We start from the raw sequence: 274,656 nt of genomic DNA on the forward strand, positions 1-274,656 counted from the left end.
TTTTAAAAATGAAGTTATTTGTTAAAACAATAACAGTAGTTATCACTGAACGACAAGATTGTGAGTCTACCTTCTTAACATTTCCTACAATAAAGATATTTTTGAATCAAAAAAATGCCAAAAAATTTTAAGACATTTCCATTTTAAGTTATTACATATTGAATGCTAAGGAACTTGTGATTGTGAATTAGAACTGTTGAAGAATTTTAAGCACTGAACTGAAACGTAATGGACAAATCCTTGAAGAAAACCAGGGTACTATATCCTAGACTTCAAGGGCATTTGAAAATTGCTTCAAGCATATGACTGGATATCATAAACAAGCAATTACATACAAATTCTGCAATATTCTGGACAAGTTTAGATCTAATTGAGGATATAAGTAATCCAATTTTGAATTAAAATAAGACAACTAAAAATAAAAGGTCTATCAAATCATGAGCTCCTCCGTAATAGATGACTTAGCTATCAAGGGAAGTTTAGCAAAACAGAAGTTTGAATCAAAGGCAGTGTGGTACACGGGGATTGGGGTCATAAACCTGGAACTGATTCCCAGTTCTAACATTTAGTACCTGTCATTTACTCGAGCATGTCATTTAACCTCTGAAACCTAGCTTTCTCATCTACGAAACGAAAACACCTACTCTACAGAATTATTATAATGATTAACACTAATGCATAAGCCTAGCACATAGTAGATTCTCAAAACAGACTTTTGTTACTATTATAAACTCACTCCTACTCAAAGATCTAACAATTAGATGATTAAAAGCAATAACACGATTTAAACTAGTTTAGCAGAACAACGGAAACAAAAAGTATTACATCTAGAAAACTAGTCTTTCCTTATCTGTATACTGAGTGGTAACACGTAGCAAGATATCTCATTCATTCCCTGAAATCAAGATCAGCATTGAGCTCTACCCAGGCCAAGAAACAGATGAAGGGAGAGAACACAGGATTAGAACACAGAAGTTGGGAAGGCAAGACAGAATAGAGAAATTCTGGGCTCAAAATTGGAAATCGATACTGCTGCTTTTATCTAGATAAAGATATTTCAAAAAAAGAAGAAATATATCAGAAATATTAGGATTTTTATTTATAAGACTATCTTTTTTATTCATACAAGATAACCTTTTTATAAACAGGCTAAGTTGGATACTGGGATATTACTGTAAAAGTTCAGGATCATCAAACATCACTGTGTACTTTTGTTCCTGAATTAAGAGGTATATTTAATTCCATTATATGAGTCCAAAAAAGTATTATGAAATCAGAGATCTTGCCAGGAATATTCCATGCCCCTTCTAATCATTCGTACCTTTGAAGCATTTAAGGAAAAAAGAATCCACCCACTGACAACAAAGACAGCCACTCCATGCTTAAAGAAAAACAAGGAAAAAGCTAGTCAAGTATGAGGAACACGAGAATGCACCACCATTAAGGACAGGGACTTTTGCGTATATTGTTCTCTGTTGTCTCTACAGCATATACTGTTCTCTGTTGTCTCTACAGCATCTAGAACCATACCCAGCACAAAGTAGTTGCTCACTGAATACCTACCTACTGAATAAATGAATTGTTCTTAGAAGAAATAATTTTGGGCAACCAAAACAAAATTATTTTCACGTTGATGGTTTCCTAAAGGCGTGGAAGAGTTCTATTATTTTACATTTTTCTCAACTACTCTTATGGAGGAATAACTCAAAAGAAAAAGAGGAGACATTTTTTACATAAGACTATATTGTCCTACTTGAGCCAAAAACAAAGTCAAAAGTGGTTCCCTGGAAGAAACTTTCTATAAAACACTGTTCCAATATAATTTTATTAGCAGTTATTACGTCAAAATTCACATTTAGAGGATCCAAAGGACTGTCTTAGAAAATTCTAATGCATATGTAATTAGATTTTAACTGTAAGATAGAACATATTCTCATAGCACAGCCCTTAAAAAGTCAAGAATAATACTGAGAATTAAGTACAGTTCTATCAAAAACTAGAAGTGAAGTCTGCGTGCATAGTGCCACTTAAAGCAAAGTTCCATGAAAGTATACATACTTCTATGGATGTGAATTTCAGTGGCAAACATCATTGGCTTTCAAAAACCTGACTCTAAAGGAATTTCCAATCAAAACACAAGTGCAGTGTCTTTCATTAAATATAGAGCTATGATAATTCTGTAAAGAGACCCTGAATCCTTAAGTACTTGCAATATGATTTTATGCTGTGACACTAGTACAAAACACACCAACTCTAATGCATAGATTCTGACACATTATGACAATAGGATACTAAAGATAGCCTTTTTCTATCAGAAAATGCTGAGTTTTCCAGTGCAGTATAGGCTGGTCACTGCTGATCAAGTGAAATTCTACAACCTCCAGCTTGAGCAGTATTGTAGGATTCACAAATGTTACACTTCATGCCTAATATATGGAACTGGACTGTAGATCTTCTATTGCAATCATTGCAGAGAATCTGAAAAGTGAAGAGATGAATTCGAATTAAGTATATTAAACCTTACAGATATAAAGTGGCATTGTCTGCTCAAAATAATTCCTCAAAGATCATACTGAAGATATGAAAACACACATATATAAGTTTAAACACTTTCATAAGTAGAAATACCTTTCATTTGTCCACTGAAAACTCTAAGAAGTTATTAAAAGTAGCTCTGAATTCAGAAAATGAAAATGTGGATTACAGCCAAGAAGTCTATTTTAAAATAGTTCTCAAGTAGTATAAATAGTGCTAAAACAAAAATTAACATAGGCATTATCAGATCAATACCTATACAGGTCCTTGACTTACAATGACTTACAACGAATGGGGTTACATCCTGATAAACCCACCATAAGTCAATACTATAAGTCAAAAATGCATTTAATACACCTAACCTACCAGATATCAGTTTCGCTTAGGCTGTTTCTACTGAAAGTGTATCACTTTTGCACCATCATAAAGTCAAAAATTGTAAGTCAGATCGTCATAAGTCCAGTACCATCTGTACTTACAATTCAAAATAACATATATATTTCATTATTTTTACTGACACTTAGAAAAATGTTTCATAAAACAGATTTTTACATACTTATAATATTTTTGCTTATTCTTTAGATTTAATATACTAAGTTCCTAGTCTTCTAGGCCTCAGGAATGAATTAAAGTCCAAAAGTAGTACCTAAAATTGAACAAAGAGAAGTTTTTGGCTCATCTCTAAAATGACAGTAAGGTGCTACTAAGGAATTATCTTCCAGTACTAAAATCCTGAAAAATATAAAAAGTGTTAAGCTGAAAATCGATCAAAACTATGTGAGAAAAGCATTAGCTTTAGAATAGTCAAACTATAATAAGGAGAAAACTCCAAAATTTACTCTAATTTGAAAAATAATTCTCAAGAATATGATCTAAATGCAGAGAACAGATTAGTGGTTGCCGATAGCTAGTGAATTGGGGAATGACTGCTAATGGGTACAGTTTCAGTGATGAAAATATTCTAAAATTGATGGTGACCATGTTTGCACAACTCCAACAATACGCTAAAAAGCACTGAATTATATACTTTAAATGGATGAGTTGTGTGGCATGTGAAACATATCTGATTAAAGCTGTTATTTTAAAAAATGATCTACATGAAACGAAGCACGCTGCAGCCTCTAGTAAAACATCACATGATTATCAGTTATTATTGGTTATTATCAATATTCCAAAAGTGACCAATCATTAACCTTACTAACAATTCAGTTACCCTCATGAATTATGAAATGCTCCAGTGTGTATAAAACAAAAAATAATTTTTATTTGGCTTTGGTTAAGTGGTTATGATCTTTCTGTGTGTAAATATGAGCAAAACTGAAGATGTTTAAAAAATTCAGATGTCCAAAAATTATTAAAGCACCAGAAAGCTAACTTTAAGTTGCAAGTTAAGACCAAATAAAAAAGTCTTAAGATAGAATAAACAGGGTAATAAACATTAAAAACCAAAAGTAATCTTTAAAAATCAGCAAACATGTTTGATCGAGATAAATTTAAAATAATTAAAAATAAAACATAGTTAAAATAAAACATTTAATGAGTAATTCACCTCGACTCAGTTAACATTACTGACTGATTCTGGCAAGTAATGTATAAATAATTCAGAAGAAAGTTTTTGCCTGCCATCTAGTGTTGGAAAGAATTGCACGCAAAGTTATTCTTAGAACTTTTTCCCCTGGTCTTTTGAATTCAAAGTAACTAAAATTTAAAGATTATTTTGTCCTTCCCATTAATCATCACATTGGCATCTATGCCAAAGGAGTATTTTTAGACAGAGTTGATCAAAAGGGCAAAAACAAACAGGAATATCAACAAAGAACCTGAAAAGTTTTAAACACTGATTCTACTCACATCCACAGTCATGTTCTGATATTCTGATGGCATAGGAGTCTGTGCTACCTCATCATCCAATTGTCTCCAGTATCTACTCATATCTAAAGCAGAGTGCATACATAATGGACATCTGTAGCCTCTAGAAAAGATAGGAAAGTTATTTTCCAAACAATTAAACGGAGTATATCGACTCAAGTATACAAGAAGATGCATGCTAACTGATACATAAACCAGACAAGACAAAGCATTATTCTATATTTCAAGACAATCTGTTACAAATCTGAAAACTTTTACCCTACAAGTTTTCAATTAAATCCCATATCATACAGTATTTTTTGAAACTTACTTCTTTTTCCTCAATTCTCTAAAACGAAAAGTAATTAGTCCATGGTCTTTGTAGAATATACTATTTTTAGAAACCAATTAAGCTGCTTTTTAGCTCAACAACCTCAATTACTGAATATATTCAAGCAAAGAGACTGTATTCCTTAAAACTTATTCAGATATGATTTCCTTTCTAAAAATTCTGAAAGTTTCCTTTTATCTGGCTATTATAGTAAATTAAAATCTCTGGTCATCGATTTGCAAGACCAAAACACATTTTACAAGTCTCCTCTTTCCTAACTATTCTTACCTCAATTTAACATCCTTCTCCCACAATAAAGTCTCAGATTTAAATAATCTCGTTACCAGCTTTCTTTGTAGGTCATTATACTAGACCAATATAACTACTTAACAGAATTGTAACATGCTTCAGCATTTTCACAAAACTATGACTGCCTCTGGCTGAGACTGTGCCTCCTGGTAGATATAGCCAGAAAATCAGTAGTTCCTATCTGTTTGTAGGATGAGATAAGGCATAATAGAAACATGGGGACAAAAGTGTAGTTCTACATTCCCCAATATGCTTTGCACCCAGTTTAACACTACTCTTCTACCCTACCCATTTCAATAAAAATATGTCATGCCCAATATGGTATAAATAAGAGCAATGAAAAAAAAAAAAACCAGACATCTTACTATTATAATTTTTTAAAATCCCAAACACTCACTCTTTCAACATTTCTTCATAACACGTTCTGAAAGAAAACATGACATCATTTTAGTAAAGCAAAAACTATCTCCACTATTTTCAAACATTTTTGAGAAAAGAAACCAAAGTTATACTACCTATGTAAAAGATGTCCACACGGTAAGACGTGAGCAACAACACGAGATGTGTGAATGTCCTGCAAAAGAAAATAACTGTTAGTGCTTGCATGAAGACAATATAAACATATAAGTATTTTAAATTCACCAGGGGATAGTCCCAAAGCAAAAATTATTTTAAGCTTACCTCCAAACATATCGGACAATTCTGCCGAGAAACATTTTCAATACACTGTTTAAAAGAGAAACTCAAATTAACAAAAACTTAACTAGATGGAAATGACAGATATAACAATATCATTAATAATAAAAACTAATAAAGGAAATAATACCTATTTAGTAAAGGTAATAATTAACATTAATACATGTTTCTTATATGTCTGACAAAAACAGCTTAACTCTCACAACCATTTCAGCTCTTGCACTTTATCTGAAACAATGATATTGCTCAATATATCTTAATTATTCAAATTATCTTCATTTTACAGATAAGGAAACTCGGTGAGTTAAGACTTAATCAAAGATGCAGAGATAATGTTTGGAACCTTTCTATTTTATACGTATTTTACTCCAAAGCTAAACTATTTAATAGTATTGATAATAATAACAGTTCATATTATTGAGATTTTACTACATGCTGTATGCTAAGTTCATTACTTGTACTAGCTTAACTAATACTGCAATCTCTAAATGAAAAAAGTGTAATTATTACCCCACTTTACATATGAGGTACTTGAGGCCCAGAGAAGCTAAAACAACTTCCATAATTGCATGCTTATAAGAGGTGGAACTATATTTGAGCTCCAATAGGCTATCTCCAGGGCCTGAGTTCTTAACTTTGACAAGACAGTGTCTGATTAGATGTAAGAAGATAAGGGAAAGCACCAAGCAAGCCATGGATGATGCGCAGGTTTTTTAAGCGAGCACTTGAGTAGATGGGTAGGACCAGTTACTAATACAGACAATAAAAGATAACTGAGAAACAGAACAAAAATATAAGAGAAAATGTGCATGTAAGTTTTGAAAGACAGAATAGCTTATCTTGCTATCACCCCAGACTCAAGTCTATAAAACCAAACTCAATATTTTAGCTAGAACAAATTCACAATCTATTAAACAAGTACCATAAGCCAGGGCTAAAAACCATGAGGGCCATCTTTACATAGCCCTATTCTTTTTCCATTATACCTTGTCACTATATCCCATAAATCTATTATTCATCTCAATTTCTCTTACCACTTTATTATTTTAGGTCAGTTATTACCTATTTTTAAAAATCCACATTAGTCTCTCTATTCTCTAAATTCTTATATTAGATAGAATCAGTACTATAAATGATAACTTATTACATTTTTTCTAAATAATGGAAAATAATTTTAAGGGCTTAGGATCATGATATAATTGCTACACCTGGATTAAAAATTATTTCTTTAATTATGAAAAAAATATACATATATTTCTGAATTTTCTTGGAATGCTGTGCTAACAGATCACACTGTTCTGTACTTCTGTACTATGCATTGTGAAAGCTATTCTTGAAACTAGTACCAATAAATATCCACAAACCAATTTAAGAGTTGTCAACATTACACTAGCAACTGATATAAATATTCATATACACTATAAAGAGGTGGTATGGTGGATCAGATATTCTGAGGTGTATATTTTAAAAAAATCTATTCCTTCCTTAAGACTGCTTAAAAATAAAAAGCAACATGGTTGTACTTGATAATATCTGAAAATTATGCTTCAAAACATTAGGATTTAAGCTCATTTTCAAAAACATTGTAATACTTTTAAAAATTATTACAATTGATACCTTGTGGTTTCCTTGGAGATTCATAGCTAAACATAAGTTACATTTCGAACAGTGGAAAAAATCTTCCTTTGGACCAATCCTAAAATAAAATATGTGAAAGCCAAAAGATTAGATTTTACTACAGTTCATTATAAGTTTAGTTTTACTGTAAAGAAAGTTCAAACCACACTGAAGAACATGAGGTAAACCCCCACCTCTCACAAGCATTCCCCAAGTGTAAGCAGAACGGTATTTACCCTTTGAAGTCTTTTTTTCTATAAAACTGCAAGCACGTGCACACATGTGCACACCAATACGCTTTGGGTTTCATTGTTTACGTAAATGGATTCTTCCTATATCTCCTGTTCTGCAACTTTTTTTCACTTAGCAATATAGCACGAAGATTATTCTGTCTGTCTATATAGAACTACTTCATTCCTTTTCATAGTTACATACTATTACAGTATAGATATAATTTTTTAAAATATTCCCTATTGACATAATTTACTGTCTTTAGTTAATTCAATGATATAATAAATACCTTATACAGAAATCACTTAGCCTACATGTTGATGACTTTTTTTATAAGATCCCTAAAAGTGAAATTATGAGGTCAGAGGTCATTGTATCATTAGTTTTGATACTGCCAAACTGACTTCCAGAAGGAAAGAACCCACTTATACTCCCACCAATAGTACTTATACTCCTACCAATAGTAAGTGACAGCAACAATGTTCCCTACACCCCAGTCAACACTGGTTACCTATATGACAGACAAGATGTCATTTTAATTCGCACTTCTCAGCTTATGAGACAGAGAGTATATTTTAATGTTTATGAACCTTTTGGATTTCTTCTGTGGACTGTCCGTCCATGTGCTCTGTTCATTTTTCTACTACGGTATTTGCCATTTACTTAAAGGAACTCTTTATATATCCTGGATATTAATCTTTTTTCATTTGTATACATTACAAGTACTTTTCTGGTATGTCATCTATCTTTGCTTAAATCTTTTGTCATATAGCCATTGTAATATGTATGTAATTCCTATGTAATAAAAAGCTATTGTTTCCTTTATGGCTTATGCTTCTGCCTCTTGTTTAGGACTTTTGTAATCTATAGAGCAAACACATATTCTATACACATCTAATACTTACATCTTTTTTTATATTTTTCCTGTCATCCACTTGAAATGTATTCTGTATAGTAAAGGTGAGATAGCCAGTTGTCCCCAAATTTCTAATATTCTCTTCTTTCACAACAACAAAACATTTAGCTAGGCACAGGGCTGTCCTGAATAGAGCTATTCTCCAACTTCTCTGGAGGTTTTAAACAGAAGAGATCGATAAAAATTCTGTGTTGTTCCCTTAGGAGAAAAGGGTATACCTTTTCTTCATTTATTTAGTCTCTTTCCACTGAAAGAAGATGAGCTCTTTTAAACTGCGTAAACATGAAAATATCTTATGGATAGGAGGGCAAAAACATAAAAGAAGCCTGAATCCTGTTTAACTACGTAAATCAGACTTTTTCCATGAGAAATAAAAACTTCTACCTTTCCTGAGCCCCTGTTATTTTGAGTTTTGATCACAAGATGCTAAAACCATGTTCTAATGAATATACAGTTTTTATAATTTTTTGTTTTCTAAATGGGCAATCGATTATCCTAATGCCCTTTCCAGATTTGAAATACCACTTGTTATAAATTAATGTATAAATATGTCAATGTATACATATACAAACGCTGTTTCTCCATTTATCTATTTGTCCATTACCTGAACAAAGAGCACACCATTGAAATTTCTCTAGTTTCATGTTTTGCTATGTGGAAAGGCAAGCCCCTCTTTGTTGTTTTGAACACTTCCTGTTCAAAATCTGCTTTGCTACTGTGAATTTTCTCTTCCAGATGAACTTCAGAATTAGCCTGTCAAATTCCATAAATAAAACCCTATAGGTAGGTTTCCACTATTCCCCAAGATAGGATAACAGAAACTGGATCTACCCTCCTGCCTAAAACAACAAAAAAACAGACAAAATATAAAAAAACAACAGTTTCTCACTGAACGTCAGGCAGTGAAGGACAGTGATCTGTGAGAGACAGGAAATAAACTAAGAGAGCCCTACGACTGCCCCAGTTTATTGCCTAAAGAGTCTTCAGGTAGTAGGATGGGTTGGAGGAATTGAGGCAGAGCCAGGAAGACTTCTTGATTAAGAAGATGAGCTAAGAATCCTGGGAAACCAAGGAAGTTAGAGTTCATAGGACACAGTACCAGAGGAAGAACAGAAGCGTCCCTCAAGTATTTAGTAGAATACACCATCAACGCATCCATGTGAGGAAACTACCCAAGGTTCAAGAGAACTAGAAAGAACAGTGCTCGGCACTCACATGGCCAGGATCAGCACTGATTCCCATCAGCGAGACTAGAAAACCTTTTAATTCATGGGGTACAGTGCTCAGGAAGGTAGTGCCTCAGCAGTCTTAGAAAAAGCACACTTCTGCAGATCTACCCAGTAAATTATAAAAGCAAGTCCCAGAATACCAAACTGTTCCCAAGTAACTCAACGGCATCCTAAAATAAAGCTCAAAAAGATTTAATAGGAATACAAAATTATTCATCACACAGCAAGGTAAAAATCACAATGTCTGGTATCCAATCAACAATGACCAGGCATGCAAAGAGGCAGGAAATAACAAGCCAAAATGAGAATAATCAATCAAAATTGACCCCAAACTGACAATGTTAGAATTAGCAGAGAAGGACATTAAAACAGCTGTTATAACTATATACCATGTACTCAAAGAGTTAGCACGGAAACAGTATATATAAAAAACCCAACTCAAACTTCTAGAGATAAAAATTACAATGGCAGATTAGATATTGATAAAGAAAAGATTAGTCAACTTGAAGCCGCAGTAACTGAAACTATTAAAAAATAAATAGAAAAAAGAACTTTAAGAAATCTAATACACATGTAATTGTAGATCTCAAAGGTGGGGAGCAGGAGAAGGGGGAAGACAGAGAAAAGATGTGACCAAAATTTTTCTAAACTTGATGAAACAAACCCACAAGTTCAAGAAGATCAATAAACCCTAAGCACAAGCAACATAAATAAAAAAAAAACCCTGTATCATGGAACATATAATCAAACTGCTCAAAACCAGCGATTAAGAGAAAATCTTAAAAGCAGCCTGTGAAGACTGAAAATTAACATCTTCCTACAACCCACTCTTGTAACTGCTAGTATTTTCAACCCTTTCTGGCTTCTACGTCTTTATGCCATTTCTTTACAATATTTTTTGGCTTTTCTCCCACAGAATTTAACACAAGTCATTATAATGATATATCTTGTTTGCTGAATAAAAATTTTAAATTTTGGCACCTGGAAAAAAAAAGCCACCTGTGGAAAAAAGACAAGTACAGAAGGAACAAAGAATGACACCTGATTTCTCACTGGAAACAATGCATGTGAGAATGCAGTAGAGCAATATTTTTAAAGTACTGAAACAAAAATCGAGCTAGAATTCTACATTCAGCAAAATTATCTTACAAAAATGAAAGCAAAATAAAGATGTCTCAGACACACAAAAGCCAAAAGCATTCATTACTAAGAGAACCTGTTTAAACAAATAACAGTCAATGTGGTTTCAGTGCTGTAGCTATAATCAGAGCTGATCTGGCAGGCTCTGGAGCAGTGTCTCTCAAACAACCTCAAATAAGGTAAGAAATTTTTTTACATACTGACCCAGTTCTCTCTTCCTCCTCACACACACATACACAATACACGCAAAATGCTAACAAAAGTTCCATGAAACAGTGCTTATCTTACCATGTATTCATCTTTCACTGTCTTTTTTAAAATGGTGGTAGTGACTCATTAGATTCATTTCAGTTTAAAATATTCTATATATCTGTTTTACTCCCATCCTCAACCCCAGTCTCTACCTACACCCCACTGGCCTTCACTCCATTCTTTTACTGTATTCTCTAAGGCTTGGTTATTTACTTAGACCCCAGCCCACTTTGATCTATTCAGCCTTAGCCTAACACTATTAAAATTTTACTCACTTTCCTACAAATGACAGCTCCAATTTCCTAAAATCTGACAAATTCTGTAGTACTGATTGCTTATTAAACCCATTCTTCCACAAACAGAATATAAAGACAAGAATCATGCCTTCTAATCCATTAATGTTCTACACATAGCAAAGATTTGTCTGATGTTTATTTAATAACTTAAAGAAATGGGAAAATATGTATCCTTCTCTTGATTTAAAGTATCATTTTATTAGCATTTTATTTCCCCAATTCAGTTTAACTTTTAAACTTTAAAACAATACCTGTTCATTATTTAAAATGTGTAAAACCCAGAAGAACATGCACTAACAAACAAATGTATCAACCAAAACTTAAAATTACTCATGATCCCACCACCCATGGGTAACTACTGCTAACATTTTGATATGTGTGCTATCTTAATGCTTTTTTACCAATTATTTTTTTAATCCCAAATATTACTCAAGAACATTACCTTTAATAGGGGCTTGCAAATTTAACAATCTCCCAAACATAAAGGTTGCTTCTAATTTTTCATGATTATTTTTATTGCCACTATATATATACTGTACATAATTCTTGGTACATATTTCTATTTCCTTGGAACAACCTAAACATGGAATTACACAATCAAAGAGCTGGTACAATTTTTAAGAACAGAAATCAGAACATAGGAACTACATCTGCTATATCATATTATCATAAACAGTTTAAGTATATTCTGGTGCTTGTTTAACAACGAGAAATGATATTTCTCCATTAAAAAAAAAAAAAAGTTAATTCCAGTACATTTTGGTAAGGATAAGTACTCATTGTCAAAATATTTTAGATCAGATATCTGCTCCTGATTAACCTATTTCTCGTTTGCCCTGAGAATGCTGGTGGCTGCAGCATTTACCGAGATAACTCGCAGATTACAGTCCTAACCTTAAACCCTCAAAGTTGGCCACAAAATACCTCGTTTGTTATTATTTTCACATAGTTCTAGTGGATCGATAATCTTTGGAAACATTTTATTTATAGCACTCTGTTTTTATAAATTTTCCATTTGTAAAATATAATAATTCTCAATTGCTAAAAATGTCAAATCCTAGAAAACTTAGCATTCCTATGCATGATGTTAAACTAACAATGGGAGTAAGCTGCACTTTTTTTTCCTAAACAGGAAATGGGTTAAAGAAAAACTGAAACCCTATTTTTAGGGCCAATCACTCTTTAAGAAATACTGCCACAGTCAAAAGATTATCTATAACTATCAATAGCTATTTTAAAATGTAAAAGCAGGACTAACATATTAAACTCTGTAAGAAGCACTGATTTCATTGCAGTGACTACTACCTAAGGGGACGAACAATTTTTCGAGCCCACACCCTCAGCTCAGAGTCAAAGACAGCCTAGAAGTACTATAAGCACCAAGAGTAGGAGAAATCTGGATAGGAGAATTATGAGGAAGTCTTGCAGATTTGTTTAATGGACTAAAAGCAATAATTAAGTTTCATAATATATTTAAGACAAAAGTGTTTGTTTTAACATCCAAAAGAGAGCTCAATGTAAAGAAGGTACAGATATACAGCAAAAAGACTGTAACAAAAATATAAGAATTCATACGTCCAAATGACATAATTTTTTTAAATGTTATTGTGAGAAAATAGTTTCCAATGATGCTGCTACTACAATTTTTAACTCGTCTTTTGATATTTTTACTATTTTAAAAAATTGTCATTATTTGATGATCATATGTCATTCTGACTAAACATAGTATTTGCCATTCTTATTTTGATCACAGTATCTTTCAGTAATTAAAAAAAAAGTTCTGAAAATCCTCAGAAGTGTGAATTTTCAGTGTGCCATAGGCACTCATTGAAAGAACTGTACAATAAATGTTTCAAAAGTTTCTGAGCAATAACAACAGATATAAGGCCTCCTAAAATACCTACTTGAAGTGATCATTTTCAAAAACCTGACTCATATAACTTTGATACCTAATATAAAATATAAAACAACTTTCTTATTTGAAAATTTCTTAGTTATGTCATATATTATTAACTAGACACTTCCCAAATACATATTATACTCCCAGAAAGGATTCTAAAACCAAGTGTTAGAAACCCTACAACCTGAGATTTACACTGCACAATTAGCAAGTTAAAAGTTCTAAGAAATAAATTAAATGCAGCACTTAAAAAAGCTAAATGACTAAAAAAACCTTTTTCATACAATATCCATTTTATATCAGAATTTAGTTTCTTTTTTGATCGAATTTTTTAAAAGAATTGTTTTAAATATTAGAATTTTATTCTATCTCGGGTATCTTCCAAGAACAAAGAAAAAATCTACTTTTTTAATAGCATAAATTCATTCTATTTTGCAATTACCACATGGGTCTATTGTACCCTTTTATAAATCTGATACATTATGCGATTTTAGTAATCTTATTTTTCCTATATCTTGAAACATTTTGCTATTTCAGCATCCTAGGAATTCTTTTACTTTAATCATCAGTTATTCCTAATTATCCTGACAAAAAAAGACTAAAATGCAAAGTATGGTATACAATGGAAGGTAGAAACACCTGAAAAGGTGACACAATATGAAAAAAATCACTACTTTTACATCATCTTTCAGTTTTCTTTTTGCATTGCTCAAAGTGTTACATCATCTCTTAAGAAGGTTTTAAAAAAAGTTTGGATACATCTTCCTTGTAAGTTTTTTTAGTTTTCCTTGAATATACTTGAGAATTCAGAATTTTTCATTTTTCACCCATAAGGGCAAATAGGAAAAAAAAAATTGAAAGAGCAAAACTTTAGATAAAGCAGAAGATAAATGCACAGAGACACCACTCTAGACTGGGGCTTCTCCACCTATGCACTATTGACATTTGGGGCCAGATAACTCTTTGTGGTGTGAGACTGTCTTGTGCACTGGGGGATGTTTAGCAGCATACCTGGCCTATACCCAGTAGATGCCAGGAGCAGCCTACCTCCTCCAACCCATTCCCCACCTAACTCAGCTTTAACAACCAAAAAGGTCTCCAGACATTGCTAAATAATCTCTGGGGGCAAAATCGTCCCTGGTTGAAAATCACTGTTGTAGACTCTAATGATGTTGGCAAATTATCATATAAGCAATTTATCATATAAATCATATCATAGTTTATCGTCAAATGATATCCTCTTAGATGAATGGTCTCATTCAAGAAAATGAATGAACAATACATCTCTAAGGACAAAAAGAAAATATGGTATCCTCACTAGTAGTCATTCAATAGGAAGGACTTCAATTCAAAATATTTTGTGTCAAGAACCTGGACCATCCCATTCTGCTAAAAGATGTAGGACCGCAATTTTCCATCTTTTATATTTGTACACCAAATACGGCTCAGAAGTGGACAAATGAAGGAAAGTGTGTGTATAAAAGCACTTGGAAGGAAACAGATGATGTAAAAACTGAAAAAATTCATAGGACTGATCATCCTGATAAGTGTTTGTAAATCTTAAAATAAAAAATGTTTTGCTATATAGAGATAAGAAGACATCCACCTTTCGACAAAATAATGAGCTTTTAAAAGTTACAAAAGCATTAAATTTGGCAATGCATACACAGAAGTAATGATAAACCAGAATCTATTTGTAATGTATTTGAGATCTGGAGTCAGTATTATACTCTGATGACACAAGTGCAAGAAGAACAAGAGTAATTGTAATCTATTAGAATAGTATTTAAAACCAGGAATCAGTTATTCACAAGATGGACATGTGCCAGATTCATACATGACAAATGATCAGTAAATATTTATCTTCAAAGGATATTGCCAATTTAGCACATATATCTTCAAAACTAGAAAAATATGAAATGAAAATTTAGATTTGCAATGTTTAAATTCTTATTAAAATTTTCAGTGAAGTTACTTTCACTACCTTTAAAAGGACTTAAAAATATTAAAAAATTAAAAAACATCAATTAGACTTAGATGGCAAATTCTGATGACAAATTTTCCTCATATACAGAAAAATCATACCAAAACATTTTGCAAAAGGTACACTGCCTACACATTATTGAGCATCTACTGTATACAAAGCACTCCCCAGTATCAGAATTTAAACTCTGAAAATACCTTATCTAATGAAACTTAATATTTACCAGGTATAGAAATTTAAATTTTGAAAATATTGATCTCATGAAGCTTAATATATACTAGGTAGGAGGAGATGTGTACTTTGCAGTCTCAACAACTTGAAAGTCAATCAATAAACTATAAAATGTGATTTCTCGGCTGTGATAGTGGTAATTAAATACTACATGCAGATCTGACATACAAAATAACACTGCACAGTAATGAAAATGAACTGAAGCTCATGAATCAAATAGGATGAATCTTAGAGACAAGGCTCAATTGTTTTTAAAAAGCCACAGAAAAATGTACACAGTATAATTTTTAAAATAAGCAAAACTAAATATAGATAACTCCTACTCCATGATGATAAAGTAGCCTGTACAAAACCAAAGCTCCTACTGAAAACTAAAAAGCTTGGATTTAAAGATAAAAAACTGAAAGCAGCGACGAGCAACTGAGGGCTTAAAGAGTCAACAGCCCAGAGAAAAGGGAAATATACTGAGACACAGCCAATTCTCGGCTTCCTCCTCGAGGGATATGCAGACCCCAGAGTATGCTGTGACAAGGTAACAACCTAAGCAGCAGGTAAGAGGCTAAGAAACCAAGTACTGTAAAGCCTCTGATTCTTTGTGCTAGGGAGGCAAAAACTAGAGTTAAGGTCCCACCACAAAATAAATGTCCTGGTAAACACCCCAGGTTTTACAGTCAAGACTCATGAAGGACTATGTCCTAAGAGCTTGAGTATAAGGGAAAACAAAATAGAAAAGGACTTATAACTGAAACATATAGCCTTTAATTATCTCAATCTTTAATTGGATTAAGGTGATCTATGTCTTTATTAGCTGCCTACCAAAAGAAAATTATCTGCACAAAAATAGCACCCAGACTTACATAATTTTTTACATATTATGTCCAGTAACTAAATATACACTTTTTATTTTTATTTTTTAATTTATTATTATTAGCTATCCATCAAGCATACTAAAAAGCAGAACCAAAGAACCAAACACCAAGAGGGGTAAAAACAGAACAGGCTCTCAAGCAAGATATTAAGTTATCAGGCATAGCCTTTAAATTATCTGATTAATACGTTCAAGAAAAAAAGTGAAGAATTTCATGTAAGAACTGGAAACTCTGGGGGCAGTGATTAGTATTAATTCTATAATTTAAAGAAAACCTTAAATGAAAAACTCAGTAGGTTTAACAGCAGGTTCAACACAGTAGAACAGAGACCTGGAAGAAACATCAGTAGAAACTATCCAATTTCAGCACAAAGGGAAAAAATATATAGGAAAAAAAATGTAAGAGGGATATGGGCATAGTGAAAAAGTCTGTACCTAGAGTCCTAAGAGAGGCAAGAGAACAGGGCAGAAATATTACCTGAAGATAATTATCTGGCAAAAAATATTTCAAAAACCATTAACCAACCAAGAACATTTCAAAACTGACATAAGACATCAAGCCACAGATACGAGAAATTCTACAAATTGCAAGACAGATAAATATCGTATCTGATCGCACCATGGAAAAACTACTAAAAATTAATGACTTAAAAACATTAAAAGGAGCATAACAGACAGATTACTTCAAAGAGGCAATAATAATCCTGTAGCATGACCTTTACACATAAAACAATGCCACAGAACATCTTTAAAGTGCTGAAACTGTCAACTTAGAATTCTACACCCAGCAAAGATAAAATTTACAAATGAAGGCAAAATAAAGGCATTTTCAAAGAGAAAAAAAAAAAATCAATAGAGCCTCATTAAAAGTAATGCTAAAGAGAATTCTTTAAGCAGAAGCAAAATAATGCCAAAGATAAAGGAGCTGCAGAAAGAAGAGCAACAGAAATGGTAAATACGTAAGTAAATATAAGAGAATACTGACTATTCAAAACAATGTCTTACAGAGTTTAAATTATACATAGATTAAAATACATGACAACAATAGTATGTAAATCCTCTTAGTGTTTAAGGTTCTTGCATCGTCCAAGAAATGATAAACATATTATACTAGATATACATATTATGTATTATATACTACATATAATACATTGTATATTATAAGATATTTATTATAATTTCCAATATAAACACTAATATATAAATAAAAGAATGTATAACTAATAAGCTTACAGAGAATAGAAACAGAATAGAAAAAATGCTGATTAATCCAAAAGGCAAGAAAGAGAAAAAAAAGACAATAGATAATTAAGGCAACAGAAAATATTAAAAATGTAAATAAAAATATATAATTATATTAATAAATGAACTAACTACTTTAGCAAAAAACTAGTCTATTAAACTCAATAAAAACATAAAACTCAACTCTAATCTGCTTACAATATACATGCCTTAAATATAAGTACACGAAATGTTTGAAAATAAATGATAAAGGATATACATGCAAAAACTAATCAAAAGAAAACTGATACAGATTTTAAGACAAGAAACTAAGCAAAAGAAAACTGATATAAATACGGTAGGTCTTAAGGCAGGAAACAGCACTAAAGATAAAAGGACACATTATATAATGATAAATGAGTCAATCATAAAGGAAAATATAACAATTCTATGTAAGCACCTAATAATATTGCCTTAAAATATACAAAACAAAACAAAAAAGAGGATGTACTACACGATTTCATTTATGAAAAGTACAAAAAGTCAGAAGAGTGGTTACCTTTGGGGAAGTGTTTTGATTTGGCAGGGGCATAAGAAATGCTACTAAGGTATTATGAATATTCTTTTTTTTTGATCTGGGTGATGATTAAAAGGGTGTGTTCATAAGCAAATTCATAGGGTTATTTGCTTATGATTACTGCATCTTTTGGTATGTCTGTTATTCTTCCTGAAAAACAAACTATAAAATAAAAGCAAGAAAGTGATTTAAAATGTTCAAAACAGTGGTTATCTCCAATGGAACCAGAAGAAAGGACTGATATAGAACACCTAGAGCACCAATGATATTAGTTAACATTCTATTTCTTAAACGAAGTGGTTTGTTGCATTATTATACTTTAAAACCTATATGTTACATATATGCTTCTGTATATATTTAATACTTCAGGAATTTTTAGAAAGAAAAAAATTTTTATATACCAACACGTTAGTAGTAGCTTGTCATTGGGTGGTTGGACTATAGGCTATTTTATTTTACTTATTTCTATTTTTCTGTATTTTTTGATTTTATCAAAATTTTTGATAATCTTTTTAAAAACTAGTTTTTAAAAAGGAAAAATCCACCCTAATTATCTACCTTAGTTGCCTACAAAACACTTTATATACAAGCATATTTTATTTCCCAAAGTTAAAATATTAAATAGCCTCACAATCATTTGTGGGCTAATTAAGTGATTATTGCAAAAGAAGCATAAAGAAACGTTTTAGAATAATGGAAATGTTTTTTTATATTGACTGTATTGATAGCAACATATATATATGTGTGTGTATATATATGTATGACATATATATGTGTGTGTATATATGTATTTATGTATAATTTTGACATATATATGTGTGTATATATATATGTATATGTATATATGTCAAAATTTACTGAATTGGACACAAAATAAATGCATTTTATTAAATGTAAATTATATTCCAATAAAGTTGATTTTTAAAAGCTATTATTGCCCAGATACTTAGAAATAATTAGAAAAGAACATTTTACATACAGTACCTACAAATTCCACAGTTTTCACAATGATACTGCTTCTTGTCTTTGTCAAACAGATGGCATATGCTGCAATAATATTCTCCAAACAATGTGCTACATTCTTCACAAAACTGTTGGGCCTAAAAAATACACATGTAATTAAATTTGCGATAAATTTACCAAAATAGTTTAAATTACTATTTGAATATCCATGTTAAAGTATATGCAGTTTTACTTTCACAAGTTTTTAAACATTTAAATCAAAGATATTGCTTACTTTGAAAGTTGTCTTTCTTGTAATTCTCTTAATTTTTTAAATCTTAATAAAAATTTAAAAAGAAAATAGAAATGATAAAATCTTACATGTTGAATTTTTTCACAGTTTATGCACTGTACTTCCTTTACTTTAAAGCGATCTAGCTGATGATCTTCCATGTTATCATGACACAACCGGCAAGTATAAAGCTTGTCACAGCAAGGTGCCTAACACCCATGGGAGAAAGAGAGTTATAATAAGACAAGTTTGCAATGCAAAATGAAAATTTCTTCCTCCTGCTCCTGGAACAATGTCAAAGATTACAACCAATAGATCAGTTGAGTAAACTGATCCTAAACGTAACATTTCACTGTTTCTTGGCACATTTTGACTATTCTCTTCAACATCTGTATGTCTGTATAAGTTGAACACAACCTTGTTCTTAAAGACAAAAGAAGCATGAAGGATGGAAATCCCTAGACTGAAAAACAAAGCCCAAAACACCCTAAACTCATTCTCAGCTAAATGGCAGACAGGCAACTTCTTCTTACAAACATTTCTAGATAAATTCATTTTCCTATTTCAATCCCTAAACATTAAATATTATAAAGATTATATTTTAGTTCATTAGTGTTTATTAATCGTCAACTATATGCCTGATATTTTAGAGGATGCAATAAATTTAAGAAATAGCCCTTGTTTTCAAGAGTGGCAAAAATGCCAGTTGTCTACCAGAATCTATGCTCTCCTTCTACCTGGGTACATGATCCCCCTTCTGTTAGTTGTGGCCAAATGACTAAGTTCCTACCAACAGAATATGAGAAAAAATCAGTGCCACTCTTGATCCTGAATATTAAGAAACTAGGCATGACTCCTTCATGTTCCCTTTTTCCTTCCCTTAAGATGAAACCTGGACATGACAGCAACCCAGCTGATAACTATATGCCCTAAAACATGGCAAAATAATACAAAACTAAAAATCTTGTCCCTGGAGTGATCATGTGGAACAGAGCCTCGTCACCAAACAGGATCTACTCATCTTGGAATTGCTAGGTGAAAAGAAGAAAACTCATTATTCTTTAACCCACCTTACCATTCAGTCTTTTTGTTACAGCAATTAAGCCTTACCTTAACTTGTACATCAAGAAGTTTCCAAGCCAGTAAGCCAAACCAACTTTCTAGTACACTGTGACCTTTCAGATCCACTCATTTCTTAAGACATCTTGTGCCATGACTTACCATAATATAGTTCATTCCTTAAAGATTTTAACACTCAACTGGCTGCTTTTCTCTCCAATACTACTCTTGTCCTAAATCTTAGTGATCTGCACATCCACAATGACAATACTTCCAATATCCCAAACTCTCAATTCCTTGACTGTCTTCACTTCCAATGGCCCTGTCCTCCAACCTTCCTCAGTCACATATTCTGCCATACCGGAGAACAGTGGTTCTCAAACGTTTTGGTCTTAGGACCCATTTACATTCGTAGAAATTACTGAGGATCCCAGAGAGCTCTTGTTTATGGTAATTATATCTATTGATACTTAACATATTATAAACTAAAACTGATAGGTTTTTAAATATTCATTACTTCTGTTTAAAAGAATAGTAACAAACCCATGACATCTTAACATAAATGTTAACATGTTTTAATGAAAAATACATTATATTTTCCCCCAAATCACTGGATTCTCAGTTCTGCTTCTGCATTCAATCAGTTTCAGTTGAAGTATGTTTAGAAATTTTGGCCTCACATACATATGTAGTTGGAAAAGGGAGAAGTACTTTAATAGCTTTTATAGAGAATTATGGATATTCTTCTGATACTACAGCAAAACTCAACAACTCTTATAAATGGTTAGTTGCAACATGGATTCAAATCACATCAGTAAACTTTTCTCCCTCTGTTACATTAAAATCCATTGATCTTGCACTTTGAATGGATCTTTTACCCATGCATTGGTCGTTTAGAAAGTATCAGTTCACTGAGTTATGTAGATCTTCCAAATGTTACATTTGACATGCAATATCAAAAATCACATTCATTAATATCACTATCCATCTCATTAGCAAAGTCTTTAGGGACTGAAAAGCTTTCAAGCTCACAGAGGCTAATTCAAGTTTTCTAAAATTCTAATCTTTAGATGAAAGCTTGAATTTTATCACTGTCAACCGTTTTCTTTGTAATGACAGTCTCAATTCCCTCCTTTCTGAGAAAATGTCCACCAAACATCCAATCCTGAATAACCATAGTTCAAGTAAAAAAATGTTGTTCCAGGAAAAATGCAACTGGGTTGTTAGCAATCTAACTGCACAAGAGCTTTTCCTCACAAAACCACCTAATTTCATTAGTGTTTGATGCAAATATCCCATTTCATCAAATATGTAAAAACACATATTCAAGGGATAAGATTTTATAAAATAATTTTACTGCTTTATCACTGACATTAAGTAAAACTAAAAAAAAAAAAAAAAACTATAGGTGTAGCACAGTTCAGTTCAGTGCCACTGCCTTATTCGTGCTAAGGTGCCAGCATTTTCAATTATTAGTTTTGCACAAACTAAAAAAGAAATGCTGCTTCAGTATTAGAAAGTAGTTTTGACCTTGAGGATCCCCTGAAAGGGCCTCAGGAAACCAAAGGTCGATTCACCACACTGTGAGAACCTCTGCTCTAGAACAAGAACTGAATCCAGTTTATATCGTAACTCCAAGCATAAAATTCTCTGAACACTACCTCCTCTTTCCGACTCCAATTCTTCCCTTGCACACACCCTAGTTCCTTCTCTCTTCCTCTACATACTCACTCTCCCAGAATCTCAACTGGTTAAATCCAATTCTTTTCTATTTAACCTGTATAGAACAGCTGAATATGGCCAAAAAAAAAAAGCACTCCAACACTGGCTCACTTTAAAGTCATAACCACTAATAAAAAGTGGGCTCTTATTGTCATGTTTCCCTAGTCGATCCCCACACTTTTTCAGACTAGGACCTAAAACCCAGATGATTATTTCAAATCTCTCTCTTTAAACCCTGAACACCTCTTCCTCCCCTCTTAACTCCACTGATGACTTTGCTTATTTCTACTATAAAAACAGGAGAAATGATTAAGAGAACATCCTCCCACCAATTCTATCAACTACTTGCAAATGTGCCTCACACTCTGCCTTCTTTTCTATTACAGAATCTATAGTCCATGTTTTTAAGGCTAACTCCTCCACTGACATACTGGATCCCATTTCTCTTTGGCTACTCGAGGGCAGTGCTCCCACAGTTTTCCCTCTCCGTCCTGCATTATAAAATGTTCTCACTTAACTGGGTCACTTCCAAGAATATAAAAACATGCTGCAATACCTCTCATCTTAAATGGAAAATAATCCCATGACCACATATCTCCCAGCAACTACAGATATTTCTGCTTTTACAGAAAAACTCCAAGAATTGTCTATAAAGGCTATTTCCAGTTCTCCCAATCTCTCTTGAATCCATCCAATATATCTACAGAAACTTCTCGAGGTCACCAGTTATCTCCTCCTTGTCAAATTTAAGTCAATTTTTAGTTCTTATTTTATTCAAACAGCAGCATGTGATTTTGTTGGGTACTTCCTTCTAAAAACTCTTCACTTGGCATCTGGTATTTAAGGAGAAGACAGAAGCGGAGGACAAAAAAACATTTAATATTCAGGGCCCAGTATCTTAGTGCTATGAAACACAATTATCTGTACGGTTACTTGGGAGTTGGGGGTAGGAAAAATATGCTGAATTAGGTTTTAGATCTCAAGTTTGAAAGTAACAGACCATCTAAATGAAATGGAATCCTAAGGATAGCATTCAATTTTTTACACACTTCGTGAATGACCAACTTTGAAAGAGCTTCATTGAGTGCAATGGAGGAATGCTCACCAAACAATGGCCTACAGAAATAACTTTAGGTTGTCCTTACAGGTCTCATACTATCCTATGAAACAGGAACTTCTATTACCCATATTTTACTTATGGGGCACTTGAAGAATAGTTTTCTAAAAAACACTGAGTTATTAAGGAACAGAACTAAAATTTGGGTGTAGGGCTGTGGGACTCCAAAGCTTTCTAAGCAAAATCTTTTAACTGCTTCTTGCATGAAAGAAAATCAGAAAACTTTAATTGGATGGGTGCCAATTTTAAAAATTCTAGATTGACTAGGAATTTTTCTCAAAATAAAGTAACAGCCAAAGTAACAATATATACATACTAGGCACAGTCTTATCCATAATTTCCTACTGAGTGGCAATTATATGACTGTATTCCTATTTCACACAAACATTTTCTTCTTGGCAGGTTTAGGAATACTCACTGACTCTAAAATGAAGCTGGCGAACTGTAAAACCACAGGAGCTAAAATAGTATTCCTAGTCTCCACTTGCTTATTCCTCTTCCATTATTTCATCACACACCTGAAAGGGATCCTGGAGAAAAGCCAGCACAGGCCCATGGCTGCCTCAGTCTACTTCCAGCAGTAAAAGACTAAGTAATAAACACACTGACAAAATGATCGACTGCAAGCCCAGACTCTTCCCAACCAAGGGCTCTGCTTGCAAATTACAAACCAGGAAGAAAGGTAGGGACTCTGGACGCCTTGCCAAAATCATTCTTTACAGCAGGAATCCAGTTCAAGGTGAAGAAGGTATTCTGAAAAACAACTTAGCCTCAAACTTAAGCCCAAACCTAACCACCTTCCCACCCCGCCCCCAGCCCGGCCCGGCGGAAGCTCGTAGAGGAAGAGCCCAATGAAGTCGTCACCTTCAGGAGACATCCTCTGTCATAGTGCTCGCAGCCCCGCCGCCCTTGCTCTCGGCCTCGGGCGCCATCTTCCCGCGCCAAGGCCGCCATCTCTTCCACCTCCCCTCACACTCCAAGACCCTTCTCCCAGGATGGAAACTACGCCCAGGGAAGCACCGCCGCTCTAGCACACCCCCTCCCGGCTGCAGCTGCCACCAAAGCCAATATGGCGGCTGAGCACGTGACACGGGGCAGCCGGATTTCCGGTTCCCGGGGCGACGGGGCGGAAGGGAAGGGAGACAAAATCTCTGTCGTCGACGTTAGTCGCTACCTTCGCTGCTAACGGTAATAACTCTTAGGTTGCCTCTTCTTTTCCCTCCCCCATAGCTACCCGCCCAAACCCTGGGCGTTGTTCGGGGCGAGGAGGACCGCAGAGGCGCAGAGACGCCCAGCAGCCCCGGGAAAGGGACCCTATCTGGCCGCCTCTGCACCTCTGACAGGGCGGCCCCTCCCTCTCTCCCTGAGGGGGCCGGGAGCCTCGAGAAAGGGGCGGAGCTCGGCCGGGCCTCTGGGCTCCGAGCGGATACCCGCGAGCGCTCTGCTACTGCTGGTCCCCCAGACATTCGCCAGCGCCTGAAACTGCTTCTTCCTTATTCCCTTTTACTTGCTCTTCCTTCAAAATATGTAGTAACATCTACTCTGTGCGAGTCACCAGCTAAGCCGTGGGGACAAAAGTGAGAAAAACACCCCACCATGCCATCATGGACTCAGACTGGTGACGAAGAAAGACTAATCAGAATCTCTGAAATAAATATGAGTACAGCTTTGAGAAGGACTAGGACTAGAGGGGATATGACTTAGTCTGGGTGTCGGGAAGGTTTCCCTGGGGAAGCAACATTTGAGCTGAAAGATGACGAGTTAGTATGCCAGGAAGAGTTAGTATACAAAAGTCAAGACAGAGGGAATGTGGTACCTGTAAGAAGCAGTGGAAGTGAAATGTACAAGTCTACGAAATTAAAATCAGACGTCTTAGAGTGCATAGCTAAATGTGACTTGCCTTATTAAAGATCAGTCCCTAGAAAATTTTATGAGCAAAGCTCAGGTGTTGGAAGAAAATATTTGCTTTTGGCTTTCTGAGTTCACATTACTTAAAACACGATGAGTAAGGTAAATATGTTCCCCTTAGCTTTGAAGTTACTAACTGACCATTTTAATTTTCTTTCAGTTCTGTTATGAGTTGCTAAAATCATGGTGAAATGTTGCTCGGCCATTGGATGTGCTTCTCGCTGTTTGCCAAATTCCAAGTTAAAAGGACTGACATTTCACGTGTAAGATTTTGCTGTAGTTGAGCCAAGTATTTTTGATTTTATAAAAAGCAAAAGGCAGTTCTATTTAAATCTTCAATTTTGAACTTTAGTTCCCAGGTTCTTTTTAAATAACCTTTTTAGTTAAATTTGAAGTGACAGTGATCCTTTTACACCATTTATAATTAATTTAGAAGTTTAAGATACCTGCCAAGATATCAGAGGCTGGTTAACAAAACATATCAAACATATTGGTTAATGTTACTTTGCATTTTAACGTACTTTCAAAGAAATTCAGTGTTGTTTACATGTAGTTTACAGTCTGAACGAAGGAAGGATCTTTGCCAATGTGTTCTGTCATTTTGTTTAGAAATAGGTCAAGCCTAGGTTGTAGAGAGAAAATATAAATTACAAGTTCAGACCAAGGGTTCTTTAGTTGTATTGCAGATAAATCAAAATGATCCTAGTTTAGTATTTTAGCTATGCCTCATCATGACAGCACAGGAAAGGAACAATAAGATTAAATAATTATTCATTTGCTAAACATTTATTTTGCTGCTTTTGTGTTAGGCACTGTGCTATGTGCTAGAGAAAGATCTGCTAACTACTTTGCTAGATATGAGGAAACCAAAAAAATGAGTATGTGTACCTTACCATATTCAGGAAAGGATTTGAATTAGCTTAGAAAATTGAAAAAGATATGGTTATTTGCCTCTAGATCTCAAAATAATTCTGATCTCTAGAACTCCAAACTCTGCAGGTGTTCTATGCATTCATTCACCAAGCAGTTATAGACCTATTGTGTATTAAATGCTATCCTAAGCAATTTTCTAATGCTGTTGGAAGAATGAAAGTATAAGGAGCTCTGTTGTTCATTTGGGATAAATTCTGGATATCATTTCACATAGGAAAAGGCCCAAGTGATATTCTTTATCATCTATGGACAAAGAAAAACCTTAAATTTTGGATCTTACATAAGGTGTAAATATCCTTTACAATTTTTTTTCTTTATGAGAAAAATTTAAATGAGGGCCATTTGTCTGCAGCATGATTGGTGGAAAAATTTTACTATTAAAACTGAAAGTTATGAAAGCATGAATCTTGATAGTTTCCTAAATATTCCATTAATAACAAACTAGTTAAGGAGTCAATTTAGTTACAGCTTTAATTCAACTATAATATCTATAGTGTTTAATTTAAAAATACTTTCTGTAATTTTTTTTCTAGATTCCCCACAGATGAAAATATCAAAAGAAAATGGGTATTAGCAATGAAAAGACTTGATGTGAATGCTGCAGGCATTTGGGAGCCTAAAAAAGGAGATGTGTTGTGTTCAAGGCACTTTAAGAAGACAGATTTTGACAGAAGTGCTCCAAATATTAAACTGAAACCTGGAGTCATACCGTCTATCTTTGATTCCCCATCTCACTTACAGGTTTGTTTATGAGATACTGCTTACCATCATTACTCACTCTTTATGGTACAGTTGCAGAAGCTTCACCACACTTGCTAACATTTTTATCATTTGTTTATTCATTTGAAGTCCTTTCTTTGTTTCTAAATTTGTAAACTACTTCAGCTTTCGTAATGAGTAGTAAGAGTATTTATTATACCAGTAGTCACTCAGAAATATTTATACATTACTAAGGCTTGATGAAGTGGACTGACCTTAAGAGTTGGCATATTTCAAGATTCATGTCTTAAAAATGGAGGAACATAAGAGGGTTAAAGTGAACTTCCAAGTTGGCAGTCCCCCTCACACTGGAACAAAAGTGAAGAACAGATCCTCTAACAGAACCAAAGTATGCTTTGAGAGCCACATTCAAGCTTAAAGCCTAGATGGAACTGAAAGGAAGAAAACCAAAAGATAAGAACAGGAGAAGGAAAGGAGAGAGGAAGTCAAAAAAAGAAAATAAAAAGATTGTATAAGTAAACTCTAGTTGAATTCTGTGTTTTTTCTCGGTTATATTAGTGCCATGGATTGGCTGCCTCACCCTCAATACCTCTCTTGACTTCATATACCTGGAAGTGTATTTGCTTCCAGAAACTATAGACTGACTGATTTCGATTTGGAAAAGTCAGGGAGAGCCTATGGGTTTCCACAATAGTAATGAACCTCCATCGAAAGGTTGCTCCTTCCTGAGAATTAGAAACGAGAGAGGTCATTGCAAAAGTGTGCCTGCTCCTATGTGGTCTTGGTCACTTTCTGCAGTTTTTCCTATTGCAGTATCTGAGTTATCTAGTAGAGACTCCCTTACTTTCTTCTGTATTAATAAATGAATAATATCTTGTGTAATTTGCTCTAAAGCAGTTTTTTTCCCCTATGGTAAGGTGTCATCTATTTTTTGAGGACCTTAAGAATGTGGGCCTAATAAATGAACCATGATTTACTATTCAAAAACTATGTACAAATAAAGAAATTTTTCATTATAGGAAATTAGTGGTAAAGAAAAAAGAATAGTATAATCCGGAGATAATAAATACTGTTAACACTCTGATAATGTATCTTTCCAGTCATTTGTATATAAATTCATCTGTATATAGTCTTACAAAAATAGAATTACACTGTATATATATCCCTTTTTTATTTGCTTCTATTTGTTTTAATGACATATAGTGCTTACTATGTGCCAGGTACTATTGTAAGCACGTTACATATATATTCACTCATTTAGTCCTCACAACCATCATATTTGATAAATACTATAATTATTCTCATTTTACCACCTGAAGAAACTGAGACCCAGAGAGCTGAAATACCTTCCCCAGGTCACACAGCTGTTAAATGGCAGAAGCTGGATTTGAACCCAGGTATTTTGGCTCCAGAATCCACTCTTAACTACTGTTTTCTATGCTGTTAAATATTTTTTCACAACAGTGGCTTTAAAACTTTAACCTATATAAGACTTATCCAGGGAGCCTGTTTAAATGCAGAATCCTGTGCCTTTCTTTCAGAGAATTTGATTCAGTAAGTTTGGGTTAGAGTCTAGGAATCTGCACTTTTTAGCAAGCACCCCACATGATTGTGTTGAAGACCTATGGATTACATTTTTAAGAAACTATTATATAGAACATCAGTTTTTTGAACTAAATTTTACATTGAGCTATAATATATATGGACATGTGCACACATCATAAGTGTATAATATAGACCAGTGAATTTTTGCAAAGTGAATACATTCATGTAATTCCCCTCAGACCAAGATATAGAATATTACCAGTGCCCTAGAAACCTTCCTCATGTTCTTTTCCAACCTTTACACTCCCAAAGGTAACTGCTGTCCTGACTTCTATCACTTATTTAAATAAGTTCCGGCTGCTTTAGCTCATTTTGTTTGTGTGATTCATCCACATTGAAGCATGTAATAGTTGTCCTTTTTTTTTTTTTCACTATAATATTCTATGGAATAAATAAACTATAATTTTCCATTTTTCTGTTGATGGACATTTGGGTCATTTTCACTTTGGGGCTATTATAAGTGGTACAACTACAAACATTTTTGTCCATTTCTTCCGATGCACTTATGTACACATTTCTGCAGAGTATATACACTTCTGTTAGAAGTGGAATTGCTGGGTCCTAGGAATGTGTATGTTCAGCTAGAATAGATATTGCCATAATTTTTCAAAGTGGTTTGCCAATTTATAGTCCCATCATCAGCATATAAAAGTTATTCTGGTTCCTAATCCTTGCTAGTACTTGGTGGTGTCAGCTTTATAGAACATTTTTAATGATATATAGCAGTTGATCCTATGTATGAACAATAATTTATGTAATTAGTCCTCACTATTGTATATAGATATCATCTTTCACTATTTTAAACAGCACCATAATGAACATTATTGTAGCTGAATCTTTGTACATATCCTTATTTCCTCAATCTAAATTCCTGGAAATAAAATTGTTGCATCAAAAATTATATACATTTTTAAGACTTTTGCACTTGATACAGATCTCCTGAAAGCCTACCACAAAGCTTATACCAATCTCCCCTACTAGCAATGCATACAAATGTCTGTCCACTCTAATCCTCAGTATTAGTTGTGTTTTTAACCTTTGCTAAAATTGATAGGCAATAATGGCATCATTCATTGTTTTAATTCATCTTTGAATAGTAGTGAGTTTCTACATTTTTTCATGTGTTTATTAGCCATTTGTATTTCTTTTTGTATATTTGTGAGTTACTTATTCAGGTCCTCTTTTATTTTCATCTTTTTCTAAGTTCTTGTAAAATACCATATTGAAGATATGAATCATTTAACTGCCATCTGTGTGTTGCAGTTACTTTGTGGTGGTCTTAGTTCTAATGGGGTTAATTTGTTTTGTTTTTTGAAACTCCTACTTTTTTGTTAAGTAATCAATTCTATATTTTCTCATGTGTTGTCTGACCTTAGTCTTCTCCACATTAAGATTACATAAATATTCCCTATATTTTTTTCTAGTTCTTCATGGTTTTCGTCTTTACATAAATTTTCAGTACTTAAAATGTCATTTTTATTATGTATAAAGGCTATAACTGTTTTTCTTAGATTATTTTTACATGACTTGTAGCCTTTCTCCACTTATTTAGAATGCCATTTTTTTATTCTAAAGGTTTTTATCTACTTGATCTATTTCTAGATTTTTCTGTCTCGGAGAGTAGCAAATTTTTTACTATTGTTACTGTGTAATAGTTGGAAGGGCATATCTTCCCTCATCATCACTGTACTTTTTTAGGAAAATTTGTGTTTCTAGTTGAACTTTAGAGTTATTTTGGGGAAGTTCCTTTAAAATAATCTCAGTGGAATTTAAATTTACTGACTTTTAAAAGTAGTTTCCATGAAAAGAAATGTATTAATTTTATTACACAAAGTTAAGAAGGAATAAAAATATAAGCCAGGACAGAAGTATGTACAATAATTTTTTATTAACTGTTCTTAACAGGGGAAAAGAGAAAAGCTTCATTGTAGGAAAAACTTCACCCTCAAAACCCTTCCGGTCACAAACCACAATCACCAACGTGTTGGTGCTTCCTCGTGTATTGAAGAATTCCAATCCCAGTTCATTTTTGTAAGTAAAATGACTTACTGAGCTAGGGTTGATATTTTTGAGATGAATTTGCCCTCTCAGTTAATACTAAACCTTTCAAAAATCTTATTGAAAAACTAGAGGTTTAGATGTTTTAGATTTTTAAAAATATATACTATCCAAAAGTAATATTGCTTCCTAGGGTCATTATAATACAATAACAATATAGAGATAGTTAATCCTTTGGTTACATATTTTGTTCAAAGAATGCTTTAACAGTAATATTTCAACCAAGACAATGCAATAATTAATTACTTCCTTTGGGTACTATATTTCCTAAAGGGAAATGTCTAATTTAAAAAAATAGTTATCTTTAGGTTTTCTTAAAGAACAGTCATACACATACAGAGTATTCAAACTACATTTATTATTCATCTCATTGCCTTTTCATGCTAGAACCAGGCCTGGAATCCAAATTCATTTTACTATCTTGATTACTATGGCTTTATAATAATTCTTGAAATGAGGTAGTGTTAGTCTTCAACTTTGTTTTTCAAAGTTGTTTAGGATATTCTAGGTCCTTTGCATTTTTATATGACTTTTAGAATCATTTTCTAACTTTTTACAAAGATGGCTGCTGGAATTTTGGCTGAGATTGTGTTGAATCTACAGATCCATTCGGGAAGAATTGACATCTTAATAAGACTATTTTAAGTCTTTCAACCCACAAACTAATTGTATCTCTTTATATATTTAGTTCTTTAACTTTGCATAGTGAAGTTTTGTAGTTTTCAGTGTACGGGTCTTTCACTTTGTTCGCTGGATTTATCCCTAAGTATTTTTATATGTTTGGATGCTATTATAAATGGTATTGTTTTATTTACTGCTAGTTTATAAAAATAAAGTTGATTTTTTTATTTTGATCTTGTATCTGTCAAACTTACTAAACTAACATAATCAAAGCTTTTTTATAGAGGCTATCAGATTTTCTACATAGATAATCATGTTGTCAGTCATTAAAAAGTTTTACTTCCTTTCAGATATGAATACCTTTCATTTCTTTTTCTTGTTTTATCGCACTGTCTTGAACCTCCAGGACTATGCCCAATAGAAATACTAAGAGCTAATCTCCATGGCTTGCTACTTATTTTAGGTAGGAAACATTCAGTCTTTCATTGTTAATGACATTAATATGATATTAAATATATTAACTGTTTTTCATAAATGCCCTTTATTAGGTTGAGGAAGTGCCCTTTTATTCCTAGTTTGCTGAGAGTTTGTATCAGAAAAGAGTGTTAGTTCTGTCAAATACTCTTTTGTATCTGTTAAGAGATCATATCCTTTTCTTTTTTTTAGCTCATAATATGATTAGTTACATCGATTGATTTTTTTTTTAACGTTAAACCAGCATTGCATTCCTGGAATAAACCCTACTTCTTAATGATGTATTACCCTTCTTGTATATTGTTGGATTAGATTTGTCAAAATTTGTGTAGAATCTTTCCTTGAATGCTCAAGAGTGATATTGGCCTGTAGTTTTCTTTCTTTTAAACTTTTTTGTCTGGTTTCAGTATCAGAATAATGCTGACCTCAAAGGATGAGTTAGAAAATATTGCCTCCTTTTTTGATTTTCTGGAAGAGTTTTAATAAAATTGAAATTATTTCTTCTATGAATATTTGGTAGAATTTCCCAGCAAAGCTATCTAGGCCTAGAGTTTTCTTTGTGGGAAAGTTTTTTGGTGGTTCGTATTTTCCAAGAATTTTATCCATTTCATCTCAGTTGCCATATTTATTAGCTTTATAACGTTTCCTTATTATCCTTTTATTATCTATAGAATCTATAGTGATATCATCTCTCTCATTTCTGATATTGGTCATTGTTTCTGTTCTCTTTTATTGCTGATCATTCTACCTAGAGATTTATCAATTTTATTGATTTTGTCAAAGAACTAGCTTTTGTTGACTTTCTCACTTTTCTGTTGTTGTTTTGTTTTCTACTTCACTGATTTCTACTCATCTTTATTATTTCCTTCTAATTATTTCACTAAAATTTGCTCATCTTTTTAGTGTCTTAAGTTAGAAACCGAAGTCATCGATTTGAGGCTTCTTCCTTTCTAATAGATTGATATTTACTGATATTGATTTCTCCCTAAGTATTGCTTTAGCAGCCTTCCACAAATTAAATACATTATATTTTCACTTTCATTTAATTTAGAATACTTTGAAATTCCATATTGATTTGTTCTTTGACCCATGGGTTATTTAGAAGTGTGCTATATAGCTTTCAAATATTGGGGAAGTTTCCAGATATTGTTCTGTTATTAATTTCTTACTTAATTCTATTGTGGTCAGAGAATATACATTGTATGGCTTGAATGCATTTAATTTTTTTTTCTTTTGAAACTTATAGCCTAGAATATGATCTATCTTGGCAAATGATCTCTGTGCATTTGCAAAGAATTTATGTCCTGATGATGTGAGCTAGAATGTTTTATAAATGTCAATGAGGTCAAATTATTCGATAACGTTGTTCAAGTCTTTATCATTACTAAATTTCTGTCTACTTGTTCTGTTATTGAACAGTGTTTAATCTTCCAGTAATGGCAGGTTTGTCTGATTCTTCTTGCAGTTGTCAGTTTTTACTTGTTATATTTTATAGCAGCACTGTTATTAGGTACTGAATATTTAGTATTTTTTATCTTGATAAATTAACCCCTTTATTATTAAGAAATGACCTTCTTTATCCATAGTAATATTATTTGCCCCGAAGCCTACTTTGTCTGATAGTAATATGCCCACTCTACCTCTCTTTTTATTAATGTCATTATAGTATATCTTTTTCCACTCTGTTATTTTCAACATATTTATGTCTTTTATCTTTGAAGTGCATTTTTTGTAAGCATCATATACTTTGGGGCCTTGAATTTTTTATCTGAGATTTTCTGCCTTTTAATTGAGTTATTTAGATCCTTAATACTTAGCGTAATTATTGATATGGTTTGGTTTAGTAATCTTACTTACAAGTAACCTGTAATTTTACTTGTTTCTATTTCTTCCATTTATTCTTTGTTCCCATTTTCTTCTTTTTCTGCCTTCTTTTGGATTAATTTAATTCTTTTATGATTACATTTTATCTCTTTTTTTTTTTGACTCATTTGCTATAATTCCATTTTAGTAGTTGCTTTTCGGTCTATAGCATCCATTTTTATCTTGTGATAAGTAATATTATTCCACTTAACATATAGTATAAGAATCTTACAATAGTATACTTTCATTTCTGCTCTTCGACCTTTGTGCTGTTGCTTGTCTTACATTTCACTTTCACACATGCTGTGAACCCCACACTACATTATTACCATTTTTGTTTAAACAGTAAATTATCTTTTAAAGAGCTTTAAATAATAAGAAAAAAATCTTATAGGTTACCTATGTAATTGCCATTGCCAAGGCCTTTCATTCCTTTCTGTAAGTCTATATTTCCATCTGGTATCATTCTGTCGGAAGGACCTATTTAACATTTCTTACAGCACAGTTATTATGCTGGTGATGAATTCTTTCGATTTTTATATGTCCTAAAAATTCATTATTTTTAGTTTTTTGAAAGATGTCTTCATGGGGTATCAAATTTTAGGTTGGTGGTTTGGGGCTTTGTTGATTTTAGTTCTTTAAAGATGTTGCTCCAGTGTATTCTCACAAGCATTGTTTCTAATGAAAAATCTACTGTTGTACTTATCTTTATCCTCTGTACCTAACATCTCTTTTTCTTTTAAGAATTTTTCTTTTCCAGTGGTTTTGAATAATTTGATTATGATGTGCCTCAATAATATTGAGAGAACTTAAATTATCTCTTTAAAAAGTTTAGTTTTCTTCATGTTTCTTGTGCTTGGGATTTGTTGATCTTCTTTATCTGTGGGCTTATAGTTTTTTCAGACTTGGAAAACTTTTGGCCATGATTTCTTCAAATATTTATTTCTACCTCAACTTTTCTTCCTTCTCCTTGGGGGATTCTAATTACATGTATATTAGGCTGTCTGAGGTTGTGCCACCACTCACTGATGCTATGTTCTTTTGTTTTTTTAGTATTCCGTTTTCTCTCTTAGTCCATTCTATACAGTTCCTATTGCTATATCTTCACCTTCAGTAATCTTTTCTTCTGAAATGTCTGTTTCTGCCATTAATTTCCTCCAGTGTATTTTTCACCTCACACACTGGTTTTTATCCCTAGATGTTCTTTTTCCTTTTTATGTCTTTCATTTCTCTACTTAAGTTTTTGAACGTACAGAATACAGTTTTAATAACTTCAATTCCTTTGTCTGCTAATTCTAACATTTGCATCAGTTCTGGGTTGGTTTCTGTTGGTTGGTTTATCTCTTATTGTGGCTCATATTTTCCTGTTTCTTTGCATGCTTGGTAAGTTTTGTGTGCCACACATTTACTTTGCTGGATACTGGATATTTTTGTATACTGTATTTGTGAGCTTTCTTCTGGGGTGCAATTAAGTTATTTGGAAACACTTTGGTACATTCAGGTTTTGCTTTGTTAGGCAGGACTAGAACAGTGCTCAGTTTAATAGGCATTTTGTTCTCTGCTACTGAGGCAAGACCCTTTTGTGTACTTTACTCAATGTCCTATGAATCTTGAAGCTTTCTAGTATGACTGGTGGAAGTAGCGGCTAAGCCTTATGAGCACAGGGCAGCCTTAATCTTTTCTGGTCGTTCTTTCCTTACCTGTGAGCAGTTTCCTCCACATATGCTCTGATCTCACTCGAAGGAATACTGTAGGGGAAGCCTCTGAGGACTTCCAGAGTTCTCTCTCTGTGCACATCTCTCCTCACTAGTACTTCATCCTGTGGCTGTAGCTACCTTAGTCTCCCTGGATGCTTTGCACTTATCTCCTCAACTCAGTCTACCAAACTCTACTTGGGTATCTCCCCCTTGCACTGAGACCTAGCAACTCTCTCCAGGCAGTAAGCCAGGGCAGTCATAGGGCTCAGCTTGTTTCCCACCTCTCCACAATTGCTCCTTCCTTGCTTGATGTTTATTATCTTCAGAACACTTTATGCCTTTGGCCATGTCTTAGTTTTTTTAGATAGGAATCAATCTAGTCTCTGTTATTTCATTTGACTATAAGCAAAAAGTTCTCCTCACTAATTTTAATATTAACAGCTTTTCAAAATTATTTTATAGTACTTTTATAAGATATGTCAGTGTTATTTTTCCTATTTTCAAATGAAAAAAAAAGTATCCCCAGCAAACGTAAGCATAACCGTAATAAATACTGAGAGAACTTAAATTATCTCTTTAAAATTCCAAGGCCAGAATCCTCTCTAAATCTATAACACCCAGCCAGAGCATCTGCTCCAATGCTCCTTTCTTGTCTTCCCTTATAAAGTTAAATATTTATCAAATTAAGTAACTCAGTTACAAATTGAACAATTTAAGTTTGTTTGATAGGTAAAATCTAAACTTAGCAGCCCCACACTCGTGGAACAAAAGTTTTGTAATTGTGAGCATCATGGCGTTCATAAGCAGACACTTACAAAGTGAGAAGTGCTTCCCATCCGTACAATTCTGCACTCATCATGTGTGCCTAGCCTTAGACAAAAGGAAGAGGTCCTAGGCACCTGGAATAGTGCTGCCACCCCCATCTGCTTCCTAGGTTTTTTAAACCTCTTAGTATCATCAAATTAAAGATCTTCTCTAAGCATAGTAAATGGAGAAACAGCTAAAGCCTACTTATAAGCTTTTAGCTAATTACTTGCCTGCCTGGTTTACTAACGTGGTGTTTATGTTTTTAGGAACATAGCTACAGTGTAATGGACAGTCCAAAGAAACTTAAGCATAAATTAGATCATGTGATCAGCGAGCTAGAGGATACCAAGAAAAGTCTGCGGAATGTTTTAGACCGAGAAAAACGTTTCCAAAAATCACTGAGGAAGACAATCAGAGAATTAAAGGATGAATGTCTCATCAGCCAAGAAACAGCAAATAGACTGGAAGCTTTCTGCTGGGAGTATTGTCAGGAGAGCATAGAACGAGGCTATATTTCATGAAATAATTTCATGTTGTATTCTACCTAAAATTGACATTGGTACAGATTTTTGGAAAATAATTCTTACTTACCATCATTAAATAATATCCCTCATTTAGAGTGCTTCTTTGGATCTTCTGCAGCATTATGCATTATAGTTATCCAAAGACTCTTTTTGAAGACATGCAGAAATTTGTGCTAGTTATCGTGTTTTTGTGTGACTTGTGAAAATTATGTGTTTTAGACCTAAACTAGTTCAGGTCACTATTGTAAGATGTTAAAAGATCAGGAAAATTCCACAAGACTAAGGAAATGATATCAAATGAGCCATGTTAAGTTGTAGTATTAGGAACTGGATGCTTCTTCAGTAGCATTAAATTTTGACTTCAAAGGAGTACTTTATTATTATTTACTTAGGTACACTTTATGGTAAATGTGTTGAATTGTACTTTAAATGTATCCTACTATTTAAGCAGAATTCATTATAACACATGTCCATCTTAGATCCAATCCAAGGTGCTTTTCTTATCAACAATACCAAAAGATCTTTTTACAAGACATCCCATAGTACCGACCCTGAGAACACATACGGTGCAGATCTTTTGGCTTTTAAAGTTGTCCAGAGCCAAGTTAAGGAGACCCCTGACAAGATCTCAGTTTTTCAGTACAGTACATTCTTCCTCCTCATTAGGAGCACTTTGATATAAACCTGCATAGCTTTGAAAAATTGTAGAAAGGGTCATAAATCTGATTTTTACATAGCTATTTACTCTGACAGTTCTTCTGAACATTTTGTTTCATGATTATTATTTCATCATAAAAGTACATCTTCAAAATCTGAATACCTGTACTAGATGAATACTTTGAACACTCCTTGGTATTTTACAGAAAGCAATATTGCTGTCATTTTTTGGAATACAAAATATAGAAGAAACCATTAAAAAATAATGATGTGGCTCTTCCAGTTGAAATAGGAATTGGAGAAAGGGTTACAATATTTTAATTAGAAGAGTAGATTCCCATCTAAGAGCTTTTATTTAGAGAAATAGGTAAATAAAACAGCTTTAGAATAGTTTCTTACTGAATATACAAATAATAACTCTTAGCTATTTTCTGATTGATCCAAGTGTCAGAAATTTTGGTTTGCTTCCAATTACTTAGTAAAAACAACTGAAATTAAGAGTCATAAATATTATGGATTAGAATAAAATTTATTAGCCCAAAGCCAAATTCTACTTTGAAGCTACAAGGCAAGCATAATACACACACACACACATTAATAATATTGACACACACATGAATCTCATTCATATGTCTATGCTATAGTTTTAGAATTTGAGTATCAGTTATTTCAATATATAAACTGGAAATGAACTGCATTTTGTGCTAAAATGTTTATTGTAATTTTATTTGTGTTATAGTAATATCAGTAAGGATATGGTCACTTGAATTTTTTATATTTAAGAATTTTCTGTTTTAATGCATGTTATATCTTTATGTAGGATTACAAACCTTCCTTCTAAATGGGATTTTACCCACATTTAAGAGATTGGCAATATTGCTAATAAATCACTGAGGTCATACCTTTTTACTACCTTAAAAAAAAAACCTCTTATTAGCTACCCATTATTTATTTTAGTTATTTAATTTTGAATTCATAATGGTCATTCTAATAGGAAGTTTGGTATGACCTTAGGTTTTATGAATATTCTGTGACAGAGGTAGAGACTTTTTCTCTCATCCTATTTTTTAGTATAAAAATTATAGTCACTGGGCAATGGAGGATAGTAAAAGGATAGATCCAAAGCACTGTATCTAAAGTCTAGCTCTCTAAAGGCTGCTTAGAATAAATCAAGCCCGGGAAAACATCCAAAAGTTGTCCTGATTTCTGCCACTTATCACAGTTGCCAGTCACTTTTACTACCTGTATTCACAGTGAACTCAGCCTTTGGGTTTGTTGTTGTTATGGTTGGTCTTACTATCACTGAAAGAGATAACTGTGGGCAAAATACTGGTATCATCAAGGACCTGGAGCAACCCATTTGCTCTTTATCAAATGGTTACTAATGGAAATATGATATAAGAAATAGAAACTTCCCTACCTGCCTCCCCAAATGCCTGAACACAGTATATACCTCAGTCCACTGTTCCCAGAGAACATTTCTTAGCCTGGGGAAGAGCCATTCTGTGCAGAGCAAAACCAATCATCCCCATCCAGAGGTTTCTCAAGCAACCAAGGCCAGCCCAAGGGTTTTACTTTGCTTTTAAGTTGGAGTGGCCTCTGCATCCTGGAACAAACCAATACACTAATTCAACCTCAGCACCAAATCAGGTATGAAGGACTTGATATGGCATTTTTATCCATATCAAGTTTAAATCTTTAGACTTTGGTTGCTAAAGATAATCACAATTATACCATAGTCTTTGAGAAAAAAAGGAAATGTATTAATAAATATTAACTTAATAAAAAATAAAATTATTACAGAAATAATTGAGGGGGGAAGAATCCATTATATATTTGAAAAATAAAGTATTTTCTCTAGTAATGTGCTCTATGTGGTTTTTATACATTTAGTTATTAAAACTGACAGAAAAATCAAGCATATACATACAGTGTTTTTGCCTTAATTTCTTCCAAATTTTTACCTACAGCAATAACTCTAATATCACAGAGTCTGCTAGGTTAGATGACCCAAGTGGCAGGCCTGCTCCCACCACAATATTGACCTGCAACAGACCCCTTTTCTGCTTTGGGACTCCCTCAAAACTGACAGCTTTTCATGTCACCTGGTGTAAAGCAGAGAGCAGTATTCTTAGGTATGAAATATGCTGCCTTCAGAACCCAAAGAGACCTATTAAGCTTTATGTTTCCATCTTCATTGTGAAAGATGTAAGTTGTACTAGTTTGTCTTTTACTTCAGAGAGAATGTCCTAGCCTGCCCCTGATCGCTAGATACTCTTCCCTGAAATTTCACTGACATAGGCCCCTGATGCCTTTCTCCTCACTGTGCACTGCTTTATTAGATGACTCACATACTCAATAGATTTCACAGTACAACATCTTAAAATTTATTTGAGTCTCATTAAGTCTCATTTATTTAATATTTATCTTAGGCACATACAGAAGTTTATAGACTAACATATTTAATATACTAACCAATTATGTGTAATGTTTTCAAAGCCTCATACACTACTGTAAAGGATACAAAGATGATAAGATGAAGATATTTATAACCTACAAGGACAAACAACTATATAACACAAATACAGAGAAGTGGACTATGTGGCAGGCAGACTGTGGCAATTAAAGAAGGCACCGAGACTACAAAACTGATGGAGCCTCAAAGTTCCAAAATGGAACATTAGTGTGTTGGTCGGTATGGGCACCATTTTTTTTTAGGAGTCAGTGTGAGCACTTCTAAAGTTCTGTCCCAAGACCTAGATTGGGATTAGGTCACCCTCTTCAGTTTTGAGAATAGGAGACCAAAACACCCAGGAAAGAATCAAACAGACCTAGGTTCCAACCCATATCTGCCACATTATATATATATATATATAATATATATAATATATATATTATATATATATATATATTATATATATATATATATATTCCTGATATTATGTGTATTATATACATGGGCCAAGTTCCTGAACCTCTTTGAGCATTTACAAAATGGACAATAATAACCTTCCTCACCTAGTTGTGGTGAGAATTGTATTTAATTGCATGCAAAACATCATACAATGAGCCTTCTATATATTGTTTTTCTTTCTTTAAATCCCATGCCAGAGATAACAAGAAGAAGGGCATTCCCTATCCTTTGATAGGGAATGACAGTGGTACAGGCAACAGAGTACAGAAGAGAAAAAAAGGTAGGCAGGGAGGGATGTCAAGTAAGTTATAATAACAGCATTTTATGAATTTAAATCAAAACCACTCATCTCTGAAAAACTAGGAGTTGTTTGTTATCATTACTCACATTATCTGCTTGAGACATTGGCTAAAGCAAGATCCAAGTCTTGAGTTACTACTATTTCCTGTGACTCCTGGATATTTCAAAGAACTCTCTTAAACCCTGCCAATAGTAACTCAAACAGTAACTCAATAGAAACTACTGAGATTTACAGAAACCAATATCTGGGTAGGTGTGGTTACAGATTTTAGTTAGATCACTTGTGACTGTCACCTATCAGAACCCTAAAAACACAAGCAAACAACAACAAAAAGCCTTCATCCCTGGTGAGAATCTTCTAAACCAGCTTTCCTACTGACTTAATATATCAGAAAACTAAAAAATATGGCTTCAAAGTACTGATATCTGAGAAGCGTTGTATACTCTCATAGAGCTTTTCACAATTACATAAATCCCATTTCTGCCTTTTCTTTGTTTTATATCAGATGTCCGGGTTCTAGAGAAAATGTTTTCTGAGGCAGAAAATTTTTAATTTTCATAAATAAAAGATAGCTAACATTTACAAGGTGCCAATCTCTACTCAAAGTGCTTAAATGTTATTAACTCATTTCACCTCATAACAACCCTATGAGGTAGGTACTATTATTATTCTCATTTTACAGATGAAGAAGTTAAACAGAAAAGTTAGATAACTTGCCCAAGGTCTCATAGCTGGTATAATGACAAATATTCTCATCCTCATCCAAGGAGACATGTTATTATCAACCCTGATCTACCACGCCAGACCCAGAGATTTCAATTCCTCAAACGTCAAATTGCTACTGAACATTCACAGTATAGGAAAATGAGATCTTAATCATTCCATTCAGAAGCTCCAATTGGGGCAGTTACAGGCTGCAGGATAAAAGATGAACTCATCCTGTGTCTGAAGCTGGGGAAAGCCCACAGTTACTCATTACCACACCCTGATCTGTCTGATTCTACCGCCAAGCATAAACATGGCTGCTAAGCACTCAGGGTGAAGTCACCTTACCACACACATAGGCAAGACTTTCAAGTATCCACAGTTTCACCTGCACAGGAGTCTGTCTAGTCATCTGGTTTCTCTCAACTCTAAGGAAGAATGCATGGAATGATAAAAAGATTGGTCCTAATCTCTGTTAACGCTTTACCCAACCACTGGAGCTGACATAATTTTCTACTCTGTCTACATCTATAGTAGTTTGTAGTCAAATATAAGAGTATAAAAGTTAACAGCTCTTCTTTCCACTTAGCAAGGAACACTAGGCTTAAAATAGAATATTCATTCCCTATGTGATTTGCTACTAGAAGACTGTGTTATATTTCAGAATCAGGTTTAGCAAAACACATATGGTATACCATGCATAGCTTCAGGTACACCTGGATTCACAGGTTCAAAGAATGTTATCAGAATCTGATATCTCTCCACTCCAATTTATCAGGTAGGCTCTCCTTTCATGTAAGTATGTCCCTTAACAACTTCAAGTACAAAGGCAAAATGTATGCCTTTTTTTCTAATTACTCATACAAAAGTCCCAGGAATTGCAACTGGGCTTGGTTGACTTGGCTTAAGTCAAATGCCTATCCCTAAACATATCACTGTGGCCATAGAAATGCTATGCTATGATTGGCATGTGTATGTTACAATCCTGGAAACCGGAGAGAAGAGAACTGATGGTTCCTCAGAGGGAACTCAGTGTTAGGTAATCAGAAGAATTGGGATGAATGCTAGGCTGGGCAAGCAAAAACAATGGCAATGGAGCTCGGCACAGAGTGTAGGCTCTGAGAGGTGTAGTGGTGGGAACATAGCTACAGAGTAAAGATTTTTGTGTTAGTAAATCTCTTCATGTACATTTGTATACTAGGATAAAGGGAGTCAGTGTAGGAGTATTTTGGTCCTTGTTATGATTGTGGTAGATATATGATTGTGGTAGATAAAACTGCCTTTAAATGCATAATTCAGTTAAATGTGAAACATACAGAATCATTTTATCATATTATTTGGCCTGGAGGTTAGGTTCTATTCCTGTTCTTGTGACCAAATGGTTCTCCAACTCACTGAAAACCGAATTCATTCACATTTGTTCATTCATATGCTCACATATTCATGCAGTCCAGAAGAATCTTCTAAGTATCTGCCATGTGGAAAGCACTGAGGATCACCCTTAAATAAGTGACATCCTTTGAAGGTGAATCCGCTAAGTAGTATCCTACCTACTCTCTCCCTATGGACTGTTGTTCTTCCCACTAGCTCCGTGAAGTAAGTCTATGATGCTTTTGACATTTATATGAGAATAAAACAAAAATTTATTTTGAAGCTTTTTATAATGGAATATTCCAAACAAAGGTGGAGAGTATAAACTGGAATGGACCCATCACCTAGCTTCAACAATTATTAGACATGGACAATCTTGTTCCATCTATACTCCCATCTCTTAATATTTTGAAGCAAATCCCAGACATCATATAATCTGTAAATGTTAGCAACTATCTCTAAAAAGTAAGGACTCTAATTTTTTTTGACAAAGTCATTTATCGTTATCACATAAAGTCAAATTTTGTAATTGGTTGGTATGTTTCTTTAATCTCTTTGAATCTATAGGTTCCCCTTCTACCTCTTTTTATTTATTTTGCCTTGAAAAAAATTTTTTTAACAAACCAAGTCTTTTGTCCTACACTACAAGGGTGAATTTTAAAGCTACTTTCACAGAAAGGAATGGAATCAAATATTTAAACTATTAGCCTTTAATAAGGTATCCAGCTAAGCTCTCCTTTAGATATGAAAGAGAAATTAAAACCTTTCCACACATACAAAAATTGAGAGAATTCTCCACTTTGAGGCCTGCACTACAGGAAATACTGAAAGGGGTAAGTTCACCTAAAACAAAATGACAAAAAATACATAAATAGTAGTAAAGTGACTATCAGGCAAATAGAAGCAGAGGAGTGTAAACCTTATAAGAACAAGGCATTATAAACTTAAATAATAAGAAGAGAATTGCTATAACAAGATAGTAATTAACGTTCAGCATACATAGGGACAAATTGAGATAACAATGACTGAAAAGGGAAGGATTCAAAGATCCGAATTCGCAAAGGGGAATGGAGCTAAGGCACATGCAGAAGAAAATAAACGACTATATATATATATATATATATATATATATATATATATATATATATATATATATATGTATATAAACTATCCTTTACATATTTGTAATGGTAAACACACACCAAAGATTCAGAACTGAAGTATATAACATAAAACAAGAAGAACCAGAGGCAAAACCCACAAAAGCCAACCAAAATAAAGAAAACAGAAACACAAGGACAAGGAAGCGATGGAAACACCGAGTTACCAGAAAGCAAAAGATAAAATGGCTATAAGAAGACCTCATATTTCAATAATCACCCTAAATGTAAATGGACTGAACTCATCAATAAAAAGACACAGAGTTGCAGAATGGATCAAAAAACAAAACCCAACCATATGCTGCCCCAGGAGACACATCTCAGTTCCAAAGACAAATATAGTCTCAAAGTGAAAGGGTAGAAAATGATATTTCAAGCAAAATGGCATTAAGAGAAAGGTGGGAGTAACGGTGCTAATATCAGATGAAATAAACTTCAAAATAAAAAAGGTAAAGAAAGATACTGAGGGACATGTCATAATGATAAAGGGAATCATACGCCAAGAAGACATAACAATTATTAATACCTATGCTCCCAATCAGGGAACTCCGAATATGTAAAGCAATTACTAACAAAACTAAATGGAGAAACAGACCAAAACATTATCATAGTAGGGGACCTAAATACCCCACTGTCAGATATGGACAGATCATCCAAACAGAAAACCAATAAGGAAGTAACATCCTAAAGGACACATTAGACCAACTGGACATAATTGACACCTACAGAGCCTTCCATCCCAAAACAGCTGCTTATACATTCTTCTCTAGTGCACATGGAACATTCTCAAGAATCGACCACATACCGGGCCACAGAGGTGGCCTCAACAAATATAAGAGGACTGAAATCATACCAACCATATTCTCTGATTATAATGCTTTGAAACTAGAGATCAACTGCAAAAAGAAATCAGGAAGAAACACAAATACATAGAGATTAAACGACATGCTACTGAAGAATAACTGGGTCAGAAAAGAGATAAAAAGAGAGATTGAGGGATACATAGAAACGGATGATAATGATAGTACAACATATCAAAACTTTTGGGACACAGCAAAAGCAGTCATAAGAGGAAAGTTCATATCATTACAGATCTACCTCCAAAAACAAGAACGAGCCCAAATAAACAACCTAACGCTTCGTCTTAAAAAACTAGAAAAGGAAAAACAAATTAAGCCTAAAGTCAGCAGAAGGAAAGAAATCATCAAAATTAGAGCAGAAATAAATGAAATTGAAAACAAAAGAATAATAGAAAAAATAAATGTAAAATGTAACAAAGAGCTGGTTCTTTGAGAAGTTTAATAAAATTGATAAACCCCTGGCTAGACTCACTAAAGATAAAAGAGAAAAGACCCAAATAAACAAAATTAGGGATGAAAGAGGGGAAATTACAACTGATATAGCAGAAATACAAAGGATCATACGAGAATACTATGAAAAAGTATATAACACCAAATTTAATAACCTGGAAGAAATGGACCAGTACTTAGAAAAATACAATCTTCCTAGACTAAATCAAGAAGATCTGGAAAATCTTCACCAGTGAATTCTGTCAAACATTCAAAGAAGATTTAATACTAATTATCCTCAAATTCTTCCAAAAAATCGAAGAGGGAGCAATACTTCCCAACTAATTTTATGAGGCCAATATTACTCTGATACCAAAACGTGGTAAAGATAACACACAAAAAAAGAAAACTACAAACTGATATCTCTCATGAACACAGATGCAAAATTCCTAAATAAGGTACTAGCAAAACCAAAGTGTCCTAGATGATTGCCTAAAGAAGCTGTGGGACATATATACAATGGAATATTACTCAGCCATAAGAAGAGATGAAATACTGCCATTTGCAACAACATGAATGAATAGACCTTGAAATAATCATACTAAACAAAATAAGCCAGACACACAAAGTTGAAAATCACATGATATCACTTATATGTGGGATATAAACCTAAAAGCAACAAATGAACAGGACAAGCAGAGACTTATGGACATGAACTATAGACTGGTAGGTACCAGAAGGTAGGGGGTGGGGGAGAAGGAGGGAGATAGATGGTAAAAGGGGATCAAATATAGGAGAGTAGGGGGAGGGTGAAGTGGGTGAAGGAGATCAAATATATGGTAGCTGAAGGAAACTGGACTTTGGGTGGCAAACACAATAGAATATACAAATGTCAAGTTATAATGTATACCTGAAAATTATATAATTGTGTTAACCAATGTTACCCCAATAAACTTAATTTAAAAAATGGCCTAGTGGATATACAATAATTAGGATAGTGATGCTTAGAATACAGTAAATGGTATACAGATCAGGAAATTGAGGGGCAATGAGGCTGACCAGTCCAAGGTCCCAAAGTTAATTGGTGGCAGGACAGGAACTAGAACAGCGATTTGTCCCACTGTTTTATTACTATTTCAAACACTGATAAGTGAAGGCTCTCATGTAGTGGGCATCACTCTAACCCTGACCAGGACATTATCGCCATTCTGTTGTTAAATCACTGCTATGACTTTGGGAATCGTTTCAGGCCTCAGTCTCCTGACCCAAAATGAGAGAGTTGGAGATGTATCTAAGGTGTCTGAAATCTCTTGTAGAGGAAATCCCAGAAAAGATGCCCCAGTAAGCCTTGCAGGGGAGTCATCTAGGCCACCACATTGCAGCATCTCCAAATCAGCACCAACCACAGAACCTTTAGATTCCCTAAAAGAGCATCTGCCCCTTCCTTCCAACAAAAAACCCTGAGCCACCCTCAGGCCCTGGGAGATAAGCCTCACAACATCAGCCGCTACTTCCTCAGCCTGACTCAGGGGCCAGACCTGGTACCCACCGCTCCCCATGCTACCTGACACATAATCCTGACTCACAAAGGCCCTAATGGCAGCGTCTCATATTACTCACCGTGGCCAGCCATGTGAGGGGAATGCCTCTCCCAGATAGGCAGTTTCTGCAGCAGGAGACCAGCCTTGCTGGACATAACTGTTGCTGGCCTTTGCTTCTCCAAGGCCTGCCAGCCAAATGGGGCCTTTATCCCACAGAGGCAAGCGAGGTACAGCTGATCCACTTCTCAGGCAGACATCCTGGCGAGGACTTGAGGATGTGAAAGGTGGTCTGCAGAGCAGCCTCAAAGCTGCAGAAGGACAGCTAGAGCAGTCCAGCCTTTCCAAACATTGCTTGTCATGAGCTTTTTTTGTTTTCTCAGGCTCCGTGCTTCCATTTCAATTAATACAAAAAGATGATTTATATCATCTCAATTTGAGCATCTAAAATAAATTACTTACTGAAAGAACATTTTCCTTGTATCCGTACCTAGTATCTTCAGAGTTTGAGCTCCCTGAAATTTTAAACACATTTTTAAACCACTCAGAAGGAGGGCAAGAGAGACTGAGAAAGGGAGCGAAGCAGGGAGGTCACCATGAGATTCTCCCCAAAATATAGGCATTCGGCCTCCAGTTAAAAAACAGGCTGTCCTGAGATTGGGCGGGGCTTCTGTCCTCATGGGCATCTTTTTGAAGTATATGTGTCAGGGGCAGTTCGACCCTCACAACCCGGAAATCTCTAAAGTCATCCTACACATTTCTGGTGAAGGAGCACTGGGCTATGCTCCGAATTACCCACAAACACCCAGGTTCTTATTTACAAGCATTGGATTTAATAAATTTCTTCATAGATGCTTGTCCCCTAAATCTTCAGAGCAGCATGTATATATGTGAAAGTGAGAGAGAGAATATTCATTGAGGTTCTCTGGAGAAACAGAACCCATAGGATGTGTCTATATATAGGGGAAAATTTATTTTAAGGAATTTGCTTGTGTAATTATGGATGCTGGTAAGTCCAAAATCTACAGTGTCCAAAAGGCCTGCTAATCTGGAGACCAAGGGAAGAGCCAACATTGCAGTTCAAGTCTGAAGGCCGTCAGCTACAGCACTCCGTGCTCTTGCTCAGAGGTCAATCTTTTGTTCTATTCAGGCCTTCAACTGATTAGATGAGGTCCACACACATTATACAGGAGCAATCTGCTTTACTCAGTTCACCAATTTAAATGTTAACCTCATCCAAAAGCATCCTCACAGAAACATCCAGAATATTTGACCCAATATCTGGGCACCATGTCCCAGCCAAGTTGACACATAAAAGTAACCATCACAGGATGCAAGTGGGAGGAGAAAGAAAGGAGATAGAGAACTGCTCTGATCTCAGATCCCAAAATCAGGGTGTGGTACAGAGCTAGAAACCCTGGGTAGAACTACCTTCCCGCCCTCATGTCCTCTCCTAACAGGAACTTGCCAGACAACATGCACAGATATCAACATGCACAGATAGAGACCCTTCTCCTTCCCTCTCCCTAGACATTCCTTTATCCATGTATTCTAGACTATTTTACTGAGTGCTGAGGCCATGCTGTAATTAAGACTCAGTTCTTCCGTACACTTAAAAATGGTTAAAAAGGTCATTTTTTTTTTATGCCTACACCATCTGGTATTCCTAGGTGGTCTCCCATCCAAGTACTAACCAGGCCTGATCCTGCTTAGCCTCCAAATTCAGATGAGATCGAGCATGGTCAGGGTGGCATGGCCATAGAGAAAGGTAATTTTTATGTTGCCTATTTTATCACAATTTAAAATTTTTAAAAAATTTTTTGAAGACTCAGTTCTTGCCAGCACAGGTCTCAAAGTCCAGAAATAGAGGACAACTACAAAGCACAACTTCAGTGTAGTGGCTCACCCAGGGTAAGACAAGGCAAGCCAGAGAACCCAGAGCCCACATGGGTCAAGAGAAACTATACCTCACTCACCTGTTCACCTGGCCTTTCTCTCCACTCTGAGCAAAGCTGCTCTGGACGGAAGAATCTCCTGGCACACTGCCAGTCAGGCTGCACGCCAGATCCTCCTTATTGCCCAAATGTGATAATCTCACTCTCTAGTCCTACAACTTCACAGTACCGCTCTGCAGACTGATAACTTGTCTTAAGTTGTAAAGTTTGTTAGTATTTATTCACTAAAAGTGCCGATGTATTTTTACTCTTCCAATTTTTATTGATGAAAAAAACAATATTATAGTAACATTTAAAAAATTCGACCTCAATCTCCCCACCTGATCATGCCCAACCACAGCCATCAAATCCTCAGACCAAACCTTGTCATTATCCGTGGCTCCCCTATATCTCCCACATCCTACTTCCAATTTGCCAGGAAATCCTGTCAATTCTACCTTCACATTATGCCCAGAATCTTCCAATTTCCCACACCTCCTCCACTGCAACCACCCCAATCTGCATCACCATCATGCCCCCGCATACTACTGCCACAGTCTATTAATACTGGGCTGCCTGCTTTCACCCTTGCCCTCCAATAATCCACTCTCCCCACGCAGTGGCCAGAGTTGTCTTTTAAAATGTTAGACCATGTCATGCCTCTGCAAAATCCTCCAATGGCTTCCCAACTCACTCACAGTAATGATCCATTACTTCTTGACCTCATATCCTGCTCCTGTCCCTCCTGACTCACTCTGCTCAGTTACAACAACCTCTTTGCTGTTGTATGGTACGTGCCAAGCCTGTCTCAGGACCTTTGCACTGGCTGTACACTCTTTCCCCCATACATCCACATGGACAATTTCCCCAGCTCCCTCAAGTCTTTGTTCAAATATTATCTTCTACTTAAAACTGTAATACCCGCCAACACTTTTGACTCTGATTTATCTTTTACTTTTCTATAGCACATATTACAGAATATTCTAACAGTCTAACATATTATATACTTTAATTCTTTGTTATATTTATTGTTTACTTGCTGTCTCCATATCACTAAAACGATAACTCCATTAGAACAAATTTTTTTATTAAGTTTATTGGGATAACATTGGTTAATACAATTATATAATTTTCAGGTGTACATTATAATTTGACATCTATATATTCTATTGTGTGATTACCACCCAGAGTCCCATTTCCTTCAGCTACCATATATTTCATCCCCTTTATCCACTTCACCTTCCCCCAACCCCCTATATTTGACCCCCTTTACTCTGTCTACCTCTTCTCTCCTCCCCCACCCCTTACCTCTGGTAACCACTAGTCCATTAGGACAAATATTTTTAACTATTTCTCTCATGATTGTGTCTCAAGCCCCTGCAATAATGTCTGGCATATAGTTAAATAAATAGTTGTTGAATGAATGATGAGAACAAAGTACTCATTCACAAAGCAACACTCTCCAGTCCCAAACACCCTACTTCTCTGGGCTCCAAATCTGGGAGAAGGACATGAGAGTCATTCCCATAAAAAGTTCGAAAGTCTTCTTAGACTACTGTTCCTTATGTGATCACACATGTCACTACAGTATATTGAAACTTTTGATCAGAGCAGCCTAGACACAGACACTGGACCGAATAAAACCAATGAATATGGTTGGTTGACATTTGGTTAGAACAAGTTCACATGCCAAGAGGTGGCAGAACCACATGTCCCTTCAGTCACCAACAACTATTTCCTGACATCTTCCCTGCAAAAAACATTATAAATGTTGCTGTATTTGTAGTAATCCTAGGTATTTAGTAATAAGAAAGGTGTTCTTTTTTATTTTTCAAAGGAACATGAATTGCCTTTGATGTTCCTATTAACAGGCACTCTGTGTAAGTGACACATAGTGGAGACTGGGAAAGACACATACTGGGGTGGGAGGGTCACATGACACCTAAAGTATAATAGATACAAATCAGGGCAGCTCCTGGGCTGACATCCCAGTGGCCAAGTCTCTGTTACCTGCACCTCTCCTCTTCTAATAACTAATCCCTCCATCCTTTCCCCAGCCACCAGCTCCAGGCTTGGTCAACCAAAGTTCTCCCCTCCATCATTTCTAAGTGGTGCTGGCATGAAGAACCTCTTTCCTCACAGACTGTTAAGCCAAAAGGGTTTAAAACAAAAGAGTCAATTAAAATAAGAATATAAATTCATTAATGAATCAGTGAGTAAATGAATGAACTGATTTTTAAAACCAAGTAAATATACCGAATTAGAAGAAAGAACATTAATTTTGGAGCCAGAAAAATCCCAATTCTGAATCTCAGCCCTATCACTTAATATCTTTCAGCTTCGAGAAAGAAACGTAGCTCCTCTTGAGTCCTACATCTCCTCCTAGAAAGTTATTGTTCGAAAAACACCTAACACCAACTGGCTATATGGGCCATTCCCCTTAACACAGTAGAATGACAACGGCGACCTAAAACCATTACAGCTTTCTTGACATTGGAAATATGGAAATTTAAATTCCATTGGTTGGCTTTCAACTAAATGATAGAGTTATGGCTTATGGATTTTTAAAGCATATGACCAAAAAGATATTTTTATCAAAGTTATTGTATTTGAAGTAAGCTTTCAGAAATATTTCCTTTTTTAAGGTAAATAAAGATTTTTGCAAACGAATCTGATAACTTCACAACAGCTTTGTAGATTTTATGTGCTGTTGAACACTGTTTCACTCTGTGTATAATATATAAGTAAATAAAATATGGTAAGACTTACTCTATACACCAACAGTAAAGAAATAAGTAGAAACTTTCTGTCAAGGAAGAATTTAACAAAATTTTTTTCAAATTTTGTTCCTTTTAAAGTTTTATTTATTTTATAAATTTCAGGACAACACATGCAAATGGGAAAAAATATGCCATTTGCTTTTATTTATTTTCACCAACATTTAAATTGAAGGCTCTTTAGAAATCCAATACAGAAAAAGAAAGATCAGAAGAAATAATACAAGTGTCCATCAGCTAAAATAGTTAAATAGTTTGGTTAAATAGTTTACAATAAATCCAAAAAATGGAACTCTGGGCAGTAAGTATAGAGATTACGTGGATCTCATTTTATTAGCATGGCAATGTGTTTCTAACGCAGGGGGCAAAGTAGCATATGTATAACACACTCATTAATGTAAAATTATTGATGTTTCTCTGCTTTGTAGCCTCCAGTACTTCCTCTCTTAACACTCAAAATCCTTTATTGTTATTCCTTAGTTAATATTTAATGTCCCTGCTAGCCTGTTAAATCCAGGAAAGCAGGAACCCCACCTTTAGCCCCAGCACCTAGATCAGTGCCTGGCACATGATACATGGTCAAAGCGAGTTGCTGAGTGAGTGAGCACCTTAATCTGAGGACATGGGCTTGTTCCGGATGACTCTTGCTTCCTTTCCAAACTGCTGACAAATCATCCATTTATCATCTGCTCTAGAATTTTGCTTAGGATTATCATCAAGCCTGTGGAATTTACCATTTTCTAGTTTATAGTGTTTGTGTTCTTATTCATTTTGGTTCTCAGTTTGCATAGTCTCCTTCATTAGATTGCCAGCTATTCAAGCTAGGGCCTATGTTATGTCTTGTTCATTCTGTAATGCCCAGGAAAATATTTTTCTCAAAGTGGAGGTTTTTTGAATGATTGAATGATTTGGCAAGTATCACCTCCTACCTAAGAGAATAACCAATTGGAGTCACTATAATTTAATAACAATCGCAACTCCCTTACACAGGCCAGGCACTGTGGTTGGAGATATACATCCATTACCTCTTTTATTCATCACAACAATCCTCTGAGGGAAATATTACAAGCCCCATTTTACAGATGAGGCACCTGTGGCTTCAGCAACTCTCATGGACTCACCCCTGGTCACGTAGCTAGTAAGAAAAAGAACCAAGATTGGAGCCAGTATTTTCTAACTCCAAGGTCTATGCTCTTAATTACTTGTGACCATCCACTCCCATTCTTCCAGCAGCTGACAGAGTCTCTCAGGCAAAAACTGGGCACGGATGTATCATGTCCATCTTATTGGCAATTTGGTGCATAAGAAGGAGCCCTGGAAGGAAACTCGCTAAATTAATCTCCCAAAGTTTTCTTGTTTGTGTAGACAGTGACCTTGATGGCTATCAGAAAAGATAATTTTCTGACTCTACTGTCCTTGGCTCCTGGACAGAAGCAGAGAAGAGAAGAAGCCATAAACTTTGATCAGAGGCCTATAAACAGCCTCTTTAAACTGCCACGGTCAGGAAGGCTTTGGAAAATGTCCTCCCCGTCCTGCTTGGCTTTTTAAACTAAGTAAGCTCCACAGAGGGAGGCATTGTTGAGTATTTCCTGACAGATTCTTTTGCAGAATGAGACCCCCACATACAAGTAAAGAGAAGGCAGTAACAGAGGAGAAGATTTGAGGGACTTAAAAGGATAGTGAGGGTGTGGTTGTCTACAGTTCTGCTCCAAGGACAGATGAATAAATATTTGGCTGTCATTACAAGAAGATTCTGGTTGATAAATACTGTCTGGAATTTGCTTGCTGATTTTTTACCCTCACACCGCAGGCCCTGACCACTGAGGTCCACTATACAAATGCAAATTACCTGCATCAGGCTGCTGGTGACTCACCAACTCCCCTTTAAAGCAACACTGGGTTCAAGGCAGTGACTACTCAGGGTAGAAGCCATGGCTCACAGAATCTGTTTCTCCTACTGGCTATCGATCTTCTGGTTGGTGGTAACTGTGGCAGAAGGTAAGGGTTTGGTTTTTATTCTACCATGGGCCCACTAATTAATAAGTTGTGTGAAAAGATAAAATTTGTCTCCATAATTATACATATTTACAAATTGGAAATATTTATGTCAGCTTCCATTAGCCAGTAAGGTTAAAGAGAAAGAGGCCGAATTGTATTATCTGAAGACTTTGGTCTTAGTCTCAGCTCTAGCTCTGTGACTTTAGACACATGTAACCTCTCTGACATGAGTCTCCTCATATGGGAAGTGACAGTATTAATAATCATTATTATGAGAGTCATGAGGACCAAATGAGTTATCATACAAGAAAGCTTAAAACACTATAGAAATGCTATTTATTATTCTAAAGCTAACAATTTTAACCCAGAATTACAACAATGTCTACCACTTTATATCCCCAGCAGCACAGTAATTTGCACACAGCGGGTGTTTAGTCTCTGTTAATTAATTACATCTGTTCAGCTGTGTCTTGGTGCTACTGGGGTGAGTATAGATTTTCTTTTTTAAGATTATATTAGATTCCATTTTTCTACTGTTCCTATTCTTTTTCCTTTTCCCCACTACAAAATTTCCAGAAGGCTTGGGCCTTAAAATTGGTTTATAACCCTCCAGGGAAATTTAAGAAAAGGATAGGGAAGGAGGAGCAAAGGGGAAAGAGAGAGGAAGGAGGTCCTGGGGGACCTGGGTCTGATGTTCTTTTCGCAGTTCCCCTTAGCTCCAGAACTAGATGCGCTTCAGGGAGTCAAACTGGGTCCTTTCGCTCCTTTCACATTTTCCTGGGGGCTTTGCAGGGGGCTAGAGGCTAGTCACCCTCAAGGCTGGTGGAGAGACCACCAGAGCTCACCCTGTCCAATCTCTGCATGACCTCTGGTGATCAGACTAAAGGGAGATAGAGATTACAAATAACCTCTGCCCCAGTACCCAAGAGAAGGCTCCCAAGCATCACCTGCTAAAAACGACATCTAAAAGAGGCACTGTAAAACAGAACTAGCTACCTGACACCTTCTTCCCAGAAAGTGAACCATGCACAGTTCAGGAAACGTTGTAAATGTGTAGCTAAATTAAGTTATAATGAGATTAGAGGTTTATTCGCACCTAAAAGAATGCCAATTAAAATGTGAGATTTTATTTCCAAACTTGGCTCACCCTTCCTCACTGTCCCTCAGACTGGAATCAAAGTCCTTCAGATGTAGCTTCACTCTGCCCAGGCAGCCCTGGTACCAGCTCAGTGCTCACTTACACATACCCTGGCTCTGTCAGACAGGGTCATGTGTGGGTATTCTAGCTCATCCTGTTCTCTCTCCTCTCCCCAGCAGGCTGTGGCTGCTCCCTCCTCCCATTTATTTTAATTCTGCTTCAAATTATGACATTTAAATGTCACTATAGTATTCACAAAGCCTTTCCTAAGACACATAATTTTAAAATTGCAATTTCTCTTTCTCTGACACCTTTGAATTCTTACAGCAATTTGTACATCACCCATGGCACTTAACCGCATTCTGCTCTATCTTACAGATCCATGTATTTGCAGGGTATCCATCCACATTTCTCAAGTGCAGGCCCTGTATCTTTATCATCTCTGCATTTGTCACAGCACCTAACACAGTAACCCGCATGCTGTTGAAACAACCAGACTTATAGCATAGAGTCGAATGAGGCCTGTGTGACACTTCCTGGGTTCCCAATTTTTTACCTGTAAAATTAAAAATTTGATCAAGATAGCCAGTCATTCTGTGAGTCTACAAAATGAATTGAGTGGCACTTAACTGAGTAAATTAAAATAAAATTGAATTGAGTTGTAAGTAAATTAATCACAGGAGTTATATCTCTTTCTGCTTCAACTCTAAAAGCACGTAAGAATTTTTCTAATAGTCCATGTACCATATAAAGGAAAAACTGCATATTTAAACATAAAGTATGAAGCTTACTTCTCTTAAAGTCAGTATAGTTCACTATAAACCAGGTACTGTCTGCCCAAAGAACCACAGCTACAGGTAATTATTTTTTAAAAAAAAAAAAAGGTCTTCTCATCCTCGCTTTTTTTTTTAAAGTACTAGTTGTTAGTATGCCATGATTTTTATGTCTAGACTATAATAAACCCATTTAAAATTGATTTCCAAACTCTAAGCAATATTTTGACTTAACTTTTTAGTACACTCTAATTTTAAATGTAAGTTTCTATTGTGAATTTTCTAGGACTGGAATTAAATACTCACTGAGCTTCACAAAAATCTACAGAGCGGAAAATTCAACATCTGCCTGATGATTCATTCCATTGATCAACCATGCCCTCTAATCCTGGGACTATTCTAGGTGCTGGGGACATAGCAGTGACCAACAGAGTCAATAGGCCCTGTCTTCACGAAGGTCCTATTCTAATAACATCCATACCCTTTAGTCCTATCAATAGGGTACAGATTTTATGTATAAAATGTAACCAGAAGGGCCAAAATGGGGCTCATGCTAAGAGAATCTTTCCATAACATTCAAGATTCATAACAGTAGCTAACACCTACTAAATGCATATCATGTGTCAGGTTTATTTTGAGCACTTTATGTATCTTATTTCACATAATACAACAAGCCAAGGAGATATGTAATATTGTTTTCTCCACTTTACAAATAAGGAAAAGGAGACTTAAAGAACTCGAGGACCCTGTCATTGGTCACATAGTTATTAATGGCAAAGTTCAGAGTGCCCGGATCTGGAGCCTGCGCTTTTAAACACTAGGCTGTTCTGCCCTTCAAAATGGTTTTGATCTGCATTTAAACATTTGAACTATTTTGTTCTGATTATGGTTGCCAAAGAGCTCTCATCTTTGTCAATCAGTGCCTTTGGTGGCATGTCAGATGTTATGTAATGAGAAATATTTGCTTATTAACGATCACGTTATCCCTGAGAGGTGGGAACATGGTAACTTTTGCAATTATAGAAACTGAGATTTCTCCCAATCCATTCAATTCCACTGTAGGCACTATGCTGGGGATGAGGGAATAGTGGTCTATAGGATGGCCAAATAAATATTATAACTCCTGAGTAGTAATCACATGACTGATGAGTATTGTGAAAGTGGACTCACAGGATGCTATGGAAGCATACTGCATGTTGCCTTAACACAGCTTCAGGGTTAAAGCCTCTCTAAGGAAATGAGACGTGAAATCTGCATAGAAGTAAGTCAGGCAAAGAGAGCAGGAAATAGTGTTCTAGGCACTTGGATTCAACTTTTAAAAGCCCATAACCATTGATGACTTTTGCCAAAGTAGCTTCTGTGGAGTAGAAGAGGCAGGGTCAGATTCCAATGGATTAAATAGATGGAGGGAAAAACAGAGTCAAAAGTGCACAGACCTCCCTTTGCAGTGAGAGAAGTAGGAACCAAATAATTCATGGCAGATCACCAGTTTTCTCTCTGAAATATGAAACTAAGTAATCTACTTAGTAAGGTAGAGAGAATTTTGAAGAGAATTCTTCAAATGAATGAAGAATCAGGATTTTGAAGAGGCTTTGAGGAAAGTATCAAAGGTTTGGAAGACAGTGGGAATGGAGCAGAACAACAATAAACAAAAGATTCGTGAGCAGTGTTAACTCAGCCAAAAGTGGAGACCCACCCATTAAGATGTGGGGCCTTAATCTTGTAAGAAGCCTGTGACAGTTTCCCAAATCAATCCCAATGGCTCCCGCATTTTAGAACACTTGTGCTAGCTAACCGGTTATCTAAAATAGTCATCATGTGTCTAGTCAGATGGAAGAATGTGGCTTTATGTGGTCCTGCTCACATTCTTATATTGGTTATCAGGACAAGCTTGAATCTTGATTCTGAGCCTTGGAAATTCCCAGAAGAGAATACTGAACACTATTAGACATCTCAGAGTCAGTTGGAGGATCTGGAGAGTAGCCTCAGGTTTTAATAAATGAGATGAGCACAAGGATTGGTTTGTTTGTAACAGCTGGAGTGCAGCTTACTGTGTAGCAGAGCTCAAGGCCTAGCTAAGCCTGATTTGATGGCAAAATGTCAAGATGGAGATTAAGAGTAAGGCTAGCTTATCCCCTAGCAACTGGATTCTCAGCAGAAAGTTTTCATGTTACAAAGGTTCAGAACTAATATAAATGCGTAAGAGGAAAGAATGAGTAATGTGAGATTTAATCGTCTTCTGTAGTTGGAAATGTCTTAAGCTAGTTTCACCATAGAATTTCAATATTCAGTAGCCTGGATGGGTATGGGAGAAAGGGTCACTATTTTGTTCAAGGAACAGACATCCATTCAAGCTAGCTTTGAAAACAAGTAGAGCTGGAGTGATTATTATAAGGTATCTCTAAGAACCTTAAGTACCACCGGCCCTCAGAGGGACCAGCCTGGAAAGTCAAGAACCACAGCTACTCTCACCATCACTCTGTTACATGGTCGTTGTGCTAACAGCTACCTTCCCTGTTGAAGAGACCTGCCCCATTTTATGGTTTCTATGGAAAGACTGGCTTCTCTGCTTAATCAACATTCAACTGGCCAAAACCTAACTCTCCAGCCCCTGTCCTACACTTCCCACTAACATTCCACACTAACTATGTGTCTCTGTTGAAACTCTCAAGTGAGAATCTGATTGGTCACTGACCAGTTAATGAATGAGTTGAGTGTCTATCAGCAGTCCAATCAGCCATAGCCAAAGGTGTGTAGGACTGACTTTTCCAAGGGTTGTGAGTGAAACAGAATCTCTAAAAGGGGCTATGAACACAGGCAGGCAATATGTATATCCAATATAACCAAGAAACCTGAATTCAGCTGTTCTAATGGTTAGGGGAATCTAGCTCTGTCTAAGTGCTTCAGTACTCTCAACTTCCTGTAGGGGTTTCATTTTTCCCATCCTCCACACTCAGCAGCCCCTTTCAGGCCTATATTGGTAAGTCTCTAAGGAAATAAAGAAATAATACTCTAAAGAAAAGTTTACTTTTTCATAGCTAACTAGATTAGATGATACAGCTAGAGGGAAGACCTTGGCACTTGAGCTTGATCCAAATTTCTTCTCAGAAACTAATTTCATCCTGGTCCTTAGTCCGTGTTCCCCTGCTACATATAGAAGCTCTCTTCCTTCTTGTTTGGGAAATGATTTCACTGCTGGGGCAAGTGAAGCAGACCTTCTGGATTAATGGCCTTTGGGAGCAGTTATTTTTATTTTCTTAACATTAAGTTCTTTTTTTCCACTAATTTAGTTACGATTTATACAAATGCACAAATCTTAAAGGTACACATTAGACACTTTACATATTCATAAATATATGTGTATAAATGTGTGTGTACATATATAAGTATAAATGTATATGTGTATGTGTGTTATGTAGGCATATATATATATATGCGTGTGTGTGTACATCCATATCTATGTTAACAACCACTCAGATCAAGATCTGGAGAGTTTCCTGTTACTTTTTCCATTAAATAACACCCACCCTAACTCTAAGCTATCTTTAACTTTTTTTAACCATAGATTAGTTTAGCTTGTTTTTGAACTTTATACAAATGGAATCTTTTGCTCAACATGACACCTCTGGGCTGCATCCATGTTGTTGTGTTAGTAATCCTTCCTTTTCCTTGCTAAGTAGTATTGTCATATGAATATACACAGTTCTCGGTTCTCCTATTGATGGATATTTGCATTGTTTCCAAGTGTAGGCTAATATGAATAAGGCTGCTATAAACATTCTTGAACTAGCCTTTTGTCGACATATGCACTCATTTCTCTTGAGAAAATTCCCCAGAGTGCAATTGTGGGGTCATAAGGTGTGTCCGTTTCATTTCATTGAGTTCTTCCAAATATGCTTTGAGACTTCTCTATTTCTCTCTTCTAATCTTTCTTCTCTACTACCACCTAAAGCTTCTCCCTTCTGCTTTTGTTATTAGGCCTGCTTCCCGACTGCCGTTTTTCTCCTCACAGGACAAGAAGAAGCAGTCACCCCTCCCAGAAGCTCGCAAGATAATGTAGACCCCACGGACTGCCAGATCTTTACACTCACCCCTCCACCTGTCACAAGAAGCCCTGTGACAAGGATCCAGCCCATCACAAGGAACCCAATGACAAGGATCCAACCTATCACAAGAACACCAAAGTGTCCTTTCCATTTTTTTCTACCACGAAGGCCCGGAGTCCACATTAGGTTTCCAAACAGAGCTTTCCTCCCTCTGAAGTGCAACCATCGTGTTCAGTTCTATCCATTTTTTTGGCCACACAGTCGCCTTACTCCTCATTATAACTATTTCGCCAGAAGAAGATTCTGGACAGGAAGCTCATCTGAGGAAAGCAGAAAGAAGAGATAAGCCCCAAACATGATGAAGCAAAAGAAGCCAATGTCTCACAAAAGACTATGAGATTTTTGTTTTCTTTTTCCAAATTAAAACTATTGGATTTAAAGATTAAGTATCTTAAACGCCACTGACTAGATATCATTCTCCTTGTCAACAGTGAAGATATTGGTTTATAGTTTATTCATGTTTACAAAATAGGAGCAGTAACATTATTCTTATTTCCAACTTTCTATGATCACAGGATATCTATGCATTTAAAATCCTAATTTGGATAATTCCAATAATTCCTATCCATTCTGAGATGACAGAAGAATCACTCTTTTAAATTAGGGTAAAAAACATTTAAAAAAATTGAGATTGTTTTAAACAAAATGAAGACATTAATGACACCCTTTTGTACTCACTGGAAACCTTACAGAGCAAGGTGCATTTACAAAGTGAACTTTAAAAAAGATTATAGAAAACAGAAAGCTTTATTTTAATCTCTGACAGGGATGTATATAGTGGTTATTTATTCATTGACTATTATGTATTAATTGAGATATAATTGACATAACATTATATTAGTTTCAGGTGTACAACTTAATGATTCAATATTTGTATTTACTGCAAAATGATCACCACAATGAGTCCAGTTAACAGCCATCCCCAAACATAGTTGCAAAAATTTTTTTCTTGAGATAATGTTCAAGATCCACTCAGTTTTCCAACAACAAGAAATTATAAAGATGAAAACAAAACAAAGTTATGAGGAGTCTGACTATAGATAATACTTTAAGGCTATCATAAACTAAATTACCTATTCCCTCTCAAAAAAAATGTTCTATCTGTAAAAAATAAATGTACTTTAATGTTAACTTTTTAAACAACCAGTGCAAATTAGCTTGATAAGTATCTCACTGTTTCATCATATAGATACTAACTTAAATGATGCACTTCCCCTAAAACTTTTACCATGGGTCTAGGCTCAAAAGTCTGATTAAGTTTACATGGATGTTCTCATAACTCTAGAATTCCACAGACATAAGTTCATACAACTATAGGAACCTTGTATTCCGAAAGTGCAATATAAATAACATGTCCCCCAGATTGCACTGATGGTTGTTTCTGTAGCCATTCTGTAAAAGACTGCTCTGTTTGTGCCGCTCATCTTGCCTGTAACATAGGAATTTTGGTTTTGCATATTTGGTCAGTGTCTTACATCTGTTCCTCCCAAGAACTATGTACAAAAGAGAGAGAGAGAAAGAGAGAGAGAGAACGAAGAAAGAAAGAAAGAAAGAAAAAGGAAGGAAGGAAAGAAGGAAGGAAAAGAAGGAAGAGAAGGGAAGAGGGAGGAGGGAGGGGGAGGGAGGGGAGGGGAGGGAAGGAAGATGTGAAAATGCTGGGAATGTTGCCTGGGAAATGGAGAGAGATTGCTGTCCATGCTAACTGTATTAAAAGATAAAAAGAAAAAAAGAAAAAACTATTTCCTTTACTCACTTGATAGCAAATTTTTGTATAAGAACAGATATTTGCTTCAAACTGGCAAGTGTAAATAAAACCTATATTTGGAAGCCTCATTAAGAAACTATATTTTGTAATAAACTTGCCCTCTTTTTAACTCTCTTTTTGGTTAGTGGGGCAAAAGCAGAAAGGGCCAACTTTGGGCAAACTTGAAGACAGAAAAAGGTTTGGATGCGACTCTCTCCTCCCTTTCAGGGCCCGTCCTCTATCATGGTGCGCTCACCGTGGCTCGCCACTCACTTGGGTACTCCGCTCACCGCTCACAAGGCCTCCAACTTCTCCAAACCAACCTGGCTTTGACTGGACTTTCTCTTTCCAAACATTAAAATTTTTGCAATCCAAAACTTAACTGACCTGAAATCTAATCCCTAAAGGCCTTGCTCCATGATGTTAAACCTCAGAAAAACTAAGAGAAACTGAAGACGGATTAACAGTTTCAATGAGTTAGTCATTGCATCTATTATTGAAAGCGAGCTAGTCCTGTAGTGTTTCATAGTGAGGGCCTTTTTCAAAATAATTCCAGATAAAACTGCATCATTCCTTACCTTTGAACATGTATAGAATTACCTGTATAAAAAATGCAGCCCACACCTGCAAGTAAAAGCATATGCTTCTGTAACTTTTCTAAAAAAATTACATTCTTATGGTTAATAAAATTTTCTCTTAAAATAGTGTAGTGATGCCTAGAAAGTTTATATACTTGGGGATAGTCTTCAGTCACTAATGCCTCAAAGTGAGTGAGTTTATCAAATGAGTTCCTCTTAGCATATAGGTGGAATTAGCTGTTTTTGAACCAATGGGAGTTTTTGGAAGAGTGTGATAAATTCATCTTTTGCTTTGCGGCAGAAATAGCCTATGCAAGTCTCAAGTTCTAATTATGCTAATCAGATTCAGGCATAACCTAAATCTAATCATCAGACAAACCCAAACTGAGGAACATTTACAAGACAACTGAGTAATTTTGAGGGTTTCGGCCCTGTAATCCTCAAAAATGTAAATGTCGTGGTAGACAAAGTTTAAAGAAGATTAAAGAGACATGATAGCTAGACGTAACATATAATCCCTGAGGTGGGAAGGAAAAGAAGATATTGCCGCAAAGAATATTATTGGGACGACTGGTAAATTTTTAATGTGGACCATGTTTTAGGTGATAGTATTTTATCAGTGTAAAATTTTGTGAATTTCATAATTAGGTAAGAGACAATCCTTATAATAAAACTCTGAAGTATTTTAGGGTAAAGTAGTATGATTTCTGCAACCAAATCTCAAATTATGGAAAAAGTGTGTGTGAGAGAAAGAGAGAGAAGGAAGGATGGAAAGGAGGGAGAGTAATAAAGTAAACACAGCAACATGTTTTTACAACTGATGAATTTCAATGAAGGATACATGGGAGTACAATTCTTTGTACAATTCTTGCAACTCTTCTGTAGTTTGAAATTATTTCAAAATGAAAGTAAAAGACATTGCTGAAAGCGACACAGAGGAGTTAGTTAACACTATGGGGTAATCATTCTGCAATTTATAAATGTATCAAATCAATACATTGTAAACCTTTAACTTACACATGTTATATGCCACTTATATCTCAAAAATCTGGGGGGAAAGTTGTAGTTCATTGAAATATCACCTTACAACAGCAAGCAGACTGAATATTTTTTGGTATGTATCAGTAAGTATTTGTATTTTCCAACTAGTGCAAATTTAAACCAAAATTTTTAAACAGCCTTAAATATAACTGTATACTTCATACAGGTGACTAGCCAAAAAAAAAAAAAAACCACACACAAAACGAGATAAACATACATTCCAAACAGAAAATATCTCTCACAATTTCAAAATTAGAAATTTATGATAAGCATGAATTGAACAGTAGCAGTTTAATGATTTGTTTATAAGGGACCGTAGCAAATAAACTATTACATCTCAAACATCTTGACACAGATGTACTGGTCCTTATAGGGGCTGCATGACCTGGCCTCCCTACCCCATTCCCAGCCTCTTCCTCTCTGACCCCGCCTCACACTCCTCTCTTCCTTTCTCTCTCTACTTCAAGCACACTACCCTCACTGTTCCTCAAACTAAGCACACTGGCTCCTCAGGGCTGGTGCCCCTGCTGTCCCTCTGTCTACAATGCCCTTGCCCCAGATGTCCACAGTATCCACATGGGTCCATCCCTCACTTCTTTCAGCACATTCATAAAATGCCACCTCTCAGGTCCCTGACCACCTTATCCAAATGTACAGGCACAGACCCACTTCCTTTCTATTCCCACCTTTATTTTTTTCCCTAGCATGAATCACATTCAATCATTCCATATGTATTCTTAGTTACCTTTATTATTTGTTTTTCATATAAGACACTAAGTTCCTTAAAGGCAGAGAATTGTGTTCACTGTGTTCACTCCTTTATCTCCAGGACTTAAAATCATGCCTGTATATAGTAGGGAGCCAAAAACTATTGGTTAAATAAATGAACTTTTAAACCACCTGATATTTAACCCTATTTGCTTTCAAATCAGTTCCCACATATCAGGGGAAGTCTCAGGATTTTTAAATCTTCTCCAGAAAAAAAGAACTTTTATTGAGGTGAGAAAGGTAAGGTACACATATCCCTCTCAAGTAAAACAATTACTGGCCACTGGAGCATGTGTTCAACCTTCTTTCAGAAAGTCTAACATGATTTTTTTCTCTGTTTTACTGCAGATAAAATTTCTTTTAGTACTTTGTTGGAGGATAGATCAGAATGATAACCAGAGATAGAGAATCCTTCAATTTAATTGGTTATTGAATTTTGTAATTTTTTCAGGCTTTATTATTAGAATCTATCATCCTTTTTTAAAAAACAAAACAAAACAAAAACTGAGTCTAATCCTTTTTGTAAAGTCCCTTCTCCAAGGCCAGGCCAAGACACATAGGTCTTTTGGGAAGGCTAACTATCTGAGATGCCTTTTCAAACTGTTATTCTTCAAACAGTGTTCAACAGGCAAGAAGAAACGGACTTTCTGAGGACAAAATTTATATACATCTTGGCTTATATTCTAAACAAGGCATTTCCTACATGTTCTGCACACAATGGACATTTTAACATCTTTGGAAATACCTTTCACGATTTTCCTTCACCTGGAGAGTTAGATGCTTACCCTCATCCAAGATAGCAGAAGATTTCATACAGAAATAAATTTGTATTCGAAATGTATTTTAAATTTCTTCTGTTTCCATACTGGCAAAGTATTTCTTCTTTTCTGTAATCTCTTTTTCAGTTCTCTTTGGTGATTTTTTTTTTCTCAAATCAACGCGTTAAGAGTTATAGTAAACGCTTAATTTTAGGCACAAAAGTGATTATTTTCCCTAACTGACGTGAACAACAGGCCCTGCACTTTTTCAAATTCAGAATTTCAGTGGACTGACTGCTAACTTGACACACGTACTAGCTGACTGACATCAAGGCCAGAAACATGTGTGGGCTGCACCATGCAAACTCCCTACGCTGCATTTCTATATAATCAAGAAAGCCAGGGCCAGTGTGGACTAATTTTCAAATTTCCAGTCATCATGAGCATCAACTCACTTTTTAGGCTTATACAGAAATCACACTTGATAAACATATTTCCAGTTAATTCCAAAGATCCTCAGAGCCCTTTTAGGACTGGCACTTGGGAAGTGGCCTGATTGGCCTTTCTACTGCCCTGATTTTGCCCACATTTCATCGTTGTGAGGCAAATTTACTTTGATAATTCTCCGACTTCTTTATTTTTCAGGACTTTCAGCAAAGTCCATAGCTCCTCCCCATTATCCTCATCCTCCCACCAGCCTAGTCCTCCTCCAACCTGGTTTGCCTTGCTGACCTGAGTCACCAGCTACCTGCTGACATTAGGGGAGCCCTGACACAAGACGGAGGCCATATGCATTTGGTTTCTTCTGTTCCCACTACGCTTCATACACTACTTTGAGACTAGACTATCAGAGTATTTAACTATCAATGTTCATTAGGGTGCACATCTCCACTGGTGGTACCATCTGATGGACCAGCTACGGTTTGAGGTACCAGCTTTTCTTTGCCACCTCTGTGATTCTAATAAATTAAGCACTCCTTGAACACTGGGCCCTTAAAAATGAAAAAGCAGGCCATGTATTGCATGGACAAAGGGAACAGGCGATACCTCTCAGGTAAAATTCATCACAGGATTTTAGCATTTTTCCCTTTGGGAAGGATATGGGTTACAGTGAATGTGACTTTACTGCCACCTACTGGATGACAGCTTGGTAGCACTGGGCTATCCTTGGCAGAGCCAAAGGATATAAGGCCAACTGTAGCACCCCTAAATTCATATGCTTCATCCCTCTCTCCACGGAGGGGGAAGTGCTTATCTCTCATTCACTTATTTCCTTCCAAGACCCAACAGAAGAAAAGGGACCTGACCACCTTACTTAAGAAGAAAAGTGTAATTAAAACTATAGTCTTCTGGTTAGGCTGCATTTCCCGGTAAAAAACAATTATTTTTTATCTCAATATATTTTGAACTAAACTATATTATCAGAATCTGGTATTTGTCTTTGTTTCCATCCAGCATGTAGGAAACACATTTACAGAGGAAAATCTCCAATAGTCAAGCTAAAAACTGCTTTTCAAATGATATTTAATGTCTATTCACAGATCCAGCCTTATATAGTAGCACAACTAAGATAAAGAAGCCAATAAGGAGAGAATCACACAAGAAAACACATCTTCCATGCCACCATTTCAACAGAGAGTCAGCTATTCTAACCAAACAAGAGATTCTCAATCAGGAGAACCAGGTTTTAAGCCTGAGTCTGTCACAGCGTTTACCAGGTAGTCTTTACAAGACATGTTACTTTATGACCAGGCTGCTTGTATCACTGACTGTACAAGAAAATTAACTTGCCATCTCTATAGCTAAAGTTTCCAAAAAAGAATTAACAGATTATTTCAAACATTTGTTAAATACCATACTGTGTTATATATATTGTTTATAGTCTCATAATCAAACAAATGCAAATAAAAACCATCTATGGAGCTCAATATCATATAATATTTATTAATTTTAAAACATACATACACACAGCAAGCCCACTTCCCCCTACCAGTATTACATACACATATTTATTGTTAGTATGTGGCTTAATCATAACCTTGTAAGGAGAGACTTAGCTACCTTAAATTGAAAAAAAAAAAGATTATTTTAGTTCAGTACCTATAGCCTCAATTTGCAAAATCTTTTTTCAAGTAGTTCTGCTGAGGTTCTAACCAGATGTGACCCTCAAGTCTCAACTTGGACTTATAATGAACAATTTTTAGTATCTTAATCTAAAATTCACAAAATGTTTTAAAAGATACCAAAAGCAAATATAGAAATGAGAAGGTAACCCATCCTAGACCCTCAGACATTAAGGTGATATTTTCACACTGATCTTTAAATAAAAATAACATTGAAGTACCTGGGCAGCCATTTGATTTCTAAGTATTGTCTGTTTTCTATGTTGTAGTGTCCATTGGCAACATTTTTCAAAGTAAAAATAAAATAATATTTTAATGTGAAGCCTATTAATGTCTATACACTAATTTTGTTCAGCACATTAGCCATATCAATCTAGTCCAACATCTGCTCAGAGGTTAAAGACAGAGCTTCAAAATCAAGATCAAATTTTAATTGAACCACCTTCTACATTGCAGCCCCTTATTTTGCTTCCTCCTGAACGTCCTACTCTTTTGAGGCCCAAGTATCTATGGTCAGAATTCCAATATTAAGCTCCACAGAGTAAGTAATAGAGAAAAGTGCTAGTTAAAGGCTCAGTCTAAGTTCTAGTCAATGCCTTTTTGGAAAAAAAAAAAATCATTAATTGGTTAATGCAAAAAAAAAAATTCTAGTCTCCTTAACAACCATTCTCTAAAATGATAACTGCAGAGCATGACTGAAAACCCAGAAACCAAACCACTAGAGCCAAATTGGTTTAACTCTCCCACCTAAAAGTTGTGGACCAGTACATTATAAAAGATGCGTGCAGTACAGGTAAATAATTTTGCAACTTGGTTAAAAGCTGTTGGGAAGGCTTAAGTATTTGAGGAAACAAGAAGACAGGAACATCTCTGGGTTCTGTCTAATATCTCTGGAATATTAGATAGATAATCTGTCTAACATCACCTTCAAACTATCAGTGGATAGGAGTGAAGTCTGTAACAGTGGACATTCCCTCCCAAAGTCTCCTCACCAGAGGAGTTCGATAGCAATTGGCTCAGAGAAGAGTAATCAGTCTTAGTCAGTTGGTAACACTGCTTCCCATCTCTTAATTTTGTATGTATACCTCTCTTGTCAATGAGAAGTGCAGTATCCAACTCCGGGGTATACCTAAGAAATTATCTTTTACCACCCTTGTTCCAATTGCATTCCTGTACACAGGAACATTAGCACCAGAATCTTATGATGCAGAGGACTGGCTATCGAGTGCCAGCTGTACTAAGTCATTAGAAATAAAAAGTTTCTTTCTGAAATTTGCATTAGTGTGGTTCTCAGAAGATCGGCACAGAGGCAGATTTTCATACACTGATCAAATACCTACAATAATCACAGAAACCAAAGAAATACGTCTATCCAGAGATAGCAGTTACATATCTCCTTAAAGCCTATAAACAAGCAAGAATTTTAAATGTGTTTTTATAGTTAGGTTAGGGGAAAGGAAACATTTTTCTCTTACTGATCCTAGTTTTTTCATTTTCTTCAACTGATCCTAGTTTTTAGCATCCACCTCCACCAAACACACTCCTAAATAAATGTACACATTTATACAGACAACACACAATGTTCAATACATAACATGACCTTTTATAATGTTTCTCTCTTCCTCTTTTTACTCACTTCTAATCTTAGGTAACTTTAAATGCACAATCTATTAGTAGTAAATATACACACATGTAACAAGAACCAAATCATTATTCTTTCATTGAGTATATCTTGAAATAGCATCAGTGGACTTGAAAGGTGATGGGATAACAGTTGGGAGGAGCATTTGTTCAATCTTCCTTTGAAATACTTGAAAGTCTTTGTCTTTCCTTCTGCTAGACCTTTCTCAGAAAATGCAGGCAGTTCAGAAGTAAATGATCAAAACAACGAATATCTCTTCTTAGGACATCAGCAGTTTTGTTGCAAGACGATGTCATCTCAAGCTAGAACAGCATCTGAAAGTACAGGGGGATATGTGCCACCAACTATTTTGCATAAAATCTTTCTAGAACTTGATTGCTATCTCACTTACTTTCTCACATTGCATATACAGATATATAATATATTTCCCATGAAAGGTTACACAGCTTTAAGTATGAGACATCAGACCTACCCAATTCAGAACCAAAATGATATTCAGTGCTGGTGTTCCATTCGAGGTAAGTCAGCCTCCGAATCATCTGACAAGGGAGATCCTGGTACCTATAAATAAATAAACGAGCATTATAAGTTCTTGATAATTATAAAAGTCCCACTTTCCAAAAATCTCAATTCTTGTTCAAATATCAGAAGTTTAAAATTAACTATTCATAGCTCAAGTTGCTTATACAGAAGAAGATGAAATAAGGGAATATTATTCTTTGACCTCTTTGTTTATACATATGTGAAAAGACACTTATGGTGTTCCAGGAGAGTCGAAACCACTACAACCGCTCTCTCCTACTCATTACCGAACAAACAAACAAAAACCTTTAGGGAAAAATACAAAAAAAAAAAGAACTGAGGATTAAGAAATGGAGTCAAAACTTGGAGACACAACCCTTTATATAGAGGTTATTTTTTCAATCCTGTAGGTTTGCCCAAAAGTCTATCCTAGTCTCAAAGTGGTGAGGAAGTACAGGAGGCTAAGAGTCTGAAAGAAAACCCATCTTTATAGCCAGAGAAACCAGGAAAAGGGGTCCCTGTAGGCCAAAAAGTATGGAGGGAATTCTGGAAGGAAGAGAACTAGAGAAGGGGATCCTCTAATTCTCTGTATAAACCCACAGAAGTCTCCGTCCACCTCCTGAGGTATGCATTCATGGATAGCTCCAAACCAGTATAGCAAAGGCTTAGCCAACTGCACTGAGATTTGAATCACTTGCACAAATCTCCAAGTAACTCCTGAACTACATAAGTGTAGGACAGACGCAAACTAGGTAACAAAGACTTAGAGAACTGAGATTTACATCACCTGTCACAAAAGCTAAGGCAGAATTTACAGTGTGAACCAAACTTGGGTGACTTCCTGCTAAAACAAAAATTTCAACATTCTCCAGAGTACTACAACAAGACCCAGAGGCTATACAATATAACATCACAATGTCCTAGATATAATCCAAAATTACCAGACATAAAAACATCCAGGAAAGTGTGATCAATTTTCAAAGGAAAAGGCAATCAACAGATATCAGTCCTGAGATGGCCCAGATGTTGGGACTTTATATACATAGTTACACACTTACACACACACACACACACAGTTTAAAGTAGCCATTATAACCATGTGACATGAGGTAAAGGAAAACATATTTGAAATGAAGGGACAGGAATTCTTAGTAGAGAAGTAGAAATTCTAAAAAAGAACCGAGTAGATATTTTTAAAAATACCGTATCTGCAATTTTAAAACCTCACTGGATGGGCTTAATAGCAGAATGGAATTGACAAAGTAAAGAGTCAAAAAAGTTTAAGACAGATCAATAGAAAAGTCCCAGTCTTGGGGTGGTTCCATAGTGTAGTGGAAGTCCTGGGTTTGCCCCCCGGGTGGAGCCACAGACCATACCCCAGGTGTACCAGATCTCCCAAGTGTGCCGGGAGCACCAGGTCCTGGGTGCACACTGTGAGCATGTAGGAGGAGATGCCCCACCTTCAGAGATCCAGTTCTTAAGGGGAGATGGCAACAACCGTAGGTCAGGGGTGGAAGTGGGGTGCAGGGGTAGAATTAAGAAGGGAGAATAAAAAAGAAAATACCCAATCTTAAGGATAGAGAGAAAAAAGATTGAAGAGCATGGACAAAGTCTCAAGAACTTGTGAGAAAATGCCAAAAGGTCTAACACATATGTCACTAGAATCTCAGAAGGAGAAAAGGTTGTGGCAGAAAAAAAGTTTGAAGAAATAATGACCAAAAAAACTTCCCCAATTTGGTAAAAGAGATAAATTTACAGATTCAAGAAGCTCAAGAAACACCCTCCCCTCAAAAGAAACTATGCCTAGAGACATATCATATTCAAACTACTGAACATAAAAGATAAAGATTAAATCTTGAAAACAGTTAGAGAAAAATGAAACATTACATTACATACAGGGGAATAACAATTCAAATACCTGAGAATTTCCCCCCAGAAATCATAGAGATCAGAAGACAGAGAAATAACATCTTTATAGTCCTGGGAGGAAAACTTTTTAAGAACAACCTACCAACTCAAATTTTATACCCAGTGACAATATATTTCAGGAATGAAGGCAAAATCAAGTCATTCTCAAATGAAGGAAAATTGAAAGAGTTTGTCACCGTCAGACCTGCTCTGCAAGAAATGCTAAAGGAAGTTTTTCAGGCTGAAGGAAAATAATGCCAGAAAATAAAACTGTAATCTTTAAGATAGAACAATAGAAATTGCCATAATATAGTGGCGTTTTCAATGTATGTAAATAAAATACATATGATAACTCTATAAGTTCAGGTTAGGGGAAAGGGAAGTATGTTTGCGAGGTTTCTATATTTTATAAGTGGCATAATATTTATCTAAGTAGACTGTGAAAGATTAGTTATATACACTGTAACCCTGAGAGTACTCACTTAAAGAATAATACAAAGAGATTTCTTTCAAAAGCCAACACTAAAAATATTTAAATACAAAAGAAGACTGGGAAGGGAAAACGGAGGAACAAATAATAAAAAGGCAGAGCTAGATCTAAACATATCAATAATCTTATTAAATATTCATGGCCTAAATATTTAGAAGAAGGCAGAATTCTAAAGATATTCCCCTAAGATTCTTAACCCTTGTTAGTCAACCAAACTAATTTAGCTACTGCTGTGAAGGACCTTTGCACATGGAATTAATGCTACTAATCAGCTAACCCTAAAATAGAGAGATTATCCTGGTGGGCCCAATGTCATCACATGCACCCTTAAAAGCAGAAGAATGAGACAGAGAGACGAGGCAGAAGGGGAGGTAAGAGAAAGTCAAAGGGTAAAAAGGATGTAGCCGCTGTTGCTGGCTTTGAAGATGCTGGAGCTAAGCTATAAGCCAAGGAGCACAAGTGGCCTCTAGAAGCTGAAAACAGTCCCTGCATGTCAGCCAGAAAGCAATCTGTGTCTCACGACCATACAGAACTATATTCTACCAACAACCTGAATGAGCCCGGAAACAGATTTTCCCCTAGAGCCTCCAGAAAGAAATGCAGCCCTGCTGAAATCTTGATTTTGGCCTGTGAGACTCTTAAGGAAAGAATCAGCTGTGTCCAGGCTCCTGACCCATGGAAACTGAAATCATGAATGGGTATTGTTTTTAAGTTGGTAGTAATTTGTCAGCAGCAATAGAAAACGAATACACATTCCAATTTGAATAATTGGAATAGACAGAATGAATGCAAAGAAAAGACCCTACTCACATTCACTTGGCAAAAGGAACACTTTAAATATAAAAACCAGATAGGTTGAAAGTAAATAAAAAATAAAAAGGTATACCATGAAAACAAATAAGTATAAGTAGGCTGGAGTGGCTATTTTAATCTTAAATGAAACAGACTTCAAGGCACAGAGCATTACAAAAGATAAAGACAAATTTCATAATGATAAAAAGAACATGTATCAGAAGACAAAACAATTATAAAGATGTACGTACCTAATAACAGAGATTTAAAATAAATGAAGCAAAAATAAACAGATGTAAGAGATAAACAGACAATTCCACAATCATAGTAAAAGATTTTGACAGCACTCTTTCAGTAACTTGATGGAACTAAATAAACAAAAAGTCATTAAGGACATAGAAGATCTGAACAACACTGACAACCGCCTTAATCTAATTTCACATTTACAGAACACTACATCCAACAACTAAAGAATATGCATTATTTTTAAGGGAACAAGGTTCATTCAGCAATATAGACCATATATACTGGGCCATAAAAAACATCTCAATGAATCTAAAAAAAAAAAAAAAAATACAGAGTATATTCTCTGACCACATGGAACTAAATTAGAAATCAATAATGATAAAGTATCTAGAGAAATCCCAACTATCTAACTATTAAACACATTTCCGAATAATACATGGGTTAAAGAAGAAATTAAAAGGGAAATAAAATGTTTGGACTGAATGATAATGAAACTACAACATATCAAAATTTGTAGACAAAAGCTAAAACAGTGTTTACAGGGAAAAATGTCTAGCTATGTGCATAAGGTCATAACGTGTGTAAGTGTGTAGAGGGCGGGGGAGTGAGACATGTATTATGTAACACTTAACTTACAAAAATCTCTCTTACAGGTTGTTCCAGAAGGTACATAGTAGACTTTTATAAATGTGAAAAATTTTGTGTTATATACAGAAAGAAAATGTAGTTCAACGTATCGATGAACAGCATAAAGTGAGTGCAAGGCAAGTCTTAGCTCCTGCCAGATCAATCCAATCTCCTGTAGCTTCTCTTTCCATTCAGATTGTCCACACACAAGCTCATGTTATATTGGTGTTAATTTATATTTTTGCTACACCTGCTTTCTCCTTTATTATATTTTAAATACAACTGAAAACTGAACAAGTAAATTGAAAGCAAATAATAAAACCAGTTATATTATAAAAAGATTAATTCAGAACAACAAATAAAAATATTGAAGAAGTGTGAAGGCAGCCAAAGCCTTTCTTCCATTGTATGGAACTAGATTTAATTATGTCAACTCTGAAAAGTGGTTTTGAACAATAGTGCACTCTCAAAGAGCAAATGAAAAATTCTGCACCTTTAAAATCCACATTAAGCTTAGAAGTATACAAGTAATTTATTGAGACCTGTAGTTCCTAAATGTAAAGTTTGTGACAATGATTAATCTTCACACAACAGGAATTTGTTTAGTTTTGATTATGTTGCTACAGAAATTATTGGCAAGAGATAAAGTAACAGCAGTCAACAAACCTTTTTCTCAGTGTCATTGGGTGACTGCCTCTGTAATTTGTTATCCTCGACAATATTACTCTCCTTGTTTGTAGAGCTCTACAAAATTATTTAAGAAGTAACAGTAGAAAAAAAGCATCCACATAGCTAAAAAGGCAACATGCAGTTGCTCTCTATGAAATGGAAATGAATGCTTAATGAGGATGGAGAATTCAATTCCAAAAAAAAGTTTCCAAGCATCAAGCAAAGGTGTGATAACTGAAGTAAATGGGAAGTACAATAATACATAGCTAAAGTTTGCAGCAAGTTACAGTTCGCCCAGGAGATTAAAAAGTTTGCCAATTTTCTTGGTGTAAATATGAGTGATATAACTGTTGTTGATATAAAAATAGCAGAAATGTAAATATTCTTAACAGTTATGAGAAATTACAGAAAAAGATGACTAGGGAATAACAAAACTTTAACATGGATGGAGTGGATTGTCTTGGGAGAAAGTGTCAAATAGGCAACATATTTTAAAAAAATAAAAACAATTTCAGTGTCTCACTCTTTGCAAAATGGGTTATAACTTTGGGGTTAATGCAGTGAAATACTACAAGCTACCCCAAACCTATAGTTATGTAAAAGCTACTAGACCACACACACACACACACATACACACACACACTTTTAATTATTAAAAAACTGGGAAATGTTGATATAAGTATATATGTAATAAAAGTACTAAGCGCAAAAAACCATAAACAAAATTTAGCAAGCAAAATTTAGCATGTCCATCCTTAAGAACAAATTCTCCCTAAGATACATTACTAGGAAGTATGAAGGAGACCTGAGTTCCACCCAACCTACAAAGTATTTCTGTACCTGATGTAACGCAACACTGGAGGCATGCAAGTCAATAGTGGCCAGAGAAGGAATTCGAGATTCTGAAAGATTTTTGTTCTCTTTCCTTATTAGCCTAGAATTTCGAGCTGCATAAAAATAACCATAAACACAGTGAACAAATTAGACATTTTTGTTAGTTGTTCACATTCTATATCTGTCCCTCTATATGTACTTATTATACATAGTTTTACATATCTATTTACATACTTAAAGGCGTAAAGTTACTATAGATTTTTAATATTCTGTTCATTTAACATGCATTTTAAATAATGTAAACAAAAGGGCTGAAAAGGTAAAAGCATTATAAACATACCTATGCCTTCCAAGGCTCTTAGTTCAGGGAGATGATTATAGTTTAGTTCGGGCAAATGGACATCTATCTTTGAGTATTCTCTTCTTTTCTTATTTGCCTGAAGTAGGCTCTTTTCACTAGTGACCTAATATCATCAAAATGGTTAACACAAATGAATTAGCTTTGAGGTAAGTTGGGCTTCCCCTTTTGTAACTACTATGTTCAGATCCTAAAATTCATGGAATTGAAGGGTAGACTACTACAAAATTTGAGAATATCAATAACATACAAAACAATTTCATCTATTTCAAATCTCTTCCTCAGTAAATTATTTTAAATTGTTAACAAGTGGATTATTTGGTTGCTATGAGTTTCTACGTCTCCCTCTCCCAACGGTGTAAGTCCTGGCAAGCAGCAGAAGGTTAAAAGATGGGCATCACTGTCCTGGTCCTTCTGGCCAGCAAGGTCAAGCTTTATGACACTTGCTGAGCTCTTCAGCATATAGCTATGCTGTATTATGAAGACCTATGAAGTGCTACTGTCCACCTTGATTTTGAATAGTTCATCTTGTCATGTATATCACATTTCTTTGCTTGTTTTTTTGCTTTCCTAATATAGTGATGTTACAAATTTTTAAAATATTTGTCCTGTCATGCTCCTCAGAGTTAATGCATGATACTATCTCTTAGGAACACAGTTTATCAAATAAAGAATTATAACTTTGATTATTTTCTAAATATTTCTTAGTATTATTACTTCATAGTTGGTAAACTCTGAAAAAAATAATAAAGTGAAGAATAGTATATCACTTGAATTCTGTACCTTTATTACTTTGACATTCTTCCAATCTGTTTCATTTGAGAATGACAGAAACTCTATATTCTATCCACATTTTCAAAACACATGATGCATAGAAAGATTGTATGATTTGTTCAAAGAAAAGCTGCATATGTAAAATGAAATCATGTATATGTATGTGTATATACATTATATATATACATATAATGTATATATATACATTATATATATATATATATATATATGAAATGAAATACACACAGAGACATATAATGACAGCATTAAGCCACTGAGGTTCCTTAATGGCTCAAGTTTAATATTCTGTGAATTATGCCACTCTGCCTTCCAGAAAGTCTTCAGAAGTCTTGAAGTGAGCTTTTGAATTTCTTTCTTTCTTTTTTTTTTTTTTTTTTTCTTTTGGATGTTTCCATTTATTCTTTTAATAGAATAAGTGCTAAGGCTCTAAGTTCAAATCAGCTACAAAATAAAATAATTAGTCCAAAAAAGCTATCTGCAAGTATAAAAAAATAATAAGATTATAAGTTCAAACGATTAGATTTACACATTCAAAGAATGATAAGTAAAATACATCAGAGATGTTAATAATGTATTTATTCACATCTCAAAATTAGGGCATGAAGCATGGGAGAAGAGTATTCCTTTTCAACTTAAAAGTTGAAGAAAGTTTAGCTTTAGCTCTGCCTCCATTAATTTTCATTAAGAAAAGATTCCAGTGGGTTTTCTCCCCACTAATCTTTACCTCCTTTCTTGATTGCCTGTTCCAAAGTAGGATAAACAGAAATAAGATCTAAAATCACCAGCCAGCGCTGTTTATGTAATGCCTGAAAGAAGGCTAATATCGATTCCAGCAAAACTGTATTGAGCCAGCTACTTTGAAAAGCCTTGCTGAGCAAAATAATCTTCCAAAGCAGACCAGGAATGTAAAACACAAAATATCCACAAAGAAATCAAAAGGTAAGGTATATTGAAAAGGAGAGCACTATGGGTACAGAAATTGTAGACTAAGAAAAATTAAAAGAAAAAACAAATATGATGTCCAAATCATGAGAGACATGAAAAGAAGGCTATTTTTTCCAGCTTCGAGGGTAATGAAAAAGGTAGAGAAGGGAAATTTGTGAGAAAAATGCTCTTCTGGGAATATATTCATACCTCCCTTCCCCTGGCAGAAGAATTCATTCACATTTTTTAAGCAACTTCAATGTGCTAGACGCTGCTCTAAGATGTGGGGCAGAGCAGTGAGGAGAAGCACAAATCCTCACCTTGGAAGCTTACGTTGTAGTGGAGGAGACAGACAATATATAAATAAGAGGATACAGAGGATGTCAGTAATATGTAATGGAAAAAAATTAAGCAAGGAGAAGGGACAGAGAGTAATGGGAGACAAAATGAGTTATAATACTAGGGAAGACCTCGTAATAAGATTTCATGTAAGCCGAGGAGGAGAAAAAGCAAATTTCTTGGATTACCTGGGGAAAGAATTTCTAAAGCAGAGGAAATAACAAGTGCAAAAGCCCAATTATGGGAACATGTCTGGCCCTATTCCAGGAATAACAAGGAAATCAGTGTGGTCGGAATAGATTGATCAAGAATGAGAGTAGCTGGAGGTGGGATAGAGAGAACGGGGAGTGAGTCATTTAGGGACTTAAAGACCCTGTGAGGACTTCACTCTTTACTCAGATATGAGAAGCCAATGGAGGGTTTTGATTAGAAGAGTGACAATGATTTAACTTAACTTTAAAAAGAAGCATTTTGACAGCTATGTTGAGCATAATAATGCTCCTCTGAACCTTCAGAAGACATGAACCTTGTACAGGCTTCAACCATTACAATCTGACACTATGTTTTAATTTGCTGATCTTCTATTAGACCATGAGCTAGAAGAGAAAGATTGATTTATTCATTTCCAGTATCTTATACCTAATAGATAATCAATAAATATTTCTTAAATGAAGAAACAGAGTACTTTCACCACAAATCTGGTGTTAGTGAGATAAGACAATCTTCTCCTCTAAAAGAACTGATCACCAAGCATAAGGTTAAAAAAATTTACTGTTACCTAAAGAAATAAAACAGATGCCATTTTAATAACATCTTATATTTAAACTTCTAGACTTATAATACTTTATAAAACTTATTTAAACTTTAAGACTTTCACTTTTATGGTTATGATAGGCTGGGAAGATATATTGCCATATATTGCTGGCAACATCATAAATGAAACCTTATGTTTCATTTATGATGTTGCCAAATAAAATTCTGTTCTTCACTATCATATGTAATGTGAATCAAAGTCTAGAAATGACTTATGCTTGGTCTTCTACCAGTGAGAACAGTTTACTTACTGATGTGGTTACATTAATATTATAAATGCCTGATGGAGAATGTTTATTTGGTTTAACAAATGGAATACAATACTTCTTGGTTTTCTCATCCACTCTGTAACAACAACAAGAAAAATTCAAGTTAGAACCAGCAGTAACTATTTCTCAAGCACAAAACTAAATGATAGCATCAAATGACATGCAGTTTAATCAGAATTTAATTCCTATCCTTAAATATACTACGCACATAGATCTGGTAAAACGTTGTCCTTTACCACTATACTCATGCCTTCCACCCAGTCCCCAACTCCAACCAAATAAATTACCTTCCTTTCAGCAAAATTCCCAAAAGAAGCTTCTTTGTACCACTAAATGCCCACAGCCATACCATGCAACAACAGACCTTCAAAACCAATGATCTCTTTTATGATGACAACCTCCTTTCATGTTATAGACTAAATAGCTGTAGATTCTCATCTTAAACAATACTACTCTACTTTCTTAGAACTCAGGCTAAATTTTTTGACCAAATGCTAACAATTTCTAACACATAGGCCAAAAAGCCTTTTGAAACAGCAACCTGACAAGAATGAATAGCATCCAGAAGCCTGAGAGTAACACAATAGGGCTAAATTGACAATCACTTAAAATTTGCAAATATACCTTTAAACAATGTTTTGTTCTTATCTTCCAAATTCATACCTGTAGCTCTGAACTCCTGGGATAGTCCCCATTCCAGAACTAATATTGGAAGCTACTGCAGAAAGATTGTGTGTAAGTGGGGGAATTGCCATGCCTGGATTTCTTGTATGGTCCATGCTGCCATTGCTGCAATCTCTGAGGCTGGATGAAGGCACTGTTTTGATGTGGCTTGTCCCGTTGTCATGGAGACAACTGGCATTTGAAGTTCGACTGATTTTTTCAATTTTTTCTCCATCGATTTTTGATCCTTTTATTTTAAATACTTTAGAATCCTTAATTTGGGGATCAGCATTGGTATCCTGACCATTAATAAAAATGTTATTAACATTAATGATCTGAGGAGAATGAATCGCCTCTTCCTATAAAGTAATTGTCAACTACAACAGAATTCCAGAGATATCTTTTTGTACCCCTGTTCTTTTTCATTCTACTATGGAATTAAAATTAAACCTGAGATTTTTAGTCAGATATTTCCTTTGAATGGAAATGCAATTCACATTAGCTCTGATATATATCAAATTTGTATGATTTATACATATATCGAATTTATACATATTGCAGTGGGAAGAAACATGGAAAAGGAATCAAGCATGCCCACTTTTGTTCTTATATATTTAGAGCCAGGAAACGCAAAATTGAGAAGTTGCCTCTTTTGGTTCACTTAAGAAAATGGGAATAGATTCTGAATAAATTAAATACACAAATCTCAATTTTAAAATGCTTTACTTTACATAAAATTCTAAAACTTATAGTTTTCTCTAGTATCATTTAAGGGAAAAAATGGTGTACACATGTGTCTGTGTCCATATATTGGTATGTGGGTATGCACATGCATGTCTAAATGTTCTTGAATGTATGTGATTTCCTGACAAGCTCTACTGTATAGTAGGCACTCAATATATGATATGTTAAGATTTTTAAAATAAGTAATATCTATAAAGAAGATACATTTTTACAACGAAGCTAAAAGTGAACTTGTTCACCACTCAGAAATTTTTTTAATCTTCGTTTTTTTCCTCCAAAAACTTATGGATATATTAAATTTAAATTTTAATACACTCATTAGAATATGGACATTTACCTGTACCACAAGTGTTTTTCTCTCCTCACTTAAGGAGTCATCTTTTTCTTTTTCCTTCTTTCTGTTCTGGGATTTTTTAGATAAAGAAATATTTCTGGCATCTTTCTGTACTTTTAACTGTAGTTCCTGAGAAAACCTATATAAAAATACATTTGTCAATAAAATAAAACTTTATGAGAAAGATAAATGTAGAAAAAAATTGGTTTTCAAGATTTTTAAAAATTGAGTGTTAAACTAGACTATGTTATTTAAAATCAGAAAAATTATGACCTAGATTAGCAGTTCTCAAAAGGCATTCTGCAGACCCCCGGGAATCCCTGAGAACCTTTCAGGAGGTTCGCAGGGTCAAAGCTATTCTTATCCTAATAAGATGACTTCTTTTTCATCGTGTTAGCATTTGCACTGATGATCTAAAAGCAATGATGGGTAAAACTGTAGGCATCTTACCAAGAACTGAAGCAGTGGCACCAAACTGTACTAGCAGCTATTTTATTCTTCATAGCCACACATTCTCAGGTAAAAAAAAAAATAGGGGGAGGAGTGGGGAATGGCAGTTTTGTTTAAGTATGTTCTCAATTGAAGCAGTAAAAAGTATTAATTTTATTAAATGTAAACCCTTGAACACGTCTTTTTTTTATATTCGACGTGACAAAATTGAAATATGCAAAAAGCACCTCTGATGCAAACCGAAGGGAAATGCTTGTCTTAAGAAAAGCACCTGATTGATTGAGATACAATCTTAAACTAGCTACTTTTTTCATGGAACATTTTTACTTGAAAGAAAGACTGACAGAAAAACTATGGTTATTCAGACTTAGGGTATTTGGCAGAAATTTTCTTTTTAAATAATGAACAAAAAGGTGCTTGTTACTTCAAGGAAAACGATTGATAATATTTGTGTGAATGCTTAAATTCAAATTTTTATGGCAAATCAGAATTCTGTTAAACTTGTATCCACTACTTAGAGCTTAGCAGATTCCCAAAACTTAAAGACTTTTTCAATGAGAGAGAATGTGGCTTTTTGATATTATATAATGAAATATGTCAATATTTTAAAGATCTGCATAACTTAGCAAAACAATTTTTGCCAAATGACTAATGTATGATGTCACAAAAGTATAAACTGGTAAAAGATCTATTCAAAGTGTGAGACAGAGAAATGGATTTTAATGTAAAAGGGTAAAAAAAGTTCATTGATATGGTCTCAGATTCTACAATGCAAATAACCTTTAAGAAACTACCAATGCCGAGTTTTAGCATAGTTTCAAAGTTTTGGGGATAGAATCAAAGAAGAATGCCCACAATTCCCTAAAAGGGCTATTAAAATACTCTTCCATTTTCCAACAACATATTTTTGTTAGGCCAGGGTTTCTTCATATATTTCAACCAAAACAACATAAAACCACTAATTGAATGCAGAGACAAATATGAGAATCCAGGTATCTTTTACTAAGCTAGATATTAAACAGATTTGCAAAAATATAAAGCAATGTCATTGCCTCTCATCTTTCTATCTTTTGTTTCATCAGCTGCCCTGATGCCAGCAGCTCAAACAGCACAAGAGAATATGCCAGCAGCTCTGGCACCCACTGGTTTGGCACATCAAAGTCTCCAACACATCAGCAGTGTCAGCAATGTCATAGGACTGTGTGTGTTGTGAGTTTGGCAACAACAGAAGATGGCACCTTTGCAAATTCATCAGTATCCAAGATGATGGTATCACACAGCTAGTAGAAACATAGAGATCAATGACCTGAGTGGTAGATGTCACCACAGGAAGACAGAAAGAAAGGCATGAAATGCCTGCTTCATGAAAACCAAGATCCCTGATTTAGTGAATGCAGGGGACCACTCCTGTGAATTCTGTTATTGGTAAATATTTGAGATCATGTAAAAGTAGCTAGGTAGAGAAATAAGAGAAATACTGTTTGTTACTGTTATAGAGGCCTTATTTTAACTCTAGTTTGGTGTGAAATGGAAAACATGAGTTAGTACTATACCTCTCAGCAAATCCATCCATATGAAAGAAATCATGGTGCAAGAGCTCAGCACAGAAGGGTCTTTTGTCTGGATCAATATGTAAGCATTTCTGAAAAACCAAAGAATACATACAACTTATATATTTTTTTAATTGTCTATATTTAAATTTCTAAATATAGAAAATACCTTTTCATAGTCTATGAATTTAAAACATCTATAATAAATGATAAAAAAAAATAAAGCATAAATCTAGACAATGACCACCAATGATTGCCAATATCACAAAAAGAAAGACCACCAGATAGATATTCAGTATCTCTAGACGGAAATATACAAACTCTTATGAAGTAGTACTGCCAAAAAAATCAACCTGATTCTGATCAAGCTCTAGCTCCACTATGAACTGGTAAGAAATACAGGACACAGAAGAACATATTAAACTATACTATGTGGGAAATTCTAAGGGATGAACAACTACTTTCTTCAACAAACAAATGGCATGGTTTAAACAAAAAAGAAAGAGATGAATAAGAGCTTATAAATTAATAATCTTAAAAGACATATCAACCAATTGCTTGACATGCAGACTTCATGTGAATCCTAATTCAAACTATGAAAAAGAAATTATGAGAAAATCAACGAAACTTTGAGCATTGGTGAGATGTTGTATGATATTAAGGAATTATTGTAAATTTTTAAAATTTAAAGCCCTTGCAGAATGGAAGAGAAAGAACCTGTGCTTATTATTGTGCTAGAATCTTTACATAGATGATGTTATTATAATGCAAGTCTTGTTCTGATTAATTGGAACCATTCAATGCCAGTAAAAAAAAGAGAGAGAGAGAGACTCAATAAGTAGCTTTAAATGAACAGAAAAAGTTCTACAGATAATTAAGGTCTTTATAAATGAAAAAATATAATATCTGTGATTCACTTCAAAATATTCCCCCCAAAAAGTTAAATAAGATGTAGATAGTTGAACGAAGATTGTCAAAAGGTTGTTCATTGTTGAAGCTAGATGACAAGTATGTGAGGGTTCGTTATACTGCTACTCTTTCTACCTTTTTTTCTATGTTAGAAATTTCTATAAGAAAATATTTTGAAAGTTATATGAGTCTACTATAAGGGACATAAGTTTGGCAATATTTTTATTATTATTCCCTTTAAATCTTTTATAGACAGATAATAAAGCTGGCCTCAATGAAAAATATTTGCATTTGTTAGATTATGTAGAAAAGTAGAAAAGTACTATTCTAAGAACTTATTATAATTAGTTATAAGATTACTAAACTTTTTTATTGATTTAAATAACTAAAAAAGCAAAAAAATACCTTGGATAAATGTTATGTGCTCCTGGTGTCTTAGAAATACCACTAATAAGAATTTTTTGAGCTAATATATAATTCCAATGTCTAATTTTAGAGATAATTTGATCCATTGAGAACCTCCCTAATATCTTCCTCAATCAAATACAAGGCAAAGGTGATGACTATTTGTAAATTATCTTCAGCAAATCCAGTGGCTAAGCAAAAGCCCCTCACTCCATAGGTCATGATCCTATGCTCTATGCTTTATTTCCCTACTTGTCTAACCTTTTTATTTTCTTATCCTACTTCTCTTTTCCACTTAAACAAGTCTTGCATTTTAAACATTAAAAACATATTATGAGAATGTTTTCACACTTAAAACATGCTCAATAACGCTAAATGGTTTCTTAAGTGAAAATTTCAGGGCTTTATCTCTGAAGTTCTCCCTCCCACACATACACGAAATCATTTAAACTCTTTCTTAATGTAGAAAAATTAAAATCATTAAAATAAAAATTAAAATTATTGACCTGAAAGATCAACTAAGAAAAAAAGAAGAGAAAGCCAAGTCTCTGTAATACAAATTCCCTGTCAGAAAGTGAAAGAAGTATGAATGATTACTTTTGTTAAATCTATCACAACTTCAGAGAGTTTGGGATAGCGTCTTTCAAGAGGTTCCATTTCCTTGATTTCGGGCAACCTTACTCCAGCAAATGCAGGATTTTTATAAAACAGTTCCTGATGCCTTGGAATTAGATTACCTGGACATAAGAAAAACACACATCTCTGTCATTATACATCATATTGATAGGTAATGTGGAGTAGAGCAAAGAGTGGGATACAGCTTACAGAGCTGGGGCTCTCTCAGCAGGCAAAATCCACCAAATATAGTACTCTTACTGTGGTGGCACCTGGCAGTCTTTATAGTGGTTTTGACAAAGGCAGCTCAAGAAATTAACGCTCTTATCTCAACATACTCATTTAGAAAAGTTCACACGCCAGTATACACAGAACTGAAGACACAAAGGAGTACAGGAAAAGGAGAGGTAAAGAACATTTTATGATTTTTTAAATATACGTACCGGCACTTCATTTCTAACAACAAAACATAAAAGTGCTGACCAAAACAATGAAAATAGTAATAGCCATGTGGTCAGAATCTAAGCAGATAAATCAGTTCTACCATTTAAGAATTTAATTTTTGGTCAACCTATGTCTAAGGTCTGATTTGAGCACTTTTAACTTTATTCTCAACCTTAATATTTAATGGAGTATAAAACTTGTAAGAAAATTCTGCTGTAAGAAACTTATATTTTTTATTGAATTTCTAACCTGGAAACTTAAAATCCAATAGTTAAATAACCCCCTAGTATCTTACCATTGTTTCCATTTTGCAAGCTCCATCTCCCAACATGAAGTTGGTATTTCAATAAATGTAAGAAGACTTTGATAGTCTAGCTTTGAAATTCTTCCATCCAAAGTACTAACAACGAAAGTCATGTCCGCAGCAAGGTTAAAACTACCTTGGAAGTCTCTGTCCCCCAGACTGAAGGTGAGCATGAGGGTATAGTCATATTACACCAAATGCTTGTTGACCTAAGGGTAATAAGTGATCATTTGCGTCCTCTCTACATGTTATTTATTAAATGCAAAAGTGCAGAGAAAAATGTGTAACCTTTGATCTTTTTTTTAGGGGGAAGTGGAGTGGTAGTGGGGTAAGGGCATAATTAAGACCACATGTCACATAGACCAAAGCCAGACTGAGAATGAATAAATATATATCTGAAGTTTTCCTATTTACTCCCTACTTTGTGAAATCAATACACATAAAAAACAAATGGGGAAAAAACTCTAAAATTTAAAATGCGGGTATATAATCTTACCTAAACACATCATAATATGATATAGCTGATCAATATCAGAATCTCCAGGAAAAAGGGGTTCCCCCATGAGCATTTCAGTTACCAGACAGCCGATGGCCCACACATCAACAGCCCTAAAAGAAATGTGGTGTAAAATCTGGCATGTAATACGTTTACCATGACTAAATCTGTTCTGTATATTACTATTTAGTATTCTAGGTATTGAGAATAGTAGTAATGAGCCTTAAATTATCCATAAAAATATATTCCTTTATAAACTTAAAGTACTAAATCCCAATTTTATGTAAGTCAGATTTCCAGAAATTCAATCATGTGACATAGAGGGAAAAGACTTCTAAAAAGTCAAAACATTTATTATATGTACTTTATTCTGAAAATAAACCTTTTGGGTTTCCATTCGGAGCCTATTCATCCTTTGTTTACACATAATTCTAACCAGGTTGATCAGTCTATTTAACTAGACACTGAAAACTGCAGAAGGAAGGTGTCACTGGGACAACACATACATAACAACAGGGAGAACTGAAAATTAACAGGGAAAAAATAGAAAACTATCTTAATAATAAGTCACAGATCTTAAGGAATATGCTGGCATCATTAGCATAGGGACAACTACCTTGAAATTGCTAAAGATCATAGCTGAATTATAAAATGTTACAAAAGTTACAGTACGGCAGTAAAATGAGAACTCCGAGTAATCAAGAAAATATTAAATGACGTGTACTCTGAAAACAGAGAATGTGCAGAAAATATTTTAGAAAGATTTCTATAAAAGCAGTAAAAGTTACAATCCCTTCTTATTTTAAGAATTCATTTAGGAAGACAATTTGTGTTTTAAAAATATTTTATTCAATTATTTCTACTCCCCTTGCCCTCTCCACTTCTCCTCATTCCAACAGTATCAGACTTATCAAATAAATGTTATCTCTCTTTATAAGTTAAAAATAGCATATCTACTTCCAACCCACTGTAAAAAAACAGACAACTTGCTCAGCTTGATTTCTCTACCTTTAAAATAAGTATACTCACCTCAACTTATTTCACAAGAATGATCAAAGGGGAAGCACCAAAAATTATGAATCATTTTGCAAAGTTCCCTAAACTCGAAATTCCCTTCCAGTGTTAGGAGAATCTTTTATATCAGAAACATATTAAATCCACCCTCCCCCCCACCCCCGCACACACTTTGTAATGACTTACTTGCCATACTTGACATCACCAACCAATAGTTCTGGAGCTCTGTACCACCGGGTTGCCACATAATCAGTATAAGCCTCCCCAGGAGCTGCCAGTGTCCGTGCAAATCCAAAATCACATAACTTCACAACGCCAGACTGGGATACTAATATATTTTCTGGCTTGATATCTCTGTGTATAATCTAAGACAAATAAAAAATAAAAAACAAAACAAAGTATGACATACACTGGCACTTCAAGTCAAGCAAATTAATTACTTTTTGAGCACCTGCCATATGCAAGGCTCTGTTTTTGTACTTTTAATGAATACAGATAAAAGCATATAAAATTATCCCTGGCTTTAAAGAACCTAAAATCTAGCCAGGAAAGAAATAACATTTATGCTTGAAATTTTACTTAAATAATCAAAGATACTGGATGATATATATATGAACTACCAAATCAATTATTCTGTTCGTAACTGCTCTCAGGACTAAGAGAGTAAAGCTATCATTGAAGATTGGGTAGTCAAGGAAAATTTTTATGAAAGAGGTAAGATTGCCTTCAATACTAAGTATGACCTGGATAAATATAGAAATGAAAGGGAAATCCAAGTGAAGGTAACAAGGAGAGCAAGAGTGAAGATGGGAATGGATCAGGAGACTCTGGGGAAATGTTATTTCTAGAGTAGAGGTTATGTACTAAGGAGGAAGGATGCCTCAACTGCCAGCCTGAGAAGTCTGAGCTTGTGTCAAGGCCATGGGAAACCATGGAAGTGGCATGACTAATAAGATATTTAAAGAAGATGTTGGCCATACATAAGCTAAATCAGAGAGAGGGACTAGAGGCAGGGAGAAGAGCAGTGGGACAACTATGAGATAATAACGGCCTAAATTAGGCTGATGCTCAAAGAAATGGAAAGGAAGAGATATATATAGTTCAGAAATATTTTAAATCAAGAAATCAACAGAATTTAGGAAGTAATCTCGGATATTTTATTTAAAGCTGGGAATCTATAAGAATGATGGTTTCATGACCAAAAATGGAAAAGTCTAGAAAAGTTAGTTCGATTGAATAATTAGTAGTTTAGTTTTAGGCAAAGGGGCTTTTAGGTAGATTGCTGAGTACTGAAGCAGAGGCATTATTCAAGCAATCAGGATTGTAAAGAGGGTAAAAATTCTAGAGCTAGGCAAAAAAATCATTATACCTAATTCTCTAACACAAGTAAACTGTATTTTGAAAAATTTTTAAGTATATATATTTTTAAACTGTTTCAGAGGACAGCATCCTAAATGGCAATCTGCTATTGCTAAAGGCTACCAATTTCTCCTACATCCTAGACATCCATGGCAAGGTCACAGGGCCAGCCCCACACCTACCATTAGCATATATTACTTTTATAATCACACACAAAAAAATATTTTATAAAAGTGGCAGAATCAATGTGTTGAGTTACTCATTTTATACATTGTGTCATTTTACCTAGTGGTGCTTTCATATGATACTCGAAGAATATAAAATTATTGTGATAGACAACGGGGTAAGAGTAGGGATTTTCATACTTCACAACAGGCAAGAGAATCTGAACTAACATATACATGGATTTTTGAGTGTATGCATTTCATCAAAACTCATCACTTAAAATTTCTGCATTTCATTCAGTAAATGTTACCTCCAAAAAATAGCAAACATATATTAAACTCTACTTGATACGCATAGCTGACGTGTTTAGAGTTGAAGTGTACTGATGTCTGCAATTTACCTTCAAATGTATAAATAAATAAGACATTAATAGATAGGTAAGTAGATGAATAGATGAATAAATATGTCATAAAACAAATATAGCAAAACGTTAAAAAGTACAGAATCCAGTGGTAGATATATGTATTCACTGTACACTCTTTCAACTCTTCAGGATGGCCTAAATTTTTCATAATAAAATGTTGGGGGAAAGAATACACGTATTATGGCACATGAAAACTGGCAATATCAAAGTAACAAAGTTCATTTCTATGACTTTATTAGTCCAAACTTTATACAAGTATCTCATTAAATTAAATGACTGATATCTGGAGAGTTAATCAAAATAATTATTAAAACTAAATACTTACATTGTGACTGTGACAAAATCCTATTCCATTAATAATCTGAAATAAATACTTTTGAACTAGTTGGTAGTCTAGTCCATTTGGAAAGAGTTCCAAGTCATCAAGAATTGTATGGTCAACAAACTCAAAGACTAGGTACCATCGTTTTTTTTTCTTACACACTTCCAACAGATTCACCAAATTTTCGTGCCTCAGTTGCTGTTATAAAAAATGCAAAATTAGTTTTTACAGGAGCAAATGATTAGCAATTAATAACAATCTAAAATATATCTTAGCACAAGAAAAATATATAAATAAAATACAGAAATGGTATAATTATAAAAGTATATTCTGGCTTTTAAATTATAGATAAAAACCATACTGCTCTGTTCCCCACTCAGAGAACACAATAAAGCCAATGGGGGGAAAAAAAGTAGCTCCATCTTTGATGAAACTAAGTAGGACCTATGACCCCCTACTCACAACAAATGAGGTAAAACTATCCAATGTAGTCAAGGTCAAACAGGAGTATAGGAAGATACCAAGAGATCATCTGTGGCCACAAAGCTGGCAGAGCGGAGCTCTCCAAAGTTGGTAACAAACCCTGAAAAGGAAAAACCAAAAAACAAAACAACCCAAACCTTCTTTGATATAATGGGAACAAGGTTCCAGAAAACAAAACTAACTTATGCTGATTGCAATCAGGATATTTGTGACCTGAGTAAAGGAGGAAGGCAGTAGTAGCTGGAGAAGGCATGGGTGGTGGTGGTGGGGTTTGGGGTTTCTGGTTTTTTTTTTTTACTGTTCTCTTTCTTGATTTAGATGGCAGTTACATAGTGATATTCTTATGATATATACACATTTCTAGATGTATATTATATGTCAATAAAAAGTTGAAAGGAAAAAATGAGATCCAGACATAAAAGAACAAACTTCTAAAGCAGCAATTGGCTGACAGCTGACTTCTCAAGAGCCACAATGAAAGCCAGAGGACAAAACAATGTTATTTTCATTTTATTGAAAGAAAATAATTGCCAACCTAAAATTCCATACACAGCAAAAATATCCTTCAGAAATGACAGCAAAATACATTTCCATGCAACTAAAATTGAAATGTTTTATCTAAAGTAGATCCTCACAAAAGCAAATCCTAAATAATGTACTTCAAAGAGATCACAGATAAATAGTCTGAGATACAGAAAAGAACAAAGAAAGATAAATGTAAACCTAAATGAACACTGAACAATAATTATGTCTGGTATTGTCTAAACATATGTAAGGGTTAATATATGGTGATATTAGCAGAAGATAAAAGGGAATAACTAGAAATAAGTGTTGTAAGAAGGATAAAAATATTGGATATTGTTAGACTTTAACAAATGTCTAGGGTCAACACAAAAAGATAGAAACACAATGTATAATTTTCAAATTATTAGAGAGAAATAAAAAAATAAATGTAATAATCCAAAGAAATAATTTAAAAGACCCAGTAAGACAAACAGCACATATTAAGATGGTAGATTTATACCAAAATATATCAGAAACTATATGACATGTAAATAGACTAAATGTTCCAATTAAAAGGCAAAGATTGTCAAACAAGATAAAAAGCAAAATATAACTATGTGTTCACAAGAGACACATCTAAACAAAGATTGAGAAAAACTGAAAGGAAAAAGATGGAAAAAGATATACTATTCAAGCACTAATCAAAATTAAACTAGCGTGGCCTTACTGGTTTTAGAGAAAACAGACTTTAAGATAAAACATTACTATAATAGAAAGAGTTATATCATAATGATAAAAGATTTGATTTAACCTGATGATATAATAATTCTAAGCATTATATACTAATAATATAGCCTTTCTGTTTATAAAGTTAAACCTTAACTGAATTACAATGAAAGTAGGCAAATCAATAACCATGGAGGAATATTTTAACATAGTTCTTCTCAGTACTGGATAGAACAAGCATACAAAAAAAAAAAAAAAAAAAAAAAAAACTTCAGAAGATTTAATCAATGCAATTAACAAAGCTGGCTTAATGGAATACTTTTCAAGTACATGAAGAATTTTTGTTTGTTTGTTTACTACATTCTGAACCAATAACCAAGTATCAAGAAATTCCAAAGAAATAAAATCTTACATTGTATATACCCAGGTCATAAGGCAATTGTGTCAAAAGTAAATAAACAGAAGAAGGAAATCTAGAAAATTACCACATGTTTGGAAATTGAGGGAAATGAGAAAAATATTTTGAACTGCTAATCAAAATTTCTGGGACAGATACCAAACCATTCTTAGAAGAAAATTTATAGCCTTAAATGCATATATGAGGGGGCAAAGCCTAAAACTAAAGATGTAAGCATCTATCTCAATAGGTTAGGAAAAAGATCTGCAAAATAAACCCACTCAAAATAAGTAGAAGGAATGAAATACTAACGAACAAAAATTAAAGAAATAGAAGAGAAATACAGAATAGAAAAGATCGACAAAGCCACACATTAGTTCTTTCTAAAGATAAATAAAATTGATAAACTTCTGGTAAGACAGGAGAGGGAAGAAGGAAGAGGGAAGATGTACCATAGCAGGCCTGATACTGCTATCCTTAGAAAGATATGCTTGCAAAGTGAGCCCTTAACTAGTACCTGGGAACTTGGATTTCACTTCGTTTCCAGAATTAATAAAATGGCTCACTGTGCAAACCACATTGTTTATGCCTAATATCTGCCTTCCTTCTGGGAATCTGGAATTTTGGTATGGGCCAGGCAGAGGGTGTCTATGTGGCCACCCCCAATAAAAACCATGGCATTGAGTCTCTAATGAATTTCCTTGGTAGAGAGTATTTCACGTGAAGTAAGTGCATCCTGTGCAACTCCACTGAAGAGAATTCTTGGAAACTTGTGACAGTTTTCCTCTGGAATTCACCTCATGTGCCTTTTACCTTTGCTAATTTTATATTCTTTCATTGTAATAAGTCATAGCCATGTATACAACTATTGCTGAGTGCTACGAGTCCTCCTAGTGAATCATCAAACCCAAGGATGGTTTTTGGAACCTCCAATACGGATGCTAGCCAGATAGATAGGTAGATAGCTACATGGCTAGGTAGACAGACAGATAGGCAGACAGTATATAGAGAAGCAACAAATACTTTAAAAGTCAGGTTTAAATTCATGAGAAAAAAATGAATATGCATGAAAGAATATGCATATGTAATCATTTTATTTACTTCCAAAAAAGAAAAAATTTATACTTTAAACTTTGTTGTGGAAATAAAACAAATATAAAAACAGCGTTTTCCCCTAAAAATGTAATTGTGATCAAGAAATAACTTTTTTTTTTAACAAAATATATGTCTTTACTCACCTTTAGTAACTTGATTTCTCGCATAGCAATTTTTTTAACCATTTTGTCATCATCACTTTCTAAGAACTTCTTGATGGCTACAATTCTTCCACTATCTTTATTCCTACACTTCATCACCATTCCATAGCTCCCTTCTCCAACCAATCCTAGATTCTCATATTTTTCCATTTTAATTCAAAATCAGTAGGAATTTTTCTTGCTATAGAAACCAAAATATAAAGTTAATAATGTTGAGTATATTAATTTCCTCCTCCCTCCCAGCAAATTAGTTCTTCCGCACTTATTTTCCATATTAGAGTAGTCACTGTGTCGATGGCTGTACTGTGCTGACTCACAATTTCTTATTGTTTTCGATTCTAAGCTATGGCTTCAAAATATTCATATACATTAAAAAATAGTGCAAATGTAATTGAAGCCACTAACTTTAAATTTAATTTACTAAATGCCATGTTAATGAAATTCAATATATTTTAATTCAGATAAAGCAATACTTGAATTATCATACAAAACAATCACAGCTCATTTTAGAAAAACACGATTCCTTTTAGTGAAGATCAAATTTTTTTTACATCAGGTTTAAAAGATCAAAGTTGAAAATCTTTATGCACTTTCTACTCAAATGGGAAAAATATCTGTTCACAAAATGGTCACTTACCAAGTTAACACTAAGAAACTTTGCTAAACTATTTTCCTTTACTTTTCTTGCTATAATAATCAAATTCCTATAAATCGAACTTACGAAATAACAGCAATGACATCACAGTATATATGCAGATTTTTAAATTAAATACTAGTAGTACCAAATACAGTATTTCAAAAATCCTTTTAATGATTACTCAGTATAAGAATGATCATTTGAATTTTGTGTTTACAATTCTTTTACATCCCATTATATAACATTTTCTGGAAAAGGCAATCCTAATAAATATTTCTTACTTCAATAATGATTGATGAAGGTCCAGCAATCAGTCCATTACATATTTTGGTACAGAATAAAACTTTTCAGTCCAAATACAGATAGATTTTAATTCATAAGTTTTGATTGCCATGAAATATAAAATCTAATAAATTATAACTTCAAAGTTAAATTTATTTTTAAAATCTGATTTTGAAATTAAATTCTAGAAGCAAAATATTTAAAGAATCATGCTCTTAATTGGTTCTAAAAGCTTTGGGAGGAAAAAAAATCCTTAGGTAACTAGATATTCAAATGATGACTTATAGTTAAGTTTTTTTAACCTGACATTATAAAAACACTCATTTATAAAACTTGAAGAGAAAAAATATTGTTTTGTGTACTTATGGCAATCTAAAACTAATTTACTCAGATTGTGAATTGCGATGTTTTACTTACACTGATGACAGAGACAAAGCAAATGTTCTCTTTGTCCTAGCTAACTATGAAAATCTGATGTATACTTTCGGCAGTTTACATATAATAATTTAGGGTTTTATTATAGATAAATATGGAAAATCAGAAGACTCATCTGACATAGGGAAGAGGGGGGTGAAAAAATAAATCCTAGCCAACACTAACTCCAATTATTTCATTATTTTACTACCAGCTTTGATAGTAGGTTTTACCATAAACTGTTTACACAGTGGTGTCCCCAACACCAACTTTCCATGCATTTGACATTTTAACTCTCATTTAATGTCTGTTAACTATTTCTAAATAAAATGCCTGTGCTTGAAAAAAAGTTCTCAATGTAATTCTATCTCTCCTTTCCTTAACTGTTTTTCCTTCCATGAACACAGCATGTTTTATCAAGGACTAGATTTTAGGTTTATCATGTCGAGGGCAAAAATAGCTGGAATCTGTTACCTGGATCATTTAAAAACATTTTGCAGTTGGTGTCCTCGATATTTGAAAATGTAAAGTGAACAAAATTAAAATTACCTTAAACATGTCTAAGATGTCCTGAGGCACATCAAAAGCTAACATTATGCAAGTTGACTACTGCAAATTTATTCTTGCAGCCAACTGTACATTTGGTCACAGTGCATTGAACACACCTGCTTTTTCAAGTGGCACTGTCTATAAATACCTTAAAAGTATCACAGCCTAAAAAGCCTCTTATTTCCTGAAACAGTTACTCATAAACTAACTTTTGATGCTTTCTACTCCTAAATGTAAGGGTAATACAAACGATGCCTGGCTAATTGGCAATGTGGTATTTCTGGACGTGCCATGTAAGCATATGGTTCTAATACCAACAATTTTGATAATAAAAATAATGCCATTTTTTATTCTGATAGAATGAAATCTATTATAGACAAAAGAGCAAGATAATAGAAGCATTTAAAAGAATTATACTTACTGTTTCTTTAAAATCCTTTCACGTGGAAAGACCCAAAGGTTTTCAACTTGGAAACAAATTTGAGGTGAAATTCATCTCGCTCGCAGGTCTAAAACATGCTGACTAACAAACTAGCAATTTCAGTGCTGTTGATTCCTTCTGCGGACACGGACACAGGTCCCAGGTGAAGCAGGCAAAGAGGCAGATTGGCCTCGGCCCACCGCAAGCTCACTCTCAGAAGGACCGCGGGCCGCATGCTGTCGTCGTCAAGGCAACGGCCTCACTCTGTCCCCAACCATAGGCACAGAGTCTCTAGAGAGAAATACGCCCCGGGTCAGAATGCGTCCGCGGCAGGCACCAACACCTGTTAAGGACAAGGCTTGTACAGAAATTAGCTGGGGTGGGAGGGCACTGCCAACCTGCTCGCAAGGTGCCCAGAACCCTTCACTCTGCGAACCTGCTCTGCTCCAGCTGGCCCTGGGCGAAGGCGTTGGCCACCGAGCTGCAAGGGGGCGGGTCCTCACTGCGCCAAGCATCCCGTACTCTGATTGGCTGGGCCCTGTCGTCAGGAGCTGTGATTGGCTTAGCGCCAGCCACCCTTCCCCTTCACCTGGGGCTCGGCCCAGGTTATTCACTGACGCGCGGACGCTGGCATCCCAACACACCTACATTCTCAAGTAAGGAGACACCTTCTGCCTTAGCTGGCAGACCTGTCGCCGCCATGAGGCGGTTCTGGGGCTCACGGGGAGGGTAAAAGTATTGGTTTTGTAGGATTGGGAGAAAATGAAAGAGACCATGCAAAGAAAGAGCGCGACGAAGCGTTCCTCATACTTTCCCCGCTGGGCCTGGTAAGGTTCGGTCTAGGCGGTGGGACCAGTCTGGGCTAGGTAGGGGACGAGGGTGTCAGTCTAGGAGGTGATCATTAGTAGACGAGGCAAGGTGAAAGTAGGTGACGGCAGAACTGACGTTAGGACGAACCGTGAGGTCAGCTTGGGCAGTGAAAGAGAGGGAAATACTTTGGAGATAACAGAGAGGTAAGAGAGGACATGAATGAAATAGAAAAAGGGCTGGGACGGTCGGGAAACGAGAAGAGATGCGCAATGCTAGCCTATGGCAGCCAAATAGGGTGCAGTTGGAAGGTGAGATCTGCACAGACCACCTCAATCAATGACTAGGCAAGACTGGTAGGTCAGAATCATGCACGTGCTGAAATCACACAAGAAACAGGGTTTTCCTCTTTTCAAGGAATTAGAGGTTTAGGCCATACACCAGCAGTGAGAAGGCCTTTAGCACTGTTTTCATGGTAAATCATGAAAACTAAATGTTTTATAATATTTGGTCTCCATAATACCTTAATCCAGTTGAGTGTGTCCTGGATAGCAGATATTTTATACCCATAGTCAAAATTAAGGTAGTAACTCCTTGTTGTATACTAAGAAATAAACATTCTGGTTTATATTTTGTGTATTTGGTTAGCATGTATTAATCTTCCAGTGCTTGATCACCTTGGTCAAACTGCTTACAATCTAGTTCCTGAACCTGTAATAATGAGGACCAGACCTGGGACCTGGGTATGGGAAAATATAATTCTTTGGTTAATCCAAGGTATAAGTGTTAATACAGCAATTTAGCTCTATCCTTAGCTGTGGCAAAGTTGGAAGAAGCCATGCCCAATTTTGTTACCTCTATAGGCTAAAACAGAATCTGATGAACTTCTTTTATGAGGGGCAGATCCCCTTTTTTAGAGTGGCAAATCCAGGCCTGAAGCTTGACAACAAAGCAAAAATATTGTTTTTGCAACTTTACAAAAATATTCAACAACATAAACATTTTAAAGTCCCCTCTAAGCAGGAGGCTCTGAAGCTTAAACAACTCGTTTATATTCCACAGAGAAAACCAAAAGGATAAAGACTAAAAATACTGGATTTAGTGAATAGGTAACACTTGAGAAAACAATTTCAAGAAGAATTGAGTTTGAAAGCCAACAGTAAAGGTGACAAGGTGTTCGAGAATTACACACCCTAGGTAAAGCCATCTGCAAGTCTGCTGAAGAGAAGGTAGCATTATGTAGATGCAGGATTGAGTTTTTCTTTATAAACTGGGGGATCTTTGCAGGAAAAAAAGAATGGAGAGAGGTTTTAAAGAGCTAAGAAGAAAGAATAATGAAAAACCAAGGACAGGTAGTAAAGAGAAAGTAATAAAGTATGAAAAGAACTTTGTCTTGAAGAGGTTTAGCAAAAAGGAAAAAACTGAGAAAACTGTTGGGCAGACAAATTAGCTAGCCTAGATCTTCTCAGTAAAAGAACTTCATTTTTGCAAAGATAAGAGTTAGATTAAGTCTTAAGGATTTGAGAGCAGAAATTCCCTGAAATCGGTAGTTATGATAGAAGTTATTTTGATATGAAAGGAATTCAAATAGTAAAATGTGCCCACTTAAGTTACCATGAATTTACAGTGAAACCAATGGACTCTGATAGGACTTGGCACCCCCAGGGACAAGAATGAAGAAAACAGATAGTATGTAAGCTACCTCTTGGAGAACTGGTGGTGCAAGGAGATTAAATAAAGGAGTTAAGAAATCAAGGATGAGGAGGAAAGCACCATTAAAATGACTTGCCATAGGTTCCAGTTAGATAGAAGACAAATTAGGACAGAAGTTAGTTAATAAACTGAAAATAGAGAGGCACTGAGGGTGTAGAGGTCATCATAGGCATGAAGAATAAGTCTAATGGGAGTGAAATAGAAAAAATTAGTCAAAGAATTTAATATCTTGGAAATGGCACAAGATGATCAGTTCTAAAGAGTGTAAGGTTTGGCTGTTCCTTTGAATAACTGTTTAGTGAAAAATGTCATTGGAATTGAGTTCAAAGAAATTTGAGGTAATGGTATGAAAAGTCATGAACTTGTCATGAAAAATTGTAACATGACCTACCTAAGTGGGGCAATAGGGGAAGAAGTTGAAAGGGACATTTTAATCACTAAGGAAAGTGAAGATGCTCTAAAAATCTAAAGAAAACAGCATGAGGGCAACATGAGATTGGCAACAAGAAAGCTTGAGAGATGGTAAGGAAATAAAGGTTAAGAGAGGCTAAGGATTACATGACCCAGGAATTCCACGCCTAGGTATACACAGAAGAAAAATGAAAACTTATGGTCACACAAACACTTATACAAGAATGTTCATAGCAGCACTGATATTCATAATAGCCAAAAAGTAAAACTGAAATGTCCATCAACTGATGAATGTATGAATGTGGTATATCCATACAATGGAATATTATTCAGCCATAAAAAGGAATGAAGTATTGACAGACACTGCGACATGGATGAATCTTGAAAACATTATGCTAACTGAAAGCCAGACATAAAATGCCACATGATTCCATTTATACAAAGTATCCAGCTTTGGCAATTCCATAAAAACAAAAAGTAGATTAATGGTTACCAGGGACTGAGTGGGAGGTGGGAATTCGAAGTGACTACTAACAGGTATGGGGTTTATTTTTAGGGTGATGAAAATGTTCTGGAATTAAGACTGTGATAATGATTACACAATCTTGTAAATATATAAATATACTAAAACCCACTGCATTATACACTTTAAAAGGGTGAATTTTATGTATGTGAACTCTATCTCAATTAAAAAAAAATAGAATACAGGTATATAAGAAATGTATAGTCTCCCCAGAAATCTTTTTCAACAAATTTACATATTTTCCCTTAGAGGAGCCTGATTCTCCTCCTCGCATTAGCAATCGTCTCTGTTAAATGAATCTTGACAACAATCATTCTCTATGTATTTGACATCCCCAAAGGTCAGTTTTATGGGGAAAAAAAAAAAACCAACTCCTCTTACTTCGGTCTCATCAGATACTGATAGGCCATGGGTTTTTTGGCATCACTTCACTTGAGTCACCAAGAGTGTAAAATTTTCAGACAATAAAAAGTAAGGTTATTTTCTGTATATTATATGGAGCATGCAGCTATAAATACATTCCACCATTCTATTAAGGAAATGAATGGATTCATTTTGAAGTTCTGGTTCTTTGATGGAAGGACACTTGCCATAGAAAAGGGAATTCTGTTCTCTGCATAGAAGTTGATTCAGTGACATCATTACTATATTTTAAAGTGATTAAGACAACTAGAATTTGGGGACCTGAAGTACAATATACCATTTATTTTTCCAACATACACTGTATTTTGATGTCAGTCACCAAATACATCTATACTGTATCACAGTGTGAACCTGGAAAAGCCATTCCTCAAATGTTAAAAATAGCATACGTTGTTTGCACCGGTAACATGCCTCTTATAAAACCTCTCTCTCTCTAGACTCTACCAGATTCCTCTGTTCATCTTCATAGCAAAACTACAGGAAAAAAAGTGTGTTCATTTCTAATCTCCAGTTCTCTATTGGGCTTTCATCCTTATCACTTCATTGAACTAGTTCTTCTCAAAAGTCACTATGACCTACATCCTGCCAAAGCTTCTGCGGCAGAGATTACTAGCTACTCAAAACAAGCTGGTTTCTTTTCCCTGTATGTATGGCTTGTGTATTTTGTGCAAACTCCATTGCAGTTAGGGGTGGCCATGTGACTGAATTCAAGCCAAAGGAATATGAGATGTGCACCATTCCCAGTCCTGGTCCATAAACATCAAGATGATCCTCCACATTTCTTTTCCCTTTTAGCTAGCTATAACAGAGATGACTCCAGTGTGATCTTGTGAAGTTGATAGAACCTTAATCCATGTATCCCTAAATAATTTAATTGGGGATGGCCATACTACTGGCCTCTTCATTACCACTCTTCTATTAAATGAGGGGTGGGGGTAAGCATTGTGTTTGAACCATCAGACATCTTGGGGTCTATTTATTATAGCAGTCACACCACCCTAATTTGTTAACTTATTTGACCTCTCAATAGCATTTGACAAAACTGCCTATTTCCTTCTGAAATAAACTCTTGCAACTTAGCTTTCCAGGACACCAATTTTGCCATTTTGTCTCCCTAGTTTTCTTCGCACATTTCTTTTGTACTAAACCCTAAATTTTGGGAGTATCTGGGGGGTCACTCTCAGCTTCTCTTCCGGACACTCTCTTCCTAGATCTCATTAATCCAATAGCTACAAAGACCTATACTGACTACTCATAGTACTGAGCTCTCAGAATTCCAAAAATCATACCAGCTGACATTTATTCTTGGGTGTCCAAATGGCAAATGAAATTTAACGTAGCTCAAAAGGAACTGTTTTCTGTCCACAATCCACTCCTCTTCCCTCTCTCTCAATAGAGTACTGCATTAAAATCTGCATTAAAATCTCAGGAATGCCTTGATTTTTTCCCTCACATTCAAAATCCAATCCATAAGTCTTGTAAATTCTATCTCCAAGGTATCATATTAGCTGACCATTTATCACCATCTTCACTGCTACAACTCTAACCCAAGCCATCACAATTACCTGACATCTCTTCCTGAGTCTCCTCACTAATTCACATCATTACTTCCCTGTTCAGATCCCTATACCAGCAGTATAAAATCCAAACTACAAGGCCACCCTCAAATTAGCCCTTACCCACATCTTGATATCACCTGCTTATTGTGGGGCCATACTGGCCTTATTACCCTTAAATGCAACAAACTTCAAACACAAGTTCTCTGCATTTGTTCTTCCTTCTATTTGGAATGTTCTTCCAGATCTCAAGGCTGCCTTCTTTCTCTTCACTTCAGATCTCAAATGTTACCTCTTTGGAGAGGCTTTTTATTACCACCCTCAGTAAAGATTAAACAACAGCCCCACCCCCAGTCACTAATACATTCTCTTCCTTAACTAGTTTTACCCATTAGCCAAGTGATCTTAGAAAAGTAGCTAACCCCACTGTACCTGTTAATCCTTCTATAAAATAAAGTCCTCCTCCTTAAAGGCTTACTGCTAGAACCTAATGAGTTGTGTGCGCCCAGGAGTAATCAGGACTGAAATTACTTATTTACATGTTTGTTGCCACCCTCCCTCCCTTAAAAAATACAAGTTTCCTGAGAGTAGACTTGGCTGTACCTGCTATATTGCCAGCCATCACCTAGGAAGGTTTCTGGCTCCTATTAGACGCTAATATTTACTGGCCACTACACACATTTGTCACTTCACATATAATTATTACTTAAGTGCCCACTTTTAAAGAACACTCTAAGTCATTTCTAATAAGTCACCATCCATTGAAATGTCTCTCACATGTTTTGTATTCCAAGTCACTATCCTCATCACATGTCAGGCAGAGTTTTGGTTTTACCTCTCCAAGCTTTAGTTCACCTAAGAACAAAAAATTTTAAAACTTAATAGCGTTATCGTGTTAAAAGATATGTAAAATGACAGGCCCTCAAAAATTATTTTCTCTTCTCAGAGACTTCCAGTACTCAGCAGCCATTTGATTTGTGCCAAGTATCTATCTGTCTCATTACTTAATGCTGTGCTTCCTGAATGCAGTTTCAGATTAAGGAATCCTTATATTTTAGGTGCACTAATGTTGGGGGCTGTGATTTTATAATTTTCTAAAATAAATCCAGAATAAAAAATGCATTATATGCAAATTTTAAATTTCTAGTATTCAAAACTCCTTTTCTAAAATTGAATAACTCATCCTCTAAAGCAAATTGACACTTTTGGCTAATAAGCAGGCATTTCAAACCATTTCTTACTAGTGTTGACTATAATATCCTTTCTGATCCTCAGTCTCCTCAGCTGTGAAATAGCTACACTTAGCTTGTCTAAATATTAAATCAAATATAAAGCTACCAGCAGTGATTCATAGTATATCCTCAAATATTGTAGAAAATTCATCTTAGACATAAAAACAAGTATAAAGATAACTATTGTATTGGTTACACTGAAGTGTCTGCTTTTCACTGATTTGTATATTTATGCTAACTACCCTTTAAAACAGACATCTCCTAAATTCGGCTGCCAAAAAATAAGCTAAATTTATTTCCCTCCTTCAGATGTAAATCTTCAGATTACAAGATCTAGTCCCTATCTCTCCTAGGCTACCTCCTACTATTTTGCCACTCCTTGACCCAACTGCACCTGTCACAGCCTCTTCGCATTTCCCTCCAAGCTTTTTTCAATTTTACAAGCTTTACATTAGCTGGTCCCTGACTGGAATGCTATGTCCCATGTCAACTCTAGAATGGGTAATTGTGAAATACCTATCTAAAATTGCCACTCAGTTTCTTTATATCATCTTAATATTTTGCATAGTATTTACAACCACTCTGTCCATTATCACGTAGATAATCTCAGGGAAACCAAGGGCTTGTCTTATTCATACATAAATCCTCAACATCAATGCCTGGCACTCAGTGGTGTCCAATAAACACTTGATAAACACTGTTAAATGGTTTGTCTTCATTAAAACAATATTTAATAGGTCAGAAAAATAAGAAATGCTCACTAGAGAGCCAGCTATGCAAGTCAGAGAACACATTGTTTTAGACTTCCAAATTTTGAATTTTGTAGGGCTTCAAAAGGAAATGTGGCAAAAAGGATTTTTTTTTTTTAAATGATTTGTTTGGAACACAGGATAGACACTAGAAATGCAACTAAATCAAAAACAGTAAGAGCTTACACTTGCTGAAGGCCACAACACTGTTTTAGATGCTTTATATGTTAACTCACTGAAACCTCCCAATCACCCTTCTGGTTTTACAATTGAGGAAACAAAAGAAAAAAAAAAGGCTAACCATTGAATGGAGTTGCCATTCAAGCCCAGGCATATCCAAAGCCCTCCTCTCAAGCACTATATGGAATCTACTGAATGGATGGTACACAGAAGCTAGGTTTAGCCTAGCCTAAATAAACCACCTGGAGAAAGTTTGTGGGGAAAGAAGAGATGGAGCACAGAAGGGGTTGGGAGCTGGGGGTCATTATGAGTTGATAAAACAGGAACAGTTAAAAGAACGTTATTATCACAAAAGTGAAAGCATCCCAAGTAGGCAGCCGGCTTTGTCAAAACTCTTCATAGATCAAGGACAAAGAGATCGGTTAATCTGGCAATTAACAGAAAGGTAGTAATCTTTCTGTAAATGTTTAATTCTAAACCTGTAGTTAAAGTATATTGCCCAGTATTTGTTAATGCTAATAAGACTTTCCGTCCTACTAATTCTGAAATATATTAAACACAGCTGTATATACAACTACATAAGCAGATTTCAGTCTGTCAAAACTACCCAGAAACTTAGAAATTAACTAAATGATGCAAATGATTCCAATTACTCTTAAATGACCCTGCAAAAATCATTCACAAACGGAATTTCTTTCATGGTAACAGATCATTCCCTTATCAAGTAATTTTAAATAATTTAGAACTGTGGCATCAAATAGAAAGTATTAACACAGAATGAAAAGAAAAACCAAGGGTCTTTATTCATCTATAGTTAAAATATAAATTGAGCAAAATGTCCTAATTTAAAGGAAAAATATGAACACCTATCCACTAAATTTTCATTTACTTGCTACAAACACTATATAAGCACAATTGAAACGAAGCATGTTATGTGGCTAAAATATTCAAATATTTTGTTTCACATAAATTTTTCGGATCAAATGATATTTTGCTCCTTCAAATTTAGTTTTCAGTATAGTATGACATACACATTTTATCCCTTCTAAAAAAATCTTTCCACAGCCATAAAGTTAGATAAGTCATTACATTATAATAAAAACTGAAAGTTTAATATACATTTATAAAAATCTTAAGTCTTTCTTCCTTAAAAGTATTTTAAATTAATGGTTATTTTGGTTTCTCTCCAGTACAAACTTGTGAAGTCTGATTTAAGGAATCTTCATAAACAGTTCAGAATATATCAGGAAAAATTCATTTATACCATCCTTTTTATGAAGTCTCCTTTTTTGAAATTACATATACTTTAGGACCTCATTTTTTATTTGAAGTATATATTCATAAATATGATCAAATGATTATTTCTCCTTTAACATTCTTTTAGAGCTTGACAAATTTGTTTCAAGTTCTGAATTGGGTTATGTCCATAACTTCATATAACCTCAATCTTCCCATCCCTTTCCCCCTTTCTTTCTGAGATGAGGTAGCAACTACCCTTTGGAAAACCCAAGATTTTATTTTTTAATAAATATTTAGTAGTTTGCTTTAGATCATTCTCACCTTCCTTACTATTCTAATATTCTTTAACTTGTAGACCAGATATCCAACTGAACTGGAATAGATCTCTTAACAATGTTCCAGTCTTAAGTGTTTTACTTTTGATACCTCAAATTTCACAAATAATAAACAGTTGCTTTTTAAACAATTCCTTATCTTTACTTAGGTTGTGTGAAATGCAATTGGGAGAAAATATTTTGGAACACAAACCTACAGATTAAATTAGGGACAGATAAATGCTGCAGACATCAGTAGTTTATTTAGTCCAAACACATTCAAAATGGAAACTGAAAGAATACTTTCCACCTGAAACAATTAAACTAGATTCTACTAGCATATAATGCTTAACACATTACAGCAATAAAGATGGTAATCCATTGTCTTCTATACCTACTAAAGCCAAGATGGTAAAGCCAATTTGGTTGCAATAGTGTCATAAGGATAGAATATTACCATCAAAAAAAAAAAAAAAAAAAAAAAAAATCAGCAAATAACAGTAATGGTAAATGAATTATTTTTACTCTGGTTCACTGAAAAGGGGACAAAATGTTAAAAGTCCACAGTACTGCAGGTGAACAATCACCATGTAAACTTCTCCAAGTGATGTTTTAATGTTTTATTCATGGTATGTAAAGACTGAAGCTGAATGGCTCTTTGATCTGATTTTCTATTACACTTAACATTTGCCATAACTTTTGGTGCCACAAGTTTTCATGAGTGGTAGGGCAATATCCTGGATTGGAAATTTTATATATGCATAAAATGGGAAGGAGAAAGAAAAGAGTTAAGGAAAAACTGCTGTAAAACAAAATAAAACACTGACAATAAACCACTTATTTAAAAATAATTTGAATAAAGGCTTCAAAACTCAAAATTAATTTTCTGGTAAGAACTTCAAGTACTACACATCAGAAAGTGTAAAAAGTGTATTAAACAGAAAAAAGAAAAATCCTTAAGTTCCCTCCCCCGCCCCAAATGGAAACTATGAGATATCTATGTCCCCAAAATATATGCAATAGTGCAAGACTTTTCCACAAACATGGAAGACCTCATTCAAGGGAGAAAAAAAAGGGACAAATTTAATTTTACTTATATTGCCCAGTACATGAAAAACAAAATATGTGCATCATTTGCTAGTTTACTAACTAGATAGCAAACAGTTTCAAAATTCAAAACTAGCTTGCTACTATGTCAAGTGCATTTTTTGTTTTTGCCAAGATAGAATGGAGAAGTCTTCCATGCTAACAAGCAGCTTTAAGTGGTCACTCTTATTTTCCCCACTCCTAGCCTGAAACATCGGAGACTCGTATCTGGTATGTACCGAATGTTTCAAGCATAAAATTGAAAATCCTTTGCCATACTTGCAGTTTACTGGAACTTGCTATAAAGACACACAATAATCCAGCAGCTACAAACTTTGCTCACAGAATTGTTTAGAGATTTATGTAAAAATAAAAGATGTCGTCCCAGACTTAAATTCAGAGCCACTTGGGTGCTGACATCAGTTCAAGAATTGTGCAAAATGAATGACAGTTCCCTGCCCCCCAAATAGAAAATGCAAACACTTAAGAGCTGCTGTTCTTTTTTCTCTGAAAATTGCAGTATCCTCACCTCAGGTTTACTTGCCATTTGTGGACTCTGACTGCTTTTAAAATGTCACTAAAAAATGTACATCAAGTTGACTGACTTTTCCAAGCATCTCAAGTGATACGTTTCAATGTTCACATTCACACTGAGACAAGTCAACATAAGACTTACTCAAATAACCGTCTTCCTCCTTCCCTCTCCCTCCTAAACAGAGAACACACGTCGTTAACTGAAGAACAAAGTAAATAATATGCTAGTCAATTTTACTGATTTTAAAGATACTGCAATTTTATACACTTCAATGATTTTTCAACATTTTGCAGCTGTTTGGCTTTGCAGCACAGCAATTCATACACTATACTGTACAAAATTACCAGCAAGACTGGAATGATGTATTAATAGAAGGCACCATCATGCTTATTACATTACCAGAGAACAAAAATACAGTAAAGACAATTTTCACTGTACATAGCTTAAAGAAAGGAAAAAGGGGAGGAGGAGTGTGTTGAGCAGCCAGCCATCCCTGTACTGAAGAGGGGCAGGTAGAAAAATCTTAGATATGGAGCTACTAAATCTGGTCTAATATTCAAGACCGTAGCATTTGAAGTTCCGATTTGTTATTTAGTTCATAACTAAATGATTTATTGTAGTTAAGGTTTATGTGTACACACGCTGGTCACAGCAAGCAGATAAAATGCCCTCATCATTTCACAAACTATTCCCTACTGGAAAAAAAGATGAAAAATTTTTTTCCCCTGTTGCCTTCTGTTGCAAATGTCAATGTGAATGAGTTCATAGTACCCATTAGTGCATTCTGATGAGTGCACAACAAGTTTCTGTTGGTTTGTATATTTTTGGGGGGAGCCAAGAAAAAAGGCAAGATTCTCCAATTGCACAAATTGCACTATTTGTGTTTCCAACATTAACAGGCAGAAACAGTAACACTTAAACAAAATGTGCAGCAGGATTTTTTTTTTTTGACTCAAAGGACCTGAATTCAGTTGGGCATGTCCTTTTAAAAAGTTCATTTTGTTGTAGATAGTTTAAGATACGGTCATTTCACAGTCCTTAATTCTCCAAGTCTAGATTTATAAATTAACAATATGAATCTTGTTGTGAAACGGGGGAAATAATGTCCACCTCAATTTAACTCATAACCAAAAGATGCTTTTCACATCAAAGAAATGATAAAAAAGGCTGTGTCACATTCCAAAGCCAAAAAAAATTAACAAGAATGCAAACACGATGAATAATGTACCACTGCCAAGACTGCCAACAGTGGGGCTTCAGCGACGCTGTCCTGTGAAGCGGCCTTCCATCTGCCCGGTTCCTCTTCCAGAGCCAAGTTTCTGTGCCATGCCACCTCTTGGAGGAGGTCCTCTTCCATCCCGGTCACGCATCATTCCACCACCCACTATTCCACGTGGACCACCAGGACCTCGATCATTGCGCCTAATATCCCTGCGATCATCACCACCACCTCTGGTTTCTCGCTCCCTTGCAGCTCTTGTTTTTTTCTCTTCCACATTTAAACGCACTTCCCCTCGAAACATAATTGGCTTTAAAAGGGAAGAAAAAGATTTACATGGGCAGGTTAGACAGCAATAGTAATGCATTGCCTTGAATACTTAAGAAAATCCTAAGAAACAAATTTAAAATGATCCACACCCAGACTTTAAAACTACAAACAAATCATTCTTTGCATAAATACCATTTCGTAGTGAACTATTTTTAGCTTTACCATTAAAAAAGATCCTATATGGTTTAAAAATGCACCAAATTAATATTATATATAACAAGAATAATAAAGGCTTGAATTATGCCCTTTAAGTCACTTACTTTTGCAATTAAGATTCTCTGAACTGGTTCAGAGTCATCAAAAACCACAAAACCAAAATTTGGAAGCTTTCCCCCAACACCCTTGGTATTGATGCGAAGTTCCACAACGTTTCCAAAACCTGTAAAAATATACATTACACCAAGGGTTAAATATTTTAACTGAATACTCTGTGGCCTTAATTGCTCAGGATGAATAACCTTAATTTCTTCACTTCATTTCAAAATAAAAGTTACAAATGGCTACATCCAATGACAACTAAGATACATTCACCCATATTAAAGTTGTTTACCCCAAAAGCCAACAACTAGTCGGACTGCTTGTTTTGTTAGCCTTCAGCATCTTTATTACAGACCTTTCAAAAAAAAAGTTACCTGCATAGTTTTAGAAAATCAATGACATTTTCTATTTCTGACTTGTATTTGCCAAATGAATACCATCTCCAAACTTAAGACTGATTCATCCAGCTCTTTCTTCTAACCTCTAGAGAAGTAGGCCAGTCAATACTAAGTATAGTCACTGGGAAACACCTGATATAGCCTTTCTACTCTCTTCTGGTAAGTGACTGGTACCTGGAGATATACAAAGTATATATAGAGATAAAAGGTTTTAAAAATTCTAATTACATTATGAAAAAAGCTCTATTATCTTGCTTAATTTTACAATAAAGCAAAAAAAAAAAAAAAAAAAGCCACTTACTCATGAAGAACTCCTTCAGTTCATTTTCATCAATATCATGTGGCAAGTTACCAACAAAAAGTTGATGACTGTCTGGATAACGAATTATTCTACGGTTGTCAGATTCATTCTGTTCAATATCTCCTCTGCCTGAGAAAAGGAACAGAGCAGATACTGAAGATTACAATGTCACATAAAAACTAGTTCAAAGCAATGAATGTAAAAATCTTTTAATAACAATACTCCTGTTTTAGTTTAATAAGATATCTCCTTGAACAGTGGTAGAAGTGCCTATTATTAGTAGGTTAGTTAGAAAACAACATGACACTAAAGTGTAAAGTGAGAGTATTGACTAGATTGCTAAAGCCCCTTCTAGATCTACTTATCTGAAAGTCAAACGTTAGTAGTACAAGTATTCCTCCTTAACCAAACTTTTGCCATCACCCAGGAGCCAAATACATTTCAGATAGTGAGGTATATTTGTACTAAATATTTGTTTAGTATTTTGAAATTCAAAAATTAATCTTTGGTTGTAATGAAATTACAGCCAAATCAGTAAATTTAACAGTAATAATACCTCATTATGTAGACTTTTATATATATGTTAGGGTGTTCATATATACACACACATATATATAAATCTTATTTGATCCTCCCCAGAACACAAGGAACACAGGTATATAACGAAAGCACTGCACAAGAAAAATTTGTGTAATAATAGCTCATAATTTAAGGGTCTCACGTGAGATGAGAAACTCAGTGGCAAAGCTAGGACAAACCCTAGCTCCTCCCATGACTTCTTGTTTAGTAAACACTTATTTTACTTTTGTGGGAAAAATTACATATTCTAAATTTGATGTATACTATCTCCCACCTCCTCCCAAAAGCAATCTAAACATACTTATAGAATTCAAATAAAAGTGCTACATATATTAGCTAACAATGGAAACAAGTCAAAAATCATGGCAACTTACTTAAAACCTAAGACAATCAAAATAAGAAGAATCAGGGTGTGCTTATTGTTTATCTGTGAAGAGATAAGAGTGCTAAGTAAGAGAGTAGGTTATTGGCAGCTCGGTTTTGATTTCTTAGAACCAGTGACAATAACCAAATAATACTTGTTTCAAAATTATTTTATACCTTCAAAATACAAGTATGTATGGCATGTCAGCTAATCCTCCCTTAAAAGTTAAGCTGTTTTGCCCCAGACTGTATTTTAGCAGGTTACTTAAACCTTCAAGAATTTTGAAAATAAAAGAATTTGTGTATAAGACACATTATAGTTTTTTTTTAAAGTTCAGTCTTTTTCAACTTTTCAAGCACTAAATGCAATGCTAAATTCTAAAGGCTAGCAAAGAAAGGACTGACTCACCTGGTCTTGGTCCTCTAGGAGGGAAACCAGGTCGTTCTCTAGGTCGTTGTTCACGAACACGAGGTGGCTGAGACTGAACTTCTGGTTTAGCTTCAACTCTCGGCTAAAATATAAGGGAAAAACACATTATAAAGAAACACATTCCACAGAAGAAAAACCAACTAAAGCAACTACCAAAAGTCAGTAATAAGCATAATAGTAATTTTAAGTTTAGAATGTTTTTAACATAGTGTCCTATGTACATGAAAAATAAATTTTTATAAAAATATTCTGTACCAATCTAGGACTGTAGGGTAGGTTTTGGTTTTTCCCACTCAAGACCATGTAAGTCACAATAAGCTGGTTTTTACAACTGCATTTTAAAAATAAAGCTACAACCACATTGAGACAGCATAAAAGGTATTGGCATTGCTATAAAAAAAAAAAATCACAAAAAATGCAAGATGAGCCACTCCATGTAAATACATATACGAAAGAAAAAGAGCCATATTTATCTTAGAAAGACAAGAATATATGACACATACTTTCTAATTATCTAGTTAGCTGCCTTTCAAATATGTAAGTGTTCAGAGCAATATCCTCTAATAAATAAATCTTGAAAATTAGTATTTTGATAGTTCGAAATATGCAACGTGGCTTACTCTAACATCTAAAAATACTACTTTTAAGTCAAAATGCACACAAGAAAACAAGATGGAAATGTATATATAGTATCTCAAATCGTCACAGAAGTCCTTTAAACCTTCTGTTGTTCTTCCTTAGGAAAGGTGTGCATTTATTTAAGGACTGACCCCAACAATTTTCCTTAACTGCTTCTTGGAAGGTGACAGGGGGAGTAATTGGACATTTAAGATGCATTCCAAAAGTTTCTGTTAACTGCTGAATTAAACACATATAATTAAAGTAACGATTTTTAAAACAAAATAACATCTGCATCTATTACCTTTTCCTTAAAACAATGGCATTTTCTGTATTCCCAACATCTTCAGGTTGTCTACTGCCCATATTTATTTGTGGTCCAAGGAAGAAACAAAACATATACACCTTCAAAGGATGCGGAAAACACTTGGCAGAATATGAAGAACATGTCCTCAAGTCAGAAAGCTAGCAATTTCAGTGCTGTCTTTATGGCTGATCATCTCTGAGAACCTCAGTCCAGGCAGTGGCTCAAACTCTTTCATCATTTACAGTAATTGAGATGTAATTTGCAAGGACAAATTTTGATACAAAGTGTTATGCTTCCTTCAAAAATAACAATTTATTGTAAATGACTTTACCCACTGTAACCACTTAACTCCTACACTAGCAGTTTTTAACAGATTTGCCTTTCTCTTCCCAAATTCTTTTTCCATACAGATTTCCCATTTTCTTCAACAAGATGGAATTGCTTTCCATGTTCTACAATTTTGCTAGTTAAAAAAAAATTTTTAATTTTAACTCTTCAGTTTTTTTTTCAGTTATTTATATGTATTTATTCTTATAAAGACCGTATCTTAACTCATTTCTACACCACCCAAAAAAAACCAAAAAAGTGTTGTTAGATATAGACATTTAGGAACTATTGATTCATTTAAAATTAAATTACTTTCACAGTTCTCTAACCCAAAATATGTAGAAGAATACTGAATGCCTGACAAAGGAACCTGAGTTACAATCCTGAGACTGTTGCTATCTATATTTGGAAATTAACACTATAAGTTAATTTGACCCATAATGTGATACCTTAAAAAGACAATTATTTAGAAATTTCAACTAACGGGGCTTAAAAACACAACTTGAATATGAATGTAAACAGAATTAAAGAACAGATGTACTCTAATGAGTTTTGATGAAGCTATTGTGTTTAGGAAATTAATAATAAAAATAGCAAATGTGCTTTTTAATTTAAAATCTCAGAAAAACCTCAGAATCATTCAATCTAAATATCATTAAAGAACTTGAGGCACCTTGATTGATTCAATTTCTTTTCAAAACAAATTACCAAAACAAAAATAACTACAACTAACAAAACAGAAAATTCATTATCCTTTAAGGATTTAAAAGTAAAACTATAAATTTAAATAATTTTCAACATCTCACAAATAATTCATACATTAATTTAGCAACCTTTTAGTATACATCTGATGCTAATGCAAGAAAAATACGAAACTAACAAAAATCTAACAAAATCCTTTCGATAACTGATTAAAATATGTCACCTAAGCCACATGTGCACTTATAATTCTTCAGGCTCAATTTCATGATTAAAACTATTTACTTCAACAAAATAAAATGGCTAATAGACCACATACTATTTCAGGGCCTTAGAATTACCTCCATGTAACCAGAAAGTGTGCTCACATTACAAATCCCACAAGTGAAAATCAAACAGAATATGAAATAAAAATGGAATCAAATTAAGTCAGTAACAAGCAAAACCACAATAAACAAGTCCTTCAATTAAACATAAGATACTTGAAAGAACTAATCAATTTCTATACCTCATCTTTTTACCAAGAAATTAACTTACGTAATTCTAAATTAATGCCTACCAATACCCAAGAATTAGATTTAATTCTTATTTTATTAATAATCTATGCTAAAAGTGTTAAGGAAATAAATACTACATTAAAGTAACAAAATAAAATTGAAGGGTATATTAAATCAAGTGGAAAAATCATAAATCCATTCTAAATACAGCCTAAAGAGATCAGAAATTTCTCTTAAAATTTAAATTATAAACATTTAAAAATCTTGTTTTAATAAGGGTGTGGGCTGGGAAATACAATCTAGTCTCCTATAATTCAAACACTAACTTCAAAAATGAATAAAAAATTCTTTTCTTAGGCAAGAAGCTAGGCTCTAATGTAATTTAGACATGCCTTAAATATAGTACTCTTCTTCTCTAATGTAAATAGAGATATACTGCCTTCCAAAGGGCTAAAGAAACCTATAGGTTTGCATGAGCCTGGTGTCCATGCTGTCCAATTGCATGAATTCAAAGCCTAGCCCTACTATTTATATACCCGTCTGACGTTAGGTGAAGTACTTTAGGCCTCAATTTACTTATCCGTGAAACAGGAACAATAATAGTAACCACCCTCAGAGTGGTCATGAGGATTAGATGAGGATAAATATAAAGTACTTTGACAATGCCTGGTTATAACAAGCATAAGCTATTTTAACTAGTAGTTAAGTTTAAAACAAATGTAGCCAACTCTCTGAAATGGTATTTTTACATTCCAAATGCAAATCTGATAAATCAATCCAGAAGTTATTTATCAGGTCTCGAGATGAGTTCAAAAGCACAATCAATACTTAGTAAACTAATTTTCTTTATTAAGATAGAATCCTGGTTTGTGATCTGAGGTAATTACTCAACATTTTCTGAATATCTAACTGAAAACAACAGGTATCATGAGCCATGTATTCTATTATGTACCTGATTATGTGTACCAACATCAGAAAGAGTGTCTAATAATTACTAGCTACTTCTGAAACCTCAAAGTTTCACTGTTTAGAGCATATTAACGTATATACAAACAATTGTATATGCACTAACCATTTTAAATGTAAATTTTCTAGCAGAATGAAGGTTAACTCAAAGTGTAGGGAAAAGAATTGAACACACTTTTTAACTGTGACTATGAACTTAATTTAATTCTAAACTATACCTAATAAATGTAGTAGCCAGTGTCTTATTTTCAATGTTTTGAAAGCTCTGAAATGGGTAAGATGACAAACAGACAAAAAGCAGAATACTGGAATGATCAGTTAAGGTGAACACTACAGTCATAAGTTGGTACAGGCTTCAATTAAATGGTATGAATCACTTATTGAGAAGAGCTTAGGCAGTGTATTTTAGAAAGTATTCTATTTTTTAAAAACGGTGATCCTTTATAATGCCACACTACTTTGTGCCTTTCCAAATTTCTTCCTTAAAATATTTCTGCTAAATAAAATATAACTTTTAAAAAGGAACTTATTTTGGTTATTCTAAGAAGCCTTTTAAATGACACTACATATGCTGGTAAAACCAACTTAATCTGTATTTCACACACCCAAGCCCCAAATACCACCTATGTAGAGATGATGAATGGAGATTTGGCATTTAAAGTGGGTGCACTGACATTTAATACAATTTTTGTATATTTAATCCATAATTTCTGATTGACTCATTTAAAAAAGTATAAAAAAGATAAGCAATTGGCAATGTAACAAGGATACAATCCAATGTGTTCACAGATCGGTTACCTGTGAGACTGGTGCTTTAACATGGGGTGGAATTCCAGAGGAAGAAACAGTACCACTAGGAGGCAGGTTTTTACTGGTCACTGAAGCCCAGGAGAAAGCCTGCAGGAAATGCAACAAACCTAGACTACTAATCATGGAAAACCACCAACATTCCTATATGGAAACTTCCAAATATATATTCTTTTTCATTTCTAAACTATTGCTCTATATTGGAGGACTCCTAAAAGAAAGGCACACACACACATGCCAGTCTATGTGCCAGCTTTCAAAATCTCATTATGTGAGATTTGACGGTTTTGTCTGAACTACTAAATAAATCCACAAGCAAGTTCCTATATGCTCTAAGTAGATGAGCAAGTAACAAACAAAAGCACTAACGACTACACATGATAGAAAAATAAGAGCCTAATAGAACCAATTTCTTTCCGCTTTTAGGGAAAAACAGGGTGTGTGATGATGTTAAGGGGAGAGGGGAAGGACAGGAAAGAAGAAAGTACTAGCTGGAAACTTTAGCAAACATTCACAAATTGAACAAGGAATCTCCTCTCACTACCCAAATATATTTTAACCTTCTACTTTTACAGAAAGATAAAAGATGTTTCAGATAGGCTTAAATGATACAACTATGGGTGTCACTCATCTTTCCAAGACAGTTTAATTGGTGTAGTAAGGAAACTATTCTCATTTAAACCAGAAATAACAGGCATCTCTTCTTTTAATATACCAACTCGTTTAAGTTGGGAAGTTGCATGACTCACTGCATCTGTACGTAGAGAACTTAATAGAGAATGGAAGAATAACTCTCAGCTTTATACATGGACCCAAATAATTTCATGTAAGATACTAAACACTGCAAACAAAGATTAATCCTAAATTTCACTCTGAGGGGTATTTTTTTGGAGGGGGTAAAGGGAATACAATGCGATTTCCTCGGGATTACAAAAAACCCACAGCTTCTTTCATATCCATAAAAAAGTAGTTTACTATATTAAACAATTTAACATAATAGAAGAAAGGTCATACTTCATTGATGGCATCAAATATGAAAGTGTGATATTATAGATTAAAGAGTTCCTTTGATCTAACCTTTGGTGGTTCTTGTGGCAGAGAAACGGGTTCCGCAGGAGGAGGAGAAGACGACTTCTCCTCTAATTCTTCTAAGTTCTTCTCCTCTACTGGTGGTTTCAGTTCTTCAGTCTTTGTTTCAGATTCTGGCTCAGGTTCAGGTTCATGAGAGGATTCTTCCAAAGGCTCCTCTATGCCATTACTACAATAAAATATTTCATTTACTTTTCAGTGTGAGTGAAACAATCAATTCAAATAAGATAAAACTCAGTATTTCTCTAATCTAAAAGACGTAACTAGTAATAAGCTATTTTGAAGCCAAAGTCCAACGAGAACTAGAAGGCAGAAGGGAACAATATTCTCAAGCATTTCTTCAATTCCACTGTTTTAAAACTGGATTACTAAAAATATTTACTTTAATAAATAACTATAAAGAAACTCCAGGTTTAAAAAATTGTGTTGTCCCAAACACTCTACATTATCAGTAAGTGATCACAGTTCTGGGCCAAAGTGTGTTCAATTTTTGAAATAAAACAATTATTTCCAAATTTCTTGCATAGTAAGTACTCAAATACTGGCCTGATATATAGATTTATCAAAGATTTACTTCCAACAATAATTCTAGGAACAAAAACTACTTTACAACTAACTACACCATAGCTTAAACCAAATTCAGCCATGCAAACACTGTTCTTACGTCACAGGGTGAGCTTCATAGTAACCACTGTTAGCATTTTCTTGCACAGGTTCTGGAGATGGTTGCCTTTCTTCTTGTTCCTCTTCTACTTCATCTTCTGATTCTGGCAATACATAATACACCACATCTCTTTTTAAGAGGCTTAGCACAATTTGATATACATATTTTTTAAAAAGTTCTCTTAAAAAACTTGAGCAAGTAAGATAAAGTTTGGTATTCACCCTATTTTTAAAAAAATTTATTAGTAAGAAAAGGGTAGGAAATAAATGATATTAAAGCCATAACTCAGTTTCCTTTGTCATATCTATTCCATAGGGCAATAATAAAGAAAAGGAAAGAATTGATGTATATCAATGGAAAACCAATTAAGTAATTATGGTGTAGCCAAAAAAATTGACATCCGACAAAAAATATATTAAAAAAAAAAGTAACTTTTGGGCCAGCATAATTCCATTTTTATAAAAGTAAGTACTGGTTAAGTGTAAGATCCAACAAAATTCTGTAATATGGTTATCTATAGAGGATGAGACTGAGGGGGAATTTTTCACGTTCTATTTTTTTTTTTATAAAAAATATAGTGATTTTTATGTAATTTCATATAATAAACACCTATATTGTTTGTAAGAAAAATCAAAAGGAACAAAACAAAGAAAAGGGGTTTTGACTCAGTTACAATATAGGGAAAATTCTCTAAGTTTCACACTTTTCACGTCCTTAAAGAGTAGTAACAGAACCTTTCTACTTTGAAAGTAACCTCACCTTCATCAAGTTCTGGTTCAGAATCACCGAATACTTCATCTTCGTAACGAAACATATCATTATGAACGTAAAACTTATTCGGAACGGATCCCTATAGAAAAACAACATCCAAATACACCGTAAATACCCATAAATGTGGCACAACAAATTACATAGCATATTGTATTTCTATTTTAGTACTATGTAGAAATAATGTACACTCCATAATTTTCCAAAGTTGAACATGCTATCATGTTAATAAACTACAGAGAATCACTCAAATATTGAAACTCAAGAAATGCCTACTCAATGTAAGAGAACCAGAACCAATTAACAAATGGAACTTTTCCATTTTAACATGTAACCTAGTAAACATAAAATACTTTTTGTATTATTTCTGTAATCCTAATAAATGTACACATTTGTATGAGTTTAACTTTTACTTTGAAATACTCAAAGTGTACAAGTGCACGCACTCACACAAAGCTCAAATAAATTATATCAACAGATTCAGTAAAATTTCTCAAAAAAGCCACATGTATGTATATCTAAACAAAAAGAAAACTCTTTGGACATGTAAACCACTTAATAACAGACAAATAATATCATATAAATGAAATAGAAAAATTACATGAAATGAAAACTTACTTCAGGAGCCAGAACAAAGGTTTGCATAAACTTTCTCTCTGGCTGTCCACTATTAGATAGCAAACCCATGACCTGGACAACTACTCCATCACTCAAGGTTGCATGAGCATCCACATGACGAATTTTAGTATGACATTCGCTGAAGTTCAGAGATAATACTTTGTGGTGTATATCCTTTATTAGAAGAAGAAGGAAGGGAGGAAATACAAATTCTTGCATTACCTATATGACACTACCAAAAGAACTTCACCAATTTCCTTACAATTTGTTGACTATTTACTTAACCTTACTGCCTCATTTGAACCCATTCCACCGTACTATGTATTACTGCCAGACTGATGTTCTTAAATCACCATTTTTAATATGTCACCTCTCTACACAAGAAATCACAATGGCTGTTTCCCATTATGCAGTAATATGGGCTTTATTCAGCTTTCTCCTACCATTCTGTATTAAATGATCATTGACACAAAATGTGTTGACTACTCCTTGACCTCACACCTAATTTTACTTTACTGTGTGTTTGCTGATGCCATTTATTTTACTTTCAATTTCCTCTTATTTGGTAAAGGCCAAATCCTGTAATTCAGAATCTAGCTGAAGTCATAAGGAATATATACTTCTGTGCATTCCTGTAACATAAGGTTTAGCCTACATTTGTACAAACTTAATACACTGTCTCAACTGTTTCATGTATAAAATACATCAAGCATATAAAACATCCCATCTTCCCCTGTGTATCCACTCCAATGCAATACCATGTTTCACACAAAATGTTTATAAGAACTCAAAGCACATCTAACAATTATTCTAACATAAATTCCAGTTACAACTAATGATCACATTCAAGAAGAAATTCATGGGCACGAGAAAGCTATTTTTCAAATCTCTATCTTAACAAACAAAAAATCTAAAATGTACATATGAAATTGGGACTTACATTTTGGCCATAAACAGCCTCCTGGGGCTTTCCACTAGCATCTACTCCACCATGAACATAGGAAGAATTCCTGCCGTAAAACCTGCAAAACCATTGATAATGATTAACATTCAATTATCAAGAGAACTTTAAGAGGGAAGAGAGTTCTGGTATCAAAGAGTCTTTAATTTCCAGGTCTGGCTCCCTCACTCATTAGCTGTGTAAGCTTGAACACACTCACAGTCTGTAAGTTCACTTTCCTTGATTATAACACAGAACAACAGTGACTACGCCATAGGGTTTTTGCAAAGATTAAATGAATAATGACAAAATTCTTAGTGTGCCTGGCACAATGAATATACGCTCAATCATCAGCTATTTTCATCTGCTTCTTATCATATCTATTTTTTATTAAGTGGAAGAATGAGATATTCAAAATATATTTTAAATACTGATACTGTAGTAATTAACCCATTCTTTTTCCTATGAGATGTAAAAACTCAAGTTATCTAGATTTGTTTGGGAATCGGATGTTGTCTAACATTCTACTCAGAGTTCCAAACAATTACTAATTCTTACAAAGGCTTAGATGAAAACAGTTTAGATAGATTTAAAATAACTGAAATAATCCAGACTACTAAAAAATCTACATTTTAATATCCAATTTCTTGTTAATATTTTTTTATGCTGCTCTTAAGTATATGATGTTTCTATGGCATTAGTCAAAGCAATTAGAATTAATATCCTTCTAAACTAAGGTCATTGAACATGCAGTTAATGTTCTCATAAAGAATCATAATAAAACATATTAAAGACTTCTTCTATGCCAAGTCATGTTCTCATGCATTACATATATTCATTTAACCTCATGAAAAAAGTGCTATTATCTAAATGAGCAAACTGAGGTTCACAAGAGATTAAATTAAATCAGCTAAGATCACACACTTATCAAATCGAGCAGCTAAGATATGAACCCAGACAGTCTGGTTCCAGAGTCCATGCTTTTAACTGCTACCCACATTTTAAAGTTTATACTATCTCCTCTCATGACTACTGGCAAGCATGTAAACTGCTATTATTTATCTGCAGGATAACTGGTTCTAAATGTGTGTAAGAAAAGCCTTTAACAATCCTACATCTAGGTACTTATACTAAGGGAAAAAAATAGAAATGTACACATAAATGCATATGTAAGAATATTTATTAGTGTTAACATGTGAAAAATAAACTAAATTTTCATTAATAGGGAAACTGGTTATGTAAGGTATAACAGAATTTCGTGTTGTTATCCAAAATGATAGTGGAGAGCCTAATTGCTTTAAATTTTACTTTCTATCATTAAAAACATTTCCTTGTTAAAAAAAATGCTAAAAATGCTAATACCTACATTGTAAAAAGACTAAATTTCAAATAATGAAAGGCCTTATTATTAATTCCATCCCTTCAACCCCCAAACTCCTTCACATACACTCAACAAGAATGTTTTTATTTTTATAATTAGAAAAATGTACAGGTGTTCATTGTGGGGTGGGTAGTTACTTCAGAATACCCAGCATCCTTAGAGAACCTATATATAATATATATATATTTATCCTTAATTCACTTGGCTAATGTGTTCTACAACAAATATTTGCAAAGCCTAACTTACAAAAGTCTCATTTATTTTCCACCTGCTAAAATATACCAGGAAGAACAAAAACTATAAATACTACTCACAATATAAATCAATTTCATTTCAATCTCTCAAAAAAATAAGCTTATAAATTCCAACTCTTGCCAAAATATCAAACAAGGCTACTGTTGCTGTTTTACCAAGGAATACTATGTTGCAGATCAATCAGAGGAAATTTTCACAAATACAATCACTTAATAGACTCATTTCGTAACATTGCTATAGAGAACTTTGAAATGACCATGTAAACCCATGATTTCAAATTGCAGATTAGAACTCACTAGTTGTCAAGCCCAAGGTTTTTAAAAAATGATATAGAAAATACTAGAATATATAATTTTGTGCACACAAGTGCATTTGTGTAAATGTAAATGTGTTATATGATGTGAAATCGTTTTCTTTCTATGGATTTCATCTAAAACATTTTTAAAAATACTGGTTTTAGCCATCAGGAAGTGAAAATATTAGATATGGTTTGCAAAAATACTGTCAGTTCATGAGACAGTAAAGACAGTAAGTCATATTCAAGAAAATAAAACTAAATAAAAATATGAAAATAATCCATTTAAAATTTACCTGTGTAAATATTCTGGAGCTTTATTCAGCAAAGTATAATACTGCCTCACAAACTCCCGCCCTACAAGCAGCGGACTGGGCTTCTCCATAACCATTTCTTTGCTGCACAATGTCAAATGCTAAGGAAGCAAACACAAGAATAGTAACTATTAAAGAGTTGTCTTTGTAACTTCCATGAAGTAAATTTTCTGAGCCATACAAATGGAAATAAAGAAAATTAATACTATTTATTAAAAAGTAGTTTACAACAAAACAATAAATTCCCAACAACTACTAGTAACCTCCAACGTGTGTATCTCCCATCTCTATTTCTTGATCTCACTTATCCCTCAAAAAGGGGAAGTAAGTAGAACAGTTCTTAAGTAGAACAGAATGAAAGAACACCATATCCAAGTCTTTCCATTCACAGTACCTTTCTTTCCTTTTGGGAGTCATTATGTTCTTGAATGCCAATGGTTTGTTTTAGAAAAGGAGGCAGAGAGCACAAGGCAGGGCTGGGAGATTACACTTATGGGACAGTACTGACTTGACTTGTGTCTTCCTCATATTCTCTCTCCTAGGAATTTATTTTCAATATAATGATTACCACTAAAATCAGCAATAATCTCAGTAATCGAAGATAGTAAGCTTTTTACACCTGGTGTAAGTCTTTCCAATCTTTCTTTCCATTAAGCATCTAACTACATACAAGTCCTGTACTGTTCATAGTAAATGAAATTACACTGGAGAACAAGACAAGACTCTAGCTCTCAAGAAGTTTATAACCTGTCATGGAATATAAAAAAGCAAACAGAGAACAGAATGGATTGGGTGCTATGCTAAAGTACCTCTAAGTTGAAATCTCAAAAAGGTCAAGAAACACAAACACAAAATAAAATCAGAATACATCTCTCATCATTTAAAGTAAATGATTTATATGTTCAGAGCCACTAAAACTGTCAAAATTATAACATTTGGAATTAGAGAAGCAAAAAATAAGAAAATGTCACAATACCTACGTGTGTATCTATTAGTCAAATCAGGATGGGATTTAAATTCCTGTCTAACAAATCTCAATGTTGGTTTTCTTTAAACAAAAAACTATTAAGCCACCATAATCATTATAATTGTGACGCACATTTTTAATAAAAACCAGACACCAACCATAGTGGAGACTACAGACTAGCTCTACACAATGAGTGACTCCCAATTCAACTTTTACATAATGCTCTATTAGCTTCACTGTTTTTTGTTTTTGTCTTTTATAACTGTCTTTAAACTCTGTCTACAAAAAAACCTCAAAATCTGTTTAAATTTTTATATAATGCCTCACTTGCTTTCAAAAATAGTTAATTCATTGCTTCCAGTGGCAGGGTATGGGGAAGAGGCAGTAAGTAGCAAGAACTCCTAAAGCAGACCAAGAAGCAGGCCAAGAAGATATAAGGGGAAGATAAGGCTTTCAAACAAACAAAAAGAAGAAGCTGAAGGAGCTTAAAGTGAAGGCCTTGGGGAAGGTTGCCCTGGCCAGAGGCAAAATTAAGAAATCTGGCAAAAAGTAAGCTGTTCCTTGTGCCTCAGGTGATGGTGACTCTTACTTTCATTCCTGTTTAATTAAACATCTGGATTCTCTGCCATAACATCTATTGTTACCTATGGCTAGAATGAAGTGCTGTCTTGGAGTCAGCATTTAAGTTCATTTAAGAATGAACTTTGTTTAAAAAAAAAAAAAATCATTCAGTGGCTTCAGTTCTCATTTTTTCCTACTTTAACCATGAAGTGTGAGTAAATTCAGCCCAGAATTCTGCCAGTCTGTTCTTTGGTCTTTATTCTGCCCTGAATTCTGTACTACCTACAATTAAACAAACTCATTTTATTATTCACAAAACAGAGTTAGATACTGTCATTTCCGATGCCATTAGTTTTCTCCAAACCTAAAAACTTCCAATAAAGATTAATAGACCCTAATATAGAAAAGGACTCTTGTTTTTATTATAAATAGCTAAAATGTGGAAATTACACACTTTAATACTGTAACGACTGACGTTCAAAATAATACCAAGACAAAGAAGATACTAACTCACCCTCTGATTAAAAAAATATGTACAAAATAGTTTTGTTCAAATGGTTAAAGACAAGAATGCTATTAGAGTATTTCTAGGTTTAGGGATTCTCATTTTTTCTCTTCTGTATTTCCACATTTTTCTACAGTGACGCTATGTCATTAATCCCAAATTTCCCATCACATTTATAAAGTACATATTCACTTACCATTTTTGTCACTTCCATATAACCAATAATCAAAGTAAAAAATGATACCAAAAATACTATCGATATCAAAAAAGGTTCAAAATACTCTAATAAGTTATTATAACAAAGTTCAACAGAGGCTACCTACCACCTGGACAGTCAGTCACTAAAGTATTATGATCTTGATATCATCTATTTAGATCAGAGCTAGGCAAAAGGACAAGCAGCGGAGGTAACTTGAAAAGTTAATTTAAAATGCTAAGTGAGAAAAGGCAATGCTAATCTGGTAAAACCTAAACAAATAGCTATACATAACAGGCTATGCAGAGCCCACTCTTTCAAGGTGTGGTAAGCTCCTGCAGGGATAAAATAAAGATGTTACTCAGAGAATGGTGTTTAAATTAATTAAACTGACTTAAATGTAACTTACAGATCGGTTACTTCTTTACCATAGCTGATTTAAAGTGAATCAGAATTTAGAGGGCTAAAGTGTAACTGACAGGAAGTCAACCACATCAAGAAGAAAGTAAAGGCATTAGGGGAAAAAAAAAGTGCAACCTCACTAACTAATCTATTTTTTAATAACAGATTAATTTATGTGTTCTACACAAACAACTGCCATCTTGTCTATTTTCTCCCCTAGAGTCAGAAAATTAACACTTCAATAAATAAGGAATGCATCAAGGAAGCACTGAGAACAAATTATAGATGAACCACCAAACAAGGTAATTTAGGACTTGGAAAATTGAGTAATATGAAGTTTCTGTTTATCATTCATGCATGGCCAGTGTACATAAGAAGGTCAAGGAGGGACAAAAGGGCCAAATTACACACTCAGAATAAATGTGACTACAATTAGAACTGCGCCATTTTTATTATTCACAGCAAAGTACCCAACTCATAGGTAAGCAATTTCTGAGATTTGGGTCCTTCCTTTTCTTCTTAAAAAAATTTTATCAAAACAAAGCAAACCTCTGAACATGGATTAAGAAAAAGATTTTATCTCAGGCCATAAAAAGTCATGACCTTTTCTGATTTCAATTTCCTACTTTGCAAATTGAGAAGTGACCTCTGGTCAAGCCTAGAGACTATGCAGTTCAACAAAGATAGATAGCCAAGATTGTACAAAAAGAATCTTCAGAAGGCTGTCAGCCTTTTGCACCTTCGAAGTGCAATTATCCTCTAATACAGTGGTCCCCAATCTTTTTGGCACCAGGGACCAGTGCTCCTATGAGAATCTAATGCCTGATGATCTGAGGTAAAGGTGAGCTGGGATGCAAATACCGATGAAGCTTCGCTGGCTCCCCCTCCACTCACCTCCTGCTGTGCGGCTCGGTATGGTTCCTACACTGGCCGGGATGAGTTGGGGGTTGGGGACCCTGCTCTAATATATTTTTGGAGAAAGTGAAATTCCATGTATTAAACTCCACTTGAAAATGTGAAGATTGCTGTCATACTGGGACGCACAATGTATAATTTACTCTTGCCTGTGTCAATTAAAACTTATCAACCATATCTATTCATCCAGATACCAACATGATTAGATCCAACTTCCCTCACTATGTGAAGTAGCTCCAGCTACTTCAGATCATTATACTCTCCGATTCTATCTATCCCACTTAAAATCCCTGTGTATTTTCATCAATATCCTTTTATTCATTTCTATTTCTTAAAATGTTTCCTCTCCATTTGCCTAGACTAGTTCCTGAAGCGCATCTACTCGAGCTCTCCTGGGAAACTGCTCTATGTCAACTGTCATCATCTTTTCTGAATCTCTTCATACCCATTGAGAGGGTAGTGGAAGAGAGGAAGTAACACATATATACAAATAAGATAGAAAAGAAAATCACATTGGGCTTCATGCTCTAATATACTGAGTTCCTCAATTTCAAAATAATTTTAAAAAACCCAACTTATCAACCAAAATTATCTATCACCCTTTATTCTTTCCATGCCTGAAACTTCAGCTTTTAGTTAAGTACTTAGATTTTTTGTTTACTTTTAGTTAAAAATTCAGTGAATCACGAGTATATTTGCCCCCAAGGCAAACAACCTGAGGCTACATTAGTATAGATAGATGTAATGTCGAAAATCAGCAGACAGTTCTGTTCTACTCTGCAAGTTAAATATAATGATTGAAGAGTGAACACAAATTACAGGATGGTAGATTTAGGTTCAATATAAATATACACAAGAATAACCCAAATAGTGCTATTTCATGAACAGCCAGTCACTGCTGTTACTTATTCCAGAGACTAACTGAAAAACCTAGGAGAAATATTGTAAAATAGTCACATGTCCAAAAAAGTTTGATTAGGTTGCTCCAGTGTCAAGATTTAGACGTCTATTATTAACAAGAACCAAGACCTTTGACTCCTATTTGAATACTCATTCCATTCCTTCCTATCAAATGATGGAAACACTATGCGTTCATTTGGGTTCAGCTAAAATACTGTCCCCTGAAAATTTTTCCTGTTTGCTCAATAGAATATAATTGTCTTTCATCTGAATTCTTATGGCACTTTTTAAATCACATTCTGCCCTAAAGTACTAACTATGCATCTGTCTTAAGTCGTCTTCTTTTGTATTCCCCTCTCAAATGTTATAAACTGAGTTTACCCTTGAATGTAATTCTCTGGAATGTCACAATTCTTCTCAAAAATCCAATGACCTCTCTCTCCTCAGTCCTCTACCTCTCTGCATTAACCACTTCCTAACACTTCTAGATTTTTATGATGAGGAAATGACATACCACCACTTCACGCCTATAATAATGGCTAACATAAAAATCTAAAAACACTAAATGTTAACAAGAATGGGAAAAGTTGGTAAGGATGAAAAAAATGTTACAGTCACTTTGAAAACAGTATGGCAGCTTCTTATAAAATTAAATAGACACACTTCATATTACCCAGTAAGCAACCTTACTCCTACATATTTACCCGAGAGAAATGAAGCATGGGTCCAAAGACCTGTATGTTGTTTATGGCAGATTAATAAACACTCGAAAACTGAAAACAACAAAATGACAATTAGCCAGGTGAATAAATAAATTGTAGTGTAAGTCCATATAATTGAATACTGCTCAGCAATAAAAGGTCTCACTGATATATGCAACATCATGGATAAGTTTCAAAATATTATTCAAAGCTAAATAAGTTAATCCTATATAATTCTATTGACATACATTCTGTAGAATGCAAAACTATAGAGCTAAATCAGATCAGGGACTGGAGGTAGAAGGGAAAACAACTAAAGAAACACGAGGGAACTTTAGGGGTGATGAAAATATTTTGTATCTTGAGTGTGGTGGTGTTTCATGACTACATGTCTGTCTAAAATCATATAATTGTGCACATATGAGTGTTTTCTGCTGTTTGTAAATTATTCCTCAATTATTAAAATTTAGCAATACTATTCTGCTTCATTATGTCAATCATTTATGGACAATCTACCGCATACCAAGCACTTTTAAGGGCAAAATGGTACTCTGAAGTCAACATTATTCAACGGTTCAAAAAGGCAATTTCTTCAAAGTTGCCATCTTTCACCTACTAGATTAACAAAAGTGAAATGACTGATAATATCCAGTATTGTGAAGTGTGGAAAAACAGACTCTTTAATATACGGTACTGGTGGAAATACAAACTGTTATAACCTTTTGGAGGTAAAATTTCAGAGTTTTAATCATAGTAGTAAAACTGGGATACATAAAGAGTAATCCCACTTCTAAGACATATTAGAAAGAAAGAAATGCACAACTGCACAAAGATGTACATTCCAGGTTGTTCATTGCTATAAAAGAAAAAAATTTCAAATAGTCTAAATGCCCATCAAGAGAGAAATGGTTTACTAAATGAGGGCACAACTATAAAACGCAAAATTATGTACTCATTAAAAACAGGGAAAATAGGAAAAGTCATTAGTGTAGACAAGAAATACTGTCCACAAGAGTTATGTATAATAACCAAAGTGTAGAATGATGCTACAAATCCCATCTTTGGAAAAAAGGCATGATACAAAAAGAAATCTATAAGATATGTGTTTTGGGTCTGAGGGGGGGAGAGGAAGGAAGGCTACATTTCGATTCTTAATGCCACTGGTAAGATACCTACTATGTTGTCTGAATATTAAAAAGAGCATATTAACTTTGTAATTTTAAAAATCATGATATTAAATATTCGCTTAGTTTCTGATAACCATCTAACAGATACATGTTACTGGTTAGGAAACAGGGCTCTAGAATTAAGGTCCGAAGTGTGAAAATTCACTTACCATTACTAGTAAAACAAGATTAGTAAAGTACCATACTAGAATTAGAGAGGTGAACTCTCTAACTCGTAAGGTGAACTCTCCAACTTTGTTTCCAAGAGATAATTTAAAACACATTTGATAAGCTTACCTGACAGAGTACTATTTTTTTCAGATAATCTGATATTAATCATCTTAGAAACAAAAATACAATAAACTGAATCCCAACTGTGAAACATCAGTTTATGTAGTCATTATTGTCAAAGACTATAAAACCAAAAGAAAACAACCTGATAAACAGTATAAAATTTGCAATTGCGATATGATTTCAATAATGTAAAAGTAATATATGCACTTGGACAAGAAAATGAAATTAATTTTTAGATGTAATACTATAGCAAAATGATTATCAGAGCAGATTTCAATAGAAAAAAAAAAAACCAAAATGATTTTGTATCCCATCAGTTCTCTTTAATGTCAGGGATCTCTGAAATGACATCTCCATTTGTATTAAACTCTTATCCATACAGTGATAAAAATTAGATCTAAATATAATAAAATCTGTAAACACCTGGCTGCAACCACTACTATATATAAGCATCAAAATGCACAATCAAAAATTCAGCCTTTGAGAAGCCTGGAGTGTCCTGACCATCATCTATTATTATGAGTGATAAGAACTGGGGCATCTTTGCTCAAGTAGTTCTGAGGGGGAAAACAATTTCAGTCATTGCAAATTACTCACTTGAAAATTTATGTCGCACTTTTGGTAGTTATTGCATGCTTAGAAAAAAACGGCAAAACAAAAACTGCTAATAAGTCAAGACACTATGTCATCTAAAAAACCAAAAGACCCTCAAGAAACCAAAAGAAATTGAACATTTAGAAAAATAGAAAGAAATCTAAAAGATCAATTTTTCAGGACTGTGAAGTTATATGTACTATATCTGGCATCTTATAAAAATAAGATCTCTAGTAACAGGATGCAGTTCTCTTTACCATAAAGAAACTACGTTACCAAAGGCTACATCTTTCCTAGAACAAGGCTTATCTCTACTGCTGGATACTGTTCCCTTTTGCCCTTACTCTGGGCTTATACTAGACAGGCTCAGGCCCTTTCTCATTAAACCACGGACTATACCTATTCTCAAAAGCTAACCTTATATTAAAACTAGAACCTTCCGAAATTGCAGGTGGTCTCTGTTTAAAATGACTGCCGATCAAACAGCAATGCACCTCTCTTTAGGGCAGACCTTCAATTTGTTGTGGCAGACCATAGAATAAAGTGTCTAAATCAAGATCAAGTTCTAAACATCAGTGGTAGAAATAAATAATAGACGTGATTTAAACCTTTTCTTTTTTTCAAGCCCCAAAGGAGGCAAGTCTTGAAGTTCAGAAACTATTAAAAGTGACCAAGCATTAAAAAATTAAATACTGTCCAACAAAAATAAAAGCATGGATTTATACTGTTTTAGTTTCACTACTAACCTACATGTTCCTTTATCTTCCTGAAATAGGTGGGACATTAGTTAGCTTCATTTATAGAAAAGAAAATTGATGTTTAGAGAGCTTAAGTAAAGGATTCAAGGTTCCTCAGTTACAGTAATGAAAGAAGGATCTGAAATCAAGTCTCCTGCCTCTGTTGATATTTTCATTACACCTGGGTAAAAACAACCACAAGAACAGCCAGGGATGCAAGAATATAAAATATTTTTAAAGTCCAACTGTTTGCCTATATAATATTACTGGGAGGAGCTAAAAAGCAGGGGACAGTAACAGGAGATCCAAAAGTCATCCCAATATACCAACAATGGTATAAAGAAATATACAGAAATTAAAAAATAATAAGTGAGGCACAGTAGTCAAGAAACTGATATGACTGCTTCTGAAGTGGATTCAGATTCTGGGAGAAGAATCAGTGTGTTCTATCAGCTCTTAAACAGTGTCTACTAATCGAGAGTAAATACGTCACATTTGTCATTAAATTCTACTGAACTTACATTTGTAACTATCAAAACCAGCCTTGAAAACCAGTCATTCATGCCCACACCTCTCCCCTAGCATACAATAAGTGGGAAAAAGTCATATTTAAAGTAACCTGGGAAAGAATTTTCAAACCTGATGATAGGTAATCAACAGCAATCATTCTGTGGTATAAGGATGCTGTTAAGAATTTAAAGACATTATTAGTATTTGTAGATTTTCAGTAACTGCTATGGAAATTTTCATGTTTGATCTAAGTGAAATATGGATAATGAATATTTCCTACTACCAGCAGTGCCAATACTATTCAAATCAAGAGTTGTCTGCTGACAATTCAAGTGTTCAGCTGCTGAGCACTCGACAACCAAATTATTATAAACTTATTTTCTTCTCCTTTCTACTTTTGATTCCCACTCACCCGACAAGCTTTCTAAGTTCTCTTCACTCTTAATACTTGTTCACTGTTGACTAATATTTTAACCCCGAATATTAGCAACCTTAACAGCTCTTAGTAAGCAGTCATTTGAGGTCCTTATCTTACCTACAATTCCTGATAACCTTTGAAAATGAAACGGCCTTTAGGGATTAAATCATAACACAAGGCATACACATGACTTAGTTCTAAAAATTTAAGAAAACGGAAAGGTAATATCACCAAAGAAACACATCATTCAGTTCTAAGAATTTCAAACTAATCATACTGTTTTTTAAAACTAGGAATCTTGGATATCAAAAGGACAACTGAAAACTAACAGGGCCAAATGTTTACTTAAAAACTTAGTTCACATACCTAAGGCTATATTAACTGCCAAATATGGAGCTGGACAAGGAATTCCCATCTTCCCCCCCGGTAGTATACGGGGCTTCCTTACATAAGTTAATGGTTCACAGAACCAGGTACGTGCAATGCTAACATTTGGAAAACACACAAGATGGGAAGGTTTGTACCTAAAAACCAGTACTTTAACCCAAGTTAATATCACAACAACATGGGGAGCGGGTTAGGGGGGACAACTTTGCTATTACTGCAGCTTCGGTGCACGTGGTTTTTTTTGTTTGTTTGTTTAAAAGAGCAAAGGCACCTCCTCTCCCCAAAAAATCTATAGCGAAATTAGGTATACTTTGGGGAAAAAAAAATACTGATCTATACGGGAAATTGTAGATGCAAATCTATATTCTCCCCAAAGCGGCACAGGGCCATCTTAAGAAATCGGCTTTCAGAGACGCAGGTAAAATTCGATCAGATTCAACTAACAAATTCAACACTCTAGGGAAGGTTACGTTCCTCCCCTTGATTATTTTTCCCGCTACCCGCTACCCCCAGCCCACCCCATGTGGAGTAAGAGGAAGAAATCCACTCCCCAAAGCACTCAAATATCTTTTCTCTTCCTGGGTCATTAAGGGATCGTTCGCACAAAAAGGGCACGAAGAAGGCGTACCCTATAGATAGTCCCAGTTTTTGAACGAGGAAATAAACGCGAGAGCGGATAACAGGATCGCATAACAGGAGGTACTGGGCAAGCAAAGCAGCGGCTGCTTTCAAATCCCAATTCTGTTTCAGTACTCAGAAATGGTGCCCGGAGGCCTCTACTTTCGCATCTGCGTCGCTTCTGCCTCTGCCGACACAGCCTCTTTTCCCCTCCCCCACGGGCGGGGCGGCGACTGCCTCCCCGCTCCCCTGGAACCGGGAATAAGAACTGCAAATGAGTCGGAGACAAGGATGATGGGCTCCCCATCCATAACATCCTCTACAGAAAGCCCACTCCTCCCACTGCCCGTATTAAGCCTCCATCAGCGAGCCTTTGGGAACTGCTACGTCCCCCTTCCCAGCTCACCACCTCATCACCAACAAACCCTGGCCCCCACCTGTGCCCTCGGAGCCCTCCGTCCGCACAACGCGCACCGGTCACCTCCCTTCCCACGCGGCCTCCCATCCCTCACCTGAAAGGCTCGGCTTCTCTCACGCACACACGGCAGCGTAGGCAGCCGGCAAGAACAATGTCTCTCTGCCGCGACACCTCCGACACCCGGCTCACGCTCTGACGGTTGCCTCGAGCCGCCGCGCGCGAAGCGAATGTCCCCTTTCGACCACCACACCGACCTCCCTTCCCCGGCCCCCTAACACACCTCCAACCAACAGCAGCGGCGGGTATGTCGCGCGGAGGTCAGCAGGAGAGTCGCTGAGGATCGGCTGCAGCGGATTCTTCTCGCTAGCCGCCCCTCCCTCCGACAAACCTCAAGCCTCGGAAGCCCGAGAGTAGCGAGCTCGTTTCCCCTACAACCACCTCTCCCCCGGCGCCAGGCGATGCGGCTAGCGACCAGGAACACGGACGTCCCGCCCCCTTTGCCACCGCCCCCTCTTATTGTTTTACCCCTGCCGAAAGGGCTGGGGAACCCCCCAGCACGGCTTCAGCCAATCACGCATCTCCTTCGCGAGTGGGACCCAACCTTCTCGCGTCCCTCTGCGGAGCACGCGCAGAATGCAGCCGCGCTCACGTACTCTCGCGCCCGGAAAGCCGGGGAACCGGAACCGGCCTAGAGCCGGGATGAGAGTCCGCTGATTTGACGTCACAAGGAGGCTGCCTTTCTCCTGCCTGAAAGCTCCTGGCCGCCCTTCGAGATCGCGCCAGAACAGGAGCCGGTTCTGTTGCAGCGTTGACTCTTTTGCGCTATCTTCCGAACACCGATATTTCTGGTCCCTTTTGATTATTAATGTTAAGAGGGAAGGAATTTCGTAATTTTTCTTTCCGAACCTAGACTATGCAGGTTGCTCTAGATGAGTATAAAATGCAGCCACGGTTTCAGCTGTTTGCATCCTAAACTTACCTATATCATCAAGATCTACTGAGGTCAAAGTCATCCTAACAGCTCAAAGCAATATTATGGGCCTACTGGGTGTAGAAAAAAAGGTGACGTGGCCTCCACAGAAGGGAAAGAATCTATTTCTTTGCCCGTTCTGTATTTAGGTGTTGCTAAATACATACTAAGCATTTTACATACTAAGTCTGAAATCTCAGGAGATATCAGGATTACAGCCCTGTCCTAGATCTAGGCACAGACTTGGCCCCGGGACATAGCTGGGAAAACACTAGACACTGACTCTCCTGACCTTGATTCATGGAAAAAGCCAAAAGTTACAGTCAAGGAAGCCACAGCACCTTAGTTCTGGCAATGTTTCGCAGAGAATATCAAGACAGTAGAAGAATTTTGGAAGGACGGATTGAGGAAATGGTGAAAGAAATGAAAAAGCAATTAGGAAAAGAAAGAAAACATTTATTAAATGCCCATGTACCAAACAATGCGGGCATACACATTTCATCAGTTTTCTTCACAATCCTATAAGAACAATTTTGGGATTTTTAACATGTGCAAACAGGTTTACAGAAGCAATGCCAACATTTGATCCTCCAAAATCTACAAAAAATATGGGCAGACCTTTATGACATCTTTTTCCTTAAAGCATCATAACATGCAGTATGCTCTTTAAATCTATACTTATGTACCAGGCACTCTTGTAATTACATAATTGTTAAAGCCTCACAATAACCCTATAAAGTAGTTATGGCCTATTTTATGCCCATTTTACAGATGAGGAAATTGAAACTTAGGTCAAGTGGCTTGGCCAAGGTCACACAGCTACTATTTGGTGGAACTGGAATTCATACACAAGCAGTCTGCTTTCACACTCCATGCCTTTAACCTCACGCTATAAAATACTCTCATTGTATTAATTGCCACAACTTATTTATCTCCTCTACTGTTGACGGGCCTTCTGGTTTCTAGTTTGGGGCTCTTATGCACAATGATGTTATTCTTCACTGTGTATCCTGGTGCACAGGTACAAAAAGTTTCTCTAGAGCAGTGGTTCTCAGAAATTAACGTGCATCGCAATCTCCTACAGAACTTGTTAAAACAGATTTCTGGGCCCTACTCCCAGGGTTTCTAATTCTGCAACTTTGTGTTGAGGCCTGAGAATCTGAATTTGTAACAAGTTTCCAGGTGATGCTGCTGCCACTGTATCAGCAATTAAACCACACTTTAAAAGCCACTGATCTACATCATGGGTTGGCACACTTACACTGTAAAGGACCAGATAGTAAATATTTTAGGTTTTGAGGGCCACAAATGATCTCTGGTCTCTTTATTTTAATCCTTTAAAAATGTAAAAAAAATATTCTTAGCTCTAGGGCTATACAAAAATAGGCTCCAGGCAACCTCTGCTCTAGGGTATATACCAATAAGTGAACTTACTGGGAAAAAAGATTCAGCTATCTTCAATTTTAGTTGAAAAAAAAAAAAACCTAAACTGTTTCCTAAGTGGCAATTTTTACTTCCTAAATGTCTCTCAAGTCCATGCCCTCTCAATGCCTTTCCAAACCTTTAGCCTCTGCACAGGTTCAGGCCCCTTTCACCTTTCCAGAATGATTGCAGTAGTCTCCTAAGGCCCTTTAAAGATAACCTCCATGAAACAGTCCCACCCCAATAAGGCAGAGAGACCAGTATGAATTGTATTCATTCAGTGGCTCAAGCCAAAAACCTTTAAGTCACTCTATACTCTTTTTTTTCACACCACAAGCCAATCACCAGTAAATTTCCGTTCCCTCTACCTTCCAACATTTATTCTGGATTAAACACCTCTCATCACTATTACTACTATTATCAAGTTCAGGCGTCCATTACCTACTGTAACAGCCTTCTACTTGGTCTGAATGCTTCCACTCCTACCCTCCTCACAGCAGCCAGATCCTTTATAGCTATATCAAATGACAGTCTCAAAACCTTTAAAAGGCAACACAATAAAATCCCAACTCCTTACCGTGGCCTAACAAGGCCTACCTAATCTAATCCTTACCTATTACTTCCACCTCTTTTCCTACCATTTTTCACAGCTCTTCCTTTGACACTCCAATCATATTCCCACTCCAATGTAGGCCTTGGATGTAAACCTTTATCAAAAGCCCATGAAAATCAAAGTAAATTACATCTACTGATTTCTTCAAGTACTTATACTGAAATACCTCACTCAAGCATTGTAACGGTGAGTTAGGTATAATTTTCCCATACACAAACCACCCCTTTTAGAATTTCAGTTAACCTAATACTGCTTAAATAGTCTACTAGCTTGTCTAGACTGTATTTTTTGGTTATATTCTTTATACATTATACAGTTGCAAGTTTCTCTTCTAAATTATTTTTTATAAATAAAAATCAAATGATAACCTAGAGGTTTAAGTATCCACTTAATAATAGCTTAAAGCCTTACAATATTCTTAAAAATACCTGGATTCATTCATTCAATAGCCATCACTGAATGCCAATGTATCAAGCAGGCTGGGGATGAGGAAGAAATAATTGAAACATAGTATCTTCAGGGAATTGGCAGAGGGAAGGAGAAAGGGGGAGAAAGCAAGAGGAGGATAGAGAAAAACAGAAAGACAGGGAGAACAAAACAAAAAGGCAACAACCAAATGGGAGAAGATATTTGTAAATGATACCTCTCATAAGGGACTAATATCCAAAACATATAAAGAACTCATATAATGCAACAACAAAAATCTGATTAAAAAAATGAGCAGAGAGTCTATGGCCATGCCACCCTGAACAAGCCTAATACTGTCTGATCTTGGAAGCTAAGCAGAGTCGGTCCTGGTTAGTACTTGGATGGGAGACCCACCTAGGAATACCAGGTGCTATAGGGATAAAAATAAACAATACAGGATTGTAAACTGACAAGGTCCTTGCAATCTGTGAGGTTAACCAAGGGTTGCCTCACCTAAAAAATTTTTTAAAAAATGAGCAGAGGACCTGAATAGACGCTTCCAAAATGACATACAAAAGGCCAACAGATATATGAAAAAATGCTCAACATCACTAGCTCTAAGGGAAAAGCAAATCAAAACCATGATGAGCTACCACCTCATACCTATTAGAATGGCTATTATCAACAAGACAAGTAATAAGTGTTGGAGAAGATGTGAAAAGGGAATCCTCATACATTGCTGGTGGGAATGTAAATTAATGCAACCACTATGGAAAATAATATAGAGTTTCCTCAAAAAAACTAACAGAGCTACCATATGACCAGCAATCTCTCTTCTGGGTATCTATCTACCTGAAAATTTTGAAAACATTTGTTTGTAAAGATATATGCATCCCTATGTTCATTGCAGCATAATTTACAATAGCCAAGACATGGAAATGACCCCAGGGTCCTTCAAGGAATGACTGGATAAAGAAAATATGGTACATAAACAATGTAATACTATTCAGCCATAAAAAAAGATAAAATATTGCCAGTCATGACAACATGGATGGATCTTGAGAATATTATGCTAAGTGAAATAAGTCAGAAAAGGATAAGAACCATATGACTTCACTCATATATGAGATATAAAACAAAAAAAAAAAAACAACAAATGAACACACAAAACAAAAAACTCACAGATACAGACAACAGAATGCGGGTTGCCAGAGGAGAAGAGGGGGAGGATGAAGAGGGTAAAGGGGATCAAATACAAGGTGATGGAAGGAGACTAGACTTCAGGTGCGGAGCACACAAGAGTCTATAGATGTTGAATTATAAACTTTACGCCTGAAATTTATGTGCTGTTATTAACCAATGTTACTCCAATAAATTTAATTTAAAAAAGAAAAGAGGAAGGGAGACACAGAAAAAGAAGGAGAGTCAGAGAAAGACAGTAGGGAGACAACAGAGGGTACTGTTAAGTGATGTTACACTAGGGATACAGAAATAGCACTTTGTACTTCAAAATATCGATTGAATTTTTAAATTTATAATTTAGTATCTGCTATTTCCCCTCACAGACACACACTCTATAAGTTCTACGAAGAAAGAACTCTTGTTCATCTCTGATCCAGCACCCGGTGCTGGCACACTGAAAGTGCTCCCTAAGCTGCTCCATCAATTGGCTGATTAACAATTGTGAGAGCACAGAGGGAGGGCACAACAGTCTTTCTCTGGGCTTCTAGTATTTTTGATGTTTTTGCACTACCTTCTAGAAAAATATATGCTTTATTTTTATTCTTTCTTGATTAATAATAGTTTTTAAAACTATAATTTTCCCTCACCTATAGTTTAGGCCACATCCCATACGTTTTCTTTACTACTATTGTGTTCTAAATAATTTGGAAGCATAGTTTCTTTTTCTTCCTTGATTTGGTTATTGTTAAGAGAGAGCTGACTGAGAATGTCTAAGTAGTCTGGATTTTTAAATTTAAACTTTTTACTTTTACTTGTTTTAGTACTTGTAGTCTGTGAGTGTGGCATGTATTATTTCTGTGCTTTGTGGAATTTCTTGAGATTTTTTTTTTGTGGCCTAATGTAGGTACAAGTTTTATAAATTGTCTATAAAACTTTAGTCTATTGAAATGATCTTCTTTTACCATGTTAATTTTTTATATTTTTAAATTTTAACTTTTTATTGTGAAATAATTTTATAGATCCTAAAAAGCTGCAAAATAGTAAATGAATTTCCATATGCTCTTCACCTATATTCTTCAATATTAGTAGATACATTTGCTTTATCATTCTCATTAATCTTTTCTCTCCTTCCCCGATCACCCATAGCCTGTCAATTCCTTGAGGACACTACATTTCAATTGCTTATACCTTATCCTGAGCCTAGTACTGTGCTAGATACATTGGCACTCATTGGTAGCTACTGAATGAACAAATCCAGGAGTTTCAAAAAAAACCTGTTAAATGGTTATTACAGATACTGTCAGACAATTGGTAGATTGTAATGAAAACTTTGTCCATAAAAAAGCATCTAGAAGAGGCTCTAGTTTAAATTGTTTTTCATGTCCCTTTACCCATAAATACTTGTGTGTATTTCTTAAAGGACAAGAACATTCTCTTATATAACCACAATATAATTATCAAAATCAGTAGTTAATAACATTTATACAATACTATAATCTATAGACATTCATATTTCATCAGTTATCTAAGTAATATCCTCTATAGCAAAAGGAAGAGAATTGTTTTCTGGTCCAGGATACAATTCAGAATTACAAATTCATTTAGTTGTCATGTCACCTTAGTCTTCTGTAATCTAAAGTAGTTCCTCAATCTTTTTCTTTCATGACCTTGCTATTTTTAAGAGTACAGGATGATTATTTTGAAGAACGCCCCCTAAATTTGGTAACCTCTGATATTTTCCTTATATTTAGATGCAGATTATATATTTTTGGCAAAAATACCATAGGAGTACTGTTTTGTCCCTCTCAGTGTATCATATCAGGAGGCGCATGATAAACCATTTGCCCCATCACTGTTGATGTTAGCTTTCATCACTTGGTTAATACAGTGTCTGCCAGGATTGTCCAATGTACAGTTTCTATTTTCTCCTTTGTAATTAATAAGTATCTTGTGTGAGGTCGTACTTTGAGACTATGTACATGTTTCATTTCTCATCACACTTTCGCCTACCATCAATTTTTTATGGTGGCTGCCAAATGGTGATTTTTCTAATTCCATCATTCTTTCTACATTTATTAGCTGCAACTGGACTGCAGGGAAGACCTCTCCTTCTTTCCTGTTTTTAAAAATTCTTTTATTTACATCAGTGTGAACTCATAGATGACTATTTTATAATCCATTAGTATGGACATTTAGTTTCATACTCACATTGTTCCCAATTTGGCCAGTGGAAGCCCTACCAAGTTAGCACTCATGCATTATACATTTTAATTTTACTTGGCACATGAAAATAAACTACTGTATCTTTTCAAAGAGTAAAAAAATTAAAAAGTGACAAGGGCTTAAAAAAAGACAATGGTAAAGAGAAAAGAAATTTAAGAAGTATAGAAGTGGCAAAAAAAATGTGCTGATTAACCAGATACGGAGAGTAAGCAAAATTCTAGGATGGGATGCTTTGCTGGTTTTGCCTGGATTAACAAAAGAGTGATAGGTAATATTCACTGAGAAGGGGAATGCAGAACTTTGGTGAACATTCTTCCAAATGTTTTTCTACCAATATGCTTAGATAAAATAATATACTAGCTGCTTCATTCAATACTTTCTGATTTAATGTCTTATTAGGAAGGTCTCCTCTGACTGCTGAATCAAAAGAAACCCTGGTCACTTTCCATCTCTTACCCTACTCTACTTCTGTTCATAGCACTAAAAATTGTTGGCCTCCCCAATAAACTATAAGTTCCATAGGGCCTCAGATTTTATGTTTTGTTCAATACTGTCTGCCACAAAGGAGACATTCAAAAATAATTAATGAAAAAATAAATATATGTGAAGAGAGAGAGAGAGAGAGAAATAGGATCATAATTAAAGATTGTTTTGCAGGATAATGTTTCTCCTGAACAGTATAACTTGGATATCATTTTATGTTATTACATAAGTCTACTTAACTTTTTTTCAGTGGTTACATAGGTGAGGAACGACTTCCTGAACTTAGACATAACAGAATAAATTATAAAGAACGTTATGAGGATGCAACCAAAATAAATACAAGTTATATGCTTTAGTCAAAGAACTAATAAAACTTGTTAAGAAACCAATATGAAAACCTAATCAATAAATGTGCAAGGGATGTCCAATTTATAGAAAAAAGGACATAGTATTTAACATATATGAAGAGCTGTTAAACTGAAACAATGGCAAACCATGATCAAATTGGAAAATATTTTTAAATGAAAACATCAATATGCGATAAAGCCCCTTTGTAGATTTCTGCAAGTAAATATTGATTCATCCTTTTAAGAAAGCAATTTGGCAAGATATATCAAAAGCTCTAGAATATACTTTTTAAGCCAATAATTTAAGCCAATTCTGGATATTTGTCCTTCTTAGGATATAAACCAAGAAGTTCATTGTGATGCTATTTATTTATTATTTAAAAACTGGAGGCATCTTAAATATCCAGTAACAGTGAATGGTCAAATACACTATGATAAAAATTTTAGACACATCTATATCTAAAACTGTAAATTTAAATATTTAGGAATATATTTTTATGTCACATTATTTATGTTTCAATCTTAAGTCAAATATGTTTATGATACAATCTTAAGTAAAAAATATACTCAGTTTTCATTAAGCAGGAACATGTTTCATGTTTTTGGTGGGCTTAATGTTTGTCTGTACCTCCTACTTTTCCATTCTAATAAGTAACTTTCACGATAAAAAAAATTTGTTAGACAATTAAGGCATTGCTTTGGTGCCTGAGGGAAGGAAAGGTTTTAATTTTTCATTCAAGCAGCTGTCTCCCTTCTCTCTCATAACATAAATGAACATTTATATCATCTGACTAGAAGTACCAAATCGAGACATCAGAAGATATAAATGGTAAAACAAAATAAATAAAATGAATAAAGGAGAAATCAGACAAATCAGATAGCAATCTACCAACTGATGTTGATGAAGAAAAAGATACTGCCAGAGATATCATGGGATGACTCTGATAAACATTTTTTATCACGAAAAAAAGAATCAGATTCCCTCACCATTAGCAGGACTTATCCATACAGAGAACAAAGGAGTGATTGCCAGATGGGAGGAGAGTTCAGGGGCTGGATAAAAAAGGTGAAGGGATTAAGAAGTACAAATTGGTAGTTACAAAATAGTCACTGGGATGTGAAGTACAGCACAGGGAATATAGTCAATAATACTGTAATAACCATGCATACTAGACTAATTGGGGGAATCACTTCATAAAATGTATAAATATCTAACCACTGCACTGTATACCTGAAACTAATATAAAACAATATTAAATGTCAACTCTAATTGAAAAATAAGTTTTTAGAATTCCTCAAAATTGAAAAAAGCATCATCATTAGCAGGTGACTTTTTAAAGAGTAAAATTACTAGAATTACATTAATTGATTCCTGGTTTTTATTATAGATTTCAGCATAAAATACTTGACTGACATTTAATCTGCAAGGCTTTCCCTCTAAACCCTCTTATTTGACCACTTTAATCTTAGTAGATCTTAAAAGATCAAACAACTCCATTACCACCATTTTGCTGATAAAGTGGGTGTAGAAAGGATGACTTTAGGTAGATATTTAAGGGCCACATACTCCATATAAGTAAGGTTTGTGTTAAGACCCAAAAAGATGAAGACCAAACACTGGAAAAGAGTCAAATCCAAATGCTTAAAGGATACTCGTTTTTCTTGGAAAATGTCTTTACTTATCACAATGTTAACCTTTCAAGATGTACAAAACATTTACCCTTTTGTGACATGTGTAACAAATATCTTGGACCCGCTACCAATTCAGTTAGTAAGGATTATGCTGCCAACAGCGTAGTTTGGGCTCTGGAACCAGACTGCCTGATTTGCATTCTACCTTCACCTCACATTTATTAGATATGTTACCCAGGCAAATTACCTTAGGCAAGAAGCTTAACTTTTCTGTGCTTCAGTGTTTCTCATCTGTAAAATGGGGACAACAATATTCACCTTAGTAGGGTACTATGAAGATTAGATGAGTTAATACATTAAAACATTTATAACCATGCCTCGTACATGGTAAATCCTCAATAAACATCAGCACTTAACATTTGGTGCTTGAAAAGGTATATGCAGCAATTGCATTCAAGTGATTCCTTTTTCACTGTTCACTGCTTTGCTTTGAAGTAACAACTTACATTTGTATAGCCTTTCATAGTTTCCAAAACACTTGCAAACACATTATCTCATTTCAGTTTCACAAGCAATTCGCAAAGTAGGTAAGCTGCACAAGGCTAAAAGTGGCCAATTTAAAGAGACCCCAGAGTTCCCCCTGGCTCATGCCATTATACCATATCCCATTGCTAAATGATGAACCTCTGTAAAGGTGGAACATGCCTAATTGAAAATATGTTACTCTGAGAGTTTCAGGGCTCTCTTGGCGTGGCTGGCTTCTTCACAAAGCTTTGTGATGCTCAGAGAAACCTCCCAGGAGTAAGATGAATTCATTCCTTTTAGAGCAGGAGAGGAGAAAGGCTATTATGGCCTGAAGAAAGAATCGAACAGTGATTTCTCCAGAAATCTCTCTATCCATTATCTTTGTGAGACTGGGACAGATTAGGGTTTGAAGAAATGTTCTTCCTCTCTATTCGATCATTGTTTGTGAAATGTCATACAGTCAGAAAGGTGCATAAAACATTTGCATGGCCTGCCCATTTGTTTTCAAGTATAAAATATAAAAATATGAGTGACTGCTATAGGTGGTAGATTTTAGCTATATAACTTATTTTGATCATATCAAAGTTTTCAAGTAGAAGATACCCTAAATGCTACCAGGGCTTAAGAGAATAAAGGCTGCAAAATCTAAGGAGGTCACTTCTTCAGAATTTAGAGACAAAAATCTCATCTAAAATCAACATCCAAAGAATTAGGCTATGGGATTACAAAAGTAACCCATGCTGAATAATGGTTTGTACATTCTAATGGATTCTAGCCAGTGCTCACAATGACAGTTAAAATCACCTCAGGCTAAGTGATCCAAGAGATACATAATCCTGGAAAGTGTAAGACTAAAGGTAATGTAAATAAAAGAGGATTCATCTGCCCTGAGTTGTCTGGAATTCAAAAAATGATGACTTTGGAAAGAGGCAAAACTTCACCAGTGTTTATCTCACACTGTCCGGGGTAGACTATATTTGGCAGGCACAAATATTCTAGACATCACTGGGCTACAGGGTTTGTAGAATTCTTCAAATTTTACAGTCTGGATATGAGATTGCCGCGAGGTTACCCAATTCTCTCCTCTTTGATCTAATGCTCGCCAAGCACTCTGACCCAAAGGAGGGCCCCACCCCGGTCAGTGGATATGGGGATATTCAGTATATTGGAAAGACCTATCTCTCTTTGTGAAATGGCATCTGGTAGGTCACTAATCAGTCTCCAAGGAATTAAGTTAGTGTCAACCAGTATCCTTGAGTCAGATTTCCTAAGCCAGAGGTAGGGGGTGGGGGGAGTTGTACTGCAAGAAGCCAGAGCTAAGGAACAAATTCTCCACTTAAATAGAGGAGTACAAAACACATGGGATCAAGTCTCATTTTCTTCACTAACTAGTTTTGTGACACTGATCAGATTAGTTCATTTCTTTGACTTTAGTTTCTTCATAGATAAACAGCCAACTTTAAAGTTATTGGTAGGTTTATTTATAGTGTTTAGCACAGTTGCTGGCATAATGGGTGTACAGGTCCAACTGCTATTAAAAAACTGAGGCAGACCTTCAAAATCAGGAGACCCCAACATGGCACTACAGAAAGTCAGAAACACTAGCCCAGGTCTATCCTCCATCCTTCCACTCCCCCGTCTCCTCTTGGGTCAAATTCTTAGTTTGACAGTGTAGAGAAACCATGGCATACGTCGTTGTCTTAAACAGACTGTCAAATTCAGAAGGAGGAGGAAAAGGAAATTTGAAAGCAAATTTGTTTCACCAATCTCTTTTAGCAATCAAGCTATAAAACTATTCAGGGTAATAAAAGACCAACTGTATGCAAAAGATAAGGCATTTATCAGCAGAAAAAAAAAATTAGAAGATGGTAGGGCAGTTGTGAAACTTCTAATTAGAAATAGCTCATCATAAAAAATTATGCAGCTGATACAGTGAAAGCTTTTTGGTTTTCTTATACCTTGGCCTGTTGAGAGCGGAACACAGCCAATTCCTCGAGCAAAATGTCAGTATCCACTCTTATTTCCACCTACTTGTTTCCAGGTGTAACCACTTCCTTGTAGGTTCTAGGCTAGCCCAACTCTGGATTCTGGCTCAAAGGCAGCAGAATATTTCACTGAGCTTTATAAACCTTAGCAGGAAGCATAGAAGTTTATGACTAAGGCAAGAAACTTCCTCAGAATCAAGAATTGTCCTATAGATCATAAACCTGTTTCGTTGTTGTTTTAAATATCTTTACCCTCCTCCTTCCAGAATGCCTCTCTGACCTATGCCTTGTTGACTCATACTCTCAGGGTGAGCCCTGATTATAGAAATACATTTCCTGGCTCCTGGCAGCTGGCTCAAAACTGACAGGAGCCCCCAGTCACATTCTCTTATTTAGCTCCCTGATCCCTAGCTCCAGAGCCATGACCCCAAATTACCCAGGTTCTTGGTGGTAACCTGAAAAAGGAAAGACAACTGAAAGTTACTGACCAAAGGCCTTTGGTGCACAAGAAAGCAGTCCCAGATAAAGTATGACCACAGGGGCAATAATGTTAAAAGCAGTTTTTTTTTTTCTACAAGCAACCTAGACCTGTAGAAAATCCAAAGAACTTTCAGCGCCTTAAGAAAAAGAGTAAAAAGAGGGTGAGGGGGCTTTTCTGTGGGCACAGTTGGGGGGAAAAAAAGAGCATTAATAAAAATTGTCGAAGGTTTCCAGATTTATTCAAGTGAATGTATTACTTTAAATATTGCTCTAAACCAGTTTAACCTGTGGTCTATGCACATTTTGGGGAGTGGAGATAGAGATTGTTTGTGAAACCATAAACATTTTGTATGTATGTGTGTACACATCTTTTTTGCTGAAAGGTCCATATGTCATTGCCTTCTAAAATGTATCTCTATGTCCTAAAAGGTTAAGAACCAATGATCTAGAGCATTCTTCCTGAATGTATATCATGTCAGTAATGAATCGTTTACTAAAATGCTTTATAGTATAAAGAATGCTATTTTCATTCAAAAGTCATATTTAAAATCCGGTGGTAATCAATAACATTAGTTTATCATACCTGTGGATGCTGAACTATTTCCTAGTTTTGATACTGTACCCTACTTATATAAGATGTCAAACTGCGTGAGATGGGATAAAGGTTGCATAGGACCTCCCTGTACATTTCTTTGTAACTTCCTACTAATCTATACATATTTTACTTCAAAATAAACAATTAAATTTTTTTTAAATCATTAGTTCTAGAATCTGGTGGAGACTGGTTCTTAATCCTAGCTCTGCATTTAAAATTTGTATGATGCTGGTCAAGTAAAGTTCTCTGAGACTGTTTCCTCATCTGCAAAACGGCACAACTGCAATTCCTACTTCACAGAACTGTCACATATACAGTTCTTAACACAGGGCCTGACTCATAAAGCATCTTATAAATATAAACCATCGTGATTACCGTTGGGCCATACAGTCATAGCTCAGACATCACCTTTCACTGGGTGAGACGTACATGGCTTTCAGACATGGTTCTTAAAGGGGAAATAAATGGTCTCCTTCAAGGTAGTCTTGGAAAGCCTAATCGATAAAGTGACAGTAAACATTATAAACAAGGACCTGCTCTTTGGAAATAAAAAACCTAGTGTAACAGAGAATAATAAGGGGTTAATAAAGGATGGAAGAGAAGCAAGAGCACATGCACGCACCCACACACACAGGGCAAAAGCAGAGAATGCGACCATTTTTTCAAATGGGTGTTCCAGTCCCTATTTGCTCTGTATCAACAGTGTGCTTAAGGACCCTTAAAGTTAGTATCTTCATATAAATTGTTCGTTTAATAGTAGACAAAATAATGATAGTGTGCATTTCACAAAGCTGCATGTTTTCCATTAAGGATTATTAACTAAATCTAAAGTTTGGAAATGGGCCGACATTATGATTTTTAAAAGAAAAATAAAAAGACAGTCATATATTTAATAATTTGTATTATTAACTTGCTTTCAAGGAGTGTAAATGCTAATGGAAGAGACACATGCGAAGAATTTTAATATGACTGCAACACAATAAGGTTTAAAACAGATTTGCATGGGGTACATTGAGAACGGAGAAAAGGGGCAATTATATCAACCTAGAGGTTGATAACAGCTGCCCCAAACTAGAGGCTGACAACTATCTCAGGCAGAAGAAGCAACAAGAGCAAAGATGCAACAGCAGTCACGGCACTGGCAAGACAAGTAGTTTGTATTACTACAAGTTCAAAGCCAGGCATGATATATCAGAAAGGGAGGGGGAGAGATAAGTGGCATTTAAAGAAAAATTTTCTTCAAGCTTTCCCACTGAACATAAATCCTAGAAAAAATATTTGTGCAAGCACTTTTATCACAGAATACCTCTTTCTGTGATGAGCAAAAATGACTAGACATACATCTTGGAAAAGCTGGGGTTAATTTCCATGAACAAACTCGGCATTTCCTTTCCATTTTTCTCTTCGAACCAAGAACATATAGTTTTTAAGCATTTAAAAGCAATACTTTTTTTTCCCTTGGAACTGACAAGTATCTGATGACCTTTCCTATAAAATGTGAGATCTTAAAGGAAGCATAGAGGAAGTTGGAGCAACACTTAGTCTTAGAAACCTGTAGAAGTGATTGGCTTCTGCCTGTTTGCTTATGGATATATTTTCTAATTTTTAGAGATTTCTGGTCTGGGACTAAACATCATTGCTAATTTTATGGACACAGGGAAGTAGTATCCAGTGAAGGAAAGCACATTTATTGGCTATTACGTTTGTCATATGCATTTCATATGTCACAGAGCTTGTTTTCAATGCCTCTCATCTGGTTGGCTTCAAACCAAGACATGAATCTCATACCCCAGTTGTTCTGCGAGGTTTATTTGGGGGAAAGAAAGCACAATAGAAGAACTGCACCCTCCTCCCTTTTCAGAGTCTCCCCAAAGCACCTGAATATTCAAATACATTAGGAAAGGCCTGATTCACAATGACCTTCCTTGTGCTTTATTCTGAAAAGCAAACCTTTTGTTGGTCCATGAAAAAAATTCCACAGAGAACAAATTTCTCTGCAAAGTACTTTGCCACGTTCACCAAGCATTCTACTAGCTCATTTGAGTGTGCAGGAAGAGAAGAAATTGGTAAGAAAACTAGGAGTAAATTATATGGCACCTTCTAACACTTGTAGGTATAAAACACTACTTCATCCCTAGCTATATGTTTGGCCTTTTACTCAAACATTCCTAAGTGAAGAAAGGAGTTGGTCTACGGTATTGAATATTATATGTGAAAGAGAAATAAAATTTTAAATAGGAGGAAAAATCATAAACAGTTTGCAAAGACATGCCAAAATAAAAAGATCCCAGGAAGAAAGATCTAGATAGAGAATTCAATCTCTTAACGTTTGTTAATGTTCATAAATGTTCAAGTTTATTCAGTTTAGGTTTAATAACTTGTGCAACTAGCTCTGCAACACCAAGATGTTATCATTTGCCCTCAACAATGTTGGTCTTCTGAGTTTAAATTCCCAAAACAAATCCTTCAGGAATGGATTATTTTCACACTGACCAAGGGATGTGGCTTATTCAATAAGTCACCTAAAGAATAACTTAGAGTCTCAATTAACCTCTCCAAATAATTTATTCCAAAAGAAACTGGGTGAATTCGACATCAAAAGATTGTCATGGCTACAGGTAATAATAAGGATGAATCTCAGAAACATAATGTTGAGTAAAAAAAAGCCAGACACACACAAAAAGGACATATTCTATAATTCCATTGGTACAAAGTTCAAATGGAGGCAAAACCAATCTATGCTCATAGAAGTCAGAAGAGTAATTACTCTTGAAGAGAGGGACACAGAGAAGCTTCTGAGATGCCCATAAACTTCAGCTATTGACTCGGGTGCTAGTTCTCTGGTGAGTTAAGTTTGCAAAATTTTATTGAGTTACATACTTATGGTTTGTACTTTTTTGTACACATGTTACGTTTCAAGAAAAATAACAAAGATCATCATGGGTCCTGCATCAATGAAACAGGGTTAAAAACCAACATGAGTCCAGAACAGGGAAATCTATAGAGGAGGAAAGCGGTTGCTTAGGGATGGCAGTTGACAGCTAAATGATACAGAGTTTCCTTTTGATGTGATGAGAATGTTATAAAAGTGACTGTGGTGTTGGTGGCACAATTCTGTGAATATAGTAAAAATCACTGAATTGCACACTTTCAAAAAATGAAAATAAAAACCAACATTGGAGGGTTTTTTTTTTTATGTTCTTCATTGCTCAGTCCTCCCGACTAGTCCCTGTTTATTCCCTAGACTCTCAGATTGAGTATCTGCGTGGAATGAGTACAGTTGCCCATTTCCACTTGAAGAAAGAACTAATTAAAATAACACTACTTGAGTTCAAAGGCCTTCCTAACCTCTGTTTATTACTCACTGCTTCCTTCTGTGAGCAATGCTCAGCTGAAGTCAATATTGTGGAAAGGACACAGTGGTTCTCAACCTTGGCTGCACACTGATATCACCTGGGGGACTTTAACTACTGATGCCTGAGTCCATCCTTACAGATTTTATTTAAATGATATGGGGTGCCGTCTAGATGTCTGAATTTCTTTAAAGCTCCTCAAAGACCAAATGCATGCTGATAATTTGCATACACACACACACACACACACACATGACACAAATTGAAAATCTAAATTCTCACTCTGCCATTTATTAGCTGTGTAACACGAATAAATTATTTGATCTCTCTGAATTCCAGGATGAGTTTGAGACATACCTAGCACACTATAGGCTTTTAAAAAATGTTAGTTACCCTTCTTTTTTCTTTCCCTTCAAATACTAGAGGATGTTTTAATTTTAAAGCTGTTTTCTTTTGACTATTATCAAAGTCCATACTGATCTTTAGAGTCCTGTGATGAATCTCTTGTCTTCTGGCTCCCTGTTTCCTGGACCTGCAGATTGGGAATCTGATCCCTGCCTTGACTGATCTCCCAGAAGCTGGTATCTAGACCACCTGTCAACCCATTTCTTATTTTGGCTTCCCTGCTTGCTCTCTCTTTATTGCTGCTGAAAAGCCAAGCATGCCATGACAGCAAACTTTGAGCTGGATCTTAAAAATCAGGTAGGATTTGGATTCGGATCAATGAAGAAAATGGAGTTGGGCAGTCCAGATAATGGGACATGCAGAACAAAGAGAAGAGCCATGAAAGCACAAGATGTCAGGGAGCATGGAGTGCCTTGGAGGGGTTTCTGGAGAGCAGAGGTTGCAAACCGAGAGCCTGCAGGCCACATCTAGCTCACAGCTGTTCTGCTTAGCCCTCGCAGTATTTAAAAGGTTTTTGAATTGATTGCTAACATTTAAAATTGGGAGATTCCACATCAAAACCAGGTGTCTAGTTTTTCTTGAAAAAGATGACGAGTTGACAACACTGGACCCACATTCCACATGGAAAGCATGGGGAGCAGTAGCTGCTGTTACCTTGGGATGGATATCCTCTCTCCGGTTCTCTGCAGTTTCCACCACCCACTTCACCTCTTCATTTACTGGCCTGCCTCTCTAGGTGTTCAATAATTATTTACTCAATGAAGGACTTAGAATGGTAGGAAGAGAGGAAGAAAGAGAGTCCCCTGTTAACAATACTAAAGAGTTATATCAAATCCTCACACTGTACACCTTAAACTTACACAATGTTCTATGTCAATTATATTTCAATAAAGCTAAATACATACATACATACATACATACATACATACATACATACATACTAAAGAGAGTAACTGAGAAAGACTTCAAACATCACACCAAGAAATATGGACTATGGCTTGGGGTGAAAGGTACCTGAAGGCATTTTCTCAGGCAGCAACATGATCAAGCTAAGTATATGAAAATATTTTAGGTACCACTTAAGCTAGCACATGTCAGAAGAGTGTTTGCCTGACTTTATGAGACACTAGTAAAGACAGGCCCTCCTATCTTTCACACGATACAGTTGAGAATAATCAAAAGAAAAGAATGTTAATAAAATTAATAATTAAAAACAATCTACTTTTAGGTTAAGTATATCTTTATGCCTCACGAAGTTCCAAGAAGCCTTTGAGATGACACTAGAAAGCAGGATGAACTAAAGTGTGAGGCACCATATCCAGAAGTGACAGTTGGGGAGATTTTCAGTAATTTTAGCATGAAGTAACAGAGGCATGAAGGAAGTTGGGGCAGCAGGACACAGAAGAAGGCAGGACTCTGAGAAGGGATAATGATCAAGACCTAGTGAATACCCAGGAGAATGGCCCTATGACTTAAGGCCCAGTACCCCAAAAATTCTGCCCGTGAAGGTGAGACATAGCACTAGTGGAGCTTGGGGGGTAGAGGGGAAACCACAGGATCTGATTGCCTGAGAAGGAACATGGTGAAACTAATCAACATTTCAGGACCTCAGCACAACAGGCTTCAGACCTAGAGGGAAAGTGGTGTTCTTGGGAGTAAAAGAAACATTCAGATCCCCAGGAGGGATGGCTATGTGACTATTACAGCCTCTCTCACGTGCCACAGATTCAATTCAGGCCTGCCTGATTTATAGCAATCAGATTCAATTCGAAGATTCAGATTGTGATCCTTGTCAGTTGCTACCACAATCATCTGAACGGAGTGGGTCTGAGCCTAGAGGTGATGGACACTGGTGTCCAGGGCTTAAAGTTCAAGGCAGGAGTTGGGCTAAGAAGTCTGAGGTAAGCAAAGTCAACCCAGATATCCCCAGACATTAGGCAGAAACATGGGTCAGAAGCTCAGGAAAGAAGTTAGGCTTGAAATAGAGATTTGAGAGCAAGAGTTAAAGCTGAGGAGTGCTAAGAGAGAGAAGTATGGGTGACTATCGAAGCCTACAGAGGAACCACACTCAAGGGATGAAAGGGTTAAAAAGCAGCTACCATAGTCGTCAAAGATTCACACAGAGAAACCTGAGTAGAACAGAACCATTTAGCATCACAGAAGCTAAGAGAGCAAGTAGTTTTAAAGAAGGGGCCATTAACAGTCACTTATTGAAGAAAAGACACACAGGATAGAGCCTGAAATAATGTCCAGGATCTGGCTGGTAACCTTCAAAAGAAGAATGTGGTGGTAACTGGATTGCAAGGGGTTAGGAGTAGGAAGTTAAAGGGTGCCAAACAAATAGTTGGTCTTTATCGTAGTAGTAGTACGATTTGTGGGTGCTTGTTTTGGCTGTGGAATTGTCAGGCAAAGACAAGCACAATCTGAACTCCTGCCCTGCCTTCCTCTTTCATGTCTGGAAATCTAAGACATCACCTGGATCACCTATTCTTACCTAGTCCTAATTAATAACTACACAGTACTTGTTAGATATATATTTTTTTCAAAGTAGAAGCCAATGGCTTCCTAATTCCATCTATGGTGGCCAAAAGCCCCCACAGTGTGGGCTGTGTCAAACAAGGACTGTGGGGCTCATCCCATTGAAGACACGGAGAGGTGACCAAGCAGTAGACTGACTATGAAGAAGCGGATCTAGTCTTTCTCTCATTTTGAATATTTGCTTTTAATTCTCAGTGCCCGGTAGCCTTGACCAAAAACAAACAAACAAAAACAAAAACAAAAAACAAAAAAAACCACTGAAATGCGTACATGATGCAGCCATGGCAGACAACTGCCAGCCTTTCAGCAGTTGTTCCCTGTCATGAGGGTGGTTATGGAAAGAGGACTAAGTCAGGAGTGTGGACAACAATGGGCAGCCTAATACTATAATTGTAATCCTTTTATGCAGTTTCCTGTTCACAAGCACCCAAAGGTAATTGAATTCACAGCATTTTCCATATGGTACATGCTCAAGTACACTTGTTTAAGCAGTCAGAAAATGGTCATTCCTTAGAAAAATGAGTTAAAGAAAAAGGAAACATAATTTTCTTAAAAGGTGCAAAAATTATATTCAGACTTTATTTCCATCCTTTTTTAAAAAGACAAGTGAATTTGGCTTTTTTTGTGCATGGCATCAAAACCAGAAATCTCACAGAAAATAATTTCATGATTTAATTTTCTTAAATTAAAGTACTTTGCTGAAATATTTATGGATGAAATGATATGATCTCTGCGATTTGCTTCAAAATAATAAATAATTTAGAAGTAGGTAACGGTATAGATAAGATTAACTTTAAATCGATAATCAAAGTTTGGAGATTTAACATACTAAATCTCTACTTTTATTTGTTTGACATTTCCACAATATAAAGTTTTAAAAAGTTATGCACTTTTTAAAGTCAGAAAATATAAACAAAACTAAAAGGCAAGCAATAAACTGAGAGAAATATGCAAAATGCTGCTTTGTAAGAGAGAAAGTTCTTACAAATGAAGTAGAAAGACAACAACTAATAGAAAAAAATGTCAGGAACAGATAATTTAAAAAGCTAATAATCACATGAAAACATATTCAACTTCGTTAATTATGAGAGCCGGAATAATGGCCCCCTAAAGATGTCTATGTCTTAATTCGCACACCTGTGAATATTGTTACTTTACATGGCAAAAAGGGACTCTGCAGATGTGATTAAGGATTTGGGGGTGGGGAGATTATCCCGGATGATCCCGCTGGGCCCTCATGAGAAGGAAGCAAGAGGGTTAAAGTTAGAGAGAAGGAGATGTGACAAAGGAAGCGTCAGTGAAGGAGATTCAAGGAGGCTGTGTTGATGGCTTTGAAGATGAAAGAAGGCACTATGAGCCAAGAAATGCAGGCGGCCTGTAGAAACTGGCATGGGTAAGGATTTTCCCCTAGAGCCTCCAGAAGGAAGCAGGCCTGCTGACACCTTGACTTTAGCCCAGTCACTGTGCCTGGAGGAAAATACACAACAATGCCATATGATCTCACTTTAAATTCTTGCCTACTGACTTCCAGTAGGCCCTCAGTGATTCTACCACCATCACCACAGCAGTTATGCAACATTTCCTATCAATTTACTCTCCTAGATAAATAAGTCACGGCTCCTCTGCTCTCAAGTTTCCCAACCACTTCTCCCCACTTACCCTCCCAGTGCCTTCCCTTTGGTCATGCTGTTTGCTGAAGGGACTTAATCCCACAGCAGAATCAGGAGCAATCAAAACACTTTCAAACTCCTCACTTCTACCTGTACCAGCATCTGCAACAACCCACTCCTCTGTTCCACATGTTGCTTCGCATATATTGTGTTTCTACCTAAGCGCAATTCTTCCCCATTCGCCTATTCAAGAATATTACTCCTACAGTGCTCCATAATCACCAATTTTTCTCTCTCCACTGGCTCATTCCTATCAGCATATAAACGTACTTTAAAACAATAACAAACTTCTCCTACCATATTTCCCTCTAGCTACCACCCCATTTCTCTGCTTCTCTTTAGAGTAAAACTCCTCTAAAGAGTTGTCTATATTTGATGTCTCTAATTCTTTTACCCCTTCTGAACCCACTTCAATTGGCTATTAATCCACTCTCAGCACAGATCTTAGTGATGGGAATCTCAATTTCCATTTACAGAAGAGGAAATGGAGTCTCAGAACAGTTGGGCAACTTGTTCAAAACCCACATCAGTGAGGAGCTGAGACTCTCGAGGCTGTGCCCTTGCGATTCACTGATTCAGCCTGGCTCTCCAATTTCCCTTTCTTATTTTCTCCTGTGAACTGGACCACCCAGCCAGCCTCTCATAACGTGGCCTTCTTTATATGTCTTATAAGATTTGATTCTAATTGGTTTATAAACCACAACATAACATTGATTTTTCTTAAACTAACATATTTCAGATTTTATCTGTCTCATGGCTTACATTGAGATGTTTTCTCTTGTAGTTATTGCTTTTAGGAAAGATTCCATGAATATTTCCCATATCTCTTATTCATAAATTTATTTCTTATTTTCATTTAAAGTAATACTTAGTCAATACAAAAACATAGAAAATGGGAGGCAAAAATATATCAGCCATAATTATGCCACTGAATACGAATACTGTTAGCACTTTTATTTCCTTCCAGGTTTTCTTGTGTTTTTTTTTTCCAGTTATAATCATAGCAAACATGGAAAAGCAATCTTGTGCTATGTATTAAAATATGCAAAGATATCAACATAAATAAAAATACAAGTACTTATGGACATATGATACGAATGTTTAATTAAGCTTAGAAAAAACAGGAAATAAATGTCCATCAATAAAAGTTACACAATCTGTTTCCTCTTCTGTAAAGTCGAAATAATATTAGTAGGCAATTGGACTGTCGTAAGAATTAAATTAGAAAATGTATGGAAAGCAAATAGTATATTAAATGACAACTGCTCAGAAAGCATATTATTTTTACAACAGCTTATCTCAATCCTGTGTTCCCACAATTCAGCCCTTTCCGGCTCAGGTCAAAGTTCTCTAACCTGGCACCACTATTCTAGACAGTCTCATTACTCTTTCGATTTCTAGGTTCCAAGGAGATGAAGTTATTCTGTCAACCCAACAGAAACCAAGGAAATTTATTCTGTGTCCTACTTCCCACAGAGATAAGTTCTGCTACATTATTTTGTAGGTACTGAATTTGTCTCTCTGATAGACCTAAATCTTTTCTCCAGCTTCAGCCATAATTTACTAACTCTAATCTTTCAGGAGTTAGAGCTACTTGGCCCAAATTCCTGGTTTTTTCCTTTCTCTTTTGATGGCTACTTCATCAGAGTTTTCCAGTTGCTGAAAATATACTATCAGAGTTTATTAATGCCACTCTTAAAATGGGACAAGATTAAATAAAATTGTACTAATAATTCTAAACCATTTGGTTTGAATAAAATCTTTTTCTTATCCCCTTTAATTTGCTAAAAAGAATCTTGTTCAGTAAGCAATATTTTACACTTGGAACAAGATTCTCATCTCGATCCAGTAAATAATGTCCTAGTCACTGTGCTTGTTTATATTTGCTTTATATTCTAACTACTTGTTTGAAGGTTTTGGGCTCAAATACAAATATTGATATAATTCTGGAGAACAGTTTCATCCAAATTGTTTATCTTCTATAGACTGGAATATTCTAGAGTACAGACTGTGAAGGGGTCCAGAATATACCACTATGGCATAAAAATTATTTTGAGCAGAAGGCATTTGAGTTCCTGAAATCTTTTATCCACATAAAAGCAGAGCCTTCCAAAAGAATTCAAAAGAATCCAATTGTCATAAATCAACCAGAGAACACTGATTCTTATCACCAGAGATGTTGAGACATCTCCATACCACATCTAAACAGACATTATCATGAAAACTACCATCTGTACTCCTGAGGGCCCATTACTTTTCTTTCCAAAAACTCATTTGTTTTCCCATAAATGCCTGTTTTCCCCAACTCCCTCTGCATATTAAGAAGTCTTTTGTTTTTGTCAGTGCCCTTCTCCCCATCCCCTCCCCCGCATTAAGATGGTATAAAAGCCCCAAGTTCTAACTGCCCCTTCGAGTACTCCTATGCATACATTAATAAAAATATGTGATTAATTTTTGTCTTTTCTCTTGCTAATCTGTATTTTGTCAGTTTAATTCAAAGGCCCCCCCCAATAAATGAACAAAAGTGAGCAGAGAAAGTTTTTCCTCCTGACAACATTATGATCTAGTATTTCTAATACTTCTTTACAAATGCTGAATTTTAAAGCTTCATGTATGCTGTGCTATGAGAGTAAGCATGTACGGTTATATTAGAGGTACTATATACGGAGGCTACAGACAAGGTAATTACTGCCCTCATGCCCCTGCCCACTCCGCCCACCTTGGAATTTGGAAATTAGATTGGCATGAGACACAGCAGAGATATGTCAAGTGATCAAGTGACCTGGAGAGACTTCCAAATGCTTCCATGAGGTAAACCTGGACCATAACCAAACTGAACATGTAAATATATCTACAGAGGAAGGAGTCAGTGAGGTCAGTTGCTCAACCTTGAAAGGATTTAAAAAAGGAGCTCATGACATAATCTTTGTGTGACTCCTGCACTGTCTAGGGCGGCCAATTAGCCACTACATTGGAACAGTGAGGTCTCCACAGCAAGGAGGAGCAGTCTCCTAAACCTCATCAGCTGAAGGACAGTCCTTAAATCACTCATGTTCTTTGGTTTTAACACTGAGTAGGCACTCAATAAGTAACGGAAGGAAAGAAGGAAGGAGAGAAGGAAGGAAGGAGGGAGGGAGGGAGGGAGGGAGGGAGGGAGGGAAGGAAGGAAGGAAGAAGGCTCCCAGGTGGCAACCTTCTGATGATAATCTGGCTTTCTAGTAACTTCCTGTGAGGAGAGAAAGTGCTGACAAGGAGTCTCTTCCTCTCACAGTTAACATTTCTTCTTACATCGTAACACATGAGCAAAGGATGATGCAAGATTCAGTTAACAGAAGCTGGTTTTCCAGGGTTTCAAGAAATTTATGGACCAGTTATGAGGAGCAGGCTCCAACAGCATCCAGTTACCCAACACAGTATACGAGGTATGAGGGCGCAGCCAGCAGCCCACAAGACTCTACCTCGTCATCCTCCCATTCACAGCGCTTACCAATTATACCACTTCCACTGGTCTTCCACCCCCTGCCCTATTCTTTCACTCAACACTAAACTGTATATAGGCCAGTGAAACAGAAGAAAGCGGGGTTCTTGGCCTCCTGAAGACTGAGGTCTGTTTATCTGGGTATACAGATGAGCAAGCAAGGGAGATTAACACAGTGGGATAAAATCTATGGGAGAGCCATATGGAAGTAGCAGATTCTGGTGTGTGGAGGAGGTGTCTTCTCAAAAACTGAAGAAGTTGGAGACAACTTCGTGGATGGGAGGTGGTCCAGGTGGAGGGTAAGCAGAGGCAAAGCCTTAGAACATTCAGGAACTGAAAGGTGTTTCCTGAAACTGGACTTTGAAAGAGGCAGTGGGGGAAGAACAGAGGAACTAGGGGTGCGGAGGGACAAGGCAAATTTTGAAGCCCGAAAGGCCTTTATAAATCAAACATTTTTAATTTTATCTGAGGGCAATAGGGAGGTATTGAGGTGCGTTAGCCCAGAGAGAAACCAGATGAGGTTTTCTTCTTAAAAGTATCACACAGGCTACCGCAAGAACAAAGCAGGGGGCACGAGGAAGAAGGAAGGCAAAGAGAACCTTTAATATCTTAGGCAGCAGCATAATACTTACCTTTCATTTCCTCCCTCTTTTGCTATTCATTTGATTCATAAGATGTTTTCAAGGTCATTTCATTTTCATATTATGAGTTTCATTAAAAGATGATGTTAACCTAAATATAATTTCATTTTATGGCAATGTCTGTTGTCCATCTCAGAGTAAATGCTTCTCTTAATAAATTTAGGCAAAATGCACAGTGTAATTTTTCTTTGACTTTTTTTTCTTTTTTCTTTTTTATCTATAGCCCTGCCCAGGGATCTCCTAAACTCAGTGCCAGATTTGGGGAGGAAATACCCAGAGGGGATAATCCCCAGGGAGAGGATTTCTGGTACATTTAACTGCCAGATGTCCCACCTGAAGTTCTTCAGAGATGCAAATTCCTCCACTGGAGGAAACATAAAACCCACAAAGCCTGGGCTGCACCTTCAGGCAACCTAGGAGGTAAAGGTCCAACCAGAGAAAGCAAGAGGTGAAAGCTTAAAGTAAACTGTTGTTATTCCCAAAAGTAAAAGCACAGAGGCAGAACCTGACAGAAGATTCCATTTTACCATTTCAACAGCAGTCAGGGATTATAGACCAAAGCCAAATTAAGTCATCTGTGTACTTTCTTATGCATTTTCCTGCAGATGGTCTCCAGTCTGTTTCCCCGTACTTAGTTAAAAAACAAAAGGTCTCTGCTGGTCAGGACAGGTAGGTTGGGAGAGCCAGAGAGCACTTTCCACCCAGCACTGGACCCAGGGGAGAAGAGTCCCCAGAGAGTAGAGGACAAGGAAGGTAGGCTGAGTTTCAAGAAAGGAAGAGTAGAGGCAGAGAAGGCCCCTAGGCCAAGGAGTGGAAAGCCCTTACAACCCTGGGGCTTCTACAGCCACAAGAGGACCTCTTAAATCAGCATCAGCAGGGTCCTTAAAAGGAGGGGGTGAGGGATGAACAAATGCTGTGGAAGAGGGCTAGGAAGAAGGAATGAGGCAAAGGCTTCTCAATATCTACAGACCATTCATTAGATATCAGAAAGTTTTACTGTCCTTAAAAGTCAGATAATAGTAGGAATAGTGCCTGGAATAATAAGCACTTGCTCCCAGACAAGAAAAAGCTAAAGGAGCTCATCACCACCAAACTAGTATTACAAGAAATGTTAAAGAGACTTCTTTAAGAAGAAAAAAATGAAAAAATGTGAATAAAATGGTAATAACTACATATCTGCCAACAATTACTTTAAATGTAACTGGATTAAATGCTCCAATCAAAGGACAGGGTGGCTGAATGGTTAAGAAAACAAGACCCAACATATGCTACTTACGAGAGACTCACCTCAGGTCGAAAGACACACACAGTCTGAAAGTAAAAAGATGGAAAAAGATATTTCATGAAAATGGAAGTGGAAAAAAAAAAAAAAGCTGGGGTAGCCATCCTTACACCAGACAAAATAGACTTTAAACAAAGGCTGTAACAAGAGACAAAGAAAGAGTCAGCAATACTACTTCTGGGTATTAATCCTAAGAAATCCAAAACACTAATTTGAAAATATGTACATACATATATGTTCATTGAAGCATTATTTACAACAGCCAAGATATGGAAGCAACCTAAGTGTCCACCAACAGATGAATGGATAAAGAAGTGGTACATATACACAATGGAATATTACTCAGCCATAAAAAAAGAATTAAATCTCGCCATCTGCAACAACATCAATGGACCCAGAGGTTATTGTGCTAAGAGAAATAAGTCAGAGAAGGACAAACACCATATGATTTCACTGATATGTGGAATCTAAGGAATAGAAGAAACAAAACAGAAACGACATATTAGCTAATATACACAAAGTCCTTAGAACAATGCCTGGAATACATAAGTGTTCAATAAAAGCTGGCCACTATAAAGGCCCACATCATATCACAAGTAGCAAATTAGAGTGTGAAGGGCTATCCTACATAGCAATGGGAACTGAAAGCTAACCACCGGAGCAGCACAATAGAAATGTAAAAACATAAATAACCAAATACATAAGTGGAAATGGGTTTGATGGGAGAACATAATAAGAGACGGGTATGTACGCGATATGTTAACCCTAGAGTCTCATATATTCATAACCAGGCTAGGACCCAAGATAATATCTATTACATTTAAGACAATTATCAAATTGATAAATGAGGATGCCATTCACATTTCTTCTACAAAGATCATTATTGGTTAGCATAATTATAATCCTATGGTTTACAAAGCAATTTCGAAAAATGCTGATTGGGTCCTACTCTTCTCAAGTATAAATTTTACAAAATTAAAATAAACTTGTATTTTTCAAACTTGATGGCATTTATTCAGAGCAGAATTGAGTTTAATAAATATAGAATCTATTATTCAATATTAAATGTTGAATCTTGAGAATAAAAATATAAACATAATCCTAATCAAATAAATTAGCTAATTGGTTTTCTTAAGCTGTTACTATTAATAGCTGCTTTTCAGCCAATGTATACGTAAAATAGAAATTTATTTCATAGTAAATTCAAATGTATATGTAACAAATACACCCTCTATTACTGAGCATATGCATAGACAGAATGAGTTAGGCTGTGTTTATGCTGAAATGGCTACTCCCTGTTAGGGGTTAGGTGTTGTCGAAGGCAAGCACCCTAAATCGCAAACCAGAAAACTAAGCAGTGTGAGAGTGGGTCCTTGTCAGGACCTCTCCCTTGTCCTCTTTCAGCCTGGTCTTGCAGAGTCCCTCTCCCTCACTAGGCTTGGCTCTGAGAAGAGACCTAGCATTTTGTTTGGCCCCAGCCCGTAGCGCCAAGCCTGGTAAATGGTTCCTGGATATTGGGAGTAAAGAGGGTTCAATCTGCATCAATAGTCCAAGAGCTAGGAAGACAGGACCCCCAGTGAACTACAAGTTGAGACTCCATAAACTCTCCTTATGAACCAGATTATCTAGATTCACATCTGTGTGTCTGCGTGTGTGTTTATTTCCCTCTGGTATCTCTCCTAGCAGATAGAACTCAGCTTTAGCTAAGCTCAATTGTAGACTTGATTGACAGCCACTGACTGGGCCACAGCCTCAAAGGAGAAACAGTGCCTCCTAGAGACTCACATGCTGAAGGCAGCAGTAATTTGTGAGAGACCTAAAGAGAAGGTACCTGTATTGGGGAAGAGAATGATATTATGGTCCAGTTGATCCTCCACTGGGATTGTCTTTAACTTTAAAGTTTGAAGTCTGTGACTCATTTTTATTTAAAAAGTGCCGTTTTTAAACAGATTCATCTATTTTACAGGTTACTAGCCTATTAATCATGAATACTTTCAACTCCATCGAATTACCTTTGACTCTAAGTGCTATAGTCTGCATATTCGTGTCCCTCCAAAATGCATATGTTGAAATCCTAATACCAAATGTGATGGCATTTAGGGAAGCCTCTGGGAGATGATTAGGTCATGAGGCCTCCAAATGGGATTAGTGTCCTTATAAAGAAGGCACAAAAAACCTCTACTGTCTCTTCTGCCATGTGAGGACACAGCAAAAAGACGGCGGTCTATGAACCAGGAAGTGAGTCCTCACCAGGAAGTTAATCTGCCTGTGCCTTAATCTCAGGCCTCTAACCTCTAGAACTGTTGAGAAATAAATTTCTGTTGTTTATAACCCACCCAGTCTATGGTATTCTATTATAGTGGCTTAAATGGGCTAAGACATTTGGGTAATAACAAAATGACTCTGATAACTGGTGGTTTCGATTTTATGAGCTGATATAAGCTAAAGAAGGCTAGTTCATTTCAATGGGAAAATAAAAAAGCTTATTAAACATCCCATTACATACCAGGTACTAAGCTACTACTGAACATTAACCATAGTTTATATAAACGACAAAGTGCAGTTTGTGTTTGGACCACTTCTTGATGGACGGTAGATGACTCAACAGGAGAAACTAAGAAGGCAGCCTCTCTTTGTCTCCGTATGTTCTGGCAAGATCACAGCTTTGTCACAAACTGGAAAGAACTGGGAGATACTGTTACTGGATTGACCTCTACAACTCAGTGGATGGTGTTCCCCTTTTCCCAAATTATCTCCTCCAAATTGAGACAGCTTAGAGGAATTAAGTACCAGGGAAAAGCTATGGTAGTTGTTAAGAGCAGCTAATGACATGACCAGGGATTGTTGTGGAAAGCAGGAGAGGGCACAAGCTCTTCAGTCAGAGAAATCTCAGATCAAATCCCAGTCACTGACCTTTGTGACTTTCAGTGAGTTACTTAACCCCTCTTGCATAAAGGGGATGAAAGAAGGAAGGTTGAAAGAGTTAATGGAGATGATATATGTAAAGTGATTAGCACAAGAAATTGTTGGTAGTAATCGTTACTGTTAGGAAATAATACCAACTACTACTACACTCGGGTAACATAGAATATTCCAAAGGGTCTTCATAATAAGATCCACCAAATCTCCTGTCCCCCTACTCCAAACCCCTCATACTCCATAAGCCAAGATGAAGGAGAACACAATCATAATGAAGTGACATTTATTAAGCACAGCTCCCAGCTGGATGGATACCTGACCCAAACTGAGTCACTCGGATTCCCAGAGTCATTCTGGGTGAGTTACAGGGAGATGAGCTGTGAGGTTATGTTGAGTTTGGGCTGGGGTCCCGGCAGTGACGAGCCGAAGCCACTTGCAAGCTTGGCAGCAGAGAGGCCTTGAGTCAGCAGAGAAAGCAGGTCTCAGAGAGAAGCAAGAGAATGGAATAGACTCCATGAAAAAAGCAAAGACAGAAACTATGAAGCCTGAGAGGTAGATACGCACACGCACACGCACACGCACACGCACACGCACACGCACACACACAATCCACATGTTGATTCTCACTTCTCCTGAGGCTGGGCAGTATTTCCTGAAGATTTCCTTGAAGGTTCCCCTGTCCTTACAGCAGACCCTTCTCTCCCTGAGTTATTTTGTAAGACTTTATGTTTCTTTCAACAGGAGGGGCCATAGGCTCATAGTACTTCTTCACAACCTCAAGTGATGTAATTTCAGAATAAAAGGGATAGATAGCACTGTGGTTAAGGTGAAGCATGAATCAGAGGGAGGATACAGGATGTAGACATGCAGCTATAAATGATGGCAAAACCTCAGCATCCCATATTCTAAATTTTATTATTTCCAGAGACCCAGAAGTCTCTGACAGATAGTGAACTGTCATTTAAAAATCTGAGCAAGAGGCAAGCTACTACGTGAGCAGGCCTGCATTCTGTACCTCAATGGGGCTGTTATTAACTGTTACTACTTATATGTTTGTATGTATATATGCATTTATATATTTATATCTTACACATTTTGTGAGAGAGATGATACCCTCTAAGAGTATTTGATAGTGTGAGGGATTTGGGAAGGCCACAGATCTCTCTCTCAAGAATGTCTCGCTTCTAAGGCACTCTTTCAAAAAACCTTGGCTATGAAGGAAAGGAGGGAGGGTGGCATCTGAACTTGGGAAGACTTCTGGATCTTTCCTTGAGACAAAATCATATGTTAAAGGTGAAATTTGTTCCCAGATTCTAGCACTGTTCTCTTTTCATTTTTCTTCCCTTTCCTAAGTCACCTCTGGCCACAGGACCCTCCTACTGCCTACTTTAAAACCCACTCAAGTCTACTCTTTCTAAATAGTACCTAATGGTCTTCTCTTCAATTAAAATATTTATTCTTGCAAAGCATGGCTCTCATTTAGCTCTTGAGGTATACGAGAAATAATTCACATTAATGTGTAAAGGACTATTAAGCCTAAAGATGATGCACTATTTCCATTGATATTCGCATTTCAAAAAATGTTTGTTGACCCAAAAGGATATTTTTATGCATTGTAACTGGCTGGTTTGGCAGATAATTTTTGATCCAAGGGTCTTTCCAGGACTTCCTAAGTAACACTCTACCTCCACTAAAATGTAAGTTTGACAAAGGCAGTTTATCTGTTTTAATCATTGCTGAATCTCTAGAGCTTAAGACAGTGCATGGCATAGTAGCTACTTAATTAATGTTTGTTGAATGAATGCATGTGGTAGGATTCAAGTCCAAGTCTGGCTTTAAAGTGTAATGTTTTTCCTATTATACCAAACTGTCTCTTTCTTACAAATAACCACTTCACTTACCTTATAGTAAGAGGAAAGAGAAAAGAAAGGAAAAAAAGAATGGGAGAAAAATAAATGGTACTAAAGTGAATAAAATGAAACTCAGACTCAGACATCAGCTGTGATACGGTGTGGCCCCATGCGCTTTTCTTCCCATGCAAACTAATAGTTTTGTCAGGGTTCCAGATGTTTCCTTTCTGAAACTGTTTCTACTTAATATCTTTTCCAAATTTATATTATTTTTATTATATTTGTGATTATTTTTTAAACTATGATTGTTAAAAAAAATTTATTCAGTGGAAATTATCAAATAGTTGAAAGAAGAAACCATAACCCAGATCTTGCCACCAAAATTTAACCACTCTGAATTCAATCTCATTACATTTCCTTCTAGGTGTCCTATGCATGTATTTTAACCTTATCTATGATCATCTGGTATATATAATTTTGTATCCTGATTTATCACTTTTCTTCATTTTTAATTTCTATCATGTTCTGATATTACATGATGTTCAAAGTAAAATTCTCAATTAAATGAAGTGAGATTTTGCTGCCAATTGGTATTAAAATTTCATGTTCTTGCATACTGATTCCGTGATGAAAGAATTTTAAAATTCCAGTTCTTATCGTTGGCAGGACACAAAAGATTTTTACAATTCTCTTTCTGTTAAATAGTTTTAAGACTGCAAAGAACCCAGAAAACATTTAGTTGTGTTCACTGATAAGGCTGAGCAAACCATCAATCTCTAACCACTTTCCCCTCCAGGTCTTGCCAGATTATGATCCCTGTGGGGAATTAATAGCCAAAAGAGAACAACTGCCTTGGACTATAGAGAGGTGAACATGCACAAATATAAAAAAACTGGAATGAAGTTTTATATATATATATATATGTGTGTGTGTGTGTGTGTGTGTGCGTGTATATATATACACACACACACGTACATATCTAATGCCGTCTTCATCTAGTAAATAGAATCATTCCACAAACTGATAGGTAGATTATTATAGTATAGAGGCAGTTTTAGTTGTATTGCTGAAAAGGTGCCAAAAGATTTAGAATATACAGAATTTCTAAAACCAGCAAAAGGAACTATGGTGTCGTGACTACACTAAGACTTGTTGAACTTTTCTGCCATTTACTAGCTATGCAACCACGAGTGATCAAAAACAAACAAACAAACAAACAAACAAACAAACCCTGTTCCCACAGGATGGGAAGGGATATTTTTAAGTATGAACCATGTTACAGGCTCCTTGATAGATGTTTTACAAACATTATTTAATTTAATCCATATAATGATGATTTGGGGTTGGCAAGTCACTTATCCAGTTTCATTCCCCCTTCTTTACTTTATTGTGGGTAGCAATATGCCCATACTAAAACAAAACAACATAATAATGGATTTACCAGGCATTCCTGCAGCTAAGGCTGGACACAGTTCTAAACAAAATAAGTGGAAGTAGAAAGATGGAGCTTCCTAGAAAGCTTTCTATACAAAAGGCAGACTGGCAACCACCAATAATTCAGGCAAGAATATCAATGGATGCTAAAACTGGAGGGTGAAAGTTGATGAGAAACAGGATATTTATCAGTAGTAAAGCATGTCCCCCAAACAATAATACTTACTAATTACAAAGAGAAAAATAGTTAACTGTACAGTGAAGTTTGGCAGATAACATCTTAAACAAATGATCAAAATTAATATCACTAATAATGAGACAAAGAGATGTTATGTACTGCCTAAGATGATGCACTGTGAGTAGGACAGTACTTCTGTGATATTCCTGCCAAAGATGTCAAAGAGGTACAATCTGAACCTAATATTGAAGCAAAATCAGACTAGCCCCAGTTGAGGGGCACTCTACAAAGTAACAGACCTATCCTGTACTCCCTAAAAATCTCAAAATAATGAAAGACAAAGAAAGACAAAGGAAGTAGTCCAAATTAAAGGTGACTGAAGAGACATAACATCTAAAGGCAATGCGTAATCCAGGATTGGATACTGGATCAGGAAAATATTTTTTTCCTCAAAAAGGAAATTAGTAGGACTAATGGCAAAATCTGAATAAGGTCTATACATTAGATAATTATGTTTTCAGTGTTGATTTCCTGGTTTTGATCATTGTACTATGTTAAGAAAATATTTTTGTTAGGAATTAGACACCGAAGTATTTGAGGGGTAAAAGGAGATCATGCCTGTAAATCCTTCTCCAGATGGTTTAGGGGAAAATATATATGTTTAGAGGGGGGGAAAAAAAAAAGATAAAAAATGTTAACACTTGAGCAATCTGGGTGAAGAGTATATGGGAATTCTTTGTACAATTTTTACAACTTTTCTGCAATTCCGAAATTAGTTCAAATAAAAAGTTAAAAGAGTAAAAGAGTGGGGGATAAGTATCAGTTAATAGATAACTTTTGCCCTTAACATTTGCCCTTCTTCCTTTCCAGAATATGGATGCAATGCTGGAGATGAAGCAGCCAGTGTATAACCACAAAGATGAAAGCTTCAAGCCAAGGATGGCTGAGCAGAAAGATTCCAGCTTAGATCCCAGATTGCATCTTAGAACTTCTTTATCAGTCCTGTGCACTGTCTACCTCCCCAACTTGTTTAAGGCACTCTGGTTTTCTGTTGCAAGGCACGGTAATCACAACTGAAACAGCCAAGTTAAATAATTTGTCCAAGGCTACATAGTCCAAAAGTGACAGGACTAGAATGAAAACTCAGGTCTGTCTAGATCTGCAAATAAAACATCTCTTTCTGGTCTATACACTTTTCTGAAGCCCACACTTCTCTATGGAAAAGAAATAAGAATTTCTAGCACTCCAGAATGAGATTACATATGGGAGAGTACTTTATGCAGGACCTGGCACAGAGGACAGAGACTCAAGTGTTTGCTGAATCAGTAGTTCAAGAAACCAAGTACATCTGTTCTCAGTATTCTGCTATACGGAGCTATTTTTAAGTACTGAAAAAAAAAAACCTGTATTTATGTGGGTGTAATACTCTAGTTGCAGATATTACTCAGCAGTTTCATTCAGTTTCTTGGATCTCTCTTCCCTCTTTCCCTTCCTCTTCTTTGCCTCCTCTCTTCTTCATGGAAGTCCTTCTAAAACCTTCTTTATCCATCCCCCTGCTCCTTCCGAAAAAAAGAAAGGGGCTGTGGATGGATCCCATTACAAAGGCTCTATGAACAAAGTGTCTCATTCTGCTGGGGAAGCCAAGAGTTAGCCAACAGGAAAGACCATCCTTCCCAGACTGGCAGGGGAAAATCGAAAACAGGGAGCCGGAGCCTCTGGCCAGAGCCGAGCAGCTCCCCAGAGGCCAAAGTTCTAAAAGCTCCAGGCAGAAGAGCAGAAAGTGCAGTAAGGCATGCAATCCGGGCCAGGCCAAACCTCTCAGATGTGCAACTCTTCTGAAGCTGAAAGAAACAGCAGAGTACGGAATCACTAATTTCTATTAAAATAAAATGTTTTTAATATGTAGTATTATTGATTTGTTTTAAATGGTATGAATTTTAAGCTTTTAAAAAACAAAGATTTTGATATTGTACCATGAAATCAGTACCAAACTATCAGTAGTCATTTTGCTGACCCAGATACCAGAACTGGACCTAGATGGCAGCATCCTCACAGGAAGGAGACTGGCTGTGGCAGTGTTCTTCTGAGACCCCGGATTATGAGCTATTTAGGAGTTACTATTCACATACCTAGGAGATAGAAGTTTTAGGACTTGGGTCTGGGTCACTTTGGATCTCACAGATAGTGGCCCTGCAACAGAAAGGCCATGTGTATATGTGGGTATTGGAGGTGGGGAAACAGTAATGAGGAGAGCTAGCTGGAGCTCTTCTAGCTCTTTATACTACCCATAGCCAGTGTGGTGTTTGTGAGATCCTGGGCAAAGCAGCACCGGGAAAGATGCAGGCCAAAGAGAAGTCCTCTTGCATCTCTGTGCTCATGCTCTCCTTATTGTCCATTCATCTGCCATGGACTCCTGAGCTGCTGACAGAGAATTATGTCCACACTCAACTCCCTCTTCTTTCTTCAGGCTGCCCACCTATGCCAATTCTGGACCTTCCACCTAATATCTGCAAGTTACTGAGCCCACCTCAATTATCTGTGTGGAGTGTTCACAATCACAGGCATTGGCATCTAATAGTCGACTTCATTAAAGAGCTGGAATTGGGGAGCAAGGGGACCTTGAGTGGGCTGGCTTTGAAAAGACCTGCTACCATCCTGCTATTCTGGAGGTCCAATTGACTGTACTCCAATCTCAAGAGACAGCCTACAGAGGGCCCTGCCACCCCATCCCTTGACATGTACTTACTTGGGCCATGTACTCAAGCCAATGACATAGATCAGCTGTTACTCACTCCTGGATCATGAAGGTGACAATGACTCCATAATAAATCATTTTAAGCTTCATAAAATCTTGGCATCAGCCAGTAATGTGAACTTGAAAGGATTTGGTCTAGCTGCGGAATGGGACAGTAAAAACTTCAACCCCATCCTGGCTATTTGGGACCTGCCTGTTCAGCTAGCTGAAGGAGTAGAACAAGAGAGTGGGGGTGGAGAGGTGACAGTAGCATTCTCCACAGGGGGTAAGAGTGGCAGGGCCTGGATCTGATGAATTTTTCTCTCAATAAAAAGATTTATAAAAAGTCCTTTGGAACTGAAAATGAGATTTCCTAATTTAGGTGTGTCATAAGTAAGCAATTCTGCTTATTGTATTTTCTTAAGAACGGAAACACAACTGTACTATACTTTTTTAAGACGGTGTAGATATAGCTTTGCTTGCAAATATAACTACAGGGCAATGTAAAATCACTTTTATTAAATAATGCAACATGATCTTTTGAAACCTTTGCAAAGCAACAGAACTGATGCTAGCAATATGTTAGTGGCACTGCTGGAAAAATATTTTTCAAAAAAAATGGCAAGCAGTCAAGTCCATTAGGGGATACAGCAAGCATTTATTGTTTTCGTATCCTGATAAACCCTCTGCTGGCACAGTATTCTAGCTTTTCTTTTAAGTCTCTATTCCCCTGTTCTTATGCTGTATGCTTTGAGAAGAGGAGAGGACATCAACTGCTTGCTTTAGAGGTGGGCATGCGAATCAAGACCAAGTAGAACATCTCACACCATGAACTACAGGAACTGGCTCAATGCTTGGGCACATGACCCAATCAGATCCAGTAAGTCATAAGGAGACTTTTGCCAGGACTATAAGGAGAGAGGTTAGGAGTCTTCTTTGATGAACTTGGACCTGGGAGATGATAGGACCGCAGGTACTGACAGCCATCTTGCCCCTGTATGGAGCCAGAGAAAGATACCAATAAAAAGAGCAGAGTTCAGAAATAGTAAAAGCCCAGATCCTGGGAGGAGATTGTCTTGATGCCCCAGATTAAGCCATATCTAAAGTAACAGACTTTTCAGTAACATGAGCCAATAAAGTTTGAGTTGAGTACTACTATAGGGTAATATTTTTATATGTTCAGTTGTTAAGAAATTGATGATATACACAAAAGATGGTCTGGGTCTCCACTCTAACCTGTAGTGTGTACTTACCATGTTTCATGTACTAAAGTACTAAGCACATTAAAGCTATTATCTAATAAAGTCCTAACAACCACCACATAAGGAGGGTTCTATTATTGTTTCTTTCAAAACAGGTAGTACAGGAATTTGAACCGTGGACTCTGGAGCATGTGAGACTGACTTACTTGACTATTCTGAGTCCTTGCCTTGGTCACATTTCATATTTCCTAAGAGAGGTGGCTGTCCAACATTTTAGACTCTGAATCTTTTCAAATGAAATAGGAAGTATAAACAAATGAAATGAATCTAATGGAACAGGATGGGGGCCCAGGACCCTCTTTCTTGCACCCTCTTCTACCGAGGAATTCCTAGGGCTTTAAAAAATATTTCAAAAAGCACTTCATGGAACGGAATGAGAAAGGATGAGGAATACCTCATCTTGTATGGAAGAATTTCCAAGATATACTAAATGAGATTAAAAGTAAGGCATAGAACTGTGTGTACAATGTGCTACATTTATTTGCGTTAAAAAGAGAAATTATATATACATATACGTATATCCGGAAGGATGAACAAGAACTGTTGACATTAATTGCCTGAGCGCCCAGGGAATAGCAGGGAGTCTTATCGCTATATACTCTCTTGTACTTTTTATTTTAACCATGTGAATATATTACCTGTCTTAAAAAGAAGGAAAAGGAGGAGGAGGAGGAGGAGGAGGAAGAGGAGAAAAGAACCATGCATTAGTGTAATGAATCACAAACCAAGGTGAGCTGCCCACTGGGAGGTTGAGATGGCTCACCCAATAGGCTGCAATGTGACCCTAAAAATATAAGTCCTTTCTTCCAGTCGTTTATCTTTACATATGACTAAATGTCAATTACTAAGTTGGTCAGTAAAGATCAAGAAAATATTCATAAACTAAATTTAGTTAATAAAATTTTCTGAGGACCCTGCTTCAGACTTGATTAAGTCTGGCTGCCATGCAACACTTAGCAACCTGCAGAATTTCTGATCCCATGCGCATAAGCTGAAAGTGGGAATTTCCTCATTTGGGGAATTCATTCATCCATTAAAGAGATAGCAAGTACTTACTATGTGTCAGATATACTGTGCTCAGCACTGAGGATAAAGCAATTTACAAAAGGACTAAATCCCTGCCTTTATGAATTTACATTCTGGTGGTGGTAGGAAATAGATGAAAAGTAAGATAAAGATGTAAGATATATACTATATTCCACTAATCCTACAATAAACATTTTTTTTTCGCATTTTAAGACACTTGAAACTGAGATGCATCTGTTGGTAGATGGCTTCTTACAACCCAGCAGGGTTTTGTTTTGTTTTTCTCTGAGGTACACTTGATGGAATCTTACAGCTGATGAAATGTGGGAAAATATATATGTAAGATATATATGTAATATGTTACGTATTACCTATTATATAATATATATCAGACTGGTAGGTGCTACAAAGAAAAATATGCAGAGCAGCAGAAGAAGGTGTATGAGGAAGTTGCAACTTAGGACAGTCAGGAAAGACCTAGGTAACATCTGAGCAGACTTAAATAAGGTTAAGGAATAAGCCATTCCTCTCTGTGGTTGGAGTAGTAAGCATCCAAAAAACAGGATAGTACAAGTGCAAAGGCCGTGAGGCAAGAGTAAATTTCAGAAACACAAGGAAGCCAGTGTTGCTGGAGTGGACAGAATGTAGCAGGAGATGAGGTCAGGGAAGCAACGGCAGGGCTAGATTATACAGAGACTTGTAGACCTCCTTTCCACCTAGTGCAAAGCCGTTGTCTTGAGTCTAGGAGATCATATAACATAGTACATAAGAGCACAGGCTTTGGAGCCAGGTTACCCATTTACGTCTCAGCTCTGACACTTTCAGGCTATGTAATAATGAGCAAGTTACTCTTTGTGCCTGTTTGGCCATCTGTAAAATGAAGCTAATAATACTACCCACTTCACAAGGTTGTTGTAAGGATTAAGTGAATTATTTTATGTAAATCACTTTGACTATATCAAAGCTAGCAAATATGTGTTTGATATGGTTATTATTGATTGATTATAAATTTCAATTACTGCCTCATCATTATCAGTTTATTTTGCTGTGTGTTATTTGGTTAAAGTTTAGTAACATATAATCATATCAACAATATTTTTGGACACCGATTTTCCAGTTTTAAAAATCATATGTGATGTATTTCAAACAAATTATCATCTCCACTTGTACTCCTAAGCAGGTATAGATAATACTCTACCCAACCACCCCCAACTTAAAAACAACCTTGTGCAATGATATTTCGTGGTTACATTGTTGAGTTTGCCGCTAGAGAGTAAGAAAGGTTGGGGAAAGTGGGGCCACTGAGGAGAGCCACTGAACTAGGGGATTGTAAGAAAACCATTTTAAAAATGGATTTGAAACCAACGAATTTTGCTAGTTGCTCTACTGTCAGGTTTGGCTTAGGAAAAGAAAAATTATTTTTATTTACTGAAGTTAAAATTTTGGATTATGTGTATTTTAATGATTCATGGCATTCTAATCCTGAGTGTTTAGATTTATAAAAGTCATAAATATAATCATCTAAGTCAGGGAGTCACAATTTTTTCATGTTTTCTCTTTCCTTATCTAAGAAATGGTTCTTGACCATCTATCATGTTAAAAGAATTACACTTGATTAAAGAGTACAAACAGGGACAGGACATGGTCCTTGACTTTTCTCTATAAAATCAGTCGAAGCAGATTCATATGGAATCCCTTTTCTCTTAAATAAGGAATCTATTTCATAGCTGTTCCATAGTGACAATGCCTCTGTTCCCCTTTCAGATCCCAACTGGGGGGAAAATTAGCCACTGTACCCACTGACTCTTCTTGAGCCTAGAAGTAATGGGCAGTTCTACCCTTTCCCAGACATCAGAAGAAAGGCAAGACCGAGAAGTCAGAGGGAAGTCTGGGGGGTCTGTCTTCATCTCCTCTTCGCCCAACTGTCCATCCCTCCTGCCCATAGTCCTTCCTGCCCAAGAATGCTGTTAGGGAAGAAAACATGCAAATGAAGGAAAAACTCATAGTGACCTACCACACTCATCAAAATTTAAAACAAAGCGGTGCATTTTGAAAAAGCCAGTGCCTTAAAACAATTTTGCTAAAATGTCAAGACAATGTTTTTATTACCAAATAATACATATAATAGACATTCATGAGCCCTATTCCATCTCAGAGCTTTATCCCTGATGATGGGGTAGAGTGGGGCACAGGGAGGTAAGGAGAGGCTCAGGGAGGGGTGAAGCTTAGGCACTAGATAAAGTTCTTCCCACACATTACTTGGTAATAAAAAAGCCAAGCCCTGATTGGTTACTTTTTTTAGGCTGAAACAAAATGCCCCCATGGAAAATGTCTGATGCAAAATGTCAAGTGTCTAGTTTTAAAGCAGGAGACAATGCTTACTGCACAGTATTTTTGGCAGTATGATCCCCACCGTTATCCAAGTCACTCAGGCTTAAAACTATGACAGTAGGAAAGGATAGTCTTTGTGTTATGTATTATCTACAACTCCATCTTACAGATGAAAAAAAGGCCCTCCTCCTCAGCATAGTAGTCATATATCCTTTAATGTTTTCTTCATTTATCCATCAATAGCTCCTCTTATGACATAGTGCTATGTAACAGAGATACAAAAATGAACATCATAATCCTGCCATTAACAGTTTCGCTTAACAAGCATTTATCGAGAGTTTGCCACCTATTAACAACCAGCAAAGTGCTAGATAGATAGATAGATAGATAGATAGATAGATAGATAGATAGATAGATAGATAAAGAGGTAATTTCAGGGAAAGCTTTCAGAAGATGCCAAAGTTAAGTCTTAAGGAACTAGCAGTGGTTTTCTTGATGAAGAGGAGGAAGAGGAAGGGCATATACCCAGAGTACATAGGGGAACCAGAGGCTGGAAAGATAGGCAGAAGCCAGAACATAACAGGCCTGTATACCAAGTTAAGAAATTTGGATTTATTATGAAGAGAATGGGCAACCACTGGAGGATTTTAAGAAGAAGACTGTTACGTACAGATGTTTTGTCATTGCTAGGCTCACCGGAGACTGGAATGGAGGGAAATCAGGGCTTGAATAATTACACACTAAGTTAGGAAGCTATTGTCATAATATTGGTGAAAAATTGAGAACATAAACTATCTCAGAGGCAGAGAGGATGGAGAGCCGAGGTTCTAACTGAGAAATACTGTATTCTATAAATTGACATAAGACTCGACCACTAGACATATGAGGGTGACATACAGAGTTAAAGAGTCTTCCCAGCTTCCTCCTACTAGCTTAGGCAATTATTTGGCTAGTGGTGCTATGGAGCGTGGCAGGGCACAAGAAGCATATTGATTTTTTTTTCTTTAAGGGAGCTGGGGAATCTGAGAGCTGAGGGGCATCCAAGTAGAGAGGTGTATAAATCAGTTGGCTAACTAGACCCTACGCTTTTTAGGCTCAAGAAATTTACAAGACAACTCCAGAAGCCTGTGTACCTGGCAATCTCATTTTGAAAGGAACAAGGCAGGTGGATTTGGAAAATAAATGACATATTTATGAAAAAAAAAAACCCGCTGAAAATGCGGGGGTTGATAGTTAATAACAAAACATTATGGTACTAGCTGCCAAACTGACACTGCAGATCCAAATATTTTCTCTAGTAAGCTAAATGCGAGTTCAATTGGTTTCCTCCTCACATCATTAAAAAAATAGCGGTCTACCTGGTGTTTAGATCTAGGAATTCCTTTTCGCAGGTTTGAAGAGCAAGGTCTGAGAAATGCGCCCTCCCGTGGCAGTGGAATGAAGGGGCTCTAGCACCTTTTTTATCACTAAACAAAGCCCAGTAAAGAAATGCAATTTACAGGAAGCAAAAAGACACAACGCTCTTTCTGATAAAGCGCAAAACCAAGCGAACCCTCCCAAGGGCCGGAACCCCTTACCTGTCACGTCGGCCGAAGGAAGATCTCACTTTCGACTCAACAAATTACGACCCCCAGCTTTGATAGCTTGCAGTACGTCCCGCTCCGCAAAAATTGAACACCCTGCAAGCCAAAACACGTAGACAAAACACAAAACTGCTCCAGCCGGCAAGGCCCGGCTTCGACCACGTGGGTGTTTGAGGCCAGCGGGAGCGACACGCGAAGGGAGGGAGCAGGAGGCGTGTCCCTGCGGAGGGAGGTGGTGCCTCGCAGTGGGCGGGGCTTGTGCGGACCCGGGCTACCCGCCTCCTCTCGGCTGCTTTCCCCCTTTGCCTTCGCCCTTCGAGCCGCCACGTAATGCCACGTCCCCCGCGCATGCGCATCTCGACTGCTGGCCGCGGCTGTTTCCGGACTTGGGGGGCTGGAGCGGCCGCCAGAGTAGGAGGTGGAGGTGGTGGCGGCGACCCCGGAGTGCAGAGTGCGGGCCTGGGGGCCAGGCCCTGCATAGGGCCCAGGAAGTTTTCTTTTCAGAAGGGGCTGATAGAGCCGGTGGCCGAGCGGCAAGATGAATTTCCTCCGTGGGGTGATGGGAGGTCAGAGTGCTGGACCCCAGCACACAGAAGCCGAGACGGTGAGAGGAGCCGCGGGTCCGAGACTTGGGAAGGGTCCGGGTAGGGACGGGGGCGGAGGACTCGGGAGTCCAGAAGTCACCTCCCGTGCCCCACCGTGAGTCTACATGCCGCTTCCCTCTTTGCCTCCCTTCGTCTCCTGAAACCTCTGAGTTACTCCCTCACGCCCCTAGCGCGACCCCCCACCGCGGCAGCTCGGCCCTGTTGACGACACCCTGCGCCCCAAAGCTCCGCAAGCCCGGCGCAGAGGGTGGTCCGTAGGCAATGCCGCCGGGGAAGGAGTCAGTCCCGGGCAGAGGTGGCGCGACCTGTCTCCCACGCCCCTTGAAGCTGTGGGCCTCTCTCCCTTCTGCCCTTTCGCCTCTGTCTCCACTGGCCGAGAGGAGCCTGAAGGCCGGCTCCCTGTCTCGCAGTCTGGAATGGGGCATTAGGGAAAACTGGATTTAAAACCCAGCTGTTGAAGAGAGCATGTGGCTAAGAATGAAAAGATAGTTTGGGGCACAAAGCCACCTGCTCCTGTCCCATCAGCCGGAGGAAGGTCGTTCTGCCAAGTGTTATTAGTTCGGACGATGTTTTTCGGACTTAGGCAAATGTATACTATTTAGGGAATACTTGGACGCTGTAGGAGTCTTTCGCGCTCAAACCGCTTTAGGGTCACATCCCCTTCTCTTCCTTTCACTCACTGCATTCAGAAGTCAGAATTCGTGGTATCACAATGTGCAGCGTCACTTTTAAAAAATTGTTAGCCACTGAAAACAGTCTGATATATAGTTGGTTCGATTTTAGGTTTAGGATAAACTTACTTTTAAGTTTGTTTAGAGTCTATTGGAAATGTGTGTGACTTTTTTAAAACAAATTTTTATTTGAAAATAAATTTAGATCTACAGAACAGTGACAACATAGGACATTTTAAGATAAAGTTTGGGTAGTATTCGTAGACATAATTGAATGTCTGTGAACATAGGTGCCATGTTCTATGTTACTGGTATCTTGAAGAGAAATAACTTACTGATCCCTAACCACCCTGCAAGATGGGTGATAGTATCCTCACTTTACAAATGAAGAAATGAGGTTATAGACACAGGCGTGTACATGCAAACGACTGATAATTTGGCTTCTCTTCTTTGTTCTCATGTGATTACAAGGCAGCGGAGCTGCTCTATCAGAAGACCATGTTCTTTCCAGATTGCTATAATCAGAGCCCACCTCTTCAGCTTTTTGTGTGCATGTCTGATAGTTTTTGTTTGGGGCACCAGTTTTAAAGTGTGGTTTACTAGAACTTGTTTTGTAGTTAGACATTGATTTGAATCCTTGCTTTCCACCCCTAATTGGATTGGACAGGCAAATAATGGCTAATACCCTATTGAGTAGAATAAAAATGCCTGCTGTTGTGGGTATAATGAGGATTAAATGAAACAAGAAATATGAAGAGCCTGGCACTCAGTATGTTCTCAATAAAGAGTAGTTTTTAGGGGAAGAATACTCTTTTTTGTTAAAATTGGCCTTGTCACAATGACTTCTATAGAAAAGGTGGGGTGCAGTTAATTGAGTATAGAATTTTAAAGCCAGGAGGCCCTTTGCAGCTCATCCAGGTGGAACCCCCTCATTTTACAGGTTAAAAAACTTAGGCACAGAGCATTTGAACAACTAGGACAGTTATTGTGGAGCTGAGACTAGAACACTTTGATCTTGCCATAGTGAATGGAACAACATAGTTTTATATTATAATTTCAAAATGAAGCTCGAGTATCACTTGTGTATGTTGTATAAACTGGAAGGAAAGTGAGATTTCTTGTTCTTGCCTAACTTTGAGCATGTATACTCAACATTGGAAAAGTAATTTATCTTTGGAAGAGAATTAATAATTTACTCTGTGTAACAGTGTGGATTAAATTTAACCATCTCATTACATCAGGAAATATAACCAAAAAAGGGGTCATGGCTCACTAATTTAGAAATATCTATAGGGCATCGGAGTATGTAGTACAGTATTAGTTGTTTTAATTGGTGAATTGATCTGGCCTGGATATTTAAATTGCCAGAGCTTGAAACCTCTAACTTTTACATTATCATGTTGTATTTTCTAGGGTTTTTTAATATCTGCAAAATTAAATTGTTTTCACGGTTTTTTGTTTTTCCTGCTTTTCTAACCTTTTTCCAGTAGAAAGCCTCTTTTCTTTGTCTAAAGTCTACCTGTCCTTCAGATTCATCAAAAATACATTCCCTAATCTGTACTCCTTCTTTTCCCAGCCGAACTGTAGGTAACCGCTCATCCCTCTGAGCAGTCTTCACATTCTAACTAGATTGTGCATCTCTTAAATTTTCTTCCGTTTATATATGTCTCATCTTTTCTAGAATCTTAGGTGTCTTTTGGGCAGCTTTCATATGTATTTTAATCTTTATTTTTCCATAGTAAGATATTCAGTAAAAATGTTAAACGAATTATAGTGTTATATGAAAGAAATCACAGATCTGTAATCATAGCAGCTTACAAATTACTAGGTGCTAAAACAATACCTTTTAAAGACTGTAGGAATCAAAGTTCTGGAATGATTGTAGTCCATTATGTCAAACTTTTTACTTAAGAAGTTTTTCAGGTTTGCTGTGTATCTTATAAATGTGAGCGTTATATTGTTGATTGTATATTACTTAGCTTTTCATAGTCTCAACAATAACTTTGGACTGGTATTAAGATGTTCTTCAGAGACAGTAATAAATATTTGTATTTGTATCATATGATAATTCTGTAAAGTTCTGAATATTCTAGAATTTTATCCATTTTAAACTTTTTATGTTTTGGAGTCAAATACTTTTTAATTTGATTTATCTTTTAGGTAGAGAAAGGTACTGATTTCTGATGATTGAAGCCTCCTAGCCTTTGACATACTTTGCTGGGTACAAATAAACACTAATTATAATGAAAACCCTACTCACTCTTTTGAATATTTGCTCAGGTTTAATTTTCCGTCTACCTTCCGACTAATACCCTTTTTAAAGGCAATTTGTTGAAAATGCGAAGACAAATGTTAACTACATTAGATGATAAATCATAGGGGGGTTTTCCTTTTGCAAGTTGTATCCCAAGGCATGAAAGTTGGCTAAAGTCCATAAAAACTGTGCAGAATTAGCATACCGTTAAGGCATCTCTTTTCAGACCAAACTTTGAGCAGCTGGCTTAAAAGGGTTAACAGTATAGACTCAGCTGTGCTTTCTTTTAATAAAAATTGAGTGTGCGCTTAAATTTAGACATAGTTTTGGTTTGGTCAAGCACATTTTACACTGTTACTATAAATGTGTAGTCTGAAACTCCTATTTGGGTTTGGGTTTCATATTCTACATTATAATCAGGTCAGTGTCATAACTGATATGTGTTTTCTCTCTTGGCTCTCTTGCAAAAGCAGTGTCAGAGAAAACCATAATAATGATTTGTGTTTGGTCACTTCTACATCCAACCAAAGATGTCTCATATATTTATTAAGTATTGTCAAAAACTACATGACTTTTTTGAAAGCTAATCAGATTACTTAGGGTAGTTCTAAAAAACTGGTATCATTTAAAGTTATATACCCAGCATTACCAAAGTATATCCCAAAGAACAGGAGTAGAGGTATTTGAAATAATTTTGTTATCAAAGAAGGTTGCTGTGGGATGATCAAAAACAAAACAAAACAAAAACCTAATATTTATACAAGATTTATTAAGCACTGTGTTATGTTTTCAAATATTTTCAGGATGGAAGTAAGTTATGTTTGCCAAATTTATTTGACCAGACCCTTTTTTACCCCTCCAGGAAACCATGTGGGTCTAGTGTTCTGAGGAACATACTTTGGGAAAAATTATCCTTGAGGATTTAGTTGTAAAGGAATGCTACATTTTAGAAGCACTTCGTTATCTTCAGCCTTATGGAGTTCATGAAGTATTTCCCTTTGAATACCTAAAAGAGAAAAGAAGTCCTGATGCTTTATGGTTTGAGAAGTAACTGTAATCATTCTTGAATCTGATTATCTTTAGGAGAAAATAGAGGAATTTCTTATGAAAATTTGTTGATAGCAAATACCATTTTTCTTTTCATATATTTACCTCCTATTATTTATACTGCTTTGTCTGTTTTCTGTTGTGGATATCAGACAGAAGGCATGCTTATTTTTTTACCTCAGGCAGAAATGCCATGAACATTTTGTATAAAAAGTTACCTTAAATTTGGAAACTTTTGTAGAGTTTGACTTGGAGTTGCTAGCATTTGTGATAGGTTATTTGGTAGACAAGTTTCATCATGATGCCTTGCTTAAAAGGATGTCCTTTTGGAAATTATTCATTTCTTAGAGAAACCATGGAGAATAAATGGAGCAGTATTTTACATAGGTTGACTTATTGTAATGTAATGGAAATTGTAATGGAATTATATGGTAATTGTAATGGAAATAGATTGTGTTGGATTCATTGCATATATATGCAGAGAGACTGGTTGATTGACTTTTTAATGTTCCCACTTTTTTTAGATTATAATAATCTGAAGATAAGGCTAGCTTTTATCTTTTTGTAAAATCTCAGTTATAGAGTTCAGTTTAAATCAAGTTAAATCTCTGGCTCTTTCTTGTATTCTAAAACAGTAACACTTTTTATTCTAGTTAAATAATATAAATGAATTAACTGTTGGTTAACATGAATTATTTTAATTCTATGGTAACCAGTCATGGATGGGGAAGTTTTCTTCAAATTAAGGTATAATTGTTTTAAGCTTCATAAAGGCAGTTATATCATCAAATAATTTGGTATTAGGTGCTTCATAAATTTTTTTTAATAAATGACTGAATGGCTGAATTTGATTTTTTTCATTGGCATTCCTGTCCTTCATTTTTGCATGTTAGTTACTGAATACTAAAAAAATATGTATTTATATTAGGAACTGTGAGAAAATACTACATACTATATTGTGTCAGTGTCCGTTAAATTTTAAATGTTTCTTCAGCATTCTGGTTTTATGGCACTTTTTTTCCCTTTTTACTTTTCAGTGGTTTTTCATTTTCACATTCTTCATCTCACTTTTTCTTTCCTAGCCACTCCTATTCTCACTGCTTCTTTTTCTGTCTTCTTTGTGTATCACTGAATAAAAAAATTAATGGCACCATTGGGTAGCAAAACAAACAAATATTAAAGTCAGGTTATTAGGTTGTAATTTTGATCATGAATTACAATTTACTAGTTAGTGGAATTATTTGTCCTTTTTATGTTTTTCTTGAATCTCACATGGCAATTACTAAAAACAAGAGTTTTGATACATAATCACCTGCATGAAAGCCTTTTTATTTTTTTAATTACACAAAATGGCAAACAATACTAGTAAAGTTTAAGGCCTCTTTGACTACCATCTTCAATTTCAGTTCTCTTTACAGAAATAACCACTATTCTTAGTTTGGTATAAATCCTTCCAGACCTTTATGCATAATCATGCATTTGTGCATGATATAGAATTATATATTTGTATAAGCATATTTATCTCTTTTTCATAAGCGATATAGTTTATTTCTTATAGCTTACCTTTTTCATTGATTGATATGTCTTAGAGACTTTTGCATGTTGAAACAGCTGCTTTATTAGAAATTATTTAAAATACCAAATTTTCAGTTATTTTTATTAATTACACCATACTGTCTTCTCATAGACTATAAAAGCATCTTTAGAAAAGGATTCATGTCTAATTTCTCATTGTGTTTCTCTCTCAGAGCATTTAATACCTAATTGGCATACTATAAACGAGTTGAACTGCTGTCTCCTGAGTTTTTTCTTATTATCCCTTCTTGGTCCCTCTAAATGAAACTAACTCTGGATTAAATTTTACTCAAATATATTTTTTTCTCTTTAGAACTGTTTTTGTTACTATATAGTATTCTGTTGCTTAATGCACTAGTCACAAACTCACATCCTTTCAGTAGGGTAACATCATCATTCAATGAAGCAGGTTGGGTTAGAGAAGAGAGCAGAAACTTGTGGTCAAACTAGAGCCTGCACATCCTGACTTGAGGGTATATAGTTAGTGCTCAGCTCTAGCCAGTTGCCTCCAGAAATGTAGGCCCAGAGATCCAATTTAACCTTGTGGTTAAGTACTCAAACTGCTTGACTTTGAATCCCACCCCACCACTTACTAGTTTTATGAACTTGGACAAGTCACTTACCCACTGTGCCTCTGTCTCCTCATCTCTAAAACATGGATAGCAGTCGTGCTGATCAGGTAGGATTTTTGTTAAGATTAAAAATTAAAAATATAAAGAACTTTAGAACAGAGCTGGCACATAATAAGTGCCCCCAATGCGCCATATTTTAAAAATTCTGAGATGCACATTAACATTAAACATCTCTGATATCAGATTCCATCTTGTAATTATAATTGGTAGTATTTTTTCTTGGTGATATATTTACAAATTGGTGGATCTTATAATTGATGGCTTCTTAAATTGTATGAAATATAGTGTTAGCTATCATTAGTTGTCAAGCTGAATTTTCTCAAGAAAAGGTAGGAATCTGGTTTTTTATGTGAAATCTTTAGATTTTGAAATGTTGGCTTAAAAATTATTTTATACACTACATTACATTGTTCCCCTATTTACCAAAAAAAAAAATCTTGCAGTCCTATAGTTTGCAGTCAGACTAGCATTTTTCTGCATAGGAGGCAATGTAGGATAGTAGAAAAAGTATGGGTTTTGGAGTGAGATATCTGTAGCTCAGTTAGAATATAAACTGTGCCACCAAACTGGCAGTGTGTTTTGGGATTCATCGCTTATTTCTGAGCCTAGTTTCCTCTTCTGTAAAATGAATTTATTAATTTAAGTATTGGATCAGCTGCTATAACAGAGGCCAGAAAACATAGGTCTAACCAGGATCGAAATTTGTTTTTCTCCACTAAAAGTCCAATTAAAAGGCAATCCGTATGGTAGGGTAATTTTCCTCAGGGTGGTCTAGGGACCCAGGTGCTGCTTTTTACTTTGTTCTTCTTTCCCCTAGGATGCAGCTCTTATTTTAATTGTTAAAGGTGCCACATGACCCAGGTTCAAATTTTATGCTGAGGGAAGGAGAAAGAGGAATGAAGAATACCTTCCTTTTAAGGACATGACCTGGAAGGTGTACTAACAACTCATTGGCCAGAATATAGTTACCGCCTAGATGTAAGGACGTCTTGGAGAGTAGTCTAGGTGGACAGCCATGTACTCAGCTTAAACACAGAGGGTTCTAATAACTAAAAGAAAGAGAATGGATAATGAGGCAGTTGTATGGCACTAAGTTGGTTTTTCAAGTAAAGAATAAATGAAATAATAGTCTTTGGGATCTACGATTTCTGAATATAAGTTAAGCATAGTTGTGCTACAAAATTTTTGCTTGGTAAATATCAACTGAAAAATGTAGACCTGTGTTTGGCCTAAAACATGCTACAGCTTTGTAAGGTTTGGAATATATATAATATGTTTTCCTTTCATTTGGTTTCAGTTGTCTGTAAAGAATAGCAACATAGCACTTTATTATGGAGAGATGGCTTATTTAGAAACTTTAACCATCTGGAATATTATCAAGAGGTAATAAGGCTTTCACATGGCAAAGCAGAAGTTACAGAGACCCTGTGCTCAATCTTGATTTCAAGCTTGAGTAATTTTTAGCTGTTAGACATATTACTATCTACCTTAATTGTCAAATTTAGTAGAAGCAAATTAAAATCTGTAAAATTTGAATGGTCTGTTAAAAACCTAAATAACGAAAGGAGAGCCAAAGGCTGATAGGATAGAAGAATGATGCAAAAGAAAGTTATATAACCTTGGTAATAATAAAGTTTGTTAATATTTATTGAGTATACGTACTAGGTATTGTGCAAAGACATACTCATAACTTCATTTACACCTAAGATATACCATTATATGATATTGGAGAGGACTTAGGTTTAAATGCTTAAGAAAGCTTATAATTATGTTTTGTTTAATAAAACAGAGAAGCTAGTAATTAGTTTTAGATTACTATCAGAAATCACTAAAATGAAAAGACCATTTTAGTACCTGATAGAAGGTATCCGAAATAGCTCAGTCATGGTTCTGGATAAATGTGTTCTTATATTCATTTTTGACTCTCATTGGTTTGCAGTATCATTAACTGATTTGAGTTAAATTGTCTTAAGTCGCTAGAGAGAAAGTTCTGATTAAAATCCCCAATTGGGAAGAATATGTACTAGCCATTAAGATCCAAGTTTAACAGATAAAAAGCATGTTTATATTCTTTAAAATAGTCTTAATATATACCCAAACTCAGGAATGAATAGATTTTATTTCTACAAGTATAAATAGTACACTTTGAAATAGTGATTAATTTTAATATGTTAAAGGTACATTTTGTAATTACCTAAAAAAACTAGTGATTTGCTTATTAATCAAAGCCTGTTGAAGTAGATACTTTGAACTCGTTTAGAAATATGTTTTTTTGCCAACAGTTTAATCTTATAGTTTCTTATTGTTTCCCCACATTATTTTAGATCAATCATCATTCCCAGAAATAACAGACATTTAAAATTATTGTAAAAGGAAAAGTTCATGTTTTACAGTCTCCTCTGGTGTATTGTTTTAATAAGACAAGCATATATATGAATTGTGTAATGTAAAAATTATTTTTTTGGTTCATAGATGTCTACACATTTTAAAAAGTTAGACTAATTTTCTTATTCTGATTATGAAATGCTATTTTCTACATTAAAATATTTGTAAACAGTCATAAAGTAAATCATTTCTGTGCCTGAATTCCCCATATTGTGTGATGATACTCATTCTTAATTTTTGACTTGAGTGGCATTTTTAATATTCCATTCTTAAGTATCTGTCTTAGTCTGCTATACCAAAAATACCATAGACTAGGTGGTTTAAAAAACAATTTATTTCTCATAGTTCTGGAGACTGGGAAATCTAAGATTAGGTCACAGGCAGATTCAGTGTGTGCTGAGGGCTTGCTTCCTGGTTTATACCAGCCATTTTTTTTTCCCCCCGTATCCTGATATGGGAAAGGGGTAAGAGAGCTCTCTTGGGCCTCTTTAATGAAGGCACTAATCCCATGCATAAGAACTCCACCCTCATGATCTCATCACCTCCCAAAGGCCCACCTCCTAATACCATCACATTGGGCATTAGGATGTCAACATATGTGTTTTGGGGGAGATATTAACATTCCAGTCTATATCAGTTTTACTTTCAGAATTGACTACTTTTTCTTTTGTGCCTCTGCCTAGCACATACTTATATACTTTTAACGTATACTTTATTTATGTGACCGTTTGCCTATGCAAGCTCCTTGTGGCTAGAGACCCTATCTTTATTTTGGTTAGCACAAGAACAAAAACATGAGTAGTCACTGTGTTTATTGACTGAGTAACAACCGTATATTCTAGTCTTAAAAATTTGTACTTTATCCCATAGGCAGCAAAGAGCCAATTGATATTTTTATTATGGTAGTTTATTTTTATCAAGTAAGAGCTAATTTCATATTATATTTTTGATCAGTAGAATGAAAATAGCATCTTTAAAAGTTCAGTTGGACATAAAAATATCCTAGAAATTCCAATAAAACATAAACCATTTCACTTTATTCCATTATTGCTCTTTTCTGCTTATAAAGGTAATGCCTGTTTATTATAAAAATTCAAACATCAGAAATAATGTTGAAGATGAACATTTCCAGCAACCCACTAAAAGACGGTATGGTGCATAGTCTTAATTTTTTCTATATGTGTTCACATGGTTTATTACTGATACAGTTTTAAGCCTAAATGAGCTCATGTTAAGATACTATTTTGTTTTCTTTTTTTCACTTAATATTTTTTGGGCATCTTTAGATGTTAGTATATATGGGTCTGCTTCATTCATTTGATCAACTGCATAGTGTATGTGTACCATATATTCACTGTTCTCTACATAATGGATTAACCTTTAGATTTCCTTTTTTTTTCTCTTTCTTTCTCAATAAACAGCAGAAATTTATTGCTCACAGCTCTGGAGGCTAGAAGTGTGAGGTCAGGGTGCCAACATAGTTGGGTTAGAGTCCTCTTCCATGTAGCAGACATCTTATATCTTTACATGGCAGAAGCTAGATTTTCTTTCTGGCTATTAAAAATACTGCTATAAAGAACATCCTAGTATATAACATTATGTAGTTGTGGGAGTATTTTTAAAGGATAAATTCCTAGGGGTAGGACTGCCTAGTTGAAAGAGTATGAACATTTTAAGTTGTAATGGTTTTTGCCAAATTGCTACTTTTTTAAGTTCCCTTCCTTCTAATAGAATATAAGCAAATTCATTAATTTATATATATGTCTATTTTGGATAGTTCTGTTCTAAAAATCATTTTGTTGAAGTACATGTGATACGTAAACCTCAGCCTGAACACACCCATGTAACCAGCACTAAGATCAAGGTCTAGAACATTACCAGCACACCTGAAGTCCCCTTTGTGCTTCATTCAATCACTGCCCACCCCTATGAGTAGCCACTATCCTGGCTGCTAATAGCGTAGATTAGTTTGGCCTGGTTTCTTATTTTATAAAAATGGAATCATAGTATATTGGTACTATTTTAATTTAAAATTTTTGTAAGTCTGATAAAAATAACCTTATTGCTCTTTTACCTTGTATTTATCTTAGTAGTGACTGAAATGATTATTTTCGTGTGTATCTAAAAGCTTTTTTTAAAAAAAAAAATCAAGGCTGAAATGTTAGCATGTTAGAACACAAAATAATACTGAAAATAAAAACAACTCCCCAAACTCTAGGATTATGATCATCTCCAATATTTCCCAGCATCAGATAGCTTTCACATTTCCACATTCAACAAATAATGATTGAAGAGATTCCAGATGTGGAAGTTCATATTTTAACACCAGTCTCTCTATACACCAACCAAAGATGAGGCTGAGGCTGGAGCTCAAGTCTTGCACGGTACTGGGACTGAGTACTCCAACGGAGATGGGAATCCCAGGTCTAGAGCCAAATCTAGGGTTAGGAAAAAGCAGAGAATACCTACAAAAGATCTCCCAGTCAAAACATCAGCTATAAACTGCCTAGAAAAAAATTAAAGACCCAAGTAGAGGAAATTACAGTCATGCTTATTAGGAAAACTATTATTTCGCTTAAGAAATTTTTAAAGCTAGGTAATGAAGTTCATGTTTTCAAGAGATAATTGTGTAGTTTTTGTAATGGTAAAAAAAATTACTGTAAGAAAAGTATCAACCAGTTATTTAATAAAGAAAAGGTTGTATTTTCATTTTGGAAAGTCAACATAATTATTAGGAAAGTAAATACAGTTTCAGGTAGGAATAATTTCTAAATGTGAGCAGTTAGAATGAATCACATCAAAAAGTAAAGCTAGACTTGGTTATCATACTGTATCTGTAACACGAAGATATGCAAATCAGCACAGTAAAGACTTAGAATCCTGCAGTGCAGAAACCTATTTAATTTTGTATAACCTTGTGTTTCCCACTGGTTCTGTGATCATAGGAAATCTATTAATACCTTCTGACACTAGAAGTCTGCAGAACATAATTTGGAAAACACTACATATGTTTAAACACTTAATTCAGATACAAAGGGTGCAAAAGTTTGAGTGATATACCAAAGCTTTATTTATAGATTCAGTAAGAACTGTCATTAAAGAATGAATAAGAACTTATAATAAAATAGTAACTGTTAGCGCTATAAAGGGCCTCAGTATAGTGGTTTTAAAAACTGTTCTTTATCAGATGTTCTCCAGATATTTTCATACAGTCTTTGGCTTTTCATTCTCTTAACAGTATCTTTTGAAGGGCAGGAATGATGAAGTCTAATTTATTATGTTTTGTTTTATGGCTTGTGCTCTTAGTATGTACTTGAGAAATCTTTGCCTAATTAAAGGTCACAAGGATTTTCTCCTATGCTTTCTTCTAGAAGTTTCAGTTTTGAGTTTTCAAATTCTTTTTTAATGAAAGTTTATGTACACACAATTTGGTACTTCTGCTGGAGTAGGCTCACGATTTACATATGGTTTTACAACTTGCATTTTTTTCACTGTTTATTAAATCAGTATTTCCATGTCAGTACAGGTATTTCTTTTGAGTTGCTGCATAGTATTGCACCAGAGAATATACCACAATTTATTTAGTTTTTCTTCTGTTGCTGGACAGTTTCTAATTTTTTCCTATTACAAATGATGCTTAAGACATTTTAAAATTCAGTTCAAATTTTAATTTATTAAAAGCTTTATAAAATAAATATTTTGTCCTTGCAGATTATGAGGCACACTCAAAACTTAAAATTTTTGGTATACACTCTGACTCATTGTTCAAATATAGGGTGAAGTTATGATGTAAACAATTATTATTGTAAAAATGTTTAAGTAATTTCATATCCTCTACCATAACCTTAATGGATTATGTGCCTCTCTTTCTTCAAACAGTCATAAGAGGCACGTTTAGAAAGCTCTGGTTCTATTAATTGCTCTTAATTCTTCAACTAATGTGACTTATTTTATTTGACTTTCACCACTTCCACTTTTCAAGTCTCTGAAAAATATTTAATCTCTAATGAGATTGTGATATTACCTAGTTACTTAGATTTGTGAAGGACCATTTCCATGACATCCCATTTGTTCAGTTTTTGGGTTTTGTTTTTGTTTTTGTTTTGTTTTTTTCAAAATTAAGTGGTATAAATTTGAGGAGAAACTTCATACTTCTTTTTTGTTCTTTTTATTCTGTTAATGCTATTTCATTTTTCCATGACAGATTCAAAAGCTTTGTGACAGAGTAGCTTCATCTACTTTACTGGATGATCGAAGAGATGCTGTGCGTGCTCTCAAATCACTGTCTAAGGTCTGTATCACTTTATCAGTTATTTAGTTTATTAGGTTGGATATTAGTTACTTTAACATTTTTCTTTTGTGCAGAAATATCGCTTGGAAGTGGGTATTCAAGCTATGGAACATCTTATTCATGTTTTACAAACAGATCGGTAAGTCTCTTTAATGATTTTTGTCCCTAATTTTTCTTGAAATTTTAATTAATTGGTTTTAAGGTCACTGTTTAGGAAATGATTGAAATATTAAGGCTATTAAATTTTTATTTTCAGTTGTCATTTCAATAAATATTTATTGGACACTAGGTGCAAACCACTGGGCTAAACATTAGGACAGATATAATTTAAACCCTTGGGTTGAGAAGTTTCCATTATATAAAAATAGAATGAAATAACTGCTAATTAAAAATTTGAGATCTTGAGTTTGAATTGGCAAATGAATGTTTTATTTGCTTAATATACTGTAATGTATTATTCTGTAATATACATATTATGGTATACCAGTTATCCAAACTTACATTTTTGGAGAAATAAACTACGCTAATAGATGAAGTGTTAAATCTGAACAAGTCTTAAGAGTAAGATCACTCAGCCTATTTTTAGGTCTTTCAATTTCTCCTTCAGAGATTATATCTGCATCTTTGGTTTTAACAACTATGTATTAATACCTCTCAAGTCTTACCTCTAGTTAAATATATCTTAAAATCTTTAGCTGTTCAGTGGACATTCTTACCACATCAAGGTATCTCACAAGTATCTTAAATTAAAAATATTCAAAAATTAATTTCTCTCTGGTCATCCTGCTCCTATTTACCTCCCCACCCCCACATCCCCTTCAACTACATTTCGACCCAAGTTCATCCCAGTTAATAGCACCTTTCCAGTTCAAGCAAGAAACTGGAAGATTTGTGCTGAACTCATTCATTTTAACCTATTCTCATCCAGACAAAAAAGAAGAAGCTGGAATCCATGAATTTCTCTCACTCTCCTTTGTTGGTCTTAGTTTTGGCTCTCAATATCAATCACTTAAACCATTTGTCTAGCCTCTGTATTAGTTATCTTTTGCTGCATAAGAAATTACCTTAAAACTTCATGGCTTAAAATACTGAATATTTCTTAAAGTTTCTTTGGATCAGGAATTCAGAAGTGGCATAGCTAAATGATTCTGGCTTAGGGTTTCTCATGAGATTGAAGTCAATAAGTCAGCCAGGCATGCCGTCATCTGAAGGCTTGACATGGGACTGGAAGATCTGATTCCAGGATAGCTCACTCACATTGCTGTTGGCAAGAGATCTCGGTATCTCACCATGTTGCTTTCTCCGTAGGGCTGTTTGAGCATCCTCATGATATGGCAACTGGTTTCTCCCAGAGCAAGCGATCCTAGAGAGGGAACAGAAAGAAAGTCACAGTGCCTTTTAGGACATAGTCTCAGAAGTCACATACCATCAATCCCATCACATTCTATTCATTAGAAGCAAGTTAATAAATACAGCCTACACTTAAGAGGAGGAGGATTCAGTTCCATCTTTTGAAGGGAGCTGTATCATAGAGGTTTTGGAAATGGTTTAAAACCACCACCTTCAAACTGTATTCTTTGCCTCTGATATCTTTGTCCTTCCATTTAGTCTGTATATTACAAGAATTATCTGTCTAAAATATAAATCTATCACTTGCCTCTTTAATGCATTTCACCAGCTCATTGCAGTACAAAGTCTCAAATTCCTCAAAGCAAACAAACTTTTTAAAGATCCCAGTACTGCCTGTCTGTTTAACCTAATAGCCTCTTTTTCAGTATGTTTTAGCAGTGCTCAGCCGCTTTTTCACACCAATTAGAACCTTTCCTTTTCTCCTCAGTGTAACCCACATTGGCTACCTTTTCAAAGCCAACTAATTCCAGCGCATTTGAACTGTCTGTTTTATTAACACCATAGTGGGTGACTGTGATAAGCAGAATAATGCCCCCCCCCAATAATATTCACGTCATAATCACCACAACCTATTAATGTTTCCCTAGATGGCAAAGGAGACTTTGCAGATGTGATTAAGGACTTTGAGGTGGGAAGATTATACTGGATTATCCAGGTGGGCCCAGTATAATCCTAAGGTTCCTTAAAAGTGGAACAAGAATGCAAAAGAAGTCAGAATGAGTTAATAGGAGATCTCCAACTGTTGTTGCTGCCTTTGAAGATGAAGAAAGCAGACTTCTAGCTAGAAAAGGCAAAGATCCTCCCCTAGAGCATATAGAAGGGAAAGCAGCCCTGCTGAGACCTTGATTTTAGTCCTGTGAGACCCATGTCAGACTCCTGACTTCCAGAACTGCAAGATAATATTTGTGTTGTTTAAGCCACTAAGTTTGTGGTAATTGGTTACATACAGCATCAAAACTAATACAGTAACCTAAGTTAGTTATCTGCTTTAAATAATATTCCAAGTCAGAGAAAATGGATCCTAGATCAAAAAAACTGTAGTGTAATTATACATGCGTATAATTTTTTCATTCCATGTATCTTTAATCCATGTGTGCATGTTCTCACTGAGTCTTAGTAATGAAATGACTAACATAATATGAAAACTAGAATGCTACCTCTTATTTAAAGTGGCCTTTATTGTCAGTTTTACTGCATAGCAGAAAATAAATGTGCAGATACTGTTGATAATAAAAGTTGAGAAATACATTTTTATAAAATTTATTCACATTTAATATGTGCAAGGCACTGTGCTTAGAAGTAAGGTGTACCATATAACCTTGTGAACCAATAATTGTATTGTTAAAGGTGGCTGGGTATTTTATTGTGCGTCTTAAACAACAAACTAAGCTAAACTTCTGTGAGCGTTTTTGTTTCATTCTGTTTCTTGTCCTAAATTCCCTTCCCATTTGCCTCCCATACTTGTCTAGTATTTTCTGTTTTTAGCATGTTCTGTGTGGTTTTTTAACTTCATTAAATGCAATGGTCTGTATTCTTCATCCACTTCTTATCTTTATTACTGTTTTATGCTTCTAACATTCAGAATCTTTCCACTAGATCCCCTTATCATTGGCTGCATCATAAAGAGCTGTGTTGCCTTTCTTGACATGGCTTGAACCTCTCCACTTGTCCATGGGTCTGCTTCCCTTGCAGCCATCTCGAGGAGAGCTGTTCATTCACACGCCACACTCGGGCCTAAAAGCTGTCTGTTTCTCATTTATGTTTCCAAACCATAATACCTCAGTAGGTTTGATTTTTTTTTTAATTGAGATATGATTTATATACCATAAAGTTCACTTTTTTTTAAGTGTACACATCAGCGGGTTTAGTATCTTCACAAAATTGTACAACTGTCATCACTGTCTAATTCCAGAACATTTTCATCACTTCAAAAGAAATCCCTTATTCATTAGCTATCATTCCCTATTTCTTCCTCCCCAAAATGCCTGGCAACCACTAATCTACTTTCTGTCTCTATAGATTTGATTACCTTGGACATTTTATATAAATGGAATCATATAATATGTGACTTTTGTGTTTGGCTTCTTTACTTAGCATAACTTCTCAAGGTTCATACATGTTGTAACATATATTAGTATTTCGTCCCTTTTTATGGCTGAATTATATTCCATAGTATGGATATACCACATTTTGTTTATCCAGTCATTAGTCGATGGATATCTATTTATTTATATACCCATTTATAGTCTTGTTACGAATAATGCTGCTATGAACATTTGCATACCAGTTTTTGTGTGGACATATATTTTATACCTAGGAATGCAATTGTTGGGTCATGTGTAACTCCGTTTAACCTTTTGAGAAATTGCCAAACTTTTCCACAGAGGCTATTCCGTTTTACATACCCACCAGCCGTGTATGAAAGTCCAGCTTTCCTTGCCAACACTTTTATTGTCCTTTTTTTTCTTTTATGGCCATCCTAGTGAGAATAACTTGGTATCTCATTGAGGTTTTGATTTGCATTTCCCTAATGACAGTGATGTTGAGCATCTTTTCATGTGTTGTTGATCATTTGTATACCATTTTTAGAGAAATGTCAGTTCAAATCCTTTGCCCATTTTTAAATGGGTTACCTGTCTTTTTATTAATGAACTGTGTATGTATTCTGGGTACAAGTCCCTTATCAGGTTTTTGATTTGTGAATATTTTCTCCCATCTTAGGAGTTTTGTCATATTATTTTCTTGATAGTGTCCTTTGAAGCACAAAAGTTCTTATTTTTACTATTTATTTATTATTTTTTAAAAATTATTATTATTTATGCCTACAGCACCTGGTCTTCCTAGGTAGTCTCCCATCCAAGTACTAACCAGGCCCGACTCTGCTTAGCTTCCAAGATCAGACGGGATTAGGCTTGTTCAGGGTGGCATGGCCATAGACCATGGACCCGTGGCTCCACTGGGGCGTGAACCCAGGACTCTTCTGCATGTAAAGCAGACGTGCTAACTGTTACACTATGGAACCACGTCCACAAATGTTTTTTTTTTTTTGACAAAATTCAGTTTATCTATTTGATTTCTTGCTTATGCTTTTGGTGTCATAGCTAAGAAATCATTGCCTGATTCAATTTTTAAGATTTCTGTCTGTTTTCTTCTAAGAGTTTTATAGCCTTAACTCCTTATATTTAGATATTATATCCATTTTGAGTTAATTTTTGCATATGATTTGAAGTAGGGATCCAATTTCATTCTTTTACATGTAGGTATCTAGTTATCATAGCATTATTTGTTGGGACTATGCCTTCCCCATTGAATCATTTTTGTATCCTTATCAAGAATCAATTGAAATAAAAGTTAGGCTTTATTTTTAGACTCTATTCTACTGGTCTATATGTTTATCTCTATGCTAGTGCCACATAGTCTTGATTATTGTAATTTTATGGTAAGTTTGAAATTGAGAAATGTGAGTTCTTCAACTTTGTTTTTCTTTTTCAAGATTGTTTTGGCTACTCTGGATCCTTTGCATTCCCACAGAAATTTTATGACCAGCTTGTCAGTTCCTGAAAAAATGACAACTAGGATTTTTATATGGATATGTGAATCTGTAAATCAAGTTGGGATATATTACCATCTTAACAATATTAGATCTTCCTATTCATGAACACAATGCCTTTTCTTTACTTGAGTTTTGGCTTTCTTATAGTGAGCATGTTATCCTTCAACTTTGCTTAATTTATGTACTAGTTCAAATAGTTTTTTAGTTAACTAGGATTTTCTACTTAAAAGAATGTCATCTGTGAATAGGTGTAGTTTTATGTCTTCTTTCTAATCTGTATGCCTTTCATTTCCTTTTCTTGCCTAAATGCTCTAGCTAGAACCTCTAATTCAGTGTTGGATAAAGGTCGCTGGAGAGGACATTACTGTCTTGTTTCTGATCTTAGGGAGAAAGCATTCAGTCTTTCACCATTCCGTTTTCATAGATTCCCTTTCTCATTTCAAGGAAGTTCCCTTCTATTCCTAGTTTCTCAATAGTTTTTTTAAAGATGTCCCTCAAAATTTCTCAAAAACAAAATAGATAAATAATAAAAAACCAGTTCATTTGAGATTTACATCCTCTCATTGTAACCGTTGTCTCTTATCTTTGCTTTCATCTATCACTTCTAATCATTTCTTCATATTCACTTAATCTTTGTGATTTGTATCTCATTTTTGTTTTCCACTCTAAATGCCATCATCATTATGCTTTCAAAATTTGTTTATCAATGACTACAAAATATACTTCCTAATATTATAAAGAGTACATATTTACCATGAGATTTTTTAATTTTTTTATAAAATAAAGTATGCAGCAAGGAAGCAAACTGTAATAGTCCAACTAGAGATAACACTGTTATGATATCACAAAACATATATAAACATATACATACCCATAAAATTCCTGGGTTATACTAATTATGTTTGTTTTAAAGTTGGATTTATTTTACAAATTTATAAGATTTTTTAAAAGTACTTAAGCACACATGAATGTATATTTATTTTTTGCTAGATGAGATCATTCTGTACATTAATTTTTTTATTCAGTATTTTTCTACTGGCATTGAATCAAGGATGTTTTCATTACCATATCATTAACCATTCTTTGAAATTTTTTATTGCTGCTATGTGCAGATTTATCATTTTTTTATTGGACATTTAGATTGCCTCTAATTTTTTACTTTTGCAAATCTTTGTGTTCTTTATAGTTACATTCTGATATTTTCTTAGGATAAAGTTTTAGAAATGGAATTAATGTTTGATACAGTGTTGCAATATAACTGTCTAAAACTTGTAATAACAATTCACACTCTAACTAGCAGTGTATAAATATGATTTCTTTTTTTCAGTTCGGATTCTGAAATAATAGGTTATGCTTTGGACACACTCTTTAATATAATATCTAATGATGAAGAAGAAGAAGTAGGTAAGTTTCTTTTACTGTGTTTTTTGTATAAAATTAACTGGATTGTGCCAGTTTTGCTAGCTTTAAAGTTTAGTATATTTAACAAATTTATAAGTATCTTTTTCTTTTTTCTTTTTTTTTTTAATCAGTAAAGACACAAGCTTAGTTCTAGAAAAGTAACTTTAATATGATTGCTTTCTATGTAATTTGAAGATGGAATTAGAGTCTTCTTTATTACAAAATATTTATCTCTATTTGTATTTGGTTTTAGTTAAGCCGTATAAATATTAGTAATCTCCGGATTAAATAATCATTTCTGGCTATTGATTGAAAATCACATTATTTAAATGTTATCTGGTGAAGTTAGAGAGTTTTTTCCTAGTAAGTACTGAACACTTTTAACATAGGACTCATGTTAATTTATAAAGAGCAAAAATTTATTAAAATTAGAAAATATTTTTTACATTAAATGTTTAGTGCAAAACGATGAATCAGTTTGAAATCCACACATTTCTTTTGTACATCCTTCTTTTTTTGTTTCAAATTACTTGTATAGTCTTGTCATTTAATTTATTTTGTTAGTATGTGAGATACTCGATAGAAGTCTATATACATTTTGTTCTATATGTTGTAAAAACATGCATTGAGTAACATTTCACAATGCTATTGAAGAGTATTCTTCATTATATTGGCTGTTGCAATAGGATGTAGAGGGTTTTTCATTATTCTAGATTATTAGAAGGATGGACATGTTCATGCATTTTATAAGCCTAATTTAGAACTGAAGTTACAGGATCTTTCAAAATTCTGAGTAGACAAGTCATAAAGAAATGTAGATGAAATTGATATGCAATGATGTTTTTAAAGTAAAAGTAGTACAGAAATATATGTAGATATTAACTTCACAGAATACCAATAATAGGAACATTTGAAACTGGATTGTGCTGAATAGCCAGTTTCTTAAGACTTAAATATCGTTTTTCTTAAATGTTTATTTCTCTTGATATCTAGCTTACAACTTAACTTTATTAATTTCTCAGGTCTGAAAAACCTTTAGTGAACAGAATTTGGTACCCATGAGAAAAGAAGCTGTCAGTCACAATACTTAAACACAACAGAAAACACTTTGAAGGAAAAGATACTTATTTTGTCTAGTTATTTCTCAGATAAGAAAATTAGATGCAACACACTTGTTATTTGTTATTCAGACTTATTTTTTGGGCATTTCAGATTAGAAATTTAGCTCTTTTTCTAGTTAGTTTATAGTGGTTGATTTTTATGTTTTAAAAAATTGCGGCAGCAGTAATTTATAGTTAGTTGATTTGGGTATAAATTTATAATATAATTATTTTCAGAGTCCAGTTTTTTGTTTCTTTTTCTGAATTTGCACTCTTTATTTTTAATTCAGCATCTCAAAATGATCCTTTGGATAAAACAGGATAAACGATTCTTTGGCAAAATAGTTACTAGAGTCACTTTTTCTAGGGAAGATTAAAATAGGAACTTAAACTTTCATCAAAAAGTAATTCTTAGCTGACATAATGAACTTCGTTTTAGAGTTCTTTACCTGGAGATATTTTATAACCCTTTAATTTATTGATAAATCTGTCTCATAATTCCGAACATACAGCATATGCTATATCGCTTTTGGGATGTCTCAGGTATTTGAATAAAACGAATATGAGTCCTGTCTTCCAGAATATTATATTGCTTGACATTTTTAAGCTCTTATTTATTTTATCATGAATCCTACTACATAAGAAACTGTTTTTTTATCACCCATTTTTTATTATTTATTTGCTTATTTATTTATTTTTATCTACCTTTTCAGATGATGTTGAAGGTAAAAGATTGCATTTACATATGCATGATGCTTTTAGGCATAATTTCTGATAATATAAAAGGACACTGTCAAGTGATATTTCTTTTGGCTGGTAAAAAATCTTGAGATTTGTTTCACTGTATAAGAATTAATTAAAGAGGAATATCTGATATTCTTATATTGCTTTTTTTCTATGACTACTAAATCTTTTTATTGTCTAGAACACAAAATATTCTAGTGTATCTTTTAATAAAGCTATTTCCGTTAGAACAGTCCATTTGAATTACTTTGTGTACTTCCTGGAACATTTTGAGGCATTTTGTTTAAAATAATATTTGAATATGTATACAGAAGTATGTATACATATGAATTTTACCTGTATTCAGTAAGAACTGGAAAGTATCCCAGTTCAGAGAATACTTTTATGTTGATATTGTCCCTTTAAAATAATGCATGCCCAGTAATGTCTGGTTACTGACATTTTTGATACTAATTTATAGAACTCACCAATATTGTCTTTTTTTCTGGCAGTCTGTTTCAAGTTCCATTTACTTTTAACATTGATATTTCTTTTAACTCATAATTAAAGTAACCAAGTTTGATTTTATTTTGCTTTCTTTTTTCTGAGATCCTTAACTTTTTAAAATAAGGAAGGGAATATCCTTATCTGAAAGAGATTTAAAATGTCACATAACAAAGTTGCCTATACCTAACAAAAACTAACAAAGAATCTAACTTATTGAACCCCTTGTTTGAAAGCAGAAAATAACAGAGCATTATGCCTTGACTTTGTGACAATAAGCTGTTTACTTGTTGGACAGTACAGATCAGTAGTTGTTTCTATTATTGTTTCATCTTAACTTGTATAGAGCATTAAAATTTACAGTGCTTTTATGCCCATTATCTTATGTGATCCTCAGAGCAGCCTGTGAGGTAGGTGATATTTTTCTGTTTTCTAAAAATGGAAGCCCAGAGACCATGTAACATATAGTATCATCAAGTAAGTAGGATAACAGTATTTTTTTATATATATATTCTTTTTCTTTCTCTTTTGTATTCCATGATTTCTGATTTAATAAATTTTGGCCATTTTTCTAACTAGAGTCTTTATTAAATCTCATAATTTACATAACTAGTTCATAGAGGATGCAGACAAATGTTAAAAAATATAGGTGTACTTGTTTAACTAATTAACCACAGTGTAAAAGATTTCTTGATACTCTCTCACTCTGAATTAGAACTACTTTTATTAGAATATCTCTTTCTATAAAATAGTTTTGTCCTCCATAATATGGGTTATGAACTTGATATGGAGTTCAGAAGAGAACATCCACAAATATTTTTGAATAGTATTTATACCTTTGGAAAAAAATTCAACTGTAAATACACTTGAAAAACAACTGTATATATACGTATTTGGTTAAAAGCCAATCATGTAAATAGGACTGAAATGTTGCCAGAAGTATATAAGGACTTTTAAAAAGCAGTCTTTAATTTTATATACCTGTCCTAGGTTTATTTTCACTCTAGGTAACAAAGGCCTATTTTGTTTTTATTTTTTCATTTGTCTTACAATAAAGGGTCATTTACTTTTACAGGTTATAATAAATATAGCATGTAGTATATAAAATATAGGATGTAAGAAATAGACGTAGCTCTAGGAGTTTTAAAATAAGTATTTTTAATGAAAGAGGATGGTTTACTTGTCTTGTACCTTTGCTCACTTGTAAAATAGGTATAATTTTTCATGAATTTAGTTTTGGTTTACAACTTTTAGATATAATTGATGTAGTCATTTATAGTAGTTTTAGCTTAATACACTGCTACACCAAATACCTTAGTATATTACTTTAATTGCTTAGCTAATTTTTGCAGAACTCTACATTAAACTTTGGAAATGCTATCTTATGATAGAACTTAAAGAAGTAGAGTTTATTTCACAAACAGCTTTTTAAAATTAACAATATTAAACCAGAAAGAACCTTGGAACAGGATCATATTTTATTAGTTCATTTCAAAACATAAATCTTTATCATATACTGTTAAGGTACAGTATTTTATATAGTATAGCTAAAGAATAAATCAGATGTATTAACTCTAGTTGCTAAGTCATTTAGCTTGTGCTTAATACAGATATTGAATTAAACTTTTTCTTGGGTTAAGCTTGCGTTCCTTGAAGTGTAGCTCTAGTCCAGAGTACTCTGTATTAAAATGGGTCCATAGTTAAATAAGCAAAACATACTATATTGCCCTCTGAAGCATCACAAAATTTACCCTAGTATAGTAAGTGCTGAGAATCCTGCAGTAAAGAAACCTGTTCGTCTTTGTTCAATCCAAATACATTTGTGCACAGATGCTTGCTTTCCTCAGATACGTATTAACATGCCACACTATCTTGCATTTTGAGAAATACTAACCAAGGGTAAAATCCCCAGCTTAGTTATTTGCATTTATCCACATAAATATTTCAGCATTTTAAAATAATTTTGTAGGGAGTCCATCAAGTCTGTATATGCTTTTTTTTTTCCCCATTACTTTACAAGTTTTAATATTCTTCCAAATGTCAATGATTTTATTTTGAGCTTTTTTCCAGTGGTTACAACCTTTTGGCCCAAGGAAATTGTCTTATAAACAGAATTGTTTGGCCCACTTAGTATTTTAAATAAATAAGTTGCGAGTATTACAAATTGGGAGCTTTCACATCAGGTTTTGGATTTTAGCCTTCTCTTTTTAAAAACTCTTTTGCATCTTTTAAAAATGGGAAGACTGATGACAACTGGGCCTGCATTCCCACATGGCAGCAGTCAGCTGGAGCTGAGTGACTGCTGCTTCCCTTTGGCAGAGCATATACTCTCCATGCTCCCTATTGTCTTCCACCCAGCCTGCTCCACTCACATACATTACTGGCCTGCCCCTATAGTTGAATTTATATTCTCTACTATATTCTTACCCTCAAATAAAAACTATTATATAATAAATTATATTTCAGAAGCATTGTTTTAATTATATACTAAAGTGTTGGCTCATGTAACAAATGTGAATATATGCGAATGGAAAGGAACCCTACAAAGCATCTACAATTAGGTCATTGCATTTCTGTAATCTTAATTTCTAGAGGGAGACGATAAGTTACATACATGCTATTCGCTTCATAAGTGTTCCCAATAGGCCACTTTTCATACAGTTTTCTTTATCTGCTTTTTATCTATAGAATTTCATTAGAATTTGTCTAGATATTTGTTCCTGGTACCATCTCCCACATATCTGTGGTTTGTTAGGGTTCTGGGGTATCTTAAAACAAGATAGGCTCATTAGCCCACTGAATCTTATATTTTGTTGGATACTTGACATTTACTATATCATGGGAATCAGGGCTTCTGTTCAGAGCTTATTCCAAAAAGGGAGATTTTCAAAAGATTTTTCAGCTCCCAAGTTCCCATACCTTTTATAATTTATTTGTAATCTCCCTTTCCGTGATCATGTCAACTTTTAAAAAATGGGAAGAGTATGTATAGTTCTTGCTACTTACCTGGTTTGACTTTTTTTTTAGCTCTACTGATAAATTCACCTTTGACTTTGAAAATCACAATTGACTGTGCAAATTTTTACTTTGAGGTATGTGAATAATTAGGGCACAGAATTTTATCAGCTCCCAGAGGAATAACAGGAAATCCTTTAAGTAGATCCATGATAACAAATGTCCCTTGAGTCCACTCTAGTTATATTTATTAGGCTTCCTCATGATTAATATTAAGCCTTGGTAGCATCAAACTTCCGCCACCTTAATGTAGTACCCTCTGTGTATCAATGAGTGTGCAGTAACATGATGATTGCTTTCAAGTATAGTTTTTTTCATCCCTTCATCTCCTCCTCTACTTGTTTTTCCTGAAGTGGAAATAGTAACTGCATCCCTAAACAGTTCTTCTAAAGCTACCATTAATCTAACAAGTCAAACTTAAAGGGTAAAAATGAATAGTTTACTAATGTTTAAAAAAAAGCAGCAAATTTATTTTTATTTAGTATCCATACAGTCATAAACTCAACTAACTACTTTCCTCGGTAGTTTGCATGAAACACTTGTGTGAAAGAGATAAATAAGGTAAAATATGAATATCAGGACATGTTTCATGTTTTAGAGAATATCATAGGACATACTTTTTTTTTTCTTTTTACATCTTTTGCATCTTGGTGATAATACTAATTAATGGTAACCTTACAAGAATCTGAAATCTTTTTGGAATTATCAAAAGAAGATTGTTATGTTTTGCTTAATTTTAAAACTTGATACTATGTATACATATAAAGTTTATGTCTTAAATCTTAAGACTGGTTCTCACCTGAGGACAGTTTGGCCCCTTCCACCATCTAGAGGGCATTTGGCAACATTTAGAGACATTGTTGGTTGTCACAGCTGAAGAGAATTAAAGGAATGCAACTGGCATCTTGTGAATAAAGGCCAGGGATGGTGCTAAATATCCTAAAATGCCTAGAGAGCCTTTCACGATAATACCAATGTCAGTAGTTCCAGGGTTGAGAAATCCTGTCTTAGGAATGATGATGATAAAGTTAATGATATTACTATTTATTAAGCACTTATTATTTACCAAGAACCGTGCTAGACGTTTTACTTATTTTGAATCCTCAAAGAAAATTCTGCGTGAAAGATATTATCTTCATTTTACAAATAAGAAAACTGAGGTTTGATATAGTGAGGCTATCTGCCCAAAATAATATGACTGCTAAGTGATTGACTACAGGTTATGGATTTAATTGGTCTGACTCAAAAACCCTTGTGAGCTCCTTCCATTATATATACTGTATTGTCTCTCAGGAAAGTATTTGACTGTTCCACACTCTAATCATTCTGTACATAAACCAAAATTTCATCTACTTGTGTTAGCGATGTTACTTCATTTCTTGATCATATTAAGTTCAGAAATAAACACTTGACCTACCATTTTATTTGACAGGTAATCATTCCTTTCACCTTGAAACACTTCCTTCACTTATTTCTCATTCTCCACAGTCCCCTGATTTTCTTCGTCTCACTGGGCTACTCTTTCTTTGTCTCCTTTGCTGTTTTCTTTCTTAGAATGTCCCAGGGCACAGGTTTCTTTCCTTCTCCATTCTTTCTCTTGATGATCCACCCAGGCTTGTGATTTCAAATATCGTTTATATGCTTAGCACTGTCAAATATATATATCCAAGCCAGACTTCTCCAATAAAGTTCATAATTGTATATTCAAATACTTATGTGATATCTCCACTTGGATTTCTTCCCCCCCTCCACAGCTTTATTGAAGTATAATTGAAATATAATAACTGTACATATTTAAATGTACAATTTTATAAGTTTTGACCTATATATAAACCCCTTAAACCATTACCACTACCACCAAAATAATGAATATATTTAAGTTTTCTTGTGCTTATGTATTTGTAATCTGTCTCTCCTCCTAATCCCCATTCAAATACATATCTGCTTTTGTCACTGTAGATTACTTTGCATTTTTCTAGAATTTTATATAAATGGAATCATATAGTACATACTTTTATTTTTTTGATCTGGCTTTTTTCAGCTTAATTATTTTGATTTTCAAATAGTTCCTTTTTATTGTTGAATAATATTCTGTTATATGAATATACAATTTGTTACTCCATTCCCCTATTGGTGGCCATTTGGCTTGTTTACAGTTTTAGCTGTTAGAAGTAAAGCTTCTATAAACATTCATGTACAAGTCTTTGGACATATATGTTTTCATTTCTCTTGAGTAAATATCTAGGAATAGAATAGTTAAGTGATAATAGTAGGTGTATGTTTACCTTTATAAGAAACTGCCAATCCATTTTTCTTTTTTATTTTATTTATTGCCAATCCATTTTTCAGAGTAGTTGTACTATTTTACATTACCATTGTTTATGTGCGAGAATTCCAGTTCCTCCACCTTCTCTCTAGTACCTGGTAATGGTCAGTCTTTTTAATAATGAATAATGATATTAAGCAACTTTTCATGTGATTATTTGCCATCCATATATCTTTGGTGAAATGTTTAATCACGTCTTTTGTCTATTTTTTACTAGATTGTGTCTTTTTATACTTAAATTGTAACAGTTCTTTATATATTCTATATACAAGTCCTTTGTGATATGTATTTCACAAATATTTTCTCTCAGCCTATGACTTGCCTTTTGTGTTCTCTAACATTGTATTTTGAAGAGCAAAAATTTTAACTTTTGATTAAGTCCAATGTATTGATTTTTTGATTTTATAATTTAGGCTTTTTGTTTCCTATTTATGAAATCTTTGCCAAACCTAAAATCACCAAGTTTCCTCCTATGATTTCTTTTAAAAGTTTTATAGTTTTAACTCTTATGTTTAGATCTAAGGTCCATTTCTAGTTTTACATTTAGATCTATGATCCATTTTGAGCTAATAGATCTATTTTTGGACTTTCTATTCTGTTGGTCTATATTTCTGTCCTTTCGTCTATGTGACACTGTCTTGATTAATGTAGCTTTATAATAAACCTTAAAATCATGTAAGTCCTCCAACTTTTTCAGTCCTGTTCTTTTTCAAAATTGTTTTGGCTCTTTTAGGTTCTTTGTATTCCCCTATCAATTTTAGAATCAGTTTATCAATTTCTACAAAAAAACTGACTTGAGATTTTGATTGGGATTCTGTTGAATCTGTAGATTGAACTGGAGAAAATTAACATCTTAGCAATATTGTGCTTTCTAATACAAGAACACAGTACACAGATGTATATTTATTTAGGTCTTTAATTTCCTTCAGCACAGTTCTGAAGTTTGTCAAATGTATCCCTAAATCCTGAATATTTTTGGTGCTGCTTTAAGTGGTACTTTTTAAAAATTTCAGCCTCTTAATTGTTCATTGCCAGTATACAGAAATGCAATTAATTTTGTATATTGACCTTTTATTCCACAATTTTGCTAACCCACTTGTCCTAATAATAGATTCTATAGAATTTTCTATATAGACAAACATGTCGTGTAAATAAAGACAGTTTTATTTCTTCCTTTCCAATCAGTATGTCTTTTATTTCTCCAGTAGTGTTGACTGGAAGTGGTTAAAGTGGTTATTCTTGCTTCTTTCCTGATCTTAAGTGGAATGCATTCAGTTTTTCACCATTAAGTATTTTAGCTATAAGTTTTTGTAGATATCCTTTATTATTCAATCTTGTGACTTTGAATATCATCTCTGTGTTTACCATTATAATGTGTATATCCAACCCACAACTCTCTACTGACATTTATGCTTGTACTTATCCAACTGCTTACTTGATATCTCCTCTCAGATTTTTATAAGGTGTCTCAGACTTAACAACAAAATTAAATTTCTTATTCTCTCTGTATTCTCAAATTGCTTCTCCTGCAGGATTTCTCATCTCAGTAAATGGAAACTCTTCAATTCTTCAGGCCAAAACCTTGGAATCAATCTTATTTTTTATTTATTTATTTATTTATTTATTTGACTTCTCACACCCCTCTATGTAATATCAGCAAATCTTGTTCCATTTTCATAAAAATTATGACTGTTGAAGTCTAAGTCCCCTTCACCGTTTAACCTTGATTATTGCCTCCTACTCTGTCTCCCATTTTCCCTTGTTCTTTAACATTCTATACTCAGCACAGCAGCCAGAGTTATTCTTTTAAAACTAAAGTATTTTTTGTTTAGTAAATGTAGTTTTAAGATTCAGAAACAGTGAATTCTTTTACTGGTACAGGAAATGATAAGAGAAATATTTCTTAGAGTTTTTGAAGGATAAACCCAGTATATTTGGGTGCTTAATCAATATTGGAAAACATTTCCTTTCTACTTGTGATCTATTCTTTTTTCTCTTTCCTCTACAAATAATTAGATGGCAATTTTCACAGTCACTGTTGGATTGCTTTTCTTTTCTTATCATCTGCTGGATTTTTTCCATTTCTAGAATATATTAATATTAAAATCTCACATTTACAAAAGAACTATTTGAGTGATAATAAATAGGTTTGATCTTGATTGCCAGCTCCATTGGTTTGTCGTCACTGCTGGAGCAATATGTGGAAAAGAATTCTGATGCTCAGCAGATGCTGTGATCAATTAGCTGTGTCTTGTGTAGGTGAGGAAATGGGAAGTAATATACCTACCATCTCTAAAGTACATTTATAGTATGGGCAGCTTTCAAATAATAATTTGCTTTGGCAGTTGTTGCTTCAGTTTTTAGAGATCCTTCATATTTTTTTTGATAAATACAACAACAAATAGTTTATTAAAACAACAAATAGTTTAATCTAAAGACTTTTAAGCCTTAAGGACAAATATGAAATTTTTTAAAGAATAAATGAGAAATTAAACGTCAAGTTCTGATTTTATTGCCAAATAAATATAGGATATATACATTAATTTTTTTGAAAAAGATACTGGTGACTGGTTTAATTTATAGTTAATATTTTAACACAGTAACACTGACAGTCAGCAAGAACTATATATGTTCAATAATGTTTTCAGGCAAGGAGGTTTTGAGGTTATAATTTACATACACTAAAATTTCCATTTGGGGGTTTTCTAGTCCTGTGTTTTGGGGCAAATGTATACAGTAGTATAACCACAATCACATTTGAAATAGAGTATTTGCATCACCCCAATACGATTTTTTGTACCCTGATTAGAAGTTTAACCTAAAAATGTCCTCGAGAAAACGTGGCAATCTAAATATCTTTTCTTCGAATATCATATTTAAACACCTAAAGAATAAAAATTTGAAATATTGTCATTTCGACAACTTGGATAGATCTTGAGTATTATGCTAAGTGAAATATGTCAGATGGAAAAGAACCATATGATTTCACTCATATCTGGGATATAAAACAAAAACAATAAATGAACAAACAAAACAAGTAAACTCATAGATACAGACAACAGAATGGTGGTTACCAGCAGGGAGAACAAAAGAGACTAGACTTCAGGTGGTGAGCACACAATAGAGTATACAGCTGCCATAAGTTGTACGCCTGAAATGTATGTAATGTTATTAACCAGTGTTACCCCAATAAATTTAATAATAGCAAATGAATAAAAATTTATTTGAATGACCTCAAAAATTATTTTAAGGATATATTTTCCAGCCTAATTGTGATACTACCACAAACCATACTGTTCCAAGAAAATTACCATTTCTGCTTAGCTGCCTCAACAAAAAGAATATTTTTAAATAACATAGCATAATATTGAAGTACTTTTATCTCTGAATATTACAGAAGAAAATTCCACAAGACAGAATGAGGATTTGGGAAGCCAGTTTACAGAAATTTTCATTAAGCAACAAGAAAATGTCACTCTCCTGTTATCTTTATTAGAGGTAAATAAAGAACCTTGCTATTTTTGTTATTCTTTAATAAGCTTCTTTTGTTATCCTTTTGGGTGAAGCATCATATACATACCTTTATAAAGTAGTGAAATTTGTTATATCATTGCTAGAGATTCACATGCATGTTTTAAGAACTATATAATCTGTTAAAATGCTGTCTGCTTATTTCCATTTTTACAAAAGATACTGTTTTATCTAGTCAATAACAGTTTAATCAACTTGATCAATTTATATTAACTATTTTCTTTTTATTTAAGTTTGCTAAATTTTTGTTTGTAGCATTTAGTACCATTATTAAGTTGAAAAAATGTTTTTCTTAAAAATGTAAATTACAAGTCTTAAATATTTTAAATTCTTACATTGCAGGAGTTTGATTTCCATGTCCGCTGGCCTGGTGTGAAGCTTCTTACTTCTCTTTTAAAACAGTTAGGGCCTCAGGTGCAGCAGATTATTTTAGTCAGTCCTATGGGTAAGTGACTCATCTTCTTTATATTGTTTTGATTTAAAAGTGAGGCTCATTCCTAAAGAAGGGGACAGAAATGATGTGTTAATAAATTATTTATAATTTGAATCACTTTATATTTTTAATCTGCCAGTATCTTCACATGGTTGTATGTTCTAGGTGTTTCAAGATTGATGGACTTATTAGCGGATTCCAGAGAAGTTATACGAAATGATGTAAGTTAAATTTGAAAAAGAAGCCTAAGGATATGCTTTTTTAGCCCTCTTTGCAAAGGAAATATTTGTTGACCCTTATTCAGAGTCATAAGTTAAATTTGAAGATTGGGGTAATGCTAGTCTTTTAGGTCTTTTTAAGTTATTTAGGAGGCCACATTTTTTTTTGTTTCCTGCCTACCCAGTATTTTTATTTAGACAAATGATTTTGCTATTCACATTTACGCCTTCCACAAGCTTTGTATTTCTTCTATCCTCTTCTGAAACTCTACCTCCGGAAAGAGTAGAGGAAACATTCTTAGACATTGAACTATATAAACTTAACAGCATCACGTTCAGAATCCTCACGTTCATTTGATTGAAATGTATTTCAAAGACGTTTCCTTGTAATCTTTGTTTAACTATAGAGCATGATTTCCTCTGGAGTTATTTTCCATTCTGATTTATTTTAATATTTACAGAGAAGTTGAATATTTTGTATTGATGTGATGTTTTGTTGCTTGAACATTTTTCTCTGTTATCTACAACTTGATCAAAACTGTAATACTTCGGACAGCAATTGGAAAATCTTTTTAAAATTAAATTCTAGAGCCAGGAGATCAGATCTAGCTAATTCAGTCTTCATATTTACACTGAGAAGCCCAAGACTCATGGAAACTAAATGATTTGTCCTTTGTCTTATTCATCTTTGTCTTTATGGTACCTGGCCCTGTGCCTTTCTCATCCTGTCATTTGGATTGCTCTTATCCTCACAACTGGTTAGTAGCAAAGCAGAGGAAAAAATTGAAATCCTCTTGACTTCTAGTTTATGTAGACAGATTTTTTTTAGCTTTGTATTTAAAATTTCGTGGTATGTATGTCAGTGCAGTATTTTAAGTGATAAAATAGCATGGTAATATAACTCATGAGAAGGACATTTTTTATTCTTTAATATTCTTTTAAGAATTGTCTTATTTAAATGGGTACCCATCTATTAGGAATTTTGAGTATCTTTCCTTGACTAAAATATTACCGCATATCTTAAACCTAAATTTGTTTTTCTGTTCTTCAATTGGCCTTCGATTTAAGATACCATACAATTAATAAAGAAATTCTTCCTGGATTGCTCTTAATATCATTACCATTTGTTTTTATTTTCAGATATAATTTTTTTGTTTTGCATAACTGTATTACCTTGGTTCTTAAATATACCATTTCCTTTAACTCACTCTTCTTTTTTTCCGCTCCTGACTTTCTCAGTTTTTATTTGAGACAGATAAAATGATTATTTATGTTGTTTTTCATTAAGTGTACTGTTAGAGATTAAGTTATATTTTTGTTGTACATTTTGGATTCTGGTTTTTACATGTTTACAACTATCTTTCCTTCGATTTCAGTAAATTTATTTATTTGACAAATTTATACATTCAGTAAATTTCTGTAAACTGGCTTCCCAAATCCTCATTTATGAGGTATTTTTGTCTATTCTTACTGTCGTAACGTTATGTAATGTTATGTAAACCATAATATACCACAGTTGACACCAGCAACCAGAGGCAACTAACTGGAATCTCTGGAAGTGACTAGGAACTCTGTAACTGCCTGAAACATAACTACTTTTTTTCCCTTCTTTTGTTTCTTTGGCTTTCTTTAGCCTTCTTTAAAAATTTCTTTTCTTTCTTTTTAATCAACTTTATAATTGCACTCAACAACAGTTGTCAACATTGACTAGTCTCCCTGGGAGCATATTGGTAAAGATTTTTAGCTCCGATTTGTTTTATATTTGAAACATTAATTTTGATCTGGACTTAGAGAATTAGTTGGTCATTTATCATAGGTGCAGTGACACTATCATATTTATTTATGTTACTTAATGCTTGAAAATTATCAAGAAATGTTGAGAAAACTCTAGGAAATAACTGCCAGTTCAATTCTAAGTGACAGACTGTATTTCCATTCTTTAATTTTTTGTTTTTTATTATGAGAAGTATAAACTTCTCGTATAGACTGTTTTGTTTTTTACTATGAGAAGTAGAGAGAACACAGACAAACCCACCTCCTAAACATCATTTTGCAAGATTTTGTTATGCTTTCATCATCTATCCCTCGTCTCACCACTGTCCTTTATTTTTGATTGGAGTATTTAAAAGCAATAAAATAATCAATATAATTTCACCATTACATACTTCAGAATACATGCCTAAAATATATATGCGTTTTCTTATATAACTACAATGCCATTATCACATTTAACAAGTTAACAATGATGTGTTAAGTCCTCAGTTTAAATAAGGTAACTATTCCATATTCAGGTTTCCCAGTTGTCTCAAAAATGTCTTTTATAGTTGGTTTCTTCAAATCAGGATCCAGACAGGGTTCTGTCATTAAATTTGATTGTTATGTCTTTTAACTTATCTGAAGGTCTTGATTAGGTTCCAGTTCACCATTTTGCTATGATACTTCCTCAGTGGTCAGTGCACTTAATTTTGCTATATTTCAGGAAACATGTAATTTCTGTCTCACTTTTAGTGATCAGTGGGTTTGCTTCAGGTGATAACAGCCAGATCTCTCCACTACAAAGCTATCTATCAACCTGACATCAGATTCATCCATTACATATAATCATCCATTAGTGATTATTATCTGAATTCGTTATTCCATTAAGAGTGGCAAAATGATTTCTATAATTTTATCATTATTTCACATTTATTAAGCTGTACTCTTACACAAAGAACTTCATCAACTAGTTTACTTTATTATTGCGAAATACAATTCATATGTGAAAGGTAGGTTAAATAAATCAATACTTTTAGTAATCAGTTTTTAAAGTAAGGAATTGGTGCCCACTTGCTTTCAATGACCAGTGAGTATACTGTCATTCTTAGTTGCATTTAGTGGATGTGTTCGATTAGAGCAGTGTATTTTTTAATAGTCAGGGAAAGAAACTAACTTGAGAACTTAAAAGTAGCATATATAAATATATATAGTAGATTCTACAGAAATTATTTATCTTCATTTGTCCTCACAAAAACCCTGTGACAAAGATATCCGTGTTTTACACATGGGTATACTGATACTCAGAATTTATGTAATTCGCTTAAAATTGCACAACTAATGAGTAGGACAAACCCCACTTTATCTAACTCAGAGCCTCAGTATTCTTTTTACTGTATTCCTTCTTTTGTTAGCAGTTAAACTGGAGAATTTGACATTTAAAAATAACCAGTTTTACCTTTCTTTCTCATCTTAATGTTGAGACTTGACAGGAAAGTGAGTAGAATAAACCCAATAAGGCCATGGGCATTTTCGTCTTATATTAATACTTATCTGCACAGTACTGACAGCCAACAGCTAATTTGCCTCTTTGGGATTTTTGAACTACCTATTTGCTATTCCTCTTCCTCGTAAGGTCTGCTTTTTTTTTTTTTCATAAAATCTTTGACCATTGTGGTATTGTTGGGCTCTTTGGGACTCATAAAATACTCGTTTTTTTTGTATTGAAATAAGCAGAAATAGATAAGTTTTTCTTGAATGATAATAAAGAGGTTGGAGAATATGTAAACAAAATATAGCTTAACAGAAGCTGAGAAAAGCTAAAAATCCAAAGCAAAGGCTACTGTGAATTTTCTCATGCTAGACATGCCATTTATGAGGTATGAATTCTCATTTTTTTTTCCTGTCAACTAAGAATTAACTTTTGGGATTTTGGAAGCTAGATAATTATAAGACTATCCAAAATTTCTTTGCTAGAATGTGATGATGTTTGTTGATTTATATTCTCGAATTCACAATTTCATATCATTACTGTTGTGAAGCATGTACAGAGGCGTCCTGAGATATAATTATGCTCAACTCTTAGGCCACAATGAAAGTTATGTAATAGTTGATGATATACAAGAATTGTTATATACATTGTATGATGAAAAGAGAATTGAATTAGGAATTGGAGGACATGGATTCTAGTCTAAGCTCTGTCCCTTCGAGATTAACCTTAGGGAGGCAAATTGCTCACCTCTGTCCTTATTTTCCTTATCTATAAATTGAAAGGGTTGGACTTGTGAAATTCCTACCACTTGTAAAATTCCATGTTTTTTTAAAGTAATTTGAAAATGTCTTTTAAAGTTGTACTCCACTAAACATTATCTTTTTTCTCCACAAGGGTGTCTTACTACTACAGGCATTAACAAGAAGCAATGGAGCAATCCAGAAAATTGTTGCTTTCGAAAATGCTTTTGAGAGACTACTGGACATTATTACAGAGGAGGGAAACAGTGATGGAGGTACAGTATGAAGAGATTGATTTGAAGAGATTCCTCTTGTACTCACTAAATTGTTAATTTCTAGAGAATACGGTTGGAGAGAGAAATGAAGACTCATGCTTGATATTCTTTCTTTCACTATGGTGTGTTGAGTATGGATTTCTTTTTATTTATCCTGTTTGATATTTATTAAGCTTCTAGAATCTAGATTAGTGTCTTTCATCATTTCCGGAAAATCTCAGGTATATCTCTTCAAATACAGTTCTGCAACATTTTCTTCTAACTTTCTAAATTCATTCAATTCTCTGTCATCTGATTTAACTCTCATCTATATTACTTTCTTATGTGTTGTCCATCTTTTTATCTTTCCAGGCTTTATTCTGGATTATTTCTTCTGATTTGATTTCAATTTCAACAGTTCTCTCTTCACCTGTGTTTAACCTATTATTAAACATGTTCATAGAGGGTTTTTTCCAGTTTTATTGCGTCAGAGTTAACATACAGCACTGAATAAGTTTAAGGTATACAGCATAATGATTTGATTTACATATAATTTGAAATGATTACCCAGTAATTTTAGTTACAATCCATCCATTGAGTTGTTAATGTTTCTTTTCCGGAAATTCCTTTTGGTTCTTTGATAAATTTGCTGTGTAATTTTTTATAATTTCCTTTTCTCCGCAGCTGTTTTCAACTTCTCTTTTATTTCTTTGAATATAAGACACAATTATTTCATAGTCTCTGTAGGATAATCTTAATATTTTAAGTTTTTGTGGATGTGGTACTTTTGTTCTGCCTGTTCTTGTGCATAGTATAATGTTATCTGTGTGCATGGTTATCTTTGACCTACGTTGTGATGTACTTAACAATTATTTTTAGGAATTTTGAAGCCTAGGATGAAGGTAATTTCTTTCAGAGAAAACAATATGTTTGTTTCTGCCAGGCCCTTGGGATTCAGTTTTTCTGGGATCGCATTAAACCAGACTTAAGGCTTGAGATTTCCTAGACTACTCAGGCAATACAAACTCAGGCGGCAAGATCTATGAGGACTCTTGGTTATTCTTACCCTGAGGATATAGGCTTTTGATGTCCCAGGTGCAGAGCTTTCTGTTAGATTCCTTCTTGCCTTGAGTATGCCCTTGGCTTTGATTATTTTTCTTCTGCCTCATGAAACTGTCAAAATGAAAGTTTTTGATATTTCAAGATTGAGAAATGTACTGCCAACCAAGAGGTACTTTTATCTTTATTTACCTCTGCAGATACTCATTTTCTCTTTGGTTTTAGCCTGCTAAACTGTCAACTCTTCATTGCTCCTAAGGCTTTTTTTATTTATAATTCAGCAGTTTTAGTTGTTTTTAATGTGAGGTTGATCCAAAAAGCTAACACTAGGGTCAGGGGAGAGAATGAGGTTATTTGTATTCACTGAACTGGGATTAGCCAGTAGAGTAGTGTAGTCTACAGTTAGCTATATGAATCTGGATGAGAGGTCTAGCTTGGAGATAAAGATTTGAGAGTCTTTAAAATATAGATAATAGTTGAAACAAAATTAGATAAACAAAAAAGATTAGATGAGTCACTTAGAATAAGTGAAGAGTGAGAAAGGAAGTGCTAGGACAGAACCTAAGGTATACTTATAGTAAAGGGATAGTAAAGGAGCAGGTAGGTATTGGTAAAAGAAACTGAGAACAAACAGGCTGAAAGACAAGAGGAAAACTGTACTTTTAGGAGGGTCAGGGGAAATTGGTGCCACTGTTAGAATTTACTGAGATAGCAAACAAGATGAAGGCAGAAATATAGATATCATTAGTTACCTTAGGGAGAGCAATTGTGTATAGTGTTTACCTCAGAATCCTGATTGCAGTATCAGAGTGAGTTACATGTGAGAAAATAGAATAGTACGTAAAACTCGTATCAGCAGTTTGGAAAAGTCAGGGGAAAAGGGTGAACTGAAGGAACTGCAGGTTGACAAAGATGGTTGTTGTCTTTAAATTTTTTATTGACATATGAAATATTTCAAAAATAGAAAATAGCATAAATACTCGTGCACCTACCATCCAATTCTATTAAATGCTTACATTTTGCCATTCATATTTTATATTTTTTTAAAGAAATGTAGCAACAGATATTAAAGTCTTTTAACCATTCTGTTATATTCCTTTACCTTCCTTCTCTAATCTCCTAATATTCTGATTTTGTTGTTTTCCTTTCCTGTGTGTTTTCCTGCTTTTAATATGTATTTGTGTGAGTCTTTATACACATGTATTCATAAACAACATATATTTTGCATGTTCTCAAACTAGGTAAAAAGTATCCTGCTGAATATAATTTTATAACTTGCTGTTTTTATTCAACATTATGTTTTTGAGATTTATTTATGTTGATACATGTTGCTCTGGTTTATTATTTTAAGTGCTATCATTCTGTAGTATGAATATGCTATGATCTGTTATTTTTTTATTGAGTTGACAATTAGGTTATATCTGATTTTACCAATATAGACTTGTCGCGAACAGCCTTAATGTGTCTACTGTGTACGGAGTTTCTCTATGTTATATACCTACAAATAGTACTGTACTTTTCATCTTTACCAGATATCACCAAAGGGCTTTCTTAAGTGATTTATCTGTATATCCATCGGTAGTGTTTCCAAGTTTCTTTTCTTCACATTCTTGTTTATTCTTGCTAGCCAATTTGATGCGCACGAGATGGCATCTCATTGAAATTTTATTTCATTTCTTAAACTAACAAGATTAAGCATATTTTCATGGGCATATTTACCATGTTTTCTTTGTCTTTTATCCCTTTGAGTTATCTACTTGCCCATTTTAATGTAAGACCATTTTTCCTTTTCTAGTTGGTTCCTGGGATTTGCTTTATGTATTCTGGATACTAATCCTTTGTTGATTATATATGTTTCAGCATCTTCTAGTCAGTTAATAGCATTTCTATTAAATTTTAAAATTTCAATATAATTATTAATAGTTTATATTTTTGTGTCTTATTTTAAGACATCTATCTGTACCTCAAGGTCATAGAGTTTTTATCATTTTCTTTTACTAAAGACTTTAAAATTTCATCTTTTGCATTTAATTAATGTGGATTTTACATTTGAACAATGGTATGAGATTTGTAATCAAATTTCCATATGTGCGAAGGTCTGTTTTTGAGTTCTCTGTTCTGTTCCAGTAGTCTAACTCTACACTAAAACAACTCTTTATTACTAAAGCTTCATAATAAATAATCTCCTATCTATTAGAATATGGGAAAAATCTTCTATCTTGGTCCTTTTCAGAATTGTCTTAACAAGGCTTTTCCTTTTTGTTGTTTCATTTGAATGAAACTTGCTTGCTAGTCAAGTTCTATGAAAATCTCTGTTAGAATTTTAATTGAAAATGTATTGAGTTTATAGGTTAATTTTAAAGAGAATTGTCATCTTTACTGTGTTGATTTTTTTTTCATCCATGAACCGAGATATAGCTCTTAATTTATTCATATCTTTTATGTCTTTAAATCATGTTTTATAACTTAGAGCAAAAGAGTTTTATACTTTTTTTTTTATTAGATTCATTCCTAGGCATCTTATAGTTTTTTTGTTTTTGTATTTTTTTATTATTTGAATGGGATTTTTTTTATTGCATTCTCAAATTGGTTGCTACTTGATTTTTGTATATTAATCTTGTATCCAACCACCTTATTAAACTATTAGTTCTAATTGGGATTTCTGTGTAGATAATCACATTTTCTACAAACAAGAGTAATCTTTTTTCTTTATTTTCTGTTCTTATACCACTTTTCTTTTTGTCTTATTGTACTAATTAGAATTTTACAGTGTTGATTATTGCTGACTTTAATGAGAATGCTGATGAAATGTTTCTTCCTATATATATGGAGATTATCAGATTATTCTTCTCCTTTAACCTATGAGGGCTCTTTCTTTAAAATGGGAGAGGCTCCAGTCAACATAAGCAAGTAGAGAAGGAGGATATACAGGAGAGATTGAGGATGAACAATGGTACATAATATCTGAAAAAGGAGGAAGGAATGGAATCCAGAGTAGAGGTCGGAATTGGTTTTTAAGACAAGATGACGTTCATCTGCCATTATAATGGGGGAAGGTGAAGAGTCAGGTCTCTTTTCAGATTTGGTGATAGTTAAAGTCAGAGTCATATTCTAAAAGTGAAAGAAGAGGACACAGTTGATAGTTAAGGAGATTAAAAAAGTCTTTTGGAGAATAGGAGAGTTAGTTGACTATTGTAATTAGGAAGATTTCCAGACAGAATAAAGTCTTAACTGAGGGTGTTCACCATGATTTTACAAGCAGTGCAGACTGCTTGATTATGTGATTTCCGTCCCCTCCCCACCACCCCAAATACTCATCTGCCTAGGCACAGATGTAGAAGAAAAGGCAGTGAGACAGGAGAGTTCAGCATATTATGTATGAAATGGAAGAAACGAAGATCTGTATAATCTAAGCTAGATAGGGAAGGAAGTAAGCAGAAAGGGGGTTTCTGAAAAGGGGGAAAGAAGACTTGTTGATGGGTTGAAAGTCTCGGGGAGTCATAGAACAGATATATTGAGAATACTTGAACTGGAAAGGAAGGAAGTTTTAGAAATAGAGTGAGAATTGTCTCTGAAGATGATGCCAAGGAACTGGGAGGTCCAGGTATTAGGTTGTCGTTGAAGTTGAAATCAAGAGTGACAGCAGAACGTGAAGAGAGAAGACTGGGCAAGATGCCAGTGATATTTTCAGTGAATGAAGCATAGTGACCACGAATTTGTTATACAACTGCAGTGAGGAGTGATAAGAGATGGTACAGCCAGGTGGCCCAAGCCTCAAAGGAACAGGAGATTTTTATAAGAGGTTAGAAGATACACTGCTAGAAGGGTCACACATTCCGTATCCTGACTCTTAAGGCACATGGGATTGAGAGCATGAATTGCCTTCACTTGAGACTGTAACAGGGTAAGGCAGATTCGTTAAAGAAAAGGGGCATTTCATGAAGTATTTGAGGTTATAGATTTTACTAACTAATATTTGGGAGTTTGAGGTAGTATCATGAAAGAGTTTGAAATGCGATTAAGGTAGGGAAGAGGAAGCCCAAAGCATTCTAAGATGAGAAAATGGAAAAGCATAGGTGATCAGAGAGTTGCATATTTTCAGAAGTAACCAAGGAAAACTGGATTCAGGCAATGTGAAATTACCTAGTCTTCAGGGTTGCTAAGACAAGTTTTAATAGCTGCTTCTAACTGGTAGTGGCCTTTAGGTCTAGAATTCACTTAGCACACTAGAAAGAAGCCCTGCCAGTTAAAGTGAGGGCTTTGACATTCTGTTTCCTCCAGAGCCTTCAGATGGTCCTAATGGCAGATCTTGTTTAATGGAGATTTATGGTCCTACATAACAGACAGATATAGTGGTTCCTCCTCGTGAGGTGAGGATCAGTCACATGGTTCAGCAATATGAGGTAAGGAAGCCTCCAGTCTGGAGAGATCAAGACTGGTTAAATTCAAGATCCTTAAAAAGTGTTTAAAATATACACCTTAAACATTTTATTTTAAGTTAAATATAAATTTTTTTTTTAATGTGCATTTTTTCTGCTGATCTTTTGAATTAGGGCCAGAATTTTTTCTTTAAATATGGGTCTGCTGATCGGAGTTTTTCATCATTCTTCTTGCCTACATCACACCTATAATACATCTGTAACAGGTATATCAGTATATACCTGTTAAGGTGGCAAAAGTGTAGAACAATGACAATACCAAAAGTAGGCAAGAATGTGAAACTACAGGAACTCTCATTGATTTGCTGGTGGGAATGCAAAATGATAGAACCACTTTGGACTACATACAGTTTGGCAGTTTCTTACAAAGCTAAACTACTCTTACCATATGATCCAAGTCACACTCCTTGGTTATTTATCCAAATGAGTGGAAAACATATCCACACAAAATCCTGCCCGTGAATGTTTAAAGCAGCTTAATTCATGATTATCAAAACTTGGAAGCAACCAAGATGTCTTTCAGTAGATGAATGGGTAAACAAACCGTGGTACATTCATACAATGGAATATTATTCCACAATAAAAAGTTATCAAGCCATGAAAAGACATGGAGAGACCTTAAATGCATGTCACTAAGTGAATTAAGCCAGTCTGAAAGGCTAGATACTTATGATTCCAAGTATGTTACGTCTGGAGAAGGCAAAACTGTATAGACAGTGAAAAGATCAGTGGTTGCTAAGGATTGGATGGTGGGAAGCAAGAGGAATGAATAGGTAGAACACAGGATTTTAGAACAGTGAAACTATTCTCTCTATGATACTGTGATGATAGATACATGACGTTATACCTATGTCAAAATCCATAGAACTGTACAACACAAAGAGTGAACCCTAATGTAAACTGAGGACTTGAATAATGTGTCAGTATTTGTTCATCAGTCATAACAAATGTACCACACTAATGCTAACTGGTAATTATAGGGGAAACTAGGAGGGAGAGAGTATATGGGAATTTTCTTTATTTGTTGCTCAATTTTTCTGTACACCTAAAGCTGCTCTAAAAACTAAAATGTATTAAAGAAAAACCAATTGATTCTTGTAAACATACAGCTTAACTGATAGGAACAAAAGTGTGGGTATACTACATAAAGAAACCTGCTAGCTGTAAACATCCAGCATCAGTCATACGCTTCACTCAGGAAATAGAGATCACTGGTTTAAAGTAACTAGCACTTGGTAAAGCAGAGATCAGTAGTTGGAGAGCTTTAGCTATCATAAAAGCATAAGCCATAATGTGGGTGAAACTACACTGGAGAGTGGTTATTGTAAGCAGAGAAGAAAAAATGGAGAACAGGAACCATAAATGATAGGAAGCCTGAGGAGTAGACAGAGATCCCTAAGGAAAACCCAAGAAAGAGTAGTTAAGTGTTTTTAGAAACCAAGGGAAGAGGAAGTTTCAAGAAAACGACACAACAATATCAAGTGCATCTTAGGGATTAAGATGTGATTAATTCATTCCACAAATATTTAAAAGTGACCTGTGTATACACTTGATATCTTGTCTCTATCTCTGCTGAGGATACAAAGTAGGTCACAGTATCCTAGTAGGACATTCCCAAATTTCTGTCTTCAAGAATTATAGTCTAGTGGAACAGACAGATACTACTTAATAAAAGGAGCAGGCTACTTTTAGCTGGTGATTCTAATCTAGCCATTGGGTCTTGGTAATTATTCCTGAAGAAGTGATGTTTAATCTGGGATTTGAAGAAAAAAAATAGGTAAGTTGATAGTTGAACATAGAAATCAAGAGATCTTTGGAGGACCTGAAAAAGAGCATGCAGGTTGTGGCCTATGGCCATCAGGAGTCAGAACAAACTCTCTCTGCCTTGCCATACAGAAGAGATGCTGAGCATGGAGAGTTATCTTTTTTTTAAATGTGCAGGGATTGAATTTTCCTTTTAGGTTTTATCAGACTTAACACTTTCATTTTACATTCTTTCCTCAGGTATAGTAGTGGAAGATTGTCTAATTTTGCTCCAAAACTTATTAAAAAACAACAATTCCAATCAAAACTTTTTTAAAGAAGGCTCATATATTCAACGTATGAAACCTTGGTTTGAAGTTGGAGATGAAAATTCTGGCTGGTCTGCACAGAAAGTAACTAACCTGCACCTAATGCTACAGGTATACTGAACTTTAGACATAAATGTGATAAGAATTTTGACAGTGATCCTTTCAAAGAAAAGTAAATTGCCTTTGTTTGATAAATCCAGGATGTTTAGTTGGTTTCAGATAGGCTTTAAAAAAAAAAAAAGTCCTTTTAATATGGAGATTTGCAGTTATACTCAGAGATAGATATGTCTCCTCCACACACACACACATCACTCAGCTTCAGTAATTATAACATCTGGCAATTTTGTTTCATCTTCTTTCCCCTCTCTTGCCCTGCCAGAATTTTTTTTAAACAAATCCAAATATAGTTTCCTGGTGGGTTTTACACCAGAGGATAGTAAGTTACATAGTTGATTCGAATTTGTAAAATCTCCTTTCTTCACTCAAGGTTCTAATATAAATTTTAATATTCAGCATAAAGTTCAACAAATAAATTAATTCATTAAACATTTACTGAAAGCCAGGCACTGGCTGCTAGAAAATGAATGATAATGTTATCACAAGGATTAATAGTCCGAGTTGTAAGTCAAATACAAGTTAAATTGACAAATCGCTTATAATTTTAAGCTTTAGTAAAAGTGAAGACAGTAGGATCCCAAATTATTTCTGCATCAGAGAAAATTATGAATGTCTTTGAAGTATTTTACTTATTTATTCCTTTATTGAAATTCCTCTACTTCACACACTTAAGTTTAAACTGGCCTCCTAACATACTAACTCTCTAGTGATTCCTGTGAGTCTTTGATTGTCTCTGAATTGTGCCTGCATCTCTGAAATCGTGTTCCATAAAACTAGATTGTTAATATCTGTAGTAATTAGTCTGAATATTGTTGCATGCCCTGGAATTGCCTACATATGTTTGATAATTAGGTTGACCACATGCCCCAGTTAGCCAGGACAGTATTGATTTTGTAATTACTAATAGTGTCCTCTTTCACTTCAGAGTGTTCCAATTTGGATAATAAATTCTATAGTTAACCTATTTAGAATATGCCTAAATCCTGTTAGAAAAATATAGGAGAACATGGGCAGAATCTTTCTTTATACTCTCAACTTCATCTTTTTTGTTTTTACATGTTAGTATTACACATTTTAAGACTATTGGCTTTTTTTTTTAAAGCATCTTATTTTAAATACTGTTAGTTTTTTATATTTTAGAAATAGGATCCCAAGTGGTAAGCCTGATGTCTTTGATGCTCAACACTTTTTTGATAAATTCCCCTAGAAAAGTAATTTTCAGAATATAATTAGAGCGAGCGAAGGGGTCTAATGATGTGCAAATACTTATATATTTCCTGCCAAACAGTGAAAATTTAAATTACTTGAGGACCCTACTCCATTTTAAAGTTTAGGGTACTATGTAAAGAATTATTTTTGAAGAAAGTGTCTTATTTAAAAAGTAAAGTGCTATTTTACCCCCCAAAATTTAGAGTATTGCATATTAACAGAAAAATACAGTTTTCTAGTTATGCAGTAAGTTGGTTAAGTATTTACTTTTAAAAAATGAATAAACTAACTAGATATTAATCTTGAAGAACATAAAGTTCAAATTAAAGAAACTTTGCCAGTGTCCTTGGGGAGCAAGTCTTACATTAATGATGGAAGTAACCAACATCTCCCCTTTTACTAATATAAGAATTTGACACCTTTATAAAGAAGAGCCTCTAAAGTTTATCATGTGATATTGGAGATGGAGGTTTTCATATATAGATGCAAGTTGAATAACTCGGTGTCTTTATAACTGGCTAAGGTAAGAAGAGTCACTTGTAACACAACCAACAAGAAAGCTGCTTTATTTTTATTGTGAAGAATGCAGCATAACTGCTATAAAATAAACTGCTCATTTGTACACAGGTAGGTAGGTCCTAATCCTTTTGGCAGTTGGCAGGTTTTGAGTCAGGCTTAATTTCCTGTGCCTTCCCTGCATTAAATAAGTGAGTGTTGTACAACCTCTGGCCCCTAATACCATAATTTAAAGTAAAAGTTTTCTCTACTGTTCACACCACAATTAGGAACCTGCTAGTAACTCCTTTACTGCAAGAGGAGAAATAAAAAGACCAGTTTTCAAAGTAAAAAGGGAAAGAAAGGAAGGGAGGGAGAGGGAGAGAGAGGGAGAGAGAGAGAAACTGAGTTTAATCCACTTTAATATATTCTCCATCTCAAAGATTGAGTAGTCATATGCATTCACGATTTCACAGGCCACAGATTATCTTCAGCTTTTCAACCTATTAGAGTGCTCTGTCTTTATAGCTATATTTAGAGTTGCTTGTATTTCAGGTTCTCTATTATGCACCAAATTAAAATACCTCATAAGTGTTGGTTAACAGTCCTGTTTGGATAGGTACATCCTAACTGGAATTGCAATTAAAATCATGATTGAATTCTAAGCCATTAAAAGTTGAAATTGATCTGCTTAAGGATATTGCACTCAAATTTTGCAGATTAAATTTGGGGAAAGCATCTTTTTGGAAAGTTTTTTAGTCGTAAAACATGTTAGGTTTTTTCTGGAATGATGTTTAATAACTTGTTCTACCTTCTGTCCCTGCAGGAATCTCCCTTCTATGCCATTTTTTGGACAGATAATGCCAGTGACTCTCAGAGAGCTCATTACCTTATGAGAGAATCTTTATCATTTTTGAGTACTTCTAATTATTAAACTTAATCGATATAATGAGTCAAAATCTGCTTATCCTTGTAATAAGTATTCCCTCTTTTTTCAACTCTCCTTCCTACTTCTCTGTCATCTATAAATTTGATAATTACTTGTTCGTTATTCATCAATAATCACCTGCTATTAGATGGTGTTAAGAAATTGTTGATTTTCTTAGATGTAGATGGCTTGAGGACTGTTTTTTAAAATCTGTATTAACTAGAGATACATATAGAAATATGTACAGGAGAAATGACACATAGCTTGGTATTTGCTTTAAATTTTTTTAAAAGTACGGATAAGAGGAGAATAAATTTAAAAAACAAACAATACCAACAAAAAATTCCATGGAAATCTAACTAGAAAGATTCAAGTACAGGAACCAAAGTGTAATCCTAAAGCCTCTCTGTAATGACATCAATTTATTAATCAACCTTCTTAATAAAATATTTTTGTAAATATCTCATTTGATCTTGGTATACAAGATTTTATACACACATATACATATAACTCTAGTTTTAAAGTGCAAGATAGAAAATTATTTTGAAAATGTAACTTCTGAACACTTGTTTGGGATATTTTTTATGTTTTTGATATTTTATGTTCAAGTTCAGATTAATCATAGGATCATAATAGGGATTTAATTAACATTAACGACCAATGAGGCCAACTCCTCGCCTAATGCATGAATCATCATGTCTCCAGTTTTTAGTTTTAGACTAAATATTTCCAGTTTAGAGTCATACCTCAGGCCATTCTGTTTTCAGATCTGCTCCGTAATTAGGTAGTTCATCCTTACTTCAATAAGAAATCTACCACTTTGTTACTTATTCATTCACTCATTTATTGAACGCGCACTATGTTACAAATACTGTGCTGGCTTGGGATACAGAAATGACCGAGGTAGTCTCTCAAGCTCTCTGGGAGTTCACAGTCACCTGAAGGAGATAAACTTAAGTAAACAGCATAATGTAATATGTACTTTAACAGAGATATTGCCATGAGATAATGAAGGAAAGAGCACCCAAATCTGGCTGAGCAAGTGAGGGAATTCTTGACATCAGTTTTCTTGTCCATGTAGATCAAATTTGCCTCAAGACTTTCAAATCTTTTTAAAAGACAAATTTTGCTTTTTCTTTCTCAGCTTGTTCGTGTCCTGGTATCTCCCACCAATCCTCCTGGTGCTACTAGTAGCTGCCAGAAAGCTATGTTCCAGTGTGGTTTATTGCAGCAGCTTTGCACTATCCTAATGGCAACAGGAGTTCCTGCTGATATCCTGACTGAGGTAAACCAAACAAGGGCAGAGACTACTCTCTGGAAGTTGAAATTTTAAGCATTCTTAGGAAGAATTAGATGACAGGTGAAGGAAAAACAGTAATAGTTAACAATTTTATGTATTAAATTCCTCACCGATCCTACTAAAATAAAATTAGCATCATGATGACAGTATTAATTCCAAAAGGTGGACTCATTCCTCAAGTTTAATAATACATAAATAATGTTAAAGCTTAGAAGATTTCCCATTAATTTGATTGTGTTCAACAGGCATGCACAGTATGATTTTATTTTATGTTTTTAATTTTGAAAACAATATGACTTAGTTTTTGTCAAGTAGGAGTTGAGTTGTAAGTAGTCTTATTCATAAAATAGTAAATTCTTTTTCCCTGACATGTCATTTTCTGTTTCCTACCTATTAAGAAAAAGAAGTTAGCTTGAACAAAAGAAAGGTTCAGTTTATTTAAATCATCTTTTTATTTTTCTCAAATTAACACATATACATTGAAAACACAGATATTAAGTCTTAAAACAGAAACAGCTGTCTTTAGCTCACTCTTCACTACTTTAAGTCTCACTCCCCCCTTATAACCCTCCCGCTTTAATTCCTCCTGTCACTCCAGTTATTTTACATTTAAATCAATAATCAGGGTTTATAGCTTTATGGCTGTCCTAATACTGCTTCCCGTTAAGCCAAACAGAACCCTATATCTTTTTTTAACATCCCTTTCTCTTTCCTGCAGTGTAATAGTGTTATTTTTATTTTATTTTATTGATTTTTTGTATATCTATGCATATGAGTACTAAGATAGGCTTAACATATTATTTCCCATCCCAGGCCTTTTTATGGAAACCTTCCATCATTCTGCTCCAAGATGGGCTGGTTATTCCCATCTTGCATGGCTCTTGTCCTAAACTTTCGTTCACCATCCTCAGATTTTCCTTACCTCTTTCTTTTGGATTCCTTAGTTATGGATTCCATGGTTTTTTCTACCCCTTGGTTCCTTATCTTATTTTACTTAACTTCCTGAAAAAAGGTAAATTAGCGTGTTCATGTCATTCCTCTCCCTTCAGAGTTAATTCGATGTTTAGCTAGATACAGAATCCAGAGTTGAAAATCACTAACACTCAGCTTTCAGAACATTATTTTAGTGTCGCTCTTAAGTCTGAAGCCATTTTGAATCTTAATCCTTTTTATGTAACCCGCTTTTTTGCTCTAAAAACTTAATGGGACCTTTTCTTTATGTCTGGTTCTCTGAAATTTACTGATGTGCTGTACTGTAGGCCTTTTTTTCCCTCCAATTATTTTTGGCACTCACTGGGAGCTTTCAAGCCGGAGACATATGTTCTTCAGTTCTGAGTATGTTTTTTGTATTCCTTCATAATTTCCTCTTTTCTGTTTCTGCAAGTCTATTAATAGATTGTTGGACTTTCTGGACCTAGTTTGTCTTTTTAATCTATTGGAGGTTTTGCAGCTTCATCCTTAAATAGAATTTTTAATTTGTTACATTTTAAATTTGTTCTCTGATTTTATTTTTAAGCATCTTGTTTTGTAGAAATACATTCTCTTAGAGGATATTATTAATTTTAGTTTTTTGAGACTTTAAATGTGTGTGGTCAGGTGTTATTTTTAATTGAAGGCCTACACTTAATATTTTTAAATGTTTTATCTCAAAGAGTTACAAGGTTATAATGCTGTCACTGATTTTTTTGTTTTCTGAATTTTGGCATTTTAAAGCAAAAAAATATAATAGTTTCTTCTTTCGAAAACAGATTTTGTTCCTTGACTTACTTTCTCTAAAATTTCCCCCCCCTTAACAGACCATTAATACTGTATCAGAAGTTATTCGAGGCTGCCAAGTAAACCAAGACTACTTTGCTTCTGTAAATGCTCCTTCAAACCCACCAAGGTAGGAAAAGATACATATTGAGATTCCACTGAGGAAGTAAAAACTTAATTTGGGTTTTTAGTATATCTCATATACACATCTTGTTCTTTTAAGTTTAGTTGTACGTTTTGAAAGTAGAAATAATCTAACAAGATAAATAATTATGCTGGTATTTTTAAAAAGTTTATAGTGTTTGGAGCATATGTATTTGGCCTCTCATATCACCTCCTAGGTATGTGCCTTAAACCAATAAATCACTTCACGTCTCTTAGCTGCAGTCATCTTTTTGTGAAGGAGATGGAAATACTTTGTTTTTTTCAGTCAACAAAAATAACTGGTTATTGACTTGTGCACTTGAGTTGCAATGTTCCTTTTTGTTCTTTTCTTTTTAAATGCAACAGACCGGCAATTGTAGTACTTCTCATGTCCATGGTTAATGAAAGGCAGCCATTTGTATTGCGCTGTGCTGTTCTCTATTGTTTCCAGTGTTTCTTATATAAAAACCAAAAAGGACAAGGAGAAATTGTGTCAACACTGCTACCTTCTACCATTGATGGTAAGTAATTTAGTTCTAATTCTATTTTAAAAAGTAAATTGTCTTTTAAGCTTTTAATGGTAAAATATATCATAAATGATAAAAGACCCTGGATGTATAGAATATTTAAAATATGGCATTTCCTTGAATTTGCTTTAGAAATGTGGTTTTTAATTAAGATAATAATTTTCTGGAACATTACCATCAATAATTTGATGCCTATAGTGTTATTTTTTTATATTTCTTTATTCTGCTGCTTTTCTTCCAAGGTCTTTTTTTCTGTCATCTTTTTTTTTATTTTGAAAATCAGAATTTGAAAAATATTAGTTAATACTACTAATTAATAAACTTTAAATAGTATTTTATACTATTTGTGTATATGGAAAACCACAATTAATTTTTGTATTATCATTATGCCTACCATCTTTGTAGCAACAGGTAATTCAGTCTCGGCTGGTCAGTTATTATGTGGAGGTTTGTTTTCTACTGATTCACTTTCAAATTGGTGTGCTGCTGTGGCCCTTGCCCATGCTTTGCAAGAAAATGCCACCCAGAAAGAACAGTTGCTCAGGGTTCAACTTGCTACCAGTATCGGCAATCCTCCAGTATCTTTGTTGCAACAGTGCACCAACATCCTTTCACAGGTAAAGTAGACAGTGAAATTTCTCTAAGAGGGAAAAAAGTTTTGACTATGTTTTTATGTCAGTGATACAAAGATTTAAGGGTGTCCTTATGCAGAAGAAAAAGGAAAGAAGCAAGGACTTACCTGTTTAAAAGCTCATTGTAAGCAGAAACAGTTTTGTGGTGAGATAGCAATAAATATTCTTATAAGAATGATTTTGCCAAATAGTTAATAAGGTCTGCATCACGACAGAAACACGCATTCTAGGCAGAAAGCTGTTTTTTGTTTTTGTTTTTATTCTTAAATCATCCACAATATTCTTGCATGTCATTTTCTCTCCCTGCTCAGTAGCTTAATTCGGGTCAGTTTCTGAGAGGGAATAAAGTGGTTCATAACTGTATACCTTCCTCTTTTTTCTTCCCAGGGTAATTGGTCTTCCTTTTAGAACACATAGGTAGAATACCAGCCCATTGCTTATATAGTTAAACAGTATACCCCTTGATGCTTGTGAGGTCTCAAATCCTCAAAACCCCAAGGCATAGAATTTACCTAGTAAGATGGGAAAAAACATAACTAAAAAGGTTTGCATTCCTTTAGACTCCTAATGAGAACAACCAAGTTTCATTGAATTGTGGATGCTAAGGCATTTAGGAATATTATTATTAGGCGCTTTGCTCACATGTGCCTACCATGCTGTTGAACAATTCAAGTTCATGCTTTAGCAAAACTATAAAGTCATTGACATTCAGAGTCATTCAGAGGTAGTAAAAACATGGATAAGTCTAAAATTGTTCTATCCACTGGAATTATCCTACCCCCTTCCTATGATCATATACTGTGTTCTCCTTAATTTTTAATTTTGCTACATTCATTGAATTGTTTTATTGTGAACATCAATAATGTTTCGTATGAGGTTTTAAAGAAACATCAACACTACCAATAAGAAGTTATAAATAAAAGCTTAAAAATTAACTAGTGAAAAGGGAGTTGAAAACTTCATTTGTTTAAAATTGGTTTATTTCGATTGAAAGTTTATCTTCGATTTATTATTTATCTCAGTGATTTTTAAAAACTACCTCAAAATATTCATATTCTTGCTTATTTAATCCTTGGCATTCTCATGTTGATGTCTGTTGAAAACAGCTTTTCTTAAGCCAAATAGTAATTAACTGACCAACATCACTACAGACTTGCTCTAACATTGTAGTTACAATTAATGCACAATGAGAAATCCTCAAGATAGTGGTGTCTTCCCACACTAAGTAATCACTGTGCTATGAAATTATCCTTTCTCTAAAATGTATATGCATTGTTATATATAATAAAAGATTAGAACTATCCTGTCCTAAATTATTGGCTTGGGTTTGTAGAGAGACTGTATTAAGAGATTTTTCTAAATTTAAATTTTTCTGAAGCAGAAATATTTATGAATAATTTTTAATATATAATTTTCAGGGTGATAAGATCGACAGACGGGTATGTATCACTTGTGTAAGCTTAGGCATTTTTCTCTTATAGCAAGGCTTTTCTTTGTCTTGGGTTTGCTGATTGATTTTTTTTTTTTTAACTGCTTGCTTGAAGTTACATTATACTCACACTTGTATGTGCCAGCAGGTTTATCTCTATCATAAGTGGGTCTCCAGTTTTTCTCCATGGGATATTGTAGTGGTGTTTTTAAGAACTGTGGGAATGACAATCTGAAGCTATACTTTTGCTTCCTCCGGGTCGCTTGCACTTTCAGGAATTCCTTGGTTTTGGCTTTTTGGTGGTTTTTGTTTGTTTTTATCCAAGCTTGCTTCTTTATTTCCCCCAAAACCACTTCAAAGGTAGTAAAATCTAAGAGTAAGAATTTTGCCTTTAGTTAATCAGCATGTGAGAGAACATGATGATTTTTACATTAATTAGGTTATTGAAAATGTACAATAGTAAGTATAATTTTGTAATTTGAAAGATTTATAATATTATGGGTTATTCTGGATTAACCCATATACTACAACTACCACTAGGGAATTAGTATTTGTTGTGTGCAGGGGGAGTGTGATTTGTATTTGGTTTTGATTTGTTTTGTGGAGTGTTTGGCAAAAAAAAAAAAAAAAAAAATATTTGGGCATGTGTTCATTTGCAGTGTGGATCGTAATAACCGTTAAGAATTGTATCTTTTTGTATGAGCATGATTTAGCACATGTTAGTAACTCATACACAGACATATTTAGCGGCTTTAGCCTACAGAACTTTTCACATTAAGTATTTTGTAAGTAAACATGTCATTCATTTAAAAGGGAATTTTTTGGAGTTATAATTTGCGCATAGTAAGATGCACAGCCCTTAAATGTTCAAAGTGATTATTTTTGGTGGTTGAATATATCTCTGTAACAACCACCCAAAACAAGATGTAGGACATATTCATAATTTCAGAAAGTTCCATCATTCCCCTTTCCTATTAATTATCTACCCCCAGAGACCACCACTAGAAACTGAATCTGATCATAATACTTTAGAACTTCGTTTTAAAACTTTAACACTAGAAATTTAAAATGTTAGTTTTCATATTTTTTTTATAAGCAGTGGAAAATACTAAACTTGAAACCCACAAAGTAGGAATAAGAAGGATTTTTATTTAGAAAATGTAATAGGGGAAACATAGCTTATGTTAAAATAAGATGATTTAGCCTCAATTATTTTGTTTGTGGTTCTCTTCCATCCTGTAAAATATGTGATTCCTAGTAACTAAACCCTCAGGATGCTCTGAAATTATAATATCAACATTCATTTGTTTTTCCAAATCTCCTCGATAGTTCACACACTCTGGGGGCCCGAGAAGAGATAGGGACTTTTTCATGACTTAAACCTATAAACAAGTATACAGATAAGTAAACCAACAAAATTAATAATTTTAGAAAGTTGGGTGTGACTTCTGTTTAGCTGTTCCACATGTTTATCTTATAAAGAATCCATCAGGAGATCAGAAAGCACTGACATAGAATGTTTTAATAGCCTTTTAATGCCCAGTTTCTGATTTAAGTTTTGGAGAGATAGCACCTTGGATAGGATTTTGTTGGATTGATCTTATTTTTTAACATTTTAAGGTACATGGGACAAATACTATAGCTTTTTTGCTCTCATTAATCGTTTATATTTTTTTATTTGGGAAAATTTAGAACAACAAAAAGTGGAAGGAGAATGTTTTTTATTCTACTACCCAAAGATAACGTGTAAAAACTTCAGTCATTTTTTTCTGTATTTTTTATTTATATACCAATCATCATTCATTATTCCATTTTATATTCTGCCTTTTTTCCTAATATGTCATTTTTTCTGTATTATGTTATTAAACATTAAATCAACATCACTTTCTATAATTGTGTAATATTTCACCAAATAGATATACCATAGGTTAACCATCTCCTTATTTTTGGACATTTAATTATCTTCCATTTTTCTCTATTATAAATTATGGTTTGATGAACATCAGAATAATATATCTACACAAAAGGGCATTATTGCATAGTCCCCAGTTTGTGTGTTCCCAATATGCATGGATTTCTGTTAATGCAGCAAAGCAAGGATCATCTGTATTTCACTGATGTAAAATATACATATATTTTACATATATATATACATACATGTAAAATATATGTATATATATATCCCAGCAATTATTTTTTCTTTTCACAGTTCAAACTTTATTCTGCCATCTATTTTAAATTTGGGGCATTAGTTCTGCTTTTAATATGCTATGTAGTAGGTAGAAAGTCACAGAATTTTGAGAGCTAGAAAGGATAATAGTTTATAACACTTGTAAAACACTTACTGTGTACCATGCACTGTTCTAAGTTCTTTACATGTATTAAGCCACTTAATCCACTCCACAATACTGTGAGATACTTATTAACTATTACCCCTATTTCAGGATGTGGAAGAGAAGTTAAGTAAGGTTTTATGGCTGTTGAGGCTCAAACGTCTGTGTTTGAGATCATTTAACCCAACCATCTCTGTTTACTAAATGAGGAAATTGGGGCCCACACAGCATATAGAACTTGTACAAGATAGGACAGTAGAAGATTTGGTTCTTCAAATTCCCAACCAAATACCCTTTTTATTGACACCATACTGCTACTCTTAGAATTAAAATGTCAGTTCTTTTATACACACCCATACAAACATATGTATTTAGAAATGGGTAATATATGGTTTAGAAATCAGAATGATATAAAAACGTACACAATAAAAAGGATTGGCCCCACCCCTGTCCTAGTTCCCCACCTCCTGTTATTTATTTCTTCTATAGTCTTCAAGTGTTTTTTATGCATATCCGTTGTTCTGCACCTTTGGGTTTGTTTTTTGTTTTTTCACTTTTTACACTTCCACTAGCTAAGTTAAATAAGATTGCAGTGTATTACGTTATCACTTTCCCCACAGCATCAACAGCAACATGTAGTCAGACTTGTATTTTTGCCAACCTGATGAGAGGTGAAAAAATGTTATCTCATTGAGTTTTAATTTGCATTTCTCTTACTAAAAGGTTTACTTGCTTTCTGTACGTTTATACACTATTTAAAGTTTTTCTGTGAGTTTTTCTTATATTTCATGTCGTCTGCCCATTTTTCTGTTGGATTGTTAATCATTTCTTGTTTTATAGGAACTCTTGTTAAATTAAGGACTTTAACCCTTGTCTGTAATAAGTTACAAATACATTTTTCCTAATATGTCATTTGCCTTTTGACCTTGGTGTTTTTTTTGTTTTTGTTTTTTTTTATTAAACTCTTATTGCTTCTGCATTTTAAGTCATACTTAGAAAGGCCTTTCCTACTTAAGTATTTTAAGGAATTTGCCTATATTTTTGTCTCATACTTCCTGGTTTCATTTTTTTGCATTTAAATCTTTGTTCCATTTTTCTCAATAAACTATATGAGATCAGAATCCTCTGATCTTTTTTAGATAACTAGTTGTCCCAACATTTTTTAAGTCCGTATATAACCCACTGATGGTTATGTGTTGGTTATATTTATGAGTTAGTATCACCTCATTGCTTTTTCATTTTTTTACAGATTCCTTGGTTATTTTTGCTTATTTATTTTTCCATATGAACTTGAAAAACTGGGTGGTTTAGTTTTTTTTTTTTTGGATCACATTAATTTTATAAATTAATGTGAAGAATTAATATCTTCATGGTCTTGAGTTTTTCTGTAAGAACATGGTATCTTTCTATTGATTTATGTCTACTTTTCTGCTCTTTAGGAGCATTTTTAAATTTTTAAATTTTCTTTGTTTAGTTTTTATACAGTTTAGGTTGGGCTCAATCCTGTATCCTTTATCTTCTTTCCTCGCTATAGTAAATAGGATGCTTCATTCCATCTTCTATTATATCTTCTAAAGTTGTGTTTGACTTTGCTGTTCTTATCCTTCAATTAGACCCCAAAGGGCATACTTCTAGTAGAAGATTCAAATTTGAATCAAATTCCATATTTGTTTACTCAGACATCAGACAGAGATTTGATAAGATGTCCTTATATAGACAATGTAGGTATATTTGGTACTTGCAAATGGTATTCCAAGTAATAATAAAAATTTTATATATAACCAGGGGAAATCAATGAAACATTTGCATTTATGACTTGAATACATAGTTCTAAGTTCTATAGCAGTCAACTGAGAAGAACTATCTTTTTTAACTTTTTAATTTACTTGGGTAATGAAGATATTGTGGGCACAGTAATAACATAGAGGCAAGGAAAAAATAAAAATAATGCATCATGTAAAATTAAATTCATCCTAATTAATGCTTACTTGGCAAATCATTTGAAGAGGTCTAATTTGAATTTGTTTAATTAAATATTAGTTATACTCAAAAATAGATTATAGAAGGGCCAACATATTGACATCAAAATGCATGAAATTAGAATAGTCTGGGTGACAGAATATTTTAAAACACAGCAATAGATACATTAAATCCATTTCTGTCTAGATATTTGAGTAATTGTATTTTGATATTTTCTGAAATTACTCTTAAAATGTTGCATTACTGTGCTAATTTCCATTATTTTTTTCAAATAAGTTTTTCTTAAAAATATAGGTTATATAATAGAATATGGACAGTGGCAATATTATCAGCTAAGAGAATATCCCACAGAGGAGCTATAAATGTGTCATATTAAAATTTAGAAAATTATAATTTTGATAGGCATGCTATGTTTTCATATTGTTTAATATACTTGGCAGCAATATAGTTAGTGATCTGAGGCACTTAGCTAACTTAAATAAATCTTTTTCCCCTTCATTATGTTTGTGGTTTCTCATTATCTGCCATGTTGTCAGTGAGTTTGTAACATGGTTTGTTTATTTTTCTGTTAGAGAATATATTCTCTAGTGGAAGTCGACTAATTCAGGAGATTATTTCTTCATATTTTTCTCATTGTTTTTTGAGAGAGATAGAATCTTTTTATCAGAAACTTGTTTTTAAAATTTTGATTGAAAGATCATAAATTTGCCTGGCAAATTTATTATTTTGTAAAGTGATTTAGGATTCCTGCATTTGCATCATACGTTTCCTCATTAGCAGACCCGATTTTTCCACTAATGGTATTTTAGGTAACCTGGTTTATGATTAGAAACATGAATCAATTCGAATTTCTGCTCTCTGTTCATTTTGTGACATGCAGCCCATAGAGGACACAAAAATACATTCTCTTGTTCAGTATCATTGAATTGAGAGTTTATCTCAGTTAGGAGGATATCTCAATATCGATGTCATTGAGAGGTTAAATATCATTTTATGCAAATGGGGAAGAATCTTAGGGCAACTTTAAGTTTGAAAAAAAAATAAAATGAGATTTCTGCCACTTTATCTATTACAGGGAAGCAAAATACAGACAAGAGTTGGATTACTAATGTTGCTTTGTACCTGGCTAAGCAACTGTCCCATAGCAGTAACACATTTTCTTCACAATTCAGCCAATGTTCCTTTTGTATCCTTTATATTGTAGTAAGATACATGTAAGTATTTATTACCTTTTTTATTTCTTCCTTTCAATTAGAGAGAGCTCTGTGCCTGAAATTTTTTAGTTCTTTTTATCTGTGTTTCAACTTTTTAAACTGTTAAGGTGGTAACGGTGCTCGATTAAGCTTTTTGTGTGCATATGTACATACCATTCTTTGGGCTATGCTTGGACTATATAGAGAATTTCTTGTAGAAACTTTTACATGAAATACATGTCAGATTCAAATTATAAAATAAAGTCCTCTAGATATTATGAACCATTAGGCTCCTTAACAAAGATTTCAGCTTACAGGACAAATTGCAGAAAATCTTGGAGAAGAAGAGCAGTTAGTCCAAGGCTTATGTGCCCTTCTGTTGGGCATTTCGATTTATTTCAATGATAACTCGCTTGAGAGCTACATGAAGTAAGTAAAGGGAAAATGCTAAAGTAAAAAAAAATGACTTGCTTATGTCAAGAGATAATGATAAATTTTTTTCTGCCAAAGTATGGTGTAGACCAAGCTTTTATCTTTTATGACTTTTTCTTAAGCATCTCAATATGCTTATCTCTGTAGAGAGAAACTAAAACAACTAATAGAGAAGAGGATTGGCAAAGAGAATTTCATAGAGAAACTAGGATTTATTAGCAAACATGAGTTGTATTCCAGAGCATCTCAGAAACCCCAGCCCAACTTCCCCAGTCCAGAATACATGATATTTGATCATGAGTTTACAAAACTGGTAAAAGAACTTGAAGGTAAGATGAGAATGTTTATATTGGTATTCATTAGAAAGTATGATTATATCATATATATATATTCTGGACATTGTGGATTATATGATAAGCCTAAAACTAGGAGTTTTTCTTAGCTCTTGGTCTGTAGTCCATTGAAGGGCTTTTGGCATTCAGTAAGATTGGAAAGTTTATTTCTTATCTCTCATGCAATTAGGCCATATATTTTTACTAATTAAGTCTTAATAAAATAGTATTTTAGATGTTTAAAATAAATTTTAAATAAGCTTTCTTTTATAAAATTCCAGGTGTAATAACTAAGGCTATTTATAAGTCCAGTGAAGAAGATAAAAAAGAAGAAGAGGTGAAGAAAACATTAGAACAACATGACAATATTGTGACTCACTACAAAAATGTGATTCGAGAACAAGTATGTCCTGATAAATTGTATACAGTCTCTGATGTACTGATACTTTTCTACTTTAGGGAAGAATTTTTCCTGGCCTTTTAAATGCAGGAGGATACAGAAAGTAAAACTCATTACTTTCCTAAGTAATTCAAAAGCATCTGAATATTCAGCAGACTGGGAACTTAATGTGTTTTAAGCATTATGCAGTATGTTGTGAATAAATAAATGAATCAGACATGTTTTTATATCTCACAGGGAGACATAACATGTTAAGTCTAGTGATAATCAAAGCTATATGGCAGCACTGAGAGGCACCTAGTTTAACTAAGTAGGAGGAGGGGCTTGGAGAAAACAGAGAAGCTGAGTTCTAAAAGGATGGCTAGGAGTAAGCTAGGCTAAAGGAGAGTAAAGAAAGAGGCAGAAAGTGTTACTGGCATGTATGTAGATCACGTGGTGGCTATATAAAGGAGAAATGTAAGAGGCAAGGCTAGAGGGAAGAAGCCCAAGAAGGAGGTGGTTGTGATGGGCTAGGGAGGGGAACTTCGGGCACTAATGGTAAGAATAACGATAATGGCTGCCTGGTTTTGTTTATGGTGTTCTAGGTCCTCACATTTTAAACACTCTGTCAGGCACTCTGAATGAGAACTGCTTATGTGTTCTTACCTATAATCTACATTGTTGAGATTGAAAGTGTAAGAATCAAAATATAATGCTATATTTAGCATTCAGTGAGCTTTTCAGTTTATAAACAAATCAGTAAATTAGACTCGTCTTTGAATAACTAAATTTGAATTATTAAACTATACATGGTTTTTAGGATTTTTCATCTATAAATACTTGGAATGTGATGTTATAGCCTACACTTGGGGCTGATAAATGCAGTTGACTTGGAAGAAGAAAAAAGTAATTTGACATAATTACTAAAATGACTCTTTAGAAATATTAAATATTCTCACCATTTAAAGTATTTCACAGGCAACAAGCATCGAGAACTATAAAATATTTATATAAACTTTGACATTTGAGAATCCATCCTAAGAAAATTCTCCAGAATTCAAGAAAACAGTTATATGGACTAAGATATTTATCGTAATGATATTTATCATTTAGGGAAATGGAAAACAACCTAGTGTTGCTTTTGAATATGAATTACGCATCTACAGATTAGATATAAAGTGAGCATTAAAAATTATGAAAACTAGCAATATAGGGAAGTTATGATTGAATAGTAAATTTAAGGTTCTAAAGTGATATATGGACTGATTATGACATGTTTAAAAAACTTGAATTGGAAAAAATTAGAAGAATAAAGAAATAGATCAAATTCCCATTAGGTCTGTTAGGGTGGTGAGAGTTAGAAGCTCTTTTTTCAGTCTTCAGTGTTACATGATTGTCTTTTAATGTTAAAAGTAATATGGATACATATGTATGTATACATATACTAAGTTTCTTAAATAGTTTGGTATAAATTTCTTAAATGGTTTGATGGACCATAAAAATGGGGTTTTTCAAGTTGATCTTCCCCACCCCCAATAATGCAGTGAGATTGCAGGATGTGCCATAGTGTTTATTAATGGTGTTTTACTTGAAATCTTACAGTTCTGCATATTAATGGACCTTGGTACATATATTAATGTATAACTGCTTAATTATTGAATGATTTTGGAAGCACTGAGTACTTTAATATCCTGGCCCAAAATAATCTCTAATTTTTAATTTGTTCATCTTCTTAATACTAATTAGTATGAATTAAAAACACTTGAATTGTGATTTGTTTCACAGGATCTGCAACTTGAGGAATTAAAGCAGCAGATTTCTACATTAAAATGTCAAAACGAACAGCTCCAGACAGCAGTCACACAGCAAGTATCTCAGATTCAGCAACACAAAGATCAGTATAATCTTCTTAAAGTACAGCTAGGTAAGTGTAGCTAGCCATCACTATTGCATTGTTCCCAGGAGCTGGACAGAGTCAGGTTATTCTTGTGGACTAGTCTTTCTCTGACCTTAGTCACCATGACAAACGTATAAATCAGAGTTTGAAGTCCAGCCTCCTTATTACCTGTTTGATTATCTGATCCATTGACTCTCGACCTTGGCTGCAATTTAGAGTCTCCTGAGTTGTTTTGGTTTTTTTTGTTTGTTTGTTTTTTAATAGCACCAATACTGAGACCCTGCCGAGTTTCTAATTTAATTGGTCAGGGCCTGGTCCAGGCATCAGTAGTTAGTACAAGCTCTTGCCCAGGTGAATGACTGGTCTAACCTTTCCATTACCCCATCTACAAAATTGAACTGATAATAGCATGTGAGAATTAAATGAAATAATATATGAAATTCTAATTCAGTGCCAGGTACATGGTAAGAGCTCAAATTCTTATAAGTAATATCATTCTGTAGTGCTTATGATTAGAATGCTAGCTACTTAGAAATGTGATTTGTTTATATCAAGACTAAAATTTTCAGGAAAAAAATATTTTACTATTTCTATTCATGACAATAATTTGTGAGTTATCTTAGTCCATGTAGAAAGGTTTTCATTTGTGAAGACTTTATAAAGAGATTTTCTCTTGTAAGAATGGACAGAATCAGAATTGAAACCTCTGTAATTCTTAATCTTAGATCATTAAGCCATGCAATTTAGTCTTAATAAGACTATGCTGTTTCTCTTCCCAGAAACCCTGAAAATATCAGTTCACTGGTTTTCTTAAAAGACTATTTTGCAAAGATGAAGTATGCTTGCAAAAGTGCTATCAAAGTAATTGAATTAAGGCAATTTTATTTATATTTGAATCTTCTAATTCAAAAAATGAAAAACTTAAGTTTTATACTGGCTTTTCAAATTTTATTCCTGTCTAATAGGAAAAGACAATCAGCATCAAGTTTCTTCCAGTGATGGGGCTCAAATGAATGGCATTCAACCAGAAGAAATTGGTAGGTTGCGAGAAGAGATAGAAGAATTAAAAAGTAATCAGGAACTTTTACAAAGTCAACTGGCTGAAAAGGACTCTCTGATTGAAAATTTGGTAAGTAAATGTAAAAAAAATTTAAGTGAGAGATAAAGAGTAATTCTCATTATCCTGCTTGTTTATTTTTCTGGATCCCTTAATCCAAAGTATCATATTAAAATTTTAGAATATGAGCTATGTCAGACTAAAGTCTAAAGCTTCAGTGCTTTCTAGCTAATCGAATTTAAGCAACGTAGTTAACCTCTTTAAACTTGTTTTCTGATCTATAAAATGGTGGCAATAGTATCTGTTTCTTTGTTGTAGAAATTAAATGAGATACTTTATAAAGTTCTTTTAATACATGGAAGTCTCTCAGTAAATAACTGCTTTTATGCTCTTTGTCCATATGACATCAGATAACTGCTTAGATTTAATAAGTTATTTGGTATAAGTATAAATTTATTGGCTATGAAGAAGTCGTAGACAACATGTGCTATCTTGAAATTTTGTCTTGATTTTATCAAAATTAAAATGTGAAATTTTTTGGTAAACATCTATAAAACGTAGCTTATATGTATACAGTTCTGTTTTGGATTTTTCCTTTTTCTTTAGACTGAATTATTTTAATAGTTTATTTCTATGCTATTTGTAGAAATCGTCCCTAACAACCCCTGGCACAAATGAAGCAACAGCTTCAGCTGGAGAGTCTGAACAAATTGCAGAATTAAAACAGGTAATTTTCATCTTGATTCAAGTTCTGCTGTGTCTTGTTTTAATTATAATTGAGTAACCACCCTGCAGTTCCATTAATCTAAAATGACTTTGTCAGAATTAAGCAAAATTTGATAGCGACTACACCGTTTTAAAATTCAGGCTGTTTTAATTATATGGTAATGGTATTTAGCTTTTCACTGTTTTTTTATTTTTTAATGCTATTCTTTTTAACAGATCTCAGCATCTGACCCAGATTATTTGTAGATTATCAGCGAACTAACAATTAAGGAAAGTGTCAATATGTTTATAAGTAGCAAATGCGAAGGTATAAAATCTTATGCCTAATTTTCAAATACTTATTGACCATGATAATAGCTTGGGTTCTCATTTTAGCAACACATATACTAAGATAATCACTTGGTTAAATGTATTGGGTGTTTAAACCCCTCTGTCCAGAAAAATGTTGGTTTTAGAATAGGAAGGAAAAAAATAGGAAGTAAACTTGTATATATCTGAATCGCATGACTAGCTAAAAAGCAAAATAAACTTTTTCCTACTTGGTTAATTTATAATACTTATAAATTTCTATTAAACTAGATAGTATAGAATTATCTTTATCCAGCGAGAAAATTAAACATTTTTTCAGTTACATTTGACCTACAATATTATGTTAGTTTCAGGTGTGTGTGTGTGTGTGTGTGTGTATATATATATACACACACACACACACACACACACACACACACACACACACACACACACCTTAGTGACATAACATTTATATAGCTTACGAAGTGATCACCCAATAAGTCTAGTACCCACCTGACACCACACATATAAGCCTCGGGTGCACGCCGCAAGCGCATGGGAGTTGACGCACTGCCTTCAGAGATTGAATTCTTAAGGAGAGACGGCAACATCTGTAGGTCAGAGGTAGAAGTGTTGGGGGAGGGAATTAAAGAGGGTGGGGTAAGAAAGCCAAAATGGTTCGTAATCTCAATATTTGCATAACTAATTTCAGTGATTGAAAAAACAAAACCAAACTACATATATACATGATAGAAAGTTTTAAGAGCACAAAAGAACTTTTTAGCATCTCTTCACTTTTTCAGTATCTCCAGACATTGCCAAATATTGAGGGGGCTATCACTCCTGGTTAGGAACCACTGTTATAATTGCTTTTCTTTTCCTGTGCATTTTTGGGGGAGAGGGCTAAAAGTTTGGAAATTTCAACATTAATAATATATAAACTTTCAATTAATATCCTTGTTTTTACTACAGTACTCCTTTAATCTGTTTGGTGGACCCTAGTCTAAAAATATCCTATTTTGCCCTTTCCAAATAATAAATCTCTAGTCTTTGGCCAGGATAAGAGGAATGGTTGCCTGATGCATAAGATTGGGGCAGGAATCTGGTGGTGTTCCTAAGCAAACTTTCAACCAGCCCTGCTGTTTTTGACCCCATTTTTACCCACACTTCTAGAGATATCTGATGGTACCAGTTCCCAGGCCTTTTGGTAGTTGGTGATGCATTGCAAGTTAGGTAGCAGCTTGGCTTTCTCAAAGGTCAGCTTAGGTTTCAGCTTTCTCGAGTGTGCCGAGTCAGTTAGCACTGTCATTTGCTATCTGGAATTCCCCAGTTTTATTGCTCTTTTCTCTTATTCCTTTGTCCTTGTAGGTTTCTCCCTTCCTCCCTCCCATCACGCTTCCGTCCTTCCTTCCTTCCTTCCTTCCTTCTTCCCTCTCTCCCTCCCTCTGTTCCTCTTTCCTTTCCTCCCCTCCTCTATGCTGTTTTCATGGGATCTCAGGAGGAAGCAGAGGTGAACATATTTAATAAATGTTTAATTATCCATCTTTAACCTGAAGTTCAAGAAGAGTTCTTTAGGATTAGATTTTAAAACTTGGAAGTTGCAATTTTAGAGATGAGAGCCAAGAAAGGAAATACTTTTTTTATGTATTCTGTAAATAGAGCTTTCCTTGATGAAATTAATAATATTTAATGTTACAACTCAACTATTTTTTCCTCTTAGGAACTGACAACATTAAAGTCTCAGTTAATCTCACAATCTGGGGAGATCACCAAACTACAGACAGAAAAACAGGAGCTGTTACAGAAAACAGAAGCATTTGTAAGTTAATTTTTTTTTCTTCTGAAAAGTAGCAAATACAAGGTTGAGACGTTTTTTTCTCAGCCACTGTGGAAAAGAAGCAAATTTGTCAGAAAGCACCTTCCCTTTTGGTTACTGACTAGCCATAGTTCTAGTCACATAGATTTCTTGGCCATGGTGTCAGTCATAGTATAGACTCACTAAGTCAGTTTAATCAGTTACTTACTGATTCAGTTTGCTGGTATTTTGTATTTCATCCCATCTCTACCCTTCAGTCGAAGTTGGCAGGTTTGCTGCTGATATAAAATTGTCAAAAACCTTGTTGGCAACCCATACAATTCACAGGGGTCCAAGCTATCAGACAAGGAGATTCTCCTGGGTCCTCCTTGGATAACCACATCTCTATTCCAGCTTCTGCTGAGATGGTTAATTGGGTCCATGAGTCACACAGGCAACCTTTTTACAAATGGTTGTCCAGCCATACCCTTGGTGTTTCACCAGAACATGCCTTATCAATTATTCCAATAAAGATAGCCTCGGAATTTTCTAAATCTTCAAGTTCTGATTCCCTTTTGCTTAACAATTCCTTCTTCAATTTATCTCCTCTCACATTTTACTATAAACAGCAAGGAGAAACCAGGCCATGCCTTTGATCCTTTGCTCAGAAATATCCTCAGCTAAATATACAAGTTCATCACTTACAAGTTCTACTTTCCACAAAACACTAGAACATAATTCAGCCCAGATCTTTGCTACTTTATAACAAGAATCACCTTTCCTCTACTTTCCTTTAATGTTTTCTTCATTTCTATCACCAAAACCACCTTTAATGTCCATATTTCTTTCTATCAACATTCTGTTCATGACAGTATATGTTTTCTCTACATAGAAGCTTTCTATACAGCTGTCCTCTTTCTGAGCGCTGACCAGAATTGCCTTTATTGTTCATATTTCTACCAATAGTTTCTTCAAGGCAACTTATGCTTTGTCTGATGTGTACCTCAAAAGTCTTCTAGCCTCAACCAATTCTGAAGACCTTTCCACATTTTTAGGTATTTGTTACATCAGGACCTTACTTCCCAGTATTTTGTAGAAAAAAGATGGGGCACGACTGAAAAACTGATTTAGGAATACTTCTCATAGCACTTAAGGAAGTACTTGCATTTTACTAATTAATGGCATTCAGTTCAATGTCACCACCTATCTCTCTGAGATATAATGTCGACTTAACTTACTGGAAATTTATGAGGAAAAAGCTTTGCAAAATATTCTGTGCTTATTAAATGCTATGTTAGAGCTGTCTTGTCGATTGTTTTCCTGGTCTGACATTGAGGCAGCTTAACCCGGCCTTCCTTGGCCTCTGATGAGATTCGATGCCTCACCACGCCTAATTCAGCCTCCTGCTTTCCTGTAGGGACAGTTCATCTCCTTAGGGGGAGTACATTATTGCATGTAAATATGTAAGGAATTATATTTTATGCTATTGGAAGTAACATTTCAATATAGCAAGAAAATTAAATCACCTTTGGGATTTCATATTGATCAGAACTTTAAAGAAACTTTTTTTTTTCCCAATTTCTACTTTCAGGCAAAATCAGTTCCTGTACCAGTAGAGAGTGAAACTGTAATAGCTGCAAAAACTGCTGATGTAGAAGGGAGACTATCGGCATTATTACAAGAGACCGAAGAATTAAAGGTTAGTTCTGGCGAAACGTTTATTTATTGCAGATTATATGAAATGAATTTCTGGAAATTTTATTTTATTTCATTTCATTTCTCAAAGTCTTAGATTTGTGAAGAAAGCTAATGAAATGGGGTATAGTGTTATCTCACAACATGTCCACTTCTATTTTGATGATTCAAGATGGCACAGATAAAAATTTTTAAGTGCTCTTTCAAATAATGGTATTAAATATGTAAAATAAGAATGTATAGGAATGTACTTTGACAGTGAAAATCATTGAAAATAGGTTTCTTATCAATCTCTAATCACAATAAGAAACAACGAATACAGATTTAGCTAGTACATAAGCCACATGTAGGCATTCCATAAGGCACATTAAAACTTTCCAGTCTGTTGTGTGACAGAGAAATCAGAATAAATAACATGAAGAAAAGAATGAGGTAGTAGTAATAAAAGTAAAAGTAATGAAGGAAAAAATGGAAAAAGAAAGATAATGTGTGATCGTGCCTTTTGGATTGTGGTCACAAGTGGCAGATTGTATTTGGAGTTATTTTTCTTGCCCATTTAATTGTATGTATAAAATTTTTTAAAACTTGAGTTCTAATTCTGATACTAATGAGGCTTCTGCTATAAAATGTTTTGTGTCCTTATTATTTTCCCCTATCTGAAATGGTATTATCTCTTGGGATCTTTTGAAGAATAACTAATTAAAACTATTGTTTGGATGTTAAACTCTATTTTTCACAATAACCATCTTTGATGTGTAGCCTAACATAAATTCTCATGTTACTGGATGAGTGTGTGTGCGTGTGTGTTTTAAAACTTCCTATCCACCCAGCTCCTACTCCCAAACTCCTCAGATTGGACAAGTCATAGAAAGAACCTATTTGTTAAAAACTCTAGGAGAGTGAATACTAATTTTCGATTAGTGATTTTCACCTGTCTTTTCCTAGAATGAAATTAAAGCTCTGTCTGAGGAAAGAGATGCTATTAAAGAGCAGCTGGACTCATCTAACAGTACCATTGCCATTTTACAAAACGAGAGAAACAAGCTCGAGGTGGATATTACAGACTCTAAAAAAGAACAAGATGATCTCTTGGTGCTGTTGGCTGATCAGGATCAGAAAATATTTTCTTTGAAGAATAAACTCAAGGAATTTGGTCATCCAGTAAGATCGAAATGTTTTCCAAAAATGATAGATATTATGTTTCTTCATAATGCATTTTTGAAAATTCTACTGTAGCATGGAATTGTTGTGCCTATACATCTATACCACAGTCATGGATATTAGATAACGAATGTGATAGCATCCACACTGCTTTCACGGTGTTCGCCGAACTGACTTGAGACACAGATTAGGTGGTTTCCGGCATTCGTTAACTTCTCTTTTGGGCTTTGAGCCTAGGAAATGGATTGATTTGATTGCTCCTGTGGTAACAAGACTGTCACCATTTTAATGCACTATTCTGTTTTGCCATGTTTGATTCAGGTGTGTGTGTAGAGCGGTATAGCCATTTGTTGGCAAATTAACCTATATATTTCATCTCATATAAAAATGACAGGGAGCCTTAAGCATTAAGTCAAGGAAATCGGATGACTTGTAATCTATAATTACTAGAATACAGAGTTTATCAGTGGTATATATCACTATGTATTGAATATGAAGTAAACAAATCTTCATAATTTTAAATGTGTATTTTCTCTTTAGATTGAAGAAGAGGATGAACTTGAATCTGGAGACCAAGATGATGAGGATGACGAAGATGAAGATGACAGCAAGGACCAGGGTCATATCCAGCTTTAAAATTTCTAGAATGCTAGAGATCATATCATAACTTTGAACATGGAGTCTTAAGACAGTGCTTTGGTTTGCTTCCACAGAAAATAAAATTTAGAAACCAAGTGGAAAACGTTCACTAATAAGACTATTGATGTATTTTTTAAACAATGCCACCCATGTTGAAAACTCTTAAAACTCTATGTAGAACATACATCTTTTATTGAAATTCATCTGAACTGTCCCAAAATATAATTTGTGAAGAGCTTGAAACACTAAAAATATACCATGTTAAGACATGTGGTGGCAGTGCTATTTGCCTTAGTTCATTGGTTGTTCACGTAAGTTCTGTTTGTTATTTTCACTTTTCAGAATTTATGACTACACATTTAATGTGTTTTGGAATCATTGTTTCTAAATTCATCATTGGAGCTCTTAGCTAATGATTTCCTTTTAAAGAAATGAAGTTGCTTAAAGGCAAGATCATATGGGCTGGGGGAGGGTATAATATATATCATCAGCCCTCGATCCAATGGGACCCCTAAGATGAGCAGGATAAGACAGTGTAGAATGAGTGCCTTGACACGTGATATGGCTGTGTTCTGTACCTAAGAAACAGGATACTGACATAGTGATAAAGGAGAGCCTTTCTGAGAAACTTTTACAACAGTATATTAGCAGGTGGTTGGTTTTGGTTTTATTTTAAGCTAAACATTAAAACAAATTATAAGTTAACAGCTCATGCAACTCAGATTTAGTATTGTTTGATTATCATAAAACATATTATGTTCCTAGTTTTAAAAAAACTATGATTTATATAATTTATTGGCATTTTTGCTGAATAGGTTTAAGTCAGATAATAGATTTTTTAAAAGCAAATGAGCAATGTGTCGAAATTTAATGTTTTCATAATAAAAATAGATATTATGTTCACTTAATTCCTGGTGGTCATGGTTCCCTTTTTTAGATTTTGAGAGAAGTATTTTATTCTTAATAAAAGATGAGGTAAGTGGAAGTGGTGAGGGGATTTCTTCTCTGAATGTTAAAAGCAGCCTTATTCAGAACTAATGATTGGGATTCTGTAAGATTGGACAGGGCTAGTTGGAGCAGAAGCAGAAGTCAAGAAGAGTTTAGATGTTTCTAAATTAGGCATTGGAGTTCTTAGCAATGTTTCCATTTAATCAAGCAGGTGTACTTAAAGGCAAGACAGAAGATTTGGAGGATAATGTATAACATCTGCCTCCTGGCTTCAGGAATAGTTTGAGCAGTCCACTAAGGGTACAGACTTTTGGAAGAGAAGTGTAGTGTCTTTACATGTCTTGATAAGGGAAATGGCTATGTGTAACAGAGCACTTGTGAACATAGCACCTTCCCACCACTAACCACCACCATCCTGAGATGGCCTTGCCGTCAGAGAAGTACATGACTATTACTGGACCAGCTTAGACTATTTGAAGTCTTCCTAAAGTTGACACCATGTAATGAACAACTGGTTAATGACTTCTTTCCAGGCTAATGTTTTAAGGATAAAAATGGGGTCAGGAGTAAAAATTAGACTTTCATAAATAATAGAATTCCAAAGATCCTTAGAAAGAAACATCTGCAAAATCAGAAAATGTACTCAGGCTGGCCTGGAGTAGAGAATACACGAGGAGGCCTCATAGCTGCACAGCCCAGCAACTTAGAAAAAAATATTGAGTTTACGAAGTCATAATATTTATGATAATGGGTTACAAATGATAGGAAACTCAGTTCAGAAAACTAAGATTTGACGAATTAGAGACAACAGACATAGGAAACTCCTTTGAGATATTTTGCTATAATGGGGAATAAAGAAATGAGCCATAGCTGAAGTAGGATGTAGAGTCAAGTGAGAGCTTTTTAAAAGAAATTACTAAAGGCTATATGCTGATGGATAATCATCTAGCAAAGAGAGTTTACAGTCGATAAACCGATGTCCTTGAATAGATGAGTGGAGACGGGAACTAAAACAAGTGGAGGGGGTAGCCTTAGAGTGGAATGTGGACAATATATTCATATTGTAACATGAGGGAAGACGGAGGGTATGGGTAAAAAGGGAAATCATTTGTTATGTGGTGGTGGGAATGTGTAGAAGTACTCTTATTCTATTTTCTCAGTCAAATAGGAAGCAGTAAATCAATTGAAAGTAAGAACTGGGGAAAGGGTTTGAGGAAAATAGAGGTATTTGCAAAAATGTCTTAAGTAGAGCTTGGGAAACTAAATTGACCAGGAAGATGTAGTCCAAGCATCTACTTCAGACTTTATCTTCTGTTTCCCTTCCTGAGAGCCCAGAAACCTTATTTTGAAGCCCCAGCAAATTTCTTTCCTGTGAGAAAAGAGTAATGTCATGCCTGGATCTCCAAACAGATTTAGGCCTATCTGGGAAGGTGACCTTGGATCCGCCTTCTCACAACAGTTTCCTTGGCAACTACCATGTTAAGCTACACAGGAAGGCCTTGTGCTGTAAGCTGACTATCTGCCTCCTTTGCTGTGAAATCCTCCATCTGTGGAACTGCACCTTCATAGGGAGAGCTGTAAGTTGGCACCCAGACGGACACTGGTGAGAAACGCAAGTGAATCTATGCACATCCATCTTCCTTAGCCATACATGACCCAGGTGGGTCATGGGGGCCAAGAAGCCATATGCTCAGATAAGCTTGCTGATGACATGTCGATACTGTACACTCAGTATTTCTGTCTCACATCCATCTATAAAGGTTAATAAGTATTAGAATAAAGTCTATCTTACTAGTTTGATAATCAAAACCTGTGACTACTTTTGATGCAGGGCAGAATTGGAGTTAGATCCTTAGCTCAATTTGTATCTTCCTGGCTTATGGCCAGAATTCACCCACAGATTCCTTAACTAGCAAACCAATTACCATCAAAGGAAGTAAGACCACAATGATCGCCTTGACTAATTGGAATTCACCCCTGGGGTGTGATGCAGCTTTGTGGGGGTGGGCAATATTTGAACAAAACGTTAAGAAGAAGGAAAGATAGAGACCAGGGGTTGACAGAATGGGTATTGGGCAGGCAATCAGTTGTACCTGCTGTGTGTATGTAAGGCATATGTACAGGATAAAATAGAACCTTCTTTCAGATCTCTAACTGTTGCGACAGGATTGCTGTCAAAAAGTCTCACTTAAAAGTTGACTTTCATGTTAGACAAGAATTACATCACATATCAGATATGTAACCCAATCACCAAACTCAACCTTCCCATTCTGCTCCACAGCTGGTGTCTCATAAAAGCACTAATTCCACCATGGGACCTCACCCTCATGACTGTATCTCACCCTCATCACCTTCCAAAAGCCCTATCTCCAAATAACATCACATCAGGGGTTAGGGTTTCAACATATGAATTTGGGGGAATGCAAACAGTCCACACCATTGAGCAAATTACAGAAACTATAAATCTTAGTTTCTTCCTAGAGCTAATTATACCTGCCTAATAGGATTTTTGTGAAGATTTTATAAAATTTTAATATATAGGTTCGTTTAAACTAAGTTATGCTATGGAAACAACCCAAATTTAAGTGGCTCACCATATCCAAAGGTACTTCTTGTTCATGTTCATACCCTCAGCATGTCAGCTATACTCTGCTCCAAATCTTCATTCCAAGACCAGCAATGAAGCAACAGCTTCTGTCTGGGACAGGCAAGTCTCATGGCAAAGGGGAAAGAGATGGCAGAACCTCACAGTGGCTCTCCGACATTCTGCTTAGAAATGGCATCACTTCCATTCACATTTCAATGACCAAAGCAAATCCTGGCCAAACTAATGTAAAATATAATCTTCCCATAGGAACAGGCCTGGGGTGGGGGTGGGGGGGCAGTGAATATTTTAGCAATCATGCCATCTATCACAGTATATAAAAGTATAACCAGTAAATGTTAGTGTCCTTCCCTTCCTTGTTTTACTGATCCTGCTCAGTAAAGTCATGGATAAGAATCTAGAGTCTGGAGATGGACTGCCTGAGTTTGAATTCTGACTGCTATTTTCCAGCTGCATGGCCTTGGGCAAGTTATTTAACTTCTCTGTGCCTCAATTTCCTCCTCTATGAAATGAGAATAATAATAATAGTATATATGCAATGGAGCTGTGAATTAGTTATTGTTTATAAAGCGTTTACAACAGTGCATGGCATAGAGTTAAGCCCTATATAACTGTTAACTGTTACTGCTGCTGCTGTTATTGAAAAAAACCTGACTTGAAGTCAAAAGACCTGATTTTAAATTTCAGCTTATCATTCTGTTAGTGACCTTGGGCAAGTCACTTAATTTCTAAGTACTGATTATTTCTTTGTCCATAAAATTGGAGTAGCACTCACTTCAAGAGAGGCCATGTAGGACAGTGGTTAAAAGTGTGGACTCCAGAGCTGGACTACCTGGGATCAGCTTCCAGCTACACCACTTTCAAGCTGTGTGACTTCGAGCAAATTACTTAACCCCTGTATGCCTCAATTTCATTACCTGTAAAATAGGGATGATAACTGCACCTTATATTCACAGGAATGTTATGGGAATTAAATGAATAAATAGTTAATATTTGTAAAGGTGTTAGAAGAGTGCCTGGCACTTGGGAAATGCTCAATAACTAGACGGCACATATAAGAAGTGCTTGGTAAGTTTTAACTTATATTCTTTCCTCATAGGATTTTGAGGATTGACTATACATAGGCATGAGAGAGCTTTATTTAAAGTACTAGTCAAGTAAGAAGACTTAGGAATCTGCAGTGTAGACTTATATGGCTATGTTATTAGTCTTAATCAGCTTAGTATGTGCAGGCAGTAGTGAACATTTTCTTTTGAAAGTCTATTTGGTTCAGAGCGACCCCTTAACTGCCTCCTGTAGGTGAGAATGGGCCCTGGCTGCTATGTTTGTAGCTTGTGAATTACAGAAGCAAGAGCTGACACTAGGCCCTGCTTCCGGTATGACTGTGTACTTTACATATCACTTTCAGGAAAAGCTTTCTGCCCCAAGATAAGCCAGAAAGTTTGGAATCATCTGACTGGTTTAGATCTCCAAAATAATAAAGCCTTGAATATTTCCTGTAAACCTGGACTCTCTAATCAAAATACTTTTGTCCCTGATTTTTGCTTTGCTGATTATCTAAAGACTCATCATCACCCTTGTGAAACTAATAATCGTGGGAAAGTTACTGTTTTCCCACCATGAGAAGACTAATGTAATGGTCATAATCCTGGTAATCAGAGTTTCTTTTCCTTTAAATACTTGTGTGGTGTTTTTGTTATAATTTGGAAGCCTGTTTTCTCGCACTCTTTGCCTTTCCTTTTTTAAATATTTCTGTCTTGGCTATAGTTGACTGGACTGGGGGTTGTACCCCTGAGCCAACATGGGCCAAATTCTCCCTCCAGGAATTTGTGTTTGTATTCTTTTCCAGCTTAAACCAAGAAGATGTGAACTGGAGAGCTATGGAGAAACCGTCTTCACCAGATATGGGACAGAGAGCTGAGGAAATTTCTTCTGCAGAGTAGAATAAAGCAGAGACAAGGTGTGGTTGAAATGAGAAAGAGATGGGGGGACAAGCATACCACCCAATACCCCAACATCCTCCATCCTATCACATGGTTTTAGTTATAACACTAATCACTGTCTACAGATGTTTGTGTCTCTAAGTGTGAAGATAGTGCATAGAGGGCAGGACAATTGCCTTGCTTGTCATTGGCTCCCAGTGCTTGACATATAGTGGGGATTCCCTAAATACTGATGGACAAATGCATTCTATTTACTTGTTCATAATCAAGTTAAAAATCTGAGGGCTTGTGTCCCATTGTTGCAAAGATCTCGTTATCTGCTTTGAGTTATTACAGATTTAACACAATTATAGTGACAAAATAACTTTATGTGATTAATTTTGAAACCTGAAACTAAAAATAATAAGAGCCTGCATTCCATGGATGGGTTGCATTATAGCACCCCTTTGAGAAGGCCAAGGCTCCAAGTAGAGGGGTCTGGAACGATTTCTCCCAGCCATCCCTGGGTTATAATGATGAGCCCTTAAGAAAAGGACAGGGGGGCAACTACAGCTTGTTCCTGTCTTCACCGTAAAATCCAGGAGCCTATAATTGCTTTGTTTCATATGTGACTTATATTGAACATAAATTATGCAAAGGAAATTTCCTTCAAATTGCCTTGTCTTCCAAAATGTTCACAGGAATGCCCTTTATAAGTAGCTAATTAACATGGCATTTTGTGCCATTTATAGTAATGAAACAATAAAATTTTTTTTATATTATCCCCAAATGCTTACTCATGATAAATCTGTTTTGATCATGAGTATCTGGTTAGATATTTAATCTTTTTGTTAATTTGGAAATACATAATTCCCCATCTTAGTTAAGGAAAATATGTATCCGTATGGTTCATGTTTGTTTGCTGTCTACTAACTTCACCTTTCCTGAGTCAAAAATTTTCCTATTGGTTAAAATGCCATTTAATAAATTCAAGCACGCCTTGAATTTTTTTAAATGAAAGTGTGTGTTATGCCCATTTCTTCAGTTTCCTTCTTTTTGAGTTTTTAAATTTTCGTGTGTATGTATGTATGTGTGTGTGTGAAATACAGATAAGCCATTTGGGAAGGAATTACTGTTTTTTCAGAGAAGTCATTTTCAAATGATGTGGCAGGATTTTTGACATTTTATAAGCCCTTCTGACCTATATTTAACTTACAGAGGATTTATTTATAATGATGAACTCTTAAGGTACAGAGCATGGGGAAACCACAGCTTGTTCCTTGTCTTCACTGCAAAACCAAGGATCTGTGGTTTAACTGCTTCACAATATTTACGTTTATTTGGGCAAAGACACAATTACTTAAGTCCTCTGCTGTGAATTCTCTGCTGAGTTGCGCTTTTCATATTTTTTCTTTATTCTTTCATTTGCTTTGTATTAGTGTAATAGTGCCTATTACCCTAAATAATTTTAAATTTTTCCTTGTTTTCTTTTTAAAAAGGAGGTTACTTTTGTTCAAATTGATTTGAAATCCTTTGGATGAAAATGGACCCATTGCTAGTCACTGTCTTTAAAAGTTTTAATACTATCTATTACATAACAATGGAGTCCTCATTCAACTAATCTGATTCTTTATATCATTCTTTACATTTTAAAAAATCCCGAAAGTTTTGGGCTTTGGTCTCTATTTTTTTGTCCCTCCTATTTTGTGTACCCGAAATTGCCCAAACCAATTAAAGTAAAATATAATCAAATTGTGACGGAAGAGTAAGGCTACACGAATAAAAGTTGTACTCTTTGTTAACAGTATATTAGAATAGAAAATGACCTTGGAAGATCGTTATATTATAGACATCTACACACTGATATAACTCTATCCCTGTTATTAAAGAATTAGAGAGGGGGAAGTCTTATCTCTTCAGCATTGATTACTGCATTAGCCTCACCAATTATCTCTTGACTATGTCTAAATGATGATAATTTTTTTAAAGGCTTGAAATATAAATGTTTCCTGTTGGGCACAGGCACAGAAACTGAGCCTACTGTTAATCGCCTGCTTATCCAATTGTCTGTAAATGGAGATAAAATAACCATTAGGACCTTTTCCAAGCCCTAGGATATTAGATGAAATTTTTTGCAATGAGTGCCGCAGTAGCTTTTGGTTTCGAAGTCCCTGCAGCCATAAGTTTGATTTCAAGCAGCTGATAGCTTTCTGTAGTAGTGGATTAGACGATTTCTGTGTTTTTCTTATGACCACATGAAATTTTTATTCAGTTTTTATTTTTTTAGTAGATCTTGATTTATTTGAGGTCTTCTTAATGACTTGCCTCAGCCAGAACTGGCTAGGAGGTTTCACTTTGTATGACAACTTGGTATAGTGGGTTGAGATCATGAGATCACATTTTGCTCAGTGGGAAAAGGTATCCTGCTCAATTAGTGGTGTCTGCCATGGGGAAAAAAAATGGATATTAGTGATAGGCATCTACCTCATGTAAGCACAGTAGCCTTTAAGCAACTTGAATAGCCACTGAGTTACCTCTAATGCGTCAAAAATGAAAACTTCCTCTCCCTCTTAGGCTGAGTTAATGTGGTCTGAGAATTTAACTGAAAAAAGACAGATTAAAAAGAAGAAAGGAATACAAATTTATTAATTTTTTTATATTCACAGGAGTTCACAGAAAAATGAAACTTAAGAAGTGACTAGACTTGAGGGTTTATATACCATCTTAACAAAGGAAAGGGGATTCGCGGTTCAAAGGACAATAAATTTGGGATTAGTGACTAGGATATTTATGGGAGAACTAATGGAAGATAAGGGTTATTTTAGTAAAGCCTGTTTATGCGAACTCATCTCACTGTCAGCGCTCAGTCTCTGATGATAAGAGTGCTCTTTTCTTCCTGGCACAGTACGGGGATGTCTTCACAAAGGGAAATTTATGCCCTGCTTTTAGGCAGATAAGAGGAAGGCAGAGAACTCTTCCTGTAGCCGTTGATTCTCAATTGCCTTCAGCTCAAAATAATCTCATGCCAAAGTGGCATATTGTGGGGTGGCACTTCCTGCCCCACTATAAATGCTAACCTATTTTTGCAGAGTGAGAGATTGCAGTGTAAGAAAAAAGTGAAAAAATTCCCTAGCTCCTTAACTTTGATTTTGAAAATGTTTTTCCCTCTCAGATAGCCCTTGGGTGCCAGCAAGTCTATAAAGCAAGTGAGTTAACTTGCATTTCTGTTTCCTTTCTTACTGCAAGAGCTTTTGTGATGTCTAAGACTCTGAAAGACACAGAAATATTTCAAACCAGAGAAATGCCATATTAAATCTCTGAGGTTGCTCTGTATTTGCCCAGCTGCAGTTTTTCTTCCTTTTCTCCTGTTTCTCCATTCCATTGTAGCACATGTGTTGGTGATGACAGCCCCATCTGTTTGAGAATTTCCTTTTCCTCCCGGGGATTCTTTCCCACATGAAGTATAGTGCGGAAAAGTCCGTGTGGTACAATTGTAATCACCAGGATTTCTATTTCTCCTTTCGTTTTACAACTTTTCTTAATGTTTCTGTATTATGTCTAGAAATATAATAATATACCCATTCTTGTACTGCAAGATTCCCCTGTGTCTGCTTCTTTTTGTCTTCCAATTTAACCTTCATACTTAGTGCTATGCTGGAGCTGGTTGTTAATTTTTGAGGGATTTTGTGGGCTGGTTTTTAAATACGGCCATTATTAGAAAATGAATTATATAAACTTAGAATTAAATAAATTTCGTTAAAAACAAAGGTAATAAGTACTCTAAACTCATCACTTCCTAATTATTTAATATATCTTATTATTATCTATGCTCTTGAGGATATTTACGCCCATTATATCTATCCATATGAAGGAAGTGCCATGTGATGGTGTGTGCTGCACATCCTTTCCAACTCTGTGTTTAGTGATGTCATGGCAAAATTACAAATCAGACTTTATTTTCCCCAGAGAGCGGGGTTATTAAACAACTGCCAGCATGCCACTCCTCTAAGCCCACAAAATGCTGCCAGATCATATGTCAATTAAGGCAAATCCTCATTTTTGTTATGCCCAACATCATTCTTCGTTCTTCCAGTGTTAAGATCTGTGCAACCAGTTCATAGAAACGTTCCTATCAAGTCAAATGCTTTGTCCTTTCAACCTTGTCTAAGCAGAATAGTTTTAATTTTAAGGGTAGGGTAACATCTGTTTCGTTAAGTCAGTTAATTTCCTCCTTTTGAGTCAGCTCTAAGTTCTTTGTTTCATTTGCTGCACTCAGGACACCACTAAAATCTTTGAGTGAGGCTCTGTCAGTCATTTCATATCAAATTGAATAGTTGCTGGACCTTTTCAATAACAGTTGTCTGCCTAGTCGGCTATAGTTTTAGTTTCTAATCTGTGCTCACTCTTCCAGTATCACCTCTGCCAATTTACTCTCTGGGGACACTGTGTCAATGAACTTATCTCTACTTGGAGGAGAATCTGTTTAACTGTGAAGAAAACTGGTATGTTTTCATTTTTTCCTGCTAGAACAATCCCTTTCTGAGCCTTTTCCTTTAAGATTTTCCAATTTAGAATTATTCTGTTACATTCTGGCTTTTCTCTGTCACCCTGTAGTCCACAGCTCAAGTGTTGAAAACCAAATCAATAACATCAGGATCACCTCAATAGTCTGAGAAGTACTGTAAGAATTAAAAGTGTGAATGACCAACGTCAGAATCCTTCCAGATTTGGTGGCCACAACTTGAGAATAGGAGATTCCAATCCCTAGCACAGGGAGAAAATGCAAAAATAAAAGACAGGACAGGGCAACATATGGCAAATTCAATGGCTTCCCAATTTTGCCTGATATTGGCTTTTAAAAAAATCTTAAATGTTCAGAGATGATTTAGAAGTGGTGCTGTTTTATTTGTAGATAGCATTGAGAAATTGCCTCAGAGTTGTAGGGCACATACCAACATCACTTTCCTGGTTTCGTGAAGCTTCCTTATGAATTTCATTTCTAGAGGAGTTGGTGATTGAGATGAATCCCGTAATAAAAATAGGTTCACAAGATACATCATCAGAGGTGACTGACCTAGGCCTGGCAGGCGTGAGTCTGAGTCTCCTCCCAAGAGAAGGGGGCACTAAGCACTTCAACTTACACATCTCCTCGGGGCTCCTTAGTTGTGGAGAAGGTGAGGAAGCTAGTGCTGTGAAGTGCTCCCTTTGTGGGGAAACCTGGAGTAGTCAGGACTTGAGGTATCGGGGAAAACCTAGCTGACATGCCGAAGTGGGTCCTCAGGTCTCCAGGTACAGAGCTTCCTTCATTTCTCTCCACTATCTTGGACCGGGTGGAGAGTGTGAGGACAGAGCCTCTCAGAGCTGTGCTCCCCAGCACGGGAGGCATCGGAGTGGATGAACTTTGTCTAGGAATGACAGGCACTGGTGGAAGCTGGAAGCATGCCACCGCATTGACAGCGAGTCTAATTATATCTGGCGCTCCAAAAACACTGGAAGTCCGCAGATCTAGTAAGTCAGCTGCCTTTCTGTCAAAAGCATTCTCTGGTTTCCCTTTCAATCTTTGAATTGGCTGTAAGTAGAAGGACAGAGACCAAGTTAGAGAAAGCACTTTCTGGCTGAAATACTCAGGCAGCTCCAAGCCAATTGACGGAGTTTGACCTGTAAAAGCTGCAGTAGAAGGAGGGGAGGCAACTGTGCATGTGTGACTCCTGCAGAAAATAAAGAGGGAGCCTCAGGCTGGGGTGACATACAATAGGTAGGTGTGGTTGAGGTTGGGCTAAAAGAAGAAACTAGGTGGCTTTTGCCTGATTGATCTGCCTACATTTTGCATGCCATCTGTCCTCTCAGATACAAATTTAGAGCAAAGGGAAATGAGTCATGAGGATGGGTCCATATCGATGTAGCTCAGTAGAAAGGTCCTAAAGTGTCCTCAGGCCCTGCTGTATCCTGGTCACTACCACCCACCACCTGGGTCATTTCCACACTGGTGCTATGACTAACCAGTTAAGATGGACTAGATATTTTCTGTCCTTTCGTTTTATTTTTCCTCTTTTTTTATCAATGTGACGTGACAGTAGGACATTTTCAACAAAGAATTCCTTACAAATATGCCATATTACAAATATCCCAGGATCAATGAATGTCCTTTCATTTGGCCTAGTATTTTTATGTCCTTCTTGTCTCTGTTGACCAATCACAGGCCATATACCTGTTAGAATACTTAAATGCCACAAGCAAATGTGAGTAAGTCAAAGGGTTTTTGTTTTTTTTTTTTGACCCAAGTTCTGTCAACTGTGTTAAAGCATGAGTTTTAGCCTACAACTATCTTAGTCATTCTGCCCTAAATGACTATTTTTTTGTTGGTAGTGGATGCTATTTTAGTCTTAGGATTTCCTTCAAGATGGTACTAAAATTCCAATGGTTAATTTCAACTTTAAATTTTCTAAACTTAGCCCAATACTCAATTTTTCAAGTATGACAGAGGTATTTTATATATAAAAAAAAAAAACAAAACAAAAAAACATTTATTCTCACTGAATCCAAAACATTTCTATTTAGGTTCAGTACACAAGAAATTTGAAGAACTCAGACACATTCAAATTCTACCAGTCCCTCAATATTATCACTGTTTTAAGTTTCTACAATTCAAATATGGATGTCTCTTGTAAATTAACTAAAGCCAGGGTTCTAAACCAGGAGTAATTTTGACCCCTAGAGCAGCGGTCCCCAACCTTTTTGACACTAGGAACCAGTGCTCCTATGAGAATCTAATGTCTGATGATCTGAGGTGGAGCTGAGGCAGTGATGCTAGCGCTAGGGAGCGGCTGCAAATATAGATGAAGCTTAGCTGATTCTCCTTCTGTTCACCTCCTGCTGTGCTGCTCAGTTCCTAACAGGCCACAGACCACAACAGGTCTGTGGCCTGGGGGTTGGGGACATTTGGCAATGTCTGGAGATGTCGGTTGTCATACGTGGGGGTAGGGGTGCTATCAGCATCTAGAGGGGACAGCCCAGGGATATTGCTCTATATCCTACAATGCACAGGACAAGCCAACAACAGAGAATTATCTGGCCCCAAACTCAATAGTGCCACTGTTGAGAAACCCCGATCCAAGGTAACTTATTATTATTTTTTTTTTTTAGGAAAGGCAATACGTTACCGACTTACCAGCATGTGAAATACGTAGTAGCTTTTTCTGTATCCAGGACTGCTGTCACTGCTCTCATCTGACAAACCAAGCACCCCTTTCTATAAAAGAGCAACGAAATGTCTTTAGAACCCCAATTTTCTTTCAGTCTGTTTCTTCCTTTCCAAAAACAAAGGTTGGAATATTTCAGTCATACTCTCCAAGCAAGGTATAAAAACACCTGTCTCTGCCCTCTTAGGTAATAAAGTGATCATAAATGATTCATCTGGATTATAGACTCTTATAAACACCAATATTTAAACATTTAAAAATGTGTTTGGAAATATCTGTAAGTGTTATTCCAGGTTATCCTAACTAGATAACACTTCCAGGTTATCCTAACTAGAGCATACTAAACACAATTTGCATTTTATTGATAACTTGGGCCTCTGTAAATACCATCTATCTGCTGCAATATTGTGACTGCCGCAGGAGAGTGTTCAGGGATAGGTCCACTTGCCCCTGCCCTAAGTGATCCTAAATTGAAGTTCAAAGTCCAACAAACTTTTGGTTTGTGACAGTGGGAGGAAGGAGGGAAAGAGGTGTTGCCTTATGTTGTGTGTGTGTGTGTTTATTTGGTCTCCTGACAATCAGAAGCTCCGACTGTGGATTGGCACAGATATTTATGGAACATAATTAATGAATCTTTTAAGGCCAGTCCCAGTAATCTATTTGAACATGTCCAGTCAGGGATTATTTGATTAAGAAGAATGAAGAAAATTAATGAAATGCAGTTGGTAGACAGGATTCTTAAAACATCAAAACTCGAAGGGAGGGAGAGTTCGTTGTAGCTAAAAGGCAAAAGAAGGAGTCCTTGGTAGCGGAGAGATTGAAAACATTATTTCCAAGTTCCTTTCCAACTCTAAGATTCTATGAGGCTATGACTTCATTTTCACTGACGGATCCCAGTTGCAACCACAGGCAATCAAGATCCCAAAAGCTGTTTTTCTAAGAATGTAGCAGTGGCTAGAAGCAATTTAAAATCAGAAAGAATGTGTCTGTATACATGGGGGAGAAGAAAATGAAGCAAGACCACAGGCAAAGAGAAAACACACAATTACTATAGCTCTTTTTCCTAGAGGAAATCATGTAAGTTGATACTATAAATGTTTTATATTCAGGGCCATAGATTAAAACAGTTTAGGATATCATTCTAAATAGTTATTATTCTTTAAAAGGAAAGAAAATGGCACAAGGACATGTATACAATATATATCAATAATTTATCTTTTTCATAAATAAAAAATGCTTATTGTATATAAATGACAAAAGGATATAGATATTGCAGGTGATTTATGTAAAGAACAAGAAATTGGAAAGATATTTCAATTGAGAGTTGCATTGATGTTGGCTATTTTTTGAATTATTGGGATTCTAGAAGTGGAGGAAGTTCACAATATTTAATAAACTGGCGTGGTCTTGATGTCCTAGCATCTTAAGGAAGCTAACATTGATGGCTCCATTCTGCCATCTTTGCCTCTCTTGTTTCTCCTTCTCTTCTCTTCCTCACAAATCTGAACAAGGGAAATCGGGAGATCGCATGCAGAAATTCTACCTGCCAGGCTGCTCTAAGATACCTTACTTTCAACATTAAGAGAGAGCAAAGAAGCAGGCTTTGTGAGGCCACTAAGAATACTGGCTGGAGGTCAGGAAGAGTGCACTTGATTTGTCAGCTGGGGCAGTGAGAGGTGTTGACGTGAGCAGAATTTATGTTTCACATGTAGGGAAGTGGACAGTAGTTGGCCTTTCCATATGGCAGCAGTCCTGAATCTTAGAAGTCCATGGATTTCTAAAGGCTCTACTTGAAATTTTATGCAAAATGTACATGTGGGATAGAAGATCCACATAGATTTTAAAGGGAGTACAATGACTCCGAAAGAGGTGAAGACAGTGGCATAGAGCATGTCAGATAATCCCGGTCCCCACCGTGTCCTTGAACCCTACGTGGTGTCCCCAGAGCACTTCCTGTTGAGTATCCCCATGATGAACAGAATGAAGCGCTGAGTCCAGACTTGACACTTGAGAGGATATAGTGACTGAATCCATGAAATAAATGCTGAACTACCCGGTTCTACCACTTACCCTTTATTTCTTCATCTATCAGAAAGAAGAAAGGGATCTGTGTTTTATTCTACTCTGTACCATTAAAGAATATTTTTAAAAAGAGAATATAATCATGTTTCTATACAAACATAAAAGGAACAAGTAACAAGGATTATGTTTAACTCATTAATTAATGAGAAAACTGGCAAGATATTACAACAGTTAAAACAAAAAAAACCTCAAAATACCACACTCAAAGACAAAGGTAGAGATAATGGGGATCAATGCACCATTAAATTGCAAAGTCTTTCACAATATTTCCTTATGATGCCTTTGCTCTTAGGATGTTTTCTTTGAGACAGGCCTCATGTATTAGTGGCCACCAGTTTGGCGTGATTTGTGGGGCCCTGAGAAGACTCTTTGCTATCACCCGGTTCTTACCTAACTGCTTGCAACATACCTGAATTTCCACCATGGCAGCTTAGTCTTTGAATGGCCCTTAATTTATGTCATTCTGAACCCCTACAAAGAGCAACATTTATAAGGTGCCCGAAAGTGCACAAAGCGCTTCCGTGTATATTCACACCTTTGTTTCTCATAACAACCTATTTTATAAGTAATGAGACTTGGGGACCTGCCCGAGATGACACGGGCCTAGTGACTGATGCAGTGGGGACTTGCACTCAGTTCTTATGATTTCAGAAGATGCCCACTTCCTGCTATGCTAATGTGCCTTAAAAGGCCAGCGTTTCTGGGAGAGGTTCCACTGAGGGCAGACGGAGGCCCAGGAAGGTGATTCACACTTGTTCCCAAAGTTCTTGGACACAATCGTCAAAAATGATAAGTTCATTCAAAATTCATATCTCACACATGTTTTGAGCCCCTACCTTGCTCCAGGCACTGGAGTCATAGCGTTGAGCAAGGCAGATAAAGTCCCTGACCTTGAGAACTTAAGTTCTAGCAGGGAAGACATATGTCAAATAACTAAATACGCTATGACTTATTTGAGAGTGTCAGAAAAGTGCTACACAGAACTGCAGGAGCCGGCATGAGTGTAGGTGAGGGTGGGGAAGGAGAGTCAGGGAAGTGCTATGCAAGTTGCACTCTTGGAGATGACTAGATATTAATGAGGCGTTGGGGGAGGAGGAGGACCACTATGGGGGAGGGGTGGAAGGAAAAAATATTTCTGGCAAAGGGAACAACATCATGTTGAAGACTCTGAGTCAGATACTCAGATCTCTATCGTTCTCCTCTTCTGTCTCCCTCTGTGCCTATGGCCTTTTCTCTCTGCATCATCAAACAAAAACTTAAACCTAAATATTTCCCTGGGTAGAATGTGTTGTGCAGATATTCTTGAGCAGAAGAGCCTCCTTCTCATCTAATTTAGACTCCCCCGCTGCCCCCTTGAAAGGAAGTAGAGTCAGTAACTTAAATACTTTTTCTGAAAATGTACTGACTCCTAAGTTACTTTTAGTCACCTTTCTTTTATCTATTTCTTGAAAGAGGTAATGGATATAAAAGGGTTTAAGAAGGGGATATGAGTTGACATAACTAATCTTATCTCCAGAGTTTCAAAAATCCAGATGCTTTTAGACCCAGCCGAGCATGACTGTGCCCCTCCAGGTGAACCCAGAAGCCCACCAGGGGAAGCGGGAAGGCGACAGCATTACTCACCGTCTGAAATGCAAGAATTCCGTGAAGAAGGACCAGAAGATTCACAGAAAGGGCCATGCTGAGGTGCTGAAAGCACAAGACACTTTTTTATGCATACAAACAAACTCGCGTGTACAGATGTACGTGATTTCTCGATCGTCCAGTCTTTATTTAACACCACCTGTGCGCCATACAAGCAGCAAAGCACAGGGGCCACGACAGCAGGCTGGGTTTGAAATTCTGACTGACCCTTGCTAGCTGTATGATCTGGGGCAAATTATTTAACCTTTTTGTGCCTCATTTTTCTCATCTATAAAATGGGGATAACATGAAAAGCTATTTCAAGCGTGGTTATGAAATCCGAATGAGGTAGTGTACATGAAACATTTAAAATAGTGCACAGGACACAGGTAGCCCTCCATGTTTTTAGCTTTTATTGTTAGCAGCACGCCCTGAGCTGGACGCCAAATAGATATAGAGACAAATAAAACAAAGGCCTGGCTGTCAAGGAATTCATAGTCTCTTTTAAGAGGTTAAATGAAAGGAGTAGATTTCTGCTTCTGCCACTTGAGCCCTACTCACAGTGCTTATTCATAAAATATTTGCTGAGAGTTTCCATAAACTGGATGCAATTCGGGGTGAATTTCACACAAACAGTGTCCTGAACAGCTGTCTAGGTCAAAACATGGAACTTTCAAAAGCAAAAAAACAAACCACAAATGCCTAAAGCAGAAATAACTAATAGTCATATGGGGCCTAGGAAATCAGGCTCTGGTTGACTTGACACCATCAAGATCCTGGCTGCGCTTGACCTGTATCACCCCAGCCCGTTGCAAGATGGTGAATATATAAGTGTATTCATTTACATATTATTCGTCATGCACAGAGGCCCTTGTGGTATTCTCTCGGGATCCTGACTGAGCAGTGTGGTGGGTGACTCTGCAGCTTCCTTCAGGAGCCTCTGGAGACCCACCAAGCCCTGTGAGTCAGCGAGCCTGGTTCCCAGAGGGCCAAGAACATGGAGGACAGCTCCCCAGCTGGGCTCGTCCTTCTGGGCTTATTTCCTGGTGCTGGGGAGACCCAGTGGGTCACTTTTTTGGAAGCAGGAACCATCTGGAGAGCTCTGATGTGAATATTTGTTGTCTATTGAAGGGTACCAGAATATGCCACCGCAAAACACGCCTCTTCAGCATCTGAATTATTTTGAGCTAAGGTCATTGAGAACCAGCAGATGCAGAAAAAGTTCTGAAAACAGGGCATAAGTTTTCCTCGTGTAAAGGAAAGCCACATTTGTGAAAGGTGTCTCCCCCTCCCTGCCAGAAAGAGGAGGACTCCTAACAAGTCTTACTAATACAGAAGGTACTGACTTGAATCAGCACACTCAGCCTTACTAAGTAACCCCGTTATCATTACTTCCTTGATCATCTGCCCATAACTTGCCTCCCCCAGCCCAGAAGCCCCAAACCCCTTTTCTTTTGTTTTAGTTTAAAATGGTCCATGAGCCCAAGTTCTAACCACCCTTTCTGGTTACTCATTGCTGGGTACACCCATGTGTACTCACGTGATACATGTGTTAATAAACTCCTGTTTGTTTTTCTCTTGTTAATCCCTCTTTGCCAGTCTATTTTATAGGATCCCAGGTGAAGAACTTACGACAGGCAGAGGAAGATGATTTTTTTTCCTTCCCTATACCATTTCCTGTCTACCTGTCACCCTGCAAATCATTTCTTGAGAGTTTTTTTAGTTTAGGCCCTGTGTAGAATGTTTTATGCACATTATTTCATTTAATTCTTGCAGTGACTACATTAGGTGGGCATTTATGCCTATTTTATAGATGAGGAAGTCAAGGTTTAGACAAATAAATAACTTACCTAAGGTCACACCAAAGTAGGTGGCAGAGCCTGGGCTTGAATGTCCGTCTGACTCCAGTTGATTCTTACTGAGTGACCCAGATCTCCAGGCCTGTTTCTTACTTGGCCCTTTGGAATTGGACAGGATAAGGGGCACATGTGAATATTTTATCATTTACAGGGTGCTTTTTTAGAAACAGCCTAGAGCAGTGGTTCTCAGGTAGAGCCAGGCAAAATTGAACTATGATTTATTTGGAACTTTCCCAAGAGTTGTCCATCATTTTGGAAAATCACGTTGCTGTTGGCCATACTTCCCATCATTTGTGGTTGTGGCTGTTGTATCCATGGTGATCCGCCTAGAAGCACACAGAGCTGACAGGCACTATGGATTCTAACAGTCATGCCCAAGCATCTACATGTTGAAATACTTATTGTTTCATAACAAGTCACTCTCTTTAGTTCTGCTTTATATATAGTATAGCTGGAACATTATGTTAGTTTTTTGAAGGTAAATGTGTCGGTATATGGTTTTAGCTCTGCATTTCATTACTATAGACTCACGAGAGCATTACAAAATATTTGTACTTAAATGGGGTGTTGGGTCTGATATGTCTGGAAGAATAAGGGAGAATCAAGCCAAACAGAATCTGGAGCTTAAAAATACCACAGTACTGTCTGGACTTCCTGCTCTGGGTGTTGGTCTTTCCCTCAAGCATTTCCTCTTCCAGTGGCCTCCCTGCTGATCCCAGCTTTGGGGATTAACACAGAGGAAGAACCAGGATGAGTGTGAGCCCCTTGGCAGCAGCAAATCCTGGGCAGGCACCTTGAGGAGAGAATAGGGCTCTTTCGCCACAAAAGAATGAATGTCAATAACCGTTAAAGATTTTCCCTTGAGAAGTGAGAAGACGGGAAGGGGACGGGGGTGTGGAGAGAGAGAGGTGCTAAGGAAAGGTGGCAGTTGAGAGAGGCAGGAAATACCAGGTGGTGGCAAAGGAAGCCTGATGCTCTACACAGGGGACTGGATGTGAGAGAGGTGGGCACACGTTGGCACCTAGGTTGGTTCCAGGTCATTTGCTGCCAACTCTTGAGGCCACTGGTAAATGCTGACCTGGCTAAGGTGAGCGCTCAACTTGGATCCAAGTACAGAGCTCAGCTTCCACCTAAAAAGGTGTCTTTGTTTGCCCCCACCTCCCTGGATAATAATAACTAATTATCAAAATAACTTACACTGTATCTCACACCTGACATGCTGCAAACACTGTTCCAAGTTTTTTAACTGTATTTATTCACTCCGCACAATAGCACCCTGAGGTAGGAAGTAGTTCCTATTTCTGTTTTACAGATAAGGAAACTGAGGCACAATGAGATTGAATAATTTGCCCAAAGGCTCAGCTATGAAGCAAAAATCAGGATTCTAACCCAAGTACTCAGGCTATTATAGAGTGAATTGTGTTCCCCCCAAAATTCATACGTTGAAGCCCCCCACCACCCATGAGATAGTATTTGCAAGTGGTCCTTGGGGAGGTAATTAGGTTTAGATGAGGTCATGAGGGTGGGAACCTCATGATAAGATTAGCGCTCTTATAAGAGGAGACCAGAGAGATTGTGCCCTTTCTCTCTCTCCCTGTCTCTCTCTCTTTCTTCCTCTCGTCCCTGCTCTCGCTCTCGCTCCCTGCCACGAGAGGATACAGCAAGCAGGTGGCCGTATACAAGCCAGAAAGAGAGCTCTTACCAGAACCCAACCATGCTGGCACCCTGATCTCAGAATTCTCAGCCTTCAGAGCAATGAGAAATAAATGTCTGTTGTTTAAAGCACACAGTCCATGGTATTTTGTTATAAGAGCCCAAGCTGACTAAGACACAGGTGCCCTGCTGTACTGCTCCAAAGAGTTGACCTTTGGGCCCCTTCATTCTGTACATGGTACAGTTCCAGGTGTCAGGGCATCTCTGCACCTGGGAACTGACTTCCTGTCGTGTACGATGATACTGTAACTTTCGTCTTCCCATGAGGTGTAGGGTCTTCCTCTGGCGTACCCCTGACCAGCACTCCCCATACTGGGTCATTCCCCACCCATCATTCAACCTCCTGTATTGATGAAGGAGGACAACTGGATGGACTTTTTGTAGACAGATTAAGCTGATACTCTGTAGTATTGTCTGAAGAGTATTTATCCCCCCAAATTCCCTCTCCACTCCTCCCTATGATAATGTTTGATAGTCTATCTTCAGAGAGTCATTCTTTTGACTTACATTACTGCCTCTCCTAATATTCAATTCAATAGACATTTACTGAGCACTGTGTAAGATGGCAGGAACACAAAGAGGAAAGATATGGTGTTTTAAAATGAGGGCTTGTCAGACCTGCTAGTTACACTTCTGAAGGAAAGCAACCTGGCCAGCATGGCCACATTACATGGGACCTGCTCAATAAGGATGCTCTATATCTGAGGAGAATTAAGCACCCATGTTTGATCAGGGACAAGGGGAAGTGAAACCAGAGAGAATATATTTCCCAGGGTCACAAAGAACGGCCAGATATCTAGAGAACCATATCAAGAAAGTTAGGCCAAATGGGGAGCTATGTCCTGATAATAAAAAAAAATTTAAATAGTAAGAATAAATCAATAATAATGAAACTAATCCTTATAAGCCCTCGTCACAAGCAAGACTACATGATTGCATTTGATCCTCTCAAAATAGTTTTTAATAATCAATAAACATTTAAATAAGTAGCTGGTAAATGTTTAAATTATCTGCACTGTTAAATTTTTTTTTAAAGCTTGGCTGGAGTGACTTCAGAAAAGCTACAATAATCAATAGGAATAAAATATCCCTTCATCCAACAGACCCTAATTTTTAAAACAGATCTCGTAGGCATGGGGTTGTTTTGATTCTTATTTCAGCTCTTCTATTAAGCTACACGCACCTTGAGAGGCCCAGCAAAGGGAAACATATCCTGACTATAGTCTTATTTCAAGTTTGGAACAACAAAGAAATGTAAGGAAAAACCTTTCTGGGCCACAGCAGAGCTGCCAAGGGAGGCGAGGAGGGAGGAGGAACTGGAAACCCTGAGGGCTCGTCACCGGGCCCCTTACCTCACAGACTCCACAGCCGCGGGCTCTGGTTTTTGTTTTCGTCTTTTATTTTTATTTTTTATCGTGCATGTCATTAATAAAAAAAATTTTGAGCATGTATACCTCTCGTATATATTATTTATTTATCATTTAATTTTTAGTGTTTTAAGCATGTTCTACTGCATATACATATGTACATCATAAACTCACTAAAAAATCAGTTTAAAAGTATGAAATTTTAAAATATAAGAATTCTAAAATCTTTTTCTGCCCCAGTGGGTTTTGTTGCCCACCCCCGGGATACAAACAAACCACTCTGCTCTAGTGACATCTTGTGTCGCCGCATCTGCCAGAAATAGCTCAGGCTCCACCTGGTACCTGAAGGTTCACTAAGCCCCAGATAAAGCAATAAATCAGGGGGTAGGCATTTTCCTCCGGAGCCGTCAAGACTTACCTGCTGCCACTGGAGTGTTCTAAGACAAGCAGGAGATTCCACCAGAAAGCAACACGACATTCTCTTAACCCCACAAAGCGCCCCTGGTAAAGAATTCTGTGGCTTTGTGTGTTTTCTAGACAGGAGGCCTTATAAAACATGATGTCAGGTAGGGAGCAAAAGTCTGTTTTCAGCATTTGCTTTTGAGAGAATTGCTTATCCCTGGCTTTGCAGCTAACCACACCGCCCCTCCTCACATATAATTATACAGAGGCTGGAGGGTAAGGGCACTGCGGGGGTGGGTGAGGACAGAGCCTACTGAAATGAACACTTATCGGTGAATTCCTAACGCCAGAGAACCCCTCGGAAACACAGAACCAAATCCGATGAACAAATAATGTTTGAAATATTGTGTATGTGTGTGTCAGTTTTATTTTTTTCAATCAACTGATTAAAAACTTACAATTGTTGTCAGAAAAAACATAAGGCAGACGTCAAATTCTAATTAAATGAACCTAAGCTATATCATGTCACATCTTTTTTGTTCTGACCTCTGTTTGTCTCAGATATTATTGTATTACCCAGAGATTTAAAATCTGGATGGTGTTAATTGTAAAAATTCTTCCACTTCAAGAAGTAATCAACGCTTGTTTCTCAAGTCCTGTGTTGCTTCCAACAAATGCCAGGAAAATACAAAGCTCCAATGTTTGCTCGGTGGGCACATAAAAATACACCAGAAAGTGTACACATCCTGCAAGGGAAGTTCATCCAAAAGAGCTTTCTAGAGAGCTGACTTGTATCTGGCACAAATGTGCGTGAGAAGTGCTTTGATTACGAGCAGGGGAAGTGGAGGAAACCTGTACCCAGCCTTGCTGTAGTAGACTTTCCAGAACACTCTTAACACGCTTGTCAGGGAGTCCTACAAGGGCTGTCTGCACCTCTGCCCCACTCCTTCCCCACCCTTCACAGCTTGAGAACCTCTTACCCAGCTGTCCTCCTCGGGGTCTGCTGGCTGAGCTGGTCTCTGCAGCAGTCAAAGGGCACAGAGTTGTACTTCTGAAAATCTGTTAGAGCAGCCGGTCGGTCTCAAACCTGGCTGTGTGTCAGAACCACCACTGGCATTTTTAAAATGCTGATGCTCTGGTTCTTTCCACAACCTGAAATTTCAATTCAATTGGTCTGTGATGGGGCTTTGGTGTATTTTAAAAAGATCCCCAGATGATTCTAAAGTGGAGCCAGGGCTGGGAAGTTCTGGGTCACATTTTCCCTCCAGACTCCAGCTAGCAGGATGAAGGTAACTGTGTCCTTTATTAGCCACGTAAATATTTGTTTCATTAAGTACTCTATTTGTTCTCAGTGCTCTGAAACTGTAATTCGTGACCCCTAGCTATCTGCTATACATTTAGATACATTTTATTATTTTTCACAGCATCTTCTCAAGTGTAGCAAATACTGCTTCCAAGCAGTGAGAAGACCAGGAGGACAGAGCCCCAGGCTGTCTGTTCTCTTGTCTTCCTAGTGCCTGGAACCAAGGAGATATATGAAAACTATTTGTTGAATGGGTAACTGAATGCACAGTTATGATTGAACTACTGAACTGAAGTATATTGAATGATAGAATCTAGATAAAAAATATCTCTGTGTAAGAAAATGCCGAGCTAAGTCTAAACAGGTAAGTGATAACAGGTTAAGTGTAATATCCTGTTCTTTAGTCCAAAAAGGCAGGTACAGAAGACATCGAACATGTTTTCAGCAGTGCATGAAAAGGACTTAGTGGTTACCCAAAAAGATAGCTATAGTCCTAAATCATATTAGTAGTTGTAGGATCTGGAATGTAGGAGGCCATCATCCCATTTTTGGCATTTTCCAGATCACATTATGCGTAGCAGTTCTAAAAACCACTGTATATTAAAATTAGAGAATATTTGCAGAAGACTCCTAGGATATTGGAAGAAACTAAACCATGTCACAAAGAGTAGGTTTGGAGAAGTAGGGAATTTTTGCTTGGAGAAATTTGAGGCTGTGAGAAGTATCTTTATTTATTTGAAAGTTATCATTGAGAAGTCAGATTAGATTATTCAGTGTGACCCCAAAGAGTTGAATGAGGATCAAATTTTAACTCCATACAGGGAATAACTTTTCCAAGATCAAAGCTATCCAAAGGATTATGGAGTGAGTTCTCTGTTGTCAGAAGTATTCTGGCAGATGTCTGTATGTCAGTGATGTTGTGGAGAAGCACTGGGTGTCTGTTTATATGCAGATACTGACTGCTTCAGTGGGTCCGGAGTGGGGCCTGATCTGGTCTGCATCTCTAACAAGCCTCCAGGTGATGTTAATTCAATGGGCTTTAAGGTCCTTTCCAAGCCTGAGACTTTGGTTTCTAAGAAATAGATGCATGTTCTCTCCTACACAAACTCCATTCCCTTTGACTTCTAGGTGTGGCCCTGTTGCAACCAGTTCTAAGGAGAGACCTTTGGGAAACTTCCCAATGTCTCCAAAGTCCCCTGTGAATGACACGTAGTGACTTTTCCAGCACAGAACAACAGAAGGGACTAAGAGACTGTGCACACTCTGAATAATTAAGAGTTGCAAAGATTACCATTCTCTTTCCTGAAAAACAGAGAACATATTTGTAGAGATAGAGAATGAGTAATGTCTATAAAGTCTTGTTCTTTTTGCTTTGTACAGATGTATAGACAGATTAGGGAGAAACTTGTCACTTTACCTCCAGAATAAGGCAAAAAGAATTTTTAAGTGCATTTCCCCATGGCTTCTCTGATTTCTGTCCTATTTAAAAGGGTCAGAACATCCTCTCCTCTTGCTAGAAGCATCCCAGTAGTTTCTCCAAGCACTTGAACGTAGGCTGAGGACAGAATCTTTCTGTCACTCACAACCTCCCCAAGTTTGACAGAGAGTGCAGCTGCGTACCCCTCCCCAATATTGTTTTTCCTTTCTTCTTTTGTTATAGAACCTTTGATTCTTAGTGAGTTACATGACTTCCCAAAGGAAAAAAGACTGTATTTCCTAGATTACTTTGCTTATTTTCCTGCTCCCTCTTTAAAATGCTGATAATGATGGAAAATGACATTCTACTTGGGAATAATATAATGATACAAAATTCTTCAATAAAGCATTGTCATTTTATTCAGGATATTGAAAAGGGTGCATTGTGGTATGAGAATAGGGAGATAATATTTTTGATCTTCAGCTGTGGTATTTATTAAACGGTGCCTAGAGGAAGAAGTTGCATTTGGCTATGAAGTTCTTGCAGAACTTCATGAATCATGAGTCTCCCCGTCTATTGGTGGTGAGAGGGACTGGTGGGTTAGGTGTCAAACGAGGAGCAGTGTCTGTTATTGGTGGAAATGGTGTCATGGGGACCATGGTAGTGCTTCTGTTCACCGGTGGTTTCCTCTGATAAAACAAAAATCAAGCCAAAAATGCATTTATAAATACTCATCATATAAATGTTACATAGCTATTAGTTGCATTATTTTTAAGTTTATATAGGTAAAGAGGGAAAAGTTTTCAACCAATACCTTATTTAAAAAATTTTTTTTATTAACTTATTACCAACTTATTACTTTCTCTGCTATTTTGTATGTATATGAGAGTTAATCAGTGAAATTTCAAATTTGGTCTTTAAAAAGATAATCAAGTATTCTCCTTCCAACCTTGTTGTTCCAGCCAATCCACCTGGGGAAAACGAGTAGGAGAATTGGATCCCCCCAAAATTTAAAGCTTCTGTTTGAAGGTAGCAGAGTTCTAAGAAAGTGAGCCTTTATGGACTGAAGATTCCAGTGGGGCAAAACTCTCAGGGAGGCATTTGACTGCTTTTCTCAAGGTGACTGGCAATTCCAAAAGTAGTGGTTAAAAAACTGAGAAGCTCAGCTGAGCTTTAGACAACCTCATAGGGCTGGGGGATAAAAATTCAAGTTTAGGAGCTGCAAGGGGGAAGGGGACCTGGTAAATAACCAGGCTAATGGTTGTAACCCCAAGGACCTCATCCTGGAAGTAAGAGTGAACCAGTGGGACTTGTTCTAGTCATCTCAGTCTCTGATTGAAAGAAGTTGGGTATTGTGGTCATAGCCTACGTGCCCAAGAGAGACAAAAGTTAATTTTCTCTGGAAGAGGAAAACTTCATCTGGAATTCCAAGTTCTCTCTACAATTTGCAAAAACAATGTTCACTGCTCGAACAAAAATAAGCAGGCTAAAGAAAAGGATCCAACAAGAGTAAGAGTAGGGGGAATAAGACTCGACTGAAAAGGAAAAGGAAAAAGTAGATAATAGAAGCTGACCCTCAGGAGATCTAAAAAGTGGAGTTACAAGACACTGACTTTAAAACAACTATGCTTTAAATACTCCTGAAGTTAAAGATAAAATGGTGCTTTTGGCATCAAATGGACATTATTGAACTGAAAAACATAATAACTGAAATCAAGAATTCAATAGATTGGTTTAACGTCAAGTAACTACAACTAAAGACAGAATTAGTGAACAGAAGATAGATCAGGAGAAAATATCCAGACCAGCAGAGCAAAACGAAAGGGTGGAAAATATGGTAAAGAACATATGAAACATGTGAGAATCAGCGTAAAGGTGGACTGTGGATATGGAGTTGAAGAAGGGTACAAAGAGAATAGCGCAGATATAATCTTTGATCAGATAATGGCTAATAATTTCTCAAAAGTGAGAAAACATTCAAGAAGCACTATGAATCTAAGCAAAATAAGCATAATCAACTACACATTACAGTAAGACTTCTGAAAACCAGAAATTTAAAAAAAATAGTTTTAGAGATATTTTCAAAATCAAAGTTATATAGATTTAAAATATTTTTTCTTTAAAAATTTCCTTTTCAGATATTTTTAGTAGGGAACATGCAATGAAAGTTTAAGAGGACTACTGGTTAATAACTGTACTCAAGAAATTGTAACACTTCAGATTCACAGGTTTTAGTTCTTCCATTAATGAGCAGTTTTATTAGTATGTGGAACATTCTTAATTCATAAATAATGATTTAAAGTTTTATTTTTAAAAGATAGCAAAGGCAAAAGTACCCAGTATGATGAAAACAAAACTCTCAAACATGATTTCACATTTTCTAGGTCTTTCTCTTTACTTTTCTGAATCTTCATTCCTCTTTCAAGTCTTGATAATAATAGAAAATCAAGAATGAAAACTTACACAGATGTTCAAGAATTCAAATAACCTCTGAAATTGCTGCAAGGGGAAAAAAATCAGTTACATGACATTTAATTGTTAGGAAACTATTTCAGTTCAAATATATGTTTTTTAATGTTCTGAAGAAAATAAGATACTTCAATGACAAAATTGCAAAAATTGCTTTAAAATCTGTGATTAGGTGAGAAGCTTGTTGTAATGCAAATTGGACAATTGTATAGAAGGGAGTTAGGAGTTGGCTGAGATGAGTAACAGTGTAAAAATTTTCCAGATATTAACTGTAGAGAAAAAACAACCAGAGGATTTATCCCTGATTTTCTATTGAGACTAAGAAAGGAAAGAGAAGTCGAAAGCAGAAAACTGAGCCTTTGATGAAACTCCAACCACCTTCAGGAAGATGCAAAGCAGCAAGCAATATACCAAGAGGCCACGATCCCTAGATCAAGGTCTCTGCTAATGATAATTACTGAAAATAAATACAAATTTATCTCTGAGCTTGCTTAGCAAAAAAAAAAAAGTAGAAATTTGTCAATTGAGATGAAGTCCTCTAAAGAAATTAATACATGTAAGTTTTTGTAAGGAATTTTGGATATTCTAATGGATGTATTTAACAAGTTTACAATGTGATGCAAGTATAGTCTACATGGGATCATTCTTTGATAGGCTCTCTGAAATTAAAGACATAAGATTAAGTTGCAAACACAAAATATTCTGGCGACTTCTGGGTTCTAGTTAATCGACTTCTATTTAAGTCAGATTATGTTAAACTTGTAAAAGACATTTCATGACTTGTTCATATATTATGTCCTTATTTGCAAAAGAGAAGTATCTAAACTAGCTCTTGAGAAAGGTGTTCACCCAGACAAGAGCTGACTCAGGGCTGATGCTGATAACTGTCACAGGCCCGGAGAGGGTCTATTTCTCTGGAAATGTTTTTATCAACTGGCAGGGACTGCCTACAGAATTCCTAGCTATGCCAATCAGGACACTTCCTATGCTTTCCGACTTAGATTTTTGGTTTTTACCTTAGAGAAAAATCTTATTAGTTCTTGAAAATGTCAAATATTTTCTGAAAATATTAGTTCTTGAAAATGTCAAATATTTTCTCCCTAAATCAAATCTTCCTAGGAGACAACAAACATTCCTAATTTAGGTTTTTAAAAAAAGAGTAATTACCTTCCAGTTGAAGAAATGATGATATGTAATTCCAGAATGACGTTCTCGTACCTGTGAAAATCGAGAGGCAGAGTATGGAGAAACTGAAGAAACTGATAACAGTGATAACATAGTAATGAAGTAGGAAATTTATACTCTGGGTTCTTTGAAGGCAGGGACTGTGTTTTGTCATCTATGTAATCCTGTACCAAGTATGATTGTCCATCCCTTGTAGATATTCAAGAAAAATTGATTTTAGAATGAGTGAATAAATCTTGCATGCATTAACATCGGTCACTAATCCTTTTTAATACCAGCAATATTATGTCGGGTAATTTTCTCAGCCTACTCACTCTCTTCTTTGTTCACAATAACAACTCGAGTTGTAGTCTTGTTTAATCTACTACCACTGGTCTTAAAGTTTATCGAGTGCTTCTTTGGAGCAATCGCTGCTCCCCCTTAGTGCCCCTCCCTCTTGCAATGGTTCTCAACCTTGGCTGCCCGATGGAATAATCATCTGGGAAGCTTATACAAATCCTAATGCCCAGGTCACAGTCCAGGCCAATTAAGTCAGATTTGGGGGCATGAGACCCAGACATCAGGACTCCTTAAAGTTTCCCAAGCAGCTCCAAAGTGCAGCTGGGAATGAAAACCACAGCTCCGTTCTGAGCCCACTGCGCTTGATTCAAATCTCTTGCTTTTCTAACAGGATCGTTCATAGGTTGAAAGATCTGCTTTCAGCTCCAAAGAAACTTAAAATGAAGATCATGGTTTTGATTCCAGTGATAGATTTTTTTTTTCCCCTGAGGGTCGAGTATAACTAAAAGTTAGAAATGCATGAACCAGGGCTGATTTACAGAGGTAGACATTAAGAGATTACTTACTGGTGTGCACTGAGCTGTGACCAAAAGGAAAAAGATCAGAAACACCACTTTCATCTTTCAGTTCTGTCTGCAAGTAAAATAAGAGTATTAATTCTTAACTTAGAAATATGAAGCCTTTTTCTGCTTATGTAGCATGACACTGGCTTAGCCGTATTAGGGAGCTTGGCTGAAGGTCATGCTATTTGGAACCAAATATTAAACATTAGAGTATTACAATTATTAAAAATTATTAAATCATATTAAAAATTAGAGTATAGATTATGATTCAAATGCCTTAAGGATGATGTGTGCCCCTAATTCAGGATGTACATCACATCCACACACATATTCAAGTAGACTTTAAAACATTTAATGTTTATTAGAAATATTTTCCTAGTCAGTTTAAAAGGACATTGGTCTGTTATATTAACTGCTTATAAAAACATAGCTTTAGGGAATGCGGTTAGCATTAATATATTGGCTAGGTGGAAAACCGGAAGCGAGAAGCAGCAATTAGGGGGATCTTTTTATAAACTATATAAATGTCTAACCAATGTACTGTATACTTGAAACTAATTAAAATAAATTTAATTTTTAAAAAATCTACAACTTAAAAAAAATTTTAACCTGATTTTTATAATGACTTTGATAGGTAGATATGATTAGTATAATATTCACTTAGAAGAAGATATTTTTCCTGTCTACACCCCTATAATATAATGTAGATTAATTATTTCTCATAGGTAAATTCTTGTAGGTAAAAAAGTTTTCTGTTTTCTATTGTATCATGGCAACTTTATTTTATTTTGATCGTTTTTATGTTTCACGAAAACAAAAATTCCAAAGTGTTAATAATATACCTTTTAAATGATATACAAAATTGCTTTTTTTTTTTTGCTCTTTCGAGGGAAGAAAAGAGGGATGAGACATTCTGAAGTTAAATATTATTGCTCTATTTCTCTATCAGCAGAATACTATAGTTTTCAATAAGAGTATATTAATTGCAAGAAATTTTTAAAACATTCTTGCAAGAAATGTTATTCATGGTAAGTATTTACTATAAAAATTAATTTTGCCATTTGACATACTTTTTATGAAGAGGGCTATAAATGTAATTTTAGAACAAATCAAGGCAGAAAATAACATTTCCAATAGTCTTAGATCTGCAAAATGCCATAAGAGAACATATTCCAAACCAAACTGCCAATGGCTGATTTAAAAAATCCATCTTCAAGGTTAAATAATATTTAAAATGGGAAGAGAGACCTCAAAAGGATGATATAAAGATCAAGTTTATGTAAATATTATTGCCTACTGGGAAGGCTTACATCCTTCATGGTTCTCTCTTGTACCTGCTGATGTTCCCCTCATTTTTCCTTACATACATTGCTAAAAAGATGGAGGAAGGAAGGAGGCATGTACATTTGCAAAATAACTTTAAAAATTCTATTTATGTAGATTTTTCGTCACTGTTCTATTTCTGTAATTTGTTTTCAGTCATTAATTATTTTAAAGCCCTAATATAACCCAGAACAGAGCAACAGTTAAAATATACATGTGAGTAAATAAAACAATAAAGAAACAAATAAAAATATGCCATGACTATAAAAGTGAATTAAAATGTTATTGTCAATAAATTAAATTCTTTAATTTGCAACCTTTTCAGTTGCCCATGTCTTTTACAAGATAATATAATTTATAAGTAGAAGGATATTACCTTCTATGCTGGGAAGAGGGAAATGTCCACTGTGATTAAGATTTCCTCTGAAGTCTCGTTTCCAAATGACCTGGATAATCAAAGGATATTTATATATGTAGATATTAATGATACGTAATATCAGCCCACTAAAAACATGAGTTTTGATGATTGTCTTTTATATAGGGATGGGACAGAGATTTCCTGTCAACACCTTGTTCTTTGTGGGCTAAGACCCTTGTCTTTGATCGTAATACATTCTTATGATTACTCATGAAACATAATTCTTTTGGGAGACTCTAGGGCTTTGCTAATGAACAATAAAAAATGAATAATTGCAATAACTAGAAAAGTACCAGAATGTATTAGAAGCTTGGCTGGGAGAGATACACCTTAAGAATTTCAACATAAAAGACTTAAAACAAATCCATTGAAATGTATGAATCATGCATCTATAGAGGAAACCTTGTTCCCCCATCTCATTTGGTGGGAAAACAGGCTTTTGACCTGGATAAAGGGAGAGTGCACTAGCCAGAGAGTCAGCAGCCCTGCATCCCATCCAAGCTCAGTCGCTGTTGCCTCCACCTGATGAAGGTCAGTTCAGTTACCCAAAAAGAAACTATGCAGGGCTCTCATCTGAGAGTCCATGTCCCAGCTAACTCAGTGCCAAAGGAAGAAGGAAATCCTTCCTCCAACAAAAATCCATCATCTCCTGCTCCGTCATGTTTGACAGGATATGTCCATTTCCTTTCAGAGAAGTCCTCTATTCTTCATTTCTGTAGGTTTCTTTTCTGTGGTCCAGACAGATTAATCTAAACTCTGTAGCCTTTTTCCCAAAGTCTAGGTTATTAAGTCTTAAATAGCATCACCTGTGGGACACCAACAGCTCAGCAAAAGCAGCATTTTGGCAAGCCTAATTGCTTTCACAGTCTTTCTTTCAAGCTAATGCATTTGTACCTATATGTACTTTCTACTGTGGTTCTGGTCTCATGATGCCCTCTGAGCCAATCCCCCACCTCTCTAATATTTTATTAAGGAAAATTTGAAGCCTAGAGCAAAGCTGAAAGAATTTTACAGTGAACATCCATATACTATATACTCACTGACCAGATTCTACTATAAACAATGAACTATACTTGCTTTATCACATATTTACACATCTATCTTTCTATCAATGCATTTGATGCCAATTTTTAAAATTGAGTTACACATATTTTTTCTTATCCATTTATGGAAGATTGTATTTGTCATATGTTGCAATGATCTTTGCATGTGTCTTTTGATTTTGTGTATAGAGCCTTATTGCTTCTAAGCCAGGTGCAAAGAAACATGGTTAAATACAACAAAACATAGTAAGGGGATGTTTGAGCAACCAGTGTCTGGTTAGCTCATTACAGGGCACCAAGACTTAGATGGTTATGTGGGAAGAGAGGTTTGAGCACAAGAGAAAATAAGTCTGGTGCCAGCTTTTAGCAGTGTGGAAGCAGACCAAACTGGGGGATTGGAGTGGGGGTCCTGACTAATTTGTTAGGACAACACAATCATGAGGAGAAAGGCAGGGATGATACAATCAGTGTAACAGAAAGATTTTAGATGATCGAATTTTTGTTGTGTCAACACTTGGAAAACCCATTAGGAAAGGCACAGAGTACTCGGGTCTTTGATGTGTTTTCTTTCTGTGTTAGATGCTGAGTGGATTTAGACTGGTGGTATAAACCATTGGGTCCTTACTTGCTGAGACTGGAACAAAAGTTGGTTTTCTTGAACTTAGTAGATGTAACTAAGTCAAGAAGCTGGTCTAATCTACATTCTCTTCAAAATGAAAAGATAAATGAATAAAAGTCATTTCATCTTGCAAAACCAACACATGCCCCTCAGAAAATCTGGAGCATTTAGAAAAGAGCTGCAATTCAGCAATTTCACTCTTATGTATATCCAGGAGAATTAAAAACATATATATACATAAAAACTGGTAAAAGAATGTATATAGCAGCATTATTCATAATAACCAAAAAGTGGAAACAATTCAAATGTCCATTAACTGATGAATAGGTAAACAAAATGTGGCATATTCATGCAATGGGAGTTATTTGGCAATAAAAAGGAATGAAGTACTGATGCATTCATGCTACAACATGAATGCACTTTGAACACATTATGCAAAGAGTCAGATACAAATGGCCGCATGTTGTATTATTCCATTTATATGAAATGTCCAGAATAGGAAAATCTGTAGAGACAGAATAAATTAATAGTTGCCAGGGACTGGGGAGAGGAGGCAATGGGAATGGAGTTTCTTTTGGGAATGGTGAAAATGTTCTGGAATTAGGTAGTGGTGATGATGCACAACTCTTAATATACTATATGAACCACTGAATCATGTACCTTAAAAGGATGGATGGGCTTTATGGATTTTGAAATATATATATATATATATATATATATATATATATATATATATATATATATATATATATATATATATATATATATAATATATATATATATATAATATAAATAAATAAATATATATACATAAATGAGAGAGAAAATAAGAACTACCCGTGATCTTAACACTTAGGGATGACCTCTAGTAACTTTTCAATGCATTTCCTTCTAGTTTATTCTTTAGCATATTATTTGTGTAGCTGAAATCTTAGTGAAATCTTGCTTTTCTTTTTTTGCATAATATAACTATTTAACTACAAACTCCTTGTAAACACTAATTTTAATGGATGCTTAATAGTTGACTGGCTGAAAGATGAGAGTGAGAGAAGAGAAGAGAAGAAAGGATGTGATAAAATATGGCAGACCAAACAATCAGGAACAACTCTCTTTCTGCTACCCAGTTCCATGGTTTCCCATCTGGCCAGATTCTTACCTGTAAAGAAATGTGTAGTTCTTAGATTAGAGGGAGGGAGGTGCCACTGTTGACAAGTAATAAATAGAAACTTCTTATATTGATTGGGTCATCCTCAGAGTTTTAAGTATGAAGCAGATGCAAATGTAATTGTATTGATATGCCGAAACACATTAACAGCCATGTGATCAATATCAAACTTTCACTAAGATATGAAGAGGCAGAATACGACAGCAGAAGGAGCACTGGATTTAGAGTCAGAAGGATTGGGTTGCAGTCCTGGCTCCATAGGTAATAGTTGTGTAACCTGTATAGCAAGTAACTAAAATTTCTCTGTGCCTCCGTTTCTTCATCTATGAAAGGGGATTTCTATCACCTGTTCTAGTTATCTCTCAGGGCTGTGTGAAGGTCAACTAAAATTTATATTCAAGTGACTTTAAAATTGTAAAATGCTATACAAGAGCAGAAAATATAATAATGTCTGATTCAAATTATAAGCTAAAAAATGCTTTATTGTAGTAAATGCCATACTACGACATTTTAAAAGAGAGAAATAAGTATTAAAGGACAAATTATTTTTTTATATGTACAGCCCTAGAAGGTTTCAGGGGACTATCTGGGAACATAAGAAGGCGATGACATGCAAATGCCTTTCCCATGTGTGAAGGATAAGCCACAGAGGTAAGGAAAGAGAAGGCAGAGACCACTGGTGGGCAGGCGGGCGTGGGGGAGTGGGTCACCTAGCCTGGTTTTGATTTCCTTCCTTCCTTCCTTCCTTCCTTCCTTCCTTCCTTCCTTCCTTCCTTCCTTCCTTCCCTCCTCCCTGCTCCCCCTCCCTCCTTTCCTCCCTCCTTCTTTTCCTTCCTATCCTCCTTCCTTAAAGAAACATGTATTGTGAGCCTGGGAATACAAAAAGATGAATAAGATTTATTTCCTTTCCATTGTGGAAATCACAGTCTAATAGGAGAGAAAGGTTCATGAATAATTAAAACACAGTGTGGCAAGTGCAATGATATCGATGTGCACAGGGTGTTATGGAATAGAAAAAAAAGAAAGACTTAGCTCAGAAGGCTTCCTGGAGGGAAAATAACTCCATCGAATCTTAAGTGATTAGTAGTATTTACTCAGGTTTGATGAGAAGGATAGAAAAAACACTCCAGGCAAAAGGAACAGTGTGAGCAAAAACATGGAAGTGATAAATAACATGGTGGATCTGTAGAACTACAAATCGTTCAGTCCTATTGAAGTATGATGAGGCAAGAAGTGGCAGAAAAAGTCTGCACATACAGTGATGTTCTAAAAATCCTAACTAGTTGGATGATTCCGAAGCCAGAACAGGTAAGCAAAAACATTCAAGTTCTCACTTCTCCTTTAGGAAAAAGATAGTTTAATAGTTAATGAAGTTAAAATGAGGAGTGGGAATTTCAACTCATATATCAAAGGACTAATTTTCTTTGTATATAAATAGCTTTTAAAAATACATAAGAAAAAGATGAGTAACTCAATAGAAAAATAGACTAAGAACATGAATAAGCAGTTTACAGAGAAATACAAATGGATGGCAAACTGATAACATTTAAAATGCACATACTCTTTGACTTAACAATTCTACTTGTAGGAATTTGCCTTGCCAATATAATTATACAAGGGGCACAAGAATGTTTATTGTATTATTTATAATTGTTAAATGATTGGCATCTAAATGCCCATCGGTTGGGGACTAGTTAAATAAATTATGATAATTCATAAACAAGCCATTAAAAAGAATAAAGTATGAATATAAAAAAATCACCAAAATATATCATCATTTGGTGAAAAAAAGAAACAAATCATATAACTTTATACGTGCTTTTAAAAAGATATATACTGATATACTTACATGTACCTTTAAACAATTCCACAAGGATGAATGAATTATTAACAATGATTTCTCTCTAGAAACATAGAGACTTTTTTCATTTTATAACTTTTTATATTATTTGAATTTTTCCCTATATATTACCTTCATGAAAAAAATATTAAAATATATATCAGTAATTGCCAATGAGTTTAGTGGGTTTTAAAAGACTGTTTATCCCAAAAGTGAGGACAATTTACTGAGTGATATTCATGAGACCTCTTTAAAGATCTAGAACATTCTTCTGTTGATATTCTAAGGATGACTTTGGATCCCGAAATATCCCACTTCTCCCCAGTCTCAAGGTGAATGAAGTCAAACATTTCTGCTCTTCAATTCCAGCTCTCATATTGCTCTATCTGTATCTTTAGAAGAAATCTACTCCCCCCTTACTTAAGTTAGCAAAAGTTAGTTCCTTTCAACCAAATGATACCAAGTAAAAAAGTAATTTTAAAAAATTGATAGTTTGACTTATTTAGGTTCTTAAACATACAGACTACTGATACGTTTTTTGATAAAAACTCTAGGGAATATACTATTGCATTAACTATTCCCTAAGTAAATTATATCTTAAGAGGCATTGATTGACTAGTAGAGGCTTATAAACAAGTTGTTCTCCAAGTAAAATGTGGAAAGCGAAAAACAGACACTCAATAAATATTTATGATAGAATACATGAAAATCATCTTGAGAGCTCATTCTCCACTGAAGTGGTGGGTGGGGGTAAGAATGGCAATGCAGATGGGGAATTAACTGTGAGAATTTCATTAGAAGGAAATCTAGGCTGGGAGTGAGAAATACAGGATGGAGAGAGGCTTTGACATCCCGCAGCAGTTCCCAAGTGACAGTCCATGAACAAGCTGCCTCAGGTTTATCTGGAGAGTTTTAATCATCTGTGGGAGGCAGAATAATGGTCCTTCCCAAAGACAACCAGGCCCCAATCTCCAAAACCTTTGAATATGTTACCTTGCATGGCAAAAGAGACTTTGCAGATGTGATTAAGTGAAGGGCCTTGGGATGCTGAAATTATCTTGCAT

The 274,656-nt window shown here is 35.3% G+C and overlaps 6 protein-coding genes and 1 pseudogene across 19 annotated transcripts; 3 read left to right on the top strand and 4 right to left on the bottom strand.

Moving 5' to 3' along the window:
- Positions 1-1,806: 1,806 nt before the first annotated feature.
- RCHY1 (ring finger and CHY zinc finger domain containing 1) lies at positions 1,807-24,410 on the bottom strand. Of its 2 annotated transcripts, XM_039845460.1 has the most exons (9): positions 24,178-24,410; positions 19,505-19,624; positions 19,166-19,281; positions 7,337-7,415; positions 5,705-5,749; positions 5,539-5,597; positions 5,421-5,447; positions 4,387-4,507; positions 1,807-2,478 (listed from the first exon to the last, which is right to left on the bottom strand). In XM_039845460.1, exons 1-9 carry the CDS (start codon positions 24,265-24,267, stop codon positions 2,350-2,352), a joined length of 786 nt encoding a protein of 261 aa, XP_039701394.1. In that variant the 5' UTR covers positions 24,268-24,410; the 3' UTR covers positions 1,807-2,349. The 2 variants fall into 2 exon arrangements, with proteins under 2 accessions (XP_039701394.1, XP_039701395.1); XM_039845461.1 differs by lacking the exon at positions 19,505-19,624 and having other exon boundaries at positions 24,178-24,299.
- THAP6 (THAP domain containing 6) lies at positions 24,402-36,618 on the top strand. 4 transcript variants are annotated; one of them, XM_039845462.1, is made up of 5 exons: positions 24,402-24,501; positions 25,382-25,484; positions 26,688-26,895; positions 30,385-30,510; positions 36,266-36,618. In XM_039845462.1, the coding sequence occupies exons 2-5, from the start codon at positions 25,405-25,407 to the stop codon at positions 36,518-36,520; spliced, it is 669 nt and encodes a 222-aa protein (XP_039701396.1). In that variant the 5' UTR covers positions 24,402-24,501; positions 25,382-25,404; the 3' UTR covers positions 36,521-36,618. The 4 variants fall into 4 exon arrangements, with proteins under 4 accessions (XP_039701396.1, XP_039701399.1, XP_039701397.1 ...); XM_039845463.1 differs by lacking the exon at positions 24,402-24,501 and adding an exon at positions 24,711-24,890; XM_039845465.1 differs by lacking the exon at positions 25,382-25,484 and having other exon boundaries at positions 24,430-24,501.
- Positions 36,619-52,912: 16,294 nt separating this feature from the next.
- On the top strand, positions 52,913-60,727 carry ODAPH (odontogenesis associated phosphoprotein). The gene is made up of 2 exons (XM_039845470.1): positions 52,913-53,167; positions 59,091-60,727. Exons 1-2 carry the CDS (start codon positions 53,101-53,103, stop codon positions 59,468-59,470), a joined length of 447 nt encoding a protein of 148 aa, XP_039701404.1. The 5' UTR covers positions 52,913-53,100; the 3' UTR covers positions 59,471-60,727.
- Positions 60,728-65,989: 5,262 nt separating this feature from the next.
- On the bottom strand, positions 65,990-96,478 carry CDKL2 (cyclin dependent kinase like 2). Of its 3 annotated transcripts, none has more exons than XM_039845467.1 (15): positions 93,728-96,478; positions 93,292-93,582; positions 90,971-91,169; positions 87,626-87,820; positions 85,539-85,717; positions 84,339-84,451; positions 83,077-83,216; positions 81,169-81,257; positions 79,169-79,304; positions 78,088-78,386; positions 77,407-77,500; positions 74,267-74,390; positions 73,933-74,039; positions 68,311-68,399; positions 65,990-68,152 (listed from the first exon to the last, which is right to left on the bottom strand). In XM_039845467.1, exons 3-14 carry the CDS (start codon positions 91,136-91,138, stop codon positions 68,334-68,336), a joined length of 1,710 nt encoding a protein of 569 aa, XP_039701401.1. In that variant the 5' UTR covers positions 91,139-91,169; positions 93,292-93,582; positions 93,728-96,478; the 3' UTR covers positions 65,990-68,152; positions 68,311-68,333. The 3 variants fall into 3 exon arrangements, with proteins under 3 accessions (XP_039701401.1, XP_039701403.1, XP_039701402.1); XM_039845469.1 differs by adding an exon at positions 71,309-71,440 and having other exon boundaries at positions 93,292-96,478; XM_039845468.1 differs by lacking the exons at positions 73,933-74,039; positions 74,267-74,390 and having other exon boundaries at positions 93,292-96,478.
- Positions 96,479-102,679: 6,201 nt separating this feature from the next.
- Positions 102,680-170,511, bottom strand: G3BP2 (G3BP stress granule assembly factor 2). Of its 5 annotated transcripts, none has more exons than XM_039845477.1 (12): positions 170,315-170,511; positions 118,465-118,583; positions 116,238-116,319; positions 115,298-115,471; positions 114,671-114,761; positions 113,912-114,014; positions 113,236-113,416; positions 112,150-112,248; positions 107,917-108,019; positions 106,566-106,694; positions 105,869-105,987; positions 102,680-105,588 (listed from the first exon to the last, which is right to left on the bottom strand). In XM_039845477.1, exons 2-12 carry the CDS (start codon positions 118,557-118,559, stop codon positions 105,316-105,318), a joined length of 1,449 nt encoding a protein of 482 aa, XP_039701411.1. In that variant the 5' UTR covers positions 118,560-118,583; positions 170,315-170,511; the 3' UTR covers positions 102,680-105,315. The 5 variants fall into 5 exon arrangements, with proteins under 5 accessions (XP_039701411.1, XP_039701409.1, XP_039701410.1 ...); XM_039845475.1 differs by lacking the exon at positions 170,315-170,511 and adding an exon at positions 129,052-129,262; XM_039845476.1 differs by lacking the exon at positions 170,315-170,511 and adding an exon at positions 128,866-129,010.
- A 106-nt stretch (positions 170,512-170,617) lies between these two features.
- On the top strand, positions 170,618-238,520 carry USO1 (USO1 vesicle transport factor). Of its 4 annotated transcripts, XM_039845471.1 has the most exons (25): positions 170,859-170,924; positions 183,694-183,780; positions 183,855-183,919; positions 190,071-190,147; positions 191,958-191,969; positions 201,210-201,310; positions 201,686-201,788; positions 201,942-201,997; positions 206,133-206,253; positions 213,735-213,913; positions 217,696-217,836; positions 219,648-219,736; positions 220,117-220,271; positions 220,683-220,894; positions 227,727-227,837; positions 228,155-228,273; positions 228,424-228,605; positions 228,890-229,011; positions 230,773-230,911; positions 231,850-232,013; positions 232,588-232,668; positions 234,679-234,777; positions 236,345-236,452; positions 237,394-237,609; positions 238,150-238,520. In XM_039845471.1, exons 1-25 carry the CDS (start codon positions 170,859-170,861, stop codon positions 238,243-238,245), a joined length of 2,901 nt encoding a protein of 966 aa, XP_039701405.1. In that variant the 3' UTR covers positions 238,246-238,520. The 4 variants fall into 4 exon arrangements, with proteins under 4 accessions (XP_039701406.1, XP_039701405.1, XP_039701407.1 ...); XM_039845472.1 differs by lacking the exon at positions 191,958-191,969 and having other exon boundaries at positions 170,618-170,924; XM_039845473.1 differs by lacking the exons at positions 170,859-170,924; positions 183,855-183,919 and having other exon boundaries at positions 183,734-183,780; positions 238,150-238,517.
- On the bottom strand, positions 188,010-188,128 carry LOC120588688 (uncharacterized; annotated as a pseudogene).
- Positions 238,521-274,656: the final 36,136 nt, after the last annotated feature.

Source organism: Pteropus medius, unplaced genomic scaffold (genome assembly GCF_902729225.1).
Source record: "Pteropus medius unplaced genomic scaffold, Ma_sr-lr_union100, whole genome shotgun sequence".
Taxonomy (NCBI): Eukaryota; Metazoa; Chordata; class Mammalia; order Chiroptera; family Pteropodidae; genus Pteropus; species Pteropus medius.

Coding starts and splice junctions, on each gene's coding strand:
- ODAPH (XM_039845470.1), top strand. CDS start 53,101: ATGGCTCACAGAATCTGTTTCTCCTACTGGCTATCGATCTTCTGGTTG. Junction 53,168..59,090: donor GGTGGTAACTGTGGCAGAAG/GTAAGGGTTTGG, acceptor TTCTCCTCACAG/GACAAGAAGAAGCAGTCACC.
- RCHY1 (XM_039845460.1), bottom strand. CDS start 24,267: ATGGCGGCCTTGGCGCGGGAAGATGGCGCCCGAGGCCGAGAGCAAGGG. Junction 19,625..24,177: donor ACAGAGGATGTCTCCTGAAG/GTGACGACTTCA, acceptor CATGGGTGTTAG/GCACCTTGCTGTGACAAGCT. Junction 19,282..19,504: donor ACTGTGAAAAAATTCAACAT/GTAAGATTTTAT, acceptor TGTATTTTTTAG/GCCCAACAGTTTTGTGAAGA.
- CDKL2 (XM_039845469.1), bottom strand. CDS start 91,138: ATGGAAAAATATGAGAATCTAGGATTGGTTGGAGAAGGGAGCTATGGA. Junction 87,821..90,970: donor GAGAAATCAAGTTACTAAAG/GTGAGTAAAGAC, acceptor TTTTTATAACAG/CAACTGAGGCACGAAAATTT. Junction 77,501..78,087: donor CCAGGAGTTCAGAGCTACAG/GTATGAATTTGG, acceptor TTGTTGTTACAG/AGTGGATGAGAAAACCAAGA.
- THAP6 (XM_039845462.1), top strand. CDS start 25,405: ATGGTGAAATGTTGCTCGGCCATTGGATGTGCTTCTCGCTGTTTGCCA. Junction 26,896..30,384: donor ATTCCCCATCTCACTTACAG/GTTTGTTTATGA, acceptor TGTTCTTAACAG/GGGAAAAGAGAAAAGCTTCA. Junction 30,511..36,265: donor TCCAATCCCAGTTCATTTTT/GTAAGTAAAATG, acceptor TTATGTTTTTAG/GAACATAGCTACAGTGTAAT.
- G3BP2 (XM_039845477.1), bottom strand. CDS start 118,559: ATGGTTATGGAGAAGCCCAGTCCGCTGCTTGTAGGGCGGGAGTTTGTG. Junction 112,249..113,235: donor TGCCACAAGAACCACCAAAG/GTTAGATCAAAG, acceptor CATTTCCTGCAG/GCTTTCTCCTGGGCTTCAGT. Junction 105,988..106,565: donor ACTGAAGGAGTTCTTCATGA/GTAAGTGGCTTT, acceptor ATATTTTTACAG/GTTTTGGAAACGTTGTGGAA.
- USO1 (XM_039845471.1), top strand. CDS start 170,859: ATGAATTTCCTCCGTGGGGTGATGGGAGGTCAGAGTGCTGGACCCCAG. Junction 183,920..190,070: donor CATGTTTTACAAACAGATCG/GTAAGTCTCTTT, acceptor TCTTTTTTTCAG/TTCGGATTCTGAAATAATAG. Junction 220,895..227,726: donor GCACCAACATCCTTTCACAG/GTAAAGTAGACA, acceptor TATCTATTACAG/GGAAGCAAAATACAGACAAG.